Here is a 285,231-nt window from a genome sequence, read left to right on the forward strand (position 1 = left end):
GTGTGCCCTGCGATTGGATTACAACCGGTTCAGGGTGTCCCCCGTCGACTGCCCAAAGACAGCTGGGATAGGCTCCAGCATGCCCCGCGACCCTTGTGAGGATAAAGCCGTTCAGAAAAATAGATATATACGCACACACACACACAGAGCATTGTCCCACGTTTAGTGAATGGATATTTGTAAGTTTCTTGGACTTCACCCTACTCCTTTTGATTATCAATTGTAACCTTATTTTGAAAATTCTGTATTCTGATTTAAACATGATGCTGAAATAAAGAAAACACATTTTTAAAAAGTTAAGCTGTTAAAACTGTTGAGAGAGAAGAGAGGCTACATACTAATGATGGTAAAATACATTCATTCGGGGGAATGCATACATAAATTACTAGTCCGTTGTGCTACACTAATTATAAGCCAAGAGTGTCGGTGCCAATTTTTTTGTCGCAGTCCCTCCCTGCTTACATTGATATCAGTACTGGTGATGAATTGGGTCATTTCTTTAACTTTGTCCCAGAAAAACTCTGACAACTGGGTAATCTCCTGTCGCTTTTGACAATAATAATTCATCATCAGGGAGTTTAAGTGAGCAAACGGCAGAACCCATGAGCTCAAGCAGGATCCATTTAAAGACATTTTAACATTATGCACATTGTAATGAGCAGGCAGGGTCCATTCTCCTTTTCCAGTTTCCTCTTCAACATCACTGGTGGCTTTCTTCTGTGTGCACTTGCTTTCTTTACTCTGAGATATGCAGAGGTCAAAGATTCCAATTTTTCACATGACGCCATGCGAGACTTGTTTGACTTGTAAGACTTGTTTGAAGTGAGAGGTGCAATTTTGCCACAAAATTCAGCCACATTCCTAATTGTACAGCTTCAGGTGCATACAACATCAGAGTTCCACAGTACAGTACTTCAAAAGCAAATTGTCATTTCTGTGATGATTGGCAGTCTGTATTTCATGACTGCATTTTGTTTAATGAGGGCAAACTGCAAGTGTTTGTCAGACAGTCTGTTCCTGCAATCCCACAGCGACATTCTAAATAAACTGACTCCTCAGCTATGTTTTCTGCCATTGTCCTTATAAACTGCATTTTGCATCCCTGCTATGACCCCAGTGGAATCGTCTCGGTGTGGGCAGACCAAACCAATCACAAAAATAATAATCGGTGTTCCCTTCAGCAATGTTGTCTCTCAAATCACCCTCAGTATCCCAGTCCTCTTTTATTCCATCATTTCTCATCCATCCTCCTCAAGATATCATCCCTACTTCTCTTTTCAATTCACTCTTGGAGGCAGATCACATAAAATATTTAGTCGGACCTCCTTGCAACAGCAGAATACGCATTATCCGTTGCCTCTCGCTCTCTCCAAGTCTAAGTAGTAGGAGAGCCCTTTTCTCCCAATGGGTATCTGAGCATGTGTCGGGGTCATTACAGGGTGAACAGTGAAGCCTGAATGTCAAAACGATGTGCAAATCAATGAGGTGAACACAGACGGATACGGATAGGTCACGTGGAAAACAAGAAGAGAGTGGGTAAGAATTCGCTGAAAAGATACGTGGTGTCAATGTGCGAGGAAATCTCCAAATAAAAAGTAAGACTGACACCAATTTGGTCTCAAGGGATATCCGCGCTGACAGGATTGATAGCTCTGTTTACCTCCATTAAGACTTAAGTATGCGTGTGTACCTCTTGAATAAACTCATTCTTTACCTCCACACCTTGAGTCGTGAGTAGACAAACCGGCATGACTGCGAGAAGAGAAAAGAAATGCATCTCTCTGTGGTTCAAGAGCATACACGTGCTCTTCAGAGGTAGATTTGGTGAAAACAAAGTTGAACATCGCTTGAGAATCACTTAGCTTCTCAAAACAACTGCCTCCTTAAACAGTGCTGACTAGCTCACTGTAAGTGTTGCGTCTTCTGATCAAAAACACAATTCTAATGTTTCCAGTCAAAGAGAAATTTCCAAATTCCACTGGCGTGGAAACATTTGCTTCTTATGACAACCCCTAACATCATCATCATAGGCAACTGATGGGTAAATAAATATTCTCTGTCTAAAACAAGTCAAATAAAATTGTGTTGGTGGGGAAGGAAAAGAAATAAAAGTGTGTGTGTGTGTCAGCGTGCGTGTGTGTAAAATAACATTCCATTCATTCTTTAAGTGCTAAGCTGGCCATACTGCAGCTGCACTAGTATTAAACAACAACAAACACGCAACCACACACAGATATGGATACGCAGCCAAGTCTCTTTGTCAAACGTGTTTTCATGAAAGTAGTTACAAGTGTGTGTGATTTTTAAAATTTTTTTACTGTAATGAACACTGGCCTCTGTTGAAACATTGAACATCAAAGCACAACATAAACTTATGCACACATAACTTAGCTTACTTAATACTTTGCACTGACTGGACAGAATTTCTCTAGTCCAGTCAGCAGAATTCCCGCTATTGTTAGACATTTGGTTTCAAATTATTAGGCACGTACTCTTTTTGTTCATTTTCCAAAATGATTAACGCGATTTACCGTGAAGATGTCAAAATCCTATCTATCTATCTATCTATCTATCTATCTATCTATCTATCTATCTATCTATCTATCTATCTATCTATCTATCTATCTATCTATCTATCTATCATCTATCTATCTAGCTAGCTAGCTAGCTAGCTAGCTATATGCGGATAATGGATGGATGGATTGATGGATGGATAAAATTCAACTACTGTACTCAAAAATACCGTCATAGTCTCATGTCAATTCATCCCTGCACGTTGAACACTATTCTTTAACACTCTTTTCTTTTTGTCAAGTTCAAAATGCCCTTGCAAATATAGCGTTAAATTGAAGCATCTTGCATTTAGACTCTTCATTTTCTTTCTTATGCATTACCCTGATCTCTTTATCATATTCATTTTGTCTTATTTTATTTTCACAAACCCTGGATTTACCGGGCTAACCTGAGGTTGTATTTCATCTTGTGGAAATGCGTGTTGGTACAACAACAAAAACTAAATAAATCCTTGGAGCTTTGTATCCTTGACTTTTAAGGAAAGGAAAATTCCTCGAATCCTTGAAAACTCAATTTTGAATATAACTCAAAGGACAATGAGAAAATAAATTATTAATAAATACAAATAAAAATAAATGAAAATAATAGCAATGAAAAAGACTATCAAAACAAATACTGGCTGTTCCGACGCGTTTTGGGCCACTTAGGGGAAGTGTCGCCCCATGCATGGATGGAGCACACACTTAGAAGAGAAAAAAGCTGTGATTGAACTACAGTATTAATTTAACTAATTTTTCACAGATTTGGAAAAATGTGTGCCTATAAGTAGTGTTATCTTGTCTGTGTATATCTCTTTCTACAGCGTTTGTGTGTAAAGATTCCTTATTTGAAGGAATATAACTCCCAAAGTCAATGCTAATTGACCATTAGCAGTTGAATGGGATATTACATTGACTTTAGCATTCGTGCCTAGCGATATGTTGAAATGTGTTATAAAAGTGTTTTGTTTTCAAATACACAATTTTTGTCATTCTTTTAGTTGTGTGTTTAATTTTACGTAGACTCCAACTGGGGTGTCATTAAAAGGCTTAAAGGACGCTTAGGGATGGCAGAATCACATATGCGAAACACTTGTTACGCAAGCAACATGGTGCAATCAGTGTACTTTCACAATGTCAGGAACTGCTAAAAACAAAGCACCGTTCTGATCATAATTTGTTGTTTTTCAATGTCATGGTCCCATCTCAAACTGTAAACTATTCCTCGTCCCTGGAATTTTCACTGCAGACGTGTGCCGGTCTGCTTGTCCTTGTGCACATCGGGAGCTCGACAAAACTTGCGTAAGTGCACTTTTTGTAAAAATTGTGGAAGAACATGCCAGTGTGCATCTTTTTGCTGTTTCATTTGTCTTCCTCTTCATTGTTGAATGTGTCTTTTGTCCGGCAGTGAATATACAAATTACATCTTGTTGGACCTGAGATGGACATACAGTGATCCCTTGCTATTTTGCGGTTCGTTTATCATGGCTTCAGTGCATCGTGGATTTTTTCAAACATATTCATAAAAAAATTAATTAAAAATGTTTTTTTCAAGTCCGCAAAAGGTCCGCCAGAATCAGCGAAAGTCAGCAAAACAACAGCGAGTCACATAGAGCAACATATACTACATGTATATGTATTTTGTTATTCATAAACTAACCTAACTTATACATGCTTAAATCTATTAGTATACAACATTAAGTCATATTAATTACTTAAAAATTTACTTCTACATGCATGTATACCATTAAATTTGGCCTTATAAATATTATGTACATGTACCTACAGTATATGGAGGGGGGGAATTTCGTTTACCGCAGGTGGTTTTGGTCCCCATTAACAGTGATAAACGAGGGATTATTGTACCATTGAAAATGTTGCCACAAAAGTGAAATATATCAACATAGAGGTGTATTTTCCAGCACTTATGCCTTTCACCAAATTAAACTAATTAATTATTACCAATCAAGTTACTTACTGTACAGTAGGTAACGGTATGAACCAAAGCGGTGTAATCTGCCAATGAACCAAAAAGAAGACAAAGAATAAGAATAATAAGAATTAGAAAACCTTTATTCGTCTCACAATGGAGAAATTTCCAATTTACAGCAGCAAAGTTATGAAAGGAAGAAAGTAGAAGAACAAAAAGTATAGGATCTGCTGTAAAGGCAGCCACTCTCGCGGCGCCATCTTGAAGTCATAACAACGAAACAAAGAAGGAGGAGGAAGAGAAGATGAAAAAAAGAAGAAGAAGGAGAAGGGGATGGAGAAGGGGAAGAAGAATAGGAAGAAGCAAAAGCAGACAGCAAGCGTTTGAAGACAGGAGGAGGTGTGCAACTTACCGGTACTTGGACTGGATTTTACCTTTGGCCACAATGCGGACTTAGATTCTGGTTCTGGTAAACCATTTTAAACTTGAAATAAAAGGTTTTGGGGCATTTTAGGAGTTAAAACAGCTGCAGGTAGGCACCAGCGTACTCCCACTGAATGTACCTTTACAGTTCAATAAATTGTCATAGAAGTGTGAGTGAGATGTATGTGAGTGTATCGGTGTGTATTGCTCTTTGCGTAATCACCATATTACGAAAGATACAATGATAGATATTAAACTCCACTAACCATTTCAATCCTGTTGAATTTTTGATCTTTTGAACTGATTAACAGACTGACTGATGGACTTGCAGACTGGTGAAATACACTGACGGAAGCGATGATGGACACGTGGTATAGATAACATGATGGACTGAGTGACTGACGATTCAAACAAACAAACAAAAAATCCATCTGGGGGAAAATAAGGAACCTTGAGAACGTGCTGCTGATGGGAGAAACCCTCTTCCAGGATGACCAGGCTGCAATGTCTGCCGAGTGGGCAAAATTTGACACAATAGTGTACATTACAATACAATGTTAGTTAGAATGATATAAAAGTCAATTTAACGAGATGAAATCGCTGCAGGAAGACACCTTTGGAGAAGTGGGTCCTCCTCACAGTGCGGGGTTCGATTCTGGCTCCAGCCTCTCTTTGTGGAGTTTTCATGTTCTGTATGTGGATTTTCTCCAGGTACTCTGGTTTTCTCCCACATTCCAAAAACATGGAGGGTAGGGTGACTGAACGCTCTCTATGGTTCCTTGGTGTGATTGTGAGTGGTTGTTTTTCTATGTGTTCTCTGAGATTGGCTGGCAACCAGTTCAGGGTGTATCCCATCTACTGCCCAAGACAGCTGCGATAGGGTTGAGCATGCCTGCGACCCTCGTGAGGATAAGCGGACCAGATAATTGGACAGTAACCAGGCTGTACCCCGCCTTCCACCAAAAGTCAGCTGGGATAAGATCCAGCTCATCCACAACCTTTGTGAGGATAAGAGGGACACAAAATGGGTGGATGAGTCTAACTTGGAGGTCACGTAAGGACAATTTTTAAGACTATCTGAGCCTCCTTTTTGTCAGAAAGTATGGGGAAATGATATTATAACGTCTTTTGTTTTGATTTTGAAGTCTATTTACTGCCCAAAAATACCTGTGCAATTGTAAAATCATGAGCAAATGTAACACTGCATTTCAGAAAAAGAACATCATACCAATAGGCATACACAGTGGTAGTATGCGATAGTCTGGGGCTGCTTTTTTACTTCAGGACCTGGATGACTTACTGTGAATGATGGGACCATGAATTATTTTCTTTACCAAAAAAAACTGATGAAGAATGTTTCTGATCTCATGCTGAAGCACATTTGGGTTTTGCATAGTGACAACAACCAAAGACATTTCAGCAAATTAACTTACATGCGGCTTAAAAAAACAAAAAGAAATGAAGGTTCTGACGTGGCATAGTCAAAGTCCAGACTTGAATCTAATTAAAATGCTGTAGCATAACCCTTAAAAGGCTGTTTATGCTTGAAAATTAGCTCCACAGATATGTGGAAAAACTCATTGCCAGTTATAGAAAATGAGATTAGCCCATAGGTTAATATGGTTAATAGGTTTATATGGAATTCACTCAACTGGTTGCCAGCCGATCGTAGGGTTCACACTCAAACCGAGGGACAATGTAGACTCTACATTGTAGAGTGTTCCAATAACCTGCCATGCATGTTTTTGGAATGTGGGAGGAAACCAGAGTACCCAAAGAAAACCCACGCAGGGACGGGGAGAACATGCAAACTCCACACAGGAATGCTGGAACCGTAATCAAACCCTGCACCTCTGCACAGTGAGGCCAACGCACTAACCAGTCGACCACCGGGGCAACAAAACCTATATTTTTTTTATTCATGACAAACTCAAGGAGGAGCCCAAAATGAAATCCCTGGTACCCAAATCCCTGGCAGAGCCCCTATCCTTACAGTCACTCTCACTTTGTACCTCACATTTCGGGTTTACCTTCTGTACTCATTCCAATCTTTACTGTTGATGCTGCAAATTGCAGCTTGTTTTGATAATCCAGTATTGTTTTAATTTCACAAAATACAAAAATTAAACAAATAAAACAAATGATGCATTTGTGTCTGTAATGAAGAGCTTTTTCTTTTTTTTAATGTTTCATGAGGATGTGAATCTCACCATTATTGTGAACCATTATTGCAGCCTAAAGAATTAATTTACAGGACATCAATAAAACCTTTGTAGTTGTGTATATAATTAAAGTATTCAAGCCATCTATTCATTATCTGATCCTCTTATCCTCACAAGGGCCACATGTGTAATAGAGCCTATCCCAGATGACTTTGGGCAAGAGGCGGAGTACACCCTGAACTGGTTGCCAACAAATCGCAGGACACATGTAGACAACCAATTACACTTACATTCACGCCTTTGGACAATTTAGAGTAGCCAATTAATTGAACAAAAAATCTGAGGCCGAATAAACTGAAATAATATGGATGCAGAAGTGCACACACATTAAGCAATCACATTCAAACTCATGTTAAATGAGGGTCAGAAAGCACCTACCACCATTTAAAGGGCCTCTGATTAAGCCCAAATAAATTCAGGTGGGAGCACAACTCTGGTGTCAGGTGGAATCCTTGTGTCACGTCATCACTTTTCAGAGGACCAAGAAAATGTCATGTTTGTTCAACCATGAACCTGTCATCATCAAGGGAGCAACCCATGTTCAACACTTCTGATTGGTAAATTGGAAAAATCACACACTCGTGCAGACCGACCAGTAGAGATTGGTGAAACAATATGAACTTTACCAAATTAGGAGGTTTTAGAGAGGGTTTAGGGCGGCCCGGTGGTCCAGTGGTTAGCATGTCGACCTCACGGTGCAGAGGACATGGGTTCGATCCTATAACAGATAATAAACCATATAAACTAATTTATCCAGTCCAACCGTCAACCCTTTTAATGAGATAGTTTGGTTAGCTTATCCACCTCAAGGTTCTGAGGATGGGGCTCAAAGCGGGGCTCCGGCCTCCCGGTGTGGAGTTTGCATGTTCTTCCCGGGCCTGTGTGGGTTTTTTCCGGGTACTCCGGTTTCCTCCCACATTCCAAAAACATGCATGGCAGGCTGATTAAACACTCAAAATTGTCCCTAGGTGTGAATGTGAGCGCGGATGGTTGTTCGTCTCTGTGTGCCCTGTGATTGATTGGCTGGCAACCGGTTCAGGGTGTCCCCCGCCTACTTCCCGAAGACAGCTGGGATAGGCTCCAGCACCCCGCCCCCCCACCCCCGCGACCCTTGTGAGGATAAAGCAGTTCAGAAAATGGATGGATGGATCGAGAGGGTTTAAAAAAAATCAGATGACTGAAGAAACGATGGACTGCAGCTTAATAGAGGTGTACAGTAAACAAATGAAATAAAACAATTAAAAAAAAAGAAAAACAAGGTCATCTACTTAGTGGAAATTCACTTATTGCAGGGGAGCTTGGTAAGTGAGGGAGCACAGTATTTATTTTATGCATGGTATGCATGTTACTTTATTTAAACTTGTCTTAGCTGGTGAACAACAGTATGTCTTACTTCAATGCCAGGCTCTGAACTTGCTGTCTCAGCTGGCAAATTTCCTCTCGGAAAGATACCTTTTCATCCAGCGCCAGCTTGACAACAGCTGGATCATGATCCACAGTGTAGTCATGGTCCATGAAGACATTGTTTTGGCAAGACACGTCTGTGTTGCTTTATTTTTCTCTCTTCCTAAGGAGGCAGCCCTGTCACCCAAACACTCGTCCGATGCCGGTTCACCTATGTCCTCTTTTAACAAGTGAGATTTTTCTGCTAAAGGTGTCCCAGTGGATGACAATGATCCACTGCCATCAAATCTCATCTGCAGGAAATGTAAAAACAGATAAAAAAAGAAACCCAGACATAAAGGCACGCAGAAATGCTCTCTAGTAGACCCTCTTTGTTGTATATAGAAACTTGAATCTTTCCATTTTCCTTTAGGATCAGAGCATTAACTAGCAGACAGCCTTGAGAAAATGTTAACGCCGAAAGGATGATGATAACAAGAAATAGTTGCCATGGCTGGGATTTTATGCAGAAGCTCCACAGTCGAGTGGTGGCATATACATGCAGTCGCTAATGTCAATTCTGCCATGTCATGTTATGTTGCTCATTTTTAAAAAAAATCCTTCTCTGGAAATGTAAGCACCTGCCCTTTTGTCGTGGAGGAAAAAAGTGCCGTTTAAGCCAATACGAACCCTCCCCCCCACAGGGTTCCCAACCTTCCAACCAGTTTTTACACTTAATAAATGTAAATATTAAAATGCTAAGTGGAGAATAAAGAGGGACTCACTGATTATAGGCAATAAATAGTTTTTTCATTGTCTCGGTTTTTAAAAAACAAATTTCATCCCCCCCCTTCCAAATAGTTAAAAAAAAAGTTTGACTTGTCCAATTCAGAAGGAAAAAAATAGCAAGAAAACAGGCCGAAATTGTGAAAAAAAACTGCAATAGATGAAGTTATGGTCACAAATGAATATCTGCAAAAAAAGGGAATGTGCAATAACCCAACCGCCAAATCATGAAGGATTACGGTACTGTACATCCAATTTAGAGGTGCAACCATTAATCAATTTACCCACATCTAATCGATGTTCAAATTAATCGATGACTAATTTTAATAATCGCCGAATCATTTACTTTTTTTTTTCATTTTTCAACCAGGAACTGAATCACAATTTGTTTTTGCATTGTCAATTTGAAATTATTTCAAGTTTTGGATTAAAGGGATGGAAATTGAATTTTAAAAAATCGGATTCATTGATTAATTGTTCAAGATAATTGACAATTATCCATCCATCCATCCATCTTCTACCGCTTATCCGGGGCCGGGTCGCGGGGGCAACAGCTTTAGCAGGGAAGCCCAGACTTCCCTCTCCCTAGCTACTTCTTCCAGCTCTCCCCGGGGGATCCCGAGGCGTTCCCAGGCCAGCTGGGTGACATAGTCACTCCAGCGTGTCCTGGGTCTTCCTCGGGGTCTCCTCCCAGTGGGACATGCCCGGAACACCTCACCAGGGAGGCGTTCAGGAGGCATCCGAATCAGATGCCCAAGCCACCTCATCTGGCTCCTCTCGATGTGGAGGAGAAGCGGCTCGACTCTGAGCCCCTCCCGGATGACCGAGCTTCTCACCTTATCTCTAAGGGAGAGCCCGGACACCCTGCGGAGAAAAATCATTTCGGCCGCTTGTATCCGGGATCTCGTTCTTTCGGTCACGACCCATAGCTCGTGACCATAGATGAGGGTTGGAACGTAGATCGACCGGTAAATTGAGAGCTTCGCCCTTCGGCTCAGCTCCTTCTTCACCACGACAGACCGATACAACGTCCGCATCACAGCAGACGCTGCACCGATCCGCCTGTCGATCTCCCGCTCCCTCCTGCCCCCACTCGTGAACAAGACCCCAAGATACTTGAACTCCTCCACTTGGGGCAAGATCTCCTCCCCGACCCGGAGGGGGCACTCCACCCTTTTCCGACTGAGGACCATGGTTTCAGATTTGGAGGTGCTGATTTTCATCCCAACCGCTTCACACTCGGCTGCGAAACGCTCCAGTGAGAGTTGGAGAGCCCTGTTTGAAGGAGCCAACAGCACCACATCATCTGCAAAAAGCAGGGATGCAATACTGAGGCCACCAAAACGGACGCCCTCAACGCTTCGGCTGCGCCTAGAAATTCTGTCCATAAAGATTATGAACAGAATCGGCGACAAAGGGCAGCCTTGGCGGAGTCCTACCCTCACTGGAAACGATTCCGACTTACTGCCGGCAATGCGAACCAAACTCTGACATCGGTGGTATAGTGACCGAATAGCCCGTATCAGGGGGTTCGGTACCCCATACCCACGAAGCACCCCCCACAGAACTCCCCGAGGGACACGGTCAAACGCCTTCTCCAAGTCCACAAAACACATGTAGACTGGTTGGGCGAATTCCCACATACCCTCGAGGACCCTGCTAAGGGTGTAGAGCTGGTCCACTGTTCCACGGCCGGGACGAAAACCACACTGCTCCTCCTCAATCTGAGGCTCGACTTCCTGACGGACCCTCCTCTCCAGCACCCCTGAATAGACCTTACCAGGGAGGCTGAGGAGTGTGATCCCTCTGTAGTTGGAACACACCCTCCGGTCCCCCTTTTTAAAAAGAGGGACTACCACCCCGGTCTGCCAATCCAGAGGCACTCTCCCCGTTGACCACGCGATGTTGCAGAGGCGTGTCAACCAGGACAGCCCCACAACATCCAGAGCCCTGAGGAACTCCGGGCGGATCTCATCCACCCCTGGGGCCCTGCCACCGAGGAGCTTTTTAACCACATCGGTGACTTCAACCACAGAGATAGGAGAGCCCACCTCAGGGTCCTCAGACTCTGCTTCCTCCAAGGAAGACGTGTTGGTGGAGTTGAGGAGGTCTTCGAAGTACTCTGCCCACCGGTTCACAACGTCCCGAGTCGAAGTCAGCAGTGCCCCATCCCCACTGTACACAGTGTTAGTGGTGCACTGCTTCCCCCTCCTGAGACGTCGGATGGTGGACCAGAATTTCCTCGAAGCCGTCCGGAAGTCGGCTTCCATGGCCTCACCGAACTCTTCCCACGCTCGGGTTTTTGCCTCGGCGACCACCGAAGCTGCGTTCCGCTTGGCCAGTCGATACCCGTCAGCTGCCTCTGGGGTCCCACAGGCCATAAAGGCTCGATAGGACTCCTTCTTCAGCTTGACGGCATCCCTTACTGCTGGTGTCCACCAGCGAGTACGAGGGTTGCCGCCACGACAGGCACCAACCACTTTACGGCCACAACTCAGATTGGCCGCCTCAACAATAGAGGCACGGAACATGGTCCACTCGGACTCAATGTCCCCCGTCTCCCCCGGAACATGGGAAAAGCTCTGTCGGAGGTGGGAGTTGAAACTCCTTCTGACAGGGGATTCCGCCAGACGCTCCCAACAAACCCTCACAATACGTTTGGGTCTGCCAGGACGGACCGGCATCTTTCCCCACCATCGGAGCCTACTCACCACCAGGTGGTGATCAGTTGACAGCTCCGCCCCTCTCTTCACCCGAGTGTCCAAAACATGCGGCCGCAAATCCGATGATACAACCACAAGGTCGATCATCGAACTACGGCCCAGGGTGTCCTGGTGCCAAGTGCACATATGGACACCCTTATGTTTGAACAAGGTGTTCGTTATGGACAGTCCGTGACGAGCACAGAAGTCCAATAACAAAACACCACTCGAGTTCTGATCGGGGGGGCCGTTCCTCCCAATCACGCCCCTCCAGGTCTCACTGTCATTGCCCACGTGAGCATTGAAGTCCCCCAGCAGAACAAGGGAGTCCCCAGCAGGAGTACTCTCCAGCACACCCTCCAAGGACTCCAAAAAGGGTGGGTATGCTGAGCTGCCGTTTGGTGCATATGCACAAACAACAGTCAGGACCCGTCCCCCCACCCGAAGGCGGAGGGAAGCAACCCTCTCGTCTACCGGTGTGAACCCCAATGTACAGGCACTGAGCCGGGGTGCAATGAGTATGCCCACACCTGCTCTGCGCCTCTCACCATGAGCAACTCCAGAGTGGAAGAGAGTCCAACCCCTCTCGAGAGAACTAGTACCAGAACCCAGGCTGTGTGTGGAGGCAAGTCCGACTATATCCAGTCGGAACTTCTCTACCTCACACACCAGCTCGGGCTCCTTCCCTGCCAGAGAGGTGACATTCCATGTCCCAAGAGCTAGCTTCTGCAGCCGAGGATCGGACCGCCAGGGTCCCCGCCTTTGGCTGCCGCCCAGCTCGCATTGCACCCGACCCCTTTGACCCCTCCCACGGGTGGTGAGACCATGAGAAGGAGGACCCACGTTGCCTCTTCGGGCTGAGCCCGGCCGGGCCCCATGGGTGTAGGCCCGGCCACCAGGCGCTCGCCAACGAGCCCCACCTCCAGGCCTGGCTCCAGAGGGGGGCCCCGGTGACCCGCGTCCGGGCAAGGGAAACTGAGTGCCATCGATTTTGTCTGTCATAAGGGGTTTTGTGAGCCGTGCTTTGTCTGGTCCCTCACCTAGGACCTGTTTGCCATGGGTGACCCTGCCAGGGGCATAAAGCCCCAGACAACTTAGCTCCTAGGATCATTGGGACACACAAACCCCTCCACCACGGTAAGGTGACGGCTCCCGGAGAGGTAATTGACAATTAATCGATGATTAATTAATTGTTATCTGCAGCCCTGATCTAATATTACTTTAAAACTGCTTTTCTGAGCAGCTGCATTGTCATGGTGAAGCAGCAACGATTTGTCCTGCCACAGCTTTTGTCTCTTCTAGTGCATTGAACGAAGCAAACGCTCCAGGATCTCTTTGTAAATGTGCTGGTTGACCTTCTGTGCTGCAGGGAAGTGGAAAACTTGATGATTGTTATTTGGGTTTGAAATATATCTTTTGTGACACAAGTCTTTGAACTTTACTGAGACACCTCATATAGTCAATGGCTCTGATGATGGGTAGACCTACCGTTAGCAAAAAGTAGTTTATTCAAGTATACTATGAGTAAACGTTTTTATACTAAATTGGAGGCACAATATTTTAACAGTAGTTTTAAAACCCTATATTTTATAAACTTTGCATAAGTATGCTTACGTACACTTGGCTTGTAAAAACATGCAAACGTTTTTATTATGTGGCCAAGTTAGTTCTTGACCTATAAGCATACCAGGTTAATACAACTTCCATGTACTCTTGGGCAAATACTCCCACATTAGCTTGTGTAACCATAGTGCCAGTAATCCTATTATTGTAATTGTTTGTTTGTTTGTTTGTTTATTGAACATAAAACATATATACAGTAATAATTTGACAGAAAATAAGGTAGATAAAAAAAGTAAAAAGAAAGAAATCAATCTTCATTCAACACAGTTATTATGTTCAAGGGAGTAGGAAGAAGTAAAAAACTTATCTAGTCCTACCCCGTTATGTGATTGTATCTAATAAATCATTTTTATATCAATCAGAAAAGAAAAAAGTAAGAAGAAAGAAGTCTCCATTAAGGCTCATACTTTACCCTTAACCGTGATATTTTTACAACTTTTGGTTTGTATCGGGATTATATACTTCCACACCCTGACACTCTTGTGTCAATTTTCTCTTAAATTCATAATGGATATTTATATACCTTTCTCTATTTATCAACTTAGTTCTGATTTATCATTATATTTAATGTTTTGAATTTATCATTTTAACTCTGATTGATGTAGGTTGTTTGTACTATTTTTTTGAATTTGTTTTTTAACTCAGCAAGCGATTTACTCATTTTCAGGTCCGTTTCGAGATTATTCCACAGATTAACACCTTTGATAGATACACTTCTTTGCTTGATGTTTGTTCTTGTTTTGAGTTTTTTGAATAAGTTGGTACCTCTTAAATCATAGCTGCTTTCTCGAATTTCGAAAAACTTCTGAATGTTTTGGCAGAGCAGGTTATTGTGTGCTTTGTACATTAATTGGGCGATTTTAAAGTCAACCAGGTCATAAAATTTCATCGTATTTAATTTGATAAATAGTGGATTTGTGGGTTCCGTATATTTTGATCTATTAATAATTCGAATTGCTTTTTTTTGTAGGTTGAGAATAGGGAGTGTGTTTGTTTTGCAGGCATTTCCCCATATTTCCACACAGTAGGTCATATATGGTAATAATAATGAAGTGTACAATGTGTACAAAGATCTCTTATTTAGCACTTCCTTGGTTTTGTAGAGGATCCCTACGGTTTTGGCTATTTTTCTTTTTACGTTATCGATATGTGGCTTCCAACATAGTTTTGAGTTTATTACTAATCCGAGAAACTTGGTTTCATACGCTCTTTCTATCTCAATTGAGTTTACCATAATTTTAGCTTGGTGTTTGATTGGTCTTGTGCCAAAAACAATTAACTTCGATTTTTTCAGGTTAAGTGACAATTTATTTCTGTCGAACCAGTTTTTTAATTTGTTTAATTCGTTTTCTACGGTTGTCAGGAGCTGTTTCAGATTTATTCCAGAACAGTAGAAAGTTGTATCATCAGCAAATAGGACACATTTAAATTGTTTTGAGACCTTGCAGATATCATTTATATATAAGATGAATAGTTTTGGACCAAGCACTGACCCCTGAGGAACTCCGTGAGTGATTTTTAGTTGATTCGTTTTTTTATTGTTGAGTTGCACGTACTGATATCTGTTTTCTAAATAACTTTTTATCCATTTATAAGCTACACCTCTAATGCCATATCTTTCTAGTTTTTTCAATAATATACTGTGATCTATTGTGTCAAAAGCTTTTTTTAGATCTAGGAAAACCCCAACAGTAAATTCTTTGTTGTCTATATTAGTGGCTATTGCTTCCACAAACTCCATAACTGCCATTGAGGTGGTCCGCTTTTCCCTGAAGCCATATTGATTCTCACTTAACAGCGCATGCTTTTGTATAAAGCTATCAAGTCTGCGAGAAAATAGTTTTTCTAATATTTTTGAAAATTGTGGTAGTAGTGATATTGGTCTATAATTTGTAAACCGATGTCTTTCTCCACTTTTATAGATTGGAATAACTTTAGCAATTTTCATTTTTGATGGAAAGATACCAGCTTTGAATGACAGGTTGCATATGTGCGTGAAAGGTCGCACTACATATTCTATAATCTGCTTTATTATTGTCATGTCAATATTAAAGCAATCAGTTGACTTTTTATTTTTAAAAGTTTTTATAATATTTGATACTTCTTCTTGTTTTACAGCAGTAAGGAACATCGTGGAGGAGTTTTTTTCTACATATCTATCTATTTCAAACAAGTTTGTTGGATCAGGAATTTGTTTTGCTAGGTTACTGCCGATGTTGACAAAATACTCATTAAATTCAGTTGCTATTTCTGCAGTTTTTTCCAAAATAGTATTTTTGCCTTTGATAAAATACTCTGGATAATCCATTTTTTTAGGACTATTTCTGATTACTTGGTTAAGTATCTTCCATATTTCTTGTGTGTTACTTTTATTCTGCTCTAATAGTGCATGATAATGATCTCTTTTACTGGTTCTTATAATATTTACTAGTTTATTTTTATAGGTCTTATATTTTTTTTCTGCTTCTTCAGTTCTCAATTTTAAAAACAATTTATATAAATTGTTTTTCTTTTTACATGCGTTTTCTATGCCTTTCGTTATCCATGGCTTACTTGGGTCTTTATACTTTTTGGAGACTTTAGTTAATGGAAAATGTTTATCATATAAGGAGATTATGGTAGACTGAAATACTTCAAACGCTGTATTTGGGTCTTCGTTTGAATAGACCTCGGTCCAGTTTTGTTTTTCTAGGTCTTGCTTAAAGGCGTCGGTGGAGCGTTGGGTTCTTAGTCTTATTTCTGTTATGCGAGTTGTTGACTTAGCTTTTCTATCAAAATAATTATGAAAAACTGCAAAAACAGGTAGGTGGTCACTTATGTCATTAATGAGAAGTCCACTTTCCATTTTATGGTCAATCTTATTTATAAATATGTTATCTATTAATGTGGCCGTGTCAACTGTTATTCTGCTAGGTTTCAGGATTACTGGGAAAAAGCTGTTGCTGTACATAGTATTTATGAAGTCGGTTGTTTTTTTGTGTCCATTTGGGTTTAATAAGTCAATGTTAAAGTCACCACATATTATTCGTGTTTTCTTATCGTTGTTGTAACTGAGCATATCTGTTAGTTTTTTATTGAATGTGTCAATACATGATCCTGGTGTCCTATAGATGCAACTTATGATGATATTTGATGCCTTTTTATTATGTATTTCAATGGTTAGACATTCCATTAGGTTTTCTATTGTGTTTGTCAATCTCTCGATTTTACTGCATTTAAGTGCTTTGTCTACATATATTGCAACCCCCCCTCCTTTTTTGTTTTCCCTATTAGTTGCAAACATTTCATAACCTTCTATTTCCATTTCAGTTGTTTTATCTTCATCAAGCCAAGTTTCTGATATGGCAATTATTTTGAATTTATTGAATTTAGTCAGGTATTCTTTGATTTTTGTGAAGTTTTTATAGAGACTTCTACTGTTTAAGTGTATTACTGAAAGTGCATTTTCCAATTTTATATTAGTGTTGAATTGTTCATCCAGGTAATAGTCAGAGTTTGTTACCCTTTGTTTGTTCTGGAAGAAGTTGTTGTCTGGGTCCAAATTGTTCTCGGGATCGAATGGCTTATAGTCAATATCTTCAAAGGGTTGGAAGTCCATGTTTTTGGGATGTGAATTTCCCGCTCCCACGCGGTCGTCGCTGGCTCCCTCGCGGTCGTCGTTGGTTCTCTCGCTGTCGTCGCTCGCTCTCTCGCCGTCATCACTGGCTCCCTCGCGGTTGCTGGCTGGACGTCTCCTGGGTCCCTCGTGGTCGCTGGCTCCCTTGCGGTCGTCGCCGACTCCCTCACGCTCGCTGGCTGGCTGCCTCCTGGCTCTCTCACGCGCGCTGGCTGGTTGTCTCCCGGCTCCCTCAGGCTCGCTGTCTCCCGGCTCCCTCGCGGTCACTGGCTCCCCTGCTGTCGTCGCTGGTTTCCTCTCGGTCGTCTCTGGCTCCCTCGCGGTGGTCGCTGGCTGGTTGTCTCCCGGCTTCCTCGCGGTCGCTGGCTTCCCTGCAGTCGTCGCTGGCTTCCTCGCGGTCATCACTGGCCCCCTCACGGTCGGTCGTCGCTGGCTCCCTCGCGGTCGGTCGGTCTTGAAAAAGTTATTGTCCGGGTCCAAGTTGTTCTCAGGGTCAAATGTCTTGTGGTCAGTAGGGTTGGAAGTCATCAAAGGGTTGGAAGGGTCATCAAAGGGTTCGAAGTCCATGTTTTTGGTATGTGAATTTCCTGCTTCAGTAGGGTCAGAGTTTTTATCTTCGGGTGGTGAATAATTAATAATTAAAATAATACAGTAATAAAAATTCACAAGTATTAAAATAATATTTTTTCCGTGTTGTTTATTGTGAATGATTAATTCTGCTGTAGTTTTGAAACATGTTTTTCAGCTGTCCAAAATCCGTACCAGGGTTGCACCATACACAGCAACTATATGATACAACAGGTAAAATCCATCCATGCGCTGTACCGCCCATCCTCACCAGGGTCACAGATGTGTTGGAGTCTATCCATGCTGACTTTGGATGAGTGGTGGGGTATACCCTGAAATCGTCACCAGGCAATCGCAGGGCACAAATAGACAAACAACCATTCACACCTATTGACAGTTGAGAATGTTCAACTAACCCCCCATGCATGGTTTTTGAACATGGGAGGAAACCAGAGTACTCGGAGAAAACCCATGCAAGCACAGGAAGAACATGCAAACTCCACACAAGAAGGCCGGAGCCCCGCTTTGAGCCCACAACCTCAGAACTTTGAGGTGGACAAGCTAACCAAACTACCTCATTAAAAGGGTTGACAGTTGGACTGGATACAATATATGGTTTACTATGTTATCAAAATTATGAAGGATGGATGGATCGTCTGTTTAGCTAAAATGATGGTGCCTAAATTGTCCTCCTTTTCTGGTATTACCCATATACACACAGTCTTTGACAAACATATTGGACCATCTTTTTCCATTTTAAATGCCTGGTACAAATTAGTTGTACAAACATAATAATAATAATAATGACAAAAAGATATTTGATAAAAGATTAACTCAAGAGTTGATATTGAAATATTTTCCATGGTTTTCTCGATAATAATCAAAATCACTCCAATCTTTAATAGCTATTTTCCTGGCAAATCATTGTTTTTAGGCATTCCAAGTTTTCTGTAAAGGAGTGTATACGTGTGTGTGTGTGTGTGTGTGTGTGTGTGTGTGTGTGTGTGAGTGTGCGTGCGTGCGTGCGTGCATGCGTGTGTGCGTGTGTGTGTTAGTCACTTGATACACGTTTAGTAGTACCTGACATTGAAATGAAGTGAGGAAAATAAGTTGGTCTAATACTTTCCATCATTAAATCTGATTTATCCGCATGAAAAAGACATGTGTCAAACCTTTGTAGCACTGAAAATACATCTACAATAGGCTCCAAGTGTGTCATTGTTACTTAAACGGAGTAAGATTCTCCGTGAATGTAGAATGTATTATGTAACATATTAGCATGTAAATAAACTTTCAAAAACTTTTATTGTTAGTTTATTGAACATATCCCCCAATTGTGCACATTTTATTCAAGTCGCCGTGGCGGGACTACAGCGCAGCTTCTCTTGGGCATCCGCCGCAAATGCCGCGCCGGGTTTTCCGGATTTCCTTCGGCGGGCTTCTCACAGCCTCGAGCTGGTTTTACTCAACTGCTGTCCTGATATCACTCCGCTGGCATGGTGGAGAAGCTGACTTGATTCTTGTGTGATGGTGGCAGGCGTCAGCCAGTGACTACACACTTCCGCCACTGCTTCCCATATTCACGTTTTGCGCCGTCTGGACTCTTGATGCCTCACAACAGAACCAAGCGACATCCTTACCGGGATTGCTTTCAAACCAGTAACCATATGACATGCACGTTGACTTGGGAACTCCGGAGCCCGTTAGGTCCAAGAAGCAAAACTTTTTCTCTACGGATAAGTACAACACCGTAAAGCGGCCAGTATACTGTTGCTGCTCGGCGGGGCTGTTGGTGTGGCTTTGACCGCCGGCTGCCCGCCTTCACACCGCCGCCGTCGTAAATTGTTTGGCTTTCCGGTGGAGTTGTTTCGAGCGAGTGGCGCAGAGACGCTTCATTGTCAAAGCCTCTCATGCTGGCTCTTATTTGTGTTCTCGGGAGCTGTTTGTTTTGGAACTGTGTTAAGCAGGGAAGAAGACGAGGTCACTCGCCAGCTCCCGGCCGTACAGGCGCGAGGCTCGCTGCCCTTTAAAGCCCCTGGTTGTCGCTCACTTCGGGGGCTGTAGCCGGTCCGACCTCCGCTGGCCGGCTCCTTGGGACCCTTCGCTGCGGAGGACAGAGAGGGGGTAGGTGGAGGAGGGGGCGGCGGTGAAGACAAGCTGGACGTTGGAGAAAAGTTGCTTCAAAATAGCAGCCACTCGGCCCACTGATGGGGGACTTCGCCTCCCCCGCTGCCGGACCCAACGGCAGTATCTGCATCAACAACAGCCTGAACCCGGCTGCCGGGAACGTGGTGCCTGCCGGGCCCGCGGGCATACCTAAGCACAGCACCGTCGTGGAGAGGCTGAGGCAGCGGATAGAGGGCTGCAGGAGACACCACGTCAACTGCGAGAACAGGTACCAGCAAGCCCACGCCGAGCAGCTGGAGATCGAGCGCAGGGAGACCGTCAGCCTGTACCAGCGGAGTCTGGAGCAGCGGGCCAAGAAGTCGGCCAGCGGGAGCGGAGGCAGTAAGCAGCCGCAGATCAAACAGCCCGACCCGGACTCGGCCTCCTCCACGGAACAGAGGAATAACACGCTGATAGCGGTAAGGACGCGCTCCCAATGACAGCCAGAGACAGCCCTCTCACTCACACACTTCCGCAGACAGTTCACTCAACATCCATGGACCACAAACAAGCACTCGCAGTAGCTGCATGACTACCGCTGGACTAACTTGTTCACTCACAGTTAGTTGCAAGAGCTGACAACACGGTCACTCGGCGGTCATTGCTCGCCTCACTTTCACAACAACGCCGACTATAAGTGCGTTTGTTTGGGAGAGAAACAGAATGCTCGATACTTAACAGCTGATTCTTTGTCCTCTTCAGCCCGTTTTAAAAGTGTTTATTCATTGTGAGCTCTCAAGTAACTTTTTTTTCACCGCCAAACTACTTCTCCTTTCTTGGGTTAAGTGTGCGATACTTTGTAAGTAGGTTGTAACAAATGCTTCCCTGCTCTCAGCAATGACAGTTTAGGCTCCAGATTTGTGACATGCTTTCTAAATCAACAGCCCGTCCCCTGGTGCCAGTGTATGTTTACATGGACTACAATATTATATTGCTATGATCAGTCCTTAAAGGACACTTTGTGATTCAATCAAGTACTATTTGAATGGTGGTTAGAAAAAACAATAATACAGATACACAGACGACCCACACACCCACACGCACTCAAACACACACTTCTGCCTTTGAGATAAAAGGTCCATCTCGGGAGAGAGGAAGTTCTGGGTGTGATTCGATGCCCAATTACAAACAGGTTCCTGAATGCATATTGTTTCCTGTCAACACAGCACTGTATTTAACTACAGTGAAATTAAAAATTAACTTCATGGTTTGATGTCACCGTAAACAGTCAGTGATGCAATGTGCACCTGTACATTAAAGGGAGCGAACCAGCAGATGTCAGATTGTTGCCAGAATAGTGACAATATTTTCATGTGTTAAGGCACACATCCTTTGACAGAACAAAATGATTACTCGCAAGCGCAAATGAATTTTATGGGAGCTGGCAGAATGGTTAGGCTTTATTCTGATTGGGAGCAGCGGATGTGTTTTGTTGTTACTATTAGAGTAGTGCCCTGTGGTCCTCTGTGATTCTCACTGTAGATTTGACTATAAAGAAAATCCCCACTACAGCATGTGATTGCATGGCCATTGAGAGCAATAGAAAATAGACACAGACAAACTGTGTAAAATCCCTGTTTGCACTGTATCTCCTGTGGGCAGGCTCAGGTTTCCTGAGAAAAGACCAAAGGACTCATGTCTGGAATGTCAACAGTGTCTTTCCTTTTGTTGCTGCAATGAGCCCAGGTCCTCTCCTTTTGAGATGTAAAATAAGAGCGTCTTTAATGTCCGAGCTAGTTGTTGAAGAGGAGCCTAGCTAGAACCATCGGCCGTAGTACTTGCAATGCAAGATCTCCCACTCGCTCTTGTGGACAGTTAACTGAATTGTCTGATTGATGGCTGGATAAAAAAAGCTCGGAGGATGGAGGAGCTTCTCTGTCACCAACGGTGACACTTCAAATGCAAACACTGTATTCAACAACCGCACTGTGCTTCGGAGCGCCAAGACGTGAACCGAAGGGAAACGAGAGAAGTGTGTGCTGTCCTTTTTTTCAATTTCATTGCTCTGAAGAGCAGAGCTGCAGCTAGATGGCTGTATGTAGTCACTGCAGAAGCAAGCATTCGAGGAAAGCCAAGCTTGCTGTTGCTCTAGCCAAACCCACTGTGTGCACGCATGCAGACACAAATGCCCACGGGGTTATGTTACAGTCTGTTCTTCAGAATACACAGCGTTGAGGTGTGTTACATACACACTGTGTTCAAATACAGTACCTGTATGTTAATTTGTGCTCTTGCTGTTAATACAAACTGTTAAACGGTACCAATTGAGCAACGGCATTTCCAATTCTTGCTCATGATGTCAGTTTATGTAATGTCATGCATTCTTTCAAATGAACAGTACAGTATAGGTAGATTTTTAATGATTTGTTCTACATGGGAACTAATAAACATTAAACACTTTGCTCTGTCATTAGTACATTTACTTACAACTTACTTTCGATGTGCAACTATTTTGTAGTGTCGTGTGGATCCAAGAGTTCAATGCACTCTTTGATGGTTCTCAGACACGCCCATATCAAGGCAGGGGAAAGCCTCGAATTATGGAAGTGTGCTTGAGTCCCTTACGATTGCTTAGCCGGCAAATTCACGCTTATGACTCGGCATACGCAGCATGTGGGTTCAGTAACTTTCTCAAGGATGCTGACAAATCTGGGAGAACTTGGTGTGAAAAACATGAACATCGATAACATTTGTGTTCCAAGGATTAACTTGTACGCTTTGAATGGTCTAATCAGGAAGTACTTGAGAAACGTAAGGTCATCTTTCTGCCAATAAGAACTGTATTTCATTGTTGGGTTTAGTATCAGCCTATTTTACACAACTTATTTTTGTCCATTAGGCTGGCTACTTTATTGTCATAGGAAGCCACAACAAATAAACAGGATAATAGATGACATGCTCAAATATCAAGATTGTGTACGAGCTCATTTTTAATCATCTTATACTGACAGGAGCAATGGATGCGGAAGGTGGTAGAATTATTTTGGGCAAATGAGGCGACACTTTTTTTTTTGTCTTCATTTTATGTAGACGTCCAGTAAAAATTACATCACGTCATTGCCACGCGTAATAAATGAACGGTCTGTGTGGTTGAATTGCATTGATTATCCTATTATATGCAGTCTTTTTACAATATCCAGGTCAAGTGGCGAGGTTACACTCTAAATCTTTGCTTTAGTATCACTTGTTCTGCCTCAAACCCATGGTTTGGTGAAATGCAAATAAAATTTATTATTATTATTCAATAAATCTGCCTGACAGGTCCAAATAATCCGAATCAACACTACAAAATTATTGTAAATAATCTGGAACTTTTTTGAAAAGTTTTCAAGTTTATCCAAATTTACTTCGCTAGTGCTTTCGGTAGGGATAATGGCGTGCAGCTAGTGGCTTGAGCCAAGATGTTGGTGTGCTTCCTTTTTTCCCCCCCATCACCGTTACGATTGGATTCCATAGACAAGAGTTTGAATAGGTATATATAAAACATGCTCCAATTTAGTTGCATGCCTATGGCAATGCTAAGCTAATGTCTATGCTTTCCATTACATCTGATGGGGCAGTGGCCGCTAGGTACAGTATGTACAGTCAAACCTCGGTTTTTGAACGTCTCTGTTCTCGACCAAATCGGTTTTTGACCAAAAACATCGAGTTTTTTATGCCTCGGATTACGACCGAAAATCGGTTCTCAACCAAACTGTGCGCACTTGAATGGCGCCACTCGACTCCTCTCGCCTTCCTTTCACGAGGAAGTGACGCTTCCTCGGGTAGACGAGGAAGTAACGCTTCCTCGTGTAGCATTCCATTGTGAGCAGACGTGTTCAATAAAGATTTAAGAAAAAAAAAGAGCGTGGGTTCGGTTTTCGAACAAATCGGTTTTCGAACAGCCTTCTGGAACGGATTATGGTCAAAAACTGAGGTATGACTGTATATGCATTGCCTTTGATGGGGAAAATCGGCGCTGCCAATCTGGCAGCCAAGTAGGCATGTTTGTGAGCCTGCTCTAGTCGACTGTATAACACACAACCCCAAAATAACAAGTACCATTATCTGTCTGTAAATTGCGCCACAGCACTATTTTTATACACACGCATGCACACACACACACACACACATTCATGTACATAAACTGATTTGTGAAATCTTGATTTTACCTTGTTTTGTGTCCGGCATGCCTTCACACTGGGCGTCTTCAGTGGAGAGGAAGCTCCATTTTACGATGGCACGCCACAATGCTCGCCTTGCGTTTCAGTCACACTGTTGCCATCTTCCCGCTAAGTCAAACGAATAGCTTTGCTTCCGCCTGCCACTTCCTGCGCTTATGTAACGTCAGCATGTTGTGCTTGCTTGCAGTTTTGCTTTCATTTCTTTTGCAGGTTAATCCCAGGGAAAATAATTTTATGAAACAATAAAAATACGGCAATATAGCTGCCATGTTGAATGTCGGGTTGCAGCTCTCGAAAATTTCAGTAATGGAGTATCGTACTGAAAATTGTATAGAATAATTGTATATTTAGATAAACTATATTTTTACTGAATACATTTAACTTCATAATGACCAAGCAATTGGTTTCCTTTGTTAAATGATCAACATATTTATGAAATCACATTGTGCATAGCAGCAAACTGTAACCAATTGTCTCCAAACATTTTCATCTGTGCATTTTCAAATGAATATGATTTAAACTTCGCATTTCTTGTACCAAAGACATAAGGCATTGAAAAAAAAAAGGCATTAAAAGCCATTGTGCAACTTCACTTAGCGTTTTAGCATGCGACATAATAATACAGTAGATTCATGGCTATGCATTTATGGGCTTAGACCAGCTAATTAGGAAAAAGCCATTGTTTACACTAGTACATATTTTGGAGGTGTTCAAACTAAAATGAAGACACGTCGAGAGCAAGCAGTTGAATTAATAAACCATATTAAATGTTGATTCAGGTTTTCATCAAAAGTTTAAAAAAAATGAACAGGTTTATTTACTTCATGAAGCGGTCTACAGTATATCCTCTGCTCACATGTGCAACCAACAAATATCTAGTGACCCAAAAGAGTCCCACAGAAATTATGTGGTTGTATAACTTCTGTTTAAGCAAATACAACAAATTGAATTGAAAATAACAGTGCTTCAAGTAACATTTCCCTTGAGGAATATCAACAATTTAATCAGTATTTTACAAGTTTGTTATTGTTTAATTCAACTGTAGTGTCTCAGTCTGAACACTTGGTGGCACTCACCGAATGATTTACATGATGACAGCAGAAAAAGAAAAGCCACGAGCAAGAATGCTGAATGAATATGTGCTGACTGCTGAGTTGTAAATGAAATCCATCCATCCATCCATCCATTTTCTGATCCGCTTTATCCTCACAAGGGTCGCGGAGCGTGCTGGAGCTTATCCCAGCTGTCTTCGGGAAGTAGGCAGGGGACACCCTGAATCGGTTGCCAGCCAATGTCAGGGCACACATAGACGAACAACCATCCACGCTCACACTCACACTCACACCTAGGGACCATTTTGAGTGTTAAATCAGCCTCCCATGCATGTTTTGGAATGTGGGAGGAAACCCAGAATACCCAGTGAAAACCCACGCAGGCATGGGGAGAACATACAAACTCCACACGGGGAGGCCGGAGCTGGAATCAAACCCGATACCTCTGCACTGTGAGGTCGACGTGTTAACCACTGGACACCAGGTCGGCGTAAATTAAATTAATCAACAAATAAATACAAGACTGATAATTGAGGAACAATATTAATCAATCACTGCCCTGCGATTGGCTGGCAACTGATTCAGGGTGTCCCCCGCCTACTGCCCGGAGACGGCTGGGATAGGCTCCAGCACCCCCCGCGACCCTAGTGAGGATCAAGCGGTTCGGAAAATGGATGGATGGATATTAATCAATCACGAATGTCTGATACAGGCCCAGACAACGACGCCACGACAAAGTGAAACTTTTGCGGCGACTCAAGGCTTTCAACTGCGCGGAGCACAGCTAGCTGCTAATCACAATAGGAACCACTGTCTATCACGTGATTGGCAAGCAATTAACTTGTATTAGATGCACGCACGTACGCACGCACACACACACACACACATATATATATATATAACTGCAGTTCTACTACGCTGTCCAGCTCAGCGACACTGCACGAGGCAATGTTGCGGTTGGGCAGTGCATTTGTATTGAAAATAGTAACAAATTTGATGTTATGTATTATTACGAATGCAGTAATATGATTGATTGATTGGTCGATTTTGAAAAAAATTGTGCTTTGAGCAGGCCAGCACAAACATCAAATTTTTCGGAGAACAACATCAAACATCAAACAGCCATGTGATACATTTATACAGAGAGAGAAAAAAAAAACATCTCCATGTCACAATTTGCAATTGCTCTCCATGTGCTGCTCAAAAAAAGGAGTGGGAAGAAGAAAATGCATTTAATCCCGCCCCTAGCTCACATTTATATTACAGGGCGTACATGCCTACTAACTTTCGCATCCCGAAGGGTTCACTTACACATGTACAACTCATAGTATTATACATAGCAGATTAAGAAAATGTATATGACATGTAGTTGTTATATATTTCAGCAATAATTATATACCAAGAATGCTAATGAAAATAATATATAACAACATGGTAAACAACGAGCACACTAACAAAGGTAAGGAGCCAGTGACTGAGCAGTTAATGCTAAGCTCTGTCCTCCTTGTACTGCGACCAGACCATACGTTTGTAAGATACTTTAAAGCTTTGGATGCTTTAGTATTGCTTGTGGTGAAGGTCCAGACTATCCACAGTTCTACCCCGCACACAGAAACAAACAAACTCTTCCTGGTAGTACGAAACTTTGATAGTGCAAAATTTCCAAAGCCTTGCATGCTATGCGAGCACTTGAAGTTGAAAAAAAAAATACATTGCATATTATTAGGGAGTGAATTGTTAAAGGCTAATGTAAAATTAATAGGTTGTAATATTTCACAAGGTCATGAATCTTCAATAAATTTGATTGAATTAAACGGATTATTGGTGTGTGCTAGAAATTGAGGCTAATGTGTAATCCTTACAACTTGTTTTTGCAATATGAATCAAGGATGTATGGAACATTTATCATTGTTTCCTCATTTTTTAACACAATAGGTGAGATATGGGAGGGCTAAGGAAAAATATAATACTCTACGATCATCACTATCTAAGAATGTCTTTGCTTTATTCATGATTGAGAAGCTTTTGGAAAAGTTTGTTCTCATATGTCTGATGTGGGCATTCCATGACAACTTCTCAATTACTGCTCTCAAGAATTTACCGTATTTTCACGACTATAAGGCGCCATTAAAAGTCTAAAATTTTCTCCAAAATGAACAGGACGCCTTATGATGCGGAGCGTCTTGTCTATGCGCTGAGTTCCAAAACCTGACTGACAGCCGACACGCTGTTTATATAGAGAAAAGGCGGAAGTGACTGTGGACAGGCATGCGGCAAAGAAGTCGGCCAATCAGTGAAGGGTGGGCGTGTATATACATATATGGAGAGAAAGAGAGAGAAAAGGCAGACATGAGTGACAGGCATGCGGGGAAGCAGTCCGCCAATGAGTGAAGGGTGGGCGTGTAAGTGGGCGCTAAAGGGACGCTACAAGCAGGTACCAACACCTGTATAGAGTGTGGCTATGTGCATTGTTGCAAAACAACTTCGGTTTTGGTTTCTAAGAACCCCCGAAAATAAATTCTACAAAGAGACACGCCTACGAAGCTCAGTTCAAACTTCAAGCCATCGGTTATGCTTTTGGCATGCGTGCCCATCTCACAGGAGCGGTGAAAAACCAAGTCAAGCAAATGAACTCTGAGCTTGCCGTTATTCCCGGAGGCTTGACAAAAGAACTCCAACCGCTGGACATCGGCATCAACCGGGCGTTCAAAGTAAAGTTGCGAACGGCATGGGAACAATGAATGAACGATGGCAAACACAACTTTACAAAGAGTGAGAGGCAGCGCCGGGCGAGTTACGCCACAATTTGCGAATGGATTGTGGCTGCTTGGACGAACGTGTCTGCTTGCACTGTTGTTCGAGTTTTTGGCAAAGCCGGCATCATTTCTGTGGAGCCACATGGCAATGGGAGTGACTGACAACGAGAGGGAACACGGCGTTTTTGATGGATTACCGGTACTTGCACAATTGTTCAATTCTGATACAGAGGATGAGGACTTTGATGGATTTCTGGGTGATGATTGATCGAAAAACGTGAGTACATTGTACGATGGCTAAATAAAATACAACGGAACTCCGTTTTGCTTCGTTGCCTTTTTAAAAACGTGTTTTTAGCTTGTATCTGTATGTCTTGGCATGCTACCGTATGCTACAAGCTAACGTGTTTTTAGCGTGCGCGCATGCATGCCGTATGGTTTGCCACTTTAAAATTGCGCCCAATGATACAGTGCGTTTTGTCTATGTGTAAAATACAGAAATAGCACCCATTAATGAGACTGCGCCCAACCATACGGTGCGTCGAATGGTCGTGAAAATACGGTATATTATTTGACATGTTCTAGTTGGACACAGTCTGTGTTTTTGTGTTTCTCAACCAATTTCAAACGTTCAGATCGTTCCACTCTGTTTTTGCATTCATTTAACCTGTTACATTTGCAACACTCCCAATTATGGGCTGCATACAAGGGTGGGGTGGGGGGTTCTCTTTGGAGGACCAACCACAGTAGTCTTTGCATCTGGAAAGTTGTGAAGAGTAGCAGTGTTATTTGAGTTTAATTTGATCCCATTTGAAACAAAGTGGACATTGACGATGACAGTCATCATTTAACCGCACAGACAATTAATTTGTGACAGGTGTCAATGTCACAAAGACAGCTTAACTAGACGCCTCGAGAAGCACCTCATTTCCCCCAACATTTGTAGCTTTTCCAGCCAGGCTCCACTGTCAAACTCCTTGCTCCTGCTCCTCGATGGACGAAATGGTCTTAGCTAGGCTTGGGCCCATAACCGGTTTACCATGGAGTTAAAAAGTCAAGGTTTCGGGAACCGCGAGTATTGGCTGTCACCTATAATGAGCTCTTAAGTTATTTTTTTGAGGATACTCCAAAGCAGGGTATACTAAGATTAGCTGCTTGAGTAAATGAGCCACCTCAAATAATTCGCCTCACATTAATCTTTTCTTTTCTCGTAAGCCGAGAGGGGAGAGGTGAGCAGTTACGCACGCAGGAGGGAGTGAAAAACATGACATACACGTTGCAAACACAGATAACTTTTTTGCTTCGTTTATTACTGTGGCTTGCCCCCCACCCAAAAAATGCTCCCACGGGTACTAGTTATCCCCAAGGACAACATGAGTAGTCCATGGGTCTGTTCTAAAAATAGCTTGTCCATGATGGTGCACTGTGGCTTACTCAGAATTAAAACAGATGAAGTTTATTTACTGTAATTATTTATTTCAACTTAATATGGGACTCTAAACTTTCCATAGGCGTGAATGTGAGTTGGATAGATTGTCAATTTGTGTCCTGCCATTGGTTGGCGACCACTTCAATGTTTACCCTGCCTCTCACGCAAGTTCAGCTGGGATAGGTTTCAGCATACCGGGGACCTTGGTGAGGAGAAGTTGTACAGAGAATGGATGGATGGATGGATCGATCTTCATGCCAAGTGAGATTGTAATTTTGAAAGGTTAAAAAAAACCCTCAATTTTTCATGTTTCACCAGCGTTTTAAAACCAGAAAGGTCCTATGGGAATGTATGTCAACATTGCTTCATTGATTCAGACAAAGACGAGACAACTAAACACGTTCGCTCTTTGTAGTCGACTTTAAGTCGTGTTTAAAACCCGATTAGTTTCTGGTCAGCTCTCTGTAAAGATCTTGATTAAAGCATTCACTTAGGCAAAGATCAAAGGTGACGTAGACTTTTAAAACACATTTTTAGACTTTTAAAGCATGGCAATTTTGAATCGCACAATCGCTACATGCCCTTTTTCCCCCCGACAAACTGACATCCACAGCCAGACCTGATTACTTGACCGCCAGCCTGCGTACAGATGGGAGACTGATGTGCACTGCGAGGAGCGCGTTTGTCCCAGACATACTGTGGCTCAGGACAACCTGTTTTTGGTTGTACTTGCTCCTTGGCGTGCGCCTCGTAAAGGAATGTCTCTCTATCACTCATTCCCGCACACACACACGCGCGCTCTCTTGTAGTGATGTCCGGCTCAACTGCTGGCAGTCCAGGCCTGAGTGTGGGCGGCTGAGTATTCATGAATCTGAGGCCTTTCCTCCTTCCCTCCCTTCCTCTCCTCCCTCTTCCCAGCGGGTTCACCGCTTCTCTAGTTTCGGCTTTAGTAAAGGACTAATGTAGCGTAGATGATCTTGGTGGCAAGAGCATAGTTAACATCAGCTGCGGCTGTTGCCCGAGTGCTATATTTAAACTTCTGAGCTGGCAGGGAGCTGACACACGACAGTACGCACAAGCTTGCACGCACGCAGTGGGTGACGTCGGCTTACAACCGTGACATCACAGGCATGTGGTTTGGACTCAGTCAACACTATTCCACTGCTTGTTGCAGCTTTCTTTGATGCAATTGTACAGTTGATCCATTTGTCTTTATTTATTTTTATTTTTTTGTGGTGCCAGTTTTGTGTAACCTTTTACGTCTCGTATGTCTTCATTAGCGTCCTCTCACCCTTGCCCCTCAATTCCTTTGCACACATACTGGATGTTTTTCATTTGGGGTGGCTGCAAACCACATTCCCTCCTCCCACGCTTGTTCACATGTTCTACGGAAACACAAACACACAGTGCAGACCTTTGCACAGTTATCCTTTCTTTTAGAGTGTTTGAAGGACACCTTTTTGCATTGTGCTGAAAGTAAACCATGAAAAAAGCATCACTTAAACAAAGAGCAATGCTGTTTCTGTGTGTTAATTTTACACTTTGTTAAATGTCTAAACCATCAACTCTTTCAAGGTCTCGTTAAATTCTTGTTCATGTGTCAGTCCCATTAAGTTTGCTCATTTAGTTTTGTCAATCTCTCAACCCAGACAAATTTGCATCCCACTTGAGAGATAGTCACTAGTTGTATCCTTGAATTGTTGTAGAACTGTACATGTTGATATCGTTTCAAACTAATGTTGTCGCCGTACAAAAATTCGGATGTAGATACTTCACCTGCATAAAATATCTCAATGCTGCAAATGAAGTGATAGTATGGTAAAAACCTAAAACATGAGTTAAAACAATGGAATGACAAAATGACAAAACATAGAACTACAACTTCAAATTCTTGGTATTTTTGTTAATTCTAAATATTAGCCAATGAACGATATTAAAGAAATTATTCTACATCGGTGCCTTTATAAAACTGCAATTGCTTCAGTGCACATTGTAACTTAAAGCAGTTGTATCTGAAATCATCTTTTCTATCCAACTGAAATAACTGGAAATGCCATGAATGCATTCCACATCCACCCAAAATAAAGCTTTTTACTGAGGAAAAAGTAGTGCTTTATTATATCATAATAAATATACATAAAATACAACATAAAATAATATCCATCAATTTTCCGAACCGCTTGATCCTCACTAGGGTCACGGGGGTGCTGGAGCCTATCCCAGCCGTCTTCGGGCAGTAGGCGGGGGACACCCTGAATCGGTTGCCAGCCAATCGCAGGGCACACAGAGACGAACAACCATCCACGCCCACACTCACACCTAGGGACAATTTAGAGCGTCCAATCAACCTGCCATGCATGTTTTTGGAATGTGGGAGGAAACCGGAGCACCCGGAGAAAACCCACGCAGGCCCGGGGAGAACATGCAAACTCCACACAGGGAGGCCGGAGCTGGAATCGAACCCGGTACCTCTGCACTGTGAAGCCGACGTGCTAACCACTGGACTCCCGGGCCGCCCCATAAAATAATAAATAAATATTAAAACATAGTCGTAGTTTGAATATAAAGATGGCGCCCGGTGGTCCAGTGGTTAGCACGTCGACCTCACAGTGCAGAGGTACCGGGTTCAATTCCAGCTCCGGCCTTCCTGTGTGGAATTTGTATGTTCTCCCCAGGCCTGCGTGGGTTTTCACTGGGTATTCTGGGTTTCCTCCCACATTCCAAAAACATGCATGGCAGGCTGATTGAACACTCAAAATGGTCCCTAGGTGTGAGTGTGAGCGCGGATGGTTGTTCGTCTCTGTGTGCCCTGCGATTGGCTGGCAACCGATTCAGGGTGAACCCCGCCTACTGCCGGAAGACAGCTGGGATAGGCTCCAGAACCCCCCGCAACCCTCGTGAGGATAAAGCGGATCAGAAAATGGATGGATGGATGGATGGATTTCATTTACAACTCAGCAGTCAGCACATATTCATTCAGCATTCTTGCTCGTGGCTTTTCTTTTTCTGCTGTCATCATGTAAATGAGTGCCACCGAGTGTTCAGACTGAGACACCACAGTTGAATTAAACAATGACAAACCTGTAAAATACTGATTAAATTGTTGATATTCCTCAAAGGAAATATTACTTGAAGCATGGGGTTTCTCCGGGTACTCTAGTTTCCTCCCACATTCCAAAAACATGCATGGCAGGCTGATTGAACACTCAAAATTGTCCCTCGGTCTGAGTGTGAGCGTGGATGGTTGTTCGTCTATGTGTGCCCTGCGATTGGCTGGCAACTAGTTCAGGGTGTCCCCCGCCTACTGCCCAAAGATGGCAGTTATAGACTCCAGCACCCCCCGCGACCCTTGTGAGGATAAGTGGATTGGAAAATGGATGGATGGATGAATGTAAAGAATTGAACAGTTTTTGCATCATATTTAATGCTGCAATCAAACCCATTGTACTACTCCTTGTGGTGTGCCTGGCTGAAGTATAATGCAGTATTTCAAACACAAATACAAAAGAATGGTACTGTTTCTACTTCTACTAAATGTGATTTACCAAGAAGTCGGCTGCTGTAATATTATAGAGGATGAAGAATATATGCCTGTGAGAATTGTTAATCAGTTGTCAGCCTAAATGTGTTGCTGCACCATTTTTTTGTTCAAATATCTGTTGCTTCTAAATCCGCCACTATTGCACATCCCTGTGCATCGGCACGCTGCGTATTTGCGCAACTGTTGATCGCTATTCCACACCACTGGACACTTTAAAGTGCTCAAGAATTCTTTGGATCGATTTCATAATCGTCATTGTTATCCATCCATCCATCCATTTTCCGAACCGCTTGATCCTCACTAGGGTCGCGGGGGGTGCTGGAGCCTATCCCAGCCATCTCCGGGCAGTAGGCGGGGGACACCCTGAATCAGTTGCCAGCCAATCGCAGGGCACACAGAGACGAACAACCATCCACGCCCACACTCACACCTAGGGACAATTTAGAGCGTCCAATCAGCCTGACATGCATGTTTTTGGAATGTGGGAGGAAACCGGAGCACCCGGAGAAAACCCACGCAGGCCCGGGGAGAACATGCAAACTCCACACAGGGAGGCCGGAGCTGGAATCGAACCCGGTACCTCTGCACTGTGAAGCCGACGTGCTAACCACTGGACTACCGGGCCGCCCCGTCATTGTTATAATTGTGCATAATTACTGCACACCTGCCCGAAGCCTCAGGTCTGTGGACCAGACCTTATTAGAAGTACCAAGAACTAAACTGAGGCTCAGAGGGGATCGAGCCTTTTCTGTTGCTGGTCCCTCTCTCTGGAATGACCTCCCACTGAACATTCGGCAAGCCTCCTCGCTGCCCACCTTCAAAACCCTCCTCAAAACTCACTTGTATTCTTTGGCATTCGACTCAGCATGACTTAGATTTGTTCTTGGTTTTACTGTTTGGTGCTTTCTACCGCCTTTATTACCGATTTGTCTTACTGTTTATTGTGCATGTTAAATTGCTCCATGTACAGCACTTTGTATGCAGCGATGGCTGTTTGAAAGTGCTCTATAAATACTGTTGACTTGACTTGACTTGACAATTGTTCACTTTATTTTGCTCTTAACTCTCAGGATTTGTTTGGTAATACTGTACGAATGCTCTCCTTACATTGTTTAGCAAGTCGCTGTATTTATGTGCAATGTGGTAAATATTCTTTTTTTGTTATATTTGCTTGTTACTGTAGTACTGGTGTCGTCCAAAGTGTCACAGACAAATTCTTTGCATGTTTTTCCATATTTGGCCAATAAAGATTAATAAGAGCTGTTTCTATATGGTGATGAGGTCGAATCCTGATTGGAGTTCAATAATTTTCTGTGTTGTTTGAAAAATATTTTCTCGACATTCTTGGACGAGAAGGGAAGGTTTTCATAATCTGCTAACGAGGAGATAGAATATTCGGGGGTTCTCTCTTTGTAGAAGGGGCTTGACGGCGGCCACTTTCAAGGGTTTAGAAAACTTGCCTGACTGAAGTGATTATTTGCTCTAATTCAGTTTGAACAGATTTCGCAACAGTTTTACAAAAGTCAGGTGGTATTGACTCAAGACAACTAGTTAATAGTTTCAACCGCTCAACCAAATCTGTTATCGTGTTTTTAAGTGCTGTGTCATGTTGTATTTTGATGGTCCATGATGGTGTTTGATCCGATGGATTGTACTTTTTCACTGAAGTCGCAGGCGAATCCATTGCATTTATCTTTTGAGAGGAGTTGTGGCACCCTCTGATTTGGGGGATTTGTCAGTTTGTCCACAAGAGCAAATTGTGCGTGCGTCTATTGTTTAGGTTCTTACTCATGATTACAGTAAAGCATTGTTGTCTAGCTTTTATTAACTCTTTGTTAAAATTACAAAGAATTGTAGCATTGAGAACATTTGTGATTTTCCAGGTGGAGTCAACATGGAGTTGGAGTCAACATGGTTTGGTTGTTGTTAATAGATGTTTGATTGGCATTTTTCAGTAAAATTCAGCTGCGAGTGGCATTTAACAGATTGAAGCCTCTGTTTTGATTAATTGTCCAATTGACGAATCGTATTTTGAAACTCGTAAGTTGAGTCAATAATATCTCAAGGCACCACTGAATGTGTTAGCTTTTGATCAGATAAAATACAACTTTGACGCAGCAACTGCTAAGTCAGTGGTTCTTAACCTTGTTAGAGGTACCAAACCCAACCAGTTCATATGCAGATTCACCGAACCCTTAGTGAAAAATAAAAATCGGATTCAAGAAGTGCTCCTTCAGTTTTGCCGGTGCGAGACTAGAGTTGCTCAACTTCGCATGCCAAATCATGCAGATAGGATGCTGTGTCCCATCACGTTCCGTGATGCATATGAATCCATGTGGTACATATTAATTCCGACCACTTTGGGGTTTTTTTTTTTTTTGCTCCACATAGTTAGCATATATTAAGACATTCTTAAAAAAAATCACACGACTTACTATCACGACACATTGACTACTGAGCGAACAAAATTTCCCGTAGCAGTGATTGGTCCAGCGGGCGTCTCAAAAACTAATTGACATGTTGAGTCGGGTGTGTCTTAACCTCCATGGCAGAAGCTGCGTTGAACCCCTGAGACCGATTCAGTGAATCCCTGGGGTTCGATCGAACCCAGGTTAAGAACCACTGTGCTAAGGTTTGTATCCTTGTTTGTTTACACTAGAAAGATTTTTGCCCCAGAATGTTACATCCCCACCCCGACTATGTTTATATGCAGTTCATAATTGCTTCAGTAGAAAAGTGGAAAATAGTGTCTTGATTAATTCGTGTGAAATCTACTTTGTAGTGTTTTGAGCGTCCATCTTCAAAGCTGCATCTTTCACCATTCATCCAACGTGTTTACAGTTTATCGGCCTTAGCAGTGAGCAGGTTCATGATTCTGCCAGTCCTCAAGTTAAGTTCATTTATTATTTTTAAGCTCACTTATACCATATTATGGCCTTGGTGAAGGATGTTGAGACTTTGAATTAGCACATTCTTAACATTTGTCCTGTCTTTTTCAATGATCGCAGAAGTCGCAAATGTCAAACACATTGTAAATGTTCTCCCCGTGCGTCACATATTTCGCATCAGATAACATGTCTTTTATGTGTGTGTTTTTTTGCATCTAAATTGGTACTCACGGGGCTCGAGAGTGCACCCAATTGGGGGTGTCCAGGCAGCCTAATTACACAATGGTGCAACTGAAAAAAATCTGAGGTTGCACCATGTGCAACTTGCCAATGGAGGATGGAAAAAGGTCTCCTCATCTCAATCAATCAATGAACACACATATCAAGGTCTTAGCCAATCAAAGTGGCAATCCATATTTACCCAAAAAGATCAAAGACGAAGCAAGGAAGTGTCTTTGTTTAACTTTGTTTATTTGTTAAATGTATTGGCCATATTCACTCCTCCCAAAGTATTTGCTACTTTTGGTGACTTTTGAGGTCTGCATGATGTAGATATGTGACAAGTGACTCTATTCCGCCATTTTTGTGAGGCCATTTTCGTGTGTCCAAGTCCGTTTTGCACTCCTCTAAAAATGAATTTTCTATTTTTATATACGATGTATTGTGGAATCTCCCCCCTTGCCTTGTTTCCAGTTTGATGAGTTTCATGCAGTATTTCAATGTTTATCTCGTGCACGGCGGTATAACTCATTTTGACCGCCCAGAAAGTGTTGACAGCTAGCTGGAACATTTATATCGACCGATCCCGATTTTGATGCATGCAGATAAAGTTACACACAATTTATACGTTGCCAAAGAACGCGGGAGAGCCGTCCACCAGGATAAGCTAACTCTCCGTTTGTTGCCAGCGATGGTGTGGGGAATCTCCGGTAGCCAAACAAACAACAGGCAGATGGGGGTCACACTGCAGAGATGGCTTTTATGGTACACACAGTCGTTCCCTCTGCTTATCTCAACTCAAAATGCTTCTCTTTGCTCTTACTTGTCCCTAAACAGCCTCCACACTTCCCTGACACAGACACAGGAGAAAGTTACCTACATTTTTGCCTCCTTTTTGAAGCCTTGAAAATGTCCTAAAGTCTTCCTATTATTAATTCCTTAATAATAATTAGACCCAAAAAAAGTTTTGTTCTTTTATTCCAAGTTTTTCCGGTGACATTGGTCTGGCTGGGGAAAAAAATAAATTTCTCGAGCACCGGTCTCAGTATGGCTACCAAGAAAATAAAAAGCACCAGTGAACATGCATTGTGTTGTGCGACAGTGCTGCAGTTCCTGCGACTTCAGTTGGGCTCTCGCTGGCAGGGCTGGGAGCTTGATGCAGGTGGAGGAGCAGCCAACCTGCCACCAACCACACCAATCTTTTTAACCCTTTGATGCATAACATGGGTCAAAAGTGACCTGGCTGAGTTTTTATTTTCGATATCGTCGCAGTCAATTAATTTCATCATTCAGCATTCAATGTATTAACTTGTTTTTGACCATCAGACACAATTGTTTTATTTTTTTCCTTCTTACCTTTTGAATAAATAACATTTTTATATCACTACCCTTCTAATGCACAACATGGGTCTAAAATGACCCATATTCATTTTCTATGTTATTTCATGCATTGCTGAGTGTTTTTATGATATAACTATAATTTACTCTTCCAAATATGCAGCAAAAGTTTTGTTTTTGATTACCACTGATCATTATTTCCACTTTTCCTTTCTTATGGTATGAACAAGCACAGCTTTTGTATTTCTACCTCAAGTTGACACACATGGGCCAGAAAGACCCACATTGATTTACTAGCTATTGCCTTTGGAGAGAAAAGACATTTCACAGCTCTGCACAAGCCTCTTTGCCCATCTCTAATTCATGTAAGTATTGTTTTTCAATATCTCTAACGTTGCCTCAAAAGATAATTGATGACATTTGTGAATTGCACCTAATATTTGATTCGGTTTAGTCTACTTTGAGTGAGTAGATTCCTTGTTAGAAAGTTACAGGTAATTATGATTAGCTAGCTCTCTCGCTATAGTGGTGTGGGATGCTGGCATCTTTTTTTTCATTGGGGGTTAGCTAAGTCGCCAAAATAAATCTGTATGTACAGTATGTGCATGCATATTGATGTGGATCAGAAAACATTGTAATGCTTTTGTTTTTCTTTATCTAGAGTATTGTGTTCGCAGATTTACTGTTGAAGAGGTTGTAGCAATGCTGCAGCAAGAACGTGATGAGGAGACCATTTTTTTTTCCTGATTCAGAGTGTGAAATTTCTGATGATGATGAACCCAGAATATTTGCTACGGAGTCAAGCCAGAATTGTGGGTGTGTCTGGAAATCCAGCTTTCCTGCATGAAGAAGACTCCTCTCATGACACAGAAGATTCCTCGAATCAATCTTCTGGAGATGAAACTCAGACTCAGTCAAATAGACTGAGTAAAAATGGATCTTACTGGAATGAGAATCCCTCCACTCATGACAGAAAAGAAGCCACAAACATCCTGAGGAGTTGTCTGGACCTCCTCTTGGAACATCAGCTGTTTCACCAAAAGATGCCTGGATCTTCATGAGTGACAACATCATTGAGGAGGTTCCAAAATGCACCAACTTAGAGGGACAAAGAACCGAAACACTGAAAGAATTCATGGCCTCTGTCGGTTTGACCCTCATTGCAGGGCCAGGTGCATGCCCAGCAAGCCTGCAAAATATGGGATGAAAATCTTCTGGATGTGTGACGCAAGGTTACCTTATGGAATAGAAGGAACTGTCTTGACAGGGAGACAGCCAAGACAGGAGGTTCAAAGAAATTTAGGAGAGAATGTCACACAACAATTATGCAGTGGAATCAGACAGATAGGTGAATATACAGGACAATAGAGAAAGTAAGTTTTAGCACAATGTAAAATTGACTTTTTAAAATTTGATTTCTTTGAGGGCAGAATCGAATACAATGCTATGCAACCAGTTTACAGTTGTAAAACTACTGATTTAGCTCAACTCAATAGCTGTGTGCTCTGTTCTCAAAGCTGTGTAACAAAATGCCAAATAAAAACATTGCAAATATTAAAGACACGTGTTTGGCCTCCTTCACTGCTAAAGTAATGACTTGAAGCAAATTATTACAGTTTTAAGTCATTTCGTCACACTTGGATGAATGCGTCACTTTTGACCCATGTGTGTAAACTGAATGTAATCATATAAAAACTATTTTTGTTCATAAAGTATGAAAGGGGGCGGCCCGGTAGTCCAGTGGTTAGCACGTCGGCTTCACAGTGCAGAGGTACCGGGTTCGATTCCAGCTCCGGCCTCCCTGTGTGGAGTTTGCATGTTCTCCCCGGGCCTGCGTGGGTTTTCTCCGGGTGCTCCGGTTTCCTCCCACATTCCAAAAACATGCATGGCAGGTTGATTGGACGCTCTAAATTGTCCCTAGGTGTGAGTGTGGGCGTGGATGGTTGTTCGTCTCTGTGTGCCCTGCGATTGGCCGGCAACTGATTCAGGGTGTCCCCCGCCTACTGCCCGGAGACGGCTGGGATAGGCTCCAGCACCCCCCGCGACCCTAGTGAGGATCAAGCGGTTCGGAAAATGGATGGATGGAAGTATGAAAGGAAGAATGGAAATAATGATCAGTGGTAATCAAAAACAAGGTATCTAAACAACACTTGGAGTATCCAATGATAAAATAAATTGATTTCAAAAGATAGAACAAAAAAAATACTCAGCCAGCATGAAATAACATGGAAAATGAATGCGGGTCATTTTGGACCCATGTTGTGCATTAGAAGGGGGTGCATATGTTATGCATCAAAGGGTTAATAGGACATATTGCTTGGGTTTGGGCTCAAAGTCTCGGAACAAATTCATTTTGTGAACCGAGGTTCCGCCGTATAGAAGTGCATTTGATTTCTTCCATTGTTAACGTTACTTTTACACTGTTATTTACAAGCAGGTTTGAGTGAAATGGTTAATGCCTTTATGCAGCGCCGTAGCTGGGGTTATGTGCTCTCCTCTGCTCATCCACAAACACTTTGTCAAATGCAACCAGTCAAGAACAACTTTGTTGTTGTTGTTGTTTATTGAACATAAAACATATACAGTAAATATTCCCATCCCCGGAATTCTACGGAAAGGAATATCCTTCACCCGGAATAAAAACCTATGCATTAACATTTTGACTACGATATTACGTGTTACCGGAAGTTGCGTAAACGGAAATTCCACTACCCCTAACCCGGATGGAGGTGTAATGCCGCGGGAGCTTAAATACACGCAACGCCCACCCGATGCGACGGAAAAGACAACGCTGAAACAAGTTTTCACTTCGCGTTTTTCGATCATGAGATTCTAAACGACGACGTGCAAGTGAGTTTTTATTGCCGTGCGTTTTACTGTAATTGTGAATGATTTTAACTTTATTCACTTACGTCCTGGAGAACGCGGCACTAGCTTAAAAGCAGCACCCACTCGACACGACCGAAGAAACGTGTTCGCTTCGCCGTTTTCATTCATCAGATTCGAAACGAAGACGTGTAAGCGACTTTTTATTGGCGTGCGTTTTACTGTAATTGCGAAAGATTTTAACTTTATTCACTTACGTCGTGTAGATCATCGCATCAAAACGTAGAAGAACTGTAACAACTGGAGCGGAGCGAGTGAAATGCATCCGTTTGAGCGAGGCTGGACACAAAGTTAAAACGATCCAGCAGACACTTGGAGTCGGAAAGACGCAAATCTACGAAACTTTAAACAACAAGGCATCGATTCAACTCCTGATGACAAGCCACCATCCAGCAAGGAAGCAATGCAAATGGCAACAAAAATCCTTCAGTATGCACAAAAATGACCAGACATCGGTGATCAACGGGACAGTTACTTGCAACTAGCAAGAAAACTGTATGACACACAGGCAAACATTGTCATAAACCAAAGAATGCATTTAACAAAACAATCCAAAATACACATTTTTTTTCCCAAGACAGAAAAAAATAAACATTAAAATACTGTACGTATTTTACTGTTGTGATTTTTTTGGATACACCTGTATTGCAGTTTTTGTTATATAAACAGTTTTTGGACAATATATTTTTGTATTTTATTGATTGTGTGCATTTTGTCAACATACTTGCAGGTTCATAAAGGACGTGTACCATGCTCATTTCCCAAATGAGGAATTTCTGTTATCAGGACAAAATGGACAGCGCAAACACGAGTCCGTACTAGAGAATATTTACTGTACAGTAATAATTTGACAGAAAATAAGGTAGATAAAATAGTAAAAAGAAAGAAATCAGTCTTCATTCAACACAGTTATTATGTTCAAGGGAGTAGGAAGAAGTAAAAAACGTATCTAGTCCTACCCCGTTATGTGATTATATCTAATAAATCATTTTTTTATCAATCAGAAAAGAAAAAAGTAAGAAGAAAGAAGTCTCCATTAAGGCTCATACTTTACCCTTAACCGTGATATTTTTACAACTTTTGGTTTGTATCGGGATTATATACTTCCACACTCTGACACTCTTGTGTCAATTTTCTCTTGTATTCATAATGGATATTTCAATACCTTTTATCAACTTAGTTCTGATTTATCATTATATTTAATGTTTTGAATTTATCATTTTAACTCTGATTGATGTAGGTTGTTTGTACTCATTTTTTGAATTTGTTTTTGAACTCAGCAAGCGATTTACTCATTTTCAGGTCCGTTTCGAGATTATTCCACAGATTAACACCTTTGCTTCCTTCTTTGCTTGATGTTTGTTCTTGTTTTGAGTTTTTTGAATAAGTTGGTACCTCTTAAATCATAGCTGCTTTCTCGAATTTCGAAAAACTTCTGAATGTTTTGGCAGAGCAGGTTATTGTGTGCTTTGTACATTAATTGGGTGGTTTTAAAGTCAACCAGGTCATAAAATTTCATCATATTTAATTTGATAAATAGTGGATTTGTGGGTTCCGTATATTTTGATCTATTAACAATTCGAATTGCTTTTTTTTGTAGGTTGAGAATAGGGAGTGTGTTTGTTTTGCAGGCATTTCCCCATATTTCCACACAGTAGGTCATATATGGTAATAATAATGAAGAGTATAATGTGTACAAAGATCTCTTATTTAGCACTTCCTTGGTTTTGTCGAGGATCCCTACGGTTTTGGCTATTTTTCTTTTTACGTTATCGATATGTGGCTTCCAACATAGTTTTGAGTCTATTACTAATCCGAGAAACTTGGTTTCATACGCTCTTTCTATCTCAATTGAGTTTACCATAATTTTAGCTTGGTGTTTGATTGGTCTTGTGCCAAAAACAATTAACTTCGATTTTTTTCAGGTTAAGTGACAATTTATTTCTGTCGAACCAGTTTTTTAATTTGTTTAATTCGTTTTCTACGGTTGTCAGGAGCTGTTTCAGATTTCTTCCAGAACAGTAGAAAGTTGTATCATCAGCAAATAGGACACATTTAAATTGTTTTGAGACCTTGCAGATATTTGTCACAAAGTAAATCATACTCTGACTTCTATTTGAAGGTAAGTTTAACTGTGTCAAATTTGCTAAACTGTCGCTCTTTTATATAATTGACAATGCAGTGCAGTGAGGAGTTTGTACTTATTGTAATTGTTCCCTTCTCTGGTTTGAGACACTTGATAGCAGAGCTTGCAGTAAGGCTATCGGGTATTTTTTGGCTTGCCCTGACTATTGGCTGTGGAAGCATATTTCCGTGCCTGTTTTTTTCTTCTGCAGGCCCACAAGAGCTTGTGGACATTTCTTTCTCTCTCCAAACAATTGCTTTGGGGAGTGAGAAAGGCCCAGCCCAATCCAGGAGAGAGCCGTGGTTGCAAATACACAGACTGCTGCCTGCAGTGTCACACTCTCAAACTCAAAAAAGTACTTAAAAAAAACAAACAAAGTATCGTTTCATTTTTGACTATGAAGTATCGCTCTACTTTTCCAGGATAGTACCGGTGGATGCTGTAAAACCATGATCCAAATTAATCCACTTGCCTCTCTTGTGCTCTCAGTTACCTCTAGTAGTTTACAGCTGGTGGGGGAGGGGAGGGGTCATATCTCATCCACTCAAATGCACACAATAATATTAAAATGGTAAAATATGAATGAGGTTGTTCTCACTGATGCTGAAGCTTCAGCATGTGTGACTATTAGGTTTTGAGCAACATACTCGATATACAAACAGTGATAATGAAATTGTTCACATTGTTTTGAGGTGCCTGGTGGTCGGGTGGTTAGCGCCTTAACCTCACAGTGCAGAGGTACCGGGTTCAATTCCAGCTCCAGCCTCCCTGTGTGGCGTTTACATGTTCTCCCCACACCCTGCCTGGGTTTTCTCTGGGTACTCCTGTTTCCTCCCACATTCCAAAAACATGCATGGCAGGCTGATTGAACACTCTAAATTGTTCCTAGGTGTGAGTGTGAGTGTGGATGGTTGTTCGCCTCTGTGTACCCTGTGATTGACTATCAACCGGCTCAGGGTGTCCACGGCCTACTGCCCGAAGACGGCTGGGATAGGCTCCAGCACCCCCCGCAACCCTTGTGAGGATAAGTGGATTGGAAAATGGAAGGTTGGATTTTACCAGTCACATTCGTATTGGAAACCAGTGGAGATGCAAAAAGACATACAGTATTGCCTAGTCTTAAAGAGAATAAGTGGATCGGAAAATGAATGAATGAATGAATGAACATTGTTTTGAGTGTAGCTTCATACTGTTTCAGAGTGGACTTTGCATTCACAATTTGACGCAGTTCAGAGGAGAACAAATTGATTCGATTACCGACCGAAACTGCAAATCTAGGTCCAGAAAGTAAAAACCATGCCACATTTGGGCTTCAGCCACAGGTGCTTTTACTCAACTGGCTGGTAAATGAGCTCAAGTGAGTGGAGGTACCTATGGCTAAAGCCAAACTGTGGCAGGGATTTTCTGGACCCGCATTTGCTACCTCTAACCATCAATCTATTGATTTGATATCTAGGATTAAATTAGATCACAGATTGGTTTGCGTTCAGTATCTTATTTAAAAAATTTAAAAAAAGGGAATTGTATTAGAAGAATGCATTTGACAAGTAACACATTCATCAGTGTTGCAAAAACACAGCAGCCAGTTGCCTCTATTATTTGTGGTCAAATTATTGGCAAAAACGTCAAAACTGTGTGATCAGTTATACATTGTGAAAGGCAATAGTAAACCTTACCAGAAATAATTAAATATGTTTACTGGATGTTAGCCAAAATGTATACAGTCAGTAGTTTAATATTGTAAACAGAAATGGTATCATTCACGTAAACTTCAGTAGAAAGTGTGAATTGTCAGTTGGATAATGAACAGTAGGTGGCGATAATACCCCTCATGGATCTAAATCGCTGTTAAAGAAGACTCAGAAGAAGACGTAACTGCCTTCTTGAAGGTTTTCTAGTCACTCACACACGCCAACCCACACAGCCTGCATTGTCAAAGTGAGCAAGGCAGTTTTTTGAACGTGAAAAAGGTATCCATGATGCACTCAATTGGCCATGCAGAATACCTACAAATTCATTCAGAGGCTGTTTGTTTCATTAGGCAACCCAAACCACAAAGGCTGAAGAACCTGCTTCTGACTGAGATTGTTCACATCAAATAACTGGGCTGTGATAAGGCGTACCTACCTGCTGCTGTTGCAAATAAATGCATTCCTTTGAAATTGAAGAGTTGCATCGCTGTTCCAATGTTGTGAGGCACTACATACAGGGGTGTAGTGGGCGTGGTACGCGGGGGTACGCCGTCCACCCACTTCTCCCGACGCCACATTCAATTTTTATTTCGGTTTTAGCCCTAATGCGAGTTATGCTCAATAACGTTGGCCTGTGATTATTTTGGAGTAGTAAAAAATTTAATTTAACGTTAGTTCAACTGGTGTTGTAGCCTATGATTGATGTTCTGTATGTATATATAGAACATCCCAGAATCGCATACACCCACTTAAAAGATCCCCACTACACCACTGACTACATATGACCTCAATGAAGTTTTATATAATGTATTATGTGGTAAATATTTTGTTAGTTTTCATCAAAAAATGAAAATACTGCATGCCAGTTTAGAAGGCATGATGCATGCGGATCAACTGCTTGGAAAGAACGTCTTATAAATACCCTTCTTCATGTATATGTGGCTTTACAATTTAATGTATTTAAGTAATGAATGTCCGCTGGACTCCGCAGCGGTGTCGTAAATGGATAAATGTGCGACTGAACTCTGTTTAATGTCCGAGAAATCCTGAGAATGAAAATACCGAGCTTCATTCAGAAGGTGCAGCGGTACTTAGGGCTCAACACGCAGACGTCTTTTCCTGTTATTTCATTTGGTCTGCTGCATTGCATTGAGTTGAGTGTTAATACAGTTTTGTACTGTGAGAGAGGCTGGTATTGTCACAAGCTGGTTGCTCCGAGAAATACAGTACCACAAGCTGCTTGCAGGCAGCTGCAGCACAGCATATTTCGGTGATGGTCGATATTTCAGAGGAGCGTGACTCTGCACATCTCAAACGGTGACAGAAAAACACAGATCAAAATCGCACAGTTTTGCTCTAAAGGCCAGTCAGGATCATGGCTAAACGTGAGTTAAATGCAATACAAATTTGCAGGTTTTATTTAGGCCCAAATAATGTTTTGTCATGTTGAGGCGAGACTTCATTTACAAACCCCAATTCTACTTTGCGTGAAAAAAGAGAGTACAGCAAACCATGTTGAACCTACAGTCACGACAAAGACTCCTAAAAAGCTGGGACAGGGTCATGTCTACCACTATGTTGCATCACTTTTTCTATTTACAACATTCAATAAATGTTTGGCAACTGAAGATTTGTAGGGAGACAGATCGGGACTGCAGACAGGCCAGTCTAGTACCCGCACTCTTTTACTACAACGCCACACTGTTGGAACATGTGCAGAATGTGGCTTGGTGAAATCAGGAGGAGCGTCCATGAAAAAGATGTTGCTTGGATGGCAGCATATGTTGCTCCAAAACTTGGATGTTCAGTAGATGTAGTGATGAACTGTGTTAACTGACACTGGTTTTCTAAAATCCAAAGTGGTGAACATCGCCCCATCCTTGCTTGCAAATAACCGAGCCTTTCAGGAACGTACCTTTTATACCCAATCATGACAGCCGCCCGTTTACAATTAACCTGCTCACCTTTGGAATGTTTGAAACTGATTTTCAGGAGTTTACTCAATCTTTTATTGCCCTTGTTCCAGCTTTTTCGTATGTGTTGTGTGCATCCAGTTCAAAATAAGATGCCTGCAAAAAAAAACCACCCAAAACAATCAAACAAATAAATAAAAAACAATAAAATGATTCGCTTTGAATAACAAATGTAGTGTATTCAAGTGACTTCACTTCTTTCTGTCCCATGTGTAAGATACTAGGACGGGATGGGAAGTTGAAATGGACTTCCGTACATGCTGTGGTCTCCGGTGGTATCAGAGGAACATCACGAACCGCAAACCACACCCCTTAGTCCTGACAACAATTGGCAAATAGTGAAAACAACTTTCGACTTGACTTTGTATGACTTCCAGTCTTTGGTTTTGGATTCAAGCCAGAAATTTTTTTTTCTTTTTTTTTTCCATTTCTCAAACAAGGAAACAATTGTGAAATTAAATTGACATGTTTTTGTTTTTAAACAATTTCGTGAAACGGCACTACACTGACTTGGAACCACAAGGCATTCGATTTATTTTGATAGTCATATTGGAGGCTGTAATTTGTGGTAGTTTTAACAAATAACCCACAGCCTCATTTTGATTTATTAACTTGCCTTTTGTAGGTTATTTGAAAGTAAAATTTGTGTTGGACAAAATCAAACTTAATGGGGGGGAAAAAATCTCCATCCATTTTCCGAACCGCTCAATCCTCACTAGGGTCGCGGGGGGTGCTGGAGCCTATCCCAGCTGTCTTCGGGCAGTAGGCGGGGGACACCCTGAATCGGTTGCCAGCCAATCGCAAGGCACACAGAGACAAACAACCATCCACGCTCACATTCACACCTAGGGACAATTTTAGAGAGTTCAATCAGCCTGCCATGCATGTTTTTGGAATGTGGGAGGAAACCGGAGTACCCGGAGAAAACCCACGCAGGCCCGGGGAGAACATGCAAACTCCACACAGGGAGGCCGGAGCTGGAATTGAACCCAGTACCTCTGCACTGTGAAGTCGACGTGCTAACCACTGGACTACCGGGCCGCCCGGAAAATCTCAATTCATGAATTAATTTATTTACAATTAAGTTTTTATTATTATTTTTCTTTAAAGGGGATTGGAGAATCTCTTGTAATGTTGTGAAGTCCTGTTGCCAGTGTCACAGTGAGCACAGTAATTTTGCCAGAAGGAGTTGTAATTTAGAGGTCTGTGTAGAGCTCAATTTGCCTCAGCTGATGTCAAGTTGTTCCTCATACAATAAGAGAGACTAAATCAACAGTGTCTGTACTTGTTGCAGCAGAATATTTCTGATCTTTTTTTTCCCAAATCCATCCATCCATTATTTACCGCTTATCTGGGGTCAGGCCGCGGGAGGCAAGAGCTTTAGAAGGGAAGCCCAGACTTCCCTCTACCCAGCCACTTCTTCCAGTTTTTCCAGGGGAATCCCAGGTGTTCCCAGGCCAGCCGGGAGACATAGTCACTCAAGCGTGCATCCTGGGTCGTTCCTGGGGCGTCTGCCTGCTGGGACGTGCCATTAAAAAACATTAAATAGACATTGTGAAAATTAACATTCTGATTCACCTGGAATCTTTCACATTTTAAAATTTCCAGTCCCAGTTTTGGTGCCTCGTCTAAAGCTGCTGACAGGAAGATGTTGCTGAGACCAATGAGGAAGTGCGCACACACGGGCCCCACGTGCGTGCACATGGGGCCGATCAAAAGTGTGTTTACCTTGCTTTAACAGTTGCCTCAGTTCCACACTTGGAATATTGTTGTATTGTGCAAAGGAGATTGCACGATATGCAGAACTGAATGGAGTGCCTTGTGTTTGATGGGCTTCGATCGAGTCTCAGCCAACAGGGCATTTTACTTCTGTGAAGTCATAATTGGGTGAGTTAAGCAATAAAAGATGTACATCGTCACAATTTACTAAATCAAATTTAAAACACCAGCTAACATTAGCTTACAATATACTGTATATCTTTTTATACTAAATGAGCGTGTGTTCTCTTCTGCTGCATTAAACACAAATTTGTCCACAAAGCTGCAGGCGCATTGCCTGAATAGGCAGGTAAGCTAATTTTCCTCAATAAGAACTGTTTTTGAGTTCGCACTTTACCTGCCACTAATCTGGACTGGGTTACCAAATTGTCCTGTTCTGTTTCTGTCCAGGCGCTACCAGTTTATTTTAGCCCACCAGTGAGAGCAACTTTTGTTCTTACATTTACACTTATGTGTAAATTTATTTAGGTTTTAAAAAAATCAAGCTCGCTAGTGAAAGAAAAGGAATCACATACATTCACGTATATAGTTTTGACATTAGTACTGGTTTTAAAAAAAAAACTGTGGGAAAGTTCTGGTAAAGTATATTTAAGTCATTTCCACTCCAAACGTAAGGGGCAAGTTCTTTTCATTTAAGCGAGGGGTGTTCTTCTTCTTCCATTGAATTTTTTTTGAACACACTAAACCAATCCGTCAGTGAAGGCAAGGATATGCAAAAGTACACTGTTTGGACTCATGTCCGTTGCCTCCCCGGGATGTGGGTGACGTTTTGCTGGAGTTGGGAGTTGAAAATCCTTCTGACCGGGGGACTCTGCAAGACTGTCCCAGCAGACCCTCCCATGCTTGGGTCTGCCAGGTCAGACTGGAATCTTCCTCCACTATCAAAGCCAACACACGAACAGGAGATAATCAGTTCAGAGTCGCCACTCACCTGCAGTTGCAAGTCGGATGAAATGACTACAAAGTCGATCATCGAACTGCAGCCTAGGGTGTCTAAATGCCAAGTGTGTGTATGGACACCCTTATGTTTGAACAAGGTATTTGTGTTGGACAATTTGTGACAGAACACCTCTGGGGTTCTGATCGGTGGGGCCGTTCCTCCCAATCACGCTCTTCCAGGTCTCACTGTCATGCTCACATGAGCACTGAGGTTCCCCAGCAAAATGATCAAGTCCCCAGAAGGAGTTCTCTCCAGCACTCCTTTCAAGGACTCTAAAAAGGGTGGGTACCACCTGAAGGCGAAGGGAGGCTCCCCTCATCCACTTGGGTGAACTCCAATATACACTGAGCCAGGGGGCAATAAGTATGCCCACACCTGCTTGTTGCCTCTCTCTGTGGGGGAAACTACAGAGTAGAAGAGAGTCCAATCCCTCACAAGAGGACTGGTATCAGAACCCAAGCTATGTGGTGAGGCGACTCGGACAATGTCTCATCAGAACTTCTCGAATTTGCAAACCAGCTCGGGTTCCTTCCTTGCCAGAGAGGTGACATTCCACATCCTTAGAGCCAGCTTCTGTAGTTGGGAATCAACCCACCAGGGTCCCTGCCATTGTCCGCAACCAAACTCATATAACACCCGACCCCTATGGTCCCTCACACAGGTGGTGAGCCATTAGGAATGGGGACCCACATTACTCGTCTTCGAGCCCCACCTACAGGCCTTGCTTTAGAGGTCTGTCCCGGTGAACTGCATCCAGGCAAAGGAAAAGGTTTTCTGATATTTTTGTTCATTATAAGGGTCTTTTTAGCCATGCTTTGTCTGGTCCCTACCCTGGGACCTGTTTGTCATGGGTGGCATCAAGCCATGACAACTTGGCTCGTCGGGTCATTGGGACACACACACCTCTCAACCACGATGAGGTGATGGCTCAGGGAGGGGTTTTTGTAAATCAACAATAAAAGTCACTCAAGTGACAGAATTGTTGATGATGAAGTGATCTATTTGTTATGTCCGTCCCTAGTGTGGATCAGCTCCTCACGTTTTTTTTTTTGCACTCACTAGTTCATTAGACCTTTCAATTTCCTCCCAGAATTCTTATTCTTTACCTTCATGGTTCAGCTTCTGTCTTCTCATCATCTTTTCATTCCATTTGAACTTTGATTTTCCTCCTCTGTAATCTGCCCGATCATTCAGTCCCACCCTTGCTCCTCTCCCAGTCTTCCCTCCTTCATCCCTCCTTCCATCTCTTGCTTCTTGTCTTGGTTGATCCCAGGTTCAGTCTCAGCCAGGAGGCTTAGTGCTCTAAAGCTTTCTCAGCGCAGGTTCATTGCGAAGAGAAATCCTTCACTAAGAGGGAATTACCTACCGCATAGACTCCAGCAGCATGGACACAGAGACATATTCTGCACATGAACTAGGGCTCTATTATTCAATAACACTGTACACGCAAACATTCACATGTAACTTTTAAGAGTACATATCAATGCTGCATTTACCTGTATGATGTTGTTTGTCTTTGCCATGTGGAGTGATATGCTAAGAGATATCATCTGCCTCTTTTCCTCTTTGATTAATGCCATTTGTTGAACGTTCTAGGGCTGACCGCCCCATTGCACACACACATACACACCTTCCTATTGAGCCGGTGTCATGAATTTTTTATGAATGTTTGCATCTGCAAGTCTGTGTGTGTGTGTGTGTGTGTGTGTGTGTGTGTGTGTGTGCGCGCGCGCGCGTGTACGTGTGAGGCCCTCAGCTGCATCAATAGCCATTAGTGCAGTAGCCAGATAATTGTGCCACAGTGGCTGCAGTGCAGGGTGAAAGAAAACACATTATCTGATAATACTGCAAAGTGCAATACAGTGGAGAGCATCGAGTGAGGACACAGCGGTGGTTTGTGAGAGGATCTGTGTTAAAACAGCAAGCAGCATTGTTGTTCTACGACTGCAGCCCCGAAGTACACGTCTCAAAATCTCACTAACAAGACGACAATCTCTAAATACTACCCCCTTTTGTCACAGTAAGAGTTGTGCAGAGATCTTTCTGCGAACGTTTTAGCTGACAATTTATTCCAACGTGGAAGATTATGGCATGCGCATACTAAGGGCAACTAAACAGAGATTATATTTCTTGATCAGTGTATAGTTCACTCGGGTTGACACTGTTTTTGAGCAGTTTGTAAAGGATTTTGCTTGGTTCACTTTGGGACATGTTATCGCTTTCATCCCGTCCTCAAACGATGAACGGTGTCGTGAGTCTTCCGTCATTTATGTTTTGCTTCTAGCGTGGAGACAAGCTCATATCCTGTCAAGCTTTTTACTAAATTTCTGCATGACCGTTTACCATCAATGAATGCAATTTTCCCATAAATTAAAATAATTCCTGCGTGTCTTGTGGCATTCTTCAAAATATACCAAGAATGAAAGTATACCGCGCATTTTGAAAAAAAGAAAAAAAAGTATTCTTTGTTTAACCACGTTAGGGAATCGAGAAAAAATTCTGTTGTACAATGGTGACCTGGAGGCAATTTATGGTTCAGCGTCTTGACCAAGGACACTTCAACAGTGGATTGTCGGAGCCAAGATTTAACCGATGACCCTTTGGTTAGAGGCTGTCTTGTCTCATGCAACAGAGCCACCGCCCTCTCGCCCTCAACTCCTCTGCGGGGTTGCCAAGACAAATATCACTTGACCATGGCGATCAGTGGTGGAGCGGGTCTTGTGCTTATCCCGTGTCACTTCTGAATCCTCACCTGCCTGAGGTCCTTTATGCCCAGATCGCAAACAACGGATGGCCATTTTTGTTTTTCCTGAGGTGTACCTAAAAGATTTTGGCTTGGAGAAATTAGAGCTCATTTGAAATCTATAATGTCGCATAAACACGTCAGTCGATGTGCTAGGGCCGGACGGTTAATTAAAATTGAAATGATGATTTCGATTTTGGCTTCTCTCGAGCTTTAAAATGTAACATAATTGAAGAAAAACAATGTGCAGAAGGGTGTGGTGCGTGTAAAAGTTGCAGATATTGTGAATGTACGCCGAATGCACCAAGTTGCTTGCTTAATGAACGTGTAGTGTATGTGATTTTGCCGTCCGTTCAGTTGCTTGACACCCCATTTAGAGTTTACTGTAAAAATAAACACCACAAAAATTATTACATACATTGTCGGAAGTGATATTCCTTCAAATAATGAATATTCATACACCAACGCTGTGGAAAAACGTACGCACAGCTAACAACACTACTAGAGGCATAAATCCTTCCCAGTCTGTGAAAAACGAGTTATTTTAATAGAGTTCAATCTCGGCCTTTTGGCCTAGATCAAGTGTAGTGTAGTCATGTAGAAACTTCATCTGTTCTCATTCGAAGTGTGTACAACATCCTTGCATGGCAGGCACCACACTGCCTTTAAGAGGCCAAAATGTGCAGGAACAGCTGGTGTTTGTTTTTTTTACATTTCTTTTCTGATTGTCCTTTCAAGTTATATTTAAATGTGAGTTTTGAAGGATTCAAGGAATTTTCCTTTTTCTCCAAATGCAATGATTCAAAGATACAATAACTTTTTTTCCCCCTCATACCATTACACATTTCCACATGACATGGCAGAAAATAAAATCCCCAGGTTAGCCCAGTGAGGCCCAATATGTGTGAAAATAACTAGATAAAGTTAATATGATAAAGAGATTAGGGTAATGCTTATTCAAGGCTTTAACATATGTAATGCAAAGATGCAAGACATCAAAGGTGTGGATGTAGCAGAATAAAAATGTCAGAGATATATTTGTATACATATTAGTACTTGACAAAAAAAAAAAAGCCACTTACCCTCACAAGGGTCATGGGTGTGCTGGACCCTATCCCAGCTGACTTCGGGCAGTAGGAGGGTACACCCTGAACTGGTTGTCAGCCAAACGCAGGGCACACATCGCCAAAAAAACATTTGTAATCACAATCACACCTATGGATAATTTTGAATGATCAATCAAGCTACCGTGCATGTTTTTGGGAATCTGGGAGAAAACCTACGCTGAACGTGCTAACCCATTGGACCACAGTGCCACGCTATCAATATGCTTGGATGAATAGATAATCATCCAGCCGTATTTTGTGCACCACATAAGACTTAAATACTCTCCTGAATAATATATATTAGTGTTAGTACTCGCAATAAAAATATTTTTAAAAAGTATGAGTGAAATATTGATCTTCTCTGAATTTAGTCTCAAATGCACATTGTGTGAATTCTGGACTTTTGTGCCTTCTCTTCTGCCGTTCTGCTTGAGAGACGTTCAAAGACCGCCTCAGAAAAAAACGTAAATTAACGATAGCTTCAATGACACTAAGAAAATGAAAAAGAATGCACCAAAACAGAAAACCCAGCAAGGAAATCACCAAATAAATTCTATGGGAGGGGGGGGGGGGGTGTTTGTGAACACACAACAAAGGAATAAATAACAGACAATTCTGAAACAGTCCAGTCTCCTACACGTGCTGTTGTTCTTCAGGTGACAATCTGGTTCAGATTGAATGACAATGTCTCTGAGGGTTGCAGCCTATTGGTTTTGATTAATCAATCTCCAATAACACACTATCATCCTAGTTCACGACAATCAATTAATTTACTAATTTGTTCGTGTTCCCACCTTGATTCTGAACTCAAACAAGGAAGGGCCACTCACCAACCAACGCAGCCAAACCTGAGTGGACTGTCGCACATTGTGCTGGGTTTGGCAAGTAGCGACTAACCTAGCATAGCGCTTACCGCGAACCTTGGCCGACAAGGCAGCAACGTTAACTACCAACGCAGGCCGCCTCCACCACCATCAATGTGGCTCTTGCACTCTGCTGTGCAATCAGGTCTTTTGTACCCAATTGCAGTAATTCGCCCCCATCATCACCATCCTCATCTTTTTTTCTGTTTTGCAGTATCTTCAAAGGTAGTTACTTACTCTTTACTTTCCACAAAAAGGAAATCTATTAGTTATTGATCACTCCTTCATAAATGTAATTACTTACCAGGTAAAGTAATTATAGCTTGCTCCCTTTTGTGTTGACAACACCTGCCCAACTCTACCTCTGAACAGCTCACAATGATTGACAATAGCTTAGTCAATCATCATCACTTCGGTGATTCTCTCCCGCACAGTCATGAAGAAAAAAAAACTGCGAGGAAAAAAAAGGGAATAAAAACCTGTCCCTTTGTGAGAAGGATCTCACTGATCTGATGAAAACATCTTTATTCATCTAATATTTGAAGTAATGCACCACATCATTTGATTGAAAATTTATTACCGTATATTCCGCACGAGAAGGGGCACCTAAAAGCATTCAATTTTCTCAAAAGCCGACAATGCGCCTTATAATCCGATGCGCCTTATATATGGATCAAGATCAATCTGATTTCGAAGACACAATATTTTAAATGTTCTGTAAAGCACTTTGTTACAGCTGCAGCCAGTTGTCAAAGCTGTCTATAAATAAAGCTGTATTGTCTTGTATTCCATTTAGTGTAGCTCCCTCTAGTGGTTGCAGAACACAAGCGCACCTACTATTGTGGCTTCTATTCTATGCGCCTTATAATGCAGTGCACCCTTTATATGAAAACAGTTTTAATATAGGCCATTCATTGAAGGTCCGTCTTATAATCGAAAAATCTTGTAGTGCGGAAAATACGGTAGTTCGATTTTGTATTGCTGAAAAAAACACAAAACCACCGTTACTTATAATGCCGTTTTTCCCATCACTGCATACAGGTACTGTGCATTGTTTACACGTGCGTGCTAAAAGCTCTTGTTTCGATAAGCTGTTCGTAAAGTGAATTGTTTGTAGGGTGAGACACATTAAATATCAAACTTTAATTGCCATTTGAGGTCAATAAAAAACTAAATAGTGTATGGTGGTGCCATAGGAAAGGCGACGCAGGAGGTGTGTTGCAAAAAACAATCCTAGTTTTCACTTGCAAAAAAAACCAGGAAGTCAACCGCAAGTCTGCCACGCACAATTCACTCCATCCCGAACACAATTAGTTCCATGGGACAAGCACAAAAAAATCACTGAGTCGCGGTTGAGCTCGGTCTGCTGTATAGTCACTGTTAGGGGTAAAATACATTTGATCGCAGTTTACTAAAGCCGACACTCAAAAAACCCCCAAAATATATGTAGTGGAGAATCCTTGAGGTGTGTCATTTTCATAAAGTTCTTCTCCTTTGTCATCCACCCAGTGGGCACCCCGGGAGATTCGGTCACACTTGTTTTGGTTGAGCCGTGTTTGCTTGTGCCTTCTCCATCAGCAGCCTGTCTGTACATCACTTCCTGAGTGTGTCCCAAAATAGCAGCAAGAACGATCACAACCAAGGAAACACACCAGCTGCCCCTTTCAAAACACCACTCACTTTCTCCCCTGCTTTTTCCTATTGTTGGGTTTGCCGATAAGCCATTCTGCTGTTACTGGACAGCCTTTATTTGCAGATTTCTTGTTGTATTATTGCATCTATCATTTTGTCATTGAAGTGGCACATGGTACTAGTAACCTTGCGCTTTTACATTACCAGACAAATGCACCAAAAAACCCATGAATGAAAGTAAAGAATATATCACTTCAAAGAACAGCTGTATCTGTAATTTTTTCCCTCTCAGATGTGGTGTAATCATATTGAAGGATGACCATATTCAACATGAATTTGAGGACCTTTCAGTTGTTTCCCTCCTTTCATCAGATAATCATCTCTTTTCAAAAGATACTCTAAGCAGTCGTCTGACATTTAATTTTCTTTACTTTGAGACTGTGGAGTCCATGAGGGAAACAAGAATGGCAAATGTAATCAGGCTCATGTCCGTCACAAATTTTTACTTCTGTGCACCGTGTTGTGATGAGACTGGGTGCAGCAAAAATAACCCAGTAGTCCACGATGCTTTCTTGAAATTTTTAAGTAAAATGTAGGTCAGATTTGTACTTTGGCGATTTTGCAGATAAAAGCTCAGCATAGAACTTTTCAATCATTACCTAACAGTCTTCTGACTGGAAAGTTGTTTACTGGCTGCAGGAAAGGCCAATGATGAGTTTCTCCTGTTCGTAACAAAGTTATCTGGAGAAGCCAAGGTTGAGATAATATGCTTTCGGGATCTTTAAGAGACACCCCAAAATGTATCCTGCAAATAATTTATCTTCTCTTTCACTTTCATTTTGATTTTGACATTACTGAGTTAACAAGACTTGAAGTTCAATTCCCGGGTTTCTGTTTTTCAGGTTTCATTTCTGCCCTGAAGCATTTAACACTTGAGAATTATCTGAAAAAAAGATCATGACAACTCTGGATGACATTTACCAATTCTATTCCTCATGGATTATGTTGAAATTAGTATAATATAATCAATGGTTTTAGTTCAAAACTATTTTACATGGAAGTCCTGGGGCACACCTCTTTGGTTATGGAATGATTCAGGCTGGGAGAGACTGCTTAGTTGCGCCCACATCACATTGTTACTGCATACTATCAGGCATATTGGTCAATTGTATGCTTCCACCCTTTGTGAGAACAGTTTGGGTGGGAAGGCCAATGTACTGACTCTGAAACAAAAGAGGTGTCTTGAATCTGTGCAGGGTACAAAGAAAACAAAAGACTAGCAAGGAACAAAATTTGCTTCCTGGTGTCAGCCAGCTTCGTCTCAGCTGCAAGTCATGGGTCTGTCAAAATCATAATGATCCCAAACACCCAGCTAAATATAGTGGCCCCTAAAATTTGAGAAGATTTTTCATAGTCGCGCATGGGCAACCAGTTTATTTTGCAGATTTGTTTTTCTTCATGATTCTATTTTTTTGTTGCTGACAAATTCCTACTCCACACTTCAGCCCATTTATGAGTAAGTAATGAGTAAAAATGAGGGGAAATGTGAAGACAAGTCGATTTACAGTGTGCGCCCCGACATTTTCTACTTGCGACCTCAAAATTTCAGGTTAGGGACCACTGCGCTGCCAATTTTTAAAAAATAGTCTTAAGCTCTGTAAAAGCTTGGAGATGGTACCTAAGTCAGGAGTTGTATTTTTATTTTTTTGGGGACTGTTAAATTAGTCTTCTTGGGCTCATATGTAGGCATGTGACTTGTGTAAGGCTGTTGTGTCGCTTTGACCTTTTCTCTTGGCTCGGCATTTTCCTTTCTATCTGCACTCTTGCACACATACCTAGTTGAAACCAGTTAAGACTGTGTAACGTCACACATTGTCACATGAGCGAGTGAGAGCCACGCCCCTGTGCCCAAAATATGAATGAGTTTATGAGTTCTAGTTTCAATAAGCTCATTCAGGTACACTGCTGCGCTGTCAACATGTATTTTCTTGCTCGAACACACGATTGGCTGTTGAACCTGGAACACTGAAGCAAATGTGATTTTAACACCGGGTAGTGTGGATGCATTTACAGGAGACACTGCTGGTCTTAAAATTAACACTCTCTGTTGTTGAAATAACACCACCGTATTTCCAGTGCCCCGCAGAGGGTCGCGCCCACTGCTTACTAAAGAATATTGTATCTACTAGGGGTATGCATGAATTGGTGGTGGTGGGAATGGGGTTTTGAGGGCGTTGAAAAATGACTATCAAACCCAAATATTTACACTCGGATCAGAATGAAATCTTGAAATACTGTTGTGTGTACTCTCCCTTTAAAAAAGCCAACACCCAGTGTGTTTGACGTGACTTTGTCGGGAGTGTGTGGTGTGGAGGCAAGGAGAAAACACCGAAGTGAGTTTCTTCAGAACCTAACTGGCTATGTGTCACGTGTATGTGAATAGTTAGTTAGCCCGGTAACTAGCTTTAAATCAACTGTTCAGCCGTCCGTTCTACGTTTTTCAGGTGCCGTATAAAATTTGTTATCTTGACTGTCGCTCAATTCTTTCCACCACGTGAAATGCTCACTGTTGCACTGTCTCCAATATTCCAGATTAATATTTGTTATTAATCATTGTTACATGATGCTAGCTACACATTAGCTTCCCGCGACAACTACCAGAAAGTTCCTCCACTTAATGTGCGTGTGTGTGTGTGTGTGTATATATATATTAGAGCTGTCAGTTTAGCACATTATTATTGGCATTAATTTAAATTAATTTTAATGTGATTACATTTTTTCTCGCGAGATTAACGCCGCACACGTCACAGCGGATGTTACGTTGCTCTATAAATAAACCAGAAACAAAACAACAATTGCGCTGCACAGGTCCACATCCATGTCTGTTTTGCCAGCCACGGCAGCGTGAGACACCGAAAACGCTCATGAAAAGCCAAAGAGTTTATGAATGGAAAGTTTACTTTTAAAAAGTTGCCAGATCGTTCCACTGACAAGACCAAAGTTACCTGGATGTTTTGCAGTCGTAAACCGAGCTATCATCATAGCACGTCGAGTCTGAAATACCACTTAATGGCCAAGCACACAGCTGATGTGAGTAGTCCGCCCCCTTGTCTAAGACAGACAGCGATGGATCATTTCAAAGCGATGAAAATGGATAACGCGACGAAAAACAAATTTGCTGAAGCCATTTGCTAAATGTATGGATACTGCATGCAAGCCTGTCAACATTGTCCGCAGCCAGACTCAAGCTGAAATCATTTGCATTGCGTCTAACGACTCAACTACGGATTGCCAGCGAGAGCCTCCATTACTAGCTATGCACAGAAATTGTACGTAGTGGAGAAGGCTAAGGTACACCAAGCGGGAGAAGACACTGTTTCGGGAGAGAAATAAGAGACTAGGTTGATGAGCCTCTCTCTGGTGAATAAAGAGCAGGTAGCCTGTTGAGTACGATGTATGCCACTGACGCGATTGTTACTTGTTTGGAACTATTTTGTGTGGAAGGTTACCGTGTTCCGTGTCCATATAAATAATGGGGGTGGAGCTTCTCTGTGTTCGTCTGACAGCGACGGTGCGCTGAGGCACGTCGAGAGTTCAGCGGTACAGTGGTAGCGACCGCGCGACCACACTGAAAATAAAACGTCTCCAGTGTTGTCATCGAACCAAGTGTAGTCTTCCGAAATGATGTCTACACAAAACCATAGAGAGACTTCCGCGCAAGAAGGACCAACAGAATCAACATAGCCTGATTGCTGTGTTCCAAGCAAACTTGAGAAAAACGAAGTATGCAACCATGTCTTAAATCCACTAAAATCCAATAGGCTAGAGTACTAGTTTACCTTAGATGTGCACTTTATAATTTTATATTGCTCTGTTTTGATTCCGTAAAAAGAGCTGTTAAAGCAGATGTTGTGTGACAAAATGTTTTTTTTACTGTTGTTGATGGACAGTAATATTGTGTGAGAGATTATGCGTGAATAACTGCTCCAAGTGAAAAATGTTCATGTAAAATTGAAAATCGAGATTGTTGTTTCAGTAAATTTTGCATTTTGCACATAGAAAACTGATTCATGATTCCATGTTGATGAGAGCATTAAAATGGGGAAAAATGGGACAAAAAAATATCAAAGGAAATTCAGAAACGATAAAAAATGCGTGAGTAATCACGATTAATTTTGAGTTAATTTTGAGTTAATTATGACAGTTGCGTTTTTAATTAGATTAAATATTTGAATCGTTTGACAGCTCTAATTTATATATATACTGTATATATATATATATATATATATATATATATATATATATATGCATGCTGCACGAATCAAAAAAAGTTATTGCTGAAAAAATTATTTTATTATTGCGAACACAACACTATGCAATAGTATGCGAACCGGTCAGCAGACTGGAAATGATGGGGAGCCAATCAGCTCATGGGATATATCAACTCGTCCTCTTATAGGTTGATGTCGCACCGGGAAGCAATCACGCGCCTTGTTTGAGTGGGCGTGCGTAAAGCCTCTGAGCCACATCAGCTTTTTGTTTGGCATGCAGAGAATAAGGTGCATATAATGTTGTTAGATTACGGTGATGCTTTTTATACTTAAGGGTAGCTCCATTGTATCGTGCACTGTACGAGCAGTTCAACACAGACAAATTGGACTGGAATTCGTCATTTCTGGGGCTTTATGTGCCCTTTTAAATGTGTGCAGGACCAGGACTAGGAAAACCACACTGTGTGTTCAGGGAACGTGCAGGTGGTCTTTTGGTTTTTAGGTCATAACAAGTTATAAGGAAATAAAATTAACAGTTTAGACTTTTTTTTTTTTTGTTTTTAATCTGTGCGCATATTGACACAGCTGTATTTTGTTCTCTCCCTCCCCCTCTCTCTTTCACCCTCTTCAGCGCTCCCTTACTCTGACTGGCCCCTCTTGAGTGGCTTTTTGGGGATTATTTTCCTTCTGTTGTCATAGTGACTGTTATGCCGACAACCCGAACAGGTTGCCTGTCTGGTTGGGTATGTCAGCTGTTTGTCTGTGTGTGTGTGTGCGTGAGTCGGCTGTATATATGCCTCTGATAAAATGCCTGAGTAGTGAATTATGTAATGCCCCCTTTTTTTTTTTTGAAAGGAAAAAAGAAAAGAATTGTACGCTTGTCTGCATTTTTGTTAGATTAAGAGGGAAGAGGGGCCCTTGTTTGAGCAATTCTCTTTTGTGATGCTCATGTATAATACAGTGATTGTCCAGATTTTTTTATCTGTCTTTTTGAAACACACTCCGGGTTGATGTAAACTTCATTCCAGTGGGTAAAGTTTTCACTGAAGGTTTGGCCTCCTGGCCAGCAGCCACCCAATTTTTGTTGGCTGCGGAGGGGGCTTGAGTGGGAGGACCTGATGTGAGTGAGGGGAAAGTGAAGTTGGGCCCAGTGCCAAGTGGATGGTGTGTGAACCCTTGTGATGCTGCCATTCTCCTTCACAGAGTCCTCTTAATAGACAACATAAGGAGGTCTATAAATAGGCCCCTAATCTGTGAAACCCAGAGCTAAAAATAGAGGTGGAGGGATGCATAAAGAAGTGTTAAGGGGCAACACACAGTGGGATCAGTTTCATATTGAACGTAATCAAACTTTTAGAAAGATTTGGCAAAATGAAGATGATGTAAGATGAAGACTCAATGAATCCAATAGTGTTTGAAAAACATGTTTGGTCACGACGCAGACTAATGTGTCAACTTTGAATCAGGAAAGTTTAACATCTATTGAGTTGAATTTGAATTTAGGCAAGTTAATTTGATGCCACCTTGGAAAGCCTTTTTTGCAGGTGCACTCAGGAAGCTCAGATTTTTGAATGTTGGCTAAATGGCAACAGCATAACAAGAATTTTACAGACCTTTCTCCATTTCTTTTGTTGCACCTTACTATGAAGGTAAATAGGCATATTCACTCACAAGCAGCAGAGACTTAACTCAACTTGGGGTCATGTCAAGGAAGAGGGACAAGCAACACAAAAGTCTCGATACCCTCTGAGCCTCCGCCTGGTCCTCCACTCTCACCCGGTCCGCCGACCTGAGCCATACTCAACTCAACTGTATATATAGAGCACTTTAAAACAGCCATCGCTGTATACAAAGTGTTGTACATGGAGCAAATATCATATATGCAAGAATAAAACAAACAAAGACAGTAGAAAGCACAAAACAGTAAAACTAAGATCAAGTCTGAGTCATGCTGAGTCAAATGCCAAAGAATACAAGTGAGTTTTGAGGCGAGTTTTAAAGATGGGCAACGAGGGGGCTTGCCCAATGTTCAGTGGGAGGTCATTCCAGAGAGATGGACCAGCAACGGAAAAGGCTCGATCCCCTCTGAGCCTCCGCTTAGTTCTTGGTACTTCTAATAATGTCTGGTCCGCAGACCAGAGGCGCCGCGCAGGTGTGTAGGGGTGGTTGCGCTCAGAGAGGTAAGGTGGTGCGAGGTCATTTAAAGATTTGAAAACAAATAATAGGATCTTAAAAAGTACTCTAAAATGTATAGGGAGCCAGTGAGGCGTTAAGTCACTCCTCTCCAAAAGTATTGGAACAGTTTAACCCATTGAAATATTTTAGCAGGGCACTCAAAAAATGTGGATTTGACATAACTGAATGAGTATGTGATAAGACCTTAACAGTTAAGCTTTTATTTCCAGGTATTTCCATCTGGATTGGATACACAATTTAGCATCAACAATTTGCACCACATTTTAGGTGAGTAAAATTATTGGGAGGAATAGAAGAAATTGAATAAGGCATAGTTGCAAATCCTTGGCTTGCGAGAACTGAATAGTATAGGCTGGGAAAGGCGTGTGGGTTTGTGATCTTGAAACCGAACTGGTTGATCTCAAGAGGTTGGCTGCCTGAAAAGTAGATCATAAAAGGTTAAGCACCCCTGCCCAAAAGGTTTTAAGTGTGGAGATTGACTTGGACAATGCAAATAGTTGATAGTTCATTCTCAGAGTTGATTGGCTGTCACCACCGCGCCGCCACCAAAAGATACGATCCAAACTTAGAGGTGACGAAATGTAATGACGGAGTGACGAAGTAACGATGATGGACATCTGGCCGAGCTGCTGGCGAATGAAGAATGAAAAAAACGGGAAAATTTACTGACGTGCCCCCCTCTGGCGATACGAAGGGATACCCTCTAAATTGTAGATTGGATTCAGATTGAAATACCCTACCTGTAAATACTGTAAAAGCAGAATTGTTGATTTTTTTTTTTTTTTGGTTCATGCTTATCTTTTGAGGTCAAAACCACATGTCTTCAGCTGACAAGCTAGCAAAACAAAGCAATTGACTTTACTGTTCAGAATGTTTTGAGAGGATTTTGCTGAATGAAATGTGATGTTTCTTGTAACATTTTCATCACTGTAGCACAAGACTGGGCAATGTATCCATTTAATCCCATCTCTGTTTATTCGCAGCATTTTTTTTAAAAATAATCGAGAAAAAAAACGTGTTCCCCTTTAGCCGCTGGTGTGCACTGTTTACACTAACGGTGTGATGAACAGAGGGGAGCTAATTTGCTCGAGAGTTACCCTTAATCTCTGTCATTTGCAATTTGTGCGTGCAGTGTCACACAATGATCAACAAACTGTCCTCTGCAAAGTACGCTTAAAGACTTGAAACCCAAGTGTGTGGCACGGAAGGTAAAACTCCTGTTAAGAAACAGACATGGGCCAAATTATTTCACATTGTTTTACGTGTGACAAATAAGTCAATTATTCTGTGCATTGTCAGTGCATGGCGCCGGTTTATTCAGTGCGAAAGCAGTACACGCACTGCTTCACTTCAATGGTGGTGGCAGGCAGCTGTTTGAACAAACTACATACAATCTGTACTATAATTTATAAAAATGCATAATACACGTCACCAGGGGTTAGTGGCTGTCAAATCGGAGTCAATCGTTTCTACCGGGTTGCTTTCAGTGTTGTGACTTCACAATTAGAGCATCCAGAAGTTCACCAAACATAGTTACAGCAACATGAAATACAATTTACATGGCTGAGTGTGTCGTGTGAGTGAGTAAAGGATAGAACAGGGGTTGCTCAACCTTTTTTGACCCAAGACCTACTTTTCAAGTAACCAACCTTCTGAGGTCTTACAGTTCGGTGTCAACATCGCAAACCCACACACATCATTCCCAGCTAGCCCCACAGCACTTTTTCTTCTTGTTATACAACCACAAGACATCAGAGCGCTCCCTCTGATTCTCACTCTCACTCTCACTCTCGCACACGCACACACACACACACACGCACACACACACTCTCGCACACACACACACACACACACATACACACACACACACACACACACACACACACACACACACACACACACACACACACACACACACACACTAATCTGCATGATGAGCAGTAGCCATAACTGACCTTAATATGAACCAAACCCAAACATAAACCAAATACAAGACTTGGTATGCTCTGAGTTGGGGGGGGGGGGGGGATCACTTCCAACCTTAGTGTGAAACCTGACACTGGGAGGAGGAGGAGGCTAGCTTAGTCAAGAGTTGAGCAGCTGGTTGCAACGGGTAGGCAAGCAGCAAGGTGGTGATCACTCATTGTTGATCTCTACTTGGACTTAATGATTTTTATGTGTAAGAATTGGACTGGGTTTCACTATAAATGCATATTTATCACTGTGTATTTCTATTGACCACAGTGGCTTAAATGTAAATTACAATTCAAAATCTTCAGGTGGAGTCCAGGTTGAAAAAAATAAAATAATTATTCCTGACTGTTACTTAAAATCTTTTGTTTGAGTGCATCGAGAGTGTTTATAATTGATGGAACCACTTAAATTGAATGTGATGCTGTGGCCTCAACATTTTTAGCTGAAAATGTTAAGTGCATTTAAAAAACTATACAATGCACTGAGTTGAACTAATACTTTGAAGTTATCTATGAAGACAAACAGAAATCAGTAATCCTTCGTTTTTTCGCAGTTAATTGGGACCAGAGCCCCCTGTGAAAGGTGAAAACCCGCCAAGTAGGATTTGTACGACAGTCACACATTGACTACTAAGCAAACAAAATTTCCCACAGCACAGATTGGACAAGCAATGTAATATGATCATCTGCAGCCAGTGATGGCCAAGCGGGCGTGTTATAACTACCGTATTTTCATGACTATAAGGCGCCATTAAAAGTCTTAAATTTTCTCCAAAATGGACAGGACGCCCTATAATGCGGAGCGTCTTGGGTATGCGCTGAGTTCCAAAACCTGACTGACAGCCGACACGCTGTTTATATAGAGAAAAGGCGGAAGTGAGTGTGGACCGGCATGCGGCAAAGAAGTCGGCCAATCAGTGAAGGGTGGTCGTGTGTATATACATATATGGAGAGAGAGAGAAAAGGCGGACGTGAGTGAGGACAGGCATGCGGCGAAGAAGTCCGCCAATGAGTGAAGGGTGGGCGTGTAAGTGGACGCGAAAGGGACGCCCCAAGCAGGTACCAACACCTGTATAAAGTGTGGGTATGTGCATTATTGCTAAACAACTTCGGTTTTGGTTTCTAAGAACCCCTGAAAATAAATTCTACAAAGAGACACGCCTACGAAGCTCAGTTCAAACTTCAAGCCATCGGTTATGCTTTTGGCATGCGTGCCCATCTCACAGCAGCGGTGAAAAACCAAGTCAAGCAAATGAACTCTGAGCTTGCCGTCATTCCCGGAGGCTTGACTAAAGAACTCCAACCGCTGGACATCGGCGTTCAAAGTGAAGTTGCGACCGGGCGTTCAAAGTAAAGTTGCGAGCGGCATGGGAAAAATGGATGATTGATGGCAAACACAACTTTACAAAGAGTGAGAGGCAGCGCTGGGCGAGTTACGCCACAATTTGTGAATGGATTGTGGCTGCTTGGACGAACGTGTCTGCTTGCACTGTTGTTCGAGCTTTTGGCAAAGCCGGCATCATTTCTGTGGAGCCTCATGGCAATGAGAGTGACTCTGACAACGAGAGGGAACCCGGTGTTTTTGATGGATTACCGGTACTTGCACAATTGTTCAATTCTGATAGAGAAGATGAGGACTTTGATGGATTTCTGGGTGATGATTGATCGAAAAACGTGAGTACATTGTACGATGGCTAAATAAAATACAACCGAACTCAGTTTTGCTTCCGTTGCCTTTTTAAAAACGTGTTTTTAGCGTGTATCCCTATGTCTTGGCATGCTACCGTATGCTTCAAGCTAACGTGTTTTTAGCGTGCGCGCATGCATGCCGTATGTTTAAGCTGGCGTATGTTTTACCACTGTAAAACTGCGCCCAATAATACAGTGCGTTTTGTCTATGTGTCAAATACAGAAATAGCACCCGTTAATGAGACTGCGCCCAACAATACGGTGCGCCGAATGGTCGTGAAAATACGGTAATTGACATGTTGAGTCGGGTGTGTATTACCCTCCATGGCAGAGGCTCCGTCGAACCCCTGAGACCGACTCACTGAACCCCGAGGGTTCGATCAAACCCAGGTTAAGAACCACTGTACTAGCTAATAATGAAACAACTAAAGCAAAGACTGAAGAAATAATTGACGCAAAACATGCCTTTCAACACTGTTTATATTCTTGCCCCAAAACATGCTTCGAGTGCATCCAAGTCTTCCAGCGATACTACAGTTAAACCTAAAAAAAACAAAAAAAAACCAATTCAAGACAGCAAATAACATTCATCAACCTTGCCTTCTGAGAGGCGAAGAGGCTTGCATTGGTGGCATAGAAGGCGGCTCTCACTTGACTCGGACAGGCTTTAGGTTCACTTGGACGCGCTTCTACTGGAAGTGCTGACGGTGTCGCTGATTGGAGAAAAACATGCTGTGGGTAGCGCAATGACATGCGTCTTGTCTTCTTCTTAGTTAAAATAAGTTTACAGTTTCTTTTTTATCAGACAATGGTCTTTTTGTAGTGAAGAAAAAAAACGTATCTAGCTTTCGGCTTTTTCTTCAGCCTTCGCCTGAGCTGTCACTGCTTCTTTGTGACATGTTGAAAAGGAAAAAAAAAACAACAACAGCTGACCGGGTCAAGAAACCTTCAAAATAAGGCTCCCAGACCGGGATGGTCAAGGCTGTAAATAGAAGCATTGAATGATCACAATCCATGCACGTCCATGTGAACATAGCCTTGCACGCCTTTTTTTGACACGATCAACTCAACAAGTCTTTATTATCTCAATCTCTGCTGCAGATGCAACAAATTTGAGCTGATGAAAACAAAAGATAGCCAATAGAAAAAATGATAATAATGACAAGCACATAGTACCAACCGTGGGATGAGAATAAATTTTCCCACAAAGCTTCGTGACGGAGTGGCCAACACAGTCACGCTCTTGCCGGGAGCCTGGCATGGACAGAGAGGGAGAGAGAAAGTGAGAGCGCAGCTTCGTGACTCGCCACTGAATTGAGCGAGAAAGACAAAGATGGACATACTGGCTTCGTCGATTAGATGTTGCAATAGTTAAATTATCTTGCCGAATGTATAAACTTCCTCCTTTGTAGTACCGGCTCATCGGTAAACATTTTCAAAAAAAAAGCCGAACATAATGGTCGGCACACCACAGAGTAGGCTGGAGGAGAGATTCCTTTGTCTTCAAAAAGTTCTGAATTCGGAGGACATTCTCACATTGGAAAGCACCAGCTCCAAGCTTGAGGCTCCATTTTATACTCAAACAGAAGAGTTTGTTGTGTTTGCATGCATGCGTGCATGTGTGAACTGCATCAAAGTGTGTGTTGTTCTGTACCAATTTGTCCATGCACAACAGTAGTAAGGATACGTGGTTCAGAATGTGTATGGATTTGTTGTGTGGCTTGGAGGAAAAAAAAAAAGTTAACCACTAACCCATTACCGTAGTTGTGTATGTATTGAATCATTACATGGTGATGTGATGTGTGGATTCCCGGCAATATGATCTATGCTCGCCTGCATCACATTTTGAGGGTCCGCATACGATAAGTCGCATTGAATTACTTTTTTGAATCCACAAAAAGAAGACACAAGTTGCCACAGCAATAGGACGTGGGCCATAATCATGTGAAATATATTGAAAGGCAAGGCTCTTCTACTTTCAAATTCAATGGCCTGGCAAAGCTCAGTCTGCTTCTACATTTTTTACAAGTGCTGCTATTTTATCCACTGCTACATGTGAAATTATAAATGTGGTCACATAATGTTCTAAAACGCAATGCATGTGTACCGTAAATACTTCACAGCACATGGATATGTCTTGCAACTATCGCTAACACGGAAGTGGATTTTTCGTGTGTTTATGCTGTCTAGCAGCGGCTGGGTGTGTCTCCCTCAGTTGGCCCATCCCACCCTCCACAAGATGATTGTCTTTGGTTGGCTTTACTTGACCAGAGGAATGGTTGGTTGGACTTGAGCTTTACACGCAACATAGGCGCAGCAAGTTCACATGGCTGTTATCATCATCATTTCAATATTAATATCTTGAATGTATATATCGCGATAACGATATATCGCCCAGCCCGAATACAGGTGTAGATATCAAATGATTTATCTGGATGGACTTCATTCTTTTATTTAGCACTGTAGTAGGACTGTCTGAAAACCAACAGCTTGATAAAAACAAATGACAAGTAGTTTAAAACAAGTTCTCCCGTCAGAGACTTCATGCAACAAAGGATGGTCTTTGACACTTAAATTGACAGTAACCAGACCGTTGCGTGTGTATTTGCGACATCTCTTGTTATCAGTCCAGTTTTGTTGATATCGGTATCAATGAATGTGATGTCATTTTTTTTTTGCCCAATATCAGTCCGATAATTCTGGTACAGCGCTGATAAAATATCGCATACTTAATGTATTTGCAGGACTGTATACAAATACACAGACTGCATTATGTGACTGTTTTAATCAGACCCTGATGTTAGTTGACAGTTTAACTCTGGAAATGATTCATTCTGGTCCCATTATGTGCATAATTAGTTAAAAAGACAAACAATTCTGAGGTTGTCTATCTCTCCCAGAAAGAATTGTGTGAACTCAGCAGTTCATGTCATCAAATTATGATTTAGAAAATGAAATTTCCTTTCTTTTTCTGTCATCCCATGTATAAGGGCCTTCCTGTAATTTGGCTACGATTTGCCGAAGATCAATGGAGCATGACAAGATGGCCACTGTTGCCAGGGAAACAGAATGAGGAGCCGAGGCGAAGAAGATATTTTTGATTGGCTATCGGGGTTATTACGGAGATCGAGAGAATATGTGATGAGGTCAGAGAGAGATGATTGGAGTCAAACCCCACAACCACTAAATTCAAGTCCTGCTGTATAGCGGATGCCTCCTTTCAAGAACGGTTGATCGTTTTTCCAAAAATTGCACATAAATTATTGTCTCTTTAGGGCTGTGTGTGCGCGCGCGTGTGTGTGTTTGTAAGAGAGCGTGGGTTGTGGTCTTTTGCCGTCTGGCTTGATGCAATGTTGGATTAGAGGGGTTACATAATGTGCTCTGAGCTTCAAGCAGCATACGCTAAGAGGATTACTACAAGTCTACTAAAGACACTGCTCCACACAGTACTCCTTCGCGAAACAAAGTACAACACACGTACCATCTGAGTCATTTGTCTGGTTGCACACAGACACCTCATGCAGAATCAAATAGAATATATGCAATTGGTGTTTTGTAAATGTGTCACTGGTTCTATATGACCATTTACGACCTCACTCATAACATATTTGCATGTGCTCACGTTAAAAATAAATGAAATGCCTCATGGTCACCACTGCTGGGTGGTCTTCCTGACCTCTGTATTGTTTAATTGGGAGGGTCCAACTAACAAACCAATGCTACATAACTACTACATAAAAAGTCTACACACCCTTGTTCAAATGCTTTATATTTTAATCATGAGACCAATATAAATCACTTCAAAACAGTGTCTGCCATAAATGTATTAATCGGTACAAAACCAAATATTTTCAAGAATGCAGGGCTTTACACGGACATTTCCACTTTCCCATTTGGTCACACTAGAACATGATTTAATCTCACCGTGTTTGGGGGAATGGGGGCATAGCGAAACCATGCTTGCTGAGGAATAGTTGTCTTAATTTGTATCGAATGACGTAAAGATTGACAGTGACCGGATTTGTTACATTTGCAAAGAATTTTACTGTGAATGGGAATGTTGTGTTTTTTATGCCTGACAAAACGCAATTCCTGACAGTTGAAAACAAGTAACAGCAATGCATTACAACAGGCTTATGTGTGTTTAAATGTAGCGCTTTTTTAAAAACTTTTCATTAATGCTGTACTTTCAAAATTTACAGCAATATAACTTTCAATTCAACTCAAAGGGGCCAGATCTTATCGTGAGGCCTCCTTGCGTGTACATACATCCCCTCGGGGTACCACAGTTTAACATCCTGCCTGATACCAGAATCCATCAATTCTGGCCCTTAACACTGATTGATTAGGGTTAGAAAAGGCTTTCTTAATCACAGCATTAATGCTTTAAATGAAACTGGCACCTGGCACTGTGTTCATTTATCAATTACAGTATATTGTATTACTCATTGATTGGTTTCATTCACAATACTGCGGACAATCTCACAGTCTTTTGTGGTCTTGCGATCAATCATAAATGATATGTAGGGGTCAGAGGTGATTTTTATTACCTATCTTCTTTCCACAAGGACTGAATGCATATAAGGCATGGGCCGATTACCAGTTTGACGTTTTATCATTGTTTTAAAAAGTCAAGGTTTCAATAATAACAAATACTGTCATCCCTTGTTATGAGCTCCTTTCTTTTTTGAGAGGACATCTAATATGGGCAGGCTACGATCTATAATCTGCTGTTTGCAGAGTTGAGTAAACAAGCTGACTATTTGAAGTTAATTGTCTCCACTTAACTTTTTTCTTTTCCTCCTTCTCGTCACATAACGAAGGAGGAAGAGAGCAAGACGAGATACTGCAAACAGATGCATTTTTGTTCAGATTAATGTGCAATATCCTTCAAAATAAAATGCCAGCGGGTACGAGTTAGCCCCAAGGACAACATGAGTAGCCATGGGTCTGTATAAGTGTAATTTTGTCTGTCAGTGTAATCGTCACAAACCGGGTCAAGTACTGACGGATCTTGCAGTCAGTCACTGATGGACGCCTGTTTAGCTGATGACTGGCGCAAACACATGCCGCCTGTCTCGTGTGTCAATACAGCCGGCTTGCTTGAGTGGACTGCATTGACTGTAAATATACAGTTGGTAGAGGTTTGCAGTAAAGAGACAATAAAGCATGTCTTAGAATTATGTGTTTAGTATAGTCTGGTAAGAGCCGCAAGACAATAATGAGCTCAGAGGTCAGAAAGTAGCTTTGAATATTGGACTTTTTTTTTTCAGAAAAGCTTTTGTAAATTAAGTTAAAATTTGTTTGTTTTTGGGAAGAGGAGGATTTAAATAGGAAGTTGTTAAAGAGCATTATGCGGATCCACTCTCCATTTCAGCAAGTGGCAGTGATGCACCAAAAGTTTTTTGCCAACTGCCAAAAGACGGAAGCAAAAGACAAAGTCGAAGGAAAAGCATTGATTGATAGTCAAAGCAACTTGGTTTCGGTTTCAGGCGGCACTTTAATCCACCAGCATTATACCTTTGGCATCAATGTGACACGGTTATTCTGATTAAGGCATTTAGGGGTTAAAACAGCGGCAATCAGCCACCAGCGTGCACCCACAGTACTTAACATTTCAATAGGTTGGCTATGTGAAATGTATGTGAGTGTACGTGTGTGTGGCTTTTTGAGTAAACACCATAGATACGCTGATACATAGTGTACTCCATCTACCATTTTATCAAATTGGGATTTTTCATCTTTTGGATTGTTTTTTTGGGGGGGGTAGTTTTGTTTTTTTAAGGATTGTCGACAGGCGGACCGCCAAAGTTTACCGACAGAAGCACAGTTAAAATAACAAGACAGACTCATGATTACAGTTTGGTTCAGATTGAAATAAAGAGTGACTGACGATGGCGGACAGCTGCCCAGGCTGTTGACGAATGAAGGACCGGCAAAATGTTGTCAATTGCCCACCTCTGAATATTACAAATATCAGCAAACACAGGAGCTGATCCCGCCCCCCCTCCCCCCTCTTTCACAGTTCATCATTTCGATTATAAATGTGCATGTATGGAAACATATTTATCAAAGGGGATGTGTGGACCCCATCCCTGCGTTAACCCTAAAATGTTGAATGAATTAGAACAGCAAATCTGCAGTCTGTGTGCATTTCCAAAGCAGTCGGCATACACTCGATGTGGAACTATGGAAGACTGACAAAAAAATAAAGCGTGACTTTTAATGTCTTATAATGTGCCTGTGTTGCGCACTCGCACATGATCAGATTGAATTCCTACTTTTAAGTAAAAAAAGGTCACACATGCAGCAATTTTGGTCACAAATGGGATGTGGCTCTTTTCAGAATGAACCAATCACATTGAAACTCATGCTGAATTAGTGATAGGGCACACCTGCCATGTTTTTAAGTGCCTCTGATTAACCTCAAATAATCTTCACTTGTTGTTGATGTTGCTTGAATTTTCTTGTTCTTGTGTACAAAAACATTCCAAAGTATGAAGGTTTTGCGGCAATACTGACTGGTATTTGGAACTGGTTAATTCCCTTTACCTTGTCTAAGGCCCGAGTTCTGAGTTGAAGAAATACAGACCAAAAGCTTAACTGCAGTTACGGTATTCTTTTGGTGATGAGTGGTGCTGTTTGTGCCAAATTAATCTTTTGGAATTGTGGCAAATACGGTACCTTCAACCTTAGTTGTATTGGACCATAAGAAAATCTCACAAATACATGTGGGAAAATCAGTCATGGCAGAATGAAACCAAGGTTGAACGTTGTGGATGAAAGGTATATTTGGCGCAAAAACAACATCGCTCATGACCAAACAAACATGAAAATTAAACATGGTGGTGGTATAGGAGCTTCATGAACAGGGGCCAGAAAACAGCTTACTCGAACAACTGAGCTTTATTTGGGATTAATTGGAGGCACTCTAAATGATGCCAGATGTGTTCTGATTTTCATTTTGCCTATGCCTGACTGTGATTGGTTTAATGAATTAACTGCGCCGCATCCCACTAATACGAGGGTGTGCACAGTTGACCAGTCGCATTAATTTGGTTGTTGAATTTTACTTTCTTTTTTGAAAATATTTTTTCAAAAATTGTGCAATTACGTTATCCAGGTAATTGGTCAAATTAATTGTGGAAAAGGTTTGAAAATGATTTCTGTTGGTTTCCTTTTTTTCTATCACAAAACCTTTGTACAGGGATGTGTAGACTATGTCAACTGTATGGGAGTTTGTACATGCTTGTCGCCGCTCTTGTCGTGCGCAAAAACAAATCGTTAATCCCTGTGAGGAGATTCAGATTCAGAGATCGTGGTGTGTGTGTGTGTGTGTATATATATATATATATATATACAGTCAAACCTCGGTTTTTGTCCATAATCCGTTCCAGAAGGCTGTTCGAAAACCGAAACCACGCTCTTTTTAAAATAAAAATGTTTATTGAACACGTCTGCTCACAATGGAAAGCAAGTGTCACTTCCTTGTCTACCCGAGGAAGCGTCACTTCCTCGTGTAAGGAAGGCGAGAGCAGTCAAATGGTGCATTTAAGTGCGCTCAGTTTGTTCGAGAATAGAAATTTGTTCGTCATCCGAGGCATGAAAAACTCGAAATTTTTGGTCGAAAACCGAATTGGTCGAGAACCGAGACGTTCGAAAACCGAGGTTTGACTTTATATATATATATATAAAGTATATTCACTGTTGCAGTGGCATTATAGGCGATCATTTATATTTTACGTGCTGTTTTCACAAAACTGTTGTTGGGAAGAAACTAAAGAAAGCTCATTGTGTGTAAAGGAGTGTTTCAGTAGCTTTTGGCCTGATTCTTACACATTATAAATGCAATTTTCATAAACTTGCCTGTTAAAAGCATGCATGCAAGTGCATTCAAGTTTTTGTGGGGGAGGGGACTACAATCACAAATTTGGCAAGAAAGGCCATTTAGAAGCATTGAGTTGAGGCTCAGAGCAGCTCAGGCATTTATGGAGGTGTTCAGTAGGATCTCAAGGCAGGAAGTAATGATAGACCAGCCTTGTGTTTACACACACTTGCATATTGTCAATCTCTCTTTGTACTCGATCCCCCCTTTTCAGACTCACAAATTTGAATTCATTGAATGAATGAATGAATTGTAATTGAGATATGCAAGCACAATGACGGTTGTGTGTGGCTGACGAGTAAAAAACTACTGTGTAAAATGTAAAATTGTATTCCATGAACCGATTCATTTAGATATCATTAAAGAGAGCATGCAGGCACATGCACTTAAAAACATTTCTGTGCCCTTCTATTAAGAGTTTAGAATCTACTACATGGGTTCACCACCTATATTTGCATGATTTACTGGATCCCATCAGATCTGGATCCCAGTCTTTGCATTTAAGGATTCAACTCCTTATGTAAATGATTGTTGAGGTTTTAATTGCCAGCATAAATCATTTGTGCTAATAGGTGTGGATAGATTCATGGCACACCGAAGTTGCAAAACAGTCACCTGACACTCTGAACTCACAAATGTGTTAGTACTGTACCTGTTGTTCAAGTTCATAAAAGGTTCACCGCTTCAAAGTCAATGGAAAAAGTGTGGATGAGCTGAATGCAGGAGCTCATCACTGTAATAAGTGTTGGGAGGTGCTGGGTAATGGACTGTTGCTGTAATGCCAGATCAACATGCTGAATCAGCATTGCAGCCTTGTGTAAAAAAATAGCCAGCTCGAGCCAACAGTGCAGCACAGTGTTGAAAAAATGTGACGCCATGTGTCACATGATTTGACACTTTATGTTGTCCTGAAAGAAAACAAACGGAAACGTTGACAAGAAAGGTGACACGGTTTGATTTTGTTTGTAGAATTGTGTCAGTCCTACATTTGCACCTATGAGGTCATGGTGTGCCTTTGACGCCAACCAACTGGGGCACATTGAACGTTCGCCCAGCTTGTTTGCAGCCAAGCCGGGTGGGGGAGGGTGGGGGGGGGGGGCTGTTGTTGAAATCAAAACTAAACCAGACCATTTTTACTCTGCATTCAGAGTAATGAAGTCCATCAGAACCGTCGCTGTAGAGCTGGGATTTTTTTCCACGTCTACCTACCTTTCAATAGGGTTGAGAACTGTGCAAATAATTGAGACTGGACTCAGCCGTTCAAAACAAGGGGCATGCCGGTGAATCAAAGCAAAAGTTTGGTAGGCGTGCACAAGTTGCCGCATCGCCCAATAAGCGCAAAGCGTTGCACTGAATGTCCTGCCTTGACCGAGCAGATCGCGTTGGAGCAGTTTCAGGTTACATTTTTCCTCCATTCATATACTTAAAAATAGAAAGTCATCATTTCTACCCAAAGTGTTTTGAGTCTTTGGGAGATTTATACATATGCTCCTTTGTTAATTATTTGGTCTTAATCAGAGACACTTTAAATGGTGGCTGGTGTGTGCTGACACCACTTAATATCTTTGATTGGGGTTCTGAACATAGCCACATCTCTATTTACAGTATAAGAGGGTTTGTAGGTCTGTCATGCTAAACATAGATTTTTGAAACATGTCGTTTCCCAGAAACCCACTATAGTTATTTATTTAGTTTTTATGACACTAATGTAGTTAACAGCGTTAGAGCAATAAGATACAGTATGCTGCCCGTGAGAACTTTTACCACACGTTTCAGTATTTCATCCATAGGTACCTATGAAATTGTAAATATGGTTAAGTATTGGATTTATCTTCAGTCGCAAATCATGCTTGGCCTTTCACTTCGCGGGTGCTTTTTTCACTCGAGTGAAAACATGATCTCTTGTTCTCCTGTTGCTCTTTAATCCAAGTCACACCATCATTTTTTTTGTCTTTTAATTTTCACTATTCTCCTTTCAGCATCTTGTCCCGTTTCTCATGTCTTCCGTTTCCCAAGCGCTCATGGTCTCACCATCAGTATCTCTTTCTCGCTCTCATTATCACTCCTCACTCACTCTGCGACCCACCAGCCACAGGAATGTATCTCGAGGAACGCCTGGCGAGACGAACTGGATCAAACGAGTTCAGAGCAGCGCTGGAGCCCGGCTGTCTCTTGCTCTCTCCTCACTTTCATCCTTTCGGCCGCTCCCTCCTCGTCTTCCCCCTCCCATTTGTGTGTGTGTGTGTGTGTGTGTGTGTGTGTGTGCGTGTACGTCTCTCTCTCTCTCTCTCTCTCTCTCTCTCTCTCTCTCTCTCTCTCTCTCCCTCTCTCTCGGGCACGCTCTTTCTCTCTCTGTTTTCTCCCCATGCTCCTGTGCCCCCACCCCCTTTGGTCTCTTCGCTTCCTACAAAACATTTCCCTTTTGCTGCCATTTTCCCCCCTCTCCTGTCCTTTTTCATCTCCTGCTTGTGTTTCTCTTGTCTTTCTCCTCCATCTCTCAAGCATGCTTGAGACAAAGAAATCTTTTGAATGCCTTTGCATGTAGGAGGTGGACCTCAAGGGAGAGGATCGTTTTGATGTGTGCCCTGTAGATGTGTGTGTGTGTGTGTGCGTGTTTGTGTGTGTTCAGCGCATTTGTTTACATGTACGTAATAGCCTTTTAGCAAGGAAAGGATTGCAATGTGAGACAGGCACCAACATCAGACAGTGAGTGTGTCAGTCACTCAGGCGGCAATCCTAATTGGCTTATAATGCCCTTGTTACCATAGTGGGAACCCTTTGCTCCACCCCCCACTTCATTTTGCAAGCATGTTTGTTACTTTAAAAAGAAGCTGTCAAGCATGGGGGTGGGTTAATATCTGTCTGTGTCTGCACATTCATCTTGGGTTGAAGGGGTGGGTGCAGAATCAGGTCTCCCCCAGGGGCACAGGGATGTATGTATTCACATCTTTGTATGGGGGGACAATGGGGGATTGTGTGTGAGTGTGTGTGTGTGTACATTCATCTATACTCACATTGGCATTGTTTTATACTCTGTTTGGGTGCCCCAGCTAGTGTATCTCACATTGACAAATTAAATGTGTGTCGCCACACACATAATTAGTGCATTGCTGTGTATGAGACTGGTGACGCCTAACAAATTCCAAGGTCAAATAACTTCCTGTCTTGACTTGAATCCCTGCTGACTGTTGTTGGAGGCAATATTATTTTTGTGCGTTAATTATATGGCATCAAAATATATAGGCAGAGATGCCAAGTGTTCCGGTGTGGCCGTATTTTGTTACAGGTTGTTGCCATTTATTCAGCTGAGGAGGATGAAATTGTTCCGCAGATGACCAGCACGTTAGGCTTGGCAATTAGTTGAAATGTAGTCGTGATTTCGATTTTGGCTTCTCTCAATCTTAGAAATGTTCTACAGTTAAACAAACAAACAAAACAAAACAAAAAAAAAACAATGAATGTACCGAATGATGTGGTAGGTGTGCACGTTGTCGATGTTGTGAAAGTACTAAATGCACTATGTGCGTGCGTCCAGTTGGAATTTACCGTAAAACTAAACACACAACAAAAGGAATTATACACATTGCATATTTGAATACCAGACATGCTTCGTTTTATTAACATTGCCATTTGCTAATGCTTAAATCAATGTAAAATCCTACTAACATGCTAACTTATTAGCATCGGCTCTCGGGAGTGCTATTCCTTCAAATAAAATTCACACACAAATGCCGAAGGAACACATACAGACACGTAGTATAACAATACTCAAAGCCACATATTCCTCATCTGTGAATTTTTTTTCCGTTAAAAGAGCTCAATTGCAACTTTCTTCTGTTCTCATTGTGCACTACATCCATGCACGGCATCACACTGCCCCCAAGAGGCCAAAACATGCAGGAACAGACGGTATTTGCTTTTATTGTTTTTCTCAACTGCTATTTTTAGCATATTGTTATTTTACTTTTTACCAATGTATTCATTGCTATTTACAGTTATCTTTAAGTTCTGTTTTCAAAGATTCCAAGAATTTTCATGTTGTACTTGGCCAAAAGAATAAAATGTTTAAGAATAAAGTGTTCAGTGTGCAGGAATGAATCGGCCTGAGGCTATGATGATAGCTTTGAGTAGTTGAGCTTTGGTAGTTAAATCAATACAAATGTATCAAATTAATAAGTATTAAATGTTATTTTTTCCATAATCGCACAGTCGTGGATTATTTCGGAGTTTGCGAGTCATTATGTCAGTACCACAGCTTGTGATTGGCTGACACAGCATTTGGATTCTGCCAACCATCAAATTGCATTAAGTTTGCATTGACTTCATTGCTTCATTTGCAGCTGGCAGGCTAACTGACAAGCGTGGTGGCTGAACAGCAGCCGTTTCTCTAAAAAAATCCCAAATCATTGCTTCCATAAGTGTTGAATAAGCAACACTTATGGCAAGACTTGGGCTGTGTGATATGGACAACATTTTGTATCACAATATTTTTGTCAGATATCTGTAACAATATTACAAAGGACTATGGAGTTGAGTGAAAACAACTTTTTAAAGCAAACTATTAATCCAAAAGGATGCGGCAAGTGCATTTTTACTTACTGATGGCCATCAACATTAACCAACTCGACAATAACGACTGTAAATAAAGAAACACATTTACATTGTACTGCAACTCTGCTTTAATGATATATAACAATTTTATGCCACAAGTGTTTGTTTTATTTACGTGTGTGCATGTGTCAGCTCCGACATCAACAAGCATTTTGCTTGAGGCATTAAGTAGCTTTAGTTTAAAGGCCCACTGCACAGGGCAGAATGCCAAAGTTAACCACTCACCCGATATTAAGTGTGGTCTTCCAGTGATGTGAATGTGCCAGACTGCATGAGGGTCCTCCATACAATACTGCATTTTTTTTAGTACACAGAAAAATAGTGGCAGTTCAGAAAGAATTAGTTAGTATAGGCTACACTAGTATTGCAATAACAAGCAACTACGATAAACAAATACATGACATATAAGTATTGAAAGACTTTCCGTAATGTAAGGGTACCATTGTGGAGTCGTAGCACCCAATGACAGCTGTGCCATAATGTGCAGAGATAAAGTGATTGGTGGTGCAATACAATACTATGACGGTTGTGCAGTTGACGCATATAATCGTTGCATCATTTTTTAAAGTGACCAACAGTAGTAATTGTTGTACAACTTTAGCTGTGCAATTGTACAGAAAGTCCTTGAGCGCTTTAAAATGTCTGGTGCTGTGGAATATTGATCAACGACAACTGCTCAAGTACATAGAGAGCTGGAGCTACAATGATCAGTCCGGTAATACTGTTGCACAGGAGTGTGCAAAAATGCAAAGAGTCACTATTGCATTGTATTTACTTGAGTGAATAAGTAAACAATATAAATTGTAAGATATTTTTTAATGTAAACACAATTTTATGCACTGTCATCAAAATACTGTTTTTTTGGGAGGGAAGTCACGATAATATACAGGATATAAAGTTGGGGTCTGCATGTGAGTTACTTGACGATATCTCAAAGGTAGACACAAAAGTGACACTCCATCAGACACGATTTGGGCATATGGATGAACGACTGGAAAGACAATGTGGATCAGATATGCATGGAATGCTGTGATTGCAGGTTTCACATGGACATCTTGGGAGGACGCAAATGATGATGCCGAAGGTGAATATTGGTGGAGGAATTGAAGGTGTGATGGAGCAGAGTGGCGGAGAAATTGAGTGTGTGAAGTAGCACAGCGCTGATGCAAAATGTAAACGATGAATTGAATGTTAAGGTTGTGATCAAGGTGGCTGACTGTGTCGTGGCACATTTGCCTGACTTGTGTGCGGGCAGTGTAGGATTGGTTCCCACTCAGTGATGGTGGGGAAGTGGGTGTGAATGGTTGTCTCTATATGTGCCCTGCACCTGACTGGCGACCAGTTTAGGGTGCAGTCCGCCTTTCGCCCGAAGTCAGCTGGCATGGGCTCCAGCAACCCCCCGCAACCCTGTTCGGGATAAGCTGTGTTGAAAATGGACGGCTGGACGGTTGTGATTAAGGATTGAAGCGGGAGAGGCATCGACAAGTTAGAAGGGGAGAAAAGAGGAGTATGTCAGCTACAGAACAATAAATGGCATTCATGACACATCTCCAGGAGTATTATGACCTGACAGCTTCCTCCTAATAACAGCTAAAATTATTGGGGCTTTTTTTGCGCTTCCTCACCTGTTATTTGGTCACATGTAGACACTACGCATATATACAGATGTCCCAATGGGCGAGTAAATGGTAAAATGCTATAGTTCAGGGATGGGTGACTTAAACAATGGAGGGGGCCACTATTTTTTCGTCATCGCTACTGGGGGTGCACATAGGACCGTGCACTTTAAATAAGGCCAAAATATGTGCACACTCGATGTCTGGTTGTTTTTTTTTCCTCCTCTGATGCAGAACTAAAGTCTTGGAGCCGCTCTTGGGAGATGTCTGCCATCTAGTGGTAAAACCTGTTATTACAGTGCATAGCTGCTCCGCTGCAGTAAACATTTTCATTTTCAAATAATCATCAACGGCCACCGCCAGTTGCCCACCCATGCCATAGCTAGAGGGTAACGGCCATCTCCTCAACATCCGTCTGAGCAAGACATACGCTGTCGTGAGATGGGGAAGAAGAGTCCTGCTCTAATGTTCACTCACATAAATAAGTGATGCTGTTAAAAAGCGACAGTCTGGGTAGGAGGGCGTTCAGGGTGTGGGGGCTTTGCACACACACAAAATCACACACAGACAGACAATATTTATTTTGCGCATGAATGATTCCTCAGGATCAAAGAATCAACGCTGTGGAACAAAGGCTACCGCTGGTCTCCTCCGTCTTGGTGGTGTCCCTGTACATGTGTGCCTGCCGCAACACGTGTGAGTGCATGCTCATTGTGTTTCATGGCATGTGTGCGACATGAGGATGTTTATGGCCTCGGGATGGGAGGACTACAGACAGGGAGGGAGGACCAAAAAGGGGAAGAGGGATAAAGGAGTGAGATGTTGAAAGCAAGCTGCAGGCTGTCTGTGCGCTCACTCATTTTAACCCCCACCCCCGCCAAACGCCATTACCACCACCACTTTATTGGGAGCCTAGAGTACAGATAAAAAGCCATTCTGGTCTTATATTCTGGCCAATAATGGCCATCATAACTTTGAAGTCCACACTGCCAAGCTTCCTCGTCTTGGTATCACAAGCAAGTGATTCCACTCGCTCAACACTTAACCAATCACTGTGTGCTTTTGTTTGGAGGTCTCCACGCCCTCCCGCCCCTTTCGCACTAATCTTATGAGCTCCTCTCAGACCTGTAATTTTCAAACCTGCATTTTTTTCTGTTCCCCATGGACGTCTGGCAATTGTGTAACTTAACGCGCTACCCTGCTGTGAGTAAAGTTTGCTCAGTAGAGATGTGACCTTATCAGGCCAATATAAATGAGAGTGTTGCTGTGCTTTTATCCATTAATGCAAAGCTAAGCTAAATTGCACATAATTAACACATCAGGGGTCTGTCCAAGCTTTCTGGGAAATGTAAAGTGTTTGGACAGGTCAGGTCAAAAATTTGAAGGCGGTATTATAGGGTCGGTTGTGCATACCCCACTTAGGACCGATCCGCCCCCTCACCTTCAACTCGTTGCATTTGTGTGTGTGTGTGTGTTCAAACAAGAATATGCCTATGTGAAACATGAACTTCACTTTAGGCAGTCATCAGTACCGAATGTTAAAGGAACCCTCAGCTGTTTGATTATCAAGATGTGAAACTGCTGAATAAACACACGTGAAACCTGGACTCACTCCCCACTCACCCATTGTAAATAGCACAGCCACCTTATGCATCATATATGCAGTTGCATATATGCTTATATTTTATATTGCATTCTGGACTGTGTACAGTTTATTCAACAAAAAATATTTGTGCATGCAAATACTTCATGGTTTTTTTTTCTACTTTCTTCCCTCCAAATTTTGCTGCTCTAGATTGCGAATTTCTCCATTGTGAGCCAAATAAAGGTTTGTATTTTCTTATCTTATCTTAATATAGTTGTTATACATCAGTTCAACAGATGACCGGAAGTGGTCACAGAATGTGACTTAACTCATTGAATACCACCCCTTTTCACTGGAGCAACCCCTCAATCCCTCACATTTTACTGAATTTCGACTGATTTGCAAGGCCCACAGAATTTTCTGTCCTATGGCTATATATACATGCAACCTGTCAAAAGAAAGGTGAGACTCTTCTTTAACCAGTAAAAAAAAGTTGGTTTCTAGCTTTCTCCGTTCATTGGCAATCAGCATTAGAAAACTGCTAAGTTTGATGGAAAATGCCGATTTTCTGCAGAAATCCAGAGAAAATGAGCTTTTTGTAAAAGCATGCATTTCAAGCATCATTTCAAGTTTTACACTATTTTTTGCTTTTGTGGCAGCTCAAATACCTCAATAATGTGTTCCTCCTACAAAAGAACATTACAAATAATGTTTTTGTCGCAAAATAATTTATTTGCACACAACAAAACTATTGAACTATGAACAAAAGTGCAGCTGTGGAGAAGATGGTTTTTGGCTTCCATCCAGTTTGTCACCACATCGATTCATCCCACCACGTCCAGATGCACGACCTATAAATTATAGAAACATAAAAAGTTGTAAATATATCTTGCTGCAGAGTGAGGTACAATCATTTTATTTACCTTTCTTTCCACCACCAAAGCGAGGAGTCGTCATCTTTTGGCTTCTGGTTGGACAATCTGTAATGTATAGAAGTATGTACAATTACCACACTTTTATTTTTCTATTTTTTTTATTGTTGCTTTCCACTTACATTTCAGCATCTCTCACACACACACACACATACATGCTCGCACACTGCTATTTACACCATTCATTCCACGTTGTTCAGCATCCAATTTGAAATGAAATGGAATATGAATTTAACACTAGTGGTTTTGGCAGAGCTGAGCGGACCAAATGTGTCCTGTTTTTTTTGTTTGTTTTTTGAAAACCTATGGCGACGTGCAAGTCAGGGCATTTTTTCATCCACATCTACGAGACGCATCAACCGTACATAAATGAGTGTTACTGGCAACTTCATAGTATAGCGGGGAATGTAGCGGTACATAAAAGTGACTGAGGAGGCATAAGAAGTGATGAAGTTTTGAATGGGAACTTGCAAGCTAGTCAGCAGTTACCTCCTCGTTCCAGCGGCTCTGGCGAGGACTCTCAGCTGCTTTCCGTTATGTCCGAAGGCACATATTCGTCCGACATCGCGATCCAAATCGCTCTCCAATTCATCGTTTTCGCCGTCGTCTTTACGAGACGATTCCAACGAATCGCTGACGTGTGCCCGGCGTCGGCCATGCGAAGCAATGCGGCCTCTTTGCCGTCATCGCTGGAAGTCGCCGGGGAGACGATTTGTGGGCGACGTGGGGCATCGGGAGGCACAAAATGCTCTGCCAAGCGATGATCGCTGACGTGGAGCAAGTTCATCTTCATCAGATGAACTCGAAACTCGGCGTGAGCTATGCGGGCTGCGTGTAGCGCGCCATGTTTGTGCAGGCTGACGTTCGTTTGACGGGTGCCGCTTTCGATTAGTGACGGAAGCGTCATTTTCTCTTCCACACAAACACCATCTCCTTTGTTGTTTTGTTTCGAGGACGCTTTTATACCGAAAAATAAATCATTTTTAGTTAGTTATTTCCTTTTCTCCATCGTTGCTAGTTGCTAATGTTCCAATCCACTATCCACATACGCCCCTCCTTCACTGTACGCCCTTTCTACGACTTCTGCTGCGTGATCCTGGTTGATTTTTGCACCACTGCCACCCGATGGCCATTTTTTTTGCTATTTAACATTGCCGTCAAGCCTAATCCTGTGGTGAGAAGTTGCATTGGACTCTCTTGCACACTCCCCCATGAAAACACGTGATTGACGTATTAATACGTCATGGGGAGGGAACGGCTATGCGCAAATTGACGTATTTATACGTCAAAGGGTGTAAATGAGTTAATTATTCTCTCAGTCCTAAAGCATTATGTTGTACTGTATGTGTCCAAGCCCTGTGGTATTAGTGGGCACTGTGTTTATAGCACACTGATTAAAAATAAATAACTAAAACAGGATGTGTGCAGATAAAGCTTGAGATTTTATGTTGAGTGGACACCCTCTTCTGCAACCCCCCCCCCCCCCCCCAAAAAAAAACTAAAACGTATGTTGGACACAGATTTGTGTGGGTGTTTGTGTGTGAGTGCAAGCGTGCATGTGTGCGTATGCACGTTCTCATGTGTGCAAGCTTGTGTGGCTACAACAGCAGATGTGTTTGGCTGCAAGTCATTTATATGGTAATCATGTCATTTACCTGTGAAATGCTTCTTCTTCAATCGTGCCAAATACAGCCACACTATCTATTAAGAGTGTGTGTTGGTTTTGAAAGAAAGGTGTTTGGGTTCGACACTTGTTCGTTGCAATAAATATATCAAGATAAAGTGTACAGTATGTGTGTGACCGTGTGCCCGTGAAGTGCAATTAACTAATCTTTGCTATTACAAATTGGGAAAATAGTCCGTATTTTGCGGAAATATCGTAATGCATACAGAAGCCTACAGAAGTTCATTGTCAGAAAGCCCAAGTGTTGCGATTTGAAAGAAACATCGACAATAAAAGCCATGACTATCCTGCCCACATAGGTCACAATACAGGGAAACAGTGTCTTAAGTCGAAGGCATGGAGGTCTCCAAATGTACTAATTTGGTGTACAGATTCCTATGTAGTGGCGACATGTGGGAATGAATTGTATCATATCAATGTACATAGTATCATATCATATCATATTCTGACTGTATGATAACCTTGAGCAAAAATAGCATTTTTGTGTACAACCTGACAGCACCATTAGTCGTCGCACGCAGCCACCAGGTATTTCAATGCACGCTCCAATGTAAAGTAATGTAACATTTCTCTCCTGTTTTCCCTCAGACGTTTGCCGCCTTATGTTCGCAAAACTGGGGGCACAGATCGGGGTCACTATGAATCTGTTGCGCAGATGAGGAATGTTTTCTGCCTCAGTAGCTAACTCTTAAAGCTGTTTGTAAACGTTCATTTCTAGACAGCGTTCTCGTCAAACAAACTTTCATATAATGGGAAAGGTCTGAAGGAAACTTTGGGTGGTTTTGAAATTGAAACTACCACATTTTCATCCCACTACGACCTTCAATCTGGTAACCGGCCAATGCCTATAGTGTTATCGTACGAGCAGAAAGAAGCCACCTTCTCAGCTTTACTCAGCCTAGTGAGAACACAATCGCCCAGCCATCCACCCTTGTCTGTGCATCCTTGTGTGTTTGTGTCTCAGGTTGACAGCCTCTTCGGCGGTATCCCGTGATCCCTGAATAACCAAACAGGACCGTTTCTTTGGTGATAACTATCATTAACATGCTGATTACAGGTCTGAGGATCTCGAAATAACACATACACGCCAGAGCAGTGGATCAATACTTGCGTGCTGGGGTAATAATGGGGCTGCCCGCTCTGCACAGTTGAGAGACAGGGGGCCTAGTGCAATAGCGCTGGACAGGGCGGATGGAGACAGAGGATGAAGCTGCCGGATCTGTTGGAGCATTGCTCCCCTTGACCCTCGCTGCTGATCTTGTCTGATCTGAACACAACTGTCTAGGCCAGGGGTGCCCAAACTTTTTGGACCGAAGATCTACTTTTCGATCAACTAACCTCCCAGGAACTACCCTTACCGGCGCACGCACGCACGCACGCACGCACGCACGCACGCACGCACGCACGCACGCACGCACGCACGCACGCACGCACGCACACACACACACACACACACACACACACACACACACACACACACACACACACACACACACACCATGATGAGAAACAGCCTGAAACTGAGGCATGCGATGCACTTTTGCAGCCTGTTAACTATCGTAGCTCACACGTACCGTTTTAAAGTGCTTCCCTGGGCCCTCCTAGATTCCTATTCTTTGCCCAGCAAAATCTGAATGAGAATAATGACGATAAAATATGGAGCGCAACAGCTCTGATCACACGCTGCAATTGCAGAATGCTGAGTGCTAACAACTTCCGGTGATGTAATCACGCGCCACCGTAAATTCAAGATTTACCTGCTTTATTTTTTATTTTAATTTTTATTTTTTTTGGGTGAAAATGAGACTGATAGGATGATTAGGGTGCAGCCTACATTAACACAAAAAATATATTACTAACATATACAAAGACACACAAATGGTTGTTTGTTTTTTTCTCCTCGACACTCCTCGGATCTGCTTGGGACCTGTCTTAGATCTACCGGTAGATCAGGATCGACGTAATGGGCACCCCTGGTCTCGGCACAAGTTTGTATAGAACCAGTATAGAAATGTATGTTGGAATGTAGTGGGAAACTCAGATCTCATCACTTGTGGACTTGCATGTTATGATGTATGTAATAGTTGCCTTTGAGTAAAACATCAATTTAAACAGTCATATGGATCGACAAATTATTGTGACCAGGGTTCCTGACGAACAATTTTTATCTTGGAGAGCAGTAGCCTCTAACGTCACATGTTAGGGGCCCTGGAAGAAACCTTTGTGGCATATGTCATAAATTTACTTTCAATGTAAATACAGTATTCACCAATTTTGCACTCTGTTCATGTGGGTATTGACTGCAGCATTTGGAGTTGGATTGATTTTTTTCTTCTCCTGATTTCGGTGCAAACAGCATTGGTTCAGTTCCTACTCATCCATTTTCTGATCTGCTTATCCTCACAAGGGTGACGGGGCGTGCTGGAGCCTATCCCAACTGTCTGTGGGCAATGGTTGTTTGTCTATGTGTGCCCTGAGCTTGTCTGGCAACCAGTTCAGGGTGTACCTTACCTACTGCCCGAAGACAGCTAAGATAGGCTCTAACACGCCGCGACACTCATGCGGTTATGCGGCTTGGATGATCAATAGATGGATCGATGTTGTGTGTCTTCAGAATTCAGTATTTAATAAGGGTCTTTGGATCATCATTTTGGAGTCTCAGGACTGAAATGCATTGAAGATTATTGGTTCCAATTACACTGTTCAACAAATGTGTAATAGTTTTTTTAAATCAGCGATTCAAGGAAATGTTTCTCGAGGAAATTTTTGATGATTCAGAATGGGCCATCATTTTTTCTCTAACACATCAGGATTCATAATGGTACAAAGAAGAGGAATAAAAACAAGAATGTCGTTGGAATGTAATGACAATAATATCAGATGTACTATATTAATATATTTAGTAATATTGATGCATTAAGGGTTTCATTCAGCAACAGGTAGTTAAGATCCAGAATAATCCGGATAGGGGTGGATCCCTTAAATGTAGACAGAGGTAAAAGTTTTTCACAAAAATGTTTTATTACAGAAAGCGCAAGACCGACAAATTACAAATTAGGTCACTGGTACTCAGAGCCAGGACAAACCATAATGAACAAAAAGCGCTTTCAAACTGCAAGGAGAAATAAACAACACACGCTTGTTCTAAAAAGACAAGGAAATCCAAGTAACTAAACTCTACTTATACAAGGAACAAACTATGACAAGAACAGCAGGGTAAAGAGCAAGCTCATGAACATCTAGAGAACTGCAAATGATATGACGGTCGTGAGCAAGGTGAATAATCCGATAGCTAGAAGTTTTCTTGGATATCCTTAAATTGTCCACTGATTATGATTCAAGACAGGTGCGCCACTGGAGGGAATGCCCATCATTCAGGCAGGAACTGAAACCAAAACAGTAAAAGGATCAAAACCATGACACAGGTGGTATTTTTTTCAGAAATGTTTCAGCTATAAATTACAATCCCTGTTAAAATCTGCATTGTGAAAGCTTGTAAGGGTCAAACTTAACAACAAAAAATGAAAGTATTTCAACATTTGATGTGCTAGAAAATACTAGTGACCCAGCTAATCAGGGAAGTCCGGGAGAACAAAGAAGACCTGGCTAATGCATATGGCTCCATCTAACACAAGCTGGTCCAAACAACCCTCGAGAGACACGATGTGCCTGGCCAAGTGGTTGAACTCATCATGGACTATTACAGCTGGTCGAATATAATAAGATAAGAAGATAAGAAAACCTTTATTTGTCTCACAATGGAGAAATTCCCAATTTACAAGAAGTCCGCTGAAACTCGGTGTCGGGCCCCAAAGACCAAAACTGGGGTGTACCAGCGAGCAATCCGGGTTTTCATGGACGATCAGACTATGATAACTGAGTCAGTACCAGGCAGCAGGTGCATTCTGCAAGGGCTGGAGGAACTGAGTGAATAGGCAAGAATAGGATTCAGGCCTGATAAGTCAAGGTCTCTGATGCTGAAGAATGGCAAAGTCGTAGACAAGTTCCTTTTCAGCATCCGCGGTACACCAATCCCAACTGTCTCTGAAAAACCGGTACAGAGCCTTGGCAAGGTGTTTTACAGCAGCTTGAAGGATTCAACATCTGTCCAGAAGACCTGTCAGGAGCTAGAGAGCTGGTTCGAGCAGTTGACCACTCAGGGCTTCCTGGAAAGTTAAAGGTTTGCATCTATCAACACCGCATTTTCCCCAGGGTACTTTGGCCTTTGCTTGAAGTTTCCATCTCAATCGTGAAGGTTTTCGAAAGAGAAGTCAGCAGCTTTGTCAAGAGGTGGCTGGGACTGCCTAGCAGCCTGAACAGCATCGCCCTCTATGGATAGAACACCAAGGACCGAAAAGTCACATGGACAGATCTCCGGTGGGCAGAGCCACAGTGCATAAAATTCCTTGTCCAGGCAGTGCACAATATTCTGCCCAAACCTTTCCACCTGGGGGAAAAAAACTGAGTCTCCCAACTGCCCACAATGCCCAGGCAGGGGCATGTTGGGGCACATCCTGAACTGCTGTCCAGTAACTCTTAAACAGGGTTGGTATACTTGGTGCCACAATCAGGTTCTAAAACCCATCGCGGAAGCCATTTGCGTGGGACTCAGCAGCAGCAGACCTTCGTGAAGCAAACCACCGTAGGAGCCAGAAATCCACCAGGACTCCTGTGAAAGAACTGAACTGCGAAAGACTGCCAGCTCTTTTTTGACAACTCAAGCTTTTAAAAGTCAGTTTACAATGTATGTCCCCAAATCTCTTATTTGCACCCCTAAAATTTCAGGTTAGGGGCCACTGTTCTCCTAGTTAAAAAAAAAAAAAAAAAGACAAGTTAGTCTGGAGCCCTGAATTAAATTACCATTAGTGGAAATGGCTTTTAGGCCTGTCTTAAAAGAGGGGGAATGTTTGGAAGTACTAGGTGACATATGCAGTCCCTCATCTACTGGCATCTGGCAGGTGTTCAATCAAGCTCATTTGGATGGTGTCAACTTTTTCGAAAATGATACATTTTTGAAGTGCCAAAAATTACAGAAATACTATGTGCTTTTGTATATAACCTTTTCACTCTCTTGTACATAACTCTTTCTAATCAGCGTTGCATGCACCGAATGCTCATCCTGACCGGTGACCACCACTCTTCTTCACGTTATAGCAGCTTGACGATAGTGTAAAAACATTGTCCATATGTCAGACGAAAGCCTGGCTGCTCATTGCTTTTAAAATCATCATTAGTTTTTACTGCAAAAAAATGACATGCATCCCGCCCTCCAACACCCTGCAGGTGTTGCAACATAATGATCTGTAATATGGTCTTATGTGGACTGTGGACTTGTTGAAGCTTGCCTTTGTCACCAAAACACATGAAACTCTGTATACTGGGGTGGACTTTGTTCTTTACTGCTTTGAACTGTGTGTTTTAGCTGTGTAAACACATCCGCACGCATTCAAGGAAGGGCACAGTGGCAAGGTGGCTGGCCACACTCTACTACTGGATGGCTTTGTTTTATATGCAGTGAATTGCAGAGAGAATTTTGATATTTACATGCTATTTTTTGAGCCAAGTCAGGCGTGTCATCAGGTGACTGAGCTGTGTGCTAGCGTTTGCTTTGATATTATTAGAAAACACCTAATGTGGCGAGTGCAAACAAGGGACAAGAGAAGGAATAATGAGATGAGCGTTGAGATTTGTGTTATTGGTAAAGCGTGATCTCGTGTGACCATCGATTTGAGAGACTAAGGACATCTTGAACAAGAACACAAATACTCAGACACTCCAGTCAACTCAGCTCAACTTTATTTCTAGAGCAGCACTGTTCCTCATTCAACCAGTCTTTGGATCAGCACACACTCATTCACACTTGCGTGTGTGTGCAGCCTGGGAGAATCTGGCGTTCCTGCCAAGTAGACCCCCCACCCCCACCCCCAACCGTTACCATAGCAGCCTCTCTCCCTCGCTGTTTCTCTTGTTCTCCTGCTCACTCTGCTCAGGGGCAATAGTGCAAAGAGGGGAGAACTGGTGGAAAAGGAGGGAGGCTTAAGAGCGTCTAGATAGCTGCGTGTGTGTGCCTGCGTATTTGTACTGTTCTGCCCTCACAACAGGCCTCGGCAGAGGCAGACACCAACTGGGTTTCATGCAGCCAATTGTATGCTTGCCTTCTGTGGCACTTTGCTGGACTCAGCCAATCAGTGAAACCAGCATGAACTGGACACACGCACACACATACACACACGCATTCACATTACGTACAAGGATACTTTGTTGCAGAAGTTGACCCTAGCATGTGTTCTCGTAAAATCACTTCTATGTGGGGAAAATTATTCCACTAATTAGCCACCCTTCATTATTTTATTACTTCTTTTCCCCTGGATGTCACTCCGTCCATCCTTCTGTTACTTACTGCATGGCTACTTGTACAAGTTTAGTTTAACCAAGTACAGTGCTTCTCAATTCGGTTTCTCCTCCACAGGAAGAAGAAAACATTTCACATCCTTCCCAACTCTCCCCCGAAATTATAAATAGTGATAAAACAATTTTATACACAAACTATTAAGCACACTTCTGCATGACATTGTATCTTTAGTCAAGTCAAGTACAACTTTATTGTCAAAAATTATTCACATGAAAAGAAAGAAAAAAGAAAAAGCTTCAACCAACAACAACAAAAAATGATGATAATAATTAAAGGACAGCGGCAGATGTGCAATTACACTTAATTCTAGTTCTGCAAAAAAAAAGCATGTTCCCTGGGGCCTACGCGCGTCCCCCGCCATCGCACCGCGCGCCCCTAGGGTGCCCGCCCCACTCTTTGAAAAGGACTGCTTGAACCAAACTGCTCTTGCTCTTTTCTGTTGCTTTGTCCAAGGAGGACAGATGTTGGACACAGTCTCTATGCACACACGCAAACGCACAGCTGTTGACTACTACCTGTTGACCAGATATGGTCATGGAGCCAAAGTTGCCCCTTCACTCTTTCCTCCTCTTCTCTGAAATCACACATTTCTTGAAACTGGCAGTAGCTCTGGAACAAAATCAACAGTAGCCCGGGAGAACTTCCGCATCACCATTCACTACGTTTGACGAGTCTGGATGACAAAGATTTAATTTCCCCATACACACACACTACAGTACCATATGCGCACTTGGCTTCAAGTCAGCCAATTTGAATGGCATTGAGGAAAATTATCATTTTCATAGGCCGCGTGGCCCTAGTGAGGATAAGCAAAGAATACAAGGATGGGTAGAGTGTGAAATACAGCTTGCACAATTATTTTATATTAATGGAGAGAGACAGGCATAACCACTAAGTGTTGCTAAAAGTGAGTAAATTAAATAAATTATTCTAATTAATCAGAGGCTTTGTAATAAATTAAACTGATGAATCCCATTTTAATCATATGTCAAGTTTTGCCCTAAATGGAATTTTTTTTTTCATTCAAATGGATTTTAGTGGCCAAGCGAAACAAACAGACACAGATATATAGGCACAGACATGAATCTTGTTAACTCTTAAAATATAAGGGTTTAAAAATAGCAGAAAAACTAAAGGAAAATATCCCTGACCAAAATTGAACAGACTAAAAGTTGAAATGCTATTTTAGGACAGTTTTTCAAGAAGAATATTGCCTTCCAATTGTAAGATCCTTGGCGCATTGTTGTCAGTTTTAATGCAGTGCTGCCTGAGGGATTGAAGGTCACGGCCATTTCATGTTGGTTGTCAGCCTTGCTGCTTACATGCACTGATTTCTCCAGATTTTCGGAAGCTTTTGATGATATTATTGGCCGGTCGATGACGAAATCCTTAAATTATTTGTAATTGTGCATTGAGGAACATTGTCCTGAAACTGTTTGACTATTTTCTCACGCAGTTGTTCACAAAGAGGTGAACCGTGGCCCATCTTTGTTTGTGAATGACAGAAATCCAGTGAAGCTCCTTTCATACCCAATGATGGCACCCACTTGTTCCTAGTTATCCTGTTCACCTGTGGGATGTTCCATACAGGTGTTTGATGAGCATTCCTCAACTTTCTAAGCCTTTTTTTGAAACACGTTGCAGCCATAAAACTCCAAGATCATGATTTTTTTTTTTTTTTTTACTAAAAAACAAGTTTTATCTGTTTGAAAATTAAATATCTTTGTCAGGTATTCATTGATGTGACCTTTGTGAAGATAAAGCGGATCAGAAAATGGATGGAGGTATTCATTTAAATACAGGTTGGACTTGATTTGAAAATCTTTAAAGGCTGTTTTTATTTCTGTTTAACACAACGTCCCAACTACAGTGCAATTGGGTTTTGTAGTTGTGGTCCTTAAGTTCATTGTTTGGTTTGTCAAAGACTAGACAAGGCAGTCTGCTGCAACAGACAGGCTACCCGACTTCCCTACAGTGTGGCCTCGTTGGTCGGAGTAACCACATTACGTAGAGTTAATTCATGTACATTGAAAATAAATCAGGACGTGTTCATTTCACAACCGATTTTCACTAGGTTTGCCTTCTTGTCAACGTCAAAGCATTAACCGTACGGAATATTCCTACCGATGAAAGTGTCTCAGTTCCCATGTTGTGACTGTACGATGTCATGTGCTACGGTAGTCAGCACAATGTGCAGGCAACCTTGTTATTTTGGTTTTCGTGATGTCCACTCACATGGAATGCGCTGACACTTTGCCCCCACTTACTGAGCATCGCCGAAGGCATGCAGGTCAAAGGGGCATGTTGTGTCTTCCCGGTCGTCATTTCCATGGTATCGGAGGGTTGAAGTGCTTCAGTGGTTTGCAAATGCTATTTGCACAAGACTTTTCATCAAGGCTTCTATCCAGCAGTTTTTGATGTGATTTTCCTCCCATCACTCCTCGCAACGCAGTTTTATCTGATTCCTCAATTTTGGTAGCCGATAGCCGAGCTCTGATGTGGGTGTCAGTGTGATCGGTGTATCAGGAAGTGGTGCTCTGACAAAGGTTCTGCACTCTTTGGAACGCAAACTGCAATTAAAATCACTCAATTTTTTGATGCATCCATATCTTCGTAATTAATGAATCATAATTATGGTGCTAACGTTTCATACACTAAAGTCAATACAATCCATTTTGTTTCCATTAATATATCTACTACACACAAATTAGGAAAGGTTGCTGTTAAGCAGTTTTCACTTTACTCCCATGTCAGTGGTGCTTGATGAAAGTAATCTTTGTGAAAAGGGAAGCACTTGAGTCACATTTTGCAATAAAAATGGAATTGGTTTGTTGCAATGAAATGTTCATGCAAAGATGTTCAAATAACTGAAGGAGATTACAGTCATCCTAAATTATCTTATATTATATTATTATATATATAATATTTGCCAGTTCGTCATCCATCAGCGGCCTGGGCACCCGTGTGTCAGTCCCTCATTTTTTTCAAGCTAAACCAAACTGCATTTGTCAGTCTGTCATGTTATTTTGACCACCCTTTCGTCAGGACATTTAGCCAGTGCATCTGTCGTCAGTCATAAAAAATAGATATATGTCCTCCAACACTTGTAAAATTCAATGTGATTAAAATGGTAAATGGAGTGCATTATGTATCAGTCCATCTACATCAGGGGTGCCCACACTTTTTGGACCGGAGATCGACTTTTCCATCAACCAACCTCCCGCGATCGACCCGTTACCGCGCACGCACATACACGTACAAGCGCACGCCGTGATGAGCAACAGCCTGATACGGAGGCATGTGATGCGCGTTTGCAGTCTGTTAACTATCGTAGCTCACACATACCGTTTTAAAGTGCTTCCCTCAGCCCTCTAGATTCCTATTCTTTGCCCGTGCCCTCGGTGAATTGTACACGAAACAAACTCTGAATGAGAATAATGATAACGATAAAAGACATATCGTGACGGCTCTAATCACAAGCTGCAATTATAGACTGCTGAGCGCTAACAACTTCCGGTGACGCAGGTCACGCGCCACCGTAGGTTAAAGGTTTACCTGCTTTATTTTATTTTATTTTTTAAATACTTTTTGTGAAAATGAGACTGATAGGATGATTAGGGTGCAGTGTACATTAACACAAACAAAATATTACTAACATGCACAAAGATACACAAATGGTTGAGGTTTTTTTTCTCCTCTACACCCCTCGCGATTGACTTGGGACCAGTCCGCGATCTACTGGTCGATCGCGTTCAACGTAATGGGCACCCCTGGTCTACATCATACAATATATTTCCAAAGCGCTTTACACACACACATACATGTGTTTCACTTATTTGCCCATCTATAGGGTTAAACTCTAAAAGTACAGCGGGATCACGCTGGTGGCTGCCTGCAGCTGTTTTAACACATAAAATTCTCTAAGGTTTTAATTTAAGATTTAAAATGGCTGACCTTAATTAGAATTCAGCTCTGCATTCTGGCCAAGGCTAAAATCCAATCCAAGGAGCTTGCATGCCTACTGCTGTCTATAAGGGCGTGTCATCGTCGACTTCTTCTTCTTCTTATTATTATTATTATTTTCCTTCGCCTTCTTTTTCTTGACCTTCTCCTTCTTGGTTCATTGGCAGATTACAGCTCTTTGGCGCATACCGCCACCTACTGTCAAGGAAGCACAAAGCCTTAATTGGATTTAATTGTATACATGTGACAGTCAAGGTTAAGTGAGATGCATATGGTACATCTGCATCGCCTTTGCATTGACATCAAAGTTGAGGCATGAGCTTTCGTCTTAAGCGGCACCGCCGCAATTTGTTGGCAAGTGTGTAACCCGCTCCTTGCCCTAAATTTGCAGGCATACTAACTAATTCGAGTCGGGAGTAGTGACCCTAATAAGGACAAGTGTTTTACAAAACGGATGAGTGGATATTAACATTGGTTAAGGTATGTCTGTACTTGTATGACAGCTCAGCATCTTAAAATATCACTGAAAACATTCACTGGAAAGTTATTTTGGTTTTACGGAATGGATGAGTTATTTTCTTCATGACTTCCTGTGAGTAAATTCAAACAAAAAGGAGGTTCCTCTGTATTTTATTATGTCAGGTACATGCGGTATACCAAATATGTTCATCCTTGGCAATCGTGCAGATTGTCAAGTCAAGTGATTATTCCTGATCACTTTTTATTTGAATGAGCACTTATAGACGTTCCACAATCTTGTTAACTGTTTCAAAACATCTGTCATCAGATGTCTCATATACCTTCACGTGACGAATTTGTGTGTGTTTTTTTTTTTTGCACTGCCCCCTTTCATTGTGCATTTTCTGTAGTGGCTGCTTCAGCCCATGCTGTTGAGTTAAGGAGGCGGGTGGAAGAAGGGATGGGGTAGAGAAGGGAGCAAGTGACAGGAAAAAAGAGAGGGTGGATCTGTTGGTTTACCAAAGACTCATCCAGGCTTCCCTCCCACACATCCTCCCTCTCCCCTGCTCCCTTCCTTACTGTATTCCAGCCCCTCCTTCCTCCCCCAACGCCCCCACCCTCTCTTGACTTGATGGTACAGCTCCAGAAACAGGAAGGAGCCGCAGCTCTATAAATAGAGACCCACTCAGCCAGGAACCACACACATACACAAACACAATTTCCCCTCTGTCATTCCCTCGTTTTCCTTCCCTGTGTCTTCCCGCCACTGCTTTCCAACTTACTCTCCTCATCCTTCGACTTGCACGTTTCAAAACGTTAACATGACCGTCGATGACATATTTCTTCTTTAAAATAATCTCGCCTGCACCCTTTCTGTGTCGTCGTAATTTTTTTGGAGTGAAGTCTTGTGAATGGATGCGGGGAAGTGAGAGAGATACAACAGTGAGGGTGGTCTTTTGTCACCAGGTCTTTATGTCAGGTCAGCAGGTTTACACGCAGTCTGCTCCCTCTTTATTTGTCACAAACACACACCTGCACACACACACACACACACACACACACACACGCACACACACACACAAACTGTCTGCAATACAAATGATGAAAGTCGTCATTTTGGTACACATTTATAAATGTGTGTAGATACAGGTATGTGTCCTCCACCAGCTTTTTTTGTTGAACACCACTGTGTTTTCATTGTTGTTTGTCAAACACATTCTTCTTCTTTCTCCCCACGCCCCATTGTTCAGTTTAAAACGATTGTCTTGATCCATAGTACGAATAAGATCAGACAGTATTTAAAATGATAAGGACTTCCACTCGAGTTGTGACAAAATCAAAATGGAGAATGTTTATAAATAAAAAGCGGCAGCATATGTCAACTTAACTTTGTGATAAATTTGGCTGAAAAGTATATCACAATATAAAGACTTCACATTGGCCGTGATGCGTGATTATTGAAATGTTTTTGAAATTATTTAAAATAAGGAGCTGGGGGGTGGGGGGGGGGTGAGAAGAATTTAGGCAATTTTATTTTAACATATTTAACCTCTAATAAGAGATCAATGCAACTATGGAAAAGCCAATTAGGCTGGGCAATATAAAGATGAAATAAATGCCCTTTTAAACAAAATGTGCTTGGTTAGTAAGGCTGGGCGATATGGCTGAAAAATGTTGACAAATTCATAATTTCAGTATTTCATTCCCGTCAATATTGAAAATGACTAAATTTAAAAAAAATCCTACTGTCATTTAAAAAAACAATTATATGAATTAAAGATACAATTAAAAACAATTCAGTTGATTAAAATTCTAATTAAATCGCACCGCCATCAAGAAGAAAAAATACCACTCAAGATATCTCAGAGTAAAACAAATTTTCAAGACACCTACACTGTTTCTGGGTGCATTTTAATGTTGTGTGCAATGTTGTGAACATCCATGCTCCTCGAGCAGCGCGCCGTGAATGATTCTTTGTGGAAGACACTACCCCAAAATAGTATCGTTGATGCGGTTCCATTAACCTTCATTCGTTGTTATTATGATGGATTATTTGTGCTTGGCCATGTGTCTGCAGGGATCCGCTACATTAATTGACAATGCACAACGAGCCCCTTGTTGATGAGGAGCCATCTAGTAATACCTAATGAATAATAGTGTGTGAATGAGGGCCCCCGAAAATGCTAATAGAAACTTGAAGGTGGTTCACCACTTTGTTACATGCAACCCACGGTCTTCTCTGACAAATTTGATCCCTTTTTTTGGGCGGACCGAGCGCTGCTCTAACAGCAGTCTCACAGCACAGAGAGATTCACCACCCCAAGTTCTTTGAAAGTGTGGACAAGAAGTGCTTGATAGCACTCTGAAGTACACACTCCAAATTGGATAGCTTTTTTTTTAATGTTCATGTTTTCGCGTGGTTTTGATGAGATCATCACTCTGGAAAAGAAGATAGAAGAAGATATTTCATAAAACAGGTTACTCAGACAGAGGATAGCCAGTTTGAATTTCATGGGTCATTGTTTTATCTTTAAAGAGATGTTTTATTGTCTGTTCAGGGCACAGTAGATTTACACTGTAGGTCTTAAATGCTCAATTTAGTGCCTAAATCGAAATTTTTACCGTTTACATCTAATTTTCAGTGACCCATAACTGATAGCAGTCTGCTGCATGCACCAAATAAATAGATCTACCACACTATTTGACAAGTGCAATTCAGCAAACTGGTGATGTGGTTGCTGCCTCCTCAAGTGAAAATACAAATGATGCTTTTTTTTTTCTTTTTTTTTTGTGGCGGCTTTTCTCTTCAGACTCTGGGCAGTTTTGACAATAAGCAGCCACTCTTATAACCGCAACACCCTAGCTTGTGATTTTCACACCAGGGAACTGTTTCCAATTTTGTATGTGTGTGTGTGTGTGTGTGTGTGTGTGTGTGTGTGTGTGTGTGCGTGTGTGTGTGTTAGTCACCTTTAAAATGCATGCCTTAATGTATGAACCAACTGGAGTCCACAAACTAGCCGAGAATATTTTCTAAATCTTCTTTTTTCTTTTTTTTTCTGACGACCAGCTTCATGATGTCAAGGTCACAGTCAACGCAAGGCAGTAGTTTCAGTGTCTTGCTCAAGGACACTTCGACGGGATGGATTGTTGCTGATGTGTGCTTGGACCGCTGTCCTTGTGTGGAAGGACAGCTTGTTTGAAATCTCCCCTTTTTCCCCCGCTCCTTGATTCTCCCACACATGTGTCCAGCTCTTCTCATAGAAATAGTTGTAAAGTAGTTCAGTTAAATTTTTTAGTAAATAATTAAGTTCCGTTTTGTTCAAAAAATTATTTGAACGTGAAGAAAAAGAAAATGAAAGATCACACAACAAAGATGCAGAGATCTTAGGGGAATCATATCAGCCTAAATCTTGCATGCATGACCTCCAGGGCCCCTGAGATGTATCACCCTACCTTTGTAAATTAGGTTTGTGTGCGTGTGTGAGTGTGAGTGTGCGTGTGCGTGTGTGTGTGTTACCAAATAAAATGGTGGACAACATGTACTGCCAGCAATGTGCGGGTATGGTTTTGCTTGCACATGGGTCTCTGTGTTTGCATGTACATGTTCACTTGTTGCTTCAACCCCTGACTTCTTCACAGACTTTGTTAAAGTGTCCTTGACCAAGATCTTGACCCTTTAATTGCTCATGATATGGCGGTGAGCATCATGCATGGCTGCCTCTGTGTGTGTGTGTGTGTGTGTGCGTGTGCGTGTGTGTGTGTGTGTGTGTGTGTGTGTGTGCGTGTGTGTGTGTGAGAGAGAGAGAGTAAATTCACCAACCTTTTATAGAATAGCATAAAATATTGTGGGGTTTTTAAGCAATCGTTTTTTTTATTGGTTTATACAATACAGTGAACCTCGCTATCCCTGCGGGATAAGGACCGAGCCCTGCCACGAATACTGAAAATCTGCGAAGAACTCCTGTCCCACAACCTCCACCCTAAAATGGGTTTGTAATGGCTCAACTCGTGACCATCGGTGAGGGTGGGAATGTAGATCAACTGGTAAATTGAAATCTTCACCTTTTGGCTCACATCCTTCTTCACCACAACAAACTAATGCAGAGTCCAAAAATTGCAGAAATCCGCCTTCAAATCCGCTGGTTCATTCCTCCCTCCTTCGTGACCAGGACCCCAAGATGCTTGAAGTGCTCCTCTTTGGGCAAGAGCTCCTTCCCAGCCTGGCACTGCAGCCTTTTCCAACTCGTTTCCAACTCCATGCTTGGAGGTGCTGATTCACATCTCAACCGCTTCACACTTGGCCACGAACTGCTCCAATGAGAGTCGAAGATATCTTGATGAAGCCAACAGAACCTCATCATCTACAAAAAGCAGAGAAGAAATAGGCAACCAAACCTAAACTTGGCTGCACCTAGAAATTGTTTTTTCAAAGGGAGACCACCACCCCAGGTTGCCAATCCAGAAGGCCTACTACATCCAGAGTAGGGTTCTGAAGTATGGCCAAAATTCAATAGCTCAATATAATTTGCTAAATATCTCGATAAGAATACAACAACAATATTTGAATGGGTTCAGTGAAAACTACGGGGTATTTTTCCACCCATCCATTTTCTACCGCTTATCGAGGTCGAGTCGCAAGGGCAACACCTTTAGCAGGGAAGCTCAGACTTCCCTCTACCCAGCCACTTCTTCCAGCTCTTCCGGGGGATCCCAAGGCGTTTCCAGGCCAGCTGGGAGACGTAGTCTCTCCAGCGTGTCCTGGGTCGTCCCCAGGGCCCCCTGCCGGTGGGACATGCCTGGAACACTTTACCAGGGAGGCATCCAGGAGGGATCCTAATCAGATGCCCGAGCCACCTCATCTGGCTCCTTGACGTGGAGGAGAAGTGTCTCAACTCTGAGCCCCTCCTGAATGACCGAGCTTCTCACCTTATCTCTGAGGGAGAGCCCGAACACCCTGTGAAGGAAAGTCATTTCGGCCGCTTTTATCTGGGATCTCATTCTTTCTCATAAAATGGTGTTTTGGCTTATTTGAGGTATTTATTATCCCCATTGACTCACAATGTCCCAATTCAAGTTCCACAGCAACCCATTTACAATATACACACTGTTGACGGTGTCTCGCTTCATTCTGAGACACCGGATGGTGCAACACAATTTTCTTGGAGTCCTTCTCCACAGCCTCACCAAACTCTTTCCAGTATTTGACTCGGCAATGGCCAAAGCTGAATTCCGTTTGGCCAGCCAGTACTTATCAGCTGCCTCCAGAGTCCCAAGGTCTCAAAAAAGGCTTGATAGGTCTCCTTGAGTTTGAAGTCATTCCTCTCCAACGGTGTCCACCAGCGGATTCAGGGAATGGTCTCATGACAGTCATCGGCCAACTCACAGTCACAGCTCTTGTTGGCCACCTTAATTGAGGCATGGAACATAGCCCACTTGGACTCATATTCCCCCGCCTCGCCTGGGACTAAGTTCTGCCAGACGTGGGTGTTGAAACTCTCACTGTCAGGGGACTCTGGTAGATGTTCCCAGTCGACCAGGGATGTCCAAACTCGGTCCGAAAGGGCCGCGGTCTTGCCTGTTTTCCATCTGTCCCTGCTGCAACACACCTGATTCAAATGATGAGGATCATTTTCATGCTTCTTCAGAGCTTTCTGATGAGCTGTTCCTTGAAATCAGGTGTGATTCAGCAGGGAGCAATGGGAAAAGAGGCAGGACAGGGACCCGCGAGGATCAGAGCTGGGCATGCCTGGAGTAGACCCTTACAATACATTTTCGTCTGGTAAATGGGATCGGCATCTTCCCCACCATCAAAGCCAGCACACCACCAGGTCGTGATTGGGCGACAGCACCACCCGTCTTCACCTGAGTCTTCAAGACATGCGGCTGCAAGTCCAATGGCATGACTTCAAAGTAGGGCTGCACAATATTGGGAAAACCATGCGGGATGTGACAAGGTGTTGAATATTGCGGTATTGATATTATTGCAATAGCAATTAACAATTACCTAAAACGTTTACATTTTTACTACCTGATGATAGAAGCAGATTTGTTCATGCAGCAAAATAAGCAGCCAACTTCACACTGTGTGCTTTTTGAAATTTCATCTGGTACTTGTGGTGTGGGTGGGGCGGTAATACAGTGAAGGCGCTCAAACTTTGTCGGTGTGTCAAACTGCGTGATGGCGGAGGTCCATCTATGATGCGTGATTCGTGTCATGTAAAATCATTGCTGTATAAACTAAGTGAATATCTAAGTCTGGATGTGCACTTTTCCACATTAAGATTGACAGCTCAAACAAAGAGTGCCTGCTCAGTTGTTCAGTATCCACAGGTAGCAAGACAGTGAAATGTTTACTGCGGTGTCATTGTAGCTCACTACCAAACACCCATGTTGACAGGCAAGAAAGCAGGAATCTGTAAGGCAGCACTCGTGGCCCGGGACAAGCCTGAGGTGGCCACCGTGAGAAGGATGATGCAAGAAAGTCAGAGGCAGGCAGGGAGAGCAATCCAAGGAAGAGTTCTGGAGAGTCTTGCGTTAAAGCGTGAAGAACAATCTGGCAATGCACTAGTGTGGAGAAGAGTCTTAAATCGTGGCTTGGTTGCTCATCTGGAGCACCTGTGTGCCATCATTAAGTGGCAGTGGCTGGTCGGCACTGTGAAGCAGTGGTGGGGTGAGTGGAAAGACACTGGGATAGAAAACAGGTGAAGAATGGAGAAACACTGTGACATGATCACTTTCTTTGAAGACACTCATTTAGTTACAGGATTTGTTCACTTTTTGTACGGATTAATTGAAGCCTCTTGTCGGCTTCCTTATGTGGTGATCATGTACCTGCCTGCGAATAATGAAAATCAGGGTATAATTGACACCCTTTATGAATGCATTGATTTCATATATATATATACACAGTATATATACTGTGTGTATATATATATATATATATATATATATATATATATATATATATATAAATAAAATCCTCGTCTCACCCCTTGGGTGGTGTCCGTCCCTCATTCAACTTGGGTCCTCTACCAGAGGCCAGGAAGCTTGAGGGTTCTGCGCAGTATCCTTGCTGTTCTCAGCACTGCACATTTCTGGACTGAGATGTCTGATGTTGTTCCCGGGATCTGTTGCAACCACTCATCTAGTTTGGGGGTCACTGCCCCGAGTGCTCCGACCACCACGGCACGACTGTCACCTTTACCTTCCAGGCTCTCTCTGAGCCCTTGGTATTTCTCGAGTTTCTCGTGTTCCTTCTTTCTGATGTTTCCATCACTTGGGACCGCTACATCCACTACAACGGCTTTCCTCTGCCCTTTATCTATGATCACGATATCTGGTTGGTTCGCCATTACCATCTTGTCAGTCTGGATCTGGAAGTCCCACAGGATCTTCGCTCTGTCATTCTCCACCACCTTCGGAGGTGTTTCCCATTTTGACCTTGGGGTTTCCAGTCCATACTCCGCACAGATGTTTCGGTAGACTATGCCAGCCACCTGGTTATGGCGTTCCATGTAGGCTTTCCCTGCCAGCATCTTACACCCTGGAGTTATGTGTTGGATCGTCTCAGGTGCCTCTTTGCACAACCTACACCTTGGGTCTTGTCTGGTGTGATATATCTGGGCCTCAATGGCTCTGGTGCTCAGGGCCTGCTCCTGAGCAGCCAGGATGAGTGCCTCTGTGCTGTCCTTCAGGCCAGCCCTCTCTAGCCACTGATAGGACTTCTTGAGATCAGCCACTTCAGTTATGGTCCGGTGGTACATCCCGTGTAGTGGCTTGTCCTCCCATGATGGTCCCTCTTCCAGCATCTCATCCTCTGTTCCCCATTGTCTGAGACATTCTCTGAGTACGTCATCCGTTGGAGCCTTTTCCTTGATGTATTCATGGAGCCTGGACAGTGGCTCTCACACTCACTAGTCCCCGGCCTCCTTCTTTTCGGCTTGCGTACAGTCTCAGGGTGCTGGATTTGGGATGGAACCCTCCATGCATGGTTAGGAGCTTTCGGGTCTTAACGTCCGTGGTCTGAATCTCTTCCTTTGGCCACCTTATTATTCCTGCAGGGTATCTGATCACTGGCAGGGCATAGCTGTTTATTGCCCGGGTCTTCCAGTTCGAGGTTGCCATTGGCTTGTGGTATACCGAGGTACTTGTAGCTGTCCTCAATGTCTGCTATTGTTCCTTCAGGGAGTGAGACCCCTTCAGTGCGGACTACCTTTCCTCTCTTAGTCACCATCCGACTACATTTCTCAAGCCCGAATGACATCCCGATGTCGCTGCTGTAGATCCTGGTTGTGTGGATCAGGGAGTCTATGTCCCTTTCGCTCTTAGCATACAGCTTTATGTCATCCATGTAGAGGAGGTGACTGATCGTAGCTCCATTTCTGAGGCGGTATCCATAGCCTATCTTGGTGATTACTTGGCTTACGGGGTTCAGTCCTATGCATTGGGGAGAGTGAACAGCAGTGGGGAGAGTGCATCACCTTGGTATATGCCACATTTGATGGACACTTGGGTAAGTGGCTTGCCATTGGCTTCAAGTGTGGTTTTCCACATCCTCATCGAGTTCGCAACGAAGGCTCTTAGGGTCCTGTTCACCTTATACAACTCCAAGCATTGTATGTGGCATCGAGTCATAGGCTTTCTTGTAATCAATCCAGGCTGTGCACAGGTTGGTATGTCGGGACCTGCAGTCTTGTGCAGTCTGTCAACCAGGAGCTGATGTTTGGCTCCTCTGCTATCTCTACCAATGCCCTTCTGTGCTTCGCTCATGTATTGATCCATGTGTCCACTTATCTTAGCCGCAATGATGCCTGACATGAGCTTCCATGTTGTGGAGAGACAGGTTATTGGCCGATAGTTGGATGGGACTGCACCCTTTGAGGGATCCTTCATGATCAGGATCGTTCGCCCTTCGGTTAGCCATCCTGGGTGAGTCCCATCCCTCAGCAGCTGGGCGCTCATGGAGTGCTGTGAGTTTCTTTAGCCAGTAGGTGTGGACCATGTCCGGGCCTGGTGCTGTCCAGTTCTTCATATCTGAGACTCTTTCCTGTATGTCTGCCACTGTTATGGTAACTGGGTTCTGTTCAGGGAGGTTGCTGTGCTCCTCTCTCAGGGTCACCAGCCATTGTGCACTGCTGTTATGTGCAACCTCCTTCTCCCATATGCCTTTCCAGTACCTTTCAGTTTCCAGTCTTGGTGGGTCAGCTCTGTTGTTTGGACCCTGCCACTGAGCGTACACTTTTGCAGGTTGTGTTGCGAACAGCCTGTTTATTCGTCTGGCCTCATTCTCTTTCATGTACCGCTTTAGGCGGCTGGACGAGGTGGAGCCTTTGTTTGGCAGTTTCGAGTGCTTCAGGTATGGTCATCTGGATGTACCTCTCGGGTATCGGCCTTTTCATCACACCTCTCTGGGCCTCCGTCAATTGACTCACATCTTTCCGAGCCGCCTTGATCTCGTCTTTTCCATGGTGGGTAACGTATCTCATGGCTCCCATGGTTGCTCTTATAGCCAAGCATCTCAAGGATCACTGATGCTGAAGCGTATATCAGCTCATTGGTTTCCGTGATCGTTACGGTCGGGATCGCCCTCAGTGCTGCATTCACACTTTCCATGAGACTTTCAGGTGGTACTTCACATAGCCGTTGTAATCGGTTTCTAGGTTGCCCAGCTTTCATTCTCGCCATGATCTTAGCTTTCAGGTCAGTTGCTGCCTCGCTCATTTCATTCATTGGGGCTTGCCTCCCAATCTCTGGTATGACCTTCTCCTCTGATCTGGCAGCCTGGGGCCCTTCACCATGGAACCTGTGTTGTACCTCATCAATCTCAAGTTGTGACAGCAGTTGCCGTTTGTGGATGTTGGAACACTGAGCTACTAGTTGTTTCGTGGTCAATCGTGACTGTGGGTTTCGAAGTAACCATTTAGCCCACATTCTCTGCATGTAACCCCTCTGACTAGGGTTGCTTGAGTAGTAGCATTCCAACAGAGCCATGTTATCGTATCTCGCCCATCTCCGCTTTGTTCCAGTAGCCCATTTTTCATCAAGGTGCTCTGGTTCCCCAGCACCTGACGCAGACCTTGTTTGGCCGGGCGACGTCTGAGCCGGCATGTCATTCGTTTTATTGTCTCTCATCATTGTATGAGGTAGGCATTAGCGTGAAGGATCTTGCCCAAGGACCCACACTGGATGGTGTTATGTGCTCATTTTTGCCCCAAGCGGGATTCGAACCACTGTCTTCCGTACGCCAAACCGATGCCTTACCAACCGAGTTATCCAGCCGCCTATATATATATATATATATATATATATATATATATATATGTATATATATATACGCCTATATATATATATATATATATATATATATATATATATATATATATATATATATATATATATTTATATATATACGCCTATATATATATATATATATATATGTACATTCCACAAAAAAGCAAGGGTTGGGAAAAATTAAAAAATATAAAATCTTTTTTTTAAGTAGGAGTTTTTGGGGGGGGGTTTGTTTTGTTTTTGGAAATCGAAAAAAAAAGTCAGCGGGTGCTTACCTTTGAGTGTTCATTACTGTCTTACTATTTTGTAATTGTTTAGTACATTGTTTTGATCATGACGAGTGATACGATGGTCTTGGTGAGAAACAAAACGGTAAAAGAAAAGGAGTCTGTGCAAGGTCTCAGTGAAATGTTTTGTGATTATCACATGAGAAAAATACGGTAATTGCAATGTGGCAAGAAGCAAGTCAAAGGAAGTAGGGGAGGTGGAGCGCTAGGAGGAAGGGCAGGTGGCAAGAGGAGGAGGAGGAGGAGGAGGAGTAGGACGAAGTAGGATGTAGCACACAAAGGCAGCAGAGCAGAAGCAGCAGTTGCTATAACAACAGCACCTGACTGGTTCCATCTCCGTCTCTCCTCTCTCTCTGATCACCCTCTCGTCGTCCGCACCCTGCTGTCATTTGGCTCGCTGTTCCTTTCTACCCCTTTTCTCCCCTGCAATCTCTCTTCACTCATCTTCGTGTTCTTTTAACATGACCACTTGAAGGAAAAAAAGACCATCAGCCTGACTAATAAACTCCTTCTTCCTTGTATATGTAAACACATCTACTTTTGTCTCTGAGTGTTTGTCATTCTCTCTCGGGCGACATGCAAGAGTCACCAGGTGATTATGTCAAAGAAACAGAGAGACAGGTGGGGCAACAAGCAGCACACTCCTCCTTTTTCTCTCTCTTGCCATTTGTGTTTTACATGTTGTCATTCCAGTCTTCTGCTCTTTTTTTTTCCATCTGCTCCAGCTGAGTATCCGGGGCTTGATCCAACTACTTCGAATACCCTGTGCCTCTGTTCATGTTCTCTTTACACTGCTTCTTCTAATCTTCCCGAATGTCTCCCAAAAAACACAAAGAAAAAGTAAAACACTTCCAGAGGCAATCCTTGCTGAACCAAACTGAACTCTTTTGAAGTACACTCGGGTCTCCCCGTGTATGCTAAACGTCTCATGTGACGTCTACTTCCGAATCTGTCTGACTTTACAGACAGGTTTTTTTCAAAAATGGGCATCATATCGCAAATTATACGGCGCCAGATGTGTTTAAGGGTTCCTTCCACATTTAACAAGCTCACACTCATCCTGTCACATTTGCACAGTCAACAGTGTGTGGATTGAAAAGTTCTAAGCGCAGCCAAAGTTCAGCACTCTGAACTTGTTTTTTGGAGGTGGGTGCAGATGCAGAAACCCTGTGCGTGCTTGCTTGCATTTTTCTGCGTGGGTGGGTGCCGTCGCTCACACCAACAGAATAATTATGGGAGTTTTTAATAGGTGGGCTTTGAACATCAAGTCTGTTATTATCAACATCAGTCACAGGCATTTGAGGAAATCTCGTAACACACCCCTTACATATACATAGGTTCTCTCTCTCACACACACACACACACACACACACACACACGCACACACACTCAAACGTCCATAGGTGCACGAAAAATCAAAGCCTGTGTGGTGGAGACTTGAATTATTTAAAGTGAAATATTTCGCACACACACACTCACACACATTGTTGGCTGTTTACTGGCAAATGTGTTTACCTGAAGGGTTCTTCTAATTGTGTCACAGAGCGGAGAGCAAGCCTCACATACTTTTTAGTTTGAGGTGTCAATATGTGCATATGTAGGCCATGAAAATAATTAGGCTAACTGTCCAGTGCTGAAAGACACACGCCTCCCTCTTCCCCGCCTCATCCAACACACGTTCTCTCTTAATGAGTTAGAAAGAACTGAATGTGTGTTACCCACTGTACATAACTGATTAAATACAGGTTTTTCAAATACCATACCGAGCACTGAAACCAGAAATGTTGATGGCAGCACAGTGGCTGAGTGGTTCGCACATCTGCCTCACGGTCAGGAGTTCAACTCTCATTTGAAAGGTGCCTGGGTAGTTTTTGTCTTTATCCCGTGTTCGCATGGGGTTTCTCTCGGCACTCCTGCTTCGTCCCACACGACAAAAAAATGCTTCAGTTCATAACTGAGGATGTTACATTTTCCATAGGTGTGACTGCTGAAGCTAAATGGTTATTTGGCGGTACAGGTAGTTAGCATTGCTTATCGTTTTCCCTTCTTTTTCAGCTCCAGGAGACTGTAAAAAGGAAACTGGACAGCGCAAGATCGCCCCTCAATGGAGAGCAGAATGGCATCTGTGATGGAGGCAGCTACTCACCGACGAACAAGCGATTACGGAAGGAGGCCTCTGGTGGTTTAGACTCACTAACAGGTCTTCCTAACAACAATAACAACAACCTTCCACCCATTTCTCCACTGCACCACCAAATAGACATTAAGCCCCTACTCGGCGCTCCCAACACTTCCACTGGAAACAGCACAAACAGCAATGGTAATCATGTAGGGCGGCCAGCAGATGAGCTGGTCAAGAACGGTGGCAGTCATCTTTCAGACATGAAGATGAATGGCTCACTGGACTTGGAGGACAGCTTCAGCCTCCTCAAAGACCTGAAACAGGAACCGCTCGATGATGGAGGTGGAATAGAGTCTTCGGATCCACAATCTTTGTCCAATCAGAACAAGCTGTTCTCTGACATTAACCTCAATGATCAAGAGTGGCAGGAGCTGATCGATGAGTTGGCCAACACGGTTCCAGAGGACGATATGCACGACCTCTTCAATGAGGATTTTGAAGACAAAAAAGAGGGTGATTTTGGTAGGCCGGCAAACAATCAGACTCCAGGCCCACAGGAAGCAGTTGGAAATACGACAGCACCTGTGGGGGGCGCCGTGCCACCAACATCCCTTCCTGCCCCTGCTCAGCCTCTGCAGGGCGGTCCACAGGTGCCAATGGGCTCACCCCAGGTCAGTACCACAAAATTCCAGTCTCACCGGGACAGTCAACCAACAGCCAAAAATTAGACTTACGATTAAACTACTTCAGGCCGTATTTACAAAAGGATTGCACGTGCTTTAAGATGCAATAACTTGATTTGGGATGCAAACAGATGTAGAAGCTGTTTACCAACCGGAGCCAACCAGGTTTATATGTGCAACATTCCGGCATAGTTAATTGTGTCTGTTGAAGGAGGTATATATTCAAAGAGATGAATTTAGCACACGTAATTTGATTTGTCAAACCCGAGACAAATTGAGCTGACTAATTGTGGGTCTTTAAATATTGTGTATGAAAGGCGGGTGTAAATCAAGCACATTGCGGTGCCAATATTGTCCAGACAAACAGAGGCAGTGGGGAAAACGTTTCTGCTCATGTAAACATTTTTGAATTGCCAACAGAAATTATTCCAACATATCGTCACTCACTTCTGAGCTTCTGAATGATGGAAGGTAGGGCTGACTTGAAGCCAGTCACCATTTAATTATATTAACAATGACAAACCTTTGGCCTGGGTCATTTCAGAGGACTGTGATAATTGGTGGTCGTCTGTACCAGAGCAGTTTTTTGGGCGGACTGTCCTAAGTTTTAAATGCAACATTACACAAAATGAACACATACAGTACCTCTACATCCAATTGCCACACACTTGGGGTGAGTTAAGTCAAACAAAGCACGGCTTCTATGCATGTGCCCAAAATGATCAGAGTGATCAATTCAGTCTGTTTGTTTGCCTCTTCCACTAACACTTCCAATTCCATCACTTCACACTTCATTTTATACTTGTTTTGCTCTCCCAAATGTTCAATGGTGATCAAAGCCCTCTTTTAAATACAGGATACGAGCTGTTGGGATGTTTCGTGTGAAAAACCAACACCAAGAAATAGGGGTGGGTAAAAACATTGATTCAACAGTGCATTGCAATACTTCTCGCAATTCGGTATCGGTTTAAGAAGATTGTACAGATACGCAATACCCTCATAAAAAAACAGAACAAAACGCAACAGCAGTCACCACATCCCAAAGCTGTGCATGGTCGGTGTTGAAGTCTGCAGAGAGAGCTTCCACGTGACAATTGGACTTTAAAGTGACTGGTCCCTACATAACTATCACTTTTCATTTTCTTGGAGGGGAAAGAAATATTAAGTTTACCTGCACTTTTCATTCTCAATACAGTGTTGTTGTCATGTTTTTTTGTTTTTTTACTTCGGTACTCCAAATGCAAAAATAAGTTGTACACATTGTTTTCAACCTAAATTCAATTGAAATAAAAACAACTGTTTTTTTTGTTTTTTTTTTACGAATACAGGAGACCCCCACTATTCACAGAAATAATGACTGAGCCAAGCCACAATTAGCAAAAAACATTTTCAGTGAACCAAATTTGTCGCATCTACAAATGCAACTTAAAACTCTACAATGCAAAACAAAAGCTATGTACCAACAACACAGAGATACGCCGCCGGCTTCTCTGGAGCCGCTCATCTGAGATGGACTGACACAGCGTAGAAAAGTATGCTGTGGTCTGATGTAGTGTTGTTCCTGGTTGCACTCTAGACTGTAGCGTGAAATACCGGAATTCGCACTGCCAATTGCCATATTAAATGTAATTACTTTGTATTACATCACAGTATTTATTGGAAATGTAGGAGTCAACACCACGGTTACAAATGACGTAGAACAAAACTGCGTGGAGTTTATGAAAGGTTGAGCATTTTATTTCTTTTGGGGGTCAGGGAGCGGGGATTCCAGTTCTGATTCCGGTTCTTTGCTTTGATTCTGGTTCCAAACGATTCCTGATGCTAACCAGTTCTTTTTGGATGAATTGGATGTAAATCAAGAGCTTCGCCTTTTGGCTCAGCTCCTTCTTCACCACGACACACCGATACAGAGTCTGAATGCAGACCATGCACCAATCGATCTCCCATTCCGTCCAGCCCTCACTCGCTAACAAGTCCTCAAGATACTTGGGGGCAGGATCTCATCCCCGACCCGAAGAAGGCAATCCACCCATTTCTGACTGAGGACCGTGGTCTCAGATTTGGAGGTGTTGATTTGAGTGGTATTTTTATTTTTAAAAAGCACAAACAAAAATGTTTGTTTGTTTCTTTTTGCTTGGATAGCTGGAATGTATGAATGTCATTTGCACAAATTTCAATGCGGAAAAATGATGACAGACAAGAGTGTTTGAGTTACAAGTGTGGTCACTGAACAGATTTAACTCCTATCTCAAGGCACGACTGTATAGGTACATCCATCCATCCATTTTCCGAACCGCTTGATCCCCACTAGGGTCGCGGGGGGTGCTGGAGCCTATCCCAGCCGTCTTCGGGCAGCAGGCGGGGACACCCTGAATCAGTTGCCAGCCAATCGCAGGGCACACAGAGACGAACAACCATTCACGCCCACACTCACACCTAGGGACAATTTAGAGCGTCCAATCAGCCTGCCATGCATGTTTTTTTTGGAATGTGGGAGGAAACCGGAGCACCCGGAGAAAACCCACGCAGGCCCGGGGAGAACATGCAAACTCCACACAGGGAGGCCGGAGCTGGAATTGAACCCGGTACCTCTGCACTGTGAAGCCGACGTGCTAACCACTGGACTACCGGGCCGCGTATAGGTACAGTGTTTTGTAAAAATGGTCTCTTCAGTTTGGTAACTCCTGCTAAAGAGTCACAAAATTGTTACGGAATAGAATCCCCCCCCCCCCCCCCACCACAATACCTACAATAACTTGTAATTTGTGATAATAATTATTACGTGCAGCAATATAAATTCCCATTTGTTTTGCTATATGATTGTAAACAAACAATGAATACATCTGCCCGTCTATTCTCTGAGCCGCTTATCCTTGGCACTAGGCGGGGTACACCCTGAACTGGTTGCCAGCCAATCGCAAGGCAAACATACTCTACATTGAATTTATACATTGCAGCCTACATTGGTAACTACCATTTTGAATTTAAATCAACATACCGGATTTCTGTTATTTTTCTTTGTGCATTCTCCTCAGGTCCGACCATCATCATCAGGCCCACAGTTTGCAACCACTGCCAATGGAACACCTCCTCAGCAACCTTTGCAGCAGTCCCCGGCCGTTGCGATGGCATCGGGGTCACCGTTACACAACTGCGTGGCTCGCTCTCCTCAAACCCCGACCCAGGCTCAGACGCAAACAGTTTCACGGCCTGGCAATGGATACATGTTGAACCAAGGCCCAGGTGTGAGTCAGGCAGGCACGGGACAAGCAGGAACCGGGGTCGCTCCCGGCCAGCCAGTAGGACCTGTAACACCTGAACTTTCCCATGCGGAGCAACTAAAAGCAATGGCTGCTCAGCAACGCGCTAAACTGTTGCAGCAGAAGCAACAGCAGCAACAAGCAGCAAACTGGTCCCCAGCAGGCCCTCCAACCAGTCCTTATAATGCTGGTCCCTTTAACCAAGATAAACCCAACAGCCCCATGATGTATCCACCGCAAGCCTTTAACACACCACAGCCCCCTCTAGTGGCTGGGTTGGCCCCCAACAATGGACCCAAAGGTCCCATGAACAACTACCTCCCTCACAATCACATGAGCTTGATGGGCCAGCAACAGCAGAACAGTATCGGCCAGAACACCCTGACCAAACAGCAACAGCAACAGCAGCAGCAAACGGCAGCCATTTTGTCATATAACAACACCAAGCCACTGAGTCACTTCAGCGGCAGTGGGGTTGATCACCGGATGACCCCGCCCATGGGAGGGAGCAGCCAGGTCAAGAACCCCATGATGCCTCCTTACATGGCAGGTGGAGGCCAAGGCGCCGGGCCTGGGCAAACCCAAGGGCCAATTCCAGGCCAAACAGCCCATCTGAGTGAGGAGCAGAAGAGAATGTTGCTGATGAAGCAGAAGGTGTTGAACCAGAACATCCCCTACAACAGCATGCAGCCTCATGGACAGGTAAGTTAAATGTGTAATACTCTTCACAATCATTAGAGGAGTCGACATTGAATTAGTGCAGGAGTCTCGTCAGCACTATGGCCACATGGTGCTCCACTCGGAACGTTTCCTTCTTTCATTTGACCTTGGCATGACAACAAACACCCTGAGTTGCTTGTAGGGCTTAGTTGGTCCGTGTGCAGGATGATGGCTGTCAACCAAAGGTTGAAATAAACAACTGTTTCTTGACAACTACAGATGATCCTCTGGAGGTAAAGGTCATCTAAACAGGCAGAGTTGCGATTGTTTTAAAGTCTTTCAGAGGTGAAGCCAGTGAAGGTAAAATGGCTGTAGTTACCCCAGCAACAAGCCAGAGGAAAATGGCCTGTCGAGAGCGTATTGATGCCTCTGCAACACGACCACCTCCGATAGCCCCCTCGCCTCCACCCTCCAGACACACAAACGCCTGTGCTTCCAGACACACACACACACACACACACACACACACACACACACACACACACACACACAGCATAAACACCGAGCCAAACACCTCCTTAGCTCATATCCCCAATCTGTCACAGCTGACTGATGGCTGAGATTGGACCACTAAGCCAAGTTTGCCGATGTCATTACCGCAAGCCCACCTCAGGCAGTTGAATTCCAGAGTCTAGTGACCAACATGACCATATTCAGAATGCTTCAGTGGTTCAGCCAGATGTCAGGTGTCGTGAATAATCCATTGGAGAAGAAATACTAAGAAACTGTGGGGAGACATACCCTCTGAACAAAACACCTACACCAGATAAAGGCCCGAGGGGTTCTTTTCATGGTGTCTTTAATGCAAATGATGTCAGTCTCATTGTATTGTGAATAACATGCGAGCGTTCATGTTTGTTCAGAAGTTCTCTCCCTCTTTGTGTGTCTTTCATACACAAACCCGTCTTCTGTTATGTTCATGATATGACTTTAGTCAGTCACCCCTCTGCTGATCTCTGAGGCTCCTCCTCCTCCTCCTACTCTTCCTTGTCACCCACCCCACCCCCTTTACCCTCCTGCCAGAGACACTCAGCACCAATAAAGGAGCAGATTTATTAATATGGGGCCTTTGTGGCTGTTGCCTAGAGGGTTGTGTGTTGTTTGCCCGCGTGCGTATACACGCATATGTGTTTGTGTGTGTTTCGTAGATTTCGATGGGTTGCGGGGCGGGGTTTGAGAGATTTATTTGAGTGAGCAGAGGAGAAAGAACTGGAGACTGGAAAAAGCACGAGAAGAGAGAAACGGGCAGAGAAGCAAGCACAGGAAGCAAGAGATTTATTGTTGTGTGAATATGAAAAAGGAACGAACCGGCCAATGAGAAAAATAAGTGAGCAATGCAAAGTGGCGCTTCATGACTACAAACTATTTCTAGATTCTGCTTGCATTTTATGGCATTGACCGCGAATGGGCTACCTCTTCTTGCATTCCTTTGCCTTTTGCAAAATGAGGGCAAAATATCCAAGATACAGGCACTTCCTACTGCATGTAATTGATTGATTGGAGTTTCAGAGTTTCTCAAAATTCAATTACACTTGATCAAATTACTTTGTTACTTACATTCACACCATTCCGTATATGTCCGCAGGTGACTGTGCAGTCACAGTGGCTTGATATCATCCCTGGTTTACATCAAATTGTTGAGGATGGTTTTACTATTGAACATGACACTTCATCAGGGCAACGGGCACGTACACCTGCTGGGCAGGAGTTACGGATTTTGCTGAAAGTAGCCGCCAGGGGGAGATTGGGATCTGTTGACCTTCATCCACCTTCTATTCATCTTCTATCCATCCCTTTCCGGTCTAAATTGCCAAGGGGGAATAATTCCTGGTGGTATAAAAGAGGTTTGGCAGAAGTCATTTTCATATTACAGTTTATGGTCGAACCACATGCAACAAGCAACAAAATATTTATTGCTCATTTCCTTTTGTGCCTCCAGCTTTACTTCTTGTGTTCACTGTTCGGTGAAAAGCAACAACCCAGTTGGATTGTGTGCTAGTTTCGACTGTATAAGGTCAATAACGTCTGCATGAGGGCGCATGATAAAATTCATTTTGTATGCGATATCCTTTAGTGCAGGGGTCTCAAACTCAGTTTACCTGGGGGCCACTGGAGGCAGAGGCTGAGTGAGGCTCGCCTGCATCAGGTTTTCCACAAGTAAAGCTCTGATAAAAGCATTGCAATGTTATCAAATATCTTCATTTTTTTAACACAAAATAAGATGTGTGGGTGTCTCAAAAGTGAAGCTCAAACGTCACCGTCACTTTTTAGGCTAATTCTGTTAGCAGCTGCTCAGGGAAACATCAGCTGTGCTCCTCAAAAGCATTTGGCAAGCTTTAATTGTTGCTCCTCACATATTGCTGTGATGCTAATTTATGGCAGTTGCTGCGGTTACCACGACAGTAGATGTCTCGGCGAGGAAAGGTCACAGATTGTGGTAGATGTTGGCGTGGTTGTCTGATTGATGGAGGTACTTTTTGTGTCTTCATACTGTCCATACATGTGTGTGTATGGCTCACACCAAATGGCCAAATGTTTGTTGAATATTCAGTACCGTAGTATACATTGAGCACATCTCTGGCATTATCTGAGTCATGATTAGAGGAGGATGCAGGATGGACTGAAAGCTGTCGGGCCCGAAAGAGCCCTTTCAGAACCGTCGTGATGAACTGCTCTCATGCATGTAGGAAATGATGGTGTCACACACTGACTACAGGACATGAAGGAGCTTGTGCCGGTGCCAATAACCCTGTGAGTCACGTCACCAGCCCCCGTGCGCACACACACACACACATACACACACACACGCACATATCAACAATAAATATGCCGTGAAAACGCCCACATGCATGCACGCACACACGGCTGAAGTCCTTCCGACTGCGTACTCCACCCCTCTTTGCTATCCTCAGGTAATTCCACTCGGATCAGCGTCTCTGCCCTCTTTTACATCTCATTCTCCATCGAGGTGTGCTGAAAAGCCTCTCTTGCACAAGCTCTGAAGTATAGCAGCTGGAACACACAAACACCATTTGCCACAGTGGGATTCGCAAGCCGAGACCTGGCCAATACATGGGCTGATATGATATATAACTGTAAGTATAGGGCAAGTGAGATTAATCTTTTGAAGCAATGTCTAACAAACAAGTTCCCTTCATCTCTCACCCTGACTTTGTACTAAACAATCTCAAATTCATATCGTCAACCCGAAAGAGTTGCTTAAATTATTGATACTGCAATTTTATTAGACAGAAAAAGCTAGTGAGCTGGTACCAGTTTGACAACGCAGTTTGGACTAGTTACTTTTTCGATGGAAAGTGTTGCTGAGAAGCAGCCTCGGTAGGAGTACATACCAGGAACCAAATTCATGTATTGTCTCCTACTGCCGCAGATTTTATGAATTCACACTCCTCATGGAATGGCAATGTTAGAAATTACACAGACACCACATTATTTTTGATAACATTTAAATTTTCAATTTTAACTGTCTACCAGATGCAATAATATTGTTTTTGCTTTTTTTTCCACTATGTGACATGTTTACCTGGCACTTTTTGCAAGGAATAATTCAATGGGCTCAGTCTAAATGAGTCCATTGTTAAATTGAAAAGGAATCTATGCCAGTCACCCATGTTAGGCTGTTTGATTACCAATCTTGGGACTGATGTAGATGTGGTCCTGTACTGAGAATTTCTGACATGTCAGAAATGTGGTCGGTCCTTCCTTGAATGTGCTTTCGTACATTTGAAACAGAGATCAGACTGAAATTCTCCATCTGTGAGCCCCCCCCCCCCCCCCATATACACACACACCTGTGGCCCCATGTGCAAAAGCTGAAGTCCAACTCTTGTTTCAAAGGGAATTGTAACCTCTTTTCAACGTACCCCGTTCATGTTTTCACCCTGACAACAATCACATTACAAAGTCCCGATTTTACTTCATTAATTTTTCATTTCCTGATTTTTCTTACAATGAACACCTTTATATGGTAAACTTTATTATAACGACCAGATTTTTCTCATAAAATAGTGAATATGCCTTCGTTACAATGAACCGGGAGAAGCTAACTGCCCCCGCGACCTTGCTTATGAACAAGCTGTACAGCGCAGGATTCCCCTCTGTTGCTTAGCAATGCTACTTATCGAGTCGGATAATGTCGTACTTCCGGAGGCATGGTGTGGTCCTGAGCAGATGGTCTGAAAATACCGTATTTTCCGCACTAAAAGACGCACTGGATTATGAGGCGCACCTTCAATGAATGGCTATTTTGTAATTTTTTTTCATACATTGGACGCTTCACATTATAAGGCACAATCTACAATGCCTCCAATAGATGGTGCTACGCTCCTTCCATTCAACTCGAGAGGCGTCCGTTCAACTTGAGAGGCGTTCATGACCGCCTCTGAAAAATGTAAATTAACTATTACTGTACTTAAATGAAACAACGAAAATTGAAAATAATGCAGCAAAACAGAAAATCAAGTGAGGAAATCACAAAATAAATTCTATATCCCCCCCGACAGAATTTATTTTGTGATTTTCTCGCTTGGTTTTCTTTGTGGTTTCATTGAAGTAATAATTAATTTACGTTTTTCGGAGGCAGCCCTGAACACCTCTCGAGTGGAACGGAAGAAGGCACAGTACAGTACCTGTATTTGTTGAGGCTGTGAAAACCATTAATAAAGTCTGCGTTTTAAAAAAATAAATAAAACCACAGCTCTCCTTTTTTCAACAAATACAGGTGAGTCTTTGTCCGTCTCCGTGCCTTCTCTTATTCCGTTCAACTCGAGAGGCGTTCATGACCGCCTCCGAAAACTGCATTGGCATTTCCTTGATCATAGCGCCACGACTACTACGACTACATTTACTACTACTACGATCAGATGTCAGTAGTAGTTATTTATTCCTTTGTTGTGTATTCACAAATGATGAAATCTCAAGACGAAGCCCAACCAAGACTACAAATTGGCAAAGTCAACACTTTGCCAATTTGTCATCTGTAATGGCAGCAAAATCATGGCAGAGTTTGATGCCAACAGATTGCAAGATGATTGTAAACGGCTTTGTAGCGGCACATCCCTGAACTGGAGAAGACAATTGTTCTTTGCTGACTGAAAGTTTTCTTCATACTGTATACACGTATTTTTAATCGACATGTTTATACTGTATTACATGTTCCATTTTTTGACATCTCTAAATGTTCATACTGTATCATGCATCGTAGGTGGCAGCTATTTTATTGAAAATGGTTACAAGAAACTACCGTTATAACGTACAGATTCATTACAGTCCTCGGGGTATGTTGTAATGAGGTTCGACTGTATATACAGTATATGGGCATGTGTCTCAGAAGAAGAAAAAGATGGCTAAAATAAGCACATTGCGTTCCTCTCACTGTTTTTAGCCTGAATATTCCAGGTCCAGAAGATGTTTTCTTTTTCTTGATTTGTTTTGACCATCAGCAAAGGTTTGAAACCGCGCTACTGATGACATCTTCAGCCCTTAAGTGGAACAACAATGACCCATATGTACAATTATAGCAATCCAGTTGTGTTTCGCGGTCACTCCGCAGTATAAGTACTCCTTAGTTTTGTCTTTCAGTCATAGGTGACTCATTTGCATTCTAACTACTTTCCTCTGCTGTGCAAACTCACTTCAGCTGGAGCTGGAAAGAAAAACAAAGACAGAGCAGAACATGACATTGTGTTTTATGTTTTTTGCTTTATGTGATACAACCACCTCGTCACTGACGGAAATCAAGCGGGGAAAAAAAAACAACCTAACCTACTGTTTGGTCTAAGAGAGAAGGAAGGAGTAAGAGAGGGTGAGAAAGATAAACTCTCAACCAAAGAGGTGAGAGAGTTAGAGAGATTGCACTCACTGCCAGGGGCGGTTCTGGATCAATTTCACTGAGGGGGCCGGGCTGGGGCCAGGGGTTTTGATGGGGGGGCACATTCAACCCAGGGCTAAAAAGACAAATTCGAAATCTTATTTCACTTTTTATTTCTTCAGACTTTGAAATTGTAGTCATAATATTACAGTGATGAGAAAAAAAACAGTATTAGGAGGGCTAAAATGTCTGCAAGCGTAACAATACGCCGTGTCCATCTGTTGAGAATATTCAAGCCAGGGGATGGTATGGTACCAGCCTGCCGGGGACAAAAATTGCAAATACACTGAAGCTAGATGTTTTACATGCATATAATCATCCAAATTTTAAAAGGCAATGTCTTATATATTGATCCTGTTAAATAAAAATTTAAATAAAAAGGGAGACTAAAAAAGTTACACACACACACACACACGCGCACACACAAACACGAGCACACACACACATGCACACACACACACACCGCGCACACACGCACATACACACACACGCAAATAGCACTCGTGTCGTGGTAATTTCCTTCTCTGCGGACTGCTTCTCATTTTCCCGCTCATTTTTAAGTGGCGCAGCGCACTAAAGGGTCCGACTAGAATGTTAAATCACGCACTTTAGTTCCACCTTTCGCGTCGGCGACTCGGCACGACTGCGTAATCTGCGCTCGGAGGGGGGGCCACAAGGGGTGCCAGAATCGGTGCTACAGGGGCACTGGCCCCCGTTGCCCCCCCCCCCCCCCCCAGAACCGCCACTGCTCACTCGTCTACTCACTCGCTCACACACTGTGTCTCTTTTCAAGCACAAGCGCACACATGCACACACGTACACTGAATACTGCTCACTTTCTGACTCCTCCCCTCTCTCAAGGCCCACGTGTCAGGGCTTGAGCTGAGCTGCTTTCAGATCCTGTTGAGAGGCTCTGAAGATGGAGGGGGTGCAAGATGTGGAGGGGGTGTACTTATGGAAGGGGGAGGGTCAGTGGGGGGGGTCCTGTGTTCTAGCATGTATTTGCTCTGCCTCACTCTTCAGAGATGCTTCCTGTGAAGAGAAACACACCACAAACGGTTTTCACTGTGCTTTTGCTATCTCCTTTTTTCTTTATATCTCTTCTCTCATCATTCTCCTGCCTCGCCGCCTGCAACACTTCTCTGTTTCAAGATCCTTCAAAGCAAAGTAATCAGTGTCTCGTATTTGTATGTGTTTGTGTGCGTGTCTTAGGGCTATATTTAACAATTGATTTTTCTTTTCATAGTCCGATATGGATTAATAAAACCATAAATCGATCATTTTTAGACATCTTTTCCCCCATAAATTCATATGACTTCTCTGGCGTGATCTCATCACTAAGTAAGAGTAGTGTATCAAAACAACATGGCGGAAGCACTGGAATCAGCGCAGACAAGCTTGAAGGAAAATATCTGGAAATTTTGGGGCCTTAAAAAACACAAAGCTATTTAAAAAACGAAAACAAAACAAAAAAAAGAACAAAAAACACGTTATTCATGGTTTCAATTCTTAATATGAATCGATATACTTTAACCAATGCACCAAGTGAAAGCAAGAAGTTTCTACTCTTGCAGCGCCGCTTCTCCTTCGAATGACAGTAAAATTGGTTTTGTGTGAACTCCTCAACTGAATCGAAAATCAATGAAAGTCAATCGAATCGATTTTGGAAATCTGAATCGGTCACCCAGCCCTAGCAAGTGTGTGTGTGTGTGTGTGTGTGTGTGCGCTAAAGTACAGAAAAAAGAGCTATATTTTTGTGTGTATGTGGAGATGGATCTTTTTTTCTGATTCTGTGTCTGTGAGCCAAAGAGGCAAGGGAGATACAGTCAGAAGGCTGCATACTAAACAGGCTGCTGTCCCCCTGCCAGCACCTCACACACACACACACAAATATTCAAGTTTGCTTGCGCGTGTACATACTCACAAATAGCCCGCGCGCGCACAAACATCATGCAGACACTTTCCTCACGCCAGCTCAAACTTTGGCTGCCTTCCTCGTCTGCCGGTTGCTGTGGAAACCGTTGCCCAAGGCCCCTTGCAGCCCAAATCAATGGCAGCTCCAAGATGAGGGTAGACAGGGGTTGCTTATGTGTGTGTGTGCATACACGCGACAGCTTGTCTCTGTTTAAATGCTCCAGTCTTTGAGTACTTTGGTGCTTCGGTTGGTGACACTGTCCCTAATACTATCAGTGTTTTACAAATTGGATTTTGGTTGTGTCTGGGTGGTTGCGAATCAACCAAACCAAGTTGACAGCAAATTCCATAGAAAAATGAGCGAAGAAATATGGGAGGTCAGACATTTTATTGTTATGTAATAGTGTGCCATGTCGCTAATCATTAGTCATCTTGTTTGTGTTGATGGCTCCAATTGTGGGCGCACAAATACATACATGAGAGACGACACAGATGTGACCTTGCCCTTGTCCTTTAAATTCACCCCATCCTTCCCATCTGCTCACTCAGATGCTAACAAACACACAACTGGTTAGTCCAGCACATAATGTGCGCTCGCATAAGATGCACAGTAAAATTAAACCCCTGTGTCTCTGTGTCACAGTCTATGCATTCTTGTGGCAGCCCTCTTTCTCAACCCCCACAACCAACAACCCAATGCTCATGGGAATGGAGTATAATATAGGAGATTTGCAAGGAGATGGTGTTGCGGACGGAGAGGATAGATGGACACCATTTACCACAAATAGATTTGAAACAACTAATCCGCACTCAAAGCACCCAAATCCAACATTCTTGTACGTGATACTGACAAAAATGACAGATTAAAGGGAAAACTGACCAAATTCATTAATAGAGTATATGTTTGTTTCATAACAAAAGTACAAACTCTTCTTTGGAAAAAGGGCAGTGGACCTTATTGGATGAGTAGCAATCACTTTGAAAAGACTCAGCACACACATTTCATATATCTGAGTGAAGACATGACCAGGGTTATAATAGTTCGTCAGCCTCACAGTGCAGAGGTGCAGGGTTCGGCCTTCCTATGTGGAATTTGCATGTTCTCCCCGTCAGCTAATTGCTTTTTCCGGTGACCGTTTTTCAGCACATCTTACAATGTTTTTTGACCAACGGCAGTATTGTCAACTCTGAATCATTTCCAGGCCGGTGGGGTGTGGACGTCTTGCTATTATATTAAAATGACTGAGATGGGAGACTCACCCATTATCTCCACTTCCTCAATTTGAAATTTGTTCTATTCCGCTCGGCTGGGGCAGCAGAGTCGCGTGTTTGAATCTTGCCGACTGATTTGAGGACTGAAGACATCAGTTCCTCCTCCTTTGCTGTCTGTGCATGCTGATTCGCCAAACAAGGACTTTCATGACTTCGTCCTACTTTGCAGCCAATCAATGGACTGTTTCGTGTTTTCTTTGGAGACAACAATAACACTCAATCATGCTAAATAGCACATTGTAAAAGCAATGCGTTGACGAGAATATCGATGACGGAATACTGAAATATCGCCAATCCCGAAATGGGACCGTGTCATAGCACCTGTAGGAACTTGAAAGGTCTAAAAGCCACCAAAATTACACTATCCAATGTTTAGGCTTCGTTTTTATTCACATACAGTATATCATATCATATTTGTCTAAATAGATTACATACATGTATAACATTTGTCAAAAGACACCAGCCGTAACAATTCTTTGGCTTTAAACAATCATGCCATCAACCTGTTGTCTTTCTCCTTATTGTGCCATACACAAAAAGTCAATGATCACGTTTTACAGATTTGGTCACGCGGCGTTCCACATAGAGCGTTTTCAATGGACACATCGTGAAGTGGGTGGAGTCAATTGGACAGACCATTACCAAGTTTATCAAATAAACAGAGCAGTGAGACCTCAACAGTGAAGCAAAGATAATTCACTTTCCAACCAGAGTTCAATTTCACTGCGCTGATCATCATTGGCATATGTTTCATGTCATTTCCTGCTGCAGACTTGACTTCTCTCTCACGCACATGCACACAATACAAGACTCACACAATATACTGTAGGAGACACAAGATTCATCTTTTCTCATCTTCCATAGTATGGTGTAAGCGCAACAATTTAATGCCCATCATATTTCTCCTTTCCACTCTTTTTCTCCTTTGCCCTCGCTTACCTTGTCACGGACTGCCATATCGTAATTTTTCTGCAAGAAGGCAGAAAATCTGCTTACCATACATACTGGAATGTTTGCCACTCTCACACAAAGTTGAAACTGCTAGGTAAAGCACATCCTTACCTGCACCATCAACAGCAAACCTATGTGTGTGCATCCATGTGAATATGAGTGCGTACATAAAATCTTTCTTGATAGACTGCTGGGGTTTGTGTGTGTGTGTGTGTGGTGTGTGTGAGAAGGCAAATCACAATCGTCTTTGATTCTGCAAAGTTGTGAAGCGTAAGAGTGTTCATTATAGCATAATTAAGGTGAATGGAATTGCATTTGAAATACTATATGAAGCATAAAGTGGACATTAGTAATACTTAAGCTAAAGACAGATGAGTTGTGACACCTCTCAATAATGTGACGTTCTCATTCTCTCAAAATATGTCTCACTCCTCCCATGTCACTCTCTTCTCAATCTTTTGATCCTGGATGGAATTTCTGGTGGGAGACGGAAGTATCTAAAGAGAGGAGATAGAATCAAGAACGTAGGAATGAGATGAGCCCTTGGCCTTCGATTTCGAATAATTTCAAGGCCACTTTTCCCTAAATGACGCCATCATGCCAATTATTAACGTAAGCACTTATTCAAGTTTAGCAGTTCAAATTCAGTATAAACGATTGAATTTCAATTTCCCATGTATATAACGATAATATAATGATATGACATGACATATGACATAATACATGCCAGTCTTGCAAAAGGATATACTGTAGATGCCAAAGTAAAAAACAAAACATAAGCCCCATAATTATTCCTCTGATGCTCTGAACTGATGTTTCTTGAGGGACACCGCAGTGTCACACAATTTCCTCAGCTCATGTCTGACATATTGCATCAGTGATGGTTTAAATGGTGACATTTTGGCCAGCTATCCCTTTATATTTGTTTCCTGACTTTTTGGAACACCTTTTCGGGTATGCACCAAGTTTTCTATTCTTTGGTGTAAAATTTTCCTTGTAAAATGTATTCATCCACCCATCCATTGTACAACAAAGGCTGGACAATAAAGGCTGTATAAAAAGCAGTAAGCAGGAATTCATATTTGAACTGTATTGACATCAGCAAATCCTTCTCAACAAAAAGAGATTTACGTTTCTTGTTATTGTTTTTAAGCTTATTTAATATACGCAGAACTCCAAACAAGGGTTGGACGGTATTTCGGCGATACGGTATCCACCGGTGTCTAAAAAATAGCAACGATGTCACTTTCAACACATTCTAAAATGGCACGTGACTTATATCGCAGTCGTATGTCTGTAACAAATCCAATTAAAATCGTCAAAGAATTTAATTCCTCGAAAAAGAAGAGGCTCAAGAAGGCATGCGTCGTGTGAAGCTAGTGGCTACCTAAGAGCAAACAAACCCAGAGTTTTGCTTGCTCTTAGGCTATTGAGCATTAAATTCAACTCTTAAGCAGTAACTGAAGACCAGCTAGACAATTTATCAACAGCTTTGTCTTCTGGCCTCTCACAGCAGCACATTTCTATGCCAGAGAGGAGACGTGAAATGCCCAAGTTATCTTGGCACTAGATAGTAGCTTGACGCCAATCAAGTTTAAAATGAGTCCAAAAGGATGAATGCTTCAGAAAAAGAATGGATGGATTGTTGGAAGAACACCCTGTGTTTTGCCGCCTGACAGTTAAGAGCGAGGGATCTTGAAGGTTAAAGTAAGTTATTTTAAAGGTTGATTCTGTGTTGTCGTTCGAATGTTGGTATCTCTACAAGACAGCACTTTGGGGTAAATAAAGCACTGGAAAAGTGCACTTCATTTACCATTTACTGTACCCTCTGTCCATCCATGATCTGAACAGCTTATCCTCACGAGAGCATTCTGTAGCTTATCCCAGCTGTCTTGGGGGGCAGTAGGCGCAGGGTACACCCTGAACTGATTGCCAGCCATTCGCAGTTCACACATAGACAAACAACCATAACTCTGCCCTTCCTTGCAGTGTCACCTTGCACTTGAGGTTTGGAAGTGGTTTACATCCAACCAGACCTGGTCCTGTAACAGGTTCATTATCGGATGGCAATGGCAACAAGTCTCATGTTTATGTGTGTTGGTGAACTGTGGGGAGAAGGTCAGATATTGGAAGGGGTATGGTAATGGACAACAATTTAAGATAATGTTGCACTCAGCGTGGTGACTGTCTTGGAATTCAAATGATTTATGTTACTTTTAGCCGGACTTGTGTTTTATTATGTCTTTATTCATTGTTGTAGCTGTTGTATTTTATGTTGTGGGAATTTTTTTCTGGGTCATTTGATTGGATTCGATTATATTTTACCAAATGCAGTGGCCAATACATTTATAGTACACGATATGGAAAAGAACAATACAACACCACAGTCTAATGATATTAACCATGATTCTTGATTACATAACCTGCAAAGAAAAAAAAAGAAAAAAAAGGAGGGGTGCCCAAGACCTCTCGAGAGTCCCTATCTAGCCTGCTTTACTTTGTATATGACTCCCTCTTCCAACACGCCTAATTCAAATGATCAGCTCATCAGCAAGCTTTGCAGAAACCTGACAACAATCCCGACCATTTGAATTAGGTGTGTGGGAGGAGGGTAACATGTTAAACGGTCTGAATAGGGGGCTTTTGAGGAAGCAGACTTGGATACCCTTGCAATAGAGGTTATGTGCTTCTGTTTTTAGAAAGTTACACCCTCGCAGACAAACGTACAAATGCGCCACCATCCGTCTTTAGTAAGCGTTTGACACCAGGACTCTTGGCTGAGAACTGTTTTTCAACACACACACACACACACACACACACACACACACACACACACACACACACACACACACACACAGATGCATTTCCTGAGTTGGTTTGGGCACAGTTGGATGATAAACATAGTACATACATACATAGATGAAGACGATGTTGAGGCCCAGAACAGAAATGTAGCAGGAGCAACTTGTCATCGAGTATGACATGTTGAACAAAGTCACAGGGCATAAATATATCACCAAGGTGATTTCACATGATTTAGCTTTTTATCTCTTGAAATCCCCATGCTCTGGAAGTCCTAATGCACAATAAAACCTTAACTATATTTGTTGCTGCACTTGAGGACAACACTTGATAGGCCAATTAACTAAAGCTATTAATTAACGCATGAGAACCATTAGTTTGCAAGTACAGTTAAAACATACATTCCTTCTACTGTTATTTTAACCCACTCCAGAAATTCACATAAATATGAGTTATAGTCATAACAATTAAACTAAACACCTACTTGTAATTTCTGAATGAACCCAGAGATGAGCAATCCTCTGTTTGCCTCACTCATACAAGTGAATACTATACTGCTGTAGGATCATGTAGTGGTGTGCTTTAGTTCCTGATGTTTTGTTGTTACTCTGAATTTTCATGACTTTTTTTGTGCTTTCAATTAAATTATTCCAGAGTTCCTCTGCAAGCGTTTTTTGTTAACACATTTTGTTCAGTACACCCTGCTTTTCCTGCCTCCCTGCTTTTTGGGTCCACTTCCATCGCACTCTTCATGGCACGTATCAATGTGACGGACGCTGCATAAAAACATATTTTCCTGTCAAGACTTGAAATAAAGGATTTTGCATCACCGTTTTCACAAAATTAATATTTTGCGCCTCATTAATAGATATTAAATCGCCAAACTTGGGATTTGAACGCCGAGACATCCGTCAAAAGAAGGTATTACAAGAATAAGACCCACCGAGATGGTCCCCAATAGCCTCACGTCATATACGCGGGAAGTCGAGGGAAGTTCTGCGCTACATACATAGAAGAAGCTACAGCAGAGTCACTCCGTGGTGATTAAATCAGATCCTGCTTGATGACAAAGAAGCTACATTTCTGACAAATACACATACACTCATAGACACGAAGGGTTGATGAGAAAAGATGGAGAGGCGCGCTAAATGCTACGCTAACCCAAGAATAACAAGACAAGCATGTTTATAAGTTAAGATAAGAAAACCTTTATTTGTCTCACAATGGAGAAATTCCCAATTTACAGCAGCAAAATTATGAAAGGGAAAAAGTAGACAAAAAGTATCAAAATAAATCTAAATATAAAATGTAAAATATAAATATACGCATATTTAAGACTGCTTGCTTGATCGATTACACTTTTCACAGATGTATGGCTGGGAACGCGTTAAAGTGGAGAACATCCAACAAAAAACAATTCAGAAATGACTCTGCGAGAGAAAATTACACACTCTAAATTGAACCAGAACCAGAAATGAATTAACTTCCATTGTTGACACGGATGCATGCCCCTCGCAGCTGAAGCCCGAGGGCAGCCATCTTACGTTGCTACTGGTACTGACTGACGTCTGTTATTTATTCGCTGAAAACTCTGTTATCAGTTCCGGTTTAATGCGACAGCAGGATCCCTGCAGGGGGTTATAAGAGACTCTCAAAGCAATATATACATCCCTGCAGCCAAGACACATAGCCTCATGTTAAAAGCATATTAATATCATATGAAATGTTTATCATTCATCAGTAATGTTCCTTGTTTGTTTTCACAATAGAGTCCTGAGTTTTGCACAATAAATTGTCTCAAAATAAATTTACGGCAGCGCTTTTTTTTTTCCAATCTGTTTAGCTTTGCTTCTAGACAAAAAAAACCTGCACAATGTGAATTTCAGAAATGCAATCTGTTGATTCTATATAAAAAAAACAACTGTGATCAGATTTTTATTGTTTAATAATTTTTTTTTAAAATTGCTCCACAAAGTTAGAAAGTCGTGCCTCAAATGAAGTCATTGATTTGCAAAACTGCCCCGAAAAGAAAAAAAAAAAAAAGATAGCTCGAGCTTTGCATGTAATTGCATAGTGCATCTATACATTTTATTTCCTGGGGAAGCAACTGGCACCACGTTGTGGAATGGCCAACATGTATAAACATTAATATAGAATGAAGGATTCCGCTGTTGGAGAGCATTTGGTTTATTTAGTGGTAAGCATTAAATTTACATCATTATTTATTGCCGTGTGTAGGTTAAAATAACAAGTCTATGCAGCTACGCAGTTGGTGGCTATGTGTGTGTGACTTCTCTCATCTACAAACGATACTTGATTTATCAGCTCGTTAAATGCAACGAATGGCAAATTGACACTTATTAAATTTTATTTCAAGTTATGTTGTTTGGATGAGCTTGCTAATCTGTCTGTAGCTCACTTTTTTTCTTTTTTTTTCCTCTCTTTTATGCCGTTCAGTATTTTAATGTCGAGTATCGAACAAGGGAGGCGAAGGCAACATTCACACTGCAGTGATTCCCAATTTGGATTTTTTTGTTGAATACATTCTTTTTACGTACGGTTCTCATTCACATTACGAAAAAAACTTGTAATGCGAATGCAACACCTCCATGATGTCACGTGTAATCCCAAAGCATGACGTTGAGTGTTGTGAACCAAAAAAATAATGTCAAGGGCAATCTTCTCATATTGCCAAAGTAGCGAGGAGGAAGTTGAAATGTTTTGGTGATATCTTGGTTTTATACATCTCCTCATATAATGGAGACTTCCACTAAAGATGACGTCGTGTCATTGTCACACATAAGAAATGAAGCGTCTGAGTGGCTAAATTACTACGATCACCACAAATGTCCACTTTGTGCTTCATGTTTCAAGTGGGGTTGTAATGTGGGAAATGTAATGACAACAACTGTTACTCAAAACAATTTTGCAGTTTTATGGACGATGTCAGTAATCTCCTGAGCACTCTCTCCCACCTGGGTTAAGAGCATACTCGACCTTTGATAACGTAGAGGTCGGATATGTGCGAAGGAACGTTCATAGTGCAGAGGCATCGCATGCATATCTTGATTTAAATCGACATAAAATGCTTTTGTCAGATTTGGACAAAATGGATATCTTACTGTTCACAATGCGTCAAAAACATTTGATCTGTTGCATCTGGGCTAAAGAATTGGAATTGATCTGCAGTGTGAACGTAGCCTTAGGATCTTTTGGTTTACCCTGTTTTCACAAAATGTATGTCTTTGTTGCTCCAAACAGTTACGTTCTGCTGAACCACAGAGGGAGAGCACTTTTTACAGATACAGCCTCTCTTTGTGTGCGCGTGTATCTCTGTGTGTGTGTGTGTGTGTGTGTGTGTGTGTGTGTGTGTGTGTGTGTGTGTGCGCGCGCGCGTGCGTGTGTGTGTGCGTGCGCGTGGGTGCGTGCGTGCATGCGTGTGTGTGTGTGTGTGTGTGTGTGTGTGTGTGTGTGTGTGTGTGTGCGTGTGTGTGTGTGTGTGTGTGCGTGCGTGTGTGTGTCTGTGTGGCTTTTATTGACAGACTGCTGCCTGCCCCAAAAACAAAGCGTAACATTGTGTAATGTGTAAGACCTCTTAATGCTCCATTTGACAAGCTATTTATAGTTTTGGATTATTTTGTCGCTGAGTGACCTATAGAATTTCAGAAAATTAAGGAAAAAAACTTTTTATAGTACAATACACTTCAGCTGAAAACCACCTGATGGCCCCGGTTTCCGGTTCGTAATCGGATTGGGACATCCCTGCATGGAATTCTTTCCATGGTAAATGACAGCAATGACTAAAATGAACATGTCTGGTACCACAGCAATAAGAAATCAAACGCATTAATTCACTAGGAAATAGTTTTACACTGGACACCCAGTTCAGGGTCTGTAACCCCATTAATCTGTTCTTGACTCCCACCCCTTCAAAAATGATTTTATTTGGAAAAAATAGCACTCTATGCATACATACAGTAATAACATAATTGAATAGAGTGTAAGTTAATCCGTTTTTGCCGGGTTTTGCCTCAATTCGGTGGCCATTCTGTTGCTACTTGTACTTCTTCCATGTGTGCATCTTGGTCACTTCAGGTTAATATAATACAGACATTTACATATACTGTACTGCACATGGAGAGCTTCTCAATAAGCATCAGTAATGTTAGTCATTCTTCACAGAGAATCAATATTATACATCTGACCAGATTCTTACATTTCCTGTCTACTTCACCACTTATATTCAAATATTCGTTGCTCAAAAGGTTATGACATCGCAGCACAGTTGCTATTCGTAAGCCCATCTTTCTGCTTGGCTCTCGACGAAGGCGGACGCTTTTTGCTCAGCTCCTGCCCTCACCCCCACCCTCTCCTTGCTCGCCACTTAGTCTTTGTGCTGTCTTTGTCTAACTTTTCCTAGCCTCCTACCGTATTTTCATCCGAAGAACTAACCATGGAATTAGTTGGCTGGTCTCTCGATGCAATCGACAAAATTCTTTCGACGGAAAGAGCAGGCGGTGGGGAGCCTGCTTGCCCTCCGGGGACATTTGCTGCCGGATACGCCCTTGATCCATGGAGAAAGTGGAGAACGGTGTGCCTGGCAATACTGTCCGTTGAGGATGTGGAAGACATCTACATTATCGGCCTTTTTGATAACAGGTATGCTGCTGTTTGGTGTTGGCAGCTTTCTGTTCTATCGCAAAATTCAACCGACGGGAGCGGCTTTATTGGAAGGGAAGAAGCTGCCGGTCATTCTGGATGGTTTGGCGCGAGTGTCCAACACTCAGACTCAAGCGGTGACTGAGCTCAACCGCAATTTGATGCGGTTTTGGAGCGACTCCGTACGATCGACAACAACATGGAGAAGTTGGAATCCGCGCTGCGGAAAGAGATTGTGGATTTGGCTGATTGGTGCCATTGAAGAGATACAGGCCACGGACTCAAGGCTGTCTGAAATTGTTGGCGGCCGTCCCTCCGAAACAAACAACGCTATCTGGCCCTTTCCCCTGGATGGAAGTACGCATGGAATCTAGGGCCCCCACCATCACCCCCCTCCTTCTCGGCCATAGACTGATAAGCCGGGACTGTCTTCATGATGAGCAGACCTCGACGAAGCAGCTATGACCTGTACACGCATACACATACACAACTGGACAACCACACGCGCATACACATCCTTATTATCACTGTCTTCATTGCTCCGATTCTTTTTCCCCCGTGACGTGGTTGGACCTGCAGAGCGCTCGTGTTGTCCGTGCAGCTGGTCAGGACGGCCGCGTCGCGGTCACCCCCCTTCCCATTCATCCTCCCCCCTTATTACATGTTATGTCTTGTGACTTGTTGTAACTGTCATATGCTTATTTATGTGCTAGGGTCTTTTTTTTATCCTGGACTTCAATTATCTTCAGAAGAGGATAGTTCGAGCGTGTTTTTTTTTTCCCTCTCCCTACCCAGCGTTTTCCTTTCTGAATTCTGACTGTAATTTCCACATTGCGGGACAAATAAAGGGATATCTTATCTTATCTTAAGGTGTTTTGCATAGTTTGTTAAAATTAGGCTAAAAGTACTTTACTGTGGCGAAGCAGTTTAGTTGGTTAAAATGATCAAAGTGTGATTTTCCTTGTTGCCGGCCCGGTGATCCAGTGTGGTTAGCGCGTGGACCACACAGTGCAGAGGTCGTGGGTTCGATCCCGGCTCCGGCCTTCCTCTGTGGAGTTTGCATGTTCTCCCCGGGCCTGCGTGGGTTTTCTCCGGGTACTCCGGTTTCCTCCCACATTCCAAAAACATGCATGGCAGGCTGATCGAACACTCTAAATTGTCCCAAGGTGTGAGTGTGAGAGCAAATGGTTGTTCGTTTCTGTGTGCCCTGCAATTGGTTGGCAACCGGTTTAGGGTGTCCCCCGCCTACAGACAGAAGACAGCTGGGATAGGCTCCAGCACCCCCGCAACCCTTGTGAGGATAAAGTGGATCGGAAAATGGATGGATGGAATGGATGTTAAGTTTGAGAGTAAACAAATGGGGGCTGGCAGCAAACAGCTTGAAGCTACTGATACGGTACTCATTACAAGGAGGCCAATAACTGATATTTGGAGCCGCTATTAATGTTTTATTTTTGATTTTGTTTTCAATAATCTCCAATCCTACGATTGGCTGGCATCCTGTTCATGGTGTTCCCCGCCTACTGCCCGAAGACAGTTGGGCTTCCAGCATGCCCGCGACCCTCGCGAGGATAAGAGGATTAGAAAATGCATGGATGGATAATGTAAAGTCAAGACATATTTGCTTTAAAATTCAAACAAAATTTAGGGGATCTCCCAAGGTTATCAGCATGTCTTCTAAAGTTAAATAAAAACTTGACAAATAAATAGCTCCTTGTCCACCTTATTTGTACATCTCATGACCCTTGGCATGTATTTGGTGCACGATAAGTATAGCGGGAAGTGGCGTTTTGTTTGTATCGAAACTGCGCGAGTCCACTTTCTCAGTTAGTCCTTAATGTGTGAATGCCAGTTCTTGCCGTTTAGAAGAGAAAGCATTTCAATCCCGCTTCCTGCAAATGTAGCTGGGTAAGAGGATGATGTAAAAAAGAGGCCAGTGACAGGGTGCAGTCACATGTTTTAACTACTTTCTGAACTCTGCCGCTTTAGACGTGAGGCACTGAGCAATCTCAGAGGCTCTGAGGCGTATCAGTACCAACACAGTAATAAAGTTGGTCATATTTTGCTAAAAGAGGTTTGACACGGGCTTGTTTAGCTTAAAGCAGAAATAAGAACAAGCCAAACCTCCTACTTCCCACTGTATGGTAACCACATGACCGGGACGCTTCTTTTTAAACAAGCTTTACATCGCTCGATGTCATAAAACTGCAATCAGTCTTCAAAGTTTATGTCTCTATTCAACATCTCTACTTTTGTCAATTCAACCACCCTCCTGCAAATATTAGAACCATCGGCCCTCGTAATTCGAATTTTATGAGCATAACGTCTTCCTTGACATTCGCGCTCACTACAGCTTACTGGCAAAAACCCTTACTGTCCAGAGAATCCAAAATATAGAGGTGATCCTAACAATTTCGGAGGTTGGCTATTCGTAAAAACAATACCTGATGTTTTTGTGGCACCTGGAAAATCTTCTCCAGTGGTTTGTCGCAATGCGAGCAAATTAACACCAAGTTCAATGTGGGTGTTGCGTCATGCTCTTTCCCGACAAAATGAAAAGGAGCACGTTGAGGTGGTCTTCTCGAACGAATATTCTCAGACGATATTTTTTCGATGATCCTCATCTCTGGGAAGACGCTGGAAACTAGCATTTATCACAACATTGTCTCCTCCTCGTCCAAGGTGCTAGTTCAAAACAGTGTTCTTGTCGTCACAGATTCAACTTCTTCTGCTTGTTAGTACAAATGCAACAGCGCAAGTTCCTAAGGTTTGCAAGACATTTTTCCAAGGCAATGGGGGATAATAATTGCTTGAAAAGGGAAAAGAGTTCAAATAAAGCGCTCAGTGAAACCAAATTCTCTGTAACAAATTCTTACCAGAAGCCGTGACCATAATTGTTTAGCCATGAGAGCCCTCAGTTAATAGTTTTCAATGGATCTATTATTGGCCGTCATTATGTTTTTTAAAAGGCTAATACTGATATTCATCAAAATGCTGAATATTTGCCGCAACACTCGGCCCAGCCAATAATCCATCCGTAATCTCAAAGCGTACTGTATTTTCTTAACCCTTTCATGTACCCTGTAACCCAGGGGTCGGGAACCTTTTTGACTAAGAGAGTATTGGGGGGGGGATATATATATATATAAAAAAACGGCCCGGTAGTCCAGTGGTTAGCACGTCGACTTCACAGTGCCGAGGTACCGGGTTCGATTCCAGCTCTGGCCTCCCTGTGTGGAGTTTGCATGTTCTCCCCGGGCCGGCGTGGGTTTTCTCCGGGTACTCCGGTTTCCTCCCACGTTCCAAAAACATGCATGGCAGGCTGATTGAACACGCTAAATTGTCCATAGGTGTGAATGTGAGTGCGCATGGTTGTTCGTCTCTGTGTGCCCTGCGATTGGCTGGCAACCAGTTCAGGGTGTCCCCCGCCTACTGCCCGAAGATGGTTGGGATAGGCTCCAGCACCCCCCGCGACCCTAGTGAGGATTAAGCGGTTCGGAAAATGAATGAATGAATGAATGAATGAAGCTATGATGGACAGTCCCTCCCACCCTCTCCAGCCCACCCTGACAGCACTAGGTAGCTCCTTCAGCCAGAGACTGTTACACCCGCGCTGCAAGGAGAGATACCGACGCTCGTTCCTACCGACTGCTGTCAGGCTGCTGAATAAAAATAGCAACAATAATATTAATAATAATTAAATGATGTGAAAAACAACTGTAAATAGCACTGCGATTTATCCATTTTGTATTTATATTGCACTTAATTGAACGGTGTTTGTTTGTTTTTTCTTCTTTCTGCCCACATTCTTGCTGCTGGAGGCTGTAAATTTCCCCAGTGTGGGACAAATAAAGGATATCTTAATGAATATATATAAAAAGTGAATTTAACAAAATGGCAGTATAATAAGCCTCTGAATGTATTCTTTAAAATAATTTTGTTATAATACTCACCATTAACGTGAAGGTTTTCCGTTCCTCATGATGGTTAAGCAAAGCTAGCGGAATTGTAGTCAGTTTACCGGGTCCGTACGCAGAGTTGCTGCAGGCTAGCTTCCACCCTGCTCAGTAGCTTGTACGCTTCCTTTCTGGAGTACCCTGCAGAGTATTTTGATGCGAACGTAGCATGGTGCGTGTCAAAGTGCCGCTTCACATTCGACGGTTTCATCTGTGGTATTTTGTCATTACAAATTAGACACACCGCAGAACCTATTCTCTCCACAAAGGCGAATCCTTCGGTCCATTCGTTTTTTTCTTTTTGCCATCTTATTCGTCAAAGGATTAGTTTTGAGCTAATGACTGAGCAGGCTGATTCAAAAGGGGGCGTTTACCTGTTACCCAGCAACGGCCGACGTAGGCCAGTATCATCCAATTGCAGCAAACTGCAGCCCTGAACAGGACATGAGCACTGAAAAGTCGATGGATGGATTAAACAAGCGAGAATATTTTGTTTTATCTGCAATCATCAAAAGAGCCATATTTGGCTCGCGAGCCATCGGTTCCCGACCCCTGCTGTAACCTGATAACATGGTAAACTGTCCACTGTAGTAAACGCTGTCCCTGAAAGTGTTCAGCTTTGCTACTGTGATGAGCCTGAGATACACATCTGGATACATCTATTCACCCTCATTGTTGGTGGGAGGCTGAATTTGAAATAAGCAAGGAAGTCCGGTATTTCGCAGTCACCTCTCAACACACCACTGGCTTACTATTAAGGAATCTGGTTTGTCTTTCTTCTCCATTTCTCCTTGACATAGACAGCAGTCATGGCTTTACGACTTTGTGCATGCACGTGTGTGTGTGTGTGACTACGTGCGTGTGAACATGTGGGATTTTTAGAAGGCAGGCTGTTATACGTTTCGCTCTCTTGTGAAAAGCAATCTCCCAGGTTGAGTTCATAAATCAAGGTGGGGGATGGAAATGAAGACGGCATATCTGTGTCAATGCATGCGTGCATGCGTGTGTGAGGTAGAGTGCGCCAGAGAGCGATAACAGCTCCTACCTGTCATAAGCGGGGGTGCATCTCTTCAGATGTTGTATTTGCTTGGCTTCGCGTTGTCGCCACAACATGACCGATTTCTCGTGTTCTCTTTTGCTCCTCTCAGTGGGATTAGACAACAGGGCGCACCATTGAAAATGCATCGTGATTTTCAAAACCAATGAGATGTAATTGAGCAATGTGCCCTCGGAGCAATGGTAAAGCAGTCACTCATAAAGTGGACTCGTCCCATCTTTATCCTGAGATTGAAATGAGTGAAACCTGCGCTGTTTGGAAAAATTAAGTCTGCTTTGTATTTCCTCCATCTCCGGATGCCCCCCCCCCCCCACCCCAAACGTCATTGTTCACGTCAGACGTCCAGACATTTTCGTCTGGCGCAGAGGTCAAGTAATCAAAAAACGACTGCATATTTAAAGGAATGTGTGAATGAGACCTTTTAGACCAAATAAAAAACAATCATGTCCAGGTACGTAATTGAACAATTCACCGTGTCTGTCATACATTCTTCCAGGAGCCAAAAGGCAAACATTTCCATGGCACTATTCATAAACAAACCATTTGAATCATTTGACCAAGGCAGAGCAATTGAGAAAAAAGGGTAAATGATTTAAATGAATGATTTTTATTTTTTATTTTTTTTGCATGGCGGTACAGGAAGTCTTCTTCTCTACTGCTGTCGTTTTAATGTGCCAGGTGTTGAAAAGAAGGCGTTGCCTGAGCTAAACTGCTTGTAAGGGAGACCCAACATCAGCCATGATTCACATTTTTACAGGTAGAGTGAGTTCATTCGAAAATCGACGTGATAGAAATTCAGACATTTTTATCATGATCGTTGAGGTGCTGGCTCATTCTCAACTCAACTCAACTGTATTTATAGAGCACTTTCAAACAGCCATCGCTGCATACAAAATGCTGTACATGGAACAAAGACGGTAGAAAGCACCAAACAGCAAAACCAAGATCAAATCTGAGTCATGCTGAGTCAAATGCTAAAGAATACAAGTGAGTTTTGAGGCGGGTTTTAAAGATGGGCAGCGAGGGGGCTTGCCGAGTGTTCAGTGGGAGGTCATTCCAGAGAAAGGGACCAGCAACGGAAAAGGCTCGATCCACTCTGCGCCTCCGTTTAGTTCTTGGTACTTCTAATAATGTCTGGTCCGCAGACCAAATGAATACAGGAACTAGCAATGCAGTTAATGAAATGCCTTAACCTTGGTCAAGGTACATGGTAAATGCACAAATATGACATAGAACAAAACATACATAACGTAAAACTTCCCATTTTGTCTTCCTTTGTTGGCCATTGTTTTTGTTTGTTTCCTCTTGGTGGGTTGTAACTGGGGAAGTCAATTCCTTGTGTGTTTTACATACATGGCCTATAAATCTGTTTCTGTGTCTTGGAGACAACACACTTCAAGTCCGTCATCGACCAGACTCTGCCCAATTGTCGCATGCTTTTGTCAGGAATCAGTCCACCGGCGTAGGGTCCGTCGGGGAGGCGGGACAAGCAGTTGTAGTCATTTCAACGGGGGCATCATGATGTGCATGTGCTTTGTTTCTATGTTCAGAAAAGGTAAAAAAAAAGAATAACACAGTAGGGACTGTCTATTTTCCAAAAAGAACTTGAGGTAACAAATTCGTATAAAACTCCATTTGCTAATCAGCTACTAGCTTTGCAGTCAGCAAAAGTAGCAGAGTTGAAATGCAGATACTTTCCGATATTTCTCAGTATTTTCCAAGTCACTTTTTAAATACTATACGGTGATCCCTCATTTATCGCGGTTAATGGGGACCGAGATCACCCGCGAAAGAGGAAAATCCGCGAAGTAGGTACACCCACCCCCTCGTACAGGTATATGTACATGTGTATGACTATTTATAATATTTATAAGGCCAAATTTCATGGGATACATGCATGTAGAAGTAAATGTTTGTAGTAATTAACATTACTTAATGCTATGTATTTATATATATAATACACACACACACACACACGTATAAGATGTATAACTTAGGTTAGGTGAGTGTACAATTAACAAAATACAGTAAACATGAACATGAAATCTACATGTAGTACTGTATATGTTGCTCTATGTGACTCGCTGTTGTTTTGATGACTTTCGCTGCCTCTCGTGGACATTTTGTGGCATTTTCACTTTTTTTTTTTTGGGTGGGACAGGGGGGGATGAATACTTTTGAAAAATCCGCGATGCACTGGAACCGCGATAAGTGAACCGCAAAGTAGCGAGGGATCACTGTACACCACATTGTGATTGTGTGCGGCACATGCAGTCTCGTGTCATATCATAATGAGGACAGTACTGTCTTCCTATTGGTCAATGCCCAAGAGACGATCAAAGGACAACATAGGACATGTCACACTACGCGGCAAGACGAACAAAAATTCGGACATGCCAGACTTTCTTCGTTGTGGTCATAAAGCATCCCAGATGCCTCATGACAGTCGTTGAGTATATCACACTACACGGGCGACAATGCGCCAAAATTGGGTACGAAACACTATGTCCGCAACACGTCTGTCGGCTCAAAATCAGGCTACATTTGTGTAGTCTGACGTCGGCACGAATGAGTGAGTGGACGCGTTGCTCCCACTGATGAGCTCTCCTGCTGTGTAGACAAAATCAGAACAATTTGGCAACTTGGTTCAGCTTAGCAGCACATACAGTGTGACCTCAAAAACAGTCCTTGTTGAAGAAAATGATCATATCTGCCTTTTCAGGCGGTGTGCTCAGTGTCTATTGCTGCAGATGAGAGCACCCTCTTGCTTGATGTAGAAAATAGATACAGTATGCTTAAGTTTGCTCATTATTTGCATCTGAGTTGACTCACCGTTGAGATGGTAGCTGCCTTAATTTTGACAAGAGACGTATTTTCTTGTTTTACTTACCCGATTGTAACTTCGCTGAAGTTCAGCACGCTGTTTGCTGAGGCTCGGATCGGGAAAGAGCACCAAGATCGGCAGACACGGCGCTCGCTTTGCTGGTTATAACCTTATTTTGAGTGTTGCTCTGTACGTTTATTTGAACAAAGTTAAACAGCACTTTTGATCAGATCTTTGGTGGTCTTCAGCAGATTCTTCTCCGGCTGCGAGAATCGAAATGAAGAACTTGAATTGTACTAATGTGAATGATTCCAGGAGAATCAGAATGCTTGTCCCACTGCCAAGAGATTCACGAGACTCAATGCCCCACTTCTCAGACAGTTCAGCGTTCAAGAGCGTGAAAAGATTTGTGGAAAAAATATGAACTTGAATATATTTGAGCCATATCAGATTTCCACCTGACAGTGATGATATCCTAATTGATTTTATGAATTTCGAGCTACCAATACCACATGAGATCTGAACTGTGACATTCATGGAGGCGATTTCAAATTCAATTCAAGTTTATTTCAACGCTTGCACCCTTCTTCGGATGTCATTGGTATTGGATATCTGAGCAGTGTTTTGCACTTATAGCGCATCATGCACAGTTAAAGTCATGGAGACTGCTGTGAATGCATCTGGAATCATCACTAGACTGTATGTCTCCTTCGTCGCTGTGTCTGCTGGTGAAGGAGTTTAAAACACTGCGACTTGATAATGCAAGTGTTAGTACATTTTATGGACCACGTGTAACAGCTGATCTTTTGCAAACAACCACATAATACCGTATTTACCAGACTATAAGTCACATTTTTTTTCATAGTTTGGCGAGGGGTGCGATTTATACTCTGGACCGATTTATGTGTGAAATGATTAACACATTTTCATATTAAACCAAAAGAGGGTGCTCCAGGCCTGTGTTGATACTTTTCACATTGGCAGTAACTAAAAAAAAAAAACTGCCGATGACTCTGATGTAAGGGACATAGAAGCATCTTCTACCTCCGGAGTTCTTTAAAAGTGACACAGAGGATGAAGATTTCATTGGATTTAGCGATTTGGAGTGACACTGATGGTTTGGTAAACTTGTTAGCATGTCCTTTACACTCACGAGCGACTTATAGTCCGGAAAATACGGTACGTAATTTTGGTAGGCTTCCACTATTGACTGATCTGCAATGTAAGGCATTTTGTCTCTCTTAGTTGAGCTAAAAACTGTAAGTTAATGGAAAGAACACAGATAACATACTTTGTAAAAAAACATTGTCTCTTCTGATGACTTAAGGCATATCACCATTGGAGATGACATCACTAGTATATGCATGGAGAAGTACTCCTGGTGGATGCAGCACAAACTGTACTTGCAAAGTGAGCAGTGAAGTGACCTTCTGATACACAACTCCATCCATTTTCCGATCTGCTTATCCTCAGAAGGGTCGCGGGGGGTGCTGGAGCCTATCCCACCCGTCTTCGGGCAGTAGGCGGGGTACACCCTGAACTGGTGGCCAGCCAATCGCAGGGCATACATAAAAGAACAACCATCCATGCTCACACTCACACCTAGGTACAATTTAGAGTGTTCAGTCAGCCTGCCATGCATGTTTTTGGAATGTGGGAGGAAACCGGAGTACCCGTAGAAAACCCACACAGGCACGGGGAGAACATGCAAACTCCACACAGGGAGGCCGGAGCTGGAACTGAACTTCTGCACTGCCTGGACCACCAGGCCGCTGATACACAACTCTCTGCTTGCAATTTCACAATTTGTTTGAAGTCGTCATGTGACGCGGCCTTTTTACACAACCTTGTTTTATGCTTTTTGCACATCATTGCATAGGCAGGTTGGCAACATTGCGCACCTTGAAAATTGGCCGCGTACTGTTTGTCTGGTTGTGTGTGCAATGTGAGCTCTCCTGTCTCAGCATTGTCAAAGGGTCTTCGGAGTGCCTCTTATCCAAATACTACAACACTGAGCTGATCACGCAGGAAGTCTGTATGTGGGCTTGTGTAAGTGTCTTTGTTGGCATCAATGTGAATGTGTCTATCTGACTTTGAATCATGTTTTCTTGCTCCTGTGTGTACGTTTGTGTTTATATGTGAAAAGCCTCATTCTTGTAAAACCACAAGCAGTGCATCTCAGCGTGTAAGTGTGTCTTTTGAGGCTGCTCAAACGCTGCCTTTTTCTCTCTCATGTGGCTTCTCTGGTATGTTTGGTATTTCACAATGCCTTAGATCCTGTCCTCAAAAGCTGGGGGAGGTGTGCGTGCGTGCGTGCGTGCGTGCGTGCGTGCGTGCGTGCGTGCGTGCGTGCGTGCGTGCGTGCGTGTGTGGGTGTGTGGGTGTGCGTGCGTGTGTGTGTGTGTGTGTGCGTGTGTGTGTGTCTGTCTGAAGTGTCATTTCACTGCTGTATGTTCTTGTGTGGGGGCTTGGAAGGGTGTAAGGGAGTGCACTGTGATTAACACACTCATTGTGGGTCTGCCGCGCCAAGTTCCTTTCCTTGTTAGCATGCATTGGTTGGGATTTTCTGGTTGGCTGGACGGACAACGATTGTGTGTTATGTGCACATATGCTCTGTCAGTGTGTGTGTGCGTGTGTGTGTGTGTGTGTGTGTGTTTTTGTCTAAGGAGACCAAGATGTAATTAGACACAATGGCAGTTGCTAATGGAACAGCTGCTTCATTGTAAATGTTTCTGATGCTGCCATGTGGGCACAAACACACGCGCTGTGTGAACCACCCATTTGGACTTCTGCTTTTTTTTTTTGTTGTCTTTTTGGTGTGAATAATTTTACAGTCCATCTCTTCCTGGAGTTGTGTCAAATCTCCGTCGCCTGTCTTTCATTGTTCCACTCTTCTATCCCATTCCTAAACTGCAAGTTTTTGCCTTGCTTTTGTGCTGTCTGATCATGCATACAAAGAAATGTCAGCCATCTTTCTCTCTTCCTTGCCCCTCTGTTCCTCTTTGTGTCTGCTCTGTTCCTTTATGTGGCACTGTGTCTCTATCGCTGCCTCACTTTTCCCTTTTCCCTGCTTCCTTCCTTCCCTCCCTCCCCTTTTCTTTGCTATTAGACCATTTTTCCAGCAATGAGACTTGTCACCCCTCCCCGTTTCTGTCTTCCCTCCCCCCTCCCCTCCTCACCCTTTCCTCCTCCTCCCTGTACCCCCCCCCCCCTGGAAGACCGCCTATCAAAGAAATGATAACACTACGTCACTCTGTAATCTGCCAGTGGGGGTTGCTGCAGCACACACACTGAGCTCTCCACTCTCCAACGCGACTTGAGCAAAGACCAATTCTGTCTCCTTTTCCATCTATCACTCTCTTTTTATTTCTTCGGTCTGGCCCTCGAGCCCATCTCTTACACTGTGAACTTGAGACCTTGATGTCTGCGTCACTCTTAGTCACAACAGTCACCTTGGGCGCCATGTCCCTATAAAATTTCCATTCTTACATGACCTTGCCCATCACAGCCTTACACTCCATTCATGTCCCCATCTTCCATCTATCCTTCTCTTTGCCCCACTTTTTTCTAAGAAGCAGTGCGGAGGAGGTAAATCTCTCTGTGGACTCTGTGTAGGCACGCCATGCGAACACGTTTGCCCTGAGGGGACACACAGGAGAGGAGATAAGAAGGGGTGTGGTGGTGTGGTGCAGTTGTTTGTCAGTGCAATATTGCCCAACTTCCAGTTGGCTTACACCCACCTTTTGCAGTTTCTTCTTCAATGCCCTCAGCCAAGCCTTGCTCAGTGCTCTTTTGTACATATGTAGAGAACATTATTAGTGTTTGATCATATGGAATGCTACCATGTCCTTCTCTTCAGAAACTTTCCAAATTCATTACAGATACACAATAGACAGTTTTTGCACATGGAGCCCGATAAAATAATTCAAAACAATGCGATATATACATCAGGCTAGTGATTGTAAATCATCCCGAAAGCAATACACTAAAATACACAAGCTGCTTGTATTCTCATTATAAAGTCTAGGGATGTTCATCGACACTTTTTTTCTGACCGCTACTAAGTACCAATACCCCTCGTACTTTTGATACCTAACAGTTCACCCACAAAACAATGATTTTAAAGGTCTTTTCTGGATGAACTGAATGATGATTCAATCCCACAAACATAGACACAAACAAAATCTGAAACAATAATATTGATTTACAAGAGAAAGTGCACCGAAAAAGTATAACGTTCCCTCCAAGGCAGGTGTCAAAGTCAAGGCTCGGGGGCCCGATCCGGCCCCCCACTTCATTTTATGTGGTCCGCGGGAGCAAATCATGTGTGTCAACTATTATGATTCTTGCTGAAATCTGAACCGAAATGTCAAATTGTCATGGGTAATAAATTTTGCACCGGCCTGAGACAAAAAATGAGTTTGACACCCGTGCTCTAAGGCAGGGGTCCCCAACCGCCGGTCCGCAGGGCATTTGGTACCGGGCTGCACAGAAAGAACTTGCCTTAATTCCGTTTTATTTATTTCGGAATACGAAAGATGTTTTATTTTGAAAAACTACCGGATTCTCCGTTACATCCGTCTCTGTCACGCTTGACTCACGTCAAACCACGCTTCTCCGTCACGTGACCGATTACGCTAAAAACAAAATGTTGGAGGTCGCAAAATGAGTTAAAAAACTGCTGGAGATCGCAAATGACGGCGGCCTTAAAAGTACGTTCGAGACAACTGGATTAAAGTTATGGCTGAATACTCTGAGATCGCCACAATCGCACTGTTGCTATTTCCGACATCCTACCTGTGTCAGGTGGGGGATTTCTGCAGCAACGGTGACTAAAACAAAATTACGAAGTAGACTGGACATAAACAACACACTTGAGGTGTCATTGTCTCCTATTACCCCGAGATGGGAGTTGCAGAAAATCAAGCTCGAAACCTGATTTATTTATTTTATCTCATTTCCACTGGATGTAGCAGTGGAGAAAGCTAAGAAATGCTTTCTTAGCTTTCTGGTGTTTTGTATTTTTTTTCCTCTGAAGCAACTGTTGGTTTGCCATGTGGATGCTGGCTTGTTTGTGAAGCAAATATGGAGTGGTGATTCCTGATTTTAATATAGATCTACTATTGTACAAAATACATTTTTCAAATCAGTGACCCTAAGTAAGAGTAATACGTGACTTTTATTGTTCCTTTGCTGATAATCTGGCAAATACATTAAAAAAAGAACCCCGTCAGAAGGTGCTTAATCTCATTGATTTACTCTTCCTTGAAGCGTCTGAATCCTCTTTGCATTAACCAATTAATTACTTGAATTGCACGATGGCTTGAACGTGATGTTCTTCCAACGACACCGATCATGCCTTGCCATGTAACCCATCTAGAACAGCACAAACAGATCTTGCTGAAATCGCACAAACTTGCTCTGCCTTTGGATGGCAGTTAATTCCAGTCATCAGATTCACATTCAAGTGTGTTATTTTATACATCTCTGTCTCTCGCTCTCTCTCTCTCTCTCTCTCTCTCTCTCTCTCTCTCTCTCTCTCTCTCTCTCTCTCTGTGTATATATATATATATATATATATATATATATATATATATGTAATTAGTATTTATTTATATACTTTTTGTTCTTCTACTTCTCCCTTTCATAATTTTGCTGCTGTAAATTGGAAATTTCTCCATTGTGGGACAAATAAAGGTTTTCTTTTCTTATCTTATGGCAGGGGTGTCCAAACTTTTTGCCAAGGGGGCCAGATTTTATGTGGTAAAATGTCGGGGGGCCGACCTTGGCTGACATTCTTTACATTGAACAACAATATTGTTAAACCAATTTTAGCCAGTCTGTGTTTCACATTTCCATTTTTATTTTAATTTCAACAATCTTAAGAATTTCTTTTGGTTCATTTGAAACAGGTATATCACATGCAACTGAATATTCACTTGACTTTTTCTTAAACAGAAGTCTCCTGAGTGCAAATTGCAACATTTGAAACATAAAATGTATCACCATGACTTTTCAATACTCACAAAACCTTTGACTCGAACAACAGGGAAATGAACAAGCAATACACATATTCACAACTGCAGGGATCATTTGAAATATGACAAATCAGTCTATATAAATGTTGATTGAACTTTTAAAATTTTACTCTGGAATGAAACTTAGGACTGATGTAGATCTTAACAAACATTTATTCAGAGACTTATTGCCAGCTGACAAATGACTTGTTTGTCTTAATGTGACGGGTGATATTGAGATCTGGATTGAAGCACAAAGGGCAGGTCTGGCTCAAAAGCAGTGGTATTGATGCGCAAAATGTCTCGCAGGTGATCGTCCGTTAGCCGTGTCCTCACACAGCTTTTATTTATGTTCATAACCGAGAATGTCCTCTCACACAAATACGTCGACCCAAACAAGCTCAGCATTTTCTTAGCAAACGCTCGAATCTCTCGGAAACCTGTCCTTATTCAGCTGTCGGTAAAAGTTGGCGAGAGAAGGTTGCTGGTGCCGACTGCGGCTCTTGGCATCACACTGCAACTCAATGAGCTTCAGCTGCAAGTGGTCTGGAACATCATCTGTGTCCACGGAAAAATGTGAGGAAAACAAAGCGATGTCCTTCTCAATAGCTGCAAAATCTCGAAAGCGTTGTCTGAACTCTTCAGCCAGAGATGAAATAGCTGATCCGTACCTCCTCGTTTGCGCACTGACATTGCTCTGTGGGAATGTGGTCATGATTTCTTGCAGCGCTGGAAAGTGTGCAGTATTGGGTTGGGTCTGCGACAGATGTCTTTCAAACAATTTCAGCTTAATTCCAAAGGCTTTAATATGTGAATATAATTGGCTTATGACTGCGTCTGGTCCCTGGAGACTGGTGTTGAGGATATTAAGGTGCTTTGTAATATCAACCAGAAAACCCAAATCAGACAGCCACATAGGGTCACTTAGTTCTTGCATAGGTTGTCCCTTTTCAGCCAAAAACTCACTGATTTGCTGCCTAAGAGAATAGAAGCGTGACAGTGCAGAACCCCGACTGAGCCAGCGCACGTCAGTGTAATAGACAACATCTCCATATTCCGCATGAATCTCACTTAGAAACTGTTGAAACTGACGGTGGCATAGCGCTCTGGAGCGGATATAGTTAATAGTTTTTATCACCGGTTTCATAACATGTTCGTATCGGAGATGTTTGGCACACAGAACTTGCTGATGAATGATGCAATGAAGTTTTACAGCTTTACCCCCTTCTTCACTTACTTTGTTACTTATTAGTGTTGCTAGTCCACTTCGATCGCCGGTCATGGATGGTGCACCATCAGTAATAATCCCAGAAATTTTATTCCACGGGAGTTTCATGTCATTCAGGGCAGCGCAAACAGAAGAGAATATGTCCGTTCCTCTTGTTTGGGTTTTCAGGCTCTGGAGGTCCAGTAGTTCTTCAGTCACGTTCATTTCATTGTCCACTCCCCTCAGAAAAACAAGTAACTGAGCAGTGTCCGAGGCGTCTGTGCTTTCGTCGCAAGCCAGCGAAAAAAAATCAAACTCTTTTCCTCGGTCTCCCAATTGTCGTTTGATGTCCGCTGAGAGTTCTTCAATCCTGCGTGCCACAGTGTTACGTGCCAGGCAGACTTTGGCAAACTGTTGCTGCTTCTCAGGGCATATTTTCTTCACCATCGTCATCATGCAGTCTTTGATAAATTCACCTTCGTTGAAAGGTTTGGGGCGGCCCGGTAGTCCAGTGGTTAGCACGTCGACTTCACAGTGCAGGGGTACCGGGTTCAATTCCAGCTCCGGCCTCCCTGTGTGGAGTTTGCATGTTCTCCCCGGGCCTGCGTGGGTTTTCTCCGGGTACTCCGGTTTCCTCCCACGTTCCAAAAACATGCATGGCAGGCTGATTGAACACGCTAAATTGTCCCTAGGTGTGAGTGTGAGTGCGCATGGTTGTTCGTCTCTGTGTGCCCTGCGATTGGCTGGCAACCGGTTCAGGGTGTCCCCCGCCTACTGCCCGAAGACGGCTGGGATAGGCTCCAGCACCCCCCGCGACCCTAGTGAGGATTAAGCGGTTCGGAAAATGAATGAATGAATGAATGAAAGGTTTGGAACGTTTTGCGATCAGCGTTGCTACCGCGTAACTCGCCGCTGTGGCGTTCTCGTTTGACTCGCCGCTGTGGCGTTCTCGTTTGACTCTCGAGCTCTTGCAAAATCTGCTGTGAGATTAAACGAGCTTCAAACTGCTTCAATTTCTCTGTGCGTTCCTTGCCTGTAATCATGTCGTACATGTCAGCGTGTCTTGTTTGGTAATGTCGCTTGACATTATAATCTTTAAAAACAGCCACTGTCTCTTGGCAAATAAGGCAGACACAGTTGTTGCGTATTTCAGTGAAGAAATAGTCCAATTTCCATCCATCCTTGAATCGTCGTCCCTCGCAGTCAACTTTCCTTTTTCTGTTGATTGTCGCCATTTTAGTAAACTGGGAGGTTAGTATGTGCACGGAGTGATGTCTCGTAGACTTGTGAGTGATGTCTCGTAGAGTGCTACTGCTCTCTAGTGTCTAAATGCTATTACAGTATTTTCACGACCATTCGGCGCACCGTATGGTTGGGCGCAGTCTCATTAATGGGTGCTATTTCTGTATTTGACACATAGACAAATACAGCCACCAGCTTAAACATACGGCATGCATGCGCGCACGCTAAAAACACGTTAGCTTGAAGCATACGGTAGCATGCCAAGACATAGGGATACACGCTAAAAACACGTTTTTAAAAAGGCAACGGAAGCAAAACTGAGTTCCGTTGTATTTTATTTAGCCATCGTACAATGTACTCACGTTTTTCGATCAATCATCACCCAGAAATCCATCAAAGTCCTCATCCTCTGTATCAGAATTGAACAATTGTGCAAGTACCGGTAATCCATCAAAAACGCCGGGTTCCCTCTCGTTGTCAGAGTCACTCTCATTGCCATGAGGCTCCACAGAAATGATGCCGGCTTTGCCAAAAACTCGAACAACAGTGCAAGCAGACACGTTCGTCCAAGCAGCCACAATCCATTCGCAAATTGTGGCGTAACTCGCCCAGCGCTGCCTCTCACTCTTTGTAAAGTTGTGTTTGCCATCGATCATCCATTGTTTCCATGCCGTTCGCAACTTTACTTTGAACGCCCGGTCGCAACTTTACTTTGAACGCCCGGTTGATGCCGATGTCCAGCGGTTGGAGTTCTTTAGTCAAGCCTCCGGGAATAACGGCAAGCTCAGAGTTCATTTGCTTGACTTGGTTTTTCACCGCTGCTGTGAGATGGGCACGCATGCCAAAAGCATAACCGATGGCTTGAAGTTTGAACTGAGCTTCGTAGGCGTGTCTCTTTGTAGAATTTATTTTCGGGGGTTCTTAGAAACCAAAACCGAAGTTGTTTTGCAACAATGCATATAGCCACACTCTATAGAGGTGTTGGTACCTGCTTGGGGCGTCCCTTTAGCGTCCACTTACACGCCCACCCTTCACTCATTGGCGGACTTCTTCGCCGCATGCCTGTCCTCACTCACGTCTGCCTTTTCTCTCTCTCTCTCCATATATGTATATATACACGCCCACCCTTCACTGATTGGCCGACTTCTTTGCCGCATGCTTGTCCACAGTCACTTCCGCCTTTTCTCTATATAAACAGCGTGTCGGCTCTCAGTCAGGTTTTGGAACTCAGCGCATACACAAGACGCTCCGCATCATAAGGCGTCCTGTCCATTTTGGAGAAAATTTAAGACTTTTAATGGCGCCTTATAGTCGTGAAAATACGGTACTCATTTAATGAATGCTATTACTCATTTAGCCACTAGAGGGAAGCAGCACTCTATGAAACATCACTCACCAGTCTACGAGACCTCACTCCGTGCAACACGTGTCCCATTGCGCCCAACCTGCAGGCCAGACGGCACTGATTTTATGACAGAGGCCGAGGGCCGGATGAAATTCGACCGCTGGCCGGATTTGGCCCGCGGGCCGGACTTTGGACATGTCTGTCTTATGTCATTTATTGTCCACGGTTACATACTGGCCGCAATAGAATAGAGTACTTTAACTGGCACAGGGTTCGTACGGGTCCTTAAAGTACATAAAAAATCAATAAGATAAGATAAGATAAGAAAACCTTTATTAGTCTCGCAATGGAGAAATTTCCAATTCACAGCAGCAAAGTTATGAAAGGAAGAAGTAGAACAACAAAATATCGTAAAAAAAGAAGTTGTAAAATTATGTTCTTAATTGTCCATAATTTTTAGGGAAATCTTCTAAAATCCATAAAAATTAACCTGCGGTGTTCATTTTATTTGTGGATGTCATTTTCCCCACCCTTCCAATACATAGTTTTGTCGGAACATGCAGGACCTGGTACCCGCTCTGCTTTTTCCGCCGTCTCCGATTAGTTCCGACGATGATCACGTGATCACTTCGGGTCATTCTGGGAAACAACAATAGATTGACGCCATCCTGGGGCAGTGAATGGATGGTTTGGTTGCCAGCTTGGCCAACAATTACCGTATTTTTCTGGAAAAATCTATTCATCGAATTTATCGATCTCAACAAGTGACAGACAAATATGTAGCGACGCCACTCGAGCGAAGCGCGCCTCAGCAGTCGATCGTCCGCTGCTCTCTGCTGTGTGTGCGTCAGCTAAGCTTAGCTGTTGGTTCGGCTAGGCTAGCTTTTTGTTGTAGATCAAAGCGTATTTGATTTGTGACGTCGGTTGCTTGGTTGAAACCAAAAGACGTGCGCGTGCGTACATGTTGGCGCGGACGCACACACGGCAGAGAGCAGCGGACTTTCGACTGCTGAGGCGCGCTTTGCTTGAGTGGCGTCGCTACAAATATTCCGGGACAATGCTATTTTCGAGTGGCGTGGCTGGAGAAGCCGGAGTTCCGTGTTTGGGTCGGAAAAATTGCTCATGATTATACATCGGCCTACTGCCGAGTGTGCAAGAAGGGCATCTCCGTGAGAGGTAAAATTTGTCATAGCCTCCTGGTCAAGTCAAATGCATTGAGGCACACAGCAAAACAGAAGAAAATTGATCGCCAAGAACTTGCAAAAGAGATTGAGGAGAAAACGAAGTCACTGTCTGCTATTCCCTAATTGTCATATCAGTTTCATATTTGTCATTATAAAACATGTCTGACCATTGAAGGTGATATGAGGGAAAATAATAGGGTTGGACCATTTGGGATTTAGACTTCTGACATGCATTTCAGCTGTTCAGGTATACTGGATACTGCTAAGATGGGCAATCAGTACTACTGTTAGTGAAACCAGATTTTTCTAAACCCTGTCCAGGTGACCCATATGACCATTAGCTCTGTTCTTAGTGTTGTGTTTATTCAAAAATAAATTGAAGTTTTATATTTTCTCAATTTAAATTTTTCTTTGTGTGTTTTGAGAATTAATTAAAACTTTTTTTTCATTTTGCTACCTGTGAAACAGGTAGCAAAGTGAAAAATTGACATACAGTATGTCAAATAAAGGGTTAAGTGATTGCCCCTAAAAATAAAGATGTGCCCTTCCTTTGGCAGCAATGAATTCAACACCAGCTCAGTGATATGTGGCTTTGTGTTCAGCCCGTGTATTGTTGAGCGGGCATTAAATCCACCGCGAATGCCCCGCTGAATGGAGAAAAAGTCCTTAAAAATGGCTAAATTGGTCCACAAAAGTCATTAAAAGGTCCATAAATAAAAAGCAAGTGGACGAGTGGGAACCCTGTGGCAACCAGGTTTTCTACTTTGTCCGCGCTTTTGTTTCTTCTACTTCTGCTGGTCACACAACCCTGCATGCCATCCCTCTTTATTTCTACAATATTAACTCATTCTTTCTAACAACAACTCTCATTAAAAAAAAAACAAACAAAAAAAAAACATTCTCTCTCCTCTTCCTATTAGTGATATAGAGTTTCGACACACTTTGCCTCAATTTAATTCATCGAAACATTTCACTGATGACCCAGACTATGGTCACACTGAAGGTCAATTGAGATTTCTTTGCTCATATGCGGCACAGATCAGATTTTTGTTTTTTTTTCATGCAATGTGAACAGCACAATTCCGATTGTTTTCAAACCCCACGTGGGCTTCTTTCGTATGTGGATATAAATCGGACATGTATGTAATGTGTCTGCATTATGAATGCTGATCCGTACCAACCTATAGATCATTAAAAGTCCAATATGTCCTCCACTCCGGTGGGAGAGAGTCCTTGGGAGGGACACTACTGACAATTGTTCATGAATCTGTCAAGTTATTTTGAGTAGCAGCGTTGAATTTACATTAAGCTTTAATTTAATGCCACATGAAGGATAAAGTGAACATTTGTGGTGAATGTATGTAAGTCAGCCAATGAAGGTGTTTCGTTGATGACGCGCGCCAATGACGTGACGTCATCCTGAGTAGATGTCTCCATGAAATGAGATCGAAAAGTGTCACTTCATTTCCCACAAATATTTCTTCCTCCTACCACATTGCTCCTCTGTCAATATGAGATGGTATAAAGGTCAGCTCCAACATATTCCTTCCCGACCCATCTCTCAACATCGGGCTTGTGTGCAAACGTGTCAGAACACAGATGCGGTGTGTTCACACTAAAAGTCACATTTGTTTTTGTTATGTGATCGAGTACATAAAATTTGTGGATTTAACAAAAAATTCTAAATGGGCATGACACCCTGTCGCATGAACATAGCTTTAATGCTTTACATTATACTTGCGTAGGTAGTTTATATCTGTAAAAAATACAGGATTATCATAATCATGCATGGTTCCTTTCATGCATTTTTTTGAGTATGAATTTAGGAAATATTTATTTTGTAACATGGAATAACCTTAGTGGTGATGTTGTTAACTCTCCCACAATGGCATTTTTTTGAAGATGCGTGGCTCAACTATCATTTGATTAATTATGGGGTTGGGATTAAGAGACCGGACAACGCTTCATCTCAGTCCCTGCTGGTCAATTTACTTGTCAAGCTTTGTCTGTTTAAATTGGCAGTGCCCAACAATTCAATCGCGGTCGTCCAGTAGTCCACGGACTGGTCCCAAGTTGACCGAACCTCATTTGGTTTCGGATACTTCTCAACATAATTGGCGTCATGAAAAAACATGTTTTTGTGCCCGCCATCATTTAGTCAGCGGATATGAACTCTTAGACACGTTCAGAAATGTTGTTGTTCCGTCGGTCTAATTGTATTTTTAAACATGCCATTTTGTTTGTGTGTATATTCCTGCGCATGTGTTACAATGTATCAATAAAGGCCCTCCCTGGTAGCCATGACCACAGATTCATGCCTCTGTCCTAATGGTCAAATCATTAACGTTATATAGACCACAGGCTGTTGGCGGATGAGTGTGTGCGCGCACGCGCGCGTGCGTGTGTGTGTGTGTGTGTTAAATTCTTTTCTTCCGTGTTTATCCACAGAGCAATGTCTATGGACGCATTAACATTTGGGCAGTACTGTTTGTGTGTGCGTGTGCGTGTGTGCGTGTGCGAGTGCGTGTCTGTGTGTGCGTGTTTCTGTGCACGCACATGTGTTAGACTGTCCTCGGGCCGCTCTGAGTATTGATCTTCATTTGGTCAATGAGCAAGGCTAACATCACTAGGATATGCTGCTCTCGCCCACCCTAATCAATCTCAGCAGCCACACCACAAATGGCCCACTCTGCTTCTTGAGAGCACCTGACGCATTAGCCCACCACAGCCGCCATTAGCCATCGCTAACGATCACCTCCAGGTTTGAAAGGCGACGTCGGAAATAGTAGACAGGTATGCTGGGTTTGTCTCTCTCTTTTGTTTTGGGTATAAAAATGTGCAGAACTCTACATGCAAGCACCGCTAAGTGTTCAACACACACACACACGCACACACTGTGTGTTTGCGAAACTGTTTTGTTGTCATTGATTTCCTTGCAGCACAACCTCCACTGACAAAGAGGACTTGACTTTTAGTTGCATATGATTAAAATGTCTTCAATTAATGTATGTCATGTATTTATATTGTAGGAAAACAGGTGAAAATCTACCTGGGTTGACCACATTTTAATCATGAGCAACCGATGTACATGTTCGAATTAAGAAAATTCAAAGGATTCTCTGTTTCAGTGCGGAGGCGTAGCATTAGTCTCACGGGACGGCTATGCACAGACGCACACGCGTGCATAAGCTCGCAGAAAAGTGGAACTTGTCAATATTATGGGTCAATCATTTCGGATAATTCAACTGCGGGGAGGCACCATGGTCTCAGGAGAAATGAAAGAGGAGAAATGGCATAAACAATGTGCAGCGGATGTTTCGTCTCCCTTGCAGAGTATGCTTGCTCATTGCTTCCCACATCTGTTGAGGCTCAACAGGGACCCATAAAAGCAAGAATAAAATCAAGAAAGTGCTGGAGCACTGGTAGCATTCTCCTCACCGTGGCCCCTCTAGATTTTCTTATCACTCGCTAACACCAGTATGGCACAGTTAAACACTTACACGCTCACTGAGTCATTTACTGCTCGACTTCCATTCGCTCTCTCCTCTCTTCCTCTGAGGTTCTAAATCCCTTCATACTCAGCGACTTAACCTCTCTCTTTCATTTCGCCCTCTTCGCTTGTGCTCGAATCCACCAGTAACCATTAACCGCGGCATGTGTCTGCCGATGAGTAAAGGAACGTTTTGTCGGGTGCCACGTTCCTGACGCGTGGCGCACTTCACCACAAATGATCAGTTCTTCCTTCTCTTACACGAGTCTTTCTTTGCGGATTAGAAAACGGATGGATGGTCGGACGCTAACAAGTGAATGACTCACAGCACAAGCACCATAAAATGTCAAGTTTAGAAATGTAATTTCTCACTGTCAATTGTGTCCGGAGGGGGGGCAAAGTCAAAGTATTGATTAATCTGATCATTGTTATACCGTACATCACCTGTCAGTCCTTTGTAGAAGGCTTCATGCCAATGTGTATCTTAACTGCTGCAGTAAGAGGCTAATTGAGGCTGTTATTTCATGTCAAAAGTGTTGAATTTATGGACAACAAGAAGTCACCATCTTGTGCCCTGGAGTCCCTCGCTCTTCTTTGTCTTTGTCTTTGCCCTGATGGAGTGCTTTCAGATAACTTCAGATCGCTGCTGTCACCTCCTCCCCCACGTTTCCTCTCTATCACCATCCATTTGTCTCCTTGTGCATCCCCCCTGCCCTCACCCCCCCCCCCCCTTCCGCTAGCCTTGCTCACTCCCTCTCTGCCTTCCACAGCTCAGACCATTCCCCCCCGCTTTACCTCTGGCCCATCCCACCCAGGCCATCAGGTTAGTGTCAATTCTTCAGTAAATGCCTGCCGCCTTGCCAGGCTTGTCACGAGAGCCAGAGCTAATTACCAGAATCGTTCGATAATGAGTTTTTCTTCTTATCTTTTTAGTCCATCGCCGCATTCTCCCCCTCATCATCTCGCCTTAAATTCTGTGCTGTTGACACGTTGCAAAGGCATCAACATTTCCTGATTCAAGAATCTTTACTTCTCCATTTGACAGAGCCTCCTTCCTCTGTACATCTGTCTCCTCTCACACATTTTCTCTAATTCTAATTGTGTTGTTGACTTAAATACAGGGTTGAGCTTGTTTTTTTTCCGTCTCAGTCTTCGCTTTCCTCCCACTGTCCCCACGCGTCCGCGTTTACCTCCCCCCTCCACCACACAGTATTTGTTTACACATCGATCTCAGTTTAAAAAAAAAAAAAATTCACCACTTTAATTCTACCCCCTATCCGTGCCCTTCATTTCTTCTGGGTGACCGTTTTCATTCTTTTGTTTTTTGCTTCCGTCCCTCCCATATCATTTCTCCACCCACCCCTCACTTCTTATCTCTCGCTCAATGGCATTGTTGTCTTGAAATAGCATCGCAAAGGGACAAGTGATCTCTGATCTCTGGTCACAGCCAAGATAATTGGCTCTTCAGCATTTCATTTTATGTAGAGAGCACTCCGTTAAAGTGTCTTTCACCAGAGTCACTAATACCAGATTGGCAGTTTGGCTACTATGGAACCAGACATCAGGACTGGCCCGTATTTTATGATCTCAATCTACATATTTCTATCAAGGAGATGGTCGAGTACCGACACCAGGTATCACTTTCGGGCCGATACCCGGCCTTATTTCAAGGTATCAGTATTCACGAGGATGGGCGTTGCCAGTGTCGGGCAACCTTTGGTGGTCATTTTGTAAACGGGAATTAAAGGCATACAGGCCTGACAGATGCCCATGAAGATACAGTGTAAGTGTTTGTATATTTATAAGATTTATGTTAATGCTTTGTAGGAATTGACCTGGTTGTCACAATTTTACACACAGCCACGATTTGTTACCAAAATTTAAACAGTGACAAATATATGGTCAAAAACAGTTGAAGATGACACACTTTCAACTACTAGTAGCACAAACACACATATACTGTATGAAAAGGATTAACATTGTGACAACTTCATTAATTAAATGTATTGCACCACACAATGCATTCTGGGAATGAATGGCTTTGCCATCATGATATATAGACATTAGATAAACGCCCCTGCCTTTGGCAATGTTAAAGCTCGTACGGGCCAAGTGTTGCCACATTTCAAGTTTTTGGATGTCATAAAAAAACAAATAATCAAACAATGTATTTTCTGTATTGAAGGCACACGCTTTGTTGATGACCAAAAAAAAAGACAGTGTCATGAAAATCGTTTGATAAATGACAAAGTTATGGCTTATTTTCAACTCACACGCATTTCCTTTAAAGGAGGTGGGCTGCTACTGCACATCTGACGAGTGTGTGCTTTTGTAACAAGTTAAAAGCGTCCCTATCATTGACATGATATTGGCTTACATTAGCATTAGCATTTAGCTTTGGATCTGTGCAAGTGAATCGCCGAAAATATTTTTAAATTGGGCGGTGGTTGCGATCTGGACCTGTCGTGACCATCGGATTTGGTCCGTGTTGTAATTCTGAACAATCAGCCTCATATATTTCTTTTGTTACTGGCATTATTTCCAGCACAGCAGATAGCTTTGATATAACGTCAGACTTCTTCATCAGAGACAAACTTGCATTGCCAAAACTCTGGTTAAATGGTAGGTATTCCTAAATGTTACTTGAAGCACTGCCGTATTGAATCGAACTCTTTGTGCTTCAATGTATTTCTTGAAAAGTTGTCCAACCACATATTTTGATTGTGACTTTTTCCCACCGCTGGATTATTTGTTTCATTTTATTTATCTATTTATTTAAATTTGTTTTGTTGTCTTTCTATACAAAACGTATATTTTATGAACAAATGAAAAAAACGATAGAAAATTACCATTAATTTCATGCAATTCTAAGGAAAAATGCTATGTTGGACTGTAAGACTTTCTCCTCAAAATTATCTATAATTGTTTCGGGGGGCGTTTTATGTATCAAAGGTACGAATGGTATCGGTACTTGTTATCAGTATCGGCGACTGCTGAAGTGTGACTTGTACTGTTATCGAACATCCCTCATCTTCATCATGGTTTCGTTTGGGAATACAAGCACTTGGTGTATTTTGGTGAATTGCTTTCAGAACAAATTCTCTGGCCTGGTGTACATTTTGCAACGTGGGAAATAAAGTTGTATCAAACATCCTGAATGATAATAATTATAGAATGGCTAACTTTTCTCGAATAAAGAGCAAATGGACATAAATATATGCCAGTGGTCCCAATCTGCTTAAGTTCCGCCTTTCTGATCTGACTCTGTCATGATCGTCCATAGCCAACATTTCAGACAACATGATCCTTTCCTTGGACAGTCCACCACGATTCTCGAAGTCTTCTCCATCTCTTTCAGTGATGTGAAGCCAAGGACCGGCTCGAGGACCGAAGGGCGGTCCTTGGTCCTCGGCCTTGGCCTCGGAGTCAAGTCCTTGGCCTTGGCCTTGGGTTGCCGGTCCTCGGACACAACGAGGGATTAGAGCCTCTAATCCTTCGTCCACAGGTATAAAGTGGGCCAGAGGACCGCAAAAATCATAAAGAAATCAAACAAAATTCATCTAGGGAAACCCACGTTGATGACTTTATCTGGCGCTTTAAGAGGGGCGGGGCTGCCACTGACAGTCAGTACAACGTGTAAAGAGCGGCATCACAGTTAGTTTCAATCACGGTTCGTTCCGTTCGCGATCGGCAGTTTAAATAGCGTGTAAAGCCTTTCTGTAACAGTGGTGTCTTTTATTTAGTTATTTTTGCACAGTCGTTACGTTTGTCCAGTCGCACTAGAATGTTTGTTTGAACCAAGTAATTTGCGTTACAGCTGGAGTCAATAATGTCGGCACTTCACTTCCGGGTTTGGCCGTTGGGATTTGGAGTCCTTTTGCTCGATTCCAGTTATGTTTGCTGAATGCTTTCTCATGTTTGGAATAATGAATATTGATAATACATAGTTTAAAATCATGGTTGATTTAATTATTTATTATTATTGGGAAGTTGAAGGTATTAATTAATGTAGTATTAGTGGTAGTGGTAATAATAGTAGTACTCAGAGAATGTTTAGAGATTCAGCCATCTCGTTACCTCTGCGTCCCGCGTCCTAGACGCATAATTTTCCCACGGGACGCACAGTTCCAAATAATGTGCGTTTTTGGGACGCAAGGAAATTTCTCAGTCAAAACAAATAAACAAAAAAAAAGAACTACGGCAAGCCTGAGGATTTCACGTAACAATCGTTGCCGGTAGCGTGTCGTTTCCGTGGCGTCATTTTAACGGTACCGACAAATAGTTTAACCATAAAAGTCACCGCACACGAGTTGACTGTACGCGATCAAATCTCTCCTGTGTGATCAACGCGATTTCACTGTGCCTGTATGTGTGTTTGTGATGTGGTGTGGTGTGTGAGTGTGTTTCTTCTAATTTACTTTCGTTTTGTTTTGTTTTCAGTGTTGGGGGGGGACACAACAGATGACGTTATGTGCGCATGTGGGTTGCTATTTTAGTCCGCAAACTGAGGAATCGCGCGGATGAAAGTTTGAGATGGCGGTGAAAAAAAACTTACAAAGGTCTACTAATTACGACATTTAAGAAATGGGAATGCCACTCTGATTTTTCGTATGAATCGTCCAAAGGGCGTATCACTAAACTCGCCTGTGACGTATGCACAGAACACGAGAGCAAGATACAACGAGAGGCACGATTTCGAAGTTAGTCATTAGATTTGTAGACTAATCGTTATGAAAAATATTATGAAACAGGATTGGTTATTCTATAATTTACTGGTTGTAGCATGGTAACTTTAGGTGTAGTACTGCTAATGTTAACTGTTGGTAGAACTCAAGATGACGTGTGTTAAATTATTTCGTCAGTTTGATAGTCGATTACACATGCATCATCTTGGGAAGAGGATGTCAAGCCACATCAATACTTACCTTTATTAATGATTACCAGTAAAATAAACTTTGCAGTGTGAGATTGGAAAAAAATACTCAGATGATGCCACATGAGTACACCAGTTTTTGATCCATTTATTTTTTGGAATAAACCTGGAGTACACAGCTGCTGATGTAATGTTCATTGTTAATGCATAGTTTTCAAACATTGACGCTTGAAACATTATACTTTTGAGTTTCGGAATTCTTGATTATCAATATCAGTCAAAATAGAAAAATGGGTTCCCATGATGAACGTTTACGGAACCCAACATTTGTTATCGTGGTTTCCCATTGGGTAATCCGACGGAACCGAAAAACGGTTACCATGAATTTCCGAAATCCTCAGGCCTGCTCCTGAATTATTCAAATTTTTGCAGCATTTGTTTATCATTGTATGTATATGTTGTTGTTTGTGTTATTATCATATGCAATTGAATAAGTAGACCATTTCAGAATTCGAAATTTGGGACTCTCTCAATGCATAATGGGACTCATACTTTTCTGATCAGCGAGCCGGTAAAATGTAAAATTATCACTGAGAGATTCCCGCTTTTTCTGCAGTCAGTGATTGACTTCTATGCAAAGTCATTTCTCAACTTTTCTTCCGTGCCACATCATGCCTGTTGAGTGTTGATTTACTTCATGTTAAGAAACTACTGCACTAAAACATTAATTCATAAATGTATATCATTTGCTTTTATTTTTGTTTTTCTCAGTATAAATAACACGTACCCTGACTGTTCTACTCTTTGAATAAAAACACTTCATTCAAGCGTTAGGGAGTGCAAGGGGTTATGATGGAGGGATGTTGCAAATCATGAAGACCTGCCAAGTGGTATGATAGCATTGTTTTATACATGTCCTCGGCAGGGCCTCAGCTTCAAAATCAGTCCTTGGTCCTTGGCCTTGGCCTCGGAGGCAAGTCCTTGGTCCTTGGCCTTGGCCTCGGAAAATTTCTCAAGTCCTTGGCCTTGGCCTTGCCTCGGAAAATTTTCCAAGTCCTTGGCCTTGGCCTTGGCCTTGGCCTCGGAGTCAAGTCCTTGGCCTTGGCCTTGGCCTCGGGTTGCCGGTCCTTGGACACAACACTGATCTCTTTATAATGAAAGCGCTCAATTGTATTCATCCACAAGGTCTGATATTACCTGGTCAACAAAATAGTTTTTCTTTGGGGTATGACAGTGTAGTGTTTCCCTGGCAGAACTGCCGTTCCGGCACCATGGCTCCAGTTCCCACTTAGCCACATTTTGAGTGTCAGTCGGTCTCTGGACTGAATATGCCCTATAAATGACTAGGTGATAGGCTCCCTACCGGCAACCCTAAGCAGGTTAAGAACTAACATTATTTAGCCAAAATGTATTTCCGAGAGACATTAAAATTTGATATTAATGTTAGATGCACCCTTCACAAATATTCCATTGTGGTCGGCACCACAATGAAGGACCTTCTGTGTGAGAAGTCTCATATTTACTTAATGCTGAAACATTTTGCTTTGTCTCCCACCGCACACTTCTGTCTCTCACTCTGCCCATCTGTTCCGCCAAGTCGGGTGATCATAAGGGGCCATAGATCACCTCACCTCCTTCTGTGGAACATGGTGGGGGAGGAGGGAATGGATGGGGCTTATTTTAGTACTCCGATGCACTCACTCTCTAAAACACACACACACACGAATACACACACACACACACACACACACGCTCTTACCAACACCACCAGGTGTTAGCAATGATGGCAAATTGCGTTCTAGTCCCATTTGTGGTTCCAATTTAGCATCCCTTTTGCTCACATCATATGTTCATTCAAGTCCTTTAAAGGGCATTTTTGGTTAGTTATCGGCTCACACTGATATCTGGTTGAATGGAATATTAGCCTTTTTCATCCTTTTTCTGAAACCCAGTGACTCCGGTGAAGAGAAGAAAATATGTTTCAGAGTATGATGTGTAGTGCAATATGATGGAGGGAGGGCGGGGGGACAAAAGCATTATCAAAATGCCTCGAGAAGGAGAAAACCAAATGAAATATAGAGGATTAAAAGAAATACTCCATAATGTGTAGAATGTGGGAGGTCGGGAGACAGGCAGATAGATGAGTAGAATGCAATAATGTGATAACGCTGCTCGGGAGTGGAAATATTTCGACACCCTCATGCTTTTAGTCCCATTTCTACTTTTTACAGAAGATTTCATCATATTACCGAAGGCCATTTTGGCTCTTCGTGGATAATAGGCTGCTGTGGAATTATTGGCAATGCTGGCTTGCAGTTAATGGTCATTCTCCAGCCATGTGTCTCACTCTCTCTGTGTCTCACTCCCCCCGTGCTAGAGACGGAAGGGTAAGGTGCAGCAAAGATTAATGACATACATAGATGGACAGAGTCAGGGGCAATGGAGATAGCTGAAGATACAGCTTGTTGAGGGGGGGAAAGCTCATCCTGGAAGACAAAAGGAACTAAAGAGAGGTTGTGCTCAGTCGCTGCTTTTTTCGGGGTTGGAGGAGTGGGGGGGGTTGAATGTTGGTATACTTTTTCTTCCAATAAGATTAAGATATCCTTTATTTGTCCCGCAATGGGGAAATTACAGTCAGAATTCAGAAAGGAAAACACTGGGTAGGGAGAGGGAAAAGGGAAAATACAATAAATGGAAAAGAAAATGGGATTTAGTTATCTCCCACCACAGGTCTACCACCATTTTTCTTTCGAGACGTGTGCCACACAAGATGTTTTTCATAAAAATAACCCCCACTTAAAAAATGTGTGCTCATTCAACACTCAAAATATGCCAAGTGCATTTCTATCTCAACTAGATCCTTTTAAAGGAGTGTGACTTGGCAACAGAAGGATTTCTTTGTAAGCTGATCATCCATTGATCATTCTATTAATTAGGACTGTTAAAAGTGCAGCGCGCACACATTTGAATGCAAACATCACTCCGGTTGCATTCTATTCATTTACATGCACAGGCTATCAAGAAGTCTATCTCGTTGTATTACGGCAGAATGCAGGGCAAGGTGGGGGCAGACAAAGGGGTGGAGAAATCAAGATGGAAGGAGGCACAGAACGTAGATGCGGACGAGCAAACAGTGATGTGAAGACGCGAGAAGGGGGGAGAGAAAAGGACTGCCGAAAGAAAGACAGGAAACGAGAGATGGAGAGGCTGAGGAGGAATGCAGCGGGGAGGAGGCGAAGAGCCTCCTGCCCTGAGACCACACTGGAGAGAGAAAAAGAGAGGGAGAGAGCAAAAGAGTGATAGCCTCGCAGCAGCACCTAATGGCTTCTCTGGAGAGAGAGGGAGAGGGCGGGAAAGGAGAGGAGGAGAGGGGAAGGTGTAATGAGGGGACTATGACAGAGGCAGAGACACATTTAGAGAGCACGAGATGGAAGGAAAGACAAAGGAAGGTGGCGACGGCACGGCCAACCGAGAAAGAGGGAAGGGGTAAATCGTGTTAGCAAAATGAGGATGATCAGTAAGATGAAAGTGAAATGATCCTCGCTGTAAAAAAACAAACTGGTTGACAAGCGGCCAACACAAAGTAAGAGGGGGGAATAAAAAATGAGAGAGGTATACTGCTGTGATGAAGCGGTCGAGAAGAGCCTTGGCGGTTAACAAAGGGGAGAAGGAAAATGGGAAGGTGCATGGCGAAGGAGGGAGGAAGGGCGGTGCAGGGCGGAGAAGCAGCCGGACAGACGGATCTGAGGAGAGGACGTGCTTCAATCAGTCAAAATGGAGATGAATGATAGAACGCTGAGCCAGAAAGGGAATGAGAAGAGGGTGGGAGAGCGTTTGTTGGAGGAGAAAGGAAGCCTGGGACACAGCGCTTTAGTGAGACAGTGAAGGAGGAAATTGAAAAGAAGGGTAGTTTCCTGTCCTAACAAGGCAGAGGAAGGGAGGTAAACAAAGATGTGAGGACGGACACTCAGGAGGATTTTCTACCAGCCGTGTAATGACACTGATCCTGCAATTCTCTCCGGAAAGAACTCAAATACTTGCCGTGTGCTCAGAGCGCACACACACACACATGCACAGTGTTTGAAATCTTCTTCCCTTCTGTTTATGGCTACCTGTAGGTGTAAGCTCGCTCCGAGTCGTTCAATATATTTCCCGTAATACACATACCGTCTCTGTGCATATACATGCTTCTATCCCTGCACTAGCAACAAAGCAGGCGATGATGTAAAGGCAGCTTTTCACTAGCGAATGACACATCCAGCACAAAAGGGGGAAACTAGAAGGGGCAGAAAAAGAGATGAGCAGTCCACCTGCTCTCTGAGGTGGAGCTCAGACGTACCTCTCGCAGGCGCCGTAATTAGATCACATACAAACACATCAATCTCTCCTTTGCTTTTTCCAATACGTCTCCCACTACCACCACACATGTGCATTTCAGGCACTCTTTCAAACACACACTCAGACTCCCTGTGTGTCTTTAAGGTTTCCGTGGTAACCGTTTCCAAGGTGATTTACTGTAGCACCTGGTCCCTCTCAGGGTGGTACATTCATTCGCTCGCCACAAGCACTTGCCAGTCACCAATGATCTCATCCCCTCACTCCGTTCTCATTTTCTTTTCCCAGCTTGCATTGCGAAGATGATTTGCTTCAGTCCTCCATCCTCTTACAGTGTAACTCTGTCACGTCTGAGTCCCCTGAATAATCAGCTTCAGGAGAAGAAAGTACCTTCTCTGCCTATCGGAGAATTGAAATGATGCATTTATCGTCGCAAAATGAATCAACATCATTTTTTCCAATGATGCATTTGTCTTGTCTGCATGCATGCTTTGGTGACTGCTTGGTGCCTAAGAGCTGAAGTACATCGCGTATATTGCTAAGGCATGATGTGATCCTCAAACACTGCATAGAACGCTGGTTCCATCCACCTCCAATTTGTTTACAATTTAATCACTACGATTATTGGAAATAATGACAATTGCACATTTGTTCAAGGGTAAAACTGTTGCCATCGTCGAACCTTGATATACTGAACAATCAAAGTCACTTTAACACAATCGGGAACCTATGGCTCGTGAGCCAGGTGTGGCTCTTTTGATGATTGCATCTGGATCACAGATAAAACAAAATATTCTCGCTCGTTTAATCCATCCATCAATTTTTCACTGCTCATGTCCTGTTCAGGGCTGCAGTTGGTGGCAGGAGCAATTTTAATTGGATGATACTGGCCTACGTTGGCCGTTGCTGGGTAACAGGTAGACACCCCCTTTTTGAATCAGCCCGCTCAGTCATTAGCTCAAAGTTAATCCTTCGACGAATAAGATGGCGAAAAGAAAAAAAAGGTGAGTATGATACACTTAAGGACAAATGGACCGAAGGATTCGCCTTTGTGGAGAGAACAGGTTCTGCGGTGTGTCTAACTTGCAATGACAAAATACCATCGATGAAACGGTCGAATGTAAAGCGGCACTTTGACTTGCACCATGCTACGTTCACATCAAAATACCCTGCGGGTGACAACAGAAAGAAGCGTGCAAGCTACTGAGCAGGCTGCAAGCTAGCCTGCAGCAACTCCGCGTACGGACCTGGCAAGCTGACTATAATTCCGCTAGCTTTGCTGGATCTTGAGCAATCATGAGGAATGGAAAACCATTCACATTAATGGGGAGTATTTTAACAAAATAATGTTTTAACAAAATACATTCAGAGGCTTATTATACTGACATTTTGTTGAATTCACTTTTAAAATACATTTTTAATACATATACAGTATATATATATATATATGCAGTCACAATTTTACAGTTTACAGAGTCCCATATTTCAAATTCTGAAATGGTCTACTTATTCAATGGCGTATGATAATAACACAAACAACAACATATACATACAATTATAAACAAATGCTGCAAAATTTTAAATAATTCAGTAGCAGGCCTGAGGATTTCGGAAATTCACGGTAACCGTTTTTCGGTTCCATCAGATTACCCAATGGGAATTTTATAACTAATAACTAATTTTGGGTTCCGTAAACATTCATCATGGGAACCCATTTTTCTATTTTGACTGATATTCATAATCAAGAATTCTGAAACTCAAAAGTATGTTTCAAGGGTCAATGTTTCAAAAGTATGCATTAACAATGAACATTACATTGGATTGGATTGGACACAACTTTATTGTCAAATGTGCTGTATACAGCACAGATGAAATTTCTTCCCTCTCAACATAAGTTTATCAGCATCATCAAAAAAGTACATCAGCAGCTGTGTACGCCAGGTTTATTCCAAAAAATAAATGGATCAAAATGGTGTACTCATGTGGCATCATCAGAGTATTTTTTCCAATCTCACACTGCAAAGATTAATTTACTGGGAATCATTAATGCAGGTAAGTATTGATGTGGCTTGACATTCTATGCATGTGTAATCTATCAATTTGACGAAAGAATCTAACACACGTCATCATTAGTTCTACCAACAGTTAACATTAGCATTACTACACCTTGTGACGAATGTTTTATTCATAAAGTTACCATGCTACAACCAGTAAATTATAGAATAACCAATACCGTTTCATTATATTTTTCATAGCGATTAGCCTCCAAATCTAATGACCAACTTGCCTCGTAATCGTATCTCGCTCTCGTGTTCAGTGCATACATCACAGGTGAGTTTAGTGATACGCCCTTCGGACGATTCATAATCAGAATCAAAAATCAGACTGGCATTCCCATTTCTTAAATGTCGTAATTAGTAGACCTTTGTGAGTTTTTTTCGCCGCCATCTCAAACTTTCATCCGCGCGATTCATCAGTTTGTGGACTAAAATAGCAACCCGCATGCGCACATAACGTCATCTGTTCCGCCCCCACCCCCAACACTGAAAACAAAACAAAACAAAAGTAAATTAGAAGAAACACACTCACACACCACACCACAAACACACATACAGACACAGTGAAATCGCGTTGATCACACAGGAGAGACTTGATCGCGTACAGTCAACTCGTGTGCGGTGACTTTTATGGTTAAACGATTTTTCAGTACCGTCAGAATGACGCCATGGAAACGACGCGCAACCGGTAACGATCGTTACCGTGAAATCCTAGGCCTGCCGTAGTTTTTTTTTTTTGTTTGTTTGTTTGTTTGTTTTGACTGACAAATTTCCATGCGTCCCAAAAACGCACATTATTTGGAACTGTGCGTCCCACGGGAAAATTATGCGTCTAGGACGCGGGACGCAGAGGTAACGATATGGCTGTATATGTGTGTGTACTGAAATACATTTTCAAATATTTTGATTTCATGGCTCTCTTAGTCAAAATGTTTCCCGACCCCTGCTTAAACAGGTAGCCAAACGGGACAAAAATGCAATGATGTTTAATTGTAAAATAGAAAATAACATTTTTCATCATTAATGGTGAACATAATGCGATGCTGAGAAGCACAACAAACAGCATATTTTCTGCGCTATAAGATGCTTCGGATTGTAAGGTGCACCTTCAATGAATGGCCTATTTTAAAACTGTTTTCATATATACGGTGCACTGCATTATAACGCACAGGAAGGAAGCTACAATTACTGGCTACGGTTGCGTTGTGCATCGACGAGATGGAGCTATGCTAAAGGGAATACAATACAACCCACAATACAATACAGCTTTATTTACATAGCGCTTTCACGCCCGCTGCAGTTGTGACAAAGTGCTTCACAGAACATTTAAAATGCTACATCCAAGAAATCTGAATATTGATCCCCATATAAATCGCATCAGATTATAACTGTTGGTTTTTGAGAAAAATGAATGCTTTTAGGTGTACCTTATTGTGGGTAAAATACGGTACTCTTCAAGATTTGCACTTTTTACTGTTTTCAAAAAAGGTCACACAATTGTAGACAGTCCAGTTTTCATATCACTAGTAACACGGCTACTGTACATGTCTGCAGCATGCACGAGATGCACAGGTCCGTTGCACAAGATCATCAAAGAATTTGGCAGCTTGGCGATGAAGCGCTTGCCTCCACGAGTAAAAATGCACTGATGCTGTTACGTCTTGATGAGGGCTCGCTTTTGTCTACAGCAGGGGTGGGCAATTATTTTCTCAGGGGGGCCAAATGAGAAGCAGAAAATATTGTGGAGGGCCAAAAGTTAGAAATAGAAATAGAAAATAAAGAAGATAGCACAATGTCTTTGTATGCCAGTAATAATGTAACATTCTCCTCCACCATCACACTCAGCACCGGTTCTCCTCAAGGATGTGTACTGAGCCCCCTGTTGTTCACGCTCTACACATTTGACTGCTCTCCGACTCTTATTAGCGGTCCAGTTTGCGGAAAGTTTTTAACATGATAACAATCAAACCATTCTAGGAAATGCTCATTTACTCGAGCCACAAGCAATTCACTCTGAGCATGGAAATTGCCAGAATCGGACTGAGTAAGAATCGCTTCCTTGTTTTTCAAAGTCTCGTAGATTTGGGTCTTTCCGACTCCAGGCGTCTCCTGAATGTTTCGTACTTTGTTACCCACTTCGTTTAATCAGATACATATCACTTTCCCTTCCATGGTCATTACTCTCTCCCTCTTTCTTTGTCTTCCCCTCCCTCCCTGTGCTCTGCAACTTGAATTAACTGCGCCACCTGGTGTTGAAATACCTGTCATTACAAGTCCAAACGAAATCCATCCATCCATCCATTTTCCGAGTCCAAACGAAATGAATGCAATCAAACCTTAATTGTGCACCAATCTTCGGCGGGTCGGATTAAAAAGACAAACGGGCCGAATCCGGCCCGCGGGCCGTAGTTTGCCCACCCCTGGTCTACAGACTCTACGCTGCTAATTTCAGCAAAACTGCCAACAATAATAATAATAATTTTTGTCCTTGGGGTATTTTTGATTAAGCAGATGCGACACAGTCATGGTAGGAGGAAACACTAAGTCACTGAGAATTCTAATCTTAACTGTCATTCTACGTTTTAAAACCTGGAGTTTCACCTGCACTGCTGCGTCATTGATCCACTTATTGTCAAAGAACTTAACCCCATTTCATGTTCTCTCATCTGTGAGTGTGTATATAGTGACTTACAAGCTGCTCTGTAAATGTTGTTTTCCTCCGCACATACACTGTGTGTGAAATTCAGAAATAGGCCAATTCGGGTTTTGAGCCCAGAGATGTTCGAGATTAAGCAGACCACTGCGGGGAACAAGGCTGCTCTCCAACACTTCAAATATAACTCTCATTGGGGAGAAACTGATTATGTGAGTGTGAGGAGGTGGTGTTAGGGACAGTGAGTGGATATATTCTTCACAGGAGGAAATGGCGGCTGCATACATCCTCATGTCCTTGTTATTGTATGTGTGTGGGTCAAAGGGGTGGCATCTTCACACATGGAGTTAGTTGCATGGCCATTTGAATATTGTCAGGTCTGACTGCGCCATCTGCTCACCGTTATATGTGGTTGTACTGAATGTCATGTGTTATGTGGAGCTGTCAGCAGGACGCAGCAAATTTGAACTCTGGGCATAAAAGAACAGAAATGTGTTGGTTTTCCTCAAGTTAATTCTGTCATAGGTAACGAAAAAGGTCGGAGTTTCTCACTGCGCTGCCTCAAGACAGCACACTTCTCACACGCTTATTGTAGTGGAATGACAATCACCGTAAACATATTTTTCTCTCAGTCTTTCACCCTTTCTCAATCACACATAGCTTACTCGGATTTGGGAAACAATCAGTTGTCATTTCACAGTGTTTAAATTAAAGTGAGTGTTTCGCCGGGCTCACCCCCATACTTTATCTCTGCCAGAGCTGCAGCTATCAATATTTTAGTATTCGGATATCCTACTGAAAATTGTATATTGTATAATCAGGTGTGGGACACGTCAATGACGGTGTAGTGGTACACTCATCTGACTTGTGTGCGGCCGGGGTTCCCACTCACACACGGTGTGGATGTGGGTGTGAATGGTTGTGCCCTGTGATTGACTGGTGACCACATCAGGGTGTGGTCCGCCTTTCACCAGAAGTCAACTGGGAGAGACTCCAGCACCTCCTCCTCCTGACCCTGTTCAGGATAAGCGGTGTTGAAAATGTTTGGATGGACTCTCTGGAGAAACATTAGTGAGAATTTAGATAAATCTGTTCCCTTATATTTTGGTCTTCGAAACGAATTGACATCAGAACCACAGGAGCGATTATGTCAGCTTAAACTCACTTGAGTAAGCCTGATTTATTAAAAAGTGATCAGTAGGAACGGCCACTGTGTCAGGCTGTCAGCATCGAAGTGTGCCGAGTCATTTAGGTCTATTAACTCATTCAATCCCAGCCATTTTCACTGGAGCAACCCCCTCAATCCCAGCGTTTTACTGGATTTTGACTGATCTTGCAAGGCCCACAGAATATTTGGCTCTAACACTATATATATATATATATACATGATTTACAATGCAAACGGCTTATTGTCATTCACAGATTGCATCAGACCCTCCTCCTCTCTATGACGCAAAAAAAAGACTTAGACGTACATGTACGTCCTTGGTAGGTGGGACCTAATTTTAAACAGACGTAAAAGTACGTCTTGTGGAATGAAAGAGTTAACTTGAGCGCTTCCAGCACTGCTAGCACTGCTAGGTTGCTTGCACGTATTTATTTTATTTTTTTCGCTCCTCATCTTGGGTAGATAGCATCGGACGGTATTTGATTGCATGAAACGCGGTTGATCTTAAAATGGTGCACACTTGCTGTGTCATAACAATGCCAGGAGAGAAAAAGATCAATGTTTCTTTTGGATTCAAAGATGATTTAGAACCAACGACAGGAAAGACAGAAGAAATCTCTAAAACACGGCAAGTGAAGGAAGTCTCTGAGTAACATCTTCTTTGTAGACCTCTATGGTCGATCTATAGTTTGGACTTGTGTATGCAGCGGTCACTTTGTAAGCACAAAATTTGTTTATCTTTAAAATTGTATTGATAAGAGATTATTTTATGCAGACCACAAGGGGAAAAAAAAAACCTCAGCCGCTCATGATTTGGATTTATGACTACCAGTAAGATAGCTAGCTTGTACCAGTGCAGTTGCAGAACTCCAGACTATCCTAAACTGGTGGCATTTTGCCCCTAAGATTTAACACAGTCCAACTACATTTTGCATCGAATCACAAATGCGTCGCCACATAAATTTGCCAATTTATTTATTTATTTTAAATTCTTGCTGTTTTTTTTTTTAATGGTCCTTAATACTGAACCCATGATGCTCATTTCATTATTCTTCAAAAAGAAAAACAATCTTTTATGCCATGGAATAAGGGACATGTTAAGATTATACAAAGTTTTGGTACTAATATTTGCATAATTAACACTCTGCAGTACCTACAAATGTGTCCCTGACAGGGTGGAACTCTCTCACCGCCCATGTCTGAACAATCCACCCATAATTAAAATTATTTAAATGCTTAAGCGACTCGCAATTACCTCTTTGCTGTTGGCACTGCATTTTTGCAGCTGCAAAAAGTGCTGCTTTTGCCAGTGAATCTAGCATCGCAAGAACAATGGAAACCAGCATCGCCTGGAATGAGCATCGAAGCTGCACTGTTGTTTGTCAGCATAGGTTTGGAGGTCTCCAGCGTGTGCTTGCACAAAACTTTGTGCAATTTTGGCCTGACTGTCCTCTAAATGATGCCACTGAAGCACAAATTCTATCAAACAAGCCCGTATCTTGTCTTGCTATTGTATGTCCCCACAGTGGATTTCTTTGCAGGTGAAATACACATATTGCAATGTTTGTCACAATATCCTTCGTCGCTCCAAAATATTTGTCCGGCTATGAGTCCGCTATCTTGATTTTTTATTTTTATTTTTATTTTTTTTGTGCTTAATGTTAGCCGAGAGTCTTGTGCCTCTCATTGGTCAAGACAGATATTGCCGTCTTCACAGCTTCTGTGATTGGTTGGGTGGCCAGTTCATGTATAAAATGAAATACTAGATTGAAAAAAGGGTGAACATTTCCAGCGTGTCAAAAGCCATGGTCCTAAAGTTTGATTTTTTTTTCCTAATATTTTATTAAAGGCTTGACTACCACCCCTTTACTGGGTCATCAAACGACATAAATGGAATCAGCCCATGGACTAAAACCAAATCAAATTCACAGCCTCCAGCACACACAGACACACATTGTTCTTCGAACAAACATCCGCACGCTCTCACACATACACATGCATCCTCCACAAGCAACCTGTGATGCATCTTTTTTCCCCCCCCACCACATCCTCCCTTCCTTTCCTGCAACAAACTGGCAACTTGACTTGTATACATGGCAGCCTCAATAGACACTGACCCACTTCAGTTGAACAGTGCAGAAGAAGTGCCACAATGCCGTGTACGGTCTGTGGAGACAGACAACAACAGGTGAAGAGACAGTTGAAATAACTCGGCTTTTACAATATTTACATTTCTGAGCTGGGATGCAGTTGCGCCTTCCGAAACAAATGTGACAAAGGAATCCCAGGCAGAATATTTACAGTACATCAAACAGATAAGGTGTGGGAAGGGCCAGCGTCTGCCAAGTGTTGTGAAGGGCGACCAGGCACAGCAACCATAGCTTCTGATCCGAGAGCCATCTGGCCCTTGCCGCAGCAACTGTTGCTTTCTTCTTCCCGAGGCCACACCATTTACTCCTCCTTAATCTTCTCCCTCACTCCTCCCTACAAAAAAAGCAGCTCTGCTCGTCTCATCCCTTCTCATATGTCATCTTTCTCCCATCATTTGGCAGCCTTTTTGACATGTGATACACTTCATGTTTGCGGTGCATCGTTTTCCTCCAGAATGTGTAGCCTGCGTATTGACCACGTAAACTCAAAGCAACGCGGACGCACAGCGGCCCTGTGTTTTCCAAGAGATTGAAGAGGAGAGGAGAGAGAGTTTTTAATGGTGGGGCGTTTGGAGAAATGTGGGGGGTGAGGGGGGGTCTTGAGGGGGGGGGGGTGGAATCGTAGATCAGAGCAGTCATGATTGAGCCATCTGCTAAGAGGCCAATGACACACGTGCACACACACGCAGCTGTTTAAAGGTCACCAGTGCCACCTATTGGTCAGCCTTTGTAACTCCTCCTGTTCCCTCTCTTGTCTGAATGTGGAGAAACGAAGCAAAATACCAACAGTAGATGAGACGCACAGCTGAAAGCATCGATCGGTCTAGTGTGGCTGTCTGCGCCATCTGGACACGACGCTTCTGGTTTCTCCACCGGTTTTTAGTGAAATCCTGTGCTTCAGTGCGGTTAATAAGGCCGAAGCTTAGACCTACAGTACAACTGCTCACTTCCTACACTGGCTTGTGCTTGGCCGTTGAGTCATGTGAGGGGCTGTGCTGATGCATTCTGATGTGTACAGATCTCCCTTTGCTCTCAGACGCCTCCTGCTTCTCTTGCTATCCACTTCCAGTTCAGCTGTCAAGCTTCAAGACATTCATACAGTAAATGCTCCCCCCCCCTGTGAGCCAAGCTATTTCATCTTACTGGATATTAGCATATGGCTAAGTGGGGAAGGAAATGCTCTTTATATGCTAATAAGAAGATAATATATGCAATAAGGACCAACCATTGTGAAGACTCAGGATGATGTGGCTAAAGATACCTGAACTCTCTTTGTACACATGTATGCAAGAAAATGGCTAAATGTATGCTGTGTTGTGTCACTTTTAGGTATCTCACTTGCCGGTATCGCTGTTTCGAAGATACAAACTGCACATACGCTTATTTATGTATGGGGATACACCGATGCCACTTCTATCAGACCGAATACGAATGCAAGCACTTTCATTTGAGTACCGGTAATCAGATCATCTTGCGATTGAGATGAAAGTGTTTGAGATTAATCAAATATAGTTTCTTGAACATGGCATAGGTGTCACTCCATTTTTTTTTACAGATGACAACACTAACAGAAAAGAAAAATCCCATATTACAAACCAAAATAAACAAAACAAAATGAATCGTTACAAAAGTGATTGTATGCTCAACATTCCAATACAAATGTTAATTCCACTGGCTAATCATTGAGAATACTGGACAGAAAGAAATAAAGACATTGACCTTAATATAGCTCACACAGCCATTATGTATGTCTGTTCGTGTAAACATGAATGGCAGATGCCGTGAACAGCAAGCCAATGTTATTTACTTGACAAACAGTAAAGAAACACGCCTTCAACACAATTTCTTCTGCACAACAACAGCTGCAAAATATGCATTTTCATCTACAAAATGTCACAGATCAGTTTGGGCTCACAAGAATTCATGTAAGCTGTTGTGAGCACATTTAATGATAAAATCCAAAACGTGAACAGAATATGAACAGATGATGATCAATATTAACAGTTTATCAGGATCAGAAGAGGTTCGTTGTCTAGGTACCACAGAGTGCAACAAAATGAAACAGACACAAGCCTTCCAAGAGACACGGAAAAAACAATGACCAACAGGGAGATATGGAACTGGAGTCTGATGGGTCACCTTTCACTTCATCACATTTTCACAGATGAGAAAAAAAAAAAGATGGAACGGAGGGGGAGACAACTTCAGACAACTTCAGACTTAGCTTCTGTCAGTAGAGCACAATATCCATCCATCCATTTTCTGATCAGCTTTATCCTCACAAGGGTCACGGGGGGTGCTGCAGCCTATCCCAGCCGTCTACGGGCAGTAGGCGGGGGACACCCTGATCCGGTTGCCAGCCAATCGCAGGCAGAGAGCACAATATGACTTTGGATAAAAATGTCAGCATCAAAGGAACTCAACTCACCACACTATATGTGAAGAGTGCGACGGGCCCGCAAACATTTCGATGTTTGCCAATTGGCGGTTGACGGCCACCGCCACAACTTGCCTCTGTCACCCCCTGTTTGTTTTTGAACATGGTTGACTGTTTTGCTCTCCATCCAACTGATGATTGCCACTGTCTCTTTAACGTCTGTCTTTCCAGGAGCAAGGTGTAGTGGGAATGTCCCGACCACCAGGCGCCATCCCACCTCCACACCCTGCCGGTGGCGTGGCCTCAGGGATGGGGCCTAACCAGGGGTCAGGTGCACCTCCAGGATATGTGGGTAACCAGCAGCAGGCAGCCATGATGAAACAGATGATGGCGATGGAGCAAGAGAAGAGGGTAAAGATGCACATGATGGAGCAGCAGAAGCAGCAGCTCTTCAGAGAGCAGAGGCAGCACCAGCAGCAGCTACTGGCGGAACAGGTGAGCATTTCATCAAGGCCCCTGTACAATTCGTGAAATGTTATCATTATTTATTCACATTTTGTTTGTTCATTGGGTGTCACGGTGGCCGACTGGTTAGCACGTCGTCCTCTCATGGCGGAGGTGCAGGGTTCGATTCCGGCTGCGGCCTTCCTTTGTGGAGTTTGCATGTTCTCCCCGTACCTGCGTGGGTTTTCTCCGGGGACTCCGGTTTCCTCCCACGTTCCAAAAACATGCATGGCAGGTTAATGGAACACTCGAAATTGTCCCCAGGTGTGAGTGTGAGCGCGGATGGTTGTTTTGTCTATGTGTGCCCTGCAATTGATTGGCAACCAGTTTAGGGTGCCCCCCCCCCCGCCCACTGCCCGAAGACAGCTGGGATAGGCTCCAGCATGATCCGCCACCCTCGTGAGGAAAAGCGGATTAGAAAATGAATGGATGGATGTTTTCATTCGTACATCGCATATGTCTGTCCACGAATAAGAGCAGCTCATCCCCCTGATGTTCCCTGCTGTTTTCTGGTTGTAGGTCTAATTACCCTCTTCACCACTTGCCTTTCATCTCTCCAGCATGTGTGCACGTGTATGTTCATGTTACTGGCCACATCCCACCTGCTGTGATAATGTGCTGTTTTCTTTTTACTTCTCTCTCTCTCTCTCTCTCTCTCTCTCTCTCTGTGAGTGAATCAAGTGTTAAACAGTCTTGGACTCTGAAGTCACCACCCACCATGTTGGTTTTCAATTGGATCTGCATAAACATACACAGATGTACTTAAATTGCGGTCTGGAAGGAACACCCCGCTGAGGTTTCGTGTCTCTTCTGAATTACAGTAGTTCTCACAGCCCACACAAAAGGACCGGGCTGCAACTTCTGCTTTCTTAGCCATGCACTCATCAATCAGACAAAATCTAGCTGTAACAAACATCTCAAGAATTCCGAGTGCCACGTTCTGATTTCATGCCTATATTTAAAATTCTCTATTCACACGTGCACATGAAACAACTCCAAATGCACAAAGGGCACACACTGCAGCTAACTCCACAAGTGTCAACATTTTGATGAGATTTCAAAAAGTCTTGACATATACTGCACCACATCTGCTTTTAATCAGCTCTGCTAATTTGTCTTGTGATTTATATTTGCATGATGTTGTATGACATTTGTGTGTGTGTTTGCGTAGCTCCAACAGCAACATCTCCCAAGACAGATGGGCCAAGGCCAGAGGAATCCCTTCCCTCAAGTCAGTCAGTATCAAGGTGAATAACTAACATGAGTATGTCTACGTGTATTTAACAGCACACATAATGCTGCCCCCCCCCATTTACAAATATACGTAATTAATTTTAGTATCAATCCTGTTTTTACCGTATTGGCCCGAATATAAGACTGTGTTTTTTGCATTGAAATAAGACTGAAAAAGTTGGGGTCGTCTTACATTCGGGGCCGAGACATTATACCCATTCACGACGCTAGATGGCGCCAGATATCATTGAAGCGAATGCTGAACTTGACTCCCAGGCCAAAGCGAACCCCTGTCACGGAGAATAAAAATAAAAATAGCCGTAGCACGAAGAAGAAAAATAAAAATAGTGATAACAAAGAAAAGAGAAGAAAATAATAGTTTACATATTTAAATGTTCATATATTAAGATTTGAATGAGGCAAAATAAATTTTCTCTCAAATATATTGTTATAATCATTTGTTTCAGATGTACTGTAATTATTTTCTGTCTAAAAATTTATTTGGTGTTCAAAAAGTCTTTTCTCAAACTTGAGTCTTAAAAAGAGGGTGTCGTCTTATAATCAGGGCCGTCTTATATTCGGGCCAATACGGTATATAATATTTTTCTTATTTATTTTTAGATTGTATTTTCTCTATTGTCTGTACAGTGTCCTTGGGTGGCATGAAATGCGCTTTTACATAAAATGTATTATTATTATTATTATTATCAATGAAAAACATACAAGGTACAATATGCTTCCATTTCTGAATATCACAGTGAATCCAAACCTGGTCCCCTCTATCTGTTTCTGTCAAATATACCCTTCGGCGTTCAAATTGGATTCTTTTGCCTCCCTTTGTGTGTGAGTGTGTGTGTGTGTGTGTGTGTGTGTGTGTGTGTGTGTGTGTGTGTCTTTTTTTTTTTTAAGAGAGATTTCTCCTGCTCTGCCTGTTACCAAGGCAACTTGTGTGTCCTGGATCCCCCAGAGTTCCGGTGAAGTCAGAGAGATGGATGAGAGGAGTGAAGTGGGAGAGAGGATTGGGGGGGGGGGGGGGGGGTGGCAGCAAGAAGAATAGGTAGATGATCTGGAACGTGGAGAGGCTGGCATGAACGACAGAAAGTGACAGAGAGTGGGCGTGACCATGAAGATGAAGATGATTCAGTGAGGGAGGTGGAAATTCAAGTTGAAAAGCTTTTGTAGCCATCAGAGACTCTCGAACTGAGAGTCCAAAAGCTATCCAGGAGGACACAAGGGCCTGTGTTGTTTTCTTGCTATTCATCTTCAGAACTCCGTAAAAACAGTCAGTCTCTCTTGACTATCCTAAAATTGCAATCATCCTCACTTTTAGTATGTCTGCAATTATTAGTGACTCAAAGTCTACTCACTGCACAAATCCTGTGTGTGGAGTATGATCCTCTTTGTTCTCGAGCTGTTACTGTTGCACACCAAGCTGTGAGGTGAGGGATTAGTGGAATGAAGTCAGAAGTGGGTTTATTACAGGATTTAGAGCAATTGCCATCCTACAAGACCTTGACACTTATGGCACCACTGAGCATCTTTTTGAAAGGAATGTGTTACTAAGTCTAACACTTTTAAGCACGGTCGGATTTGAATTGAATTTGGAGTGTTTTTAAGAAGAAATATCTTGATCTGGAACAACGTACTTTTTGATCATTATGGTGGGTAAAACCCAAATTTAAAACAAGAGCTTTATTCTCAAGAGAAATTATTCATTTATGTAATATCTGCCTTTGTATGTTGAGGGAATGTTTATTTTAATTGGTTCGGAATCCAACCACAATATTTTCAACTAGTTCAAATCTCAACTGATTTTCACTCGTTTGCAGGAGTTTTTAGTTCTGATGTTTCACTTGACTGTTTTCAGTTGATCTGTCTACCGTATTGACCTGCTACAAATGTGACTGCCTGGGGGAATTTATGTTGTGTGTCAAGTATTGACTGCTGTCATTGACTTGATTTCAGGTCCTCCTCAAGATCTGGCGTCCAGGAGTCAAGCTCTCCAGAGCATCCGGGCCGCACGTCTTCTCCAACAGCAGCAGCAGAACCAGCAGCAGATGATCCAGATGAGCTCTGGCCAAGGCCAGGGGAGTTCAGTAGGACCGCAAGCTGACATGGGCCTACCTTACAGCACCCAAGGGTCTAACCAGGGTTCCCTCTATGGGCTCAACCCCTCCATGAGCCAAATGATCCACCAGCAACAGCACCATAGCCAAAGTGTGCAAGCCTCTCTCGGTCTTCCGCAGCAGCACAACCCAGTTGGTGGGCAAAACCGGCAGGCGGGTGCAGGTCCCGGAGTTGGAGGTATGCCTGGGGGACCCGGAGCCAGCGGTGCTGGAGGCTACGGTGGACAAGGGATCTTAATGAACCCCATGGCCCAGCAACCCCTCAAAGGCCCAACTAATGCCAAAGCCCAAGCACAAAGACTGCAAAGTATGCTGGGAGCAGGAGGCGGTGGCGGGCCGATGGCCGGGACAGGCTGGCCGCAGCAACAAGGACAGAGTCTGCAAGGCATGGGGGCCGGCGTGGTAAGGACAGCGGGAGCAGGAGCTGACAGGGTGGGGTTCAGCTCGGCTCAGGGCTATGGAATGCAGCCAGGTCAGCCCCAACGCGTGGCCAAGCAACACTTTCAGGGGCCGGGCCAGGGTATGACCCAGGGGATGGACCCCAGGGTGGGCAACCCGGCAGCGAGTATGGGTGGCCCGATGGGTGCTCACATCGGCGGTCAGCCCAGGACCAACCAGTCTCGGCCCATGGTCATGAGCCAGGGCTTAAACCAGGGCGTTATGGGTCCGGGGGTTGCTGGAATGGGGGGTTTCGGGCCGGGCCCTGGGGGGCCGGGCTTAGGGGCTGGGGGTGCAGCTGGACCTTATGGACCCGGGGGGGGTGGCGTTGGTAGTCAGACGCAGGGCTACCAAAGGACACCCAATCAAGACATGTCATCCTATGGATATGGGGGCGGGCCCTCCAGTGGAGGAGCCTTTGGATTGGGGGATGGACCAGGAGCAGAGCTGGACTCAAGCGACGGGTGGATGGAGGAGTTTTTCCCCAGCCAATAGCCTGAAAGAAAACTGGACATGAGTTTTGACTGGATGAACTCAACATTTCAAGACACAAATGGAGTTAAATGTTAACTGGCGTCTGTCTAGATCCTCAGTCATCCAGGCCGTGCTAAGCCGCGAAAGGGCAATTGTGGCAACTTTGACTCGTCTTGCTTGTCCGACATTCATTTTCCAAAAGCATTTTTCCGTTCAGAATCTGAGGGGCAGAACTTTCCATATTGACTTCTGGTAGGTGCGTCCCTTGGAGGTTGTCATATACGCAGGATTGATTGCCAGGTGTGGCTGTTGAATGACCGTTTTGCATTACGACAGGTCATTCGCGTGCCCGCAGTTGAATGGCTTGTTGGTCACTGGAGCCGGTGTGTGAGACGAGCTTTGGGTGAGAAATGCTCTGATGTTGTTCAGCCGATGACTTTCTCTTTTGACATACCGAACGTGGCTTTCTTCAACATTTACACAAAAGTCCTTTACTTTGAACTGCAGACTCTGGACCCTCAGAAGCTGCCCTCCAAAGCCGTGCCGCGTTTGTGTAGCGGTTCCTCGGTCACAGCACTCTTCACTACACTGCACCACATAAAATTGTCAACGACAGCAACAAATATGGGCACTCTGCACCTAAGGTTTAGAACGGAGGCATCCTTTTGAATTCAAGGTGAAAATCTCTTCCACAACCAAGAAGAAGCCAGACACTTCGATTCAACTTGTGCGGAATGTCAACAGGTGGTGGGCATGTTTGTTTGGCGAGTTCACAAATTCAGACTTCATGTGTTCCGCGTGCGTCTGAGCACTGAGAAATCATTTTGTCTCGGCCATATTCATGAAAACCCATATAGAGATTAAGAAATGTGTTTTTGCGAGAACCCTTCAAGAATTCTTTCCCAGTGTTTTTAACGCCAGACCCGCTTTCGAGACGCAGCTTCAAGCAGGGCTTGATTGAACACAGCAGACTGATGAAGGGGGAGAAAAGGTTGCCCTCAAGACAGCAGTTGATTTGTGTTTGTGCCACGCAGCTCAGTGCTTCACCTCTCTTTACCGTGTGAGGAGCTGAGTCGAAAGTACTCTCAATTCTCCCATTTCCTGTCTTTGAAATGTGCCCCCCCATACACACTCCAACACACAAATAATTCTCCCTCCACCTCACGCTCACTCTTTCCATTTGATCTATTTCGCTCACCCCCCCCCCCAATCTTTGCCACCCTTCCTCCAGAGAATGATTCCACGCTTTCACAACTCCTTTCGCTGTTGAAATTGTGAGCGTCTCGGCCCTCGCCCGCTTTTGCTAGGCAACTGGCTTTTTTTTTTTCATGGGAGGGAGGGGGTGAGGTCTTGTCTCTGTGTGTGTCTGGGGATGACGAACGTCCATCTATGGTAGACGAACACACAGAGAACAAAGCAAAAAATAGGCAGCTCTAGCAAGCACACCCACTTTGACTTTTATAAATTGCAGACACATCAACAGACAACGCGTAATATGGGAGGACACGTGAGCGTACGATGACGTGAAGCCCTCTGCCTGCGTGGCACAAAGCACATCACATACGTCAGGCGGCCTGAAGGCGAAATGACCACTGGGCGCTGAATGTATCCAAGCACCACAAGTGACTTATTTTATTTTAAAAAAGGAAAAGGAAAAATATTCTCATTTAGGCCCCTCTTGTTTTCTTAGTTGCTGTATTTGACCTCTCAGAATTACGCTGGTTGTGTCTTTTGTCTATCCCCCCGCCCCCCTCCCAACCCCCCCCCCAACTAAATTCAATTTGGCTTTATTTAATTTTCGTTGTCTTTCTACAAATCTTTTTGTAACTCCCGTCCTAGCACAGCCTTCTCTTCCATGGTGTCACATTCGCTTGCTACCTCGTTGGCTTTTCTTCAGTAGCGCGGCAATGAAACAAATGCTCCGACTTAAACCCGATGGTGTTCGAACTGTAGACTGACTGTGAAGAAATACAACCTGTCCCTCCTCTCTGGCACTTTCCTCGGAAAACCAACCACTGCTAAGACTTTCGGATTTATTCACCAGACTCTGCGATTGCTTGTTTGGCCAAAGTGTAAAAGCCGTCATACAGTTTATAGGCTTAACAGGTTTCCATCTCTGTAAGGGTTTGAAAATGAATAACCTAACATGTGAACGCGTCTCTACTTTTAGGGATAGCACCTCCCCCTTCCAAAATTGCATCATTTGTGACACTGGGTCATCAACTCATCAGCGTGAACGTTTGGAGGTTGACGCAGTAGTGAACAAACCAAAAAGCCGGGGGGGGGGGGGGGGGGTTCCTGGAAAGCAACTCCATGCCATCAGTGTGTTTCTTTTGGTATTGTATACTGTAATCCAACCCTTTAAAAAGAAACATAAGCACCATCAAACTTGAAAAGCTTCTTTTTCTTTTTCTTTTTTTTTTAGCTCCGCCAAATGAGGTTCCTTTATTTGTATTTTTTGTGGGGAGTTGAAGTCCTCCATTTGTCTGCACGGTGTTTAACAATTGTTTTATTTTGTAGCAGTTTTACGATGACATTAAAACAAAGCCTTTATTTTAAGCCTTTCTTGTGAAAAGTAGTCAAACTCCAATGTTGGTTTCCAAAACTTTGCCGAGAACTCCAAGTAGGCTCCAGTGACAAATGAAGCAAACACGGTCAGAGCAGCCAAAGTAGGTTTGGAGTTTGTGAGGTGGTGAAAACGCTTCTGCGTCAGTGTTAGGGTTAGTCTTGTCTTCTTTCAAGTGAACATTCATCCTGACAATTTTTTTTTTTTATCTTTTCAGGAAGACAAACTTCCTGCAACTATCATTGTGTTCTGGGACCAAGTCTGTTGACATTTTAACAAAACAAAAAAAAATCTATTGTGAATGTTTCTTGTTTTTTTTTTTTACTGGTGCTGACATACAGTATGTGATTATGAGAAATATATATATACTGTATATATATATATATACATATATATATATATATATATATATATATATATATATATATATATATATATATACACATATATATATATATATATATATATATATATATATATATATATATATATACTGTATATATTATATAAAATATATATAAAATATATAACGGCTATTTGTAAATATGTTTCTACAGGTTTAAATACACCAGATAATACAGCAGTCTCTACTCTGTAAAGAATTACTGTTTGTTGGGAAAAATAGAGAAGTATTTTTATTTAGATTTTTTTTTTTTTTTTTTTTTACATGTTTAACCCATCTGAGCTATGCCATTGCACTTCAGACAATGTCTTACTACTAATTTCTACGGTAAAACTCCTTTTCTTTTGTTTATCTAGTTTGAGAGTTGACTGTTCGAAAGCAGTGCTTATTTCTTTTTATCCTGTACAGAGCTCTGAAACTGTAACAAAAGAGAATTACAAAAACTTGTTATGTTTTTCAAACATAAACAATAAAGAGAATGTTCTCGCTGATCCTAATCTGTGTTTTGTTGTTCATTTCTGAGTCTGTAACGTCAGTACTGCTTGAGATTCTCATGAAGTTGCATACGGTTGAAAGAGAAGTATGTGATCCCTTTGTAAATGCATACCTGTTTCAATTGGTCATAAAACATGATCTGATCATCTCCTCACAGCAATAAACAAGCAAAGTCTGCTTAAACCAGTGTTTCTCAAATAGTGGGGCGCGAGGCTCCGTCAAGGGGGGCGCGTTTGACCTCGGGGAAATTGCTTTTTAATTTTTTTAGTTCTAAAATGACTCCACTACGTTAGGGGGCAGTAGCGCTCTAAGGGAAGAAATAAGAAGAGGCGTATGTAGAGCTTGGCTTCTAGTGATGGGAATTCCGGCTCTTTTTAGAGAGCCGGTTCTTTTGGCTCAGCTCACTAAAAAGAGCCGGCTCTTTTGGCCCCCAAACGGCTCCTCGGTTATTTTGTTGCTTAAATTAATTTACTACCAAAAACAGTGTAAAATTATGTGTAAAATGAATTACTAATGTAAAAAATATACAGTATATCAAATATTTATTATTTATATGGCTTTATTTATATTCTTCTGAACATACTCAACATGGATTACAACGCGGAGTGCTACAAAAAATAAATTACAAAGTACAAAAACAAAGACCCATCTCAAAACAAGGTCAACAAAAAGTTCCAATCTCTGATTGTCTATATTTATAAGCTTTTAACTATTTACAGTAAAACAACATCAGTAAGCTTTGATTACCACACAACAAATTCTAAATTAAAATTTGATATTGGATATTTTAACCTCGCACAGTCTTCACGCTGCCTTTGAACTATCAATTAAGTTGAAATGAGTCCAAATTTCACTGCGTTTCCTATCCATTTTCTCACCTTTCCACTTTCCACCGTGTTGTTTTTTTCTCTGTAGCGCTATCGAGCTCTCTCTCGTCTCCCTGTCTCTCCTGTTCGTGTGCTGCTCTCAGTGTGCCGCTGTGTGTCTCTTACTCATCCCCATTCTCTTCACTGCAGTGTGTGTGTGTGCGCGCGCGCGCGTGTGTGTAACCCTCCCCTCCCTCTTCTACCACGGATCTTGACCAATCACGTGCGGCTTTAACCGAAGGGGGGGGTGAGAGTGTGGGGGGGAACAGGAGAAAAAAAAGTCGGCTCCTATTAAGAGCGGCTCCCTATTAGGAGCTGGCTCCCGTCGTTCACTTCAAAGAGCCGGCTCTAAGAGCCGGTTTATTTCGCGAACGACCCATCACTATTGGCTTCAATGTGACTACGGTGACAGACGAGGAAAGATCGGTGAGTTGAATGTGTCTAAAGATGTTGGTTGCGGACAGCATGAAGCTAAATAAATTAAAGCGCCACTTAAAGACATTACACCCCAATCACGCTAATAAGCTGCTAGAGTTTTTTTTTTCCAGCGAAAACGTGCCGAATATTGCCAACAATCCTGCCGCTTTGTGACTGCTACTTCAGTATGATAATACAGGTCCCGGCTACACATTGAGCAGGAGCCGAGAGTTGCTGAGTCCTGCTTCAAACTTCGCTTCAAAAAGCTGTGCATTGCAAAATGTGCTCATTGTAGCCATTAATCCAGACATCATCTTATTTAAAAAAAAAACACACAAATACTTTTATAATATTTTTGTTTTGCTGGTTAAAGTTTTTTAAATATTGCTCTCCTGAGATAATGTTGGTGATTAGTTTGAATGCGTTATTATTTATTCAGTCTATGTAATTTTATTTTTCAGTGTTTGTATGGTTTGACATGGTCAGTCAAAAAATATTTATAGTTAAATTAAGAATTTAATGTAATTTTTGAATTTCAGATGCACTTTAAATCTTTTCTGTTCCAGTTACTAAAGCTATTCTTTGTTGTAAGTTGGTCCGTATTTCTTTCTTTTTTTATTCTCTTATACGTTAATAAGGATACAGTGGTATGCAAAGGTGTTCTTTTACAATTTTATAGACAAATGGTACTATTTATAGTCATGCGGGGGGGGGGGGGGTGGCGCGAGATGTTTTCCTCTTCCTAGGGGGGGCATGACAGAAAATAATTGAGAACCACTGGCTTAAACTAACATCACAGAAAAGATGATATGTTTTCTTTGGGCGCACCATGGAAACATTTACAGTACATGGTGGCAAATGGAGAAGTCTTCTTGTTTTTTGCAGAGTTTCCCCACGTGTATGGTAAATATCACGCAAAGTTAACATTTTTAATGGTGATTCATAAAAACTACTTACCCCATCAACTTAAGAATTGGCCATTGGACTTGCAAAGTATTTGTATCCACTCGACCGAGTCCAACAATGTTTTTATTCCTCAAAATGAATGCCCTCCTTCTAAAGACAACCATGAAATAATGTTTTTTCAGACAGTCAGATTGGCCATTTGATTGGATAACCTGACTGCGAGGGTAATGGGGGACAGCAAACCCTGCCGCAGTGTTCACGTTCATTTTCGGCTGTTTTTGTTGTTGCCACTCACTGCTCGGTGCAGTTTGCTGCTCCCCGGTGCCCGATCATCTCTTCGTCGACACCCCACTCCCCTCCCCAAGGTCGACCACCATGAATAAACCCACATTGCTTTATTAACCTTGTGTGTAAATACCAAAAACAATTTCAAGCGCAAAGTGTTGAGAAAAATGTTGATTATTTTCACAACCACAAAATGAGGGAAATTTCATTTCCTCATTTCTTTTATATCTGAAGGTTTCCTCATGACCTCACTCTGACGTTTGGGACTCGGAGTTGACTTCGACTAGATAAAGCTGGACTTAATGACAGTCCTGGATTCAAGTCTGGTCTCCGACCAGGCCACTCCAACCCCCCTTTTTTAAAGCCCTTCAGAAGTTGACTTGGTGATGTGTTTTATATCATGTTGCAGAACCCAAATGCACTTCAGCGTGTGTTCAACAAATTGATGGCCAAACATTCTTCCTCAGGGTTCCATGAATCACAGGACGTCATCCAGGTCCTGAAGGAGCTGGCCCACGCCATCACTCTCCCACCACCATGTTTGACTGTTGGTTTGATGTTATTTTTCTGAAATGCTGTGCTACATTTTAGCGAGATTTAACGAGAGACACGCCTTTCCCAAAAAAATAATTCAGGGGCCCCACTGCATGCCCGTGCATCTATTCAACCATCCAGACAATTTGATTGACTCCCAGATAAAATTAAGTGGGCAAGTGGCTTGTCGTATGAAGTGTATAATACTTCTCAATGCCAATTCAGCCAGAAACACACTGCAACTTGGCAAACTAGGGATGGAAAGTGAGATCTTTATTCAAGATGTTGTTGCAGTTGTGATGCATCCAATTTTAGAAGCAGTATTTCTACTTACTGGACTTCAAAGTCTGTGGACTGTTATACAATAACATGTATTTGATATGTGGATGGTTGTCTTTAAAACCTTTTTAAATGTGCACAATTTTTTTAGTGTAGTAAAAACTCAACTCTTTTTTTGGTTTTAAAATATGGTGTATTTCTTAAGTAATACGAACTAATGTAAAACGAAGCATTTTAGTCAAGTTAAAACTAACAGACGCTCTCTGAAAATGAATTAAAACTGATTCGAATTTTAAAACACACACACACAAAACAAAACAAAAACAAACTAAAATGAAAAATCAGAAACTATTACCAACCTGGATGGATCGTGTCCAAATTATCTTGGGGTGTTTTTGAAAGAATTCAATCCGGATACATCTCCCTTTTTGTTAGCCACCACATACTACGATGGATATTGAATTCAGTGTCTGACTCGAGATCTGGTATGGACATCCTATTGTAGTACAGTACAACAATTCCCCAGAACAACCAACTGAAAGCGGCTGGATAGAAATCCAGGATAACCATCACAAAAAGTGCATGCATACATTTGATAATGTCACATGCTTGATGCAATGTCTGCAATTTGCAAGCAGAAGATTTTCAGATTTCTCATTCTTTGCTACAGCTGGACTGGAGATATCACTTATAGCCTGAAATCCATTCAAGTAAGACTAAATACTGTACCTGAAACTCAAAGCAGGACTGTTGGCCTTTTGTTTCTTTTGTAACACTCAAATGTTTTCACTCTACTGCAGTGCTTCTCAATTATTTTCTGCGCAACTATAAAAAGTATAACAATTTTAGAGACAAATTATAAGTACACCTCTGCATAACACTGTATCCTTATTAATGTATAAGAGAATAAAAAAAAGACATATGGACGAACTTACAACAAAGAATAGCTTTATTTACTGTAACAGAAAAGATTTAAAGTGCATCTGAAATTCAAAAATACAATTAAATCCTTTACTGAAAAATAAAATTACATAAAGTCAATATAGTATGGTTTGACATGGTCAGTCAAAAAAAATAATTATATTTCAATTAATAATAATGCATTCAAACTGACCACCAACATTAACTCGGGAGCACAATATTAAAATAATAATAATTTTAATGTGCAGATTTTTTTTTTATCAAAGATGATGTCTGGATTAATGGTTACAATGAACACTTTTTGCAATGCATAGCTTTTTGAATTGAGGTTTGAAGCAGGACACAGCAACTCTCAGCTCCGCTCAATGTTGGCAATATTCGGCACATTTTAGCTGAAAAAAACTCAAGCGGCTTATCGGCGTGATTGGGGTGCAATGTATTTAAGTGACGCCTTATTTTATTTGGCTTCATGCTGTCCGCTTCCAACATTTTTTGACACGGTAAGCACACTGGTCTTTCCTCGTCTCCCACCATAGTCACAGCGAAGCCCAACGCTTCGTCATATTTCCTCATCTTAGCTTTCGGGAGACTTTCGTTTGTCTCTATCCCTGTTAAATAATTTTTTCATGGTGTAACTTGAGGTTTCTGCTACACTTCGTGTCTACACTTCATACTCATACTCTGGGCTACATGCAAAGCGCGCATGCTCAGTGCAAACAAAACCCCTACACCACCGAGCGAATGCTCCCTGTGCACACTCTTGCCAATGAGAGCGCCACTGCCCCCTAATGTAGTGGAGGTGCAATTGCACATTATTCGAGGACAGTAAAAAAAAATCGAAATAAAAAATTAAAAAGCATGTTCCCCGAGGTCAAACACGCCCCTCTTGACAAAGTCTCGCGCCCACTGTTTCGGGTCTACTCCAAAGTAAAGGAATGGACCTAACTTTCTGAAATTTGGGGAGGAACGTGTACAGTAGATGCATTCATGACATTTGGTCACATACACTTGATGAATATCTGGAACCCACCTGTGCAAGTCATTGGGATTGCAACAACTTGTCCATTCATTAACCTATCCTTAAATTTACATTTGAGGGAAAATGCACTCATCATGTTATTTTGTCTGTTTCAATTTGTCAGGTTGGTTATGGTTACAAATTATTATCTGGGTGATGAAAAGGGTAAACTAAAATGGCACTGGATTGAGACCTTTCCCAAGGCCATCCATCCACCCACCCTTTCTCTAAACTACTTGTCCTGATTAGGGTCACAGGTGAGCTGCAGCCAATCACAGCTGACTTTGACAAACCAGTCTAGAGTGTATCTGGCTGTTGGACCAGTCCACCAGAGAGCTCTCAAAGATGCTTTTGAAATGTGGAGAGAAGGCGAAGTCTAGGCGACCTTGTCAATCAGTGTTAAGGTGAGTATGAATAGTTCGTTTGTCTAAGTCAGACATGTCCAGCTCCGGGCCTGGAGGGCCACTGTCCTGCCTGTTTTCCAGCTCTCCTGGCTGCAACACACCTGATTCAGATGATCATCAGCCAGCTCTGAAGCAGCATTAGAACGTTCCTGATTATTTGAATCAGGTGTTTCGCTCCTGGGAGAGCTGGAAAACAGGCAGGACAGCGGCCCTTGAGGACCGACTTCGGACACCCCTGGTCTAAGTGTAGTATCTGCCAAAATCCCACACAAGCATGGCAAGAACATGCAAACTCGGCGCAGGGAGGCAGAAGCCGAGATTCAAACCTCGAACCTCCGAAATGTAAGGCTAGTGCTAACCAATGGGCCAGCGTGCTGCTCTGCCAAAGTCAAGTCAAGTCAACAGTATTTATAGAGCACTTTCAAACAGCCATCGCTGCATACAAAGTGCTGTACATGGAGCAATTTAACATGCACAATAGACAGTAAGACAAATCGGTAATAAAGACGGTAGAAAGCACCAAACAATAAAACCAAGAACAAATCTAAGTCATGCTGAGTCGAATGCCAAAGAATACAAGTGAGTTTTGAGGAGGGTTTTGAAGATGGGCAGCGAGGAGGCTTGCCCAATGTTCAGTGGGAGGTCATTCCAGAAGGAGGGACCAGCAACAGAAAAGGCTCGATCCCCTCTGAGCCTCAGTTTAGTTCTTGGTACTTCTCATAAAGTCTGGTCCACAGACCTGAGGCGCCAGGCAGGTGTGTAGGGGCGGATGAGCTCAGAGAGGTAAGGTGACGCGAGATTATTCAGAGATTTGAAAACAAATAAGAGGATCTTGAAAATAACTCTAAAATGAATGGGGAGCCAGTGAAGGGATGCCAGAGTAGGAGTTATGTGCTCCCTCTTACGAGTACCAGTCAAGAGGCGAGCAGCGGCATTCTGGACGAGCTGAAGGCGCTTAATGGAGGACTGGCTGACTCCAAAGTAAAGGGCATTGCAGTAATCGAGCCGGGATGTGACAAAGGCATGAATTACTGTCTCAAAGTGTTCATGTGAGAGGAGAGGTTTTATTTTGGCCAGCTGTCTAAGGTGAAAGAAGCTGGATTTAACTACGGCACCAATTTGCCGATCAAGTTTGAAATCACTGTCCAGTTTAAGGCCCAAGTTTGAGACTGTTGACTTAAGATAAGGAGACAGGGGGCCCAAGTCTACAGGATGGAATGTACAAGGGCCACTGGGACCAAACAATATCACCTCTGTCTTCTTTTCATTGAATCTCAAGAAATTTTGTGCCATCCAGGTTTTGATTTCTTCCAGACAGGATAGGAGTGGCCTTAATGAGAAGGCGTCTTTCTTGCTCAGTGGGAAATAGATCTGGCAGTCATCTGCATAGCAGTGGAAGGGAATATCATGTTTCCTTAAGATGGAACCCAATGGGAGCAGATACAGTGAGAACAGCAGAGGCCCCAGAATTGAGCCCTGTGGAACACCACATGACAGGGGAGCAGTGCGTGACTCAGAGCAGCCAAGGATGACACAGAAGGTTCTGTCAGCTAAATAAGACCTAAACCACTCAAGAGCACTGCCGCCAATGCCCACCAAGTGCTGCAAACGAGTCAGCAGAATACTGTGATCCACTGTATCAAATGCTGCAGTTAAGTTCAATAAAACTCCAAAGTCACACAACTCCAAATTTCAGCACCGATTGTGTTTTTCCCCAGATCAGTAATAGCATACGGTACTTGGATTTGATATTTAAGAGCCAAGCCTTAATCATTCTGTCTGTCAGTCATAGCAACAATGAAGCCGTGACCTTGTTGTTAGTATTTGACAGACCGCATGCAGGTCCAGAATCTTGCTGTTGTGATCCATCTTTTCCAAACTCACCTCTCTATGCTCTCTATGTCAGCCGCCTCACCTCTTCACCGCGGCCACCTTCCACTACCTTCCCTCCTCAAATCACTGCTCCATCTCTCTTTTCCTCACACATTCACTTTTTCTTTTTCCCGTGCGTGCTGGCGTATCCGCCATACACTCTCCGGTCTCCCATCTAACGTTGATAAATGGAGACCTGCAGTGGTGACAACAACATTACTCATGCTCTCACCATCTTGGACAGAGAAAAAAGAGATGCGGGGGGATGCTGAAGGACAGCAGTGAGATGGTAGTTGGGGGTTGGGGTTTGCCGACAGAGGTGTTTATTGCATTCCCACACCCAAAAGCACACTTTAAAATCTACAGACAATCGAGAGGTGGTTTTTTTTCTTTTTTAAATTGGCAGCAGTAATAGTGATGAAAAATTTCATCTCATCAATTAGACACACAAATGCAATGAGGTCAGCAGAAGTCCTACAAACAAAAAAAATGTCACAATCACACCTCAAGGCAATTTAAAATGATCTATTAACACGCCATGCATGTTTTTGGGATGTGGGAGGAAACCGAAGTGCCAAGATAAAATTCAGGCAGGCATGGGGAAAACATGCAAACTCCACACAGGAAGGTCAGGGACAGAATCGGACCCCAGACTTCTGCAGTGTGAGGTCGATGTTCTAATCAGTTGGCCATCATGGTAACTCATAATAAAGAAAAATAATTACCGTTCCACAATTAACTCAACTATCCATTTTCTTTGTACAAATGTGGTCCACGTTACTGAATGAACTTTGAGGATATTAGGAGTGGCTTCAGTAGGAAATATTTTAAGATTCAGCTGCTCTGCCTGCACCAGTTGAATTTATGGACTTGTTCCTGGTGTCCCCCATGTTAATCCCCATTCAAACACACAACCCCCTACTGTGTGTGCCCCTACCAGTCAGCCCATTAGTTTACATCATGTCGCACACAGCTCTAATGGTGCTCAATTTTCTCTCTCTCTCTCCTGATCCGCTTATCCTCACAGGGGTCATGGGGGTGCTGGAGCCTATCCCCTGCCGTCTTCGGGCAGTAGGCGGGAGACCGGAGTACCCGGAGAAAACCCATGCAGGCCCGGGGAGAACATGCAACTCCACACAGGAAGGCTGGAGCTGGAATTGAACCCACAACCTCTGCACTGTGAGGTCAATGCGCAAACCATTGGCCCACCAGGCCGCCCAAGATTATATATGTGTGTGTATGTGTATATATATATATATATGTGTGTGTGTGTGTGTGTATGTACATATATATATACTGTATATATATATATTTTTTTTTTTAATCCTATCCTCGTCTCACCCCTTGGGTGGTGTCCGTCCCTCATTCAGATCGGGTCCTCTACCAGAGGCCAGGAAGCTTGAGGGTTCTGCGCAGTATCCTTGCTGTTCCCAGCACTGCACATTTCTGGACTGAGATGTCTGATGTTATTCCCGGGATCTGTTGCAACCACTCATCTAGTTTGGGGGTCACTGCCCCGAGTGCTCTGACCACCACGGCACGACTGTCACCTTTACCTTCCAGGCTCTCTCCAGCTCCTCTCTGAGCCCTTGGTATTTCTCGAGTTTCTCGTGTTCCTTCTTTCTGATGTCTCCATCACTTGGGACCGCTACATCCACTACAACGGCTTTCCTCTGCCCTTTATCTATGATCACAATATCCGGTTGGTTTGCCGTTACCATCTTGTCAGTCTGAATCTGGAAGTCCCACAGGATCTTCGCTCTGTCATTCTCCACCACCTTCGGAGGTGTTTCCCATTTTGACCTTGGGGTTTCCAGTCCATACTCCGCACAGATGTTTCGGTAGACTATGCCAGCCACCTGGTTATGGCGTTCCATGTAGGCTTTCCCTGCCAGCATCTTACACCCTGCAGTTATGTGTTGGATCGTCTCAGGTGCCTGTTTGCACAACCTAACCTTGGGTCTTGTCTGGTGTGGTATATCTGGGCCTCGATGGCTCTGGTGCTCAGGGCCTGCTCCTGAGCAGTCAGGATGAGTGCCTCTGTGCTGTCCTTCAGGCCAGCCCTCTCTAGCCACTGATAGGACTTCTTGAGATCGGCCACTTCAGTTATGGTCCGGTGGTACATCCCGTGTAGGGGCTTGTCCTCCCATGATGGTCCCTCTTCCAGCGCCTCATCTTCTGTTCCCCATTGTCTGAGACATTCTCTGAGTACATCATCCGTTGGAGCCTTCTCCTTGATGTATTCATGGAGCTTGAATGTTTCATCCTGGACAGTGGCTCTCACACTCACTAGTCCCCGGCCTCCTTCTTTTCGGCTTGCGTACAGTCTCAGGGTGCTGGATTTGGGATGGAACCCTCCATGCATGGTTAGGAGCTTTCGGGTCTTAACATCCGTGGTCTGAATCGCTTCCTTTGGCCACCTTATTATTCCTGCAGATAATAAGGTGGCCAAAGGAAGAGATTCAGACCACGGTATATATACTGCATATATATATATATATATATATATGTATATACAATACAATACATATACACCATGTGTATATATATATATATACAAATATATATATATATATATATGTTCATTCATTCATTTTCCGAACCGCTTGATCCGAAAACCCACGCAGGCCCGGGGAGAACATGCAAACTCCACACAGGGATGGCCGCAGCTGGAATTGAACCCGGTACCTCTGGTACCTGGACTACCGGGCCGCCCATATATATATAATATACTGTATATACCTGTATATATATACAGTAAATATTCTCTAGTATGGACTCGTGTTTGCGCTGTCCAATTTGTCCTGATAACAGAAATTCCTCATTTGGGAAATGAGCATGGTACATGTCCTTTATGAACCTGCAAGTATGTTGACAAAATGCACGTGTAACAACACAATCAATAAAATACAAAAATATACTGTCCAAAAACTGTTTATATAACAAAAACTGCAATACAGGTGTATCCCAAAAAAATCACAACAGTAAAATACGTACAGTATTTTGTTTATTTTTTTCTGTCCTGGGGAAAAAAATTGTATTTTGGATTGTTTTGTTGGATGCATTCTTTGGTTTATGACAATGTTTGCCTGCGTGTCATACAGTTTTCTTGCTAGTTGCAAGTAACTGTCCCGTTGATCACCGATGTCTGGTAATTCTTGTGCATACTGAAGGATTTCTGTTGCCATTTGCATTGCTTCCTTGCTGGATGGTGGCTTGTCATGAGGAGTTGAATCTATGCCTTGTTTTTTTAAGTTTCATAGATTTGCGTCTTTCCGACTCCAAGTGTCTGCTGGATCTTTTTAACTTTGTGTCCGGCCTCGCTCAAGCAGATGCATTTCACTCGCTCCGCTCCAGTCGTTACAGTTCTTCTACGTTTCGATGCGATGATCTACACGACATAAGTGAATACAGTTAAAATCTTTCGCAATTACAGTAAAACGCACGCCAATAAAAAGTCGCTTACACGTCTTCGTTTCGAATCTGATGAATGAAAACGGCGAAGCGAACACGTTTCTTCGGTCATGTCGAGTGGGTGCTGCTTTTAAGCTAGTGCCGCGTTCTCCAGGACGTAAGTGAATAAAGTTAAAATCATTCACAATTACAGTAAAACGCACGGCAATAAAAACTCACTTACACGTCGTCGTTTAGAATCTGATGATCGAAAAACGCGAAGTGAAAACTTGTTTCAGCGTTATGCATTTTCCGTCGCATCGGGTGGGCGTTGTGTGTATTTAAGCTTCAGCGGCAATACACCTCCATCCGGGTTACGGGTAGTGGAATTTCCGCTTACGCAAGTTCCGATAACACGTAATATCGTCGTCATAATGTTAATGCATAGGTTTTTATTCCGGGTGAAGGATATTCCTTTCCATAGAATTCTGGGGATGGGAATATATATATATATATATATATATATATTTTTTTTCTACTGTATGATCTAACCATGCTTGAAACTTTTCTACTACGTAATTGCTGACCTGTCTGGTGAATTTGTTGGTCTTTATGATGCTGTAGTTCACTAATGTTCTCCACCAAACCTCTGAGGCCTTCATAGTACAAGTGTTTTAAAAGTGAGTGAATTCTATTTACTAATTAACTGACTTCTGACGGCAATTGATTGCGCTGGGTTGTAATTTGGGTTATCAGAGTACAGGAGGCCGCATACAAATGCACACCACGCTTTTCAGATTAATATTCACTTAAAAATGTGAAAATCATCCATCGTTTTCATCCCATTTCATAAGTAGGAGCTATTTTGTGTTGGACGGCCACATAAAATCTCAACGAAATGCACTCATGTTTGTGAAGGTCACAAAATGTGAAAAAGGTGTCTTCATACTTTTGCAAGGCACTGTACGCACTGCAGTATGTACCGTGTAATTAGCTTGTGACCACTGACCAGTCCAGGGTGTAACCGCCTATCAAAATCAGATGAGATTGGCTCCGGCTCAACTGTGGCCTTAATGAGGGTGAGCAGTATAGCAAATGTACGCATGGATTGTTTGATTTTGTAGTGAAATGTCTCATTTTGGGAGGGAAGTATAGGCAACTGCTGGGGGTGAAGGATCTCGTCCTGCAAAGAATTGCATCTGGCAGCTCACTGGACCGTCAGCAATGCACACATGGAGGCGGTGGTGAGTCCAAACTAATGGCAGCCACTATCTTTCTGCAGGCAAACGCTTCTAACACAGGCCATCAACTCAACCCCCCCTCCATAGGCACTGTTATGAGTTCTATAGAGAACGACAAATGTGTCGCAAAGAAACAGAGATGAGTTAGGAGATCATTCTCTCTCTCCCTCCCTCTGTCGCAGGCTAATAAGGTGAGGAAATGTACTGTAGGTGGAGCAAAGTGGATCAGCACACGCTGATGCTAGGTGATTTCGTGTGTGTGTGTGTGCGTATGTGTGCCTGTGCGTGTGTGTGTGCGTATGTGTGCCTGTGCGTGTGTTGTGTGTGGTGTCAAGGTGATTAATGTGGTAGCAGTAGCCATCGTTGTAGTTTCGGAGTAGAGTCCACCAGATAACAGCAGAGCAAGGACCAAGCCATCTCCTACCATGAATAAAACAACACAAAAGTGGCTCTCTCCCTTCCTTAATCTTCCTTTAGAACACTCATCTGTTTGTTTAAAGTTGACTTAACGCAATTGTCAACCAAGAATCTCTTTAACGTTGTCTTTCTCTCATTACTTAATAAACAGGTATCTGAATGTCAGACAAGCACCCCGTTTGCCTGTTTAACCCAATCTCGTATTTACATAAAGTACATATATTCAGATCCCTTCTTACAGTCTTATGGTAGTGCACTGTTGCATACCTGTCAACTTTTCGGAGCACCAACCTGTATAAACTACCAAAAAAATCCTTATAAAGAGAAAAAAATCCTTATAACATACCAAAGCATTTTATATGTCAAAATAACGGCAGAAAAAAAACCCACGAAATTTTCAATGATATTTATTGTACATCTCCATAATACAATGTCTGGTTAATGTCTAATCATCATTCTACTTAGTGGCATTACTGTGTTCAGAGTTGTATTCCTGCGTTACTTTTTTCACCAACTCCAAATGCTGACCTATCGGCTCGAAGTTACAGCATCCATTCATATTTACTTTGGAAATGTAAATGAAAGCATTCGAGTAGACTAGCACCATTCTGGGCAAAAGCAAACGGAACTACCTGTTGGGGGGGGGGGGGGGGACAAAAAACGGAAATTTTCAGAATCCGTATGATTAGTGCGATACGGCCATATACGTAAGATTCACCACAAAATCCGTATGAACTATGGCTAAACCGTATGAGTTGACAGGTATGCTGTTGACTTGCTGGCACATGATCAGCATCACATTTTGTTCCTGTGTACGGCAATGTGGTTTCATCTTTTTTGTCGTGACGACGCCATCTCGAGGTTGCAGGGTGGAACTGTGCGATTATGGTCTGTGTATATATATTGTATATATTGTCTGTACAGTAGTTTATCAGTTTGAACATAAACCATTTTTTCAATTTAAATCTCATTTTACTCTCGTTCGTCAACGTGTCTCTCTATTATATAGCTCGGGGAATGGGGTAATAAAAGACCACTACAAAATGATTTGTTGCTATGATTGTGCTATTTGTCCGTATTGAGTAAACATGTAAGTATTTTAACTACTGACAGCGTAGTCACAATTTCTAAATTTCTAATAAACAAATACAATGTAAATTTGTCAAAATAACAAAAAAGTCATCTTAATTTTTTCCAACGCTTAATGTATCCCACACTCGGCCACAAGTCCAATGTTGGAAAAGTGCAAACATCAACAAAACATGCCCACGTTCATTTCAGTTGTGCCGGGCAAAATGGCTAGTGTTTACAACAATGTGTCTCCAAAAGTGGTCAAAACCCCCCTTCGAGGTAACAGGGAGCAGTCGCCGCCATTTTGAAGGTGTCAGTTTTCCGTCAGTGCATCAGGGGAAATCGACGAAGGCAGAAAGCCGAGCAATCGAACTGGGGCGCCTCGGGCTAGCAAGCGGGGCCTGTCCGTCACTTGGTTCTACTTGTCTTGCCTGTTCGCGCTAGCATTAGCTAACGTTACATGTGCTGAGGTCGAGGGGGGAACTGATCTCATCTGCTGCTACAATGCCGACAGTTACTTTACCACCAAAAGAGAACGCTCTCTTTAAGAGGATTTTGGTGAGTTGCTCTCTTGTAGGTGGCATTATGGTAAGCAGGGCTATTGGCCAGTTTACAGAGTCACCGGTGGCACTCGGTCTGTTAGCACATGAGCTAGCGAAATGCAATCATATTGAATGGGTAAGCTAACCCGGCCCTGAACATCGCTGTCACTTGAACGTAACCAAAATGGTTGGCCGTTGCTTTGTTGTGGTGTTGGCTGTCGATTAGTGGCCATTTCGGCAAAACAACCCAAACGCGCTGATCAAGTGCACAGAATGTAGAAGTGTTTTGTGTTGAGCATCACCAGTTGGGAAGGGACGGTTTGTCCAAGAATGGCTAACAAGCTAACTAAAGCTGAGAGTTGGTCTCGTGGTACAAACTGTGGACTCGCACTTGGTTCTTTTGTTTTTTTGTGACATGTTCGTTGGATGCTCGGTAGCTACATTGAACGTGTTTTCGTGGTTTGTTTTAGCGGTGGGTGGTTAACTTGGAAGGATATTAACCGCCATAGATGCGTGACGTTCGCTAACAGGCTAATGTTAGCAGGATAGCTAGATATATCTTAATTCAACAATTTGGCCATTTTTCTCTCATCGTCTGATTGCAAGGCTTTGCTTTTATGGCTTAAAGGTCACCGCGTGGTGTTTAACGTCGTCTCACTTTCGGTTCAAGTGTGATCCGAGGGTTACGTTCAGAGTGAGTTGATTTATCTCCGGCATGATAGTGTCAGCAAATCCGGAGCACCATTGGGCCTGCCTGTCGTGCCTTGGCAGCTAGCAAGCTGCCACCCATGCCTTCGGCCCCGGTCCATGTTTCGAGCTGTGTGTTGTACGTTAGTCTTTTGTGTACACATCTTTGTTCTGTAAAGCCATAACAAATGTGTCCGTGTATATAGTGTAGTCGATCTAATCGGGATGCCTATATTGTCATTCGCTAAATGACTAGCGTTGCCTAACAGCATGGCTTGAGAGCTGGACTGCGTGCTGCCTGGGTTTGAACTGTCGGCACGTTCCAGTTTGACCTCCGTCTCACAGTTCAGCTCACGATACTACCATCCAGTAGCAAACACAGACAACATTGAGATCCTCTTCAAAGTAACTAACTCATTTGGCCAATACAGAGTTGTGATATAAAACAAAACGGTCAACACTAACTTGGACTTCACTTTGGATATTATTGGTTATTTTCTTTCAATTGGAGTAGATTTTTGTTTTGTGTTGACTCGGAAGCTCTGAGTTACTAATTGTAGTTGTTGTCATCGTAGTAGCTATTACTTGCTTTTGACATAGATGGCTCATGTCCTCACACTCTATACTGAAGTAGAAGGACAAATACAGTTGAAAAGAAAACAAAACCCCCAAAAGATTGGTAAAAGAGGTAACCGCCGCCGACTGAGCAATTCTCTTTGACATCCATGATTTCCAAAAACAATTTGATATGGACTCGTCAGACCACACACTTTGCCACTTTGTGTAAGTCTCGCTTTGATGAGCTCGATGCCATAGAAGCCTGTGGGGTTTCTGGTTGTTGATTTATGTCTTTCGCTTTGCATGGTAGCGTTTTAACTTTCATTTGTAGATGCAGCGACAAACTGTGTTCAACGTCAATTAAGGATACAAGATAAAGTTTTCAAGCCGATACTGATAAGTTCTTGTTTCTCAAGACTGATATGATAACCAATAACTTATTTAAATTTAGAGCTAACTGCCGTTTGTCAGTCCTGGAGCAAAAATACTCAGATTCGTCATAACCAAATATGACATCACTATTATAACAAAAATTAAACCCAAATCTGTTTCTTGAAATGGCCAGGTTTTTATTTTTATTTTCAAGAAAATGTTTTTTTGAATGGCTTATCAAATGTAAACTTTAGCCATAGTTCAGTGTTTTATAAAAACATACAGTAAATGAATATCAAATGATGTATCCCTTCAAATTAGTCCAGACATAGACATAATGTCTGAACATGCAAGTGCGTGAAAACGTGCAACAGCCTTCATTCCCTTCTAGATGTTATTTAACTTTACTGAAACAACTACTCAAGCACATGGGATTTACAATTTTCAAAAATGAAGGCTTCTATGAGTCCACTAACTCTTGGGTGCGGATTCATAAAATAAGATGCCTTTTATCTCCTTCCGAATAGCCTCTTTACCTGGTTGTACAATGTGACAGTGGCTTTTTGGGAAATTCACAATTTTTTAGGGGGGGCAATTCATACTATTTGCAGTTTGATTCAAGGTGAAACAATGAACACTGAAAGTATGTTCACAGTGTTATAATGACCTATTATTGTTGTTATTATTATTAGTTATTTGTGGTATTGTATTTTAATATTTTTTATGAAATCAAAAAAAATTGTTTTCTATCTATGCCAGCGGTGTATAGCGACAGACAGAAAAATCAAATGCTTTTCCATTCGATGTCAAAAGATCAACCTGTGTATTAACCAACTTTAGCCATTTCAACAGCAAATATATCAGCTTTGTGTTCAATAAAACAAGCCCAGGTTTCACATTAAGTATATTTGTGACTGAACTGAGACAAAGCCATTCTTTCAATATTCATACTTGTGATATTTTTGTTTGGTGGTTAATGTGAGATGTTAGCTGGCGCAACCATGTATGCTGCCATCTTGGCTAGCATTAGGGCTACTCTCCACAGCTGCGCCTCAAGAATAAATAAGAAAAAGAGTTCCACATGTCTGTGGGCCTACAGGACAGATGCGAACGGACCAGTTTAAAAGTTATCAAAAGCTCTTCCACTGTTAGTGTGTATGTGTGCATATGAGTGCCAACTCCCACACCGGTGAGCAAGTTGACTGACAGGAAAGAGGATGAAGCAGCAAGACTGATTGTTGGTGATGTATGGAAACAAGCATGCAAGCTGATTTATTAATTGCCGCGATAGGTTTATGTGTGCATTTTTATTTCAGCACATTTGATTTCTTACATAGTGAACAATACATTTCCAGTCCCGCTCATTATTTAGACGTGCCTGAATTAAAAGAATAACAAGACTATGCAGTTGCGTTGTTGGTCGTTGAGTGTGTCGCTCTGCTTATCTACAAATAACACTATTGGCTCATCAAATGCTATGCAGTGCATGGCACTGGGTGATAAGGTTGATACTGGTTCTCATTTGGCAAAAGAAAAAAAAATTGAGTACCCCTGGGTCGAGTGTACAGTAAATAAGTTGTTTAAATAGACCATATATGTATTGGTCCACCTGCTGGTAGGATCAGTGATGTGTTCTCTTGTTCTCTCTTTTTTATTTTTAATTCTTATATTTGATGTATTGATTTTTTAAATTTTTATTTATTCGGCTCCAAAATTAAATTGTGCAAAACAGGAGTATCCAATTTTTAAAATAAGATAAGAAAACCTTTATTAGTCTCGCAATGGAGAAATTCCTAATTCACAGCAGCAAAGTTATGAAAGGAAGAAGTAGAACAACAAAATATAGGAGCTGCTGGAAAGGCAGCCACTCTCGCGGCGCCATTTTGAAGTCAAAAATGAGAACCAAGATCTACTTTTTAAGCAGCCAACCACTTGAACTCGACCATTTTGGGGGCGATTGCAGCAGATGTGCAAATGTTTAACCGGTGGTGTGTTACTCTTGCAGCGTCCGCCCAATTCAGGTATCGAATCCGCGCCAACAACACGTCTCCGGTTTGAGAGCACAGAGCGCTGGCCAGTGAGCTAAAATTGCAGGCTGCCACCTCAGATCAGTACCTTATTTGAAGTGATCGGCAGTGATATTTTACGAGAACTCCCACCCCCATTTGAATAAAGAAAAAATGTAGTCGGCGTGAAACCGATGCAGTCTGCAAAATGGAGCACATACTAACCCAAAATATAATAACACCACACACAGCACTTTTTTTTCTCTCTCCCAATGCCCCTCATGTTCGATTTGGGTGCAGTCCCCCATCTGCCAGTCCGAGGGACAAGGCACATAATATGATCTCAAGGCTATGAATGAATGCCGACCTGGTAGCATGCACTGTATAACACATGGACTTCGGCTCGCCACAAGCAAGGGTGTGCCGAGCCAAAGGCGCGCATGTGAGTTTTATTGTTGTCTTCTTTTCCATGTGTTCTGGTCTATTAGTGATGCTCTTTTAGGACTGATTTGAGACTTTGGTAAAAACTTTGAAAAGACAAAGCACTTTTTAAAAATGACTACCGTATTTTCAGCACGAAAAATCGCACCCAAAAGTCTTCCATTTTCTTAAAATCTCACAGCGCCTTAAAATCCGGTGCGCCTTGTGTATGGTCATTCCGGTAATATGTCGACCCCAAAATTGCTCCTTGCTGGAGACGTGCGATAGAACACGGAAATAGAATAGCGGCAAGAGAGTTCAACGTTAACGAGTCAATGTTATAACTTGCTGTTGGTTCAGTGAAATGTGTTGCTGCTTTATTAAAAGTTTTTGTTGCAGCTCCGAAAAAAAGGAGAGCTGTGGTGTTGGCTTTTTAAAACACACACTTTATTAATGGTTTTCACAGTCTCAACAAATACAGGTATGTCTTAGTCCGTGCCTTCTCTTCTTCCGTTCGACTCGAGAGGCGTTCATGACCGCCTCCGAAAAACGTAAACTAACGATTGCTTCAATGAAACTAAAAAAAAGTGAAAATAATGCATCAAAACAAAAAATCAAGCGAGGAAATCAAAAAATAAATTCTATAGCCCCCCCTACAGAATTTTTGTGATTTCCGCGTTTGTGAATACACAACAAAGGAATAAATACCAAACACTTCTGAGACAGTCCAGTCTCCTACATTTCACTGACATCTGATCCTTCTGTTTGCATTTCCTTGAGCATAGCTCTATCTAGTGGATGCATTGTAGATTGCGTCTTATAATCCGGTGCGTCCAATATATGAAAAAAGTTACAAAATAGGCCATTCATTGAAGGTGCGCCTCATAATCCAGTGCACCTTTTAGTGTGGAAAATACAATACCGTATTCTGTTTATGATACTGATAGGAAACAAAACGGCAATAAATATTATTTGAAGGCTCAACTGTTATCATTGCAACTCTAGTACTGTCAGATACATTGTCAAGTGTGTGTGTACTGTATAGTGTGGAGTATTAAAAAAAAAGTTTTTTTTTTGTATTTGGATAAGCTGCAAGTCGTTTGGTTATGGGTGGAAAAAATAGTGTGTATTCCCTGCCTATTATTATTGCTATGAATATTATTATTTCATTATTATTCACACATACAGTTGATACTGTGACTTAGTAAACTCACTTGCCAAGGGGCGGAGACACCAGAAATCTAGGGGAAAATTTGGATAACTGTAATTTTCCTGCCACTTCCACATGACTGCTGTATTCTTGGATCTCTTGATTCAGAATTGATCTGAATGTAAACTCTTCAAAAATCTGTCATGAGGAAAGAATGTTTGACTGTTGCAGTAAGTGTCAATGAAAATTATTACTTCAACAACATGGCTGAGAAGTCATTGTTGAATATACCACCCACAGTCATGGTTTCATGAAATAAAATGCACACTTATAGTACAAGCGGGAACGTAAAAGTAAAAAAAAGCAATGTTTAGAATTGTGAAGGATGAACATTTTTTTTTCTGCTATTGTGCTCTTTAGATTTGAATGCGTAGGGCCATTAAGTGAAGTATGTAAAACGGTGTTGGCCACCTGTGACAAGAGCTCACAAATCAGCGCATGAGATACATATGTAGATTTTTAGATAGTACAGTGAAACTCTTCTACAACGAAACCGACATGGGTGAAAATACCCCCTTGTGTGCAAAAATCTTCATGCATGAACGCCATTCCCACTTTTCTACTCCCCCTACAATGAAAAGTCCCCCAGTTTCGTAATACGAAATCTTTTTCCCTGTCCTTGCCTCGCAACGAGGTTCACTGCAACGAAAACAAGCCTTCCGCAAAAGTCTAATCCAACTTCAGCCTGCCAGAGTCTTCGCTCCGCAACAGCAACCACCACACTGGTTTACACATGTGCAGTCGTACAGGAAGTATTTTTTGTTAGTTTCAGACGCAGCACGAACGTTGCATTGCTAAAATGACTACAAAATGGACCTTTGCAAACCAAGGAGTTAAGAAAAAAAAGCTTTAAAGCTTAAAGACAGGATAAAAGTAATAAAAATGAGAGATGGAGGAAGCAAAGTAAAAGACATTGTGCAAGAAATTGATGTCCGTGAAAGTAAATGCTGATCATAAATTTCGCAATTTCTTTGCCATTTTTTTCTTTCTACACTGGCTATATGAAGTGTCAAACAAGTGTATGCTCATACTTATGCACTATTGGAATAAAAATAAAGAGTACACATATACGTTGTCTGTGTGTGTGGGTGTGTGTGTGTGTGTTTACATCTGAGATAAAAATTTGCTATAGTGAGAAGTCCCCTGTTGTGAAAAATTTCTTGCTGTAAACTGGATTTCGTTGTAGAGGAATTTCACTGTATCCCAAAGCAAACCAATGGCAAATGAAATAGCATGGTCGAAAATTAAGCTGAGCAAAATGTTGCTTTTTACTTTACTTGATCCTACGTGGACTTTGTGTGAGTGTGTTGATGCATGTGCTGGTGCTTATTGCCATCACTTCAGTGAGATGTTGTCCCCTGGTCATCCCTGAGAAATGTTCAGGCCATGCCCCTGCACTAACCTACTGCTACTACTTGCTGTATCAGTGATTGTTTGTCAGTTTATCATGGTGTTTCTAAATTTTGGAGTTAAAGCTCCTTTGACGTGTTTAGCTGTGAGAGTGATGTCTGATTGGTGGAATCCATGAACGTGAGTGTGTCCCCAGCTGGAGCAAATTAGTGTGAGTTACTGCATTCAGTTAAAAAAATGTTGAAGGTCATTTTGTTTTATGTTTGTTTAGCATAAGGTATGGTCAATAGTAACTTGTTTTCTCCTGAGCATTTCTGTCAGTGTTTTGACATAAAATTATCGCCGCAAGCTAGTGCTCATCTGTCCTGTTCCTGCAGGGTCTGACATTCAGGCTTTGGAGTTGTGCCCCTATCGGTGGGTGTGTGCCTGTGTAAATTGACAGATAGCTGAACAGACTCCAAGGGAAAGTCAGAAGCTGGAGTCAAGTGGACTGAGCATTACTGTTGTCTTCATTCTCTTGACAATACTACAGTAAATATTCCCATCCCCGGAATTCTATGGAAAGGAATATCCTTCACCCGGAATAAAAACCTATGCATTAACATTTTGACTACGATATTACGTGTTACCGGAACTTGCGTAAGCGGAAATCCCACTACCCGTAACCCGGATGGAGGTGTAATGCCGCGGGAGCTTAAATACACGTAACGCCCACCTGATGCGACGGAAAATGCATAACGCTGAAACAAGTTTTCACTTCGCGTTTTTCGATCATCAGATTCTAAACGACGACGTGTAAGTGAGTTTTTATTGCCGTGCGTTTTACTGTAATTGTGAATGATTTTAACTTTATTCACTTACGTCCTGGAGAACGCGGCACTAGCTTAAAAGCAGCACCCACTCGACATGACCGAAGAAACGTGTTCGCTTCGCCGTTTTCATTCATCAGATTCGAAACGAAGACGTGTAAGCGACTTTTTATTGGCGTGCGTTTTACTGTAATTGCGAAAGATTTTAACTTTATTCACTTACGTCGTGTAGATCATCGAAACGTAGAAGAACTGTAACGACTGGAGCGGAGCTTGTGAAATGCATCCGTTTGAGCGAGGCTGGACACAAAGTTAAAAAGATTCAGCAGACACTTGGAGTCGGAAAGACGCAAATCTATGAAACTTAAAAAAACAAGGCATCGATTCAACTCCTCATGACAAGCCACCATCCAGCAAGGAAGCAATGCAAATGGCAACAGAAATCCTTCAGTATGCACAAGAATTACCAGACATCGGTGATCAACGGGACAGTTACTTGCAACTAGTTGCAAGTAACTAGCAGGCAAACATTGTCTTAAACCAAAGAATGCATCCAACAAAACAATCCAAAATACACATTTTTTTCCCAAGACAGAAAAAAATAAACATTAAAATACTGTATGTATTTTACTGTTGTGATTTTTTTGATACACCTGTATTGCAGTTTTTGTTATATGAACAGTTTTTGGACAGTATATTTTTGTATTTTATTGATTGTGTTGTTACACCCCAGAATCAGAATCATCTTTATTGGCCAAGTATGTAGAACACACAAGGAATTTGTCTCCGGTAAAACACGCTGCATTAGTATCGTAAACAACAAAATCATTGAACCATTTTAGAGTAACCAGTAGTTTTGTAGTACCATTTTGTAGTACAAGAAGAGTGACTACGTCAGTGGCTGTTTAAGGAGTTAATGGCTAGAGGGAAGAAGCTGTTTAAGTGTCTACTGGATTTGGTGCGCATGGATCTGTAGCGTCTGCCTGAGGGGAGTAGCTGGAAAAGGTGGTGGGCAGGGTGCGGGGGATCCAGGAGGATTTTCCGTGCCCTTGTCTTGATTCTTCCAGTGTGCAAGTCCTCAAGAGTGGGTAGGGCGGTGCCAACGATTTTTTCCGCCGTCCTAACTGTCCGTTGAAGTCGGATTTTGTCCTTTTTTGTGGCGGCCCCAAACCAAACCGTGATGGAAGAACACAGGATTGATTCGATGACTGCCGTGTAGAACTGTCGTAGCACCTCCTGTGGCAGGCCATGCTTCCTCAGCAGCCTCAGGAAGTACATCCTCTGCCGGGCCCTTTTCAGGATGGAGATGGTGTTGACTTCCCACTTCATGTCCTGGGAAACTGTGATTCCCAGGAACTTGAAGGTCTCGACGGTTGACACAGGGCAGTTGGATAGTGTGAGGGGCAACTGTGGAGAAGAATGTTTCCTGAAGTCCACGATCATCTCTACAGTCTTGAGCGTGTTCAGCCCGAGGTTGTGTCAGCTGCACCAGAGCTCCAGCTGCTCCACTTGTTGGCGGTACGCAGACTCGTCGCCATCTTTGATGAGACCGATGACCGTGGTGTCGTCTGCGAACTTTGAGTTTGACAGCTGGATCTGTTGAGGTGCAATCGTTTGTGTAGAGAGAGAAGAGCAGTGGAGAGAGGACACATACCTGTGGGGCTCCAGTGCTGGTGGTGCGTATTGTTGATGTTGTTGCTCCCAGTCTCACCTGTTGTGTCCGTCCCGTCAGGAAGCTGAGGATCCACTGGCAGATCGTAGGGGACACACCGAGGTGGAGAAGTTTGGGGTTGAGGAGTTCCGGGATGATGGTGTTGAACGCAGAGCTGAAATCCACAAACAGAATCCTTGCGTAGGTCCCTGTGCTGTCGAGGTGCTCGGGGATGTAGTGCAGACCTATGTTGACTGCGTCTTCCACAGACCTGTTTGCCCGGTAGGCAAACTGGAGAGGGTCCAGCAGGGGTCCGGTGACGTTCTTTAGGTGGTTTTTAGGTGCATTTTGTCAACATACTTGCAGGTTCATAAAGGACATGTACCATGCTCATTTCCCAAATGAGGAATTTCTGTTATCAGGACAAATTGGACAGCGCAAACACGAGTCCGTACTAGAGAATATTTACTGTATTTAGTTTAAAACAAAAAAACAAAAAAAACAATTTCCTTCCCTTGCTTGCAGAGTTTTCTGTGCTCATGCGATCTCAATGTCTTTTTTTTTCTTCTCCACCAGCGATGTTACGAGCACAAGCAGTACAGAAATGGACTCAAGTTCTGCAAACAAATCCTGTCTAACCCCAAGTTTGCAGAGCATGGAGGTTGGTAGCCAAAGTGCATGTGTGGCTGTGTAGATGCATACATCAAAATGTGGTTCTTTAACCTGGTGGTACCTATTGTTCAGCATCCTGTTGTCCTTTCCAGAAACCCTGGCCATGAAGGGCTTGACCCTGAACTGTCTGGGGAAGAAGGAAGATGCTTACGACTTGGTGAGAAGAGGACTGCGCAATGACCTTAAGAGTCACGTCTGTATCCTTAAATACTTGTCAAGTGGATTTCATTTGTTAAATGGTTGGTGGCTTTATGTTCACCAACTCAACCAGTGTGGGCACTTAAGGCTCCTGTGGCAAGGGGCCCTCACAGCAACACGGTTTGTCTCAACAACTGGGTTCAAATTTCAGTTTCGTCCTTTCTGTGTCACATACGGTCGTGTGTAGAAAAAGTAAGGTAAAATACCTGTTTATGACGTCTGTGTTTCAAAAATGAATAACCAGCAGCAGACATTACAGTTCGGTGGCGTCGGATGGATTCAATGCAGAGTCACATCTTCTCGTCTGTCTAAACATAGGGACAAATTCATCTTGTTACCATACAAACACAATTCCAATGAAGTTGAAACATTGTGTAAACATGAATGAAAACAGAATCGGGTTTGTATGACCGCTGGCAACTTGGTGCAAAGTTGCCATTTTCAAATCAATTGAACGGACGGTGCATATTTATTTGTCACTCCTCGAGCAGCGCACACACTGTCATCTCAGCGCACACACTGTCATCTCTGTTTGTTTGACATGATAGTAGATTGTGTGTTTTTTTAAAAAAATGTTTTTAATACATGCTATGTCGAGCAAAAAAAATAAAAGAGCGGTCGGGCAAATATTTACAACATGGATTCACATGCATCACGGAAAGTGATGGGACTCAGTGTCCTTTCTGTGTGATTTGTCATGCCAAGTTGAGCAACTCAAAACTGAAGGAACAGTTCTTGAATCATATTTTTATTTTTCACTAATGAAGGGGTTCGGTGAATGTGCATATGAACTGGTTGGGTTCGGTACCTCTAACAAGGTTAACCACTGTACTAGATACTCGCCTCAAGGTCTCGGGACGGAAACCTCACTAGAGATGACATGCATCTAGTGTGACAAACTTTAATTCCAGATTTGCCGTCACTGCCTGCTCTGTATGCTCTGAACCTCTTCGCTCCCCTCCGCTCTCAATGACCTGTCAAATAACAGCCTTTGCAATCAGCTAATCGTGCCTTATCAAATTGTGACTACCAATAGATTGCAAATGCAATTAATCGGTCAACCCTAATCCTTACACAAGCCAAAGCGTGTCCTAACAACTGACATGGAATTCCTCTTGGGAACAAGCTGCTCGCTTAGTCTCACTGTCTTGAATTTTCCTCAGTGATGCTTCACATGGCTGCTTTTTTCTCTGCTGCTGGCTGCCTTCAATCTTTGTGACACCTGGCTGCCTGTCATGCAATTAGACAACTCATAGTGTATTTTAAGGGGATGCTGTCTTAGTAGAGAGAAAATAACGGTGGGTGGAGAGGGACAAAATACTGATAGGACATTTTTTACATCAGAAGCTGTAAGTCTTTTTTGATTATTTGGCAATTAATCACTCAGCCCTCGTGTCCTATAATTTGTGTTGGTGCCAAAGATACACTTAAGCTTGTGGTTTGTGACAAGCATTTTTTTGAACAATAGGATAATGTGTGAGGCCTCAGAACATTGTGTACCTGAACACTCAATGAAAGCGCTTGTCTCAGTGGAGTATGGTCAGCAGATTGCTTTTTTGCTCTCTGTAACTTCCAAAACAGAACGTCTCAATAGGGATTATTTACTTATCTCAAACGTCACATAGTTAACTTTTTTTTTTTTTTAACATTACAATATATGGACCACCAGGTAATATTTTTTTTTAATTTGAATCAGTTATTTAGAAACCTGTCATCTTGGAGTCCATGAAAATATCTCTCTCTCTCTCACCCTCTCTCTTTCTCTTTATACATATATAATTACTTAAGTATAATCAATACATTATTCCCCTCGATTAGGGATGACCCGATCATTTAAAAAAAATAAAATAAAAAAATTGTGCACTAGTCAGACTGACTTGATTTTTAGGAGCGGTAAATCCTAAGTCTTGATCCGTTACCTCTGCAATGCGTTAAGGTGGGAAAACAAAGAGCTTATAGAGAACCCCAATTCACATGGAAGTTAAGACGATGTGCTAAACAGAATATAATCATTTGCAAATCACTTTCCACCTATTTTGAATGTACTAGCAGGACAAGATATTTCACCTTCAACTGCTAAAGTTTATTGTTTTGAGCAAATACTTCTTAACTTAGAATTTTATGGCTGCAACACATTCCAAAACAGGTGGGTCAGGGTCATGTTTCCCATCGTTTTACAGGGAAACTCTTTTTATACCTACCCAATCATGGCACCCGCCTCTTCCCAGTTAGCCCGTTCACCCAGGGGATGTCCCAAACAGGTGTTTGATGAGCATTCCTCAATTTTCTCAGTTTTTCCATTTTAGTAACCAGAGTTTTATGAAATTCACTTTCTTTTTCTCCACTAAAACGAGGAAATCATGCTTCTTTGTGAAACTTAACATATGAAGTAGAGCAGTGACCTTTATGCTGTTACTTGTTTTTGTTTTTTTTAAACTCTTGTGGCACCTCTAACATCGTAACAGTAGTTTTAGCATCTAAGCCAGCTAAAACAATATTTTGCAATGGCTTCTGATAGCAAAATAATCGTGCTTAGCGATATACAAGCGCAACTCACTAGAAGGCACATTTGTCACATGCTCATATTGTTCAGTCACTTCTGACATAGTGATCATCATCCGCACCATACATCCAAGGTCTCAGTTATACTTGATCACATTGATGATAAATATTCACTTCCACTACTGATGGAGAAAGACAAACTTAATATTTCATGTTTCAAAGTTTCATTTCAGCATATGCATGATTGACCCTGAACTCTTAAGTTCTCACAACCTTTACACAATGGAGCACACAGAAAAAAGGGCCAACTTGAGCTGAATGAAGCCAAGGCCTCATTAACTGATAATGTCGACAGGAAGGTTCAACTTCGGGAGGGCAGCATGACAAGATGTCCTTCGGTGTGTTGCATTGTCTAAATTCATGCGAAATCTACCCATTGAATTAACAAGGTATCCATTGTTTGCACCGGAAGATGTTATGGCCTCCAGATGTCCACTGAGGGGCATATCGGTGGGCTGGGCTGGGAAGCGCGACATGCAAATAAGGAGGAATGTTTTTCTGATATGTTACTTGTATTTTGAATATCCTGTGCATAAAAAGTGGTCAGCGGCGGTGCGAAGGTGGGGTTTCGGTCTGAGAGGAAACACGACTTGTGTTACCTTCGAGGAACTCCGCCCCCTTTGCTGATCAGCAAAAGACAATCTGTTCCTGAGTTAAGACGAGTCTTTTCAGAGTTCAAGATGTTCTGGTAAATTCCCTGACAACTACCCTCAACAACACATACTCGAAATCCATACATATGCATTGTCTGTTCAAATGATTGCTTCAAATTGTCCAACTTGCATCCGTTGTGCAGGTGCCGCCATGACAGAATGTTCTCACTAGCCTGTTGTATAGTCCCAACCAGAGCTGATCTCAAATTTAAAATGCTGCCTTATTGCTATCTACTGGCAATTGTGCCTCATTACCATTCTTCTCAAGCTTGGAATTGACAGTTGAGCCGCATCAGACACTCCTCCAACCCTCCCAGTGAGGGGGAAAAAAACAAACAAAAACGTGATCACACGTTCTTGGCATTAATTGTTTGGATTCCAACAAAATCTGAACACACAGCTTTGACACTGAGTTAACGACACTGGCTGCTCCTTGAAAATGGCAGATCTTCACTCAGCCCAGCTGCAAAGTCATAGACGGGGGAAGCTGTTGTGTGTGTGTTCTGTTATCCATTTCTATTTTCCTTAACTCCCTGTGCCTCTCAGGCTGGCACGTATACGGTTTATTACAGCGCTCTGATAAGAAATACGATGAGGCCATCAAGTGTTACCGAAACGCACTAAAGTGGGACAAGGACAACCTCCAGATCCTGAGAGATCTGTCCTTGCTGCAGATTCAGATGAGAGATCTGGAAGGCTACCGGGTACGTAGCACAGAGCAAAAGCTTCAATAGAAATTCCCACCAGGTTTAGATACTTGAATCTCTTTAAGTAACAAAACATCACACTGTTAGTTCTGCTATGAAGATCAGTAAACCTGTGTTCCTCATTGTTCCTGTAGGAGACACGGTACCAGCTGTTGCAACTGCGCCCCGCTCAGCGAGCTTCCTGGATCGGCTATGCCATTGCCTATCATCTCCTGGAAGACTATGAGATGGCAGCAAAGATCATTGAGGAGTTCAGGAAAACACAGCAGGTTTGGCATCCTATTACAAACATGCTCACGGGGCAGACCTTAGTATCTGTCAGCTTTTCCTTTGGATCGATAGCACAGTTTAGTGGTATGAACAATGTCCACCAGCTCCGTTGCATACTTCCAATCTTGCCGGTGATTGTACTTTCCGCTAAACGTATTGCTCCAATCACAACAGCAGGTAAAGGAACGGACAGAAATAAAATTGAGTCCTTTAACTGCCCAAATATATGATTGAATATAATGTGAAACATACGATTAAATTCCAATAATACAGCAGGGTGCCTCAATTGACCATTGCGGTGCACCACCTTTCAGTGTATTGTGTTGCTAGACAGTACAGTGAAACTCCTCTACAACGAAACCTACATGGGTGAAACTACCCCCTTGTGTGACAAAATGTTCATGCATAAAAGCCATTTTCTTCTCCCCCTACCACGAAAAATCCCCCTGTTCCGTTATACGAAATCTTTTTCTCCGCTTTTTTCAACTGCGACCCCCTCCTGCTCACCATGACTTGTGCACCTTACTCAGCAGTTTCCTTTCTGCTTTTCTTTGTATGTCAAATGATGTGTTCTCTGTAGACTTCGCCTGACAAAGTGGACTACGAGTACAGTGAGCTGCTGCTTTACCAGAACCAGGTGCTGAGAGAAGCGGGTCTTTACAAGGAGGCTTTGGAGCATTTGTCAAACTATGAAAAGCAGATTTGTGACAAACTGGCAGTGGAAGAGACAAGGGGTGAGTCATGTCTATCAATGTCACACTGACTGGACATTTGACACTCTCCCAGCCAATCTGTAGTTTCAACATTGAAATGTTGACATTTTTGCTCCAGTAATTGGAGCTAAATGGATGTACTGTCTGTGTCATTAGTGGCTGCAGTGGGTGTGGGTTTTATTTTAAAATGCTTCATTTGGAATCAGTTCAGTTCTGGGCTCAGTTGTATATGTGTTTCTCCTTTAGGGGAGTTGTTATTAAAGTTGGAGCGTCTGGATGAGGCTACAGATGTCTACCATCGCATGCAGGAGAGGAACCCAGAGAATTGGTCATATTATCACGGTCTGGAGAAAGCACTAAAACCAAGTAAGATGTTTTTCCATGAAAATAGTCAACAATAAAATAATTGTTCTGTAATTGAAACTGTATCGTCAATGTGATAAGTTTCCATTTCTTTTTGTGCAACTTTTTAGGCAGTGTGGAGGAGAGATTCAAGGTCTACGAGGATGCTTGGGAGAAGTTTCCAAAAGGCCTCGTCCCTCGCCGGCTCCCCCTCAACTTTCTTACTGGTGTGGCAAATAATCACCTTTCTTCTGAGAGACTAATAGTAACTCCAATTCTAACATGATGTACCGTAAATTATGGGAACAGGCTAGTAGAGGGAGATACTGTACTTGTACAGTATGTTTTATTTTTCCCTCTCTAACAACCTCCATCACGCCACATCTTTATCTCGTAGGTGAGAAGTTCAGAGAGTGTCTTGACAGGTACCTGAGAATGAACTTCAGTAAGGGATGTCCACCTGTCTTCACCACCCTGAAATCTCTTTACAACGACAAGGAAAAGGTGATACCAATAGTTCAGCGATGACAGCTATCAATGTTTGAATGACACATTTCTTCCTCTTGTTAAACATACACACACTACCAGTCAAACGTTTTGACACACCTCGAGAAAGGCGTGTACTAACTGTTGACTGGTAGTGTCCATATTGCACTAAAGGTAACAAAGCAAACATTTCTTCTCTTTTATTGAATAACTTACTGTTTTACAAGTTAGTACTCCTTAATTGCAGGTGTCAATTATAGAAGAATTGGTGGTCGGCTTTGAGACCTCCTTAAAAAGCTCCAGACTGTTCAGCCAAAATGGTAAGAACAAACACATGAGCGAATTTGAAATGGAGATGTGTTGATAGGAATTGTCCAGCTTTCAGCTTGATTATCCTCAGTCAATCAGCAACATTAAAGGGGGCTGTGTGCAGTTTTAAAACTGTAAGCACGATTTCAATGTAGCCTCGCTTCGCTACTTTCTCTCCCCTCTCGAATCTCTGACCAAAGGCACGCCCCTCACTGACATGAACGTGCACGAGACATGCACTGTATGAAGTGCACTGCATAGAAGTCAACTTTCGAGCAGCCACGGCTGCTTTTTTGGGAGCATGAATGACTTGGAATGGACTGTTGCTGTAACGCTAAATGCGATGAGTATTAGTTTTAAAGATCGAAAATAGGTTATAGACTTACCTGTCAAACAAAGTTGCTAATTCCCCTTCTCTTCTGAATCGCCTCCTTATGGCCCTTTCATCTATGAAAGTCAGCCTCTATGTGTAATGGAGGTGAGCAAAAGTGCTAGATGAATATGTGATATTCACTCCCCTGATGCCCTTTAGGTCACTGGCAGCTCTGACTTTTTCCCTCCAAGTTCAGTGCAAGGCGAGAGAGGTTTGGCCAAGAGGGTCAGGCAAATTACACCTTGTCGGTCAGACCTTGTGTCTCTTTTGGGATGTTTCATCTCAGGCATGACGGTTTCTTAAAAACCAAATTAAAGCTGAGCAAGAATGAATGAATAATTTGAACTTTTTCCAGAAATGTACTTACTCCTCCCATCAGTGACAGGAATCTGCAAATCAGTGTGATTGTAGTTATTGTGGATTTATTTATTTCCCTTTTTTAATGATGAGGGATTTAGACGATGAACCGACCCAACAAACTGCAAACAGTACTCGTACAAGAGGTGCTACTTTTGGAGTCGCATAGCTCTTCCAATAATAACTTAGCCCAATTGCCAATGGGTATTTCTCATTGCTGTCTGATGCTTACTTGTATAAACTCAAGTCTTCTTGCTGTGTCGCAGATGATGGTAAAGAGGAGCCACCAACCACATTGCTTTGGGTGCAGTACTTCCTGGCTCAGCACTACGACATGGTTGGCCAACAGACACTGGCTCTGGAATACATCAACACAGCCATTGAGAGCACTCCAACCCTAATCGAACTCTTCCTTATCAAAGCTAAGATTTACAAGGTAACCTTTGCTGCGGCGCAAATTTTCCTTCTGTGTTTGTGAATTGTGAATTGTCCTGTATAAAGTTGAGGTGTTGAATGTTTATTCTCTGGCAGCATGCTGGGAACATCCGAGAGGCAGCCCAGTGGATGGATGAGGCACAGGCTCTGGACACTGCTGACAGATTCATCAACTCAAAGTGTGCCAAGTACATGCTGAAGGCTGGCATGATCAAAGAGGCGGAGGAGATGTGCTCCAAGTTCACACGGGTGAGAAAGCATTCACAAGTACATGCTGAAAGCAGCTTTGGGATGAGTCGATAAAACATTTCTTTTACACACGGACAAAATTGTTGGTACCCCTCGCTTAATGAAAGGAAAAACCTGCAGTAGTCGCTTACAGTAAGTAACCTGAATGTGACAAATGTAGTCATAAATACAACAACCAAAGAAAATCAGACAAAGCTTCTGAATTGTGGTTCACAAGAATTATTTTCAAAAACAAACCTATGAAACAGGCCTGAACAATAATTATGACTGACACCCCTAACTTCATAATTGTTGCATAACCGTTTTAGAAACGAACTGCAATCAAATGATTTTTGTAACTTTCAATGCGCCTCTCAGCAGGTATTTTGCCTCACTGTTCATGTGCAAACAGCTCCAGTTCTCTCAAGTTTGAAGGGTGCTTTCTCCAGATGGCATGTTTGGGCTCCTTTCACAGATGTTCAATCGGAATTAGATTAGGGCTCATGGTAGGCCACAGATTGAAATTATTTTCTGTGACCACTGTCGGTTTTCGTTCATTGGCAGATGGGTTCCATTTTTGTGTGTGCGTGCGCGCGCGTTTGTACATCACATCACTACCAAAGCTCACGTGTTCCGTTTTAAAATGCCCTTTTGTTGCCAATGCCATCTTTGCATTGCAGCTCACACAAACGTGCTTTGAATGAGAATAAATAAAAAATGGATCCCAATCCCACACAAAATGTAATACCGGCATTTTTTTGTCTTAATCGAAACTAATTATAATCTCACGCTTCACTATTTTTTAAATATATTTGTTTTTATATTACTCGTAGATGAAGATCTATTTTGAAGTGATGTCAAAGTATAAATAGTCAATAGAAATACACCATAAGGCTCTCCAATGTCTGCATGTCTTGTTTCTTGTGGCTTGGACATGGTAACAGAATGTGCCATTCATGCCTGTGTTTGGTATTTGTCCAGGAGGGCGCATCAGCAGTGGAGAACCTGAATGAAATGCAGTGTATGTGGTTCCAGACAGAGTGTGCACTCGCCTATAAGGCTATGAACAAGTATGGGGATGCTCTCAAGAAGTGCCATGAGATTGAAAGGGTAGGTTTGATCAAACAAGGAGGATGTCTTACAGTCGTTTGTCATCTGTATTTTTATTCACTTCCATGTCACATTGATTCATGTTGCCTGTGTTTGTCCAGCATTTTGTGGAGATCACAGATGACCAGTTTGATTTCCACACCTACTGCATGAGGAAGATGACGCTGCGCTCATATGTGGACCTGCTGAAACTTGAGGACGTGCTTCGGATGCATCCCTTTTACTACAAGGCTGCCGTCACTGCCATTCAGATATACCTGAGCCTTCATGACAATCCTCTGACTGATGACAGCAAAGAGTTGCAGGCCGACACTGGTAAAGAAAACTGCTTTTACGTTAACGTTCTGTTAATGTGCGAGGGTTTCAGCAACATCAAAAATACATTTTCAAATCTCAAAAGGCTCATGGGCCTTTTTCCGATGTCACTACAACTGGCAACTTGAAAGCTGTGTCACATGCATTTTGTCGTTTTTTTGTTGTTGGGTTTTTTTTTGGCATGTGCTTGAGCAGATCAATTCATCAAAAATGTAATTTGATTTCAATTTTGGCTGATCACAATCTTAAACATGACAATCAAAGAAAAAACTGCGCTCAGTGGTCTTTTCAAGTTCTCGAGATTGTGAAAGTACCCTGAAGGCACCCTTTTGCCTGTGCAGCAAGTGTGTGATGTGTATGTGATTCTGGCCTCCTTGCGCGTTCTTTAAAATGTTAAATGACACCTCAGTTTCATTTAATTGTAAAAACTAAACAACATTGTCACACGTTGTCTATTGAAATACAAGATGTGCTTTGTTTTAAAAAGTGCTCATGCTAAAGTCAGTGTAAAATCCCTTTGACATACTAGAAGGAAATTAACATCGACTTAAGGGAGTGATGTGTGTAAAAATGGGGGAATTAAAGGTTCTTTGTAGGTTGTGACTTTTTGAAGTTGATTCAACACATTTTTATGGTCGCACCAACACATATTTGACATGTAGCACAAAATAGGATTGGCCTGTTAAGTCCCAAGACATACAACAACAAAATAATATAAATATGACAAAGTGAGGCTCACCACCTCAAGGACCACGCAAGTAGCCTGCAGGCCTGTTTCAAAATATTTCACCAGTGACGGATTTTGTGATATTTTTTTTTCTTTAGTAATGTTGTACGAGTGAGTGTTGAAAATGTGAGCATCGGTTAAGACTTACAAAAATATTTATTTCTTGTAATTGTTGAGAGAAAATGTGAGCAATTTTTTTTGGCAAGTGTGGATCCAACTGGTATCTCTTGGGATTAATCAGTAGCTCAGGGAGATTCTCATCCAAGGTTTGAATGTGTCCAAAGAAGCAATACAGCAAAGGTGTGGGTGCAGCACAATGAAGATGGAAGTCCACATGATATTTTCACAAAGTCATTTTGGACTTAACAAAACCAGAGTGTTCAAGACTAAAGTGTTTAACTTTAAGGGATGAATTGCCATAACGGTATGATAGCAGTTCTGAACAATTGAGTTTCAGTCGTTGAATAAATACTAAATGTTGAAATCAATGCAACATACTTTTGATTAATCATGGTAATCAAATTTTGCGCGATTAATTTTTTTCCTATTATCACCAGACTCTAATCCCAATGTCAATATGAATGATTCAGTATGTCGATTTAATTTAAAAAAAAAACAGGCACACTTAAGACTTCATCATAAAAAAAATTATGAGCCGTGAACATTATTTTGGTGGGTTAAAAAGAAGCTCAGCATAGACGGTAATGTTGACACTCATTGGATCGTGGAAAATCGGCAAAAAGTGTTAATTGGTGAAACCAAAAAGGTTATATAAATCTGGGTTGATTTGGGACTTGTCGGAACTTTACAATGATTCTTTCTTGTTCATCTCCTCCAGCTAACCTGTCGGACAAAGAGCTGAAGAAGCTCAGGAACAAGCAGCGGAGAGCCCAGAAGAAGGCCCAGCTGGAGGAGGAGAAGAAGAATGCAGAAAAGGAGAAGCAGTTGAAGAACCAGAAAAAGAAGAAGGAGGACGATGACGAAGAGATTGGGGGCCCCAAAGAGGAGCTCATTCCTGACAAATTGGTTAAGGTTGGTTTTAGCGTTAGATCGTAGGACGTTTCGGATGTCTCCGCAATCTACGGTGATATTGACCGTTGTGCTGACATCATGTGTGCAGGTAGAAAATCCACTGGAAGAAGCAGTCAAGTTTCTGATACCTCTCAAACACCTTGTCAAAGATAAAATTGACACACACCTACTGGCATTTGAAATCTACTTCAGAAAAGGTTTGTGATTTCACTTCAATGCAATAGTTCCGTATTTATTGTGTGTTCTGAATATCATTGAACTTATTAAAACAGATTATACTGTTGTTTATCCCGCAGTATTTTGATTTTTTTTCATTGGTTATGCATATGATTTCCTCAGAAAAATACCTATTGATGCTCCAATCAGTGAAGAGGGCGTTTGCCATCAACCCAGACCACCCATGGCTACATCAGTGTCTTGTGCGCTTCTTTAAAGGAGGTAAAATCAGTCAATTAACAATTCTGGTATATTTCTGTCCAACTGTTCCTGCTGTCTATAAAGTCGCCACCACAAGTATTGGAACGGGAAGGTCAATTCTGAGGTCCCGGCCAATTAATCAAATGGCTAAAAATTCATCTGATTATGGCCCTTGTTCTCTTTTTTTTTTTTTTTTTTTTTTTAGTCAGCCGATTAATCTGTAATAAGACCGTAACCCAATAGCATGTGCATTTTACCTTCTGAAGCCGAGACTGAAGGAAGAAACAAAATAGAACTGAAGGAGGCTGCAGTAAAGGCCTGGAAACGCCTTTGCAATGAAGAAAGCCACAGTCTGGTGAATTCAATGGGTTGCAGGCTCCTGAGGTGTGGAACACATCTATTTACATCACATATGTAAATAGCATGAAATTAAAAGCCGGACTTCTCAACTTTTGTGTAATATTCTTCGTTTGATCTGAAACCCAAATGTCTCCATAATACAACCTTGCCCTTCCAATACTTTTGTTGGAGATTGTGTACTTCTTGATTTAGCTTCCATCATATCTTACATACTGCCTTCTTCCCTTTCTTCAGTCTCGGAGAGCAAAGAGCTGCCTGACGTGGTTCGGACAGTCTTGAAGCAAGAAGTCACCCGGCTGTTTGGCGACAGCAATGCAAAGAGCTTCAACCAGGCCTACCTCTCCAAACACTCCAACTCCATACCACACCGATTGGCTGGTATGTTTTTTTTTGTTTGTTTGTTTTTTTTAAGGGGGGCGGAAGAGGGGGACACTTGCATCTAGTGCTCTTCAATGTACACAAAACTTTATATCATGATGTACATCTTTTTTATGTTGTTCAATGATATCCCACGAGAGGAATTTTCCATAAAAAATGTATGTTTACCATATTTTATATCGGAAAAACAAATACAAAGTTAGCATCATTGCAACTTGCAAATGTGCATGATGAAAACCTGACTATTGATTGCGGCTTTCATCCGGTGGCTGCTGCCTAATTATTAGCAGCTAAATTGCTTTTGTTTTCCTGGGCAGGCAGTGCAAACTCTGCTCACATTTTCATGCTTTCGACTTCATCCGGTGCGACATGTTGAAATTATTAACATGTTTGTTGTATTGCATTATTTTTGACCCTGTTTCTGCTGCGACTAACGGAGCAAAAATGCTTTCACAGCCCGCAGCTGGTCATGTTCTATTCCGATTCTTAATCATATATTCATCCAGACCGACTTATATTGCGCTTTAAAAGGTAATCGATGAGGTGGTTGGGGGTGAGGAGGATTGATGCGCTGCAAAAAAACCCAAAAAAGGTTGGGGAGGTGGTGTCGGTAAAAGGGCCGCGGACCAGTGGTTGATATAAGCAATCGAGGGCTACATCGCACGGTAGATGTTTTTATATCGCGCTTTGGTAGAACTAGCATGCACATAATCAGCTGACAAAGCAACCTCCTGTTCTTCCTGCAGCTGCTAAGATGATGGTGTATATGGACTCGTCGACACTGTCTAAGGCAGTTGAATTGGCCACCGCACTCGATGAGTCACTCAACAACAGATCTATTCAGGTATGTTTATTCATAGAACAAGGCTCGAAATAAGTGGATTTTCAACTGTATTCTCATTTTGAAAGTCACAATTCACATTTTGCGCTTTAATCAAACACTTTGAAACACAAAACCGTGAAGGGCGTTTATTTGGCAAAACACGGAGCTGCCAAATGTTAGGGAAATCAATGAACGCTAACTACCCGTAACACGTCGTGATTGTTCCGAATATTTTATTTATTGTTTTAATCATCAGAGTGGCCGCTGTTACCGAGGGCTTTAGTTTTCCCTCTGTGTGGGACTCGGAAGGTGGGAAGCGCACCAGGCCTGATGAGTCCATCATAACCAGTTGGGGAAGAGAACCCCATTATTATGTGAGCCTGTCTTTACACCAAACTGAAACATATTACCACATCGTACATATGAAGTGTCACTTGTCAACGAGCCACGAATCACACGTTGTCAGCTGGCTTGCGACGTCACTGGCTGAGCACAAGGCCATCATAGCCAATATATATTTAAGGAAAAAGGTGTTGATTACGTAAAAAAGGGAAACCAATTGGTTGTTTGTTCTTAAGTAAAATGTATTAGGTAAATCATTTTGCCTATCCGAATACACATTTATTAGTTTATTTTTTTTTTATAAATTTTCAGCAGAATACTCAAGTACTGAAACATTCGATAACGCAAGTCATAATTCAACCTCCTTGTTGTTGTTTTATTTGTTTATTGTTTAAAACCATAGCTCCAAGCCCATGATATTAACCTGCAAAAAATGTAACCTCAAAATTAGAAAATTGCTTCTTCGTCATTTATTCGCAAAATTGCTCCTCAAAAGAAAAAGGTTATTTCGAGCCTTGATGGAGTTCTGTCCCATCATCGCAATGTATGTCAATTTAATGCCCTCAATGAACAGAGTTTGACATCACTGCTTTCTTCCTCAGATCTGTACAGAGGTCCTGGAGAATCTTCGGAGTGGCTACCTGAGCGACTCGAAGGAGTGTGCCGAGTCATACCGTGCAGAGTGTCACAAGCTTTACCCCTACACATTAGCTTTCATGCCCCCTGGATACGAGGAGAACACCAAGATCGCTAATGGAGACGTTTCCACAGAAACAGAAGAGCTGGCCAATGAGATGTGAGCATGACCAGACAAAGGGGGATGAGAAAAGGAATAGGGCCTTGCACAGAGCCTTGTGGTACGCCTGGCAGTAATTTTATAGAGCCAGACACACGGGAAGCGAAATAGATGTTTCGTTCTTCGGCTCAGCTTAAATTGGGTCTGACCCGGCATGGCTTGGCTCTTTCCCATATGCTGAAAATCAGGACTGTATGCGTGTGTGTATGTAATGGGTGTGAATGAGTCTTGAGCATGTGTGCGGTTTTGTTTATTTGTGATAAAGGGGAGGAAGATTAAAAAAATGGCCATTTTACTTTTTTAATATCGCAACCGACCACACTGAATATTAATTGGGGGGGGGGGGGGGGGCACAACAGTTATTGGCAAATGTTGGAGTGAAACTGACCTGACTGGTTTCTCTGAGATGACAACCACTGGAGTTTGACTCTGCCGCTTCCACCAGCCCATCGGTTGTTTCTTTTACAAGCAAAGCTAATTTAAATAATAGAAATGGGACACAGCTGTCACTTGGGAGCAATCGTGCGTTCAATGAGTTTGATCCAACGGGTCACCAGGAATCTGAGCAGAAAGAATTGATGAGGACTTGGAAGTAGATGCTAAGGACATCCATCAAGCACAGGTGGATTTGGATCTGCCGCAACAATCATTTGAGCACCAGTGGGCAGTCCTTCTACTCACCACTGCACAGCAGAGTGTGACAACATGACCTGGAAGAAGGCCCATGCTCCCCTTGTCGTTTTAATATTATGGTCTGTTACTACAGAGCGGCTCGTAGCATAAAATGGAAACTGCAAGGTTGTGTTTTGTCTGGTTCTAAATACACTGCTACTACTACTACTCGACATGTTCACATTTAGGAGAAAGTATTGGATCTAAGCAATATCATAGATGACTCCTGTCCATCATTCAACGGTCATGATTTTACGTTTGGGTCAAGTGGTCTCATCATTTTTTTTTCTGTGTGCATCTACACTATAACTCATACAGGAAGGGTCTTCCATCGAAATCCAAATGACTCTTTGGGAGGTCAGAATTTGTCATCCAAAACTGTTCCCTGGGGTCAAACATGATGCAAAAATTTCAGCACCCTAAAGTTGATCAATTTTGTTTTGTTGGCCCATTTCCCTTATTTCTTGCCCTTCTCTCTAATTTGGGTTAATGTGAAAGATGAAATCTGAGATGGCATTTGTAAGATATCTCTGGATTTTTGTATTAAAACCAAACAAAAGTAAACTTGTTTTTTAATTTTTTTTGTTAGGTTTTTTTTTTTTTTTTTTGCAATTATTTGCATCTGTTGATGTAGTCAGACTGATGGTATCCTCATTCTCGGGTCACTGATCAAGCGCTGATCTTTGTCAAAGAACTTAGTTTTCTAATAATGACCCAGTTGCAAGAACAAGTATGTGAACCCTTTGGAATTCCCTGGATTACTGCATAAATTGGTCATAAAATGTGTTGTGATCTTCATCTAAGTCACAACAACAGACAAACAGTCTGCTTGAACTAATACTACACAAATTATTATATGTTCTCATGTTTTTTTAATTGAACACCATGTAAACATTTGCAGTGTGGGGCGGAAAAAGAATGTGAACCCTTAGGGTAATGAGCTAATTGGGGTCAGAAGTCAGCAACCTGGAGTCCAATCAATGAGATGAGATTGAAGGTTTTGGGTAAAGCTGCTCTGCCCTGTTAAAAACACACCAGTTTGGCTTTTCTCAAGATGCATTGTCTGATGTGAACCATGCCTCGCACAAAAGAGCTCTCAGAAGACCTATGACGAAGAATTATTGACATGCATAAATCTGGGAAGCATTACAAAAGTATCTCTAAAAGCCTTGATGTCCATCAGTCCATGATGAGTCAAGTTGTCTATAAATGAAACTAGTTCAGCACTCTTGCTACTCAAACAAGGAGTGTGCCGTTCTATAAAGATGACTGCAAGAGCACAGCGCAGAATGCTCAGAAGGGTGAAGAATCCTGGAGTGTCGGCTAAAGACTGACAAACGTCTCTGGTTTGGGGCTGAATGCTACCTCAGGACCTGGACAGATTGCTGTCATTGAAGGAATAATTAATTCCCGAGTTGACTAAGACATTTTGGACAAGAACTCAAGGACATCTGTCCACCAATTGAAGCTCAACAGAAGATGGGTGATGCAACAGGACAATGACCCAAAGCACAGAAGTACAGTACAGTATATCAACAACAGCTCCCTGGTGAATGTTTACATGGTGTGTTCAATAAAAATACATGAGAACATACTGTTTGTGTCGTATTTGTTCAAGCAGACTGTTTGTCTATTGTTGTGACTGAAATGAAGGTTGCAACACATGACCAATGTATCCAGAAATTAAGATAACACATAGGTTTTCTTGCAGCTGTATGCCAGGCTTAAGTACAAATGAAAAATGTTGACATACAAACTTTTGAGTCTACCATAACAGCCCATGTTGTCTCTGTCCCGTTTCTGTGTGCACAATTTACATCATCTGTTGTTACACAACAGAATGTGTAAAACTCAATGGGTTGAAACCTTTTTTTTTGTTTGTTTGGGGAGGGATAAACACTCTACATGTTAATAAAAGTATAAGTCTTACAATTCGTCGCACCGATGTTATTTTTATTTTTGGTGGTCATTCTTACGACTGTGTGGAAACGTTTTAGATAGTTGTGCATACAGGTGCGCTGCAGAGGGCAGCACAGCAAGAAATTGATGGCTGAACACTTAAAAGGGGTTGTATGAAAATCCGTTTGAGCATTTATTTGATTTCTTTTCCAATCCAGCTTGAGGTTCATACGAGTAATAGGACATCTTCATGTCAATAGTGAGGCAAAACTGCACTAGTTGGCATCTGTGCCTGACTAGTAGTGTACTGTGAAATGCTATGTGTTAACGAGTACAATTTTACAACATCAGTAGTACAATAAGTGCTCAATAGCCTTTATGGAAACCCGTGGGAGGTTTTAAAAAAAAATGTCCGTAATACTCAATTGGAATACAATTCAACGCACTAATAAAATGATCGTGTCTTACATCCCCCCGCCCCCCACTACTTTATGACAAATGTACACACTAGTACGACAACGTTGTTTTTCCGCTGTACTTCGGTTTCTGTAGAATATCACGTTATTATTATTGAATTATTTAAGTGTATGTTCTTCCACTGCAGAGTGGTAGCCACTTTAGCCACCTCTACTTATTTTCAGGTGTGTTGGAGGAAGTGTCCCGAGTGTACTCAATTTTGTTTTCTTCGAGGGCGGCGTCGCTGTGCCGCAGTTTGTGCGCACACAATGCAAGGAAGGCTTGGGACAAGTCCACTCCAGTGAGAGCGAGCGTCAGAGCGATGGAGTCCTCCCTGGAGCTGTCCAACTCTTTGGGCAGTGTATCGTCGCTGTTGAGCGGCTGTAGGACCTTCAAAGTGCTTGTGATTGGGGACTCTGCGGTGGGTAAGACGTGCCTTACACACCGACTCTCCGCCGCTCATTTCCCCAGCTGCGTTGAGGCCACGATCGGAGTAGACTTCCGAGAGCGAGTCCTTGATGTCGACGGGGAGATGATCAAGGTACGAAGCCAAATTAATCATTTGCATTAGCATAGTAATTTAAAAACCCAACTGACTATTCGAAATGCTGGCTAAAAGGCCATTTAATATACAGTCGACGAAAGGTAACCTACACGCAACATTGATTCAGCTGAATATCAGAATTGTTTTAGTCATCATCGGTGCGTTTTATGAAGTTATTTGTTTGTACTTACAATGTGGCAAAGTAAACTGTTAAGCAAAGGAAGTTGGTTTCATTTGAAGGAAGTTTCCACCATTGCGTGCGCATGTGTATGTTAAATTGGTCGACACGATTTAAGACTTTGCTAATGCTATCTCACACCTGACCACATGGAGGAAATTCAACGTGTACTTTGTTGTTGTTCACCAAATGGCACGGAAAACACGCTTTTAATTGCCTCGTTTTGGGTTTGGGACTCTCACACTGACTTTCACCCTTTGACCAATACTGCCTGAATAGACAAACGGCATTTTGTTGCCACCTGCATTTAAGTGTCCATACGTGACTGACAAATAATGACAAATGCTAAACGCTACGGCAAAATTTGATAGTGCAGTGAGTCTTTCTCTCTAAGAGAATCAAATCATGGACACAAAAGCAGGAGATTGACAAGGTTATGACCATAATTAACTTATGAAACATTCTTTTACATTACTTGATGGGTCTTTATCCAGCTGTTAGACCAAAGGAAGATTTTTGTATCTACAGTTTTATCATATACAGTGATGGTTGTTTGTCTGTGTGCCCTGCGATTGGCTGGCAACCGGTTCAGGGTGTCCCCCGCCTACTGCTTGAAGGCAGCTGGGATAGGCTCCAGCACCCACCGCGACCCTTGTGAGGATAAAGCAGATCGCAAAATGGATGGATGGATGGATTCATCCATACTGTATGATGTATGATCGACAGCAGAATCCTCAATTCACTTTCCCCCCACCCACTGGTATTTTTGTTCAGAGACAGGATTTTGAAGCCTTTCTGTGAGCCTAATAAGTAGTTTGGTTAATGTAGACAAATAATATCCGTTAATGTCGTTCAGTTTGTGTACGAGTGATTCCCTCATGTAAAGTCAACATGAACCAGAATACAGATGCTATATCGTTGGAACATGACTAAAACCCATTGCATCTTTTTTTAATGAGAATTGAGGAAAATCAGTTTACCTGCTGACTGAACTGCCATGCCTGCGATTTGTTGGCAATTAGTTAACGGTGTACCCCTCCTACTGCGCGAAGACAGCTAGGCTCATGCACGCCCGCAATCCTTGTGAAGTTCAACAGTTTTGGATAATGGATGGATGGATGGATGAACTGCCATGCAGGTTCTTGGTATAAAACGAGCAACCTCTGACCTCAGCATAATCCCATTTTCAAAACTATGGATAGTTAAAAGGGTCAGGTTTAATGGAAGTTGTGTTCAGCGGGGTACACTGAACCCAAACATATTTACAGGTCGGCATTGCTGGAGTAATTATGACCAACGGTTTCTTCTTTTATCTATTTTCCAGCAGTCTTTGCGGCCAGTTTCATTGTTCTGCTTCTTACAGTTCAGAATCAGTACCATGATAGAGTAGGTTTTTTTCACATGCGTAATCACCCTCTTGACATCCACACCGCCATCATGTGTGGAGTCTTGCACATTTTAAAAAAATCAGTTAAGATGTCAAAAGTTGGGATGTGTGTCCCCTTATTAAGATCAGACGACAAGTACCACATCTGTTGCTTTTCTTTGTTCCGTCTTCATGGTGACTCATGAATTTCATTGGTCACGCAAGTTTGTTGGCAGTGGGTATTTCAACACATGCTTTTCTGCACTTTTTCCACCCTCTCATTGGAAATCAGGAAATCCTCTTTATGTCTCGTGTCTTGTTTTGTTCTTAATGAGCAGTAGTAGAGAGCAACCAAAATGAACCTATTACATTCGGTTTTGTGTTCTCTGTATCGCCAGCTCCAACTTTGGGACACAGCGGGACAAGAGCGCTTCCGTAAGTCTATGGTGCCACATTTCTATCGTAACGTGCACGCAGTTCTCTTTGTGTATGACATCACCTGCCGGGCCAGCTTCAACAGCCTGACTACCTGGGTAGAAGAGTGCAGACGGAATTCTCTCGGCCAGGAAGTCCCCAGGTAACCACACAGAGTTGACAGGTGATCCGTCCAGGGTGCACTTTGCCTTTAACCCAGCGTCAATTTGGATTGGCCCCAGTTTGCCTTTGACCCTGAGCAAGATAAGAGTTACGGTGACCCTTGCTATCTTTGAGGGATAGCGAACGAGCCTTGCCAAATACCCCCCCCCCCAAAAAAAAAGACGGTTGTAATTGCCTATAGATATCACAAGATGGCAGCAAAGGACTTAAAACAGATAATCATCGAAAAGATTTTTGTATTTCCAGGAGATCCGATGTTTACAGTCGCAATGTACAGAGCTATGCTCAAGTTCAACAACAGAGTGCTATTTCCTTTGTTTGCTGTGGTCTATAACAACAATAAGAGCACTCCGCAAAGGGTTAACACCATGCATCTAGCATTTACACCATGATGAACCCATGCTACACATGTATTCAGTAGTTCATGTATGCAACACAAACCCAGTTCCCGTGAAAGTTATCAGTAGTATTGAATAGCATTCGAGCAACAGGTTAGTTTGTCCGAGCCTGACATTCACATAAAAACAAATATGCGCACTAGCCCTTTACACAAACGGGTTTAAGTCATTAAACTCACTTTTTGGTATTCAGACTACACGGACTCTTCGTGTCATCGGGGAGATAGCAAAAACCAAAAAGTGTTCCCTCACATGAGGTGCATTTTGTGTTTGCTAAAAATGCAGGACAGGACATCTCTAACACAAGTTTTTAAAAATACCATTCATGAATTAAACCTCACAACATCAACACGAAGATGCCACATGATGGCCCCAAAATATCTTTATTGGTTAGGCCTGAGCTTCCAAACAGCAAAAAAGTGTATTTTCTGAAAAACAAAAAATAAAGATTGGTTCCATGGGGGGGGGATCAGCAAATAGGCCAACTCCCAATTGTAAAAATATAGGGGTTCACGGTATTAAAAATTCATTTATACTAATATGGTTTGCAAGAAGGTCTGAATTAAAAGTATCATTTCTCGCTGATATTTTTAGAAGACTTGTATCTGTGCCGATTTCGAAACAGGTTCCTGGTTGGGAACAAGACAGACCTCCGAGATGTTATAAGGGCCGATGGCCTGGTGAGCCAGGAACAGGCGAAGAACTTTGCCAAGACTCACAACATGATGTTTTTTGAGACATCAGCAAAATGCACAAGCCGACCACGATGTGTCGGGGAGGTGCCCTATCAGCGGAATAAAGTGGAGGATATTGTTAATGCCGTCGGTGCCAGACTGAAGAGACAGAAGAATCCCACCGCAGCATACAATCCAGCATACAGTGGCTCTTTTCAAGTTCTCAACAAAAAAAAGGAGAAAGAAATGTGGAGCTGCTGCTGAAAGAGTGAACAACAGTTGGGGGGCGGGGGGGATTGGCTAGGAGACACAGAGGCTTCAATATTTATACTTTTTTTTTTTTAATGTAGGGCATGTTACACAAACATTGTCTATTTGTAGTGTTGTATATTATTTGCCAAATAAAATGCCGTAATGTGAAAGAAAGGAGAGAGCAGTGAGTTTAATTGCAAATTATAGAAACTGTACATGTAAACTAAAAAGCCAGGCAATTATTGAATGAGTATTTCCAGTTGAATTTCTACTTAGTCAAGTGGACTGTACCTTGGAAATGAAAAGGTTCAATCAGGGGATGGAGCCGGGGTCTTTATCTTCGCAACACGTTTTAACAATTCATTTTGAGAACAGTTTGTTGAAAGCCCTTTTACTTGCTTCAGGTCCCAATTTTATAGTGACAAGGTGCATTAAGGTTAGGCTTACGCCAAAATAAAGGCAAGCCAACTGTTAATTAATATGCAATATATTTTATTTAACTTCACTACTTTAGTTAGCGTTGTTAATTTACCAAACATATTTTTCCAGGTGTGGGAATTGTTAATTGTGTTGTTGCAAAATGTAGCTGGGCTGGAGGTTTTTATTTTGTAAGATAAGCCCAGGCCATCCAAATAAAGGACACAGGTGATTGTCAGATGTACGAAACAGCGAGTACCTGCCAGAAATCCCTGAAGCCCCTTCACAGTTGTCGGTTTCTTGGCAGCCTTCTTGGTGGTTTTCTTCTCATCAATTTTAGAGGGACATCCAGTTCTTGATAATGTCACTGTTCTACCATTTTCACCACTTTATGACTGTCTTTATGTTTCATGATATATTAAACACCTTGAAAATGATTTTGCACCCTTCTCACATGGGATACCTTTGAACAGCTTGATCTATCTATCAGATGCTATGGAAACTCTCTGTGAAGCACGAATTAAGATGCGTCTACAAAAATGTCAGGAAAAGCATATTAAAAAATCTGAACTTAAATCGGGGTTGATCCGAGGCACTTCAACTTGTGGCAAGTGTGTGATTAGTTAATTCTGAGCATCTGCAACATCCCCAATTCTAAGAGGACAGCACATTGAGACAACCGCATAATTACAGTATTTTTTGTTCTCCTCTCGAACAGATTTCATTTAGTTTCAATCGAGTTGAACGAGTTATGGGTCACATGAATGGTGTAAAAATTTGTGCATTTCTTTTATTGCAAAAACCTGACGTTTGAAAAAGGTGTGTGAAGACTTTCTCTACCCAACTGCAGATGTAATAGCTCTGTGCTTCAATACTTTTGTCCAGACAGTTTGACAGTTTTATTCACAAATGTCAGCTCCTATCGCCTCCATTAAGCAGATATTTCAAAACAATTTCCGCTTCTACTTCCTACATGAACAAAAAGAAAGCCGCTTAGCATCTGAAACTAGACAATAAAGCTAATGCAACAGTCAGCTCAGTTCTTCTCTTTCACTACAGTCTACCAAAAACAGGCTTTAGACGGTTAAGTATTTCAGCAGAATATCAGATGGGTCAAACTTCATACATCATGTGAAATATGGGGGCGATGGAAAACAGATCACATGATGTGTCTCTAAAAGATGACTCGGGTTAACACATGACGAGGCGAACGTCTTTTCGACTCCACATCTGCATGGAGGCAGGCCTGCCAGAATGTGCGTGCTTTTGTACTTGTGCATGAAAGTTCCAGATTCTATCACAGTGGTGCAACAATTACCAACCAAATGGGACATGGCTCCGTACAGTGAACTTAACAAAGTTGAGGGGAAAATGATTGACTGATGATTTTCTATGGTAATGTGAGTCGATCACTCACATTCGATTTAGGCTGGGAGAGTTTGACACCGTACAACTTTTATGATTGAAATGGCTGAATGGCTTTCAACACGTCAAAATTGTAAATGACATATTTTAAGAATCAAGTGCTTCCTTTTGCACATTCAAATTCAAACAGATGGGTATTTTTTTTCAAGCAGGTGATATTGTGACTGGGATTTGGTTACTAGAGCTTAGCAACATAAAACCAAAAACCTTCAACAGTTCCACGCTGAGGTGTGACATGGGACAGACAGGTGGATGTTAATGAAAAGGTTTTGCTCCCCTTGCCAAACCTGACTACAAACACAACAGGGTTCTGCTCCTATCTGCAGCCCTACTAAGCCATAGGCTTGACAAAATAACACATTCAGAAGGGTGCCACAACTTGTGAGGCCGGCAAGCATTTTGTTAATGAAACAGATGCGTGACAAAGAATGAAAAGCTACCACTCTGGAAGCTACAACAGCTATAACAAAACCACACAATACATATTTAGGCATTCATGTACTGTATACAGGTATGTTGTGTATGCTAAGCTAAATATTAGCTGTCCATTTGCATTTGTGCTGACCCTCTATTTTTGTTCCAGTTTCCCATCCGTGCATTTCTGATCCTCACAAGGGTCGCGGGCTGTGCTGCAGCCTATCCCAGCTGTCTTTGTCAGTAGGCGGGAGACACCCTGAACTGGTTGCCAGCCAATCGCAGGGCACACAGAGACGTACAACCATCCACACTCACACTCACACCTAGGGACAATTCGACTCTAGAGTGTTCAATCAGCCTGTCATGTATGTTTTTAGAGTGTGGGAGGAAACCGGAGTACTCGGAGGAAACCCACGCAGGCACGGGGAGAACATGCAAAACTCCATACAGGAAGGCTGGAGCTGGAATCGAACCCGGTACCTCTGCACTGTGAGGTCGATGTGCTAACCACTCACTGGGCCACCCTCAAGTTTGCCTTTTTGGCATAAGAGGTATTTTACTGGTTTACTTACTCTATCTTGTGGTACCAGGTTAAGGGATGATCCCCAAAGTTGGGCATCATCCAGCTCCGACTTTCCTGTGTGGAGTTTGCGTATTCTCGCTGTGCCTGTGTGCGTTTTCTCCGGGTACTCCGGTTTCCTCCCACATTCCAAAAATGTGCATGGAAGGTTCATGAAACACTTGAAAATGACTTTAATATTCATATTTGTTGGAAGCACTGACCGTGGCATTTCAGGCTATAATTCAGGGGTGTCAAACTCGTTTCACATTGTGGGCCACATACGGCCTCGGTAGATGTCAAGTGGGCCGGACCATTAAAAATTTCCATACTCTGCTCTTAATAACCAAAGTAACATGCCTTTGTTTTGGTCTAAAGAAGCACAAGAATATTTGGAAAATGTTGAGATTTAATGAACATACAGTATTTTTTTCAAAACATTTCATGAAGCACCTTAGATTTCCTTAGACAAATGTACAATTTACTTGTATCATTCATATACAGTATATGCATTGCAACTGATCCCACCGATTGTACAAAGGCACAGAACTTTAACAAGTAATATGGTATTGAAAAATATTGTAACGCATATTAAGATTAAATGAGATTTATAAAGAAAGGCATTTTTAAACCATTTACACATGTGCATATAAAATTAAATTAAACCCTGCCTACACCTTAGAAACTCAGGAGAGTGCTATTAAATGTGTAAAGAATAAAGTATTCACATGTCCTTGATAGTGTCTGCTGTGTTGGGTCTGTCTCAGTGGCAGACTGAGACTGCCGTTGTCTTCCTCTCTAATCAAAACAATGTTGTCTTCTACTCTGATCAAAACAGTGTGTCCGCTAGCGGATACTCCACGAATTGCACCTTATTAAAAATATTCATTGTGTGTCTTTTATACATTTTTTTTCACTTTTAAATGATCCTGCGGGCCTGATTGAAGCTCCTGGGGGGCGATTCCTGCCCGCGGGCCGCATTTTGGACACCACTGCTATAATTGATACAATAGGTTTCACACAGATAATAGATGAAGGGACGCATAAAAAAAGCAGCTGACCTCCAATAGATTCCCCCATTCAGCTCACGATTTCATGCAATTTTTTACTGAGAAGATTCAGCTCATTAGTGCTTTGTGCGCAACTTGCAACCAAGCCGAGGGGTATTCCGCTTCCCGTCTCGTCGTTTGCGACCCGAATGTCAACAGAGATGTCGAAAACGGACGGACAGCAACGTACGGATTTTACATTCACGTCCTAATAAATATGGACTACAAAGCAATAATCCGTCGGAAAAAAATTGAATGTGTATGTTTCCAATTTCAATAAAGTTTGTTGAAGAGCCAGCCAATGACAAGCATTGCTGGGTTTTACGTTTCGTGCGTCATTTCCGTAAACTATACGCATTTCCGCTAATTGTAACACAGCGATACCAGAGGAACTTGTGCTCACGAATTTGAGGTTGTTCTGTGCAAGCTTCTTTGTTCGCTGGTGCTGTCAGAAACAAGTTTAAGGTCTACCATGGTTGACAAAATGAGCATGTCTCTGGACGATATTATCAAGCTTAACAACAAAGGAAGCCGTGGTGGAGGTGATCGTTCAGGTTTCGCCGGTGGGTCCTCGAGGTCGGAGCGGAGTCGACCTAATAATTTCAACCGCGAGAGAGACAACAGGCCCACACCGTACACCAGAGTAAGAATGAATTTCAATACCTAATTGAATATCCTATACCCTTGTGCACGGTGCCCCCAATGTGACATGGTAAGAGAAACAAAAGATAAAGATTGATAAAATAGGGAGATCTCACAAACACTGTCATTCGCCTCATGTGCTTCCCGGTCAATTTCCGGCTAAAACAAGCGTAGTCCCCGAGGGTTGCGCAAGTTGTAGACGTGAGCTCGGGAAGTTTCATTTGGAGAGAGCTAACAGAGTTATTTTTATTTTTATTTTTTTCCCGTCGCACGTTACCATGTCAACTGGCGCCTATTTCACGTCATTCCTTTCATCACGTCCTGACCAGAGTGCAGCTGAGAGGAGGCAGTGGACAACAGGTCCAACCCCCACCACCACCACCAGACGCTCACACATACCAGGGCTGTACAATATAGCGAAAAAATAGCGACATCGCAATAATGGCCTGTGCAATTTGCGTATTGCAAAGACCTGAAAAAAGGTTCATATGCAAAATGTATTCTTATCAGACTTTGACCAATCAGATGCAACCTGAAATGAGCAAGGCGATCTAATAGGTGAACAGTATTGAGGGATTTTACGAAAACAAAACAACTAATATATGTGTGTGTGTGTGTATATATATACACACACACACACACACACACATCATAACATTAATTCGCTAAGAATACATTGAGCCTGCTTATTTTACCACATGGGAAAAAAACTCACATTATGTATTTTATTTAGCTACGTGTTAAATATTAATACTGCAATATTCAACACCCATATTGCAAATCACATTTTTCCAATAACGTGCACCTGCATCCTTCACATACTTTTGAATGCATTAAAAAATTAAATGTCTTTTTAATATGTCCTAACATGTTTTTCTGAGCTGCGCTTGCTCTCATGAACGGTGGCGGTGCAGATGATCAAACACACGTACAGGAGACGCATGCTACCTACTGGTCATGGGGAGGGTTAAACGAGCGATGAAAGTTAAATAAAAGTGCTCACGGTTGATAATTTGTGTTCAAGATATGGAATGAGTCGGTTCATTATTGTCAAAATAGCACCTTCAGGCGAAGGAGGCGCTATCAGACTCCGACATCCAGCATAGAAATGGTAAGCATCGTTATTATCATCCACAACCCTTTCTGGTGAAAAAATAGTGTTTTTCGGGTTGGAGACTGCGACCAAAATGAACACATGTGCAGTCATTTTTTTCGGCCTGTGCGCTTAAAAATTCAACCTGGTCATGTTTGTCTGAGTGCATACGTTTTAATGCTCCTTTATTCATTGCTGTGGCACATGCGTGGTCGGGTTGCTTTTATACATTCAGTCCGCATGAACTAAGGGTGACCGGTGATAAAATCAGCTCAGTCCCTTCCATGTCATTTGTGATAAATGGAGACGACGACATTTCCACAAAAGAGCATAACATTGTCTATGCCCAAACTCTTGTGATTGAAAGACCATCCAAACTCCTCATTGGCTACATCAAGATTGAAGATGTCTATGCAGAAGATCATGTGTGGTTACATATGTAATATTGATCACAATGAAAAATGCTCTTTGTCAGTGTTTCCCAAATTTTCTTGAGCCAAGGCACACCACATAGCGAAACAAGTGACAAAAAATGGGTGTACAGGTACTGGTTAATTTGTGCACAGCATTGTCTGTCATCTCATGGTGGAGTATGTGCTTGTTTTGCCTGTTATTATACGTATGTGGTTGGCATTAACAAAAAAAGTTGGATGGAAATACTTTTTTTCAAAATAATTGAGAGTTATAATTTCACCCAACACACCTCTCTCACTGCATGCTAATGTGCCGTGGCACACTGGTTGACAATTACTGCTCTAAGTAGTCCTATGGAAAATTTAGAATTGTATGTACAGTAATCCCTCGCTATTTCGCGGTTCGTTTATTGCGGCTTCAGTGCATCACAGATTTTTTTCAAACATTCATTTTTAAAAAATTTCCCATATACGTGGAGTACAGTACTGTCTGTATATGTTGCTCTATGTGACTCGCAGTTGTTTTGCAGCTTCTCACGGGCCGTTTGCGGACTTTAAAAGAAATATATATATTTTTTTTTACCTGTATATGTTTATTGGTCGCTACTTCGCGGATTTTCGTTTATCGCGGGTGGCTTTGGTCCCCATTAACCGCGATAAACGAGGGATTACTGTATAATGCCATCCATTATGGCATTGTCTGCTGGTCAGGTAGCATCTCAGCCCGGGACAGAAAGAGACTGGAGCGACTGGTCAGGAAGGCCAGTTCTCTTTGTATTTATATTGCACTTAATTGAACGGTGTTTGTTTGTTTTTTTCTTCTTCTTTCTGCCTACATTCTTGCTGCTGGAGGCTGTAAATTTCCCCAGTGTGGGACAAATAAAGGATATCTTATCTTATACATATTAGTAAATCAATCAAGTAGTATTAATTGACAACAGAAATATACAGATCCTATTTAGGAAGCTCAAGTTCTTATGTGATGGAAGGGGGGTGACTCATGCCGGACACCCAAGTGTGTCATGACGTGCCGTGTTAGCCACACAGCCCAAAATAATCAAGAAAAATGAAAATGGTGAAAGATGATTTACTGCCATCGCCCAAATTCAGCAAGACACAGTTCTCAGTTCTTGCACGTGTTCAGCAATTATCTTCAAATGCATATGATGTATGTCAACCTAAAGCTAAAATTTCACTTTAAATAGACTGTACGTTTGGGAATGATCGTGTTAGTTTTAGGGGAAAATGTTGATCAGTTTTCAGTCCAAGCTGATACCCATGAATTTCTCATTTTGATTAAAACACAAAAACCATTTGTCCGCGTTCATGGATGAATAAGTAAAGTATTCATATTTGAGAGGCTAAAATCTGAGCATTTTGATGTTTTAATTTTTTCCCCCCATGCTTCAAAACCTTTTCACTTGCTTTCCGTTTTGTGTGTAACATGCTAACTGACAAAAATGATATTTTACTCAACTTTGGTCTTAAGTGTTACCATTGAATATTTAATTGTTCATACAATGCAATTTATGGGTACTCATGCCTTCCTGTCATTGTGTTTTACCTCAACCACAGTTTGATAGTTTCAGAAGTTTTTTGGGGGGTGGGGGCTGTGGAACAGACCAGTTTAATTTTAGAGGATGATAGTCTATTTGTAAAAATAGGTTTATCCTGAACAAGGCGTATCACTAAACTCACCTGTGATGTGTGCACTGAACACGAGAGCGAGATACGACAGGAGGCACGATTACGAGGCAAGTTGGTCATTAGATCTGTAGGCTAATCCAGGGGTCGGCAACCCAAACTGTTGAAAGAGCCATATAGGACAAAAAACAAATATGTCTGGAGCTGCAAAAAAAATAAAAGCCTACTATAAAACTTAGAATGAAGGAAACACATGCTTTTTATGTATGTAGGAGACTGGACTGTCTCAAAATTGTTTATTCATTCCTTTGTTGTGTGTTCACAAACGGCCCCATAGAATTTATTTTGTAATTTCCTCACTTGATTTTTTTGTTTTGGTGCATTATTTTCGCTTTTCTTCGTGTCAGTGAAGTGACCATTAATTTCCGTTTTTCAGAGGCTGTCTTTGAACGCCTCTCGAGTCGAACGAGAAGAGAGAAGGCACGGAGTGAGACGCAGACCTGTCTGAGTTTGTCGAGACTGTTAAAAGCATAAGTAAAGTGTACGTTTTAAAAAACAACACCACAGCTCTCCTTTTTCAGAGCTGCAACATGTATCTATATCTATTTAAGCTGTATTAGCCTACTATCAAAATATTTTTCCATTTTTAAAAAACATTTTTATAAAGCTCCAGGGAGCCGCATGCAGCTCTGGAGCCGCGTGTTGCCGACCCCAGGGCTAATCGCTATGAAAAATATGATGAAACTGTCTTGGTTATTCTATAATTTACTGGTTGTGGCATGGAAACTTTATGAATAAAGCATTTATTACAAGGTGCAGTAATGCTAATGTTAACTGTCGGTAGAACTAACAATGACGTGCGCTAGATTCTTTCGTCAATTTGATAGTAGATTATGCATGCATCATTTTGGGAAGAGGATGTCAAGCCACATCAATACTTACCTGTATGAATGATTACCAGTAAATTAATCTTTGCAGTGTGAGACTGGATTTTGTGGTATGCTGTATTCATGATGCCACATGAGTACACCATATTTTGATCCATTTATTTTTTGGAATAAACCTGGAGTACACAGCTGCTGATAAGATAAGATAAGAAAACCTCTATTAGTCTCGCAATGGAGAAATTCCCAATTCACAGCAGCAAAGTTATGAAAGCATGAAGTAGAACAACAAAATATAGGAGCTGCTGGAAAGGCAGCCACTCTCGCGGCGCCATATTGAAGTCAAAATAACAAAAATAACACAACACAACACATTGGACACAGACAGTCGTGCAATCTTCACCAATTTTCTGCATACACTTTGTTGTCTGAAGTAGTTGTAGATGAAAGAGGAGAGGATCAAAGTGTCCTTTCACCAGTGGATCAGAGACGTCATGCTGAAAATGTGCACACGTCTGCTACAAGCTAAGTTTTGAAAGCAAACACGAAGCTGTAGCGTCCATTGACGAAAAGAGATGAGTTCACTTCTCCTGTCCCACGTAATCCGCTTCAAACTCCAAGCCGCGACTCCCAGTTCCAAATCCGCATTGGCGCTCCGCGCTAACGCTCCTTTCTTCTCATCGTCGGCTCCTCAAGACTTACATCCATCCAGCCGCAGACCGTTCAACAGCACCGATCTCTCCGCTGAACAAAGCGGGGCTGTGAAAAATGCTGCCCATTACAGGCGCAAGACACAAGCACCCCGGCTGTCCAGCAACGACAGTCAAATGGCGCCGACATTCCTCCCAGTCAAAAACAGTGCTGGTATACCCATGCTGCCGAGAAGGCGCAACCACCGAGCACAGAGTCTCCTCCCTGATGAATGTCGTGGCCAGAAAATGCTGAAAAAAGTCCACATCAGGTCCACACGACGCAAACAACACAAATGTAATGTTCATTGTTAATGCATAGTTTTCAAACATTGACCCTTGAAACATTATACTTTCATACCTGTCAACTCATACGGTTTAGCCATAGTTCATACGGATTTTGTGGTGAATCTTACTATATGGCCGTATCGCACAAATCATACGGATTCTGACAATTTCCGCCCCCCCCCCCCCTAACAGGTAGTTCCGTTTGCTTTTGCCCAGAATAGTGCTAGGCTACTCGAATGCTTTCATTTCCAAAGTAAATATGAATGGATGCTGTAACTTCGAGCCGATGGGTCAGCAATTGGAGTTGGTGAAAAAAGTAACGCAGGAATACAACTCTGAACACAGTAATGCCACTAAGTAGAATGATGATTAGACATTAACCTGACATTGTATTATGGAGATCTACAATAAATATCTTTGAAAATTTCGTGTGTGGGGGGGGGGGGGGTCCCGTTATTTTGACATTTAAATTCTTTGGTATGTTATAAGGATTTTTTGCTCTATATAAGGATTTTTTGGGTAGTTTATACAGGTTGGCGCTCCGAAAAGTTGACAGGTATGTACTTTTGAGTTTCGGAATTCTTGATTATCAATACTGTGTCAGTCAAAATAGAAAAATGGGTTCCCATGATGAACGTTTATGGAACCCAACATTTGTTATCGTGGTTTCCCATTGGGTAATCCGACGCAACCGAAAAACGGTTACCGTGAATTTCCGAAATCCTCAGGCCTGCTCCTGAATTATTTAAATTTTTGCAGCATTTGTTTATCATTGTATGTATATGTTGTTGTTTGTGTTATTATCATATGCAATTGAATAAGTAGACCATTTCAGAATTCGAAATTTGGGACTCTCTAAATGCATAATGGGACTCGTACTTTTCTGATCTGCGAGTCCCTGGAACTCACTGGGTACTGTGTTGTATAGGTTGAGTCTGTAAAACTGTAAAATTATCACTGCAGTACTTATTCATTCATTTCCCGAACCGCTTTATCCTCACTCGGGTTGCGGGGGGTGCTGGAGCCTATCCCAGCTGTCTTCGGGCATTAGGCGGGGGACACCCCAAAGCAGTTGCCAGCCAATCGTACACAGAAACAAACAAGTCCGCGCTCACACTCGCATGTAGGGACAATTTGGAGTGTTCAATCAGCCTGCCATGCATGTTTTTGGAACGTGGGAGGAAACCCAGGCAGGAAGGCCGGAGCTGGAATTGAACCCGGTACCTCTGCACTGTGAAGTGGACGTGCTAACCACTCGATCACTGGGGCGCCTTCAACTGTCATATATTTTGAGGATGACGACCCCAAGTGGACAACAATGATATCTGCACCTTGCGTACACACAAATGTGGGAGTTTGTGAGATTGTGTCTTTTTTTGTTTGTTTGTTTGTTTGGGGGGGGGGGGTTTCTCAAAAATGTGTTCTTCTTGCACGCCCCCTTCGGAGCGACATACTTGTTAATGCTCTTGTTCATAGGGTCAGGATCTAGCAGCTTTACCTCACCGAGACTCAACCTATTCAACGCAGCAGTGCCTGTGTCACCACTTTTTGATATTCATTGTTCAATCAAGATAGCTGCTGCATGACTCTGCTGTTGAGAGGTTGTTGGTGGTGAAGCTGTCTGCCGTTGCCTTACATAAATTTTACTCCAAAGAACAAGGCCAGCTCCAAGGGTGACCTTTCCAGGCCTCTGTGTAGTTGTTCATCCATTGACTGTAGTCCGGGTACATGTGTTTTAACTGCCAATGTCTCCCTTCCCAGCCCAGAGAGTTGCCAGACAAATGGCAGCACGACATGTTTGAGCAGCACTCTGGTGAATACAGAGGACAGAGCTCAGGAACAGAAAGAAGAGGAGAAAATAGGGCTAAGCTGCTAATTTCCAATCTGGATTTTGGAGTGTCCGACACAGACATTCAAGTAATTTACACAGCACTTACACTCCACACTGTTGGCGTCACAGTGACAATGACTGACGCTTAGCTTCTCCCTACAGGAGCTATTTGAAGACTTCGGCCCTCTGAGGAAAGTAACAGTCCACTATGACCGGTCTGGTCGCAGTAAAGGAAGTGCAGATATTTGCTTTGAAAATCCGGCAGACGCAATCAAAGCCATGAAGCACTATAATGGAGTCCCTCTTGATGGTGAGGATCTGCCTCTCAGACAGCAACCTCTGTCCATTAATCCAACCCCCTTATCCTCATCATAATGCCAATTGATCTGTAAATGCACTCGGGTTATAATCTCACTCTTTCAGGTCGCCCAATGAAGATTGTCCAAGCGACATCAGACGTTGACTTGCAAAGTAGACAATCACAGAGGTGAGTGCTGTACACTGTCATTGAATCATCTGTATGCCTGTAACTATCAAATATTTTGATATCCTACTGAACTGTCTATCGAATAATCCATTATTCAGATGAAAATTTAAAAATTTAATCAATTAACAATTACAAAATACAAAAAAAAAACATTTCCACTTCATAAATGATTACGTGGTTTTCATTTTTAGACATTTTTTACTAAAAATTTAATTGTGCTTAGCAGCACACTGTTTTCTTCTGTAGAAACATTAGTGCAATATTAGACGTTGACGTTGATAGCAACAATTTGTGACGGCAATATAAATGCCCCGACCACTGTCACTAGTCTGCAAGACGAGTCAAGTCTGCTGTTTCCCAGCGACAGGCTACTGGGAACAACTTCAAAATAAAAGCACACCCAGGCATTGATGTCCATGTATTATTTGGTAAGGTTTATTTTGAAGTTGCCCTTCTCACCGCGTTGGAACGGCGTTACTGTCATGCAGAGCATGAATAATTTTTGCTGTAGTTAGCTCCACTTTGTCTTCCTTACAGCGTACGTGTGTAGATAAGCATATACCCAAAGCCGAAAGAAAATCCTCAACCATTTTTTTTTTCAAACAGGTATTGACATTACGTACTTGTAAGTCGTTTCACCCCTAAACATCGGTGTATCTGGAGTTGTTTTCCTGTTGTTGCCCAGGGTTCCCATGGGTCCTTAAAGTTCATAAAAAAAAAAAAAAGGTCGTAAAATGATGTTCTTGATTGTCCTTAATTTTCAGGGAAAGCTTCTAAAATCAATAAAAACCCTTAAATTACTTTTATTCAAAAATAAATTTAAGTTTATTTTCTAAATTAAATGTTTTCTTAGTGTACTTTATTTGAGAATGAATTCAAGTTGTTTTTATTTTCCTACCTGCAATACAGGTAGGAAAATGAAAATTAGACATACAGTATGTCAAAGGGTTAGCTTGATTGCTCCTAAAAATAAAGATGTGCCCTTCCTTTGGCAGCAATGATTTGAACACCAGCCCAGTGAAATGTGGCTATCTGTTCAGCCCACATATTGCTGAGCGGACATTAAATCCAACGTGTATCCCCTGCTGAATGGAGAAAAAGTCCTTTAAAAATGGCTAAATTAGCCCTCAAAAAGTCCTTAAAAAGGTCCATAAATAAAATGTAAGTGCAAGAGTGGGAACCTCCCCACTACAATTTTATTTGTGGTCTGCCCATAGTTCCAACAGAGGCTTTGACAGGAGTAGGCTTGGTCAGCCCACGTTTGACAGGAGTGACCGAAGTGAAAGGAGGCAAGGCGGCAGCAGCGGAGGCTCAAGAGGTTGGGGAAGAGGGAGAGGAAGAGGAAACAGACCCCAGCTATCAGCTGAAGAATTGGATGCTCAGTTGGATGCTTACAATGCAATGGTACAGTATGCTGTGGTTTTACACTTGCTTTATTCACATCCACTGTCAGATATCTACCAAGTGTGAAAACTAATTGTAATTGATTTCTTGTTGCTTTGTTACAGGCAAACAACAATTAGAAGCCTTTTGGAAAGAAACATAAAATCTACGTTTTTGGGGGATCATGATGGATCTTATTTCATTTTTGTCTTGAAACCATTTTGCCGGTCGGAACCATCTGTTCCGTTTTAAACATTTTTACAGGTTTTTCTCAGTTCGAAATTTGTTTTGTTTTTGGCGACACTGGCTTTTGCTTCCTAAATAGCTTTGGAGTTTTTTTTTTTAAATTGCAAGATAATTTAGTACTTTAATACCCTTTTTATGTTCAAACGTTTCATATTATCTGTCACTTGGTACTGTATACTTGATATGTGAACATCCCAGGGTTTTGTACATAAATACACAATGAAAATTGTGTTGTTGGTGTGTTCATTTTGAAACTCCTCCTCGCAGAAATGAGTGATCATAAACACGTGGTAAAGTACAGCAAATACATCACAGATGATATTAGAAAAATACTTTTCTATTCATGTATCATTCATTTTTAAACTTTTTACCATAAAAATGGATTTACTTGGTTGGTTTAGGACAGGGGTCGGCAACCCAAAATGTTGAAAGAGCCATATTGGACCAAAATAAACAAAAAACAAATATGTCTGGAGCCGCAAAAAAAAAAAAAGCCTTATAATGAAGGCAACACATGCTGTATGTATCTATATGAGCTATAATAGCCTACTATCAACATGACTAAGTTGGCTGCAAATTCACAACGAGCATTCATGATTAAAAGCCCCCGCCCTGCAGTTCATCCTGTAGAGGAGGGGTGCCCAAACGTTTTTGACGGAAGGTCTTCTTTTCGAACAACCAACCTCCCGCAATCGACCCGTTATCGCACACGCGCGCATACGCACACACTGACACACGCATGCCGTAATGAGCAACAACCAGAACGGCCGCTGAGATGGACGAGGCACGGGACGCACTTTCGCAGCATGCTAATTATCTGAGCTCATGTGTACCGTTTAAAACTGCTTCTCTTGGCCACCCAGATTCCCATTCTCAGCAAGTCCCCTCGGTGAATTGTACATGAAAGGAGCTTTTTTTGTTGTTGTTTTTTTAAACAACAGCCCCCTGGCTGACATCCCGCCCTGCTAATAGAAACGTGTGTCGCAGGCTATGACGCAAATATTCGTTGACATTTAATATTTATTCGACACATTTTTACAGCATCGGAAAACGTTAATAATGTTTGTGTCATGTTTGTCCTCTGACAGAAACCATAGTCTAATATCTGTTTCTTGTTATTTGTGTATTTGAGGGCTGGGTTAGTTGAGTAGAGGGTGATGTCATAGAGAGAGGGGACGAGCCAGGTTGAGGAGTCAGTCTCAGTGTGGAGCGCATAGGCGTGAGTTGTGGCCAGAAGCAGCTACTGTGAATGTGTTTTAATTGCTGCCTCTTTTTGTTTATTAAAAAGCGAACAGACTGCATCAGCGACTGCGTGCATCGTTGACCACAGTGAAGGGCGTTACAATATTAAAACAAAAAACTATATTTCCCTCCCATCTTTTTCCATTTTCAAACATTTTTGATTAAGCTCTAGGGAGCCACGAGGGGGCGCTAAAGAGCCGCGTGTTGTCGACCCCTGGTTTAGGACACACCACAAACTTATGTCGTGGGATTCATGACCCAGCCATGGAGGTTAACATGTTAACACTACTGAAAAGGGGGGCACGGAACAACATTTACGATTGTTAAAAAGAAAAAAAAACACGCAGGAGTTTGCATTCTGAGATGTGATGTGACGGTTGTGAGCAGCACAGTAGCAGAAATAAAAACAAAAATCCCAACAAGTCAAACTGATGTTATTTCACATGATATTTTCTCATTTAAGAGTGAACTATAAGAACATTCACACCAAATGGCATGCTTGTATCACAAGTTGCATGATGGTTTGCCTAATCCGCTCCACTACAGTATTGGCATGTCTTGCTAAGTACCAAGCTACAGCTAACAGTATATGTACGATTAGCTAGCGCTAGTACATTACTGGGCATTACATGTACGATAAATGTCAGCTCAATGTGGCAGGCAAAAGCATCCACAGGCAGAAATCCCAGGCTACTTCCCATCCAAATTCTATCATGACCGATTCCCTTGCAGAGGTCTCCCTCTGCTGGAAAACAATAATATTACAAAAAGACGTTGATCAGTCAAATCAATGCGACGGAACCATTTCAAACCGTATCAGAAGTGAAAGTTGAATGAGAAATGAAAGCCATAATTAATAGGAAAGAGCGTTGATTTGTGGAGTGAATTGGAGGTGGGTGCAAAAGCTTACAGCACCTGGTATTCCCAGGCGGTCTCCCATCCAAGTACTAACCAGGCCCGACCCTGCTTAGCTTCCGAGATCGGACGAGATCGGGCGTTCTCAGAGTAGTATGGCCGTAAGCGGAGGAAGATGTGAAAATTTCCCCCTTTATAGGGAGACCGCCTGGGAGTGGGATCAAGTGCTGTAAGCTTTTGCACCCACGTGAACACTCTTTCACGTTATTTCGCGCTTTCTTTCCTCAAAATTTTCACCTCAGCCTTAACTGGAAGACCCACAACGTTAACTGACATTTTTAAATCTGTTATTGATACGTTGCACCTCGGCTGGAAAAGCCAACTTTCACAACAGACATCAAGTACTGCAGCGGCGTGCTTGCTGCGGATCGAATGCGAGCCTGAGACGCGGAGCGCTCAAACCGCCAAGTGTGCGCGTCGCTCGTCCATGCAAAAAGCGTGGAGGGAACGAAATACAAAAAAATCGCCCCACCACTCCCGCCCGACTCGGAAATTCCCGTCTCCTATAAAGGGGTAAACTTTCACGTCATCCTCCGCATTAATGCTGTAAGTTGAGGGGTTCGTTGTTTTTCAGTGGATGGCTCTTCTTTACGAATGATAAAAGGAGAGATGGAATCCTTTAATGCAGTTTATTAAAAGGAGAAAGAAAAAAACCGTCTGCACCTCTGAACGGATGAACGAGAACACCACCCCCTTTCAGTGACGAAAACAGCCTCTCTTTAGCCAATCAGACGCAAGCTCCATAAGGATGTTTCAACAACTTATATAAAATAATATAATGCTCAAATATAAAATGAAAATAATTAATAATTTAACATAAGATTAAACTACCCTGAGAACGCCCGATCTCCTTCGATCTCGGAAGCTAAGCAGGGTCGGGCCTGGTTTGTACTTGGATGGGAGACCGCCTGGGAATACGAGGTGCTGTAAACTTTTGGACCCACCTCCAATTCACGACACAAATCACCGATCTTTCCTAATAATTATTGCTTTCATTTGTCATTCAACTTTCACTTATCCTGTGGTTTGAAATCGTTTCCGTCACGTTGATTTGACCGATTAACGTCTCTTTGTAATAATATTATTGTCCAACAGAGGGAGCCCTCTACACGGGATCGGTCATGACAGCACTTGGATATGAAGCAGTTTGGGATTTCCGCCTGCTGGATGCTTTTGCACCTCCACTGGAAAAGGCAACTTTCACAACAGACATCAAGTATAGCAGCTGCGTGCTCGCTGCGGACAGGTATGCGAGCCTGACACGCGGAGCGCTCAAACCGCCAAGTGTGCGCATCGCTCGTCCGTGCACTCGGGAGGAGGTTATTAAATGAAAAAAATTTCCCCATCACACCCCCACCCACGACCCGGAAGTGTCCTGTCACCTATAAAGGGGGATATTTTCACATCTTCCTCCGCTTACGCCCACACTACCCTGAGAACGTCCGATCTCGGAAGCTAAGCAGCGTCGGGCCTGGTTAGTATTTGGATGGGAGACCGCCTGGGAATACCAGGTGCTGTAAGCTTTTGCACCCACCTCCAATTCACGACCCAAATCAACTCTCTTTCCTATTAAAAGTCGCTTTCATTACTTATTCAACATTCACTTCTGCGACGGTTTAAATCGATTCCGTCACATTGAGTTGACTGATCAATGTCTTTTTGTAATATTATTATTTTCCAACAGAGAAAGCCCTCTGCACGTGGTTGGGTCATGACAGCACTTGGATGGGAAGCAGCATGGGAATACCAGGTGCTGTGTCAGCTTTTGCACCCACCTGCACACATAAACACTCTTTCACGTTATTTTTTGCTTTCTTTTCTCCATTTTTTCACCTCAGCCCTAACTGGGAGACCCACAACATTAGGCTGACATTTTTAAAGTTGTTGTGATTGCACTTCCACAACTTTGCCACCGAAAGAAGAGGGAGGCCGTTTGGTAAGGTGAAAAGGATCCGTTCACAGGTTTGCAAAGTTCACAAAACTAAAGTCTCTCCCGACCAAGTCAATTTCTTTGACCCAACTTGAGCAGTGGCTTGTATTTGACAATAGAAAGTGCTACTTGCTTGTACAGTCAGACAGACATCATCAACCTGATATGTGAACATAGAGACGTTCTAGCGTCAAAATTAGAACTGAACTACAGTTGAACTTTGCAAACGTGATTTCTCTACCTGCAATAGATATCCTTTGGAAAGCACTTCTTTTTATATGACAAATGAGGAGTTGAGTGTTTGTGATGAAGTCTTCATCAAGCAACCCCATAAGTGCCCAGGCTGTTCTCTCAACCAATGAAAGAGCAGGATTTCAAAGAGAAACAAAGCTCAAAGAAATTCAGCCAGCAATTTCACACATGCGCGTGCACACATGTATACACTTTGTTAGCATTCCCAATTGTCGCTGAAAGGTTGTTTTTTTCCCCAGAAAGAGCATATATGTGATGCGAGCAAAATCATTACCCAGCCTGCAGCGCCACCTGGTGGAAAATTGGAGTTACTGTGTTCCACAGACAATTTAAAATTTTTCCATGTTGTTGATTCACCACTGAAGCGATTGTCACCAAAATCACGGGAAATGCATGGAAAAACGTCAGGATTACATTGAATTGAAAACGGCCGTTTATAATGGGAGTCTATGTGCCAGAAACGGAACATTTGAAACAAACGTGTTTCAAATTTGGATCTCATGCAAGGAATCATTTAGACTAGGGGGTCCAAACTTTTGTGATCGACTTTTGAAGCGACCCGATCGCGCACGTGCAAACATATACACCCGAACGCACGCACGCGGGCGCCCAACGATGCACAGGTGCTGTCATGATTCTGTTTGTGACCAACAGGTGGCACTGTAGGGCTCCCCCTGCACACCTGTTGGTCGTTATATAATTCGTAGTTTAAAAGGACTCCCGCCTGACCATTCATTGTCGGGTCATTGTGGCTGTTTGTGTTTGCTACTGTCATGTTTGTTCTTAGTCATGTTTCGGTCATGGTTAGTTTTTGCTTCAGTCATGGTTTTGTTTGCTACTGTGGATTCTTTTTGTTTTCAGGACTTTGTTTGTTTAGGATTTAGTTTTCTGTGTTTTATCAATACACTTCTTCAAGTTCACCCTGCTCCTCCCTCCTGCCTGCTTTTTTGGGGTCCACCACCACCACCTCGCAACGTGACAGAACGACCCGACCACCTGGACCTCACAGGTACAAAGGACTGATCCCTATTCCACCATGTGCCTGGCGGAGCACGTCTGCGGCTGACACCCTTTTCCCCTTCAGGCAGCGCTGGTTATGCGGCTGTCCCATGTTTTCGTCTCGTCAAGCCATGTCTACGGTAAGCCGAGCCCCGTCCGTGTCCACGTTGAGCCGAGCCTCATCACGTGTCTGTTCGAGCTGAGTCACATTCACATCCACGACGAGCTGTGCCACGTCCACGCCCACGTCAGGCCGAGCCCCCGTTCAAGCGTTGCTGTCCCATGTCCCCCGTTACGTCGAGCTCTGTCCACATCAGGCCAAGCCCAGCCAAAGGGTTGCCGTCGCTTCTTGTTCCTGTTCTCTGGCGAGGCAAGGGTTGCCGTCGCTTTTAGTTCCTGTTCTCCGGCGAGGCAAGGGTTGCCGTCGCTTTTAGGTCCTGTTCCCCGGCGAGGCAAGCGTTTGGACGACTTTGGGACGTCTGGGATCCGTCCCTTGAGGGAGGGGTACTGTCATGATTCTGTTTGTGACCAACAGGTGGCATTGTCGGGCTCTCCCTGCAGCTACACACCTGTTGGTCGTTATGCAATTATTGCTATAAAAGGACTCCCTCCTGACCACTCATGGTCGGGTCATTGTTTGTGTTTGTTACTGTTTTTTTTGCTTGTTTGATTCTGTCAGGTTTGTTTCAGTCATGTTTCGGTCACTGTTATGTTTTCGATTCAGCCATGTTTTTTGTTTGATACTTTGGACCTTGTTTGTTTTGGATTTAGTTTTCTCTATGTTTTAATACAATTTGTCAAGTACACCCTGCTCCTCCCTCTTGCCTGCTTTTTGGGGTCCACCACCACCTCGCATTGTGACAGGTGCGCATAAGCGCACGCATGCCACAATGAGAAACAGCCGGAACGGCCCCTAAAGAAACCGAAACACACAGACACACAAATTACCCCTGCCCCATTTCCTCCTCCCACCCCTCGTGATCCACTTGGGACGATCTACGTATTGGGCACCCCTGATTAGACAATACGGTGCCATTTTGAATGCCCGTCTCTTTAAACTCTTTTGTCAGGCAAAATTTCAGAGCCCAAGTGTTTGTTTTTCACTGCTTTCACTTTGCTCAAACATGTAATAAACGTCCAAAAAGCCATAAATGGGACAAATGACACCAGTGGGCTCAATGATACGCAAATTCTGGCTCTCTGATTATCAACTGAATATTTACCGTTGGATTTTCTAGGCTTCATACCCTTTTCAAGCCATTCTGCTGTGACTGTGACAAGAGTTTTTGGTCTTTCTCCCTTGATGTTTGTTGCGTTCTTTTTTGCGCATGAGCAGTGACATAAAGGTCACAGTTTAGCTGTCATCTCACTGGTTGCCCTGTATATCGATCAAGTAACGGGATTGATGATAGGCTGACATCGTAAATTCTGCTGTACTTAGCGCCGTTGTTTGAATGGCAGCGCCACCGCCGAGGTGTTTGTTATTGTCATGTGAAAGCCCAGGAGCCGCATTGAACCAGCCAAAGAGGCACATGCGGCTTGCGAGCCACAGGTTGACCACCCCTGCTTTAGTCCTTTATTTGGTAACAAAGGGCTCAGCTTGCTAATCTGTATAGAAGATTGAGTTACTCAGTTACACGTCAGCACGTGAAGCCTTCTATGCCCTGCTGTGTCCAGCCTTGCTCTGTTTTTTTTACTTTGAATTTATGCATATAAGTACTTTTACTTCGCCACTTCCGTCTGCTGTCTGCTCCTGGGTCCAAATTCTGGTCCTCATTTGACACATTCTTTATGGAAGGATTTAAAATGATGTGCAAAACAATTGTGCTTATCACAGAAAAAAAAGATCACTGATGATTGATGGGGCTTTTCTGACAAGATTTGTTAGCTCTGGACAGCAAATTTGGAAATGTTTTTTCCCCTTTGGTAGGTACCATGTGCAAGTGACAAACTAAAATGTAAATGTACTTTGCTATGTGAATATAGCAGTATGATTGGTCTGCATGATATTGGAAAAACATACCAAATGTCATGTTGGTGTTGAATATAGCACGATCTGTATTATTGTGATATTTACCACGAACCTAAAGAAATTACATTCTTATCTAATGAAAGAATGTTTTTTTCCTGTGGCAAAATAAGCAAGCTCAATGTCTTCTTCGCTAATTAATTGTACCGCCCGGAGATACTGTTCATCTGTTAGATGGTGATGCACATTTAAGGTTGCAGTGGACTGATCAAATTCAGATAAAATTAAGAGAATGGTTGGAGTCGATCGGGATATTTTTTCCTCTCATATTCCCGAATGTTCTCCTTCCATATCTAAGACATCGGGGCATTTAACAGTGAACTGCCAGACTCCTCGTTCTGTCTTGCCCATGTCAGTCTTGTCCATGTTCCTCTGAACGGGTTGTAACTGGATAGTGAATTCCTTGTGTATTTCCTGCACACATGACCAATAAATCTGATTCTGATTCTGATCAAAGCATAATATTCAATACGAAACTTACATCTCTGCGATTTGCATATCGCATGGGCCATTATCGTGATACCGATAGTTTTCCAATATTTTGTGCAGGCCTACTGTTTGAGCTGTTTTAATTTTCGTCTCTATAACCTCATTCGTTTCCCAGAAATTATAGAACTCCAGACGATACCAGGGTGTCTGTGATGAGACACGCATTTTCTATTGTGTATTATCGACCGTGAGTTTCATACATCAGCAACGTGGGGAAGAAGGTTTAACAATCTGGAACATTATCACACATGCACAGTCAATGGCTGTGCAAGGTACGGGAAGTCTGTCCATCCAAACAACATACAAATAACCATAGTGGTTAATGCACCACAATGTCTAACTCACTTGTGTCGCAAGCCACATTGTAGCTATCGTTTCACTCAGAGGGCTGTTATGACTGTGAAACGACTTAAATGTATATACAGTAATCATCTCATCCTATTACTAGATATACAAACAAATTGATGGATAGTTTGAAATTAGAAGACCAGAAAAATTGAATGTTCAACAATTGTTTATTTTCTTTTTAGAAGCGGTTTGAACAAAAATCATGACAATATTACAAAATCATTAAAAGTGAAGACAGTTTGCAATTTTGATTTTCACCTTAAACTTGAAGTAAAGGCAGATGAGTTGCTCTAGCAGTGGGATATGACCCCTGAGCCATGAGTTTGACACAGGGAAAAAAAACGACTACTACTACAGTAATTAGTAAAAGTACTGGTAAGTTAAAAGTCAAGTAACCAGCAACCAAACCTTCCAAATTGGCCCGCAATCCAACTTTTTAAATGTCACTTTCATTTCGGACCTGCTAACACAATATATGTCAAGATAAACGACTTCACACAGGATATAAATGGTTTCAATAGAAAAGTAAATTTGTCAATTTTAACAATAGTTCATGATAATAGATGTCCATCACAATTGAAATCAGGAGTTTTCCCTTGCCTCTGTCTCCAAATAGTTATGCTCATTTGGCATTCTGTTGGCTTCCCTAATGTTTGGGGAGCATTGTCCTGGACCTGATACATATGAAAAATATCTTCAGATTATTGAATTGACCCTATATAATGAATATATGATGACACAAAGGTAAAAATGTATCTGTTGTTTAATATAGGAATAACAATAATCAGCATGTCATAGCAAATCTATTAAGTGAAAGTAATGTTACAGTGGATATGCTAAATATGTACAGTAGAACATCGGTTTACAAATGTAATTTGTTCTTTGAACCCGTTCTGAAACCGAAATGTTTGCAAACTGAGGTAAGATTTCCTATTGACATTAATGGAAATGCAATTAATCCGTTCGAGCTGCAAAATAACATTAATTTTACCTTATTTTTATCATTGTGTAATTAAAAATTACATTCTGTGCAGTGTAGAAATAGATGAAAACACAATTTATGGTGATGACATTACAGTAGCAAATCACTGTGTAGTGTCATAGCCAATATGTTCAGCGTGGTTCCTCCTAGCCCTTATTGGCCACCACCTACTTTTGCATTGTGGGATGTGGTATCCATTTCAGGCAAACAAACACAAACAACAAGCATGGAGCCAATGATGAAACGCGAGAAAAGGCACAAAGTTCTGAGCCTTCTTGAATGCCGTTCCCAAACCTAACCTGTAGAATTTTAATTTTCTGTGATATGCTCATGTGACTGCTGAACTCCAATAAAATTCACATTTGAGTGTACGCGGTAATTGTCAGGGGACGTGATGGAGGATATGTGTGTTTGCTGCTCAAGAGCCAACTGCCAGTGCCTGAACGCATGGACTGACCCTCATGCTCATTCAAAAAGTTGGCCAGGCATTTATTTGTTGTTGAGCTAAGAAAGGAAAAGTCTCTCACCCAAGGATACTCGATTCAACCCAAGCCATTGGAGAATCTTGCCAGTTACCCTACAGCCTGCTTTATCTGAGCAAGGAGGATGCTCTTGTAGCAGACCCTCGCCCACTCTTCCCACTCGCACCCTAGTTTATGGCCCAAGATTCATTCGCTCACTCCCCCACATTAGGAAGTTACGCACACCTTCCTCTGGACAATTGAAACATCAAGTTGTGGGTCGTTCACACCAGAGGCGATTGCTCTAAAACTGCAAGGAAATCTCAGCTTCCCCTAAAATATCAAAAAAATAAGTGATCAAATATAGGTGTGTACATACAATTATGTGTACATGTCATTGACTAAATATGCACTACAACGCGCTCAACTTTTGTTCCGAATAAGCTTCTTATTACTGGTTACAATGCGACTCTCTTCTCGTCCCAATGCATTGAAACGAGACGAGTCATGGGATAAATGCTGGTTTTGTCCCGCCCATCGGACGCTCAGCGTCTCTGGGAGTCTATGGACAGTGGGCGTGTGTCGGCTGGCCCGGACGCTCATGATGATTGGATGATCTGTCTGAGGCTGAGTCTCTTTTTGATTGACAGCGAAATGAGCCAATCACCGATATTTCGGTGTCGGCATCCGTGGGAGCATTTTTCAATTCTAATTCTGTTCTGAGTTGAACTGGAGACTTCTTCTAATCATCGGAGCGACACTCTCTTTGTTGAAAACAACTGCTGTTCGGAGTTGGCAGTTTGCTGATGTATCGCAAAATTCAGCAGACGGGAACAGCTTCATTGGAGAACAAGCTACCCGTCTTTGCAGATGCTATGGGGCGGGTGATCAACACTCAGACTCATATGTTGACTGAACTCAATTGCAAAGACGGTGTTAAAATTTTTAAAATGAATTGTTTCTATATCGGATTGTTTGTAAACCAAGGTTCTACTGTAATTCCTTTATGAAAAACTAAAATAAGAATTATTTTACACTACTGATTTCCATTTCTGAAAAAAAACACTAACTTTCATCATGCAAATATTTTGGGATATTTTTCAAATACATTCTTTATAGATTTTTTAAAAAACAACCCCTCATTGGACACTCTCATCGTTAGCTGTAATGTTCAATGGAGTAAGCTCCGAAGTCAGTGGGCTTCATAAAACTTTCATTTTGTTGAAATGAAAGCTGGCTGCGATAAAGCCTGTTGTTTAGAGAATCCAGTGAGTTGTCCGATACCTGTAACATATGAGGCAAATTAAGGATACAAAGTTGTGCAGTTACATGAACTCAACATATCCATCCATCCATCCTTAGGACTTTTTTGGAAGAAACATAAACCATGTCTTTCGAAAAAAGAAAAAAAAAGATAACATGATTCATAATTTTACTGCCCAACTATGCATATTTAACACCGCTCATCCAGTTCAAGGTTATGGGGTGCTGGAGCAGCTAATTTCGGGAGAAAGTCGGACTCGACCCTAAACTCGTCGCAGGGCACCTATCAAAACCAACAACCCTTTTCAGCAGGGATGTCCAGCTCCAGGCCTGGAGGGCCATTGTCCTCCCTCTTTTCCATCTCTCCCAGCTGCAACACACCTGATTCAAATAATCAGCTCATCAACCGCCTCTAAAGCAGCATTACAATGATTCTGATTATCTGAATCAGGTGTGTTGCATCCCAGAGAGATAGAAAACGGGCACAACAGTGGCCCTTGAGGACTGAGTTTGGACACCCCTGCTTTTCATTTAGTCACAACTCACATTGCCTGCACAGAAGAGTTTTATCGTTTTTATCATATTTATTGTCATTTTAAGATAGGGAGATCCGGGTTATGGACATTTATGGGAAGGAATTCTCTGGATGAGAGTGCATTCAGAACCATATGGTTGTTAAACAGGAACTGCACATGTTGAGAAGGACAACTGGAGGAAGTAATGATATAAAGAGGAAGTACAGGCTTCAGACCCTCTGGAGGATGAGTTATGAACCTTTTTGAAACTGAGAGTGACTTCATGGGTGCTCATTAATGCAAAGGGCGACTGTACCAGTGGTGAGACACAATTCTGAACACAATTGCTCAAATTACCTTTAATCATATGTTATGACTATATGCCAGTGTTTACATTCCCAAAGTATCACTTCAAGAACATTCCTAGAAAATCACAATGTACAGTTGCTGGTAAACATTTTTTTTTTGTTTTTCTTTAGACAGGCCTGCGGGCTACTCATGCGGTCCTTGGGGGCTGGAGCCTATCCCAGCTGATTTGGGGTGAAAGTTGGACTCACCAACGTGGGGCCAATAATTGGTGACCCCTGCTCAGGAGTGTGCCCACTGAGATGAGATGATTTAGAACTTTACTTCGCTATTATTAATTGTAAACATGCGGTGCAACTCAGCTTCTGGTTGGGTTGGCAAAACTGGATTCCCTCTGTCACTTTCTTGCCTTTGTTGAAATTGCCACCCAGTGACCATAAATGTTTACATTAGAATCATTAAACTTAAGCCTTCTAGTCCAATCTTAAAGCCAATAGAGAACAGAATTTGTACTTTAAAGGTTAGCAATATTGCTTCTCTTTGACACTTCTACTCGCGTGAAGTAAGCTGAAATCACAGTAGTTTTGAAGCATGAAAAAATGACAAGGAAGTCTGACATCAAAACGTGTCCCTCGCAAAAGTGTGTTTTCCAGAAGATGATGTATCAACTCAAGCATTTTACTCAAGTGGAAGTGTAAAAATTGTGTAAAACTGTTAGAAGTAAACCCCTGCAAAACATTGTATCCCTAATAACATTCAAGAAAAGATCAACTTGCAAAGAATAACTTTAATATTGTTATTTAGTGTGGAACAGAAAAGGTTTAAAGTACATACATTTTCCTGAAATTTTAAAAAAGAATTCAACCCTTGTTAACACTGAATCATTTTGACTGACTTTTTTGAGTGAACCATTTGATACTGAAAACTGAAATAAAAGAAAAAAATCATTCCCTTTCCCATGCACCTCACATCATGCAGCCCTTGTATGAGGCCCTGCGGAGGAAAGGGCTGAAAGATGAAGTGGATTGGTCCCTGGTGATGACCCAGGCTTTCAACTCTTCCAAGGGTGAAGACTGTGATACGCCAACGCAGCTCTGCTGGCACACCACTCCCCCAATGCCCCATCGCCTTCCCGACAAACACGTCAGCTCTTGAATTGGGAGGAGTGTGTGAGCAGTGGATGGGAGGGGCCTGGCAAACATTGACCTTCTTCAGCAGGCAGCTCCATGTCAAAGAGAGGAAGTACAGCGCCTTTGAGAGAGAGCCCCAAGGCCTCTCCACGCCACCCGGCACTTGCAATACCTCTTGGACAGGCATGTCCAGCTCCGGTCCTGGAGGGCCACTGTCCTGCCTGTTTTCCATATCTCTGGGCTGCAACACACCTGATTCAGATGATCAGCTCATCAGCCAACTCTGAAGCAGCATTAGAACGTTCCTGATTATTTGAATCAGGTGTGTTGCTCCTGGGAAAGCTGGAAAACGGGCAGGACAGCGGCCCTTGAGGACCGACTTTGGACACCCCTGCTCTTGGAGGACTGCCAGTTCACTGCCTTCGTTAAGCAAGCCACGAACATTAACCATTGCCAAGACCTCGGAGCTGTGGTCTGGTCGGCAGCAATGTCAGCTTGCCGCCATATCTGAGTTCACTACAGAATTCAGCATGTGACCATGTACAGCACTTTGTATGCAGCGATGGCTGTTTGAAAGTGCTCTATAAATACAGTTGAGTTGAGTTGAGTGTTGCCGACTGCCTCTCATGGTCACTTGTATGGGCTGGTCACCTGCGGCTTGATTACGCTGCGATGCCTGCCGATCGGGCAGTCGACTCTGGCACACAGGCCTACCATATGGCTGCCACTGCACTGCATCTGGAGGACATCATATTTGATTATGTCAATGCCACACTTCTCTACCAGTCAATCGTGTCCCGTGGTGCCTGCTGGCTGGCAGCGCAGTGTTTTCGACACCATCCACGGCCTTTCCCAGCAAGGTGTGAAGGCTTCAGCTAATCTGGTGGATACCAAGTTTGTCTGGTTGATCCTCAAGAGACACATCAGGATGTGGGCTGACCCTTGTATGGCGCGCCAAGGTATAATGTCATACTAGATCCCTATTGGCACCCTTTCGAATGTAAGAGAGATATTCTGACCATGTAAACGCGGACCTGGTGGGACCCCTGCCTGCCTCTGGCGGGTTCAATGATCTCCTCACCATGGTGGACAAGACCATCAGGTGGCCAGACGTTGTTCCCCTGTCAGTGACTAAATTAGTAGAAATGGCACGAGCATTCATTGCATCCTGGGTTGTTCGCTTCGGAAAGCCAGCTGACCCCACCTTTAAAAAGGGCCCACAGGTCACGACAGTTGCTGAGGGTGTGGGAATGAAGATTCACCCCTCTGCGGCGCACCACCCACCAGTCAACATCGTTCTATGAAATCCCCTCTGTGCGTCAGCGTCACGGATAACAACTGGGCGAACTGTCTCACCTGAGTCATGCTGGGTATCCGCTTTGTGTCCAAGACCTGCCATAAGGCCTCTTCTGCTAACCTATTTTTTGGTCAGGCACTAAATGTCCTGGAGGACTTTCTCCCGAATACCGTAGGCCCCTCCCTGGTCTGCAGCCTCTCAATGGGCTGTGTTCCAGGTGTTTGCTGACATTTTTGTCACCGTTCCTACATCTCACCAGGCCTCTCAGTTCTATGTGCTCGCAATTTACCATCAGCCAAGTACGTCATCCTCTGCCACAATGGCCATCAGACTCTGCTGGAGCCCCCTCATGAGGGGCCTTTCTGGGTGGTGGAGGCAGGGCCTTAGAGCTTTGTGATGGACATTGGAGGTAAGCCAGAATGGATCATGGTAGATCGACTCAAGCCACTCATATGAATGTCAACATACAGGATTTCTCTGCCCACCATCCTTTCCCAGGTTGACCAGGTGAGCGGTTGGTTACCTTCAAGATGTGACCAAGAGGGCTGTCATCACACCCTTTGGTATTTTCAAATTCCTCTGAATGCCTACCGACCTCAAGGGAGCAGTGCAAACACATCAGTGCCCTAAAGACTGTGCTGCGAAATATTATATTCCTCTGCAGTGCTGCAATCATTTTTGTTTGTTTGGGGTTTTTTGTTTGTTTGTTTTTGTGGCCCGGTGGTCCACTGGTTAGCGTGTCGACCTCCCAGTGCAGAGGTGCAGGGTTTGATTCCGGCTCTGGCCTTCCTGTGTGGAGTTTGCATGTTTACCCGTGCTTGCGTGCGTTTCCTCCCACATTACAAAAACATGCGTGGCAGGTTAACGGAACACTCTAAATTGTCTGTAGGTGTAAGAGGAAGCGCGAATGGATGTTTGTTTCTGTGTGCCCTGCGATTGTCTGGAGACGAGTTCAGGGTATCCTCCGCCTACTGCTCGAAGATAGCTCCATCACCCCCGTGACCCTTATGCGGATAAAGCGGATTGGAAAATGGATAGATGGACGGATAATATTTACTATGTACAGAATCCCCCGTCAGATTGAGGGGTTCATCTTTAAGTGAGTATCGGTGTGCTCTGTTTGGGTGTGGCGATTGAAACTTGAACCCTATGTACTGTATGGAACCAGTTTTAAAAGATAACACACCATTTTACACAAATGTCATATAATCTAGTCCCAAACTCTCAGACCTGCATCTACAACACTCACAAAATGTATTCACCTTACCTCTTCAAATTTCTTGGCCTTGTACAGTGCTGCTCCCTTCAGAAAGTTCAGCAATATTATGTCACACAGCACAGTACCCTAAATGAAAAATGCTCAATCAGCAGACGATCACAACTTGAGCAAAGCACATCATTTATTACTGCAGAGCACACTTATTAAGGAAACAAAGTCTCCAAACATTGATTACATCTGACAAGTGTTTAGTCAAGAACACACAACACAAAAGAGCTGCCATAAAATTTGTATTTTTAAATTTTCACATGATGGTTGTTGAATAGATGACTTAAGTGTTCGTGTTGACTTTTTACTTTTTCCCTCATATTACGCTGCATTCGTGCAACAATGAAGTCGAGGTAATTACATTGATAAAGCGATCTCAATCACCCTTGATTCGCACATACAGTTGTTATGACACATGCCTCCAAAATCATGTGGAATGTCATTTCATTTCATAAAATGCAACGGCGATTTAACAAAAATTTAACAGTGATATTGTGGCCTGCACTAGATCTAATCGTGGAAGGTGTTGGAGCGCTCTGGATGTGTTATGGGCCTAAATCAGTGGGAATGCTGTGAATGGAGGGTTCCCACCAGTTGACCCCAATTTGATGTTTTTTTCCTCTCCCACTCAAGATAAATGATCAGTCTTAGATTTACATTCAATCTATTTTGTACAACGTTCTGTCACACTCACCACTCCGATTGAAGTAAAGGCTGCTACCATGTTTATAAGTGTGGGAATCATGTTGAACTTGCCTGCCTAAAATGGAAAACATTCATAAATGTCATAAAGAAACATCTTTTTAACATCACCGAAGTGCATGAACATACTCACATTTCCATTGACGAGTACATCAAACCTTATAGCATAGGCTTTCACCAGTGTACGATACTCAGTCCCATTTTCCATCTTATAATATTTGGCAAACCTCCAATAAAGAAAACATAAATCTTGGGTTATATGAAACAAATTAGGACTCATGATTCTGTGTGTCATGAATTGATCATTTCATCATAGACTGTACTGACCTCCAGTCCTTTAAATCATTTCTTAAAACTCATCTCTTCCACAATGCTATTAACACCTTTTAATCTCTTTTACCCATTTCTGCTTTGTTTTTCTTCTTCTAAATGGGTTTGTTTTCAATCATGTATGCTTGGCTTTAAAGTGTACATTTTATCCCGTGTTTTAAACTCCTGTGTCTGAGTACAATGAAAAGCGCTTTCAAACTTAAATGTATTATATTATTATTATTATGGGTTCCCCTCTTATGGGAGCGGCCAAAGTGGTCAGGTGTATTGTGAGCTGGGTGGCAGTCAAAGTCACGGAACTGGGCGATCTTATATCCAGCTACAGAAGCTGTCTTTGAGATGTGGAATGTCACCTCTCTGGTCGGGAAGAAATCCAAGCTTGTGTGTAAGGCAGATAAATTCTGAATAGACATAGCTGGGCTTGTCTCCACACACAGCTGGGGCTCTGGTTATCCGTACTTTTGAGAGGGGTTGGACTTTATTCCACTCTCTTGACTTACCCACGGTGAGAGTCACCATGCAGGTTTGGGCATACATTACTAATTGCCTCTTGACTTGGCGCCTGTAGTTTGGGGTTTAATCCCAGTGGATGGGAGGGTAGTCTCCCTCCGCCTTCGAGTCAAGGAATGGATCCTGACTGTATTTTGTGCCTATGCCCCAAAGAGCGGTTCAGAGTACCCATTCTTTTTGAAGTCCTCAAAGAGTGTGCTGGAGAGCGTTCCTTCTGAGGACTCACTCTTTCAGCTGGGGAACTATTCAGCAGGGAACTATTACCCTTCCTGTCTATATCCGTGTACTGTACTTTCATGACCAAAAGACACACATGAAAGTCTTGAATTTTCTCCCAAATGGACGGGGCGCTTCATAATGCGGTAGCCGGCGGGGTCCGCTTGACTGACTGATGTTTCCCACATGCTGCTTATATCGATGTAATCAAGGACACTATACGTACGTTAAGTGGGAAGGGTGGGCGTGAAAGGGGATGCTAAGGCACGCCCTCATTATGCGCATTGTGCAAAACAACATCCCGAAAATGGCAGCTACAAAGAGACACGCTTACAAAGCACAGTATCAACTGCAAGCTATCAGTTACCATGGGAATCGTCAACTAATCCATGGTACTTGGTGCTTGTGTTTTGTCAAAACGGTGCCATTTAGCCATCAGGGTAAGGACCACCGTGGCACAGCTACATCCGGCTGATTACAAGAAAAAGCTGGCCATCTTATGCTCCAAGTGCGGAAGCCACCTTGATGGATATGTGGATAAGGATTGATAAAAAAAAAATAACGTGAGTACATTGGTAAATACTTAAGTTAAATTGAGTACAACCAAACTCAGTTTTGCTCCCACTGCCTTTTTAAAAACATATACTAGCATGCATGCATGCTACCATACTTTTAAAGTTAGTGTATGTTTTACCATGCCAGCATCCAATAATATTATGTGCCTTGTGTATGTTTTAAACTGACACTACACCTTTTAATTTGGTGTGTCGTAGGGTCGTGAAAATACTGTATATGTGTTTTGTAGACTTGGAAAAGGCATTCAACCATGTGCCCCGGGGAGTGCTCTGGGAAGTGCTGAAACCCCTGATATGGCCTGTGCGGTCCCTGGACCACCAATGTCAAAGTTTGGTCTGCATTGCTGACACTGAGTCTAATTCATTTCCAATGATGTTTGGACTGTGCCACAGCTGCTCTTCATCACTCACTGTATTCATAACCTTGATGGACAGAATTTCTAGGTGTAGTAAAGTGGTTGAGAGGGTCTAGTTTGGTGGCCTCAGTATCAAGTTTGGATGCCTCTCTCATAAGGTGTTCTGGGCATTTCCCAGACACTCTGGAGAGACTATGTCGACTGGCTGGACTGCAAACACCTCAGCATCCCCCTGGAAGACCTAGTTGAAATAGCTGGCGACAGGGAAGTCTGGGAAAGCTGGTGCCCCGGTGACCCGATCTTATATAAGCGGAAGTGGATGAATGGATGGAACAATCAAGGTATAGTTCAAATAACATTTTATGTAACTCTTGATGTAAAGGAACTTTGAAAAAGCTCAGTGAATATGTTTCTTTCAGTTTAATCTGCATTTATTATTATTAAATATCTTCCTGATCTTGAATCTAAATACCTGAAATTGTAACCAAGTGAGACAGCATTCTTCTGTGACATCGCATCCAGTCGGGTGAATGAATATGAAGGGTTGCACTGGTCATCTGATTTGTCCAAATCACACATCCAGCCAATCTTTATTCCTATCACTCCTCCCTAACAAGGAGTCACAGGGAGAAAAAGAGTCATATATATTCCACGAGATCCTAATACGTACATTGCAGTGTTGTAGTCCAGAGTATATGCATGTATATGGCATATACCTACTTATTTTTCAGTCAGCTTTGCATATACTTCTGAATCCCCCCTGATGCGCACCGCTCAGTAACATCTGAGCGTGGTGTGGTGAAGCCACGACACGACTGTTGAGCCAATGTCACGTGTGTCGCGTGGCATGCTGGAGCCTATCCCAGTTGTCTTCAAGCGGTAGGCGGGTTACATCCTGAACTGGTTGCCAGCCAATCACAGGGCACAATATATGTGTGTGTGTGTATACATTCATTCATTCATTCATTTTCCGAACCGATTCATCCTCACTCGGTCGCGGGGGGTGCTGGAGCCTATCCCAGATGCCTTCGGGCAGTAGGCGGGGGACACCCTGAACCGGATGCCAGCCAATTGCAGGGCACACAGAGACGAACAACCATCTAGGGACAATTTGGAGTGTTCAATCAGCCCGCCATGTTTTTGGAATGTGGGAGGAAACCGGAGTACCCAGAGAACACCCACGCAGGCCCGGGGAGAACATGCAAATTCCACACAGGGAGGCCGGAGCTGGAATTGAACCTCGTACCTCTGCACTGTGAAGTCGACGTGCTAAGCACTGGACTACCGGGCCGCCCTGTGTGTGTGTGGGTGTGGGTGTGTGTATAATATATATATATATATATATATATATATATATATATATATTAAACACACACACACACAAATATGTATATGCTGCATTCTTCTGTTCTGCATGTCATATCAGTCAGTTATATTAAATCTTCTTTTATGAGATTATGAACAGTAATATGAACTAAAATTCACTTATCCATTTCACGTTTCCGTGTCCATGTTCTCCTTGATTTTGTGGTTCCAAACAATGCTCTCTTGCAAGTTATACAGTATCATAGACTATCAAGGTATTAGGATATGAAAGATGATTTCTGTCTCATTCAGCAGTTGAAATCAAATTCACTGTACTTCTTTAGTGCAAAACCAATTTTGTTTAAATAGTTTTATAGGAAATTCCATATGAGGTATTTGTAGTCATCGTCCACACACATTGTTGCGAAGTCATGCAAATGGATCAAATACTGGATGTGAACAATGTGAAACACTGTCACAAGGAAATGCATTTAGTGCATGTTACCTTGTCTGCAAGCTTGGTGAAGTTTTGCTGTGCATAGCGGACTACATCTCCCACTTTGAAGATAGGGCAGTAAGTATTGTTAACCATGTCAAAGTTACATTTATTGATGTACTTGCCAGTGATGGTTGGGAGGAAATTGCCTCTGCACAGAGAGAAAAAAATATACTGTAACTCATTATACAGTCAGTTGTGGTACAATATTACTAGGAGGGTTACGTTTGAGCAATCCAGATATCCAATACAGTGGTACCTCTACTTACGAACGTCTCTTCATACGAAATTTTCAAGTTACGAAATGTCTCAACAGGAAAATATTGCCCCTTGTTACGAAAGAAATTTCACGGTACGAAAGGTAAAAATACAGTATGGGCTGCTAGTCGGAGCTCAGAGTTTCTTGAACACAACATACTTATAGCTGCTCTGCCATTGACTATTATCGAGCATTAGCCTGGCATGTCATTGGCTCAGAGGGACCTCTACCATATGTGTCTACGCGTGGAGATAGATAGATATGTGTTTTAGAGGTAAGATCGGGCCTAAAAATCCAGCCCAACCCAACCCGGCCCGTGGGTATTAAAGCCTGACCAATTAACGAGCTCAAAGGAAACCCAAAATTTCACATTTTATTTGTGAGGACTCAGGAGGAGGAGGGGTGATTTATGATAACAAATTAAAGCCTGTCTTTTGTAACGAAGGTGTGGACCGTTTGGAACCTCCGCTCCATTTCCCACGTCAGGCCTCCAGCAAAGCGTGCCAATCTCATTCTTCAGCTTTCTCTGATCAATGCTAAACATTTTTAGTGATCTTTTTATAATAATGAATTCTAGTCTAGTCAGTCAGCTGTCTTGGTGCTTTTCAATCTCACTGCAGCTTCCGATACTGCGGATAATGAGATTTTATTATTAGGGGTAGAATTAGATGTTGTAATTAAAGACACTGCTCAGGAATGGTTCATGCCGTATCTCATTGGGAAACTTTTGTGTGTGTGTGTGTGTGTGTGTGTGTGTGTGTGTGTGTGTGTGTGTGCGTGTGTGTGTGTGTGTGTGTGATAGAGAGAGTTGGCCCTTTTTCGTCAGCTCACACACGCCTTATGTGTCAAGTGCCCCAAGGCTCTATACTGGGCCCGTCTTTTTTTCCCCTTGTATAAGTTGCCACTCGGTTAAATTTTCAGGAAATATCACATCTTCTTTCATTATTTTACAGATGATGTTCAGATATACATGTATGTTATTCACATCTAAAGGTGGTTCATTCCAGTCGTTTAAAAACTGTCTGAAAGAAGTGAAAGATTGGCGAAATCTAACTTTCTGATGTTAAATGACACTAAAATTGAAGTAATCGTGTTTAGTGAACCAGACCATGCCATTGACCTTGGTGTTCCTCACAGTTCTTGTACAAGGAATCATGGGGTCATGATGGACAATTCTTTTAAACTAGATAAGCAAACCAGTGAAGTGGTAAAAGCAAGCTTCTTTCAACTGTGACTGATTGCTCAAGTAAAATCCTGACTTGCCTTCAGACCAGCTGGAAGAAACGAATACAAATGTTTTTTTTACAGCATGTGTGGATTACAGCATTGAAATTCCTTGTATTATAGCCTGGATCCTTTATCCATTTGTCACCTATAATTGGTTCAGAATGCGGATGCTCGCCTGCAGACGGATTTGCATCGCATAACCCCTGCGCTACAGTCACTTCTTTGGCTCCCCATGTCTCTAAGAATTCTATTTGAAATGTTATTGCTTGTGTTCAAATCTTTGAACGATCTTGCTCCTGACATTTATTGGTCTGAAATGCTGTTTGTATGCCCCAGTAAGAGCCCTGCGGTCATGTGACCAACTGTTGTTAACCTGCCCCCATTCAAGGTTGAAAACAAGAGGGGACAGGGTGTTTGCTGTCGTTGCTGTCGAATGTTCAGAAGAAGCTCATTCCAGAGCAGAGGTGGGCAAACTACGACCCGCGGGCCGAATCCAACCCGTTGGTCTTTTTAATCCGGCCCGCCGAAGGTTGGTCCACAATTAAGTTTGGATGTGAATGATTGCATTCATTTCAATTGGACTTGTATTGACAGGCATTTCACCGCCAGGTGGCGCATTGACTTGAAGTTGCAGAACACGGGGGGGGGGGGGGGTCTTTTCGACCACCTAGGACCTCTGTATCGCTCTACTTCTACTGGTCTGATCACAACCCCTCTGCAGCAATGCACAGGCTAAAATGGGTCATCAACAACACTGTTGTCATTTTAAAAAGTATATTAACGCAGTACTTTCATGCTTTTGTTCTGTTGATGTTTGATATGGACTGTCAACAAATGCAGTTATTATTATTTTTTAATGTAGCATAGCTCGTGCTGACCTGGCCCTTCTGTCAAATTTTAAAAGTCAATGCGGCCCCCGAGCCAAAAAGTTTGCCCACCCCAGTTCTAGAGTCTAGAATGAAGTTCTTCTGAACATTCGCTCTGCTTCATCCATTGAATGTTTTAAGTCACGTTTAAAAATGAATTTATTTAAGCTGATGTTCAACACAAACTGAGCTGGACATTTGCATCTTATTGTTTAATTTGCATCTTATTATTTCTTATGGGTTTTAAATTAATATTTAATTAGTATTTTCTATTGATTTTGGTTTCTCCCTCATCATTGTGTTTCTGCACAGTGTTATATTTTAATATATACAGCACTTTGGATAGTGTTTACAGTGTTAAAATGTGCTTTCTAAATAAACCTTGAACTTGAAAAGTGAAACATTCATCAGAATTTTACCATTTCACATTTCATCACATCAACTTACTTTGTGTAGTTGAAGGTTGGAAATCGAATACTGTTTTTGATGAAAATTGTGAAATTTTCCACTTCCATCATTGGTGCGCTGACATGAAGGGAGAAAAATAAAATGAGTCCAATTGTTTGTGAGTGAAGACTGTTTGAAAAGTCACAGTTTGAGTCCCAGTCAGGAAAAAAATAAACTGACACTAGTTGATCGAGAAAAGCTAGTCTGCTTCCTGACAAGTGTCCAAGGCGTCTTTCACCAACAATCGTTTCTTCTGTCTTAAAGGTCAATATAATTAAATGTTTTTGTTTGCATGTCCTTAAATTGGTTTGTATGAACAATGCAATTTGGCTGGAGGCATAAGAAATTGTTCCCAACTTGCATTCTTTTTTCAATGTGTGCTGGTAAAAATGTCATCGGATTACATCGCGCAAATGCAGGATCCTACATGTGGAATTATAAATAGTGCTGGTACTACTGTTATAAAACATAATATGGGTAGGTCTCGAACGATTAACTTGTATTAAGCAGTCACTAGCTTAAGACGCGGAAACTGATTTATTGTATGTTGTGGGCTGATTACTTCGATGAACTGAGAAAGTTGATTGCACCCATGCAAATGTTAGTGTCGAGCCCTGGCACATTTGTCAGGATTGAAATGTGAAATAATGTACTCTGTTAAATTCACTTGGGTGTAAGCTTTTGTTGTCTCTGAGTTGAGGGCTTTGCCAACAATATTTGTCGCAACTTGACATGGATTTTGTGTCAAACATCATATCAAAATGTTAGTGAAAAAAAAGGGAGTCCAACCCTACTCAAGATGACAGGTTCCAGAACAAAGCCATGCATCAAGGTGAGTCAGCATGTCTCTTGCTGGAACTTTGCATACTATCTCAGGCTCTTTCCTTGCCAGAGTTCTGATTTCCACATCCCATGAGTCAGCTTTTTCAGCCAGGCACCCTAGGGTCCTCGCTTTCAGCCGTCAAATAGCTCGCACTGCACCTGAGTTGGGAGTTCATGAGAAGGGGAACCCACGTAGCCTCTTCAGGCTTTGCCCTGCCAGGCCACCAGATGCTCTAATTGAGACCCATCACCAGGCCTGGATCCAGATGGATGCCCCAATGATGTGTGTCTGGTGATAGAAAATGTTCATTGTTGCCATCACAATGGAGTCTTGACAACTACGGTACAACAAGAATCAGTTTTCTCATATCTTGCCAGAGTTCCTGTTCGCTCCCAACCACTGAGTGGCTTGATTCATTGCTCCACACAAATATATATAATCTCTATATATAAAATATCTCCCATATTAAGGGGATGGCTCAAGGAGTGGGGCACAAAGCCGTTTGCGGAAAAAACATGAATGTGCTTATAGGCAGGCTGGGTTTGTCTCAGACCAACTGATTTGTGCCAAACCAAGCTCCTTTTGGTGTTTGGTTCTGCCCAACTGCACCGGATCCCACAAGGTCCCTAATGTTTTTGGAGGAAATATTATTATTATTATGATTATTATTATTATGAGGCGGTACGGTGATAGACGTGCGCCTCACAGCATAGAGGTGCAGGGTTCGATTCCGGCATTCCAAGAACATGCACGGCAAGTTCATGAAACATTCAAAATTATCCCAATGTGTGATTGTGTGCAGGAACGATTGTTTGTCTACGTGTGCCCGGGGATTGGCTAGCAACCAGTTCAGGTCGTCCCCCGCCTACTGCCCAAAGACAGCTGCTGTAAACTCCGCGCCCGCGACATTTATGAGGATAAGCACATGAGAAAATAGATGGATGGATGGATTATTATTATTATGTCCCGATCAGCGACCGCTGGGAGGTCCCTATTGTTTTTGGGAATTTTTATTATCCATCCAGATTTTATCAGTTTGTCTTGTGTTCTTTTTGTTTTAGCTGAAGCTTGTTATAGTTGTACTGCACGCAGTCTTTACCACTGCACCAACCATATGATTATGCCATTGAGTTGATGTCCAGTGTTTTACTTCCTAGTTCTGAACTTTATCACGTCTCTCAGCTTGAACAGCAGGCACTTCAAGATTGTATTTCGTCCTTGCTTGCTGTGGGACGAATTCGTCCTTCCACATCTCTTGTTGGCACAGGGTTTTTCTTTACAGAAATGAAGGAGCATTCATTAAGACCTTGTGTTGATCATAGAGGCCTCAATGACATCACTGTTAAAAATAAGTATAATTCCCACTTTTAGATTCCCCTTTCTCCCCAATTCATACCACTTAGTTCGTATACGGAAAGGGGGAGTGGAAAACCGCGTTCAAGACACCTCTCGGACCTTTCGAATACTGTTACTCACCCATGGTGGGTTAGTTGCCTCACATAAAAGAGAAGGAAATGACTCCCAAGGGTAAAAAAACGAACAAACCCAAAAAAAACAGTCCAAGGTAATAAGGTAATCGGTTTAATATAACAAAAATTAGCCCAAAGGCAAAAAAGATTCAAAAACTCTATTTTCAATGTATTAAACGAAAATGTCAGAAAATGGGTTAAAAACAAAAGGCAGCAAAAGCTGACACGCAAACAAAGGATCTACCCTAAAACTAACTAATACAAGAACCAACAATTCTTGAAAACACTGGTTGTCGGCCGATAGAAAGCAAGCTACTGCTTACAAATATACCGCCGACTCCTGTCACTCCACAGAGGATATTTAAACTTGGAACCATTACTTGTTGGCCAATTAGGAAGGGCTGCTCTTCAGGCTCTGCAGAGATCCTATTTAAAGACAAGAACACTCACTCGCGGATACAACACTAGAGAGAGCAACCCACGTACACATGGCATCCATCGCACCTACACACTAGTTTCACAGAGAGGTTGTTGGCCGGAAATGAAATTTAATTGGGTCTTGTTCTACCTGTGCCTGCAGCAAGTCATCTCATTGTTCACTGGCTGATTTACTGCATCCATGACCGGTCCCTCCTCATCCATGGTCCCACATATCCCAAGACTTCATCACTGGTCTTACTGTGTCTCTTGGCAAGTCCGTTGGATTGTCAGTTGTGGATCGATTTTCTAAGTTGGCACACTTCGTGCCGCGATCCAAACTCCCTTCTGCATTCGAAATGGCCCTACTTCTTGTGACTCACATGTTTCGTCTTCATGGGACAAACATTGGGTCCGATCTGGGTCCACAATTTGTCTCGAATGTCGGAAACGCTTTTGTCTAGCCCTTGGTGCCGTGGTTAGTCTATCCTCAGAAGATGATGTCTTGGTCCATCCATATACCCTTGGTGGAATACTCTCGTGAGCTACAGGTCAGTCTCCCTTCAAGTCAGCTTATGGTTACCAGCCACCCTTGTTCCCGTCACAGGAGGCCCTAGTGGAGATCCCATCCGTCCAGCTCCATCTACGACGGGCTCACCGGGTTTGGAAGGAGATCAGAGCCGCGTTGTCTTGCACGGCATCACGGAATTGTCAGTTCCCAGACTGACGTCGGCACCTTATCCCTGACTACCAACCTCAGTAGAGGTACGGCTGTCGAAGCGGGATCTGTATCTGGCCTGTCCCTCACGCAATCTGGGACCTCGTTACATTGGCCCGTTCGAAATGGAAACCATCATCAACCCGGTGTCCATCAAGCTTTGCCTACTACCTACCCTCAAGGTGCATCCAGTTTTCCAGGTTTCTCTTCTCAAAACGGTTGAGAACAACCCTCTTGCGCCGCCATCGACCCCGTCTCCACTCAATGTTGGATTATTACTGCCTTGTTCAAGACTCTCGTACCAAGTGCCTGAATTTTCTAGACATTCCTTGTTCTCAGTTCATAGTCCATTTTGCCTCATTCTTAGTTCCACTTTTGTCATCGTAAGTATTCATTGTACGGGGGAACTCGCCCAACCAGTCTACATGTGCTTTGTGGACTTGGAGACGTTGTGGCACACGTATGTACCAGCACAGATTTTTTGATTGGGAGGAATGTCGGTGCCATTTGACTGTCCTTGCTGGACATCCCCGGGGCGCTTGTGTCTTGCGCCTGAAGTAGGCAGCATTTTCACAGCCCCGCTTTGTTCAGCGAAAAGGTCACTGCAGATGGACAGTCTGCGGCTGGATGGATGCATGGATTGAGGAGCCGATGATGAGAAGAAAGGAGCATCAGCGCAGAGCGCCGATGCAAATGTGGAACTGGGAGTCGCGGCTTGGAATTGAAGCGGATTTACATGGGACAGGAGATGAGAGTCAATCTCTCTTTTTCGTTAATGGGTGCTACAGCTTCTTGTTGCTTTCAAGCTTAGCTTGTAGCAGACGTGTGCACATTGAAGCTTGACGTCTTTGATCCACTGGTGAAAAGGACACTTTGATTCTTTTTCATCTATAACTGCTTCAGACAACAAAGTGTATAGGAAAGTGGTTAAGATTGCACGATTGTCTGTGTCTCATGTGTTGTTTTGTATTATTTTGTCATTTTTTAACTTTCTTTTGATGGCAGTGCGGACACCCGCAGCGGCTCCTCTTGTTTTATGTTGTCTTGAGAGGGAAGAAATTTCATCTGTGCTGTATGTTACAGCACATTTGACAATAAAGTTGTATCCAAGTCTTGTTCACGAGTGAGGGCAGGAGGGAGTGAGAGATCGACAGGTGGATCAATGCAGCGTCTGCTGTGCTGCGGACTTTGTATCGGTCTGTCATGGTAAAGAAGGAGCTGAGCCAAAGGGCGAAGCTCTCAATTTACCGGTCGATCTACGTTCCAAACCTCATCTATGGTCATGAGCTATGGGTCGTGACCGAAAGAACGAGATCCCAGATACAAGCGGCCGAAATGTGTTTTCTCCACAGGGTGTCTGGGTTTTCCCTTAGAGATAAGGTGAGGAGCTCGGTCATCCAGGAGGGGCTCAGTGAGAGGAGCCAGATGAGGTGCCTCGGGAATCTGATTCGGATGCCTCCTGAATGCCTCCCTGGTGAGGTGTTCCGGGCATGACCCACCTGGAGGAGACACCGAGGACCACCCAGGACACGCTGGAGAGACTATGTCACCCAGCTGGCCTGGGACCACCTCGGGATCCCCCGGGGAGAGCTGGAAGAAGCAGCTAGGGAGAGGGAAGTCTGGGCTTCCCTGCTAAAGCTGCTGCCCCCGCGACCCGGCCCCGGATAAGCGGTAAAAGATGGATGGATGGATGGATGGATGGATAATATTGGGGGAAAGTGGCCTTCTTTCTTCCGAGTGTTCGTTGAATTTCGGACGGTGAGGATGTTGGTTATCCAAATACAGTCTGGAGACAATGAACAGTAGCTTCGAAGGTTTTATTTTTCTTTTCTGCAGTTTACGAATCTATTCGGGCTCTTGAGAGTTTCAGATTTCGTCAGGAAACATAGAAAAGAATCCAGTCTTGAGAATATATAGAGACAATATGATAATGAGAGGCGGGCAGCTACGCCTCCATGCAAATCCCGGAAACAAAGAAATTAACATGTCATCTGACCTGGTGTGGTTGGAAAGAGTTGGGAATGGTGAGGTGAGACCAGACCACCAGTACCCACTATTATCTTCGGTCTGAGCTTTGATGTGATGGCAGGAACACAGATACTTGAGATAACAGTCCCTCTTTTGATGTTAGACATGCCTTCTGGAGGATCCTAAAAATGGTGGGGGTCAAGGGCCAAGGAAATACCTTCAACGGCATTCTTTGTTTCAAGCGTTTGAACAGAACCAACAACAGAGAGGGGCTTAAAAATCACAGTAAGGAATAGATTCCTTAACAGTACCTATTTATGGTCTGGTAGGATGAACAATTCCTAAGTAAGGACAAAACAAAGCATGGCTCTGAATCCACTACGATGACCAACGAAAATGGACCCCCCCCCCCCCCCCACCACCACCACCACCGGATCTGGGTCATCAGGGTACCCCTCTGCAGTCAAGCTTGGTAGTGGAGCTTGATGTGGACTGGCAGATGGCTGGCCACAACTCCAAGAGATTAGGTGGGTCCCCTTTACCTTTTGCTGACGAACTCTGTGAGGGGTCAATCTTGGGGTAACTATTCTAGGTGCAGCCAAGACATTGAGTCATCCTATTTAGTAAACTCTTTGCTTTATACAGTCATTCTGCTGGCTTCATCAAGCAACGGTTTTTCATCCTTGAGCAGTTTCAAGCCAAATGTAAAGCAGTTTGCATGAACAGCACCTCCATCTGAGGCCATCGTCCTTTGTAGAAATGGTTGGGGTGCTTACTCTTGGCCAAGATGTGATCCACCCCCAAGTGGAGTCAGGGAAGAAAACAAAGATGTATGCAACATTGCAGTAACTTACGTTTTTATGGTATCAATCTCAGCAGGACACCACCCTTTAATTTCACACGTCTTGACAGTGGCTTTGTAAGCTACACATCTCCCTGTAAGTATTCCTGAGCAACAAAAGAATAAACAGTCAGACACTTTACTTTTTCACACTTTCCTCTGCATAGGTAGATGCATCTATACACTCGAACAAAGAGATTATAAACTCACCATAACTTCCTGGCTTGTTAACAAGCCGTGTGCAGTTGCTATCATGGGTACAAATATATTTATCCTCACTCTACAAAAAACAGAATTCCACAAAATTATTAAAGGTGCATGAATCAACAAGAAACCAATAAATCTCAATTCATTATAGACAGGCACCAGAATGGTAATGTTGCACAGGAATTTGGTTTAAATTAAGACACAGGCTTGGATCTTGAAAACCTTGAAAACAAAATGGCTGGAGTGAAAAATCAAAAAACCATCCCGGTACTTTTGATTTAGGACTACAGAGATTAGCAGGCACATTCAGCAATTCGAGATCTATATTAAAAAAAAAAAGTCAATTTCAGCAAGAGTCTAAAAAAAACAAGAAGTGAGCTATGAGGTTTTCTTTTGAGCACAACGCTTTGCTTGAATTGTTGCCACCTGACTGTGGTTTCCTCGATACCCCGAGGACATCAGGCCGTGGTGGAGGAACGGTGAGTATCTTTAAGAACAATTTCAAATGTAAATGGTGCACATTCACCACATCGGCCACCAGCTTTGAAGCAACCTTCTTTGAAGTTGGTCGTGTTTTCCTGGTGCTCTGTGCTGTCATTTACCGTCCTCCAAAATACAACAAAGACTTTTTAAGCGACTTTTCAACCCTTCTTGCGGAAATCAGGCTGAGATATGATCAAATCCTCCTAATGGGGGATTTTAATATCCATGTGTGCTGTCCGTAAAAACCACTAGCAAAGGACTTCTTAAGACTTATCGACTCTTTTAATTTCGTGCAGTATGTGACCAGCCCGACACATGGACAAGGACATATCTTAGACCTTGTCCTTGCTTATGGTCTACCGGTGTCAAATCTGGAAGTCCTTGAAAATGGGATTTCTGATCACATGGCAGTTTTATTTGACGTAGTCTTATCGCATGCTGTTGTGAAATCTGCCGCTCCTAGTTGTAAACGCCGAATTTTTAACCCTCGCACTGCTAGTCGTTTCTCTGATGCCTTTAATAACCTTTGCGTACCCTCGTTTAACACAGAGGAACTCACCTCTTGGTTCAACTCATCATGCCGTGCCATCCTGGATTTGGTGGCTCCTTCAAAAACTGTGCTCCCAAAACCTAAACCCGAGCCATGGTTTAACGACATTACCCGCGCAGCTAGGCAGGGGTGTCACAAAGCCGAACGCAAGTGGAAAAAAGACAAATTGCATGTCTCTTATCAAATTTGGAAAGACTGCTGGCGTAACTACTAGCTCACAGTAAAAGAGGCCAAAAAAGAATATCTGTCGGACCTTATTCAAGCTAACCGTCACAACCCACGCGCACTATTTAAAACGATAGATTCTGTACTCAAACCCCCTCTGCCTACTTGCTTGGATTCTTCACCCGAGATGTGCAACAGATTCCTTCAGTTTTTCATTGATAAGGTCTCGACAGCTAGAACTCCGGTCTCAAATACCGCATCTGACCCCTCTGTCCATGTTCCATGTTCAGCTGTGCTAAATTCTTTTGAAATGGTGTCCTTGACTCTTTTGGAGGATGTAGTTCGCCAGACGAAGCCATCTGGCTCCCCCTGCGACTCTCTTCCCCCGCACTTCTTTCAGGAGGTTCTCCCGAGTGTTGGCACATCGGTCTTGGATATCATCAACAGCAGCCTCTCTTCTGGTATAGTTCCCCAACAGTTTAAACATGGTGTGGTCCAACCCTTGATCAAGAAACCTGGTCTTGATCCAGATGTGCTGTCAAATTTCAGGCCCATTTCCAAACTGCCTTTCATTTCCAAAATTCTGGAAAAAGTGGTGCACATGCAGTTGAAAATTGTCTTGGATGAACATAACATCTTGGAGGTCTTCCAGTCAGGTTTCAAGACAATGCATAGCACGGAGTCAGCCCTGCTAGGCGTTTCTAATGACATCCTCCTGGCAAATGACGCTGGAGACCACGTGTGTCTAGTTTTATTGGACTTAACTGCAGCATTTGATACAGTGGATCACAGTATTCTGCTGACTCGTTTGCAGCACTTGGTGGGCATTGGCGGCAGTGCTCTTGAGTGGTTCAGGTCCTATTTGGCTGACAGAACCTTTTGTGTCAGCCTTGGCTGCTCTGAGTCACGCACTGCTTCCCTGTCATGTGGTGGTCCACAGGGCTCAATTCTGGGGCCTCTGCTGTTCTCGCTGTATCTGCTCCCATTGGGTTTCATCTTAAGGAAACATGGTATTCCCTTCCACTGCTATGCAGATGACTGCCAGATCTATGTCTCACTGAGCAAGAAAGACGCCTTCTCATTAAGGCCACTCCTATCCTGTCTGGAAGAAATCAAAACCTGGATGGCACAAAATTTCTTGAAATTCAATGAAATGAAGATAGGGGTGATATTGTTTGGTCCCAGTGGCCCTTGTACATCTCATCCTGTAGACTTGGGCCCCCCGTCTCCTTATCTTAAGTCAACAGTCTCAAACTTGGGCCTTAAACTGGACAGTGATTTCAAACTTGATCGGCAAATTGGTGCCGTTGTTAAATCCAGCTTCTTTCACCTTAGACAGCTGGCCAAAATAAAACCTCTCCTCTCACATGAACACTTTGAGACAGTAATTCATGCCTTTGTCACATCCCGGCTCGATTACTGCAATGCCCTTTACTTTGGAGTCCGCCAGTCCTCCATTAAGCGCCTTCAGCTCGTCCAGAATGCCGCTGCTCGCCTCTTGACTGGTATTTGTAAGAGGGAGCACATAACTCCTACTCTGGCATCCCTTCACTGGCTCCCCATACATTTTAGAGTTATTTTCAAGATCCTCTTATTTGTTTTCAAATCTCTGAATAATCTCGCACCACCTTACCTCTCTGATCTCATCCGCCCCTACACACCTGCCCGGCGCCTCAGGTCTGCGGACCAGACATTATTAGAAGTACCAAGAACTAAACTGAGGCTCAGAGGGGATCAAGCCTTTTCTGTTGCTGGTCCCTCTCTCTGGAATGACCTCCCACTGAACATTGGGCAAGCCTCCTCGCTGCCCATCTTCAAAACCCTCCTCAAAACGCACTTGTATTCTTTGGCATTTGACTCAGCATGACTTAGATTTGTTCTTGGTTTTACTGTTTGGTGCTTTCTACCGCCTCTATTACCGATTTGTCTTACTGTTTATTGTGCATGTTAAATTGCTCCATATATAGCACTTTGTATGCAGCGATGGCTGTTTGAAAGTGCTCTATAAATACAGTTGACTTGACTTGACCTTTGGGTGGAGAGGGGGGAGTCCAATTATGGCCCATATTTGCACATTAACAGGAGTCATAATTTTGCACGCCTGTCCTACTGGGAGAATTAATCTGGCTGACTTCAAACTTTCGCTCTTAACATATAGGACAACAAAAGTGAGAAAAAAATGAGTTATCGAAATACTCCATGATGATGGTGCGGCATCAAAATTTGCATTTAATATTTCTTTCGCCACAAAGAGGAAATGCTTAATATATCCTCTGCACAAGCTCCAGAAAATACCAAATTTCACATGTATGTAAAAAGCCACAACCGGAAGACATCCAAATGGTGTTCTATTATACTATTGTGCCACCCAGTCACAACAAGATTTGTCATTTTTTTGCATGGAGTCTGTTGAATGATTCCAACTGAAAATTTGTCAGAAAGGCATCAAGACGTTCATGCTCCATGCCGATTACTGTGACCTTTTGGCGAAGGGCGTGGCCATTACGGTGCCGTAAAGTCTGATGATTTACCATGAAAATAAAAGCTGTTGTAAGTTACAATACAATACACTACAATACATCCCGATTTATAGAGTGTATTCACAACAGCTGCAGCTGTAACAAAGCGCTTTTAAAAAAAGGTAACATAAAATAAAATCATAAACACAACACACAGAATAAAAACACGGACAGTCGTGCAATTTTTCCCTTGACCTAGAACATTCTGTCTTCTCAAAATTTCTTGCATTTAAAGTTTGGCCAGACCAGAAGACATTGATTACCTTGTTTTTCATCATAGTTATAGGCCGCCTACTGGCTAAAGGAAATGCTGTAAATCATTTATTTGTTAATATTTTTCTCCGAACGGGTTAATCAGGTCTATCTCATATCGAAGAGTCTTGATGCCTTCATGATGTTAGAAAAAAAGAAAAGTTTGTGACTTTTTGTAAAATGCGGTTACCATGGCAATGCACAGTTCCCCAAGAAAACACTGATTTTGAGGCGTAAACATGCACGAAAACTCATTCGACCTTGTACACACATCAGGCCTGGCATCATCATCACAATTTTAAAAGGTTATTGTGCGATTTAAAAAAAACCAATGGCTCAACAATGTCCCTTACAAATTTATAGTTAAGCATCTCTGGTTGTACTTAAATTAAATTTAATGTTAAAACTGATCAACTTTATTGTTGGATGAGCATTTGTCAACATTCTCAGTCTTTTTTCCACGACTTGTTCCAGCATTGGAGTCTGTTGCAGCCATAAAATTATAAAATTCAAAGTTAATGATTATTTGCTAAAAGCAATAGTTCATCAGTTTGAATATTAAATATATTGTCTTTGTAGTGTGCTCAATTAAATTAATATTGAACATGATTTTCAAATCATTGTATTCTGTTTTTATTTATGCTCAACATAATGTCCCAACCTCATTGCAATTGGATTTGTAGAATCTTGATTACAACAGGAAAAAACCTTTTTCTTACCGTCTTATCTATACTATATCTAAAAAAAATAAATAAAATAAAAACATAATGCTTACGGATGTGCTACTTTCTGTCTAGTTTTAAAACTACCATTTAAAATTGTTTCATCCTCAGGTTCTTCTCAAACGTTCTCCGTTGTCAACAGTCAAAGCTCATCAAGGTCCTCTCAAGTCTTTGCCAAATCATGGACCTTTGTGAGTGTCATTGTAAAAATATTATAAAAGGTGTACTGTATAATTTTTCATGGTACTGCATAAACTGTACATTGTTTATATGCACATATGAAAGTTAACTTTTTCTACCACATTTTTAAAATATATAAACAGAGATAATAAAATAATTAATCTTTGCGTTGCATCATATTTTATCATATTGTATCCTCACAGAGTGATTGTATTATATCATAAACTGAGTGAATCGTATGATATTGCTAACTGTGGAATGTATGGTATTGTTGGCCGTATACTGTTTAGTGATAAATATTGTATGGGCCTCAGTGTTGGAATGGCACACAAATGATTGAACCCCATGACGATGAAGACAGGTGCTACTTCACCCACTACCATTCACCACAAAACTGGCCTCCTCCATTGAACAAACAATGTTTGTTACCCATTCTTCATCGCTTGAAATGGCAATACTTCACCAGTTTCACTCATAGCAATGACAGGTGCTGACCTCTGGACAGTATCCTTGAACTTGGTTTTCTGTTGTTATCAGTTTGGTTATGATGCAGAAGACAGAAGCTCCCTAAACAAATAAATGAGCACATCACCAATGTATGCTAAAGAATGTCAGCCACTGAATTTTTCATACCTGTGTTGGCGTGACATAGTCTGCGACATCCATGACTTTGTCATTGTAGACTCCAAAACCTTTCACCTTTGTCATCACAGAAGATTCAATGGCCGTGTCCCTCACTTGATAAGCCTTTTCATAGACAAACACCCACCTGAAATACAATGTGAAAAAAACTGAGCAGTGAAACAGCGAAGGCCACTGGTCAGTGGCTGATTTATTGACTTTTTTTCAGATTTGTTTTTGACATGTGTATAGTAAAAATGCAATGATAGATAAGATAAGATAAGATAAGAAAACCTTTATTAGTCTCGCAATGGAGAAATTCCCAATTCACAGCAGCAAAGTTATGAGAAGAAGAACAACAAAATATAGGAGCTGTTGGAAAGGCAGCCACTCTCATGGCGCCATCTTGAAGGCAAAATAACAAAATAGCGCAGAGCAATGAAATTCTTACTTTGGTCGTCTCCGTGTACTGATACAAATAATATAAAAACATACAGTATGAGCTATTTTAAACAGATTAAAGATTCAAATTGAAGGGAAAAAAAGTGTGTAGACTGTACATAAGGACGGTTTAAGAACAATAACAATTAACCCCTCCACATCGCACTCAAGGAAAAGAAAACCCTGTATATTAAATTTCAGCAGTGGCAGCAGTCTAGTTCATGCAAAAAGTAGAATTTATATATATTAGAGCTGTCAAACGATTAAAATATTTAATCAAATTAAAACACAACTGTCATAATTAACTCAAAATTAACTCATAATTAATCGTGATTACTCACGCATTTTTTATCGTTTCTGAATTTCCTTTTATATTCTTTTGTCCTATTTTTCCCGTTTTAATGCTCTCATCAACATGGAATCATGGATCAGTTTTCTATGTGCAAAAGGCAAATATTTACTGAAACAAGAATTTCGATTTTCAATTTTACATGAACATTTTTCACTTGTAGCAGTTATTCACACATAATCTCTCACACAATATTACTGTCTATCAACAACAGTGAAAATTTTTTTTTGCCACACAACAGCTCCTTAAACAGCTCTTTTTAGGGAATCAAAACAGAGCAATATAAAATTGTAAAGTGCACATCTAAGGTAAACTACTACTCAGCCTATAGTGGATTTAAGCCAAAACTTAGTTTTTCTCAAGTTTGCTTTGAACACAGCAGTCAGGCTTAGTTGATTCTGTTGGTCCTTCTTGCGCGGAAGTCTCTCTATGGTTTTGTGTAGTCATCATTTCGGATGACTGCACTTGTTTCGACGCACAACACTGGAGACGTTTTCTTATTTTCAGTGTGGTTGCTACCACTGCACCGCTGAACTCTCGACGTGCCTCAGCACACCATCACTGTCAGACGAACACGGGGAAGCTCCACACTCTTTATTTATATGGACATGGAACACGGTAACCTTCCACACAAAATAGTTCTAAACAAGTAACAATCGCATCAGTGGCATACATCATACTCAACAGGCTACCTGCTCACCAGAAGCTCATCAACCTAGTCTCTTATTTCTCTCCCGAAACAGTGTCTTCTCCCGCTAGGTGTACCTCAGCCTTCTCCGCTACGTACAATTTCTGTACAAAGCTTGTAATGGAAGCTCTCGCTGGCAATCCGTAGTGGAGTCGTTAGACGCAATGCGAATGATTTCAGCTTGAGTCGAGCTGTGGACAATGTTGACAGGCTTGCATGCAGTAGCCATACATTTAGTTATGGCTTCAGCAAATTTGTTCTTCGTCGTGTTATCCATTTTCTTCGCTTTGAAATGATCCATAGCTGTCTGTCTTAGACGAGGGGGCGGAGTACTCACATCAGCTGTGTGCTTGGCCATTAAGTGGTATTTCAGACTCGACATGCTATGATGATAGCTCAGTTTACGACTGCAAAACATACAGGTAACTTTGGTCTTGTCAGTGGAACAATCTGGCAACTTTTTAAAAGTAAATTTTCCATTCATAAACTCTTTAAGTATCCGTTTTCGGTGTCTCGCGCTGCCATTGCTGGCAAAACAGACATGGGTGTGGACTTGTGCAGCGCGCTTGTTGTTTTGTTTCCGGTTTATTTATAGAGCAACGTAAAATCCGCTGTTGACGTGTGCCACGTTAATCTCACGAGAAAAAATGCAATCATGTTAAAATTCATTTAAATTAATGCCGATAATAACGCGCTAAACTGACAGCTCTAATATAGGTAGATAGATAGATAGATAGATAGATAGATAGATAGATAGATATATTGTATATGAGTGATCCCTCACCTGTCACGGTTAATGGGGACCAGGACCACCTGGTTTGCCCCCCCCCCCGCAGGAATTTTTGTGTAAGGGTTTGTGGGTACCAGCATGCTTAAAATATGTAAACAGTATTTATACTTTACGTATTTGAGACAATAAGTATGGCATTACACATATTTACTTATATCTTTCATTATAAAACCTTATACAGTAATTAACATTCATCTGCATTGCCTTTTGAGAGAGAGAGAAAGAGATTCCGTTAGCCTCCAGCGATCTTCTGGCCAGCTATCCCGTGGCTTGCAGCTGATGTGTTTATGATGAAACCAATGTGTTTATGATCAGACAATTAATCTGTATTGATGAGGAGGAGGTGAAGAGAAGTGCTCCCTTTTTCAGACAAGCCCAATCACCCTCTCTCTTTCTCTCACTTGCTCGCTCGAGTTCACTTTCTCTTTTGCTCTCTCTCTCTCTCTCTCTATCTCTCTCGTTCACCCTAGCCCCCCCCCACACACACACACACTCGCATGCACGCACACACACACACACGCACGCACATACACACACACGCACACACACTCACACACACACACACACACATACTCAAGTAGCAAACACAACAGTGTGGCTAGACCAGGTTCTGGGGAAACTACGGCCCCAGGGCCAGATCCGGCCTGTTGGGCTTTTTAATCCGGTTTGCCGAAGATTGATTCAGAATCCAGTACAAGGTTTGATGTGAATTATGCAATTAATTTTATTTTGACTTGCAATGACAGGCGTTCAACACCAGGTGGCGCAGTGACTTGATTTTGCAGTGCCCGGACCGAAAGAATGAGAGAGAGAGAGAGAGAGAGAGAGAGCACACTTGAGCGAGCGAGCCATTTCCAATTATCACTCTACTTCTACTGGTTAGATCGCAAGCCATCTGCAGCAATGTCAAAGAAAAGAAAAGCCAACAGTGAGTACTTTTTTACCTAAGTCCGATCCCAGGCTGTATATCTTATATGCCAAGAAACTGTTGCGGTTTTAAAAGAATACATGAGCCGTCACTTTTCCACAAAGCTTGCTAATTACACCAGCAACCTTTCAACACAAGAACGTACCGCTACCGCTGACAGGTTGGTAGCAAGTTTGCAGGCTCAACAAAACACCTTTATTCAAACAACTTCCATCCAAGAATCAAGCACGATGACAAGGTTTTTACTGGCATTCAAACTAGCAAAAGCCAGCAACCCTTTCTCCGAAGGGGAGTTTCTTAAAGCGTGCATGTAAGAGACAGCAAGTATTTTATGTCCTGAGAGCAAGAACAAATTAGAAAAAATTCTTTTATCACGCAGGTCAGTGACTCGCCGTATTGAAGTAATTGACGAACACTTAACTAGCAAGCTAAACAAAAAAGCGGAGAGATTGATATTATATTCTTTGGCAGTGTTCGAAAGCATCGATGTAAAAGACACCGCTCATCTTTTCATTTTTATCAGAGGGATTAATGATAATCCCAATCTCTGGTATGAAATCCTCCTCTGATCTGGCAGCCTGGGGCCCTTCACCATGGAATCTGCGTTGTACCTCATCAATCTCAAATTGTGACAGCAATTGCCGTTTTTGGATGTTGGAACACTGAGCTACTAGTTGTTTCGTGGTCAACCGTGACTGTGTTTCGAAGTAACCATTCAGCTCTACGCGCTAACCACTGGACCACCGGGCCGCCTGTGTGTATATACATACTTGAGTAAGTTTAAATTGAACGGTCCTAAAATGTTTCAGAACATACTTGGAGGACAGGAGATAATTAATGACCGAGGTAGTTTCATATCAGATTATATGGCCTTGACGTGTGAGTCCCCCAATGTCCATGCTTGGACCCTTTTTGTTCAGCCTGTAAATGCTACTGCGCTTGGGTCAAATTCATCAGTACGCTGATGCTGGTAAAACCATTATTGCAAAAATTGAACGTGATTTATTACACATGACAATTTGACATTTTGTTCCAGATTCGAGCAAGGATCATGGAAATTGACACACATGATTTACTTTCGTGGGCCATATAAAATGACATGGCAGACCGGATCTGGCCCCCGGGCCTCAAGTTTGACATTGTTCTAAAGCTATCTCACAACTGGAACCAGCAAAAACTCTAAATGACGAACCATTTCAAATCGCCCAAGAATAATTCATGCATGTCAGAATCTTAATAGGTGGATCAAAAAAAAAAACTAAACAAAAAACAGAGTTTGTTCAGCAGCTGAAACCAAAGCATCAACTTGCTGTCTTGTCTGCTCCCATTTCTGAGGGATTTCTTAAGGGATAGCAGAGATGAGAAAAGTTAGTCTTTAGATCACATTAATTTCAAGCTCCTGCTCCAAAATGATAATGGTAAATGTATGGAATCCATCTATGGAAATTGTCCCACACAGACTTTAATTATTTGGTACTGTTCAACTGAAACATTCGATCAGGGTGGAATGAGATGTTCACACCAACATAATCGCATAACTTTCTGACTGCAATACAAGTGGAGATCAAATAACCAGGATCCATCCATCCATCCATTTTCCACCGCTTACCCGGAGTCGGGTCACGGTGGAAAAAGGGTACTCCACCCTTTTCCGATTGAGGACCATGGTTTCAGATTTGGAGGTGCTGATCTTCATCCCAACCGCTTCACACTCAGCTGTGAAACGCTCCAGTGAGAGTTGGAGAGCCCTGCTTGAAGGAGCCAACAGTACCACATCATCTGCAAGAAGCAGAGATGCAATACTAAGGCCACCAAAACTGACCCCCTCAACGCTTCGGCTGCACCTAGAAATTCTGTCCATAAAGGTGATGAACAGAATCGGCGACAAAGGGCAGCCTTGGCGGAGTCCTACCCTCACTGGAAACGATTCCGACTTTTTGCCGGCAATGCGAACCAAACTTTGACATCGGCAGTATAGGGACCGAACCAAATAACCAGGATGTGTGAGGTTATTTACAGTATTGTTGCACCAACACCCATACTAGTATCCTGAGGGGCCCCGATAGTCTGGCATCGGTTTCTGTGAGTACTAATAAATAAAGCACCGATGCCAAGTACTGTACTAATATTTAGTACAGCGCCTTGCTCTCGCACAACACTCACCGATGAGTCACCGATGTGGTCAGTGCATGCAGAGTCAAACTACCGTATTTTTCGGATTATACGTCGCTCCGGATTATAAATTGCACCAGCCAAAAAATGCATTATTAAGAAGGAAAAAACATATAAATCGCACTGGATTAGAAGTCTCATTTTTGGGGGAAATTTATTTGATAAAATCCAACACCAAAAAAATACATGCCACCTTGAAAGGCAATTTAAAATAAAAATAAAATTGAAAACACCACGCCGAATAAGTGTATCATATGCGAACGTTACATGACGCATACATTTTACTTTATGTTAACTATTTTGTTAAGTGCTTTGTTACAGCTGCTGCTGTTGTTGTTGTTGTTGAGCGACCTCCAACTGGGACCCAAAGCAGCTCCTAAAGCCGCAGCGACCCGGGTACCTGCAGACCTAGTTGTCGGCCGTTGACTGGGAACTGTTCGTAGCCCGAAGACACGCCCGACACCGCTCGGAGGTCGTTCCCGAGTTGGGCAGCTGCTGCTGTTGTGAAAGCGCTATCTGAATCGGGATGTATTGCATTGTATTGTAACAACAAACTGAGAACGTGCCTGGTATGTTCAAGTAACATATTAAGAGTTATTCAGATAACTATAGCATAAAGAACATGCTAACAAGTTCACCAAACCATCAATGTCACTCCAAATCACTAAATCCAATGGAATTTTCATTCTCTGTGTCACTTTAGAGCAACTCCACCAACTCCGGAGGTAGAAGATGGCAGCGCTTCCTCTTCTACGTCGCTTACGTCAGACTCGTGGTTTTTTTCAACACAGGTCTAGAGTGGCCTCTTGTGGTTTAATGTGAAAATAACATGTGAAATGATGTAATAATGTGTTAATAATTTCACCCATAAATCGCTCCAGAGTATAAATCGCACCCCCAGCCAAATTATGAAAAAAAAAACTGCGACTTATAGTCCGGAAAATACGGTATCACCATAGACCTTTACCTCTGATGTAATTTTACTCACAATGCGATTAGGACACCCGTCCATTACATTGACACATTGGAAGCAGTCGTTTCAGAACAATTGAAGTTGGTTGGAGGAAAAGACGATGGGAAAACTCAGCCTCTTCAGAGAAACTTTCAGACTGGTCAAATGAAGCCATCTTGTTCTCCAAAGAGAGCTACCTCAACACTTTTTTTTTTTGGAAACAGGGGTGCCTTCACTTCAGAAGGAGTCTTATAATTTAATTATTGCCTGGAGGTTTACAATTCCTTTGTGTCTGGATGGGTGAAGTATGGTCGCTGCTTTCAATGTAATGATCATTGTATGGTGACAGAAAAGGTACATTGCTTCCTGACACAGTACGTCAATCACTACATAAATGTTGTGTAACGTTCATTAAATCATTTGTGGCCAGATAAAGTCGTCTTGCTGTATGTGTCAGCTTTTCGAGCTAGCGCTTAATTTGCTAGCTGCTTCCAAAGAGAAACGTTTGTTTGCAGCCCATCCTCATCGAATCTGAGTGTAGTGTTGTGATTGTGTGAAACCGTGTGCAAGACCGACCAAAAAAATATTCTGATGTTCCTAAATAATTAGCAGATTATTGTTGAATGGCAACGCAAACTAAAATGTGGATGGGTATGCAAACAGGTAAGCATCACATCTGCCTTGAGTTTACATCCATCCATCCATCCATCTTCTACCGCTTATCCGGGGCCGGGTCGCGGGGGCAACAGCTTTAGCAGGGAAGCCCAGACTTCCCTCTCCCTAGCTACTTCTTCCAGCTCTCCCCGGGGGATCCCGAGGCGTTCCCAGGCCAGCTGGGTGACATAGTCACTCCAGCGTGTCCTGGGTCTTCCTCGGGGTCTCCTTCCGGTGGGACATGCCCGGAACACCTCACCAGGGAGGCGTTCAGGAGGCATCCGAATCAGATGCCCAAGCCACCTCATCTGGCTCCTCTCGATATGGAGGAGAAGCGGCTCGACTCTGAGCCCCTCCCGGATGACCGAGCTTCTCACCTTATCTCTAAGGGAGAGCCCGGACACCCTGCGGAGAAAACTCATTTCGGCCGCTTGTATCCGGAATCTCGTTCTTTCGGTCACGACCCATAGCTCGTGACCATAGATGAGGGTTGGAACGTAGATCGACCGGTAAATTGAGAGCTTCGCCCTTTGGCTCAGCTCCTTCTTCACCACGACAGACCGATACAACGTCCGCATCACAGCAGACGCTGCACCGATCCGCCTGTCGATCTCTCGCTCCCTCCTGCCCTCACTCGTGAACCAGACCCCAAGATACTTAAACTCCTCCACTTGGGGCAAGATCTCTCCCCCGACCCGGAGGGGGCACTCCACCCTTTTCCGACTGAGGACCATGGTTTCAGATTTGGAGGTGCTGATTTTCATCCCAACCGCTTCACACTCGGCTGCGAAACGCTCCAGTGAGAGTTGGAGAGCCCCGTTTGAAGGAGCCAACAGCACCACATCATCTGCAAAAAGCAGGGATGCAATACTGAGGCCACCAAAACGGACGCCCTCAACGCTTCGGCTGCGCCTAGAAATTCTGTCCATAAAGATTATGAACAGAATCGGCGACAAAGGGCAGCCTTGGCGGAGTCCTACCCTCACTGGAAACGATTCCGACTTACTGCCGGCAATGCGAACCAAACTCTGACATCGGTGGTATAGTGACCGAATAGCCCGTATCAGGGGGTTCGGTACCCCATACCCACGAAGCACCCCCCACAGAACTCCCCGAGGGACACGGTCAAACGCCTTCTCCAAGTCCACAAAACACATGTAGACTGGTTGGGCGAATTCCCACATACCCTCGACGACCCTTGTAAGGGTGTAGAGCTGGTCCACTGTTCCACGGCCGGGACGAAAACCACACTGCTCCTCCTCAATCTGAGGCTCGACTTCCTGACGGACCCTCCTCTCCAGCACCCCTGAATAGACCTTACCAGGGAGGCTGAGGAGTGTGATCCCTCTGTAGTTGGAACACACCCTCCGGTCCCCCTTTTTAAAAAGAGGGACTACCACCCCGGTCTGCCAATCCAGAGGCACTCTCCCCGTTGACCACGCGATGTTGCAGAGGCGTGTCAACCAGGACAGCCCCACAACATCCAGAGCCTTGAGGAACTCCGGGCGGATCTCATCCACCCCTGGGGCCCTGCCACCGAGGAGCTTTTTAACCACATCGGTGACTTCACCCACAGAGATAGGAGAGCCCACCTCAGGGTCCTCAGACTCTGCTTCCTCCAAGGAAGACGTGTTGGTGGAGTTGAGGAGGTCTTCGAAGTACTCTGCCCACCGGTTCACAACGTCCCGAGTCGAAGTCAGCAGTGCCCCATCCCCACTGTACAGTGTTAGTGGCGCACTGCTTCCCCCTCCTGAGATGGTCGGATGGTGGACCAGAATTTCCTCGAAGCCGTCCGGAAGTCGGCTTCCATGGCCTCACCGAACTCCTCCCACGCTCGGGTTTTTGCCTCGGCGACCACCGAAGCTGCGTTCCGCTTGGCCAGTCGATACCCGTCAGCTGCCTCTGGGGTCCCACAGGCCATAAAGGCTCGATAGGACTCCTTCTTCAGCTTGACGGCATCCCTTACTGCTGGTGTCCACCAGCGAGTACAAGGGTTGCCGCCACGACAGGCACCAACCACCTTACGGCCACAACTCAGATTGGCCGCCTCAACAATAGAGGCACGGAACATGGTCCACTCGGACTCAATGTCCCCCGTCTCCCCCGGAACATGGGAAAAGCTCTGTCGGAGGTGGGAGTTGAAACTCCTTCTGACAGGGGATTCCGCCAGACGCTCCCAACAAACCCTCACAATACGTTTGGGTCTGCCAGGACGGACCGGCATCTTCCCCCACCATCGGAGCCTACTCACCACCAGGTGGTGATCAGTTGACAGCTCCGCCCCTCTCTTCACCCGAGTGTCCAAAACATGCGGCCGCAAATCCGATGATACAACCACAAGGTCGATCATCGAACTACGGCCCAGGGTGTCCTGGTGCCAAGTGCACATATGGACACCCTTATGTTTGAACAAGGTGTTCGTTATGGACAGTCCGTGACGAGCACAGAAGTCCAATAACAAAACACCACTCGAGTTCTGATCGGGGGGGCCGTTCCTCCCAATCACGCCCCTCCAGGTCATTGCCCACGTGAGCATTGAAGTCCCCCAGCAGAACAAGGGAGTCCCCAGCAGGAGTACTCTCCAGCACACCCTCCAAGGACTCCAAAAAGGGTGGGTATGCTGAGCTGCCGTTTGGTGCATATGCACAAACAACAGTCAGGACCCGTCCCCCCACCCGAAGGCGGAGGGAAGCAACCCTCTCGTCTACCGGTGTGAACCCCAATGTACAGGCACTGAGCCGGGGGGCAATGAGTATGCCCACACCTGCTCTGCGCCTCTCACCATGAGCAACTCCAGAGTGGAAGAGAGTCCAACCCCTCTCGAGAGAACTAGTACCAGAACCCAGGCTGTGTGTGGAGGCAAGTCCGACTACATCCAGTCGGAACTTCTCTACCTCACACACCAGCTCGGGCTCCTTCCCTGCCAGAGAGGTGACATTCCATGTCCCAAGAGCTAGCTTCTGCAGCCGAGGATCGGACCGCCAGGGTCCCCGCCTTTGGCTGCCGCCCAGCTCGGATTGCACCCGACCCCTTTGACCCCTCCCACGGGTGGTGAGACCATGAGAAGGGGGACCCACGTTGCCTCTTCGGGCTGAGCCCGGCCGGGCCCCATGGGTGTAGGCCCGGCCACCAGGCGCTCGCCAACGAGCCCCACCTCCAGGCCTGGCTCCAGAGGGGGGCCCCGGTGACCCGCGTCCGGGCAAGGGAAACTGAGTGCCATCGATTTTATCTATCATAAGGGGCTTTGTGAGCCGTGCTTTGTCTGGTCCCTCACCTAGGACCTGTTTGCCATGGGTGACCCTGCCAGGGGCATAAAGCCCCAGACAACTTAGCTCCTAGGATCATTGGGACACACAAACCCCTCCACCACGGTAAGGTGACGGCTCACGGAGAGGCCTTGAGTTTACAATGAAAGTTTAATCTTCTGATATGAAAAGTGGTCAGTGGGTCTGTATTCACAGTTCTTGTGATTTGGATTTGAATTACGGGTCCTCAGACTTCCTCTGGCATTCCAAAACCAGATTGAACAACCACAGGATAGACAAGGACAGACAAATATGCAAAAAGATTTATATCATATGGTTATTATTGTTATTATTATTAATTAATTAAAACTCATTTGATTTGGAGTAATTCAAAAGTAATTACAAGTATTCAGGTTACGTTACTTGGATTTTATGGTAAGTGAATTACATTACTAAATACATTTTATAACAGGTAACTAGTACCTAGTATCGGATTACATTTTTTTTTTCAAGTAACCCTTCCAACCCTCGCTGCCCTTGATTGATCATACAGCGTATATCTATAATTGAATAGTTCTGTCATCTTTAGGCTCGCTGCTTGAAATAATAATAATAATAATAATAATAGATTTTATTTATAAGCGCCTTTCAAGACACCCAAGGACACTTTACAATAACAAAAAACACAAAACAATACGGGTTGAGCAGCGGCAGCCAAAACGCGCCAGCGTTCACTCAACCCGAAAGTCAGAAAGAAACAAGGGAGGGAGAGGGGGAGAAAAAAAAACCCACGCTCGATATACAGTTGCAATATTTTAACACGTTTGCCATGTACTGTATTTAGCAACATTGTACATTTATGGTTCGGATTTGTTGTTTGGCCAGATTGGCACTCACCCAATGAAGTAAGTAAAGATGAGGAGTTGGACAGCTCGGTTGATGATGCCGATTGTCCAGCTCTTGACAACCACTGACTTAGTGGTTTCATAGGTGAAGAAGTCAGTTATGCAAGACCACATGCCAGTACTGTGTAAGTAAGTATGAACACCAGGTGAAAAAAACAAAAAACAAATGACAATACAATCATGCAAACGATGCAGTGTCTATTAAATTAATAGCAAAGATTTTGCGGTATTTCAACTGTAACAGCTGAAATTACTTTAGCATTACAGCTTTCATTCCCAAAATGACATTAACGATTTCATAAAAAACATAATTTCAAACCATTAACACCAACAGTGGTATCCAAAAATAGAAGGTTTGTATGACTTCGCAATTGCCAGCTGTTAATTTCCACTTCAAAGAGAAATCACTGGAACAAAGTCAAATTCATCTGTTTTTCATGTGCTTCAATACTCCAAGCGTCCAAGCCATCGAAAGCTGCTCCCTCTCTCTATTATTCCACCCTCACCCACTTTTGTCTAAGACACCGCCCTAAGGCTCACTCACCACCTTCACCAATCCGATTATCATCAGCATCATGTTTCCACTTTCTCTTGATTTAATGCTCTCATAGCGCAACACACACAAGCACGTACATGCGCACATGCCCGCACGCAATGGACCTGATTCATGACGATGCATATGCAGAAATTTGGGATTCATCAAAATCTTCGTACTTTAATTTGTACATACTCTGTGAACAAATTTTGAACCTCCTCAGATCCTGCACATGCACAGTTAATGATGCATCAGCTTTCCCAAAAAACGTCAAACAAACATATTTTACCCAAGATTCACAACATATGGGAATTGCTGTGATTTATCCCTCCATCCATCCATTTTCTGATCCACTTATCCTCACAAGGGTCGCAGGGCGTGCTGGAGCCTATCCCAGGTCTCCTCGTACAGTAGGCGAGGTACACTCTGAATTGGTTGCCAGCCAATCGCAGAGCACACATAGACGAACAACCATCCGCACTCACACTCACACCTAGTTACTATTAAGAGTGTTCCATCAACCTGCTACACATGTTTTTGGAATGTGGTAGGAAACCGGAGTACCTGGAGAAAACCCATGCAGGAGAACATGCAAATTCCACAGAGGAAGGCCGTAGCTGGAATTGAACCCTGCAATTCTACACTGTGAGGCCAGTTGACCACCGGGCTGGCACTGTCATTTATAAACTAAATTATAATTTTGATTATAATTTAAATAATATTCTAAATAACCTTGAACGGCACTTGTCATCACTGTCAGCCTTGTGCTGTGAAGCGCATGTTTGTAATAATCTATCTGCATCCTGATGGCAGCATTTTACATTCAGTCTGTTGTGATGGAAAGGGACTATGCTAGTGATGGGTCCAGCGACACAGATGCGTTGACTCATGCGCCGGGCTCACAGAGCAAACCACGTGTCGGTGCATGTGCTGCTTCATTACGTCACGTGATTGACACGTGAACTGCACCGGCGCAGTTTAGACTGCATCGGCTGCGTCGACACAGTCCAGGCTGCTAATTGACACGTGAACTGCACCGGCGCAGTTTAGACTGCATCGGCTGCTTGGCACAGTCCAGGCTGCGCCACTTTGTCCAGGGGGCGTCGACTCAGTGCAGGGGGCGTTGACGCAGCAAAAGCCCGCACAGTGTATCTAAGGAAGTGCGTCTGGCGACACGATGCCGACTGCCGAA

At 42.7% G+C, this 285,231-nt stretch overlaps 5 protein-coding genes, 1 long non-coding RNA gene and 1 other non-coding gene across 10 annotated transcripts; 4 read left to right on the forward strand and 3 right to left on the reverse strand.

Annotated features, from left to right (window-relative positions):
- Nucleotides 1–19,901: 19,901 nt before the first annotated feature.
- On the forward strand, nt 19,902–178,218 carry maml3 (mastermind-like transcriptional coactivator 3). Of its 3 annotated transcripts, XR_015101826.1 has the most exons (7): nt 19,902–20,389; nt 107,003–107,740; nt 110,788–111,714; nt 171,387–171,650; nt 172,831–172,906; nt 174,858–176,182; nt 176,267–178,218. XR_015101826.1 is itself a non-coding variant. In XM_086119984.1 (6 exons), the coding sequence occupies exons 1-6, from the start codon at nt 20,012–20,014 to the stop codon at nt 175,949–175,951; spliced, it is 3,477 nt and encodes a 1,158-aa protein (XP_085976110.1). In that variant the 5' UTR covers nt 19,902–20,011; the 3' UTR covers nt 175,952–178,218. The 3 variants fall into 3 exon arrangements, 2 of the variants coding, with proteins under 2 accessions (XP_085976110.1, XP_085976111.1); XM_086119984.1 differs by having other exon boundaries at nt 174,858–178,218; XM_086119985.1 differs by lacking the exon at nt 19,902–20,389 and adding an exon at nt 105,106–105,568 and having other exon boundaries at nt 174,858–178,218.
- On the reverse strand, nt 81,632–82,709 carry LOC147200687 (uncharacterized). Its single transcript, XR_015101859.1, has 3 exons — nt 82,342–82,709; nt 81,844–81,900; nt 81,632–81,771 (listed from the first exon to the last, which is right to left on the reverse strand). It is a non-coding gene; the product is annotated as an uncharacterized LOC147200687 (long non-coding RNA).
- A 15,197-nt stretch (nt 178,219–193,415) lies between the features above and the next one.
- Nucleotides 193,416–219,832, forward strand: naa15b (N-alpha-acetyltransferase 15, NatA auxiliary subunit b). Of its 2 annotated transcripts, XR_015101801.1 has the most exons (21): nt 193,416–193,576; nt 203,200–203,284; nt 203,388–203,492; nt 207,255–207,412; nt 207,550–207,684; nt 208,266–208,419; nt 208,645–208,764; nt 208,872–208,967; nt 209,138–209,244; nt 209,474–209,546; nt 210,532–210,701; nt 210,797–210,949; nt 211,910–212,038; nt 212,140–212,353; nt 213,919–214,112; nt 214,201–214,309; nt 214,452–214,550; nt 215,124–215,267; nt 216,014–216,111; nt 216,347–216,464; nt 217,035–217,183. XR_015101801.1 is itself a non-coding variant. In XM_086119652.1 (20 exons), exons 1-20 carry the CDS (start codon nt 193,523–193,525, stop codon nt 217,230–217,232), a joined length of 2,595 nt encoding a protein of 864 aa, XP_085975778.1. In that variant the 5' UTR covers nt 193,419–193,522; the 3' UTR covers nt 217,233–219,832. The 2 variants fall into 2 exon arrangements, 1 of the variants encoding a protein (XP_085975778.1); XM_086119652.1 differs by lacking the exon at nt 216,347–216,464 and having other exon boundaries at nt 193,419–193,576; nt 217,035–219,832.
- A 475-nt stretch (nt 219,833–220,307) lies between these two features.
- Nucleotides 220,308–225,118, forward strand: LOC147200689 (ras-related protein Rab-33B-like). The gene is made up of 3 exons (XM_086119653.1): nt 220,308–220,796; nt 222,742–222,920; nt 223,964–225,118. Exons 1-3 carry the CDS (start codon nt 220,578–220,580, stop codon nt 224,274–224,276), a joined length of 711 nt encoding a protein of 236 aa, XP_085975779.1. The 5' UTR covers nt 220,308–220,577; the 3' UTR covers nt 224,277–225,118.
- A 3,371-nt stretch (nt 225,119–228,489) lies between these two features.
- On the forward strand, nt 228,490–237,960 carry LOC147200690 (THO complex subunit 4-like). Its single transcript, XM_086120586.1, has 6 exons — nt 228,490–228,774; nt 235,546–235,701; nt 235,778–235,925; nt 236,039–236,102; nt 237,320–237,506; nt 237,611–237,960. Exons 1-6 carry the CDS (start codon nt 228,604–228,606, stop codon nt 237,623–237,625), a joined length of 741 nt encoding a protein of 246 aa, XP_085976712.1. The 5' UTR covers nt 228,490–228,603; the 3' UTR covers nt 237,626–237,960.
- A 1,916-nt stretch (nt 237,961–239,876) lies between these two features.
- LOC147200691 (5S ribosomal RNA) lies at nt 239,877–239,995 on the reverse strand. Its single transcript, XR_015101948.1, has one exon. It is a non-coding gene; the product is annotated as a 5S ribosomal RNA (ribosomal RNA).
- An 8,541-nt stretch (nt 239,996–248,536) lies between these two features.
- On the reverse strand, nt 248,537–283,618 carry LOC147200692 (P2X purinoceptor 3-like). Its single transcript, XM_086119202.1, has 12 exons — nt 283,497–283,618; nt 272,393–272,528; nt 272,255–272,326; nt 266,892–266,961; nt 266,695–266,788; nt 260,446–260,523; nt 257,656–257,797; nt 256,318–256,454; nt 253,992–254,085; nt 253,851–253,916; nt 253,157–253,234; nt 248,537–248,662 (listed from the first exon to the last, which is right to left on the reverse strand). The coding sequence occupies exons 1-12, from the start codon at nt 283,616–283,618 to the stop codon at nt 248,537–248,539; spliced, it is 1,215 nt and encodes a 404-aa protein (XP_085975328.1).
- Between the last annotated feature and the right edge of the window lie 1,613 nt (nt 283,619–285,231).

Source organism: Hippocampus guttulatus, chromosome 9 (assembly GCF_054856545.1).
Source record: "Hippocampus guttulatus isolate MCC_2025c chromosome 9, RoL_Hgut_1.0, whole genome shotgun sequence".
Lineage (NCBI taxonomy): Eukaryota > Metazoa > Chordata > Actinopteri > Syngnathiformes > Syngnathidae > Hippocampus > Hippocampus guttulatus.

Excerpts from the sequence above, each read along its gene's own strand:
- LOC147200692 (XM_086119202.1), bottom strand. The coding sequence starts at position 283,618 with ATGTGGTCTTGCATAACTGACTTCTTCACCTATGAAACCACTAAGTCA. Across the intron at positions 266,789-266,891 it reads TAACAAGCCAGGAAGTTATG|GAATACTTACAGGGAGATGT; the intron begins GTGAGTTTATAA and ends TTTGTTGCTCAG. Across the intron at positions 256,455-257,655 it reads TCACCAAGCTTGCAGACAAG|GGAGGAGTGATAGGAATAAA; the intron begins GTAACATGCACT and ends ACTCCTTGTTAG.
- maml3 (XM_086119984.1), top strand. The coding sequence starts at position 20,012 with ATGGGGGACTTCGCCTCCCCCGCTGCCGGACCCAACGGCAGTATCTGC. Across the intron at positions 20,390-107,002 it reads GGAATAACACGCTGATAGCG|CTCCAGGAGACTGTAAAAAG; the intron begins GTAAGGACGCGC and ends CTTCTTTTTCAG. Across the intron at positions 171,651-172,830 it reads AGCAGCTACTGGCGGAACAG|CTCCAACAGCAACATCTCCC; the intron begins GTGAGCATTTCA and ends GTGTTTGCGTAG.
- LOC147200689 (XM_086119653.1), top strand. The coding sequence starts at position 220,578 with ATGGAGTCCTCCCTGGAGCTGTCCAACTCTTTGGGCAGTGTATCGTCG. Across the intron at positions 220,797-222,741 it reads TCGACGGGGAGATGATCAAG|CTCCAACTTTGGGACACAGC; the intron begins GTACGAAGCCAA and ends CTGTATCGCCAG. Across the intron at positions 222,921-223,963 it reads CTCGGCCAGGAAGTCCCCAG|GTTCCTGGTTGGGAACAAGA; the intron begins GTAACCACACAG and ends ATTTCGAAACAG.
- LOC147200690 (XM_086120586.1), top strand. The coding sequence starts at position 228,604 with ATGGTTGACAAAATGAGCATGTCTCTGGACGATATTATCAAGCTTAAC. Across the intron at positions 235,702-235,777 it reads TGTCCGACACAGACATTCAA|GAGCTATTTGAAGACTTCGG; the intron begins GTAATTTACACA and ends TTCTCCCTACAG. Across the intron at positions 235,926-236,038 it reads TAATGGAGTCCCTCTTGATG|GTCGCCCAATGAAGATTGTC; the intron begins GTGAGGATCTGC and ends TCACTCTTTCAG.
- naa15b (XM_086119652.1), top strand. The coding sequence starts at position 193,523 with ATGCCGACAGTTACTTTACCACCAAAAGAGAACGCTCTCTTTAAGAGG. Across the intron at positions 207,413-207,549 it reads GAGATCTGGAAGGCTACCGG|GAGACACGGTACCAGCTGTT; the intron begins GTACGTAGCACA and ends TTGTTCCTGTAG. Across the intron at positions 214,551-215,123 it reads TGTGCGCTTCTTTAAAGGAG|TCTCGGAGAGCAAAGAGCTG; the intron begins GTAAAATCAGTC and ends CCCTTTCTTCAG.